The 214,820-nt window shown below is 40.2% G+C and overlaps 11 protein-coding genes and 1 long non-coding RNA gene across 25 annotated transcripts; 8 read left to right on the forward strand and 4 right to left on the reverse strand.

The window, feature by feature from the left end:
- The first annotated feature begins 1,106 nt into the window (after positions 1-1,106).
- Positions 1,107-22,878, forward strand: golga4 (golgin A4). 2 transcript variants are annotated; one of them, XM_086259829.1, is made up of 25 exons: positions 1,107-1,321; positions 2,512-2,586; positions 3,972-4,073; positions 6,878-6,946; positions 7,061-7,387; positions 7,478-7,525; positions 7,641-7,697; positions 7,795-7,893; positions 8,517-8,667; positions 8,777-8,967; positions 10,318-10,401; positions 10,741-10,888; positions 10,978-11,156; positions 11,444-11,542; positions 11,648-11,803; positions 12,528-16,303; positions 16,406-16,527; positions 16,895-17,025; positions 17,301-17,387; positions 18,831-18,857; positions 18,985-19,053; positions 19,405-19,480; positions 21,175-21,272; positions 22,081-22,167; positions 22,257-22,878. In XM_086259829.1, exons 1-25 carry the CDS (start codon positions 1,244-1,246, stop codon positions 22,269-22,271), a joined length of 6,351 nt encoding a protein of 2,116 aa, XP_086115955.1. In that variant the 5' UTR covers positions 1,107-1,243; the 3' UTR covers positions 22,272-22,878. The 2 variants fall into 2 exon arrangements, with proteins under 2 accessions (XP_086115955.1, XP_086115956.1); XM_086259830.1 differs by lacking the exon at positions 3,972-4,073.
- A 1,181-nt stretch (positions 22,879-24,059) lies between these two features.
- Positions 24,060-79,076, forward strand: itga9 (integrin, alpha 9). The gene is made up of 28 exons (XM_086259832.1): positions 24,060-24,666; positions 24,945-25,072; positions 27,179-27,285; positions 29,437-29,560; positions 31,429-31,496; positions 34,412-34,541; positions 34,628-34,713; positions 34,797-34,859; positions 35,192-35,329; positions 35,682-35,787; positions 37,080-37,174; positions 37,546-37,636; positions 37,940-37,985; positions 38,120-38,274; positions 40,810-40,970; positions 57,135-57,287; positions 58,340-58,416; positions 58,825-58,972; positions 62,514-62,600; positions 62,784-62,863; positions 62,959-63,042; positions 63,476-63,584; positions 63,678-63,785; positions 64,983-65,108; positions 65,271-65,390; positions 65,474-65,569; positions 74,542-74,661; positions 76,555-79,076. The coding sequence occupies exons 1-28, from the start codon at positions 24,479-24,481 to the stop codon at positions 76,651-76,653; spliced, it is 3,093 nt and encodes a 1,030-aa protein (XP_086115958.1). The 5' UTR covers positions 24,060-24,478; the 3' UTR covers positions 76,654-79,076.
- Positions 79,077-83,694: 4,618 nt separating this feature from the next.
- On the forward strand, positions 83,695-92,193 carry LOC147316379 (uncharacterized). Of its 3 annotated transcripts, none has more exons than XM_086259834.1 (7): positions 83,695-83,831; positions 85,458-85,641; positions 86,271-89,552; positions 89,637-89,816; positions 89,901-90,073; positions 90,178-90,295; positions 90,419-92,193. In XM_086259834.1, exons 2-7 carry the CDS (start codon positions 85,492-85,494, stop codon positions 90,602-90,604), a joined length of 4,089 nt encoding a protein of 1,362 aa, XP_086115960.1. In that variant the 5' UTR covers positions 83,695-83,831; positions 85,458-85,491; the 3' UTR covers positions 90,605-92,193. The 3 variants fall into 3 exon arrangements, with proteins under 3 accessions (XP_086115960.1, XP_086115961.1, XP_086115959.1); XM_086259835.1 differs by lacking the exon at positions 83,695-83,831 and adding an exon at positions 83,980-84,003; XM_086259833.1 differs by lacking the exon at positions 83,695-83,831 and having other exon boundaries at positions 85,359-85,641.
- zc3h6 (zinc finger CCCH-type containing 6) lies at positions 90,765-100,494 on the reverse strand. Its single transcript, XM_086259836.1, has 12 exons — positions 100,000-100,494; positions 97,955-98,174; positions 97,693-97,815; positions 97,380-97,608; positions 97,125-97,267; positions 96,910-97,038; positions 96,669-96,785; positions 96,466-96,573; positions 96,162-96,385; positions 95,658-96,073; positions 95,358-95,546; positions 90,765-93,626 (listed from the first exon to the last, which is right to left on the reverse strand). The coding sequence occupies exons 1-12, from the start codon at positions 100,083-100,085 to the stop codon at positions 92,131-92,133; spliced, it is 3,480 nt and encodes a 1,159-aa protein (XP_086115962.1). The 5' UTR covers positions 100,086-100,494; the 3' UTR covers positions 90,765-92,130.
- fbln7 (fibulin 7) lies at positions 100,069-112,268 on the forward strand. Of its 3 annotated transcripts, none has more exons than XM_086259837.1 (8): positions 100,069-100,550; positions 102,723-102,885; positions 105,458-105,634; positions 107,399-107,524; positions 107,639-107,776; positions 108,244-108,381; positions 108,777-108,915; positions 111,065-112,268. In XM_086259837.1, exons 1-8 carry the CDS (start codon positions 100,371-100,373, stop codon positions 111,435-111,437), a joined length of 1,434 nt encoding a protein of 477 aa, XP_086115963.1. In that variant the 5' UTR covers positions 100,069-100,370; the 3' UTR covers positions 111,438-112,268. The 3 variants fall into 3 exon arrangements, with proteins under 3 accessions (XP_086115963.1, XP_086115964.1, XP_086115965.1); XM_086259838.1 differs by lacking the exon at positions 100,069-100,550 and adding an exon at positions 100,742-101,553 and having other exon boundaries at positions 111,065-112,261; XM_086259839.1 differs by lacking the exon at positions 100,069-100,550 and adding an exon at positions 102,459-102,598 and having other exon boundaries at positions 111,065-112,263.
- Positions 112,269-115,228: 2,960 nt separating this feature from the next.
- tmem87b (transmembrane protein 87B) lies at positions 115,229-126,959 on the reverse strand. 4 transcript variants are annotated; one of them, XM_086259842.1, is made up of 19 exons: positions 126,757-126,959; positions 125,850-125,910; positions 125,665-125,756; positions 124,792-124,848; positions 124,585-124,623; positions 124,323-124,494; positions 123,373-123,434; positions 122,838-123,021; positions 122,646-122,745; positions 122,440-122,533; positions 122,123-122,196; positions 120,102-120,208; positions 119,951-120,009; positions 119,742-119,845; positions 119,583-119,656; positions 119,397-119,467; positions 117,434-117,486; positions 117,317-117,347; positions 115,229-117,028 (listed from the first exon to the last, which is right to left on the reverse strand). In XM_086259842.1, exons 1-19 carry the CDS (start codon positions 126,904-126,906, stop codon positions 116,987-116,989), a joined length of 1,626 nt encoding a protein of 541 aa, XP_086115968.1. In that variant the 5' UTR covers positions 126,907-126,959; the 3' UTR covers positions 115,229-116,986. The 4 variants fall into 4 exon arrangements, with proteins under 4 accessions (XP_086115968.1, XP_086115967.1, XP_086115966.1 ...); XM_086259841.1 differs by lacking the exon at positions 122,123-122,196 and adding an exon at positions 121,761-121,834 and having other exon boundaries at positions 124,717-124,848; positions 126,757-126,958; XM_086259840.1 differs by having other exon boundaries at positions 124,717-124,848; positions 126,757-126,957.
- Positions 126,960-131,752: 4,793 nt separating this feature from the next.
- mertka (c-mer proto-oncogene tyrosine kinase a) lies at positions 131,753-160,324 on the reverse strand. Of its 4 annotated transcripts, XM_086259844.1 has the most exons (23): positions 160,102-160,324; positions 159,402-159,693; positions 159,216-159,316; positions 153,719-154,010; positions 153,533-153,633; positions 145,859-146,150; positions 145,673-145,773; positions 145,420-145,590; positions 140,478-140,564; positions 140,268-140,383; positions 140,004-140,193; positions 139,178-139,323; positions 136,450-136,585; positions 135,588-135,738; positions 134,966-135,054; positions 134,779-134,874; positions 134,575-134,655; positions 134,395-134,487; positions 134,160-134,278; positions 133,698-133,807; positions 133,365-133,524; positions 132,835-132,971; positions 131,759-132,578 (listed from the first exon to the last, which is right to left on the reverse strand). In XM_086259844.1, exons 1-23 carry the CDS (start codon positions 160,181-160,183, stop codon positions 132,134-132,136), a joined length of 3,588 nt encoding a protein of 1,195 aa, XP_086115970.1. In that variant the 5' UTR covers positions 160,184-160,324; the 3' UTR covers positions 131,759-132,133. The 4 variants fall into 4 exon arrangements, with proteins under 4 accessions (XP_086115973.1, XP_086115972.1, XP_086115970.1 ...); XM_086259846.1 differs by lacking the exons at positions 159,216-159,316; positions 159,402-159,693 and having other exon boundaries at positions 131,755-132,578; XM_086259845.1 differs by lacking the exons at positions 140,478-140,564; positions 145,420-145,590 and having other exon boundaries at positions 131,760-132,578.
- Positions 160,325-163,482: 3,158 nt separating this feature from the next.
- Positions 163,483-171,175, reverse strand: lhcgr (luteinizing hormone/choriogonadotropin receptor). 2 transcript variants are annotated; one of them, XM_086259849.1, is made up of 11 exons: positions 170,911-171,175; positions 169,278-169,349; positions 168,939-169,013; positions 168,772-168,846; positions 168,566-168,640; positions 168,381-168,458; positions 168,215-168,283; positions 168,044-168,118; positions 166,960-167,145; positions 166,670-166,738; positions 163,483-166,440 (listed from the first exon to the last, which is right to left on the reverse strand). In XM_086259849.1, the coding sequence occupies exons 1-11, from the start codon at positions 171,072-171,074 to the stop codon at positions 165,345-165,347; spliced, it is 2,034 nt and encodes a 677-aa protein (XP_086115975.1). In that variant the 5' UTR covers positions 171,075-171,175; the 3' UTR covers positions 163,483-165,344. The 2 variants fall into 2 exon arrangements, with proteins under 2 accessions (XP_086115975.1, XP_086115974.1); XM_086259848.1 differs by having other exon boundaries at positions 163,483-166,443.
- A 1,409-nt stretch (positions 171,176-172,584) lies between these two features.
- sft2d1 (SFT2 domain containing 1) lies at positions 172,585-186,338 on the forward strand. Its single transcript, XM_086259851.1, has 8 exons — positions 172,585-172,871; positions 173,450-173,536; positions 175,321-175,403; positions 179,079-179,160; positions 179,417-179,452; positions 179,542-179,600; positions 182,168-182,197; positions 184,159-186,338. Exons 1-8 carry the CDS (start codon positions 172,806-172,808, stop codon positions 184,196-184,198), a joined length of 483 nt encoding a protein of 160 aa, XP_086115977.1. The 5' UTR covers positions 172,585-172,805; the 3' UTR covers positions 184,199-186,338.
- Positions 186,339-186,662: 324 nt separating this feature from the next.
- On the forward strand, positions 186,663-189,555 carry prr18 (proline rich 18). Its single transcript, XM_086259850.1, has one exon. It carries the CDS (start codon positions 186,874-186,876, stop codon positions 187,633-187,635), a length of 762 nt encoding a protein of 253 aa, XP_086115976.1. The 5' UTR covers positions 186,663-186,873; the 3' UTR covers positions 187,636-189,555.
- Positions 189,556-197,045: 7,490 nt separating this feature from the next.
- On the forward strand, positions 197,046-200,823 carry LOC147316387 (uncharacterized). The gene is made up of 4 exons (XR_015124333.1): positions 197,046-197,079; positions 199,941-200,048; positions 200,208-200,268; positions 200,519-200,823. It is a non-coding gene; the product is annotated as an uncharacterized LOC147316387 (long non-coding RNA).
- Positions 200,824-202,098: 1,275 nt separating this feature from the next.
- On the forward strand, positions 202,099-205,383 carry tbxtb (T-box transcription factor Tb). 2 transcript variants are annotated; one of them, XM_086258133.1, is made up of 8 exons: positions 202,099-202,304; positions 202,389-202,653; positions 202,757-202,891; positions 203,193-203,254; positions 203,340-203,416; positions 203,507-203,683; positions 204,005-204,137; positions 204,885-205,383. In XM_086258133.1, the coding sequence occupies exons 1-8, from the start codon at positions 202,099-202,101 to the stop codon at positions 205,153-205,155; spliced, it is 1,326 nt and encodes a 441-aa protein (XP_086114259.1). In that variant the 3' UTR covers positions 205,156-205,383. The 2 variants fall into 2 exon arrangements, with proteins under 2 accessions (XP_086114259.1, XP_086114260.1); XM_086258134.1 differs by having other exon boundaries at positions 203,355-203,416; positions 203,507-203,687; positions 204,009-204,137.
- Positions 205,384-214,820: the final 9,437 nt, after the last annotated feature.

Consider the following 214,820-nt stretch of genomic DNA (forward strand, 5'->3'; position numbering starts at 1 on the left):
GCCGGAAAACCTGATAGAACATACAGGACGAAATCTTATGTAAGTCTTGTTAGTTGTGTTTTCAATTGGCCTGAAGGAAAATCACAGTAAAACATGCTTAAAGAGTGCCCTCTTGAGTCCAAACTGTGATTTTGTATTTATCTGCACCTTTTGACAGGTTACAGCTTTTAATAGCCAGCGTGTCTCTGCCCTGAACCCAAACTGGGAGCTCCTTTCGCAGAAGAGGAGCCTGATAGCAGAAGACTCTGTCTCCCATTGGAAATTTCAGGACCCACAACTAAACCTGCAAACTTGGAGTGAAGAGTAGGACATGCAATGAGGTCTATGAGATCTTTAAACCAAGGACCATGCATGTGAGGAGAAGGATTTTAAATTTAAGTCTAGATTTAACATGGAGCTCAAGAAGAGACTTAGGAAAATAGATTTCACTTTCTACATTTTGTTAATATTTCGTCCATCCATCCTTTCTTTTGCGCTTGGTTGTGGGGTGGCTGTTGCCTATCCCTGCTGTCATAGAGTGAGAGGCAGGGTACACCCTGGACAAATCACCAGTCTATCATTAAAAAAAGAAATTCAGATAAAGATGTTTCCCATCTGTTTTCCTCATACAAAGATCTTTAAATTCATTCATGTATATTTTTCATTCAGTGTTTTAAGGAAGTGATGCAAAATACCACATTCACAAATGCAAATTTGGTGTTTCTGAATTTTATTTTCTGTTTTTAAGAATGAGTTAGTAAATATATGAGTACTATAAAATACTTATTAGACTTAAAGTTATTGTTCCTTTTTGACATTGCATTTGACATTGCAGGACTGAGTTTATTGCATCTATCTTGGAATGTAATTTTTAAAATACGGCCTTATTTGTTTGTTTGTTTTTATCCCTCTTTGTGAGGATTCCTTGTGTTGTGTTTTTGTTGTTGTTGTTTTGTATGTGCTTCTGTATACCACATGTGTTAAACTGTCTTCTCATTTCAACTGTCTTAGGCTGTAATATATCCCAAGCACGCTGCTATCTAAGGGGGCGCTGTAGCTAACTGAGCCCAGACTGGCCCTTTAAGTCTGACGTTTCAGATTTCCTCCACGTTGGCCGCACATGCGCAGATAGGCCTACCTGCAGAAAATTAGAAGCGAACAAGGAAGTCTGCCCCTGAGTACTGGATGATAGGCTGAATAAAAACAAAAAAACTCTCCGCCGGAAAGTCGACACTTGGTCACCAGTTTATATCGGCGTGACAAGATGTTTAAAAAACTCAAGCAGAAGCTAAACGAGGAGCAGTCTCCGCAGAGGAATGCGCAGTCACCTCAGCAGGCCCAGGTTAGTTGTTGTGGTGCTCGGAGCTAACTAGCTAAGTTAACGTCTGTTGCAAAGACTTCACGGTTTGGAAGTGGTTGTCTAGTTATTTCTCATTAAGATAACTCAAGCTGACAGCTTAATAAGCTAACTTGAATTGTCAGTTCGTCCCTTTACTGTCTTGCAAACATTAGCACCGTGCTAAGTCCTTAAGTTAGCAGCTTAACTTAGCTGTCAGCGGTTGGAACAGCTGGAACTGGTAAATCCCGTTGTCCGAGTAGAAGAAAAGTCTCACTTCATACAGCTAATCATCAATTTGTTTGTAGCCAAAATGCCAGCCCGCATTTTTATACTCGCCAGTGACAACATGGGCGTGTCTGAGTTAATGCTTCTTGCATTAGCTGCCAGTGGATGTCAGCTGGAAGCTATATTTGACCCTTGCAAATCCTACTACTCCCAGGCGCCTCTATTAAAAACAATACAGAAGTAGCACACAGATTTCGAGTTGGAAGTTTGTCATTGTCAAGCGCTAGAAACCTCATCAGATCCCTTGCTTTCCTCTTCTGTTAAAAAATGCGAAATGTTCTTTGAAATATGAAACTGCAAGTTTCTTTAAGCTCTCCTAAATATATGTGAAGGACTGAAGGTATGTGTCATAGTTTGGAGGTCCATCATAGTTCAGTTCCAAGTTAATGTAGATATTTTCGCTGCATTTCTCTGTTTGCCTTACATGCAAAAGATCCCCAGTTCAGTTCTGGGAGGAGATCCAAACCCAGACTCCGGGGCTCACAAGCTAGGGCTTGTTCCCTATCCAGATAAATGAGAGGGCTGCATCTGGCATACAATATGCAGATCCAGCAACCCTTTGGAAGATGGATAGATAAATTACCTTGTTCGAATTGGCTTGGTTCTTATGCAGATTGGCTGTTTTTGAGGAACAAATTTACATTTGTTATTCAGAGCTTGTGTGCAGTTTATGATTCCCACTGACTTTCTGTAAAACCACAATCTTAGACTGAGTTTGGCTCAAAGGTGAAGGCATACAAAAGGTGAAATCCAGTAACAAGAGAACTTACACCCAGCAAGCATCTGTATTAAAGTTTGATTTACTGCCAGGCAACAAAATCAATATTATTGTTATGACTATGTTTTTTTCAATTAATTTATTACTATTATTATTACTTCTTTTTCCTTATTACTTATTTATTTTACAGATCAGCAGTGGAGACCGACGTAACAGCCAAACTCCCCCATTTAGTGATGGCACACCTTCTCCCAGCGACAGAGAGGTGAGCATGGTGTCAGCCTGTGATTCATATCTTTATTTATGCATGTATACTTGTGTTCAGACCACAGCCTGCAGAGGTTTCCAAGTCCCTCCCCAGCTTACATTCTAATGATTGTTTCTCTTAGGCTTTAAAAATGTGCTTTGTATGCTTTGTTTATGCATAATGTCTGCTTTATAACATACAAGTGAACACTTAGTGCTGTTGGTTTTCAGAATCTTCTGGTTGTCACTAGCAAACTTCTTTGATCCAATTATTTAAAGTAATCCAACAATCTAGACATATTGAACCCTGGACTCATAAACATATTGCAGTGCATACAATAGCCAACACCAGATGGGAACATATGAGCCAGGCTTACACTGTGGTCATTAATGTTGCAGAGCAGTCAGCACTTGGATTCCATTCGTATGGTATTTTAAGTGTCTGAAGTCACTTATTATTATTGTTATTATCATTATTATTGTTACATTTTTAAAAGACCCTGTTCCACCAAATGAGCAGCTCCTTCTTTAGAGACAATGGAAAGGGCGTTTTAATGGTGTAGAGCAGACAGTGTTTCAGCATGTCTATGAATAATTGATGTATCCTCCTCAGTGTTTTTTTGTGTCTCCTGTGACTAGTTGCCATATTTTGCCTCAATAGATACTGACAAGTCAATTCAATGCAGGACTATGCGCTATTAGAAAGAGGTAGATAAGCATAGGTTTAATGGCAGTGACTCTACAACTGATGATGCAACATGTTGTTATTACATCTGTTGAGATTAGATATGGATGTTTACAGTCTTCGTTGTTTTTCAGATAAAAATATATCTTAATCACTTTTTCCTTCATTTCAACACTGCAGAACGCTCACTGGAGTAGTGGCACCGTCCCTTTTGGTCAGGTTTCTATGCACTGCTCTCCCCACTTGTGCCTTTGGAAGCACACATGTGTTGCTGTTAAGTGGCTCGGCAGCCTCAGCGTAGAAGCTTCGTGTAGCATCACAGCATCTTTTCTTCACCTCACGAATCATTAACACTTTGACATCTCTGAAAGCATTGTTTCATGACTGAAGGCAGATTTAGCCCTGGTTAAAATTGTGAAGATTACATGAGGAGATGTGAAACTGTTACTCATAACATTACTGTTGATTGAGTGCTTTTCAGTTTTTCAGATTTTTTTTTTTCCCAGCTTATGTAGTATCTCTCCCTCTGTTTCACTGTCTGCTTTCTCTTTTTTATTCATCTCAGTCTTTCTCTCTCTCTCCGCCAGCCTCCTCTCATCAGGCTGGTCAGCCACTTCCTTCAGGGCCTTTTCACACTCATGCTGTTGTTTTTCTCATTGCTCTCTGTGTTCCTCTCCTTTCCCCACCTTTCGTCCCGTTACTGCACTGATGGGGGTCAGGTGCTGGCCGGGATGATAGCAGAGCCCGCTTTTCTCTCTGAGTATACTATCTTTGCTCTGGACCATTCAAAACGACCCCAAACGGCCCAGGTAGCCAGTGTGGTGAGTTTGTCCTCACTTCCTGCCTCTTTCATCTTTCTTCTTTTCCTCCTCCTCTTGCCCCGTTCCTTCCTCCCGTCTTCCATGTCTTTGGGGAATCGGTAGAGGACTGTTGCCCAAGTAGGGACAGCTTGTTCCCTGCTCTCCGTCTCCTGTTTGCTTTGGATTTAGTAGCAAGAAGGCATCTCATATGTAGGTTAATTTTGCATCTACTAGGTTGTGGTTTACACTGTAGGATAGAAGCTTCTGTGCGTTCTGCCCCATGTTTGTTTGTTGTCCCTTCTTTCAGTTTGTGATGTGTCAAAGAAATGAACAGTGCCCATTTGTCTTTAGGTGATCTTTGCTGCTTGCCCTAGAGACCCTTGTAGACCCTTAAATCCTGTTATGTTGCCTGATTGCCTTTGTCCCGTCTCCGCTAAAGTCTGTGTATTTGGAGAGTTGAGATTTTTCTTTATGGGACAAGTTTTTAACAAATTAAAATTGAAGATTTTGTCTAACTCTCTAAGTAAACAAACACATCCAAATAGCTGTTTCTTTATTTAAGATATATTTGATGTGACAAATGAAAGTTGGTATTGCTTGTAACTGCTTATTAATTACTGTTATTAAAGTTAAGGTCTATTTTTTTTGACATTGTCAGTAGATACTAAGCACCAATTGTAAGAACGTATGGGTCGTCCATATTCAGATACATACATTTGTACACACAGCTCTTCAAAATAATTTCTAGACTGCATAAGTCTGCTTTGTAACTAGGTTTGTAGCAGGTAAATGGAGCTCAGTATGAGGGTCATGTGTCAGTAAAATTGAGAGACATTGTTTAATTGTCTCTTAACTCTGCTTGCTCATTTTAAATGCCAACATAGCCCAGTACGCGCCCCAGCTGCTGTCATTAACCAGGATTTGTGTGGATATTGTGAGATAATGTAGTGATTATAAAACAAGGACTTTATTACTTCAGCACAGCTGCTTCAGAATGACTGCCAGTCAACTTGTAGTGTTATTGTGCCAGTTATCGGAGAACAAAACGAAAAATATGCAAATGAAAGCAACTGTTTGATGAATTCAACTGCAATAAAATACGAACCTCAAGAGACTGAACTGAGATGGTATCTGTCAGCAGTTTGGCTGTGTTTAAGTGGACCCATGAATATTTAGAATTTATTAACAATGTCTTGACCGTCTCATAATGATTTCTTTGGTTGATCTGTCTGATTCACCTCTTGCTAGATGCTGCTTATGATCTGTAGTTTGGAAAGAGGGGAAGCCTTAAATTCTGTTGCCTCTTCATTATGTGTATGGTTAATGACACTGATTAAGATGCAGTTACTCTTTGACCTTTTCATCGTTCTTTTATGTAACCTTTGCTTTGATATTTGCATGAAGGGATCATTAGATTCCTGGTATAGAGTTGTAGGAGTGTTGATGTGCTAAAGCCACAGATACAAATGTCCATCACAGTCATTTTCACATGTTAGCGATGTGACATAGTCTTGATTTTGGGATCTCATTATATTTAAATTTACTCATGAAATCATTTCATAGATTTATTTATTTTTTTATATTTGTTTTTTGTTTTTGTTTTTATTTTTTTACTTGTTCTGCTAGCAATGTTTGTCTGTTGACTGGAGGCTTCTGTCATAATTTTTCTTTATATTTTAAATGGTACTTTGTGGAGTTGGTGATAGTAACTCTTCTCAGTCACGTTTTGTGGTCTATGATCTGTTTTAAATTTGGTTTCTGATTTGTCCCTGTGAGAATTTTGTCATTGTCCATTTTTTTTTTTTTTTATATGACTGAAAATAGGGAGGCATGAAGGGCATAATAGTGAAAGGTAATGCTATAAATACTCTATTTTAACCTCCAGCAAAACCAGTCTTGGCGAGGAGCGGCCATCTGGGGATGATGGGAAATAACAGAGAAATAAGAGCACAGGGATACAGGACGAAATATAAAGGCGCTAATGGAGTTGTCTTACAAACAAACAAGTTCCTTTTTATTGCTAATCACTCAGACACCTTGCATGTCATTGAAGTCTTGACAGTAAAACTTTAGCGAAGGTCACATTTCTTAAAAGATTGAGGCCTGCTGTGTTTGTTCGCCTGCTGTGTTTGTTCACATGCTGACATTTTTTTTCCCACTACTTTTGCTGACTCTTTGCTTTATACCCAAATTCTTCTTGTTCTTCACACACATGTACAATAACTAAATAGATCCACTTAAAAAAAACGTCTAGTGGTAGTGGTCACGAAGCTCTTGACAGGCTTGGTTGAAAGCAAGCGTTCACATGACTAGCTGTGAAAATGAAGCGGAAACAAGTAATCCACAGGAAGGAGTAGCTTGGAGCTGGACAAGGGAGGAGAAGAGTTGCTCACTTTGATGCTGCTTCTAACAAATCAACTAAACCAACTAAGCTGCTAAATGTTCCCTCACATCAGTTGTGACGTTGTCCTCCTGTAATGCAGCTGCACACAGCACTGCCAAGCATCTTTAATTCAAACGCAGCTCTCCTACTTGACTTTTAACTATTTGTTCTGACCTCATGGCTGTTTGTAGTTTTGTCTTAACCCCTTTTTGTTTATTCTACAGTAGAGATGCCTTCTTTTGTGTATTTAACCCCTCTGTTTTTTCCAAGTTGCATGAGGGTACCCATTGCCCCTGCATTGCTCCCAGCAATACTAATATTGCTCCCTCCAGAGTAATCAGGGAGAGCCACGCTGGGTGTGGATGACTAACTGGCCCAGGACAAGTTCGCTGATACAGCTGCCCTTTTCCTCATAATCTCATCTTTATTTTTTGGTCTTTAGAGTGCCTCTAAAGGTGCATTGAGGTCTCCCAGAGGCAGCATCAATGGGGATGGAAGTACTTCTCCTCATGTAAGAGTATTACCAAGCCTCCTCTTTAATCTTTTCAATGTGATTATTTCAGTGTTTTTGCACATTCATTAATGAGTTTGAGATCTTTATGTTTTTTGTTTTGGTTTGTAACAGAAAGAGGAGCCACAGTCATTTACCCAGAAACTACAGCTGAAAGTGCCCTCAATGGAGTCATTGATTCGTAGCGGAGCCAGTCGGGCGGAAAATCTGTTTCGCTCTCCATCTAAAGACAACCTGGTCCGAACTTCATCACGCGAATCCCTGACTCCTTTGGGAGAAAACGAGTCCCCCAGTGCCCCGGCATATGATCCACCCTCGGACATTGAGAGCGAGGCCGAGGAGCCACCAGGAAGTGTAGAGTCTCTGTCCAAAGAGCAGTTGTTACACCGAATGCTTAGAGTAGAGAGGAGCCTGGGGAAGTACAGGGGGAAGTATTCGGAGGTGAGAAAACAGACAGGATGCTTGAAGAGTAAAGTGTAAAGTCTGTACATGAATATAACTCCTGCTCATCTTTACATCTTTGTCATGCAGCTGGTTACTGCGTACCGTACCGTACAGCGAGAAAAAGAGAAAACGCAGGTACATTTTACATCCTTTTTTTTTTTTTTTTTGTCAGTATTTTTCTCATCGGATGTTTTTTGGAAAAAGAGAATAACATCTGAACTGATCCAACGTACATTTTTGTTCTCCCCAGGCCATCCTCAGTCAGAGTCAAGATAAAGCACTGCGCAGGATAGGGGAACTACGAGAGGTACGGCTATATGCTATGGATGTTTTTGTGTCTTTAGATTAAAATCATTTTTTTATTAATATAAACTGCACAAATGAATGAATAATCTACTGTATAGGAGCTTCAGATGGACCAACAGGCCAAGAAACACCTGCAAGATGAGTTTGATGCTGCGCTGGAGGAGAAAGACCAGATGATCACTGTGCTACAAACACAGGTGTGTGGATGGTGGTGGGAAAATAAGCCAAAGCTTTTCTGCTGTTTAGGATTACAACTTTATAAGTATGGCTTATTTTAAACACCGTACAAAACAAAACACCCAAACCCAGTTTAAATGTAACTTTAAAAAAAATTTACTTTAAAACCTGCTTTAATGATAATTTCACATTAATCCTTTCAGTTTAAGCATGATAATCACTGCAGTGATGTTCTGGTATAAATGGTTCTTGAGTTCTGAATAAATGTGACGTTATTTAAAATCAGAGACAAATGAAGTGCAGAGGTTTTGTATTTAAAAGTTTCTCAGACCAAACAGGAATGCTTCACTTGCCTTGAAAATGAGTAGGTTACCTGAAATCAAAAAGCTGAAAGAACCATGTAATGTACAAACAGTCATGTAAAAATCAAGAGTTGTTTGAGACTGCATATCTACATCATGCGGATTTGTCCATACAATTTTAGTCGTCTTGATAACAAACAGCCAAATGGAGAAAACCTCCATGGCAGGAGTAATGAATCTGTATAACTATAACTCTGAGTTCGATTGCGGGGAACAATAACAGATCTATCTCAAGTTGCCAAAGGGACTGTGATTCATTTATTGATCTTTGTTCCTCTAAGGTTGCTCTGTTGAAGAAACGGCTCCAAGTGGGCCCCGATGGCTCGCTGCCCCCTGAAGGAGAGGTTCCTCAGTCTGAAGCTGCTGAAGTCTCTGCTTCTCCCACACAGAGTCCTTTGAAGGAGAACGAAGTAGAGCCTGAAGTCATTGAGGGTAAGTGTATTTATTAAAATATATGGTTATTTAGTTGCCTGTAGTAAGGAGTCACACTGTGTGAGCAAATTTTTTTTTTTCTAAGCAGTGAATTTTAATTTCTGGACAGGAGAGGGCAACAGTGATCCAACTAAACTCATGGAGGCTCTGCAGAAGAGAGTGAAGAGGCAAGAAAACTTGCTGCAGAAGTGCAAGGAAGTCATGCGTACACACAAGGAGCGAAGCGCCCAGCTTAGCAGTGAGAATGAAACTCTGCAGGAGCAGCTGCAGGAGCGACTGCATGAGTTGGAGAAGATGAAGGTGGTTACCCTGTGTTTTTCAGAAATGATAGAAGAGTTGGAGTGTAGTTATACTGTAATATTAGGACGCTTTCAGTCAAACAAAACTATACATTTTGGATTAAATATACACAGAATTACAGCAACAATAAGTTAAAGTGCCCAGATATTTCAAACTGATTTCCCAGAGATGAGCACTTGCTATAAACCAAGTAGTAAACTATAATTATAAAGAGGTTTGATTAAAGTGGGGATGGACGGTAAGGACTGAGCAGTGTGTTTAGAGGAATTAATACTGTGCCGCAAACTGTCTGCCAGAGTCTTTATGGTCCGCTGAGTATGTGACTCCATTATCTCGTGACACAGCAGATCGCTGTGGTTCTCAGAGTCCGAACATCCAAATTCTCTGGCTGAGCTCCAGAGTGAGGGTTCATGTCATGTCAGCGTGACATGACTGAGCCATTGTTTTCATTGATTTCAAAACATTTTGCTGCAGTGGTATGATCAGCTCGTGTAGTTTGTCCTTAGTCGCTCTGATGTTTTGCAGCGCATGATAACAAGTGGTTGTTGTAACAAAGCCATTGAAATAATAGACAGCTTGTATGTGCCGTCACTTGATTGACTTGCTTTCATTTATTGCCATAATATTTTTTTTTTGGGGGGGGGGGGGGTTGTTTTTTTTGTATAAATCCGCAGCTTGTTTGGGAATGGAGGCCTGTCCTTTGTCAGGGAAAGCAGAGGTTAACAGGCGTTTAGCCCTCCTAAAACAGCATGAAGGGATCCTGGAACTGCTGGGCTGTCCTTCTCCTTTGCTTCAGACAAATATCCCATAAAGCAGAACATCTGTCTACTTTTCCAGACCCTAACTTCAACTATTTTTGAATTCATGTTTTAACTGTGTGTTGCCGTCCTTGAGTATTGTATGCTATTTGGTCTTTCTTTGTCTCTTTGTTTATTCATATGATACGTTTTGACATTATGAAAACATTCTGTTAATCACAGTGCTGCATACATACTCATGCCGTTGGCACACTTGTGTCAAACAACAGAGAAACATAGCCCAACATTTCCTGTTTAGTAACTGCTTGTTAAAGTGCGGTGCCACAGAGACATGTCTACTACATGCCACGGTTGCAAGAGTGAGCTGTAATTTGGGTTGACTTGTTGGTTTAGTTGGCCATGTATACACACTGGTTGTTTGGCTTGTGGGTGAGGCATCCTGGGTGGTACAGAAAGCATCTGATTGGGAAGTTATCAGAGCAAACACGTATACAGGATGTAGGAAGCGGTGCATTGTGAAGTGGCATTCATGCCATTAGGACACGTGTGACTTTTTTTATTTTTAATTCTGTCGATTGTTTTGTCTTTAAAGGAACTACACACAACAGAGAAGACTAAGCTGATCACTCAGCTGCGTGATGCCAAGAATCTCATTGAACAGCTGGAGCAGGACAAGGTTAGTGAGGAGCTTTGAGATCTGGATTGAAGGTTCTTCCGTTTCAGTTACATGTGTATGTGTGTGGCCGTGTGTGTTTTTACTCTGCTGTTGAGTAGCTTCAGACTCATATTGTTTAGCTTAAACTTTGACCCCAGCACTGCAGGATGGATAGCAGTTCTGCGAGGAATGCTGAAAGCGCTTAAAGCCGTAACACAATTAATAGCACAGGGCTGAGTTTTACAGCCCTCGTTCATGGAGAGCAGATCAACATAAGCTTTAGTGTTGATTCCTGTGCTCAGGGTATACAGGTAAAGGGATGATTTTTCTTTCATGGGGTACTGGTTTTTTGTTTTTCAGGGAATGGTCATTGCTGAGACCAAACGGCAGATGCACGAGACACTGGAAATGAAAGAAGAGGAGATTGCACAGCTGCGGTCCAGGCTCCAGCAAGCTATAGCCCAGAAAGAAGAAGTACAGGAACAGAAAGAAAAGGCTGAGAAATCGGGTACGTGCTGTCCATGTCAGGTAATGTACAGAAAAGTTCAGTTTTTTCTAGATATGTTTGTGATTTTTTTTTTTCCCCCCCTCCAATAGCTTTTGAGGAACTTGAACGAGCACTGGGTGTAGCTCAGAGGGCAGAGGAGGCTCGAAAACAGCTGCAGGTTCAGCTGGAAGAGCAAGTGAAAGAAATCGAACGGGCCAGTGAGCAAGAGAGGAAGAGTCTGCAGCAGGAACTCACACGAGTCAAACAGGAGGTTGTCACCATCATGAAGGTCAGGAAAGGACTTCTCCTGAATATTTGTTTATTGATCGAATAAGTAATTTGCTGCAGTCATATTTCTAGCTTTATCCAAAGTGTTGGCTTCTTTGAAAATGATATATTGTAGCCACAGAAGTACCAACATTGACTCAGTATTGTAAGCATTTACATTAAAAATAATTTAGTGTGTATAAAATGTTCCACTGCTATCATGGAGAGCAGTAATATCACTTTGTTTCACGAGCTATGATCATCTGTATTTATATTTACCATTCTTTTTTTTTTTTTAACCAATATTAGAAATCATCAGAGGAAACTGTGGCCAACATGGAAAAGCTCCACAGTGAAGCTTTGGCAGTTAAAGAAGAAGAGATGAAAGAGAAAATCAACAAAGCTGTGGTTGGTGCAAAATGTTTTCCCTTATTCAGTTTAGCAAAAAAACCACTGTATCAAATAAGAAAAATATAACTTTAATATTTGTATTTTTTTTTAAATGCTGTTTAGGAGCAGTGCAAAGAGGAGTTTGCACAGCTGGCTAAGGAACGGGAACAGCAGGCCGCTCTGGCTCTGGAGGACGCAGAGTTACAGAAGACTGCTTTAAGGACAGAAGCTGATAATAAGGTTAAGGAGATCCAGCTGGAGCTCGAAACTGCAAGGACTGTGAGTTTGTTTGTTTATTTGGTTTTTTGGTTTATTTTTAATATTGAGAAAAGCAACAGCTGGCACACTGCAGAGCCTCGGTTTTACCTGTTTATTGCATCTTTGTGGATGTAACTTGTTCTTTCATATTGAATCTGCTAATCACTGACCGATTGCTTTGAGGTTCAGTTTTATTTAATTAATTGGCAAAATAACTTGAGTATGCTTGTGTTTATTTGGTTCTGCAGTAACACGCCACACACACAGAAGTAATATATATATGTATGTATGTATGTATGTGTGTATATGTGTATATGTGTATATATATATATATATATATATATATATGTATATGTATGTGTGTGTGTGTGTTCTTCCTCTACCCCGCCCCCCCCCCCCCATTTTTGCACATGTCGAGGAGCATGTCAGGCTACATTTCACTGTGTGTTATAGTTGTATAACTATGCATGTGACAAATAAAGGACCTTGAACTTGAAAGTGAGCAATTTTCAATGTGTAAATATTTTCACAGTCTACATTTAATATGTAATGCTGTCAAGCATTAAATCCTTATGTACTTGAAGCTTTTACAGAGTTGCTAGTAATTGAACTGTGTCACAGCTTTATTGTTAAAAAAATATCTTAATAACCGTCAATGTGTTTTTATAGCTGTGTCAGTTCTGTGAATGATTAACTGTAGCAGCTTAGCGGAAGAATCTAACCACCTCCATGTATGTGATTGCAGCGGATATTGGAACTGGAGAGCTCTGTGAACAAGATCTCACAAGAAGAAGCGGGTCTCTCCCATGAACTTTCCAGTCAGCTGGAGGAACTGAAGAATGAACACAAAGAGCAAATCTCTGCATTAGAGGAAAAGCACCACGAGCAGCTGGAAAAGCACAAGGGCACCCTAACCCAGCAGCATAATGCTGCCCTTGAGGAGCTCAAGGAAACACACAGGGCCGAAATGGAAACCCTTCTGAAAGACAAGGAGCTGCAGTTCCAAGCACATGTCGAAGAGATGAATCAGAAAACTCTAGAGAAGCTGGATGCAAAGCAGGCAGAGTTAGAGGCGCTCTCTGCTGAGCTTTCAGAGGTGCTGAAAGGTAAACAGCTTTTGGAGGAGAAGCTGTCGGCTGCTGAAGATGCTCATAGTTTAGCGCTACAGGAACACGAGACGAGGTTTCAAGATCGGGTGTCAAAGCACAGCGAAGAGCTTGAAAATGTCAAACGTGAGCATGATCAGTCGCTTGGCGGAATAGAGAAAACTCTGAAGGAGGAACTTAATGCATTGAAAATTGTTCTGAATGAAAAAGAGAAGGAAATCGAACAATACATGCTTAAAGAAAAAACGCTACAGGAGGAATCACATTCCACTGCACAAGACCTAGAAAGCAAGATTAAAGAATTGGAAGCGCTGCAGCAAACTTTATCAGAATCCCAGCTTGAAATTGAGAGTTTAAAGGAATCTAATGCACAGTTAAATAAGATAACAGAAGATCTTGATAAGTGCAAGAAAGAACTGACAGATGTGGAGCATCAGTTGGAAGCTGCAAAGAATGAATGCCAACAAAAAGAGAAATCCCTTCAAGAAACTGAGCATCAGTTAGAAGAGAGCAGGAAAGCGCTCTTGGAGAAAGAGAAGTCATTTACATCAGAACTGAACACTAAACTGGAAGAACAAACACGCCTCAAGAAACAGCTGGATGACGAAAAAGCTGCCAATGAAGCAAAGCTGAAAAACACTATAACTGATATGGAAGGTAAACTGAAATCACAGGAAACCAAAATGGAAAAATTCAAACAGAAGGCAAAAGAAATGCAAGAGAAATATAAGAAAAAGCTTCAGCAGAATGAAGAAAACATGAAGAAGGAGCTTGCAAAGAAGGAAGAGGAGCTTCAGCAGAAAGAACAACAAGTTCAGGAGAAAATCGTAGAGATGGCCCAGAAAAGTTCCCAAGGCCTCAGCAATGCAGTGTCAGAGCTGCAGGATAACCATAAGGAGGAAGTGGAGAAACTACATGCCACTCATAAGCATGATATTGAAGACCTGGAGCGCCGTTGGCAGGAGCGGTTAGGACAGCAGGAGGAAGAATTAATGGAGAAACATTCAGTCATACTGCAGGAGAAAATCCAGGAGCTGGAAGAAGTGTCTCAGCAGCTTAGCAGAAGCAGAGCGGAGACTGAGCAAGTAATGGGTGAAATAAGGGGTTTAAAGGAGGACCTGGCGATCCGAGAAACCACTGTGCAGAAGCTGCAAGAAGAGCTTAATGAAGCAGCACTTAAACTTGAAAGTTTGGCAAAGAGTGAAGCGTTGCTAAAAGAACAAATAGAGTCAGTGGAAAGGAACCTTAACCAGGCGCTCGGTGAGAGAAACGCCCTCCAAGACAAGCTGAACGAGACAGAGGAAGAGAGCAGAGAGAAGCTGAAAGCTTGGTCAGATAAGTTGAATGAAGCGGAAAAACAGCTTGAAGCGCTGGAAGGTGCCAGATTTAAGGAAAGTGCAGACTTGCAGAGTAAATTTGAGGAAACTTCCATCCAACTGAATGCCAAGGAAGCAGAGTTACAGCAGCAAATGATTAAGATGAGCAACCAATTGAACCATTACTGTAAGGAGGTTCAGTTGAAAGTTGAGTGTGGATCTAATGAACTTCAGCAAAACGTGGAGAGTAGGTTGAAAGAGCTGGAAGATAAACTACTCTCTGGTCAGAAAAAGGTGGGACATCTTAAAAACATTATCCTTACTAAAGCAGATCAAATTTGCACTTTAGAGGAGAGTGTTCGCCAGCACACCGAGGAGAATAAAAATCTATGCATTTCATTAGAACAGATGACTGCTCAGGTAAATGCTCATATGGAGCACATCAAAGCCTTAACACATGAGGGAGAGACTCATTCTCAGTCCATTAGTGAACATGTAGAGAAGATTGAGGAGCTCAGCGAAGCAAACAGAGTCATATCAGAAACTTTGAAAGCAAATGAGCTGCATATCAGTGGCTTGGAAAGCGTCGTCGGTGACTTAAAAAATCAGCTAGCAAGTAACATAAAAGAGAAGGAGGAAGCCATAAATCAGCTGACGCAGCAGTATGAAGAGGAGAGGCAAAAGGCCGCTGCTCAAATGGAGAGACTGGAGCAGGAGAGGCAGTCTGCTTTAGAGCAGGCGGATACACTCAGGACCAGTCTGTCTGAGTTAGAGATGAAATTCACACAGAGCGACAACACTACTGGATCTCTGCAGGCCCGGCTTGAAGAGCTGGAGCGAGAGATCGCCGAAAAGAATGAAGCTTTGCAGCGGCTGACAGCAACAATTGACAATCAGTCCGTCAGCAAGTCTGAGATGGACCAACTGTTGAGTGAGAAGGAGCAAAAAGTCAGTGGGCTTACCGTAGAGCTTGAGAGCTCCATCAGTCGACTTAGTGAGCTTCAAGAGCAGTTAGACCTAAAGACGAAAGAGTGCGAACAGCTCACTTCTGACCTCAAACAGCAACACAGCATCATTGAGAATGAGAAGCGCGAGTTGGTTGAACAGCTGCAGATGCAGTGCACCCAGAAAGGTAATGTAGAGCAAGAGATGGCCAAAAAACTTCAGGCCCTCGAGGAAAGCAACCAGCAGTATAAACAAAAACTTGAAAGTCAAAGGGAGGAATTTGAAAGGTTGAAAAACGAGATTATCAAGAGCAAGGACGGGAGTCAGACGGAAACTGAGGAGAGCTTGTCTGAGATCACTCGGAAAATGTCTGAGCTGAAAAAGAAAGCTGAGCAGAGAATCAGCCAGGTTACAAAACAGTTAACGTCACAGCTTGAGGAAAAAGAGCAGACGATTACAACTCTTCAGACTAGCCTGGATGAACTTAAGAACAATGAAATTTCTGTGCAAAAACACACAGAAACATTAGAAGAGAAAACAAAATCGCTGGAGGATGCTCTCGTCAAGCTTAAAGAAGAGCAGGCCAAACACCTTGAACAAGTTCTGCAGAACGAGAGGCTTGAGAAAGAAAAGTCTTTAGAGGAGTTGAAAGTCATGTATGAAGACAAGCTGACCTCACTTCAGAGTGACGCAGTGCAACAGGGGCAGCTCAAAGACATTGAATCAACATTACACGAAATCGAGGCAAAGCTAAAAGAAGCAGAGGAGCAGAACGGAAACCTTCTCGCAGAAATAAATCGCCTGAGAGCAGAAATTAGCGAGAAGGATGCCCAATTGGAGCAATATCAGGGGACTGCTAGGGAGGTCCAGAATCCATCAGAAACTGAGGTAAAGGTGGAATGCAGCAGCATGCAGCAAACCAAGAGTGTGATGGAAAACGAGCTGGAAAACCATGCTCCTGCTCAAGAGGTGCACGATGAGGACTCATTACGGTCTCTGAAGAACAAACTGAGCCAGGTGAAGAACGAGAAGGAGAAAATCCACAAGGACTTCGTCAGGCTGCAGAAAGATATGCGGTCACTGAGGAAGGAGCATGAACACGACCTAGAATACATGAAGAAGGAGCTGTTGGAGGAGAATGAGAAAAAGCTAAAGTAAGGCTTAAAAATGATCGTGACAAATCCCTTGTCTGTATAATATTAGATTTTTTTGTTAATAGTTGCTAATTACATTTCCTTTGCTCTCTGTTCTAATAGGCTGGAATTAGAAGATTTGGAAATGAAGCACAACTCTGCGATGAAGCAGATAATGAGGGAGTTCAACGCACAGATGTCTTTGAAAGAGAAGGAGCTCAACACAGCAGTGAAGGAGGCCATCGGTGAGGCAAAAGAGAATAATGCTTAACCAAATTAAACCAACAAGATTTACAAGCAAAGGAAATGAGCAGTCGAAATTGTTCACTTTTGCTGTGGTCAGAATCTTTCAGTACTGCACTTTGATTATGTTTTAAACAAACGACTGGCTTAAACTAGAAGATCAAAGTAAATATGACTCACGTTCTTGGGATGGCTGTGTTGTGACACTGTACTTTTTACTCTGGACTCAAATGGGAGCATTAAGGGATTACTGCTTGTGGAAGAAATGTTTCCTTCATGTTAAAATCCAGTCCAAAATTAGAGGCAAGTGAACATATAAGTTGTGTTTTTATGCACTTGGCTTCTTCTTCTTTTTTTTTCTTGATTCAGTAAAAGCTCAGAGTGTTGAAGAAGAGCTCATCAGTAGCCATCGTGAAGAAGCGAGCCAGCTGAGGAAGGTGATTTCCCAGAAAGAGGATGACTTGCACAAAACTGTTCAGAAATATGAACAGGTTATACAGGTACTATTAAAAACTCATCCTATTTGTTTTAATGGGGTTATACTATAGGGTGCACTCCTTTGTAGACACCATCCATCGACTGTTACGGTTTGGATTTATATGTGATATCTCTCTGGCTGCCTTTAAAGAATAATTAAATTCCAAAGAGGATCTGAGGTCTGAAACAGCGCAGTGCCCTCACTGAGTGATTTGCAGCATACTTGAGTTGTGATGCTGAGATGATACATGGGAAATGACTCAGTCGTTGTTCCTTTTTATTTGTTTGTTTTTTTCAGAGTCGAGAAGAGGAGATGGGAGACAGAGTGTGGCAAGTTCAGAAACAACTGGAGGAGTTGCAAGCAAGAACGCAGGACACTTTGGAGGTACAAATAATGCTGACCCACTGTTCTTCACTGGCCAAACATCTGTTATAGCTGTCACAACTGGCTGTGCTTTGGATGATTTTGCTTGTACTCAGATGTAGAAATTCATGCCTGTAGCTGTTGTAGTCCATTTTGAAATGGAGGGAGGGGTTTGGAGTAAATTTATGTAGTGATTCTGTTGGAGTCATATGTCACTTCACTCTAGCTGTATGAAATCACAGCATTTCGGCTCCCTTCTGGGAAAAGGCTGGAGTTTAAGGGAAGCAGTTAGGCTCATCTGAATGAGCCTAATCCAGATGCATTTTTGTGTCTGTATAAACATTTTCAAATGGCCTATTACAAAGTTCACATCCAGGTTGACAGACTAGGCAGTTATCGTTCAGCTTTTTCTTTGGGTTGCTTCATAATTGAAGATATCCGTCTAGGAGCTCGGGGACAGTTTTCCTACATAGTTTTCTCTGATCAGTCTCTCGCTCCAGTCGTGTGGCCTCTCTCCAAAGCACGCCGGATGCTGCGAAGCTCGTTTGAATCACTCAGGAATGTTCTCCGGAGAAAATGGAGATTGTCAGGCAGTGGCCAGCGTCAGTCCCTGTTCTCAATTAATATCATGCGAGGTGATTGTAGACATTAGATTTATTCTGCAGCGATACTGTCATGCAACATGTGCATAGTGAAATGGAGCCAGATAAGACGAAAGCACTCCGGGGAGACATTTTAGCCAGGTGTTGAGGTGCCATGAGACCCCTGCAGTGATTCTTCTACCTTTTGCGCACATGTCTGCATGCACACGAAGACAAAGAATTATGCTGCTCTCTCTGCTGCATTTTTCCCAGGTGAGGTAATAACTTTATGGGTGGATTGTATGGCGTTCAGCTCAGGGAGGCCTTTTCTTGGGCCTCACAGTGGGTCAGTGTGTCCCTCCACAGAGAGAGGAGACTAAATACAAGCACACTTTAGTCTGTGTAGACTACAGTGTGTTTAAACAATGCTGTTAGTCCATCTTTTAAAACCTTCTGACTTGTGTCTGTGGCTCTTAACTCCAAGCACATTTATTTCTAGTGGAGACATCAGTCTGTGAAACTGGTCATCCATGAGTGTATTATATATACATGTAATTTCTCAGCGCTTTAGCTTTAGAAAATGTTATTCAAACAATTCTAAATTGTTCGGGAACTATTTTCAGCAGTGGATAAATACACATTTGAGTTTTGTTGATGTCGGTAAATGCAATTCTGTGCTTTTAGAAGACGGTGGAGCTTCTCGGCACAGAGGTCTGAGATAATATGGATACTGGGGCGGCACTAAATGTGTCATTACTGTAGTTTTTACATCCTTTTTTTTTTTTTTAATCAGGTTGAAATGTTGATTTAATTAAGGTTTGGTTCTAACACACAGTGTCTTCTTTCTCTCTTGTTTTTTTGTTGTTTTGTTTTTTCATTTTAGGAACAGATGACCCCAGAAGAACTAAAGGTATACTTGTTCATTATATGCTGGTTTCACTGTTCCTAGCGTACAATTAAATTTACTAACATGAATACTAACAAAAATATAACGTTCACATTTCATATTTTCTGATTCCTGTCCCTCTCGATCTCAGGCTCAGCTCGCTGAAAAAACAACGTTGCTGAGCGAGGCTCGACTGAGAGAGCAGCAGTTTGTTGAAAGAGTGAGTATCGGACCCCCTTGGTGGCTCTTTCTGAGGACACCAAATCCATCGCAGTGTATTCCCAGGATTCTGTGGCCTCCAGCAAGAGCAGCTATTGCTCTCCTGCTGCATCAACTTAATTACACAGCACATCTGTTTACATTTGGTTTAACCCCATAAACAATCACAACAACGCCTCCAACAGCTTTTCTCACACACACCATCGTTCTCACAAGCATCCTGCCCTCCTCTGAGGATGGCCACCAAAATGCTTATGTCCTATTTAGCAATTACTCTAATGCATAGAATTAACCCACTGGGTTAAAGAGTTTTTAAATAATGTGTGCATGCTTGTTTGTTTCTCCACGCTAGATTCACTCGCTCGAGGACAAGATTAAATGTTTCCACCGAAACACTGTTGTAACTCATCTCGGGAGCACATTTAAAGGTAACACCATGAATCACTTAGTTCTGCTTCTTGATCCAATTTCCTTATGGATTTTCACAGCAGAGATGACATGCGTAACGCTTGAGCGCAGCCCAGTCTCATGGGAAAGCGTAACGTAAGTTGTGTGGTCTCTGTAGGGGCGGAAAAAGGGCCACCTAACCTTTTTTAGTGTAATAAAGGATTTTAAAGACAGACCATGTGATTATATTTTGTGTCAACATGTGAAAGTTACAGTAAAAGTGTAGCTGCTCTTTAAGATCTCAGTTGGTGTTTTGACACTGCCTAATCTGACAGTTAACACACTGCTTCAGAGATCAGGCAGGAGGTGCAGGTCCTCAGCAGTGTGTGCCGGACTGCTTTAGCTATGCTTTTGATTATGGTTTAGCTAGCAAAGCAGGATTTTTAGGCTTGCTGGTAAAGATAAGAGCTGGGGTTATAATTAAAGCTAGACTACGGGTTGAGGGTGTATATGTATACGTGTGGTTTAGGCTGAGGGAAACCTCTGGAGATTGACCGTAAGTCAGTGCAGTCTCCAAGTCTACCACGACCCAACTGCGTTTCATCTGTGTGAGAGTATTTGGAGAGATTGAGTGAGTCCTCTCGGACCTTCTCTGGTGCTGTAATAAAGAGAATCTGCTGTATAAGCGGGGGGGCGGTGAAGAAGCCATGCTTAGATTTAATGGATTTTGCAGATTGTGGCCTAAACGTTTCCTACGCAGGACACTGCAGCACGCAGATTTCTCGAACCTTTCTTATCCAGTACATGTATATTGCTCATATTCATATTTAAAGCCGCTGATGACTCAGTTGAGCTTACGTAAACCACCTTGAGTTGTATTTTTAGGTAGGAAATTGATCAGAAAGCTGTTGAAATCTGCTTTCCTGTGTGGTTGATGTGAAAGTTGTCCTAGGTGGGGCAACACAGGGTCAGGGGGACAAAGGGCATGGGATTTATTGGTGACCCATTACTCCACACCAGAGATCAAAGACTTGTTTGCACTGCTCTATCACCTTTTCCTGTACTCTAATCGCACAGTCCTTCTGGGCACATTCAGGCACATTTGAGGATGTTTGAGTGATTATTTCCAATAGGCACAAAGCGACTGGATGTTGTTCCATAATAAAGCTCTTTTCTTCAGTCATGAAAGTGTTAGCAGCCCTGTCCAAGTTGTAACTCAGTCGTTTCCATTCATAGCTTTTAGTGGGATAATTGTGTTATAGCTTTGGGTGCAGACCTAAAAACTTGTGTGATATTAAAGTGCTCATGCTGAGTCTCACCATTCTTTCCTGTACTCAGCTTTAGTGCATAATTTAAACTGTGCAAAAGGTGGTTTTGAATTTGCTTGCCAACATAAACCTGATGCTGTTAGTTGGGGGGGGGTTTGTGTGCGTTTTCCAGGATTGTTGTACTTTAAAACGACATAAAAACGACCTACATACACTAACATGCAGCTCTCACAGCTGTGTTTTAGTTTTTTTTGTGGTAACTGTATTGAGGTTGGATTTTTCTCCTTAACCAAGGAAATATAAGCAAAGTGGCAACCTAGAGTAGCTGATGTGTAGTCATATTTAATACATTTGAGGTCATTACAGATGTTGAAATAATGGGATTTGAAAGACATTAAAGAAAGAGAAGTTTGACAGTTGTGGTCATCGTGAAATATTTGATTTGTTGTTTTTGCTTGTTGTTACAGATCCTGGACTCAACATTTCCGACGCCTTCTCAGAACCCACAGAGATGGAGTACCTGAGGAAGGTGCTGTTTGAATACATGATGGGACGGGAAACAAAAGTATGTTCTGGTTTTTATTTTTTTATAAAAAGATTCTACAGGAAGAAAAAAAACCAATAGTTTTTATAATTAATCTTTTTCTCATTTTTATGTCTCCATCTTAGTTGGCTGAGAAAACATTAGCTGCTGCTTTGATGGTCTATTAGATGAGATGATTCAAAACCACCATATAAAAAAAAAAGTTGCTGATAATTTTTATTTTTAAAGCTGGTGACCTCCATCTGCTACTCATTTAGGAAGCTATATAAAACTCATGTTGTGTCCAGTCTTGTTGGATGTAATTAACAGCGATCTCCCTAATTATCAGTGCTGTTGACTTGGTCCTAAAGTCAGCGGGAGTTTCCCAGCTCCTCAACAAACACTCTTTATAACAACATGGCAGACCTCCCCCGTGCGGAGGATGTCCGGCAGGCTGCCCGCGAGCTCATACATCTTGCATGATGCAGATTTGCCATTTAAAGGCATGCTGGCCTTGTTTAGTGTTAGCTGAGTAGTTGGGTTCCCTACACAGCCCAGGAGCCCTGTTTCTGATTATCCTCTGTGTTTATAGGGAAATGCATGCTCCCTGGCAGAAAGGCCTGGAGTTGATTATGCAGATAATTTTCATTCTTGTTGAGCCTTTTCTTGCGCTTCAGTTGTCTCAGAACAAGCTTGATTTTGATTGGATGATGGTGTCAAAGGCAGAGGTTAGCTGGGGGAAAAACAGAGATTATACTAACACCACAGATGACTCCTGCCTTGAAAGTAAACTGACTTAAAAAGATGACGATCAGGGTGTCAGTCAGAAAAATTCCCCTTTTTTCCACAGACAATGGCCAAAGTGATTACCTCCATGCTCAAGTTTCCTCCTGACCAAGCTCAAAAGGTTTTGGACAAAGAAGACTCGAAACCAATTGTAAGAATCTTTTTACAACTTGGGGATATTTAAATGAGGTCAAATGTGTATCAGGATTTGAACTAATTTCATATCCGTCTCTTCCACAGCCTTGGTTACGATGAGTGTTTGAATGATTCGGGTACTTCTGGATCTGCTGCTGCTACTGCTGCTGAAGGGGGAAGACTGCCATTATCTGTTTGCATTTCTTGTCATTTTATTCATGTGTGTGTTTGAGAAAGAGAAAGCGTGTGTGTGCGTTATGTGTGAATGTTCAACAGGTATGAGGGAATAAGAGAATTTGACAGAAACACTTTTTTTTTCCATAAACCGTGTTTTTCTTTGAAGTTTAATTTACAAGTTTTAGATGAGAGTAAATGGGTTTCCTTTTATTTTAGAATGTGTTTATAAAGATTGGCTTGTGCAATAAATTATATTATCATCACATGGATGCCGACGGTCAGTTGATTTGTAGATCTCTGTGTTGTGCTGTTGTCTGAATCACTTCCTCTATAAAACTGTAAACGACCCTTTAACTGTGCACTCGCACCACATTAAGATACAGGCCCCTGGACCTCTTTAACACAGCTTTTCTATGCTTTATATTTTGACACTGACAGAAACAAAACTGTAAATTGTATTATGATAATAAAAACTGTACTATAAGGCGCTATATGACTTGCTATACAGTTTTCTTTTTCAGAGTAACATTAAATCCTATTTACAGAACAACTTTTGTCACTCCTTTATCCTCATCACAATACAGATTTTTGTTTTGTAGCTTATCTAATTACCTGTCTTTGCATTAGTCCCAGTGTCTGACTGAGGACTGTTAACACCTGGTTAAAAAGACTGAATGAAAACAACAAATCTGGGTTTACAGATCTCTCACTCTACTTTGCCTGACCTTTATTCTTTTTCTCCACATTAGAAGTACAGACAACACACAAGTATATTAGACCACTGACACTTTCATGTAATGAGAATCGGAAAGAAATTTGCTGTTGATTCTGTATATGGACACATTTAAGGATCTGCCTGTTCCTTATATGTATACATTTACAGACATTAAATTAAATGTGGCATGAGCAAATGTCCTAAATCACTTTTAGAAATGTGTTTAAAGATTGCTTACTTTTAACTTCAATTAAAAAATGGCATATCACCAACTCCAAATGTATGTTGCAAATGGAATTGGCAACTCATAAATGACATGCTGTATGTTTAAAGTCAGAGTTAATGATTCCCAGAAGATTATCTCCAAATACATCAGCTGATTTTCCAACTGGCCTTTCAGCAAACTGCACATGATTTGTTGTGTAGAGTTCTCAACATGCAAAGCAGTGAATACATAAAAATAGGAGCAGAGTGCAGAAAACAAGTTTACAGACCCAGCTTGTAACAAACAGCTGGATACAGAGGTCAGTTTATCAGTTTATATGCTGATTGGACATACTATTTGTTAATCAGTATATGTATCTAAAAGCCTGTTGCACAAGTAATGCACTGCAAAACAGCAGTTCCCAGACTAGTATAGATAAAACTGATAAATGAAAGAAATGCAGAAAAGTTAAAATGATTTTTCCAAATGATTCTTCAGTCTTTGCGTTTTCTTTTGCTTTTATTTGACTTTTGAGTTCAGTTTGAGTTTGAATGATTTTAATAAAGAATCCTCAATAAGTAACAGTCAATAAGATGGAAATGAAACCTGTAACTTTTAAAAATGATGAAGCTGTCACTGTTCAACGTGACGGGAAAACGTCAGGGGGCAGCAGTGCGCCCTCATCCCTCGGTTTTGGAGAATCCAAAGCCCCCCAGAGCCCACGGGTGAAATGTGATGCTTTCTAAACCATTCTCGTTTCTCCGTGACCACGTTACCAGCGTCCCTGGACCACAATAAGAAAAAAAAACTCATTCCGGCTGCTCCTTTCACGCTAAAACCTCGACTTTTCTTCTAACGTCAGAACGGTGATTAAACCAAACAGCGATGCTCTTATTTTAAGTAGAACTTCCCTTACTTCCATGAAATCTTTCACTAACTTGACAGCTGACTGTATTTATCTCAGCGACAGCCAGCCTGCGAGCGAGAACCTCCTCAGATTGACACAGAATGGAGAGAAGCTGACGCACCGTTATTTACCGGAACGTTAACTTTTCCGTTGCGACTCTTTCCTCATGCCATCACAGTCTACATGCTCTGCAAGACCCGGAAAATACTTGAAAGATAGCTTATAACAGTTTGCCCACTGAATAGCTCACTACTCCTTATTGGCTTTTTCTGTCCCTCACTTTTATTTTTATTTTTGGGGAAACTACTGCGTTATTACGCACGATGCGCAAAGGGATGGCTCCTCCGCGGAGATACAGGACGGGAGTACGGAATGTTTTTTATGTTTATCTCTCCATTTCAATGGCTTATTCTTACAACATAGACTTAGAACATCCTTTGGTGTTCCGCGGACCAAATTCTAGTTTTTTCGGCTATTCTGTGCTGGAGCATTATCACGACAACACACGCTGGTGAGTCCCATTTTGCATTTTCCGACAGCGATGCAATGGATTTGTGTTTTTGTCGTCAAAGTTTAAATGTCTCTTGAGCCCAACTTGCATCCACACCCAGATACTTAAAAGTACTTGTAACAGCCCGCACTATTTGCATTCCAAATTCACTGCCTGCAATAGGATTTCCCATTTTTAGGTGTCAGTAATGTATTAAAGAGATGTATGTTAAAGTGTTCTGGGGGGGGTTTAAAAAAGCATATCTGTGTCCTTCCTCTCATTTCTTGTCGTGGATGCAGGGTAATAGTCGGGGCACCAAAGGCAAACTCTTCCTACAGTAGCTCTGTGCAGTCTCCCGGAGCTCTATATAAGTGTCGAGTTCACAGCAACCCTGATCGCCGCTGCACAGAGATGGATCTGGGAAGAGGTCAGTCACACAAACCCACAGCATCCATACAAACACCACACAATGCTGAAGCAGGCAATGCATTCGGTCATACACACAGGTTATAACAGATTCGTTTATTTTATTTATTTATTTATTTAAAAAAAAACCACTACCCGGTGCTGTCCTCCTGCTACTACTGATTTATTGCATAAACTCCCCCACGCCTCTGTTTTGTTTAACCAGAATAACGAAGTCGTATATTGCTGCTAACACTGTGCGCTGTTGTACTTTTAGCCCATAACTTACTATATCGAGACATGAAAAAAAGACAAGTGGGTTCTGTGTGCAGAGGTGTATAAATATTTTGATAAATATGATTTATGCCTTTGCTAATATTTTCCAAGCAAGTGAGCCAAAAGCTGGGGCTTCGACCCCCACCCCCCTATCCCCCCTCCTGCTCTGTTCCTGCGGTTAAGAAAGACGGGGTGCATGCATGGCTTCAGTATGAACCCCATTCTTGGTCACTGTGTAACCAAAAGATATCTACATATGACTGAAACACAGTGACACAGAGAAACTCTTCTGTGTTCCCAATTTACTGGATTCATTGTTGAAATGAAGAATGATGCTTACAACTGATATGCAACATAGATATTTATCTTTTTGTAACTTTATTCTCCTGCTGATCTTAATTTGCTTACCCTGGATCCATGATCCTTACGATGTGCTTGTTCAGGATTTCAAACCTCTAATACCAATAAAGCATTCAGATTACTGTTTTTTTTATTTTAAATTTTATTTATTTTTATCATAAACTCATTTGCTTTTATATTAAGCTGCATGTCCTCTTGATTTTTCCATTCAAAGTTTGATTTCCTATTTCTGTGCTGATGGTTCCTGAACCTGCTAACTGCTAACTGCTGACTGACCAAATTGTCAATGAATTTTGTAAACATGTTATAATTAATAAATGAAAGCAAGCAGTACTGGTTGTGATCAGTCTTTAACTTTAAAGCAAAACACCAGCTCTCCTCAATAAACTTGAGGTAAAAGGCTTTCTCAAGTTATTTTACTTTTTTTAACTTGCTTTTTAACTCATTTTCATTCAGTTCTTGCACCTGACTGTGTTTTTGTTTTTTTTACTTGTTGAACCACTTTACACTGAGCTATGAATCACTCAAGCAAAAGGCACGTAACTCAGGAGATGAATCAGTGCTGTGTCTGTACATCGCATGCAGCTTATCAAAGAATCCATTTTAAAGTGTATCTTTTAATAACTTGTTTCAATGTTTCAATAAATGTTGAACCTATTTCTCATTTTCCTCATAAAAATGTAAAAAAAAAAGAAAAAAAGAAGAAGGACGACTTGAGACTTTTGCGTTTTTGAGTAGTGAGGGTCGTTCCGAACACCTTAGAGGACTCGCCAAAGCTCTTCTGTGGATTTAGGCTTTCTCGTCATGACAGCCTAAATCCATGTAATCCCAAGCTGACTTGGGATGTTGAGATTAGAGGCGTGTGGAAGCCATACCATGTGCTGGTAGATGTTGCTGGTGAAGACAGATCTTTGTGACTCTGAGTGCACGTCTGCGGTTGCCATGCTGTAGAATGAATTTGGGACCAATCTGACGCCTCACCAGTGATAGCCAAGGATAAGAATCAAAATAGTGCCTGAAACCTTTGCACATGACTGTTTCTTGGTTAGAAAGCTCGTTCAGAGATCTGGAGCTGCGGCAGTCAATGGATCAGATAGTCACTTCAAAGGAATTTGAACTGCAACAGTTGACAAATTAATCATTTGATTGTTCAAGCACTGCAAATTTGAGGATTTGTTTACCGTCTGTGTTTCCACATCATAATGACCTTGAGTATTGTAACATTACCGGTCGATTAAGAAAATAATGAAAATGGTACACTCAATGCCATTGACTATCTGTAGAGGAATCATCGTTAAATATGCTAGACTTAGACTTTTTTTCCATCTCCAGTTTTTGAAACGGTCAGCTGTGTGATAATCACTTGCAGAATCTGCAGAAAGTGAAGAGTAAATACCGGATCTCTAAAAGCTGACACTTGACAAGTCGCCCACTCCAAAAGGTCCTCCCTCCTGTGACTCAATGTCTGCAAACTGCTCCCATTGTCTTTCAGGAAACAGGCAGAGAGAGTCGTGTGGGAAGACTTGCCAAGGAGACAGAGATGATGAGTGGATGGGGGTCAGCCTGGCCCGCCAGGACAGCGCCAACGGCAAAATCCTGGTGAGCAGAGGGACAGAACACAACAGTCGTTTCTGCAAATTGCTTAATTCAAGCCATGTTTTAAAAACAGCCCCGATTATGCCAGCATCATTGTAACAAATGTGTCACCATTAACCACACTGTTACACCACAGCAGCTCTCACCACTGCGGTCTTTCTTAAGAGAAGACAACTTCTTCTTTCTGTGTGCTTGTTACATTCTTACTAACTTTTAGTGCCATAAATTAAAAAAAAACAAAACGAAGAATTTAAATAATGAATCGGAATGATTTTCTATTCAAAAGTGGAGTAACATCACCTGGACTGTGTGGTTACATAATTCTGTGAAACATTCACCTCGTGTGTGGAGCTGGAAGAGTCACTGGAACAGGTTTTTTTTTTTAAATAAAAAAAGCAGACTGTTAGTTAAAACAAAAGAAAGGAGAACCTGGTTTAGAGGATTCAAATGGTGCTAATCCCAGGGGCGCTTTGCTAAGTGTTTGCACAAAGATCATAGGGCAGCTGGCAAAGTTTGTTTAGGCTTCAGCCCCTCTGCGGCGGTCCCATCCAAGAGCGGCTTTTCATTAAATATTAACCCCCCGCCTCCTGCGGTGGGCAGCGCGGAAACTAGTGGCAATGCAGGAGAGTTTGAAGGCGTCAGGTGGGTGGGCAGCTCTCTCATGTTTGAATACCTGTTGCTCAAAGACATCCCGATAACTTTTCATCCATCCAAACCTCTCCGGTCCATTTCTTTAATACCTCACTGGAATGTACTGGCACAATTTTCAAACCAATACCTTTGGCTTTACCCATCAGTGAAAATGTGAAGACTTCTTGGAGCTGTCAGCGTTGGGAATTTGAGCTTAGCGTTGTATAACAACACACCGAGTAGCTGCACACTCTCTGGCCATTAGGTCGAGGCTTATGATAAAATAAAGGTGGTGGCTTTCCAGAGCCACGTGTTGATGGGCCTCTTTTTTTTCCTTTTTTTCTTCTTTTTAAAAATCTCATCTGAATGAACTCATGAAGGGAAACGGCTGTTTGGCAGATGTGTACAGTGGTGATTTCATCTGCGCTTTCAGTGGAGGCCTTTTTGTTTGTGACCAGCGAGGTCTTTTAAAACTGAACAGGAACATGACAACAGCACAGATTCCATACTCCAACCATGAAATTCTCAGTTGCTGCGGAGCGTGTCAGCTGCCTTTTTGCTATGTTTATATCAGCTGATGGATCTTAAAAAAGAAAAAAAAAATCTGCTTCTACTCAAGAGGGAGAGTTTATACTGATATTGTTACTTCTGTTGGCCAAGTTTTCCTTCGAAACACAAGGGTTTTTCAACGTAGCATCTTGCTTCCAGACAGTCATCTGATGCGTTTTGTATGCCCACAATCTGCCAAGCTCTTGTTTTCACTGAGACTGGCTATGTGTGTGTGTTTTTGGAGTTAGGGAGGGTGGGTTCTTTTGGGGAGGGAAATGAAGTGGACTCTGTGTGCACAGAGGCATCCAAAGCTGTCCCCAGAGCCACAGGGGCTCCACCACCATTCCCCCCAGGGTCCTAAATTATTACCACATTTACACATTTATGTGGCCTCTTTTGTGCAAAATTTGTAAAATCTGCTCTGTATTCCTTTTGCTTACCAAACACTTGGCTGTTATATTTTTGAAAAACACAGTGGAAAGTATTGTTTGGAGAATTACCCCCTGTACCGTTCATGCACTCCACTTTTCCACAGCAGTTTAATGCAGGAGAAGTTTGCTTCTTTGTCTTTTGATCCACTTTATTTTTTCGCTGCGTGTGCTTTTCTGAACTTTTGGCCTCCCTGTCTCTCTCACTCGCAAAAACCCGGAGGAGCCGTCCTGAAATTAAAACTTTTAAAACGAACAGTCATTGATGTGAACATTTTCTCGCTTGAGCGTTCAAATGCTGCATGGGAAAGACAGATCTCGAGATATTCACACCACAGACCATGGCTGTTATGGTCAGGGTTATGGATGGGCTTTAATTCCCCCTCTCATTGACGATCATTTGACAGCCACAGAGACGCGCTGACTCCAGGCCAGCGAGAAAAAGGGGGCTTCAGTCGTCACTGCTGATCAACGCCTGCCTGGAGTTTGAGCTGTTTGTGTTTACGGAAATGCGTATGTGTTGTTCACTAATGCTTTTCTCTCACAGGCTTGTGCTCACCGCTGGAAAAACGTCTTCTACGAGTCAGAGCATATCCTTCCGCATGGATACTGCTCCATCATTCCCCCAACGCTCCAGCGTGGGACAAAACCACTTATCCCCTGTTATGAAGGTATAGTACAAGCAAAATCACAGCACTCATGTTGTTGGGGCTTTTCTTTATTTTAAATCATTCTGAATTGGGGCGAGAGAGCTTGTCACTGAATTCCAGAAGCTTAATCAACTAAATCCATCTGAAATCAAAGCGTAGACTTTGGTTATGACCTTAGCTTGTTCCATCATTTTTTTGTGTCTGGAAAGTACCAGAAAAACAACCCTGAAAGCCACTCAGAAAGTCCAGACCTTTGCCAATCTGCTGCCAAAATTGCATAAGTGTCTTGATATTTTTGCAACACAGTCTGGATCTGCACCAGCAATCAACCCATTTCTCCTCAGCTAATGCTTCATTCCAAGTTTCATGAAAATCAGATTGGTAGCTTTTCATAACCCTGCTGAAAAAATGACTAACCAACCAATGGCGGAGGCACATGACCTTCTTGGTTGAGTTTATAAAATGTAGGTTTAATAATGAAGTCCAAGTATGGTTTTAGACTGCTCTTTACTTTTACTCTTGGCTCTTTATGATGACAAAAAGAGGAGGGAGGAATCCTATATCAGGGGCTTGTGAGGGGCAGCCAATCAAAGGAAAGGTGGCTCACAGGGAAAGAGAAGGGAGCTTGTTTCAAAGAGAGGCTGCACAGAGGCTTACTATAAGTTAAATATGGAATATTCTGAGCTGTCAATCATGCAAAGGTACGCTTATACACTTATAGTTAAAATGAAAATCAAGGTCTATATAAAAAACTGGTGAGGTCTGACCCATAGAGTGCCAGGGGACACTGAGACGGCAGAACTCAGTGGTGCCACAGCTAGTGAGATACTCTCTAGTTTTTATTTCAGATCCCTTTAATAATTTAACATCCCTTTAGATAATCCACACAGATTGTGGGACTCTGTAAGAGGCCCAGGCTCCCAGGTTTGGAATAACCGGTTTGTTTTGTTCATCCTTTCCCTTTTACATATTTTCACGGCACATTATTTCTGTAGCCAGGAACGTCACTGTAAAAGCCCCACGTCTGCCTCTGATTTCTGATTGGTGTCCTGGCACCGGGGAACGGTAGTGGGCGAGCCCTAAAGTGTGATTTCTCTCCCTCAAGTTCAACTTTGGCAAGAGCCAGCTGCGGCTACGAAAGGACACCCAGTTTGCGAAGCCAAATATACGAGCATTTGACCTGTGGAAGTGCAGAGTTTGTCTTCCGTTTTGCACCACTTAGCCAAAGAAAATTATTTTCACAAAGGTATAGTGCTGGCAAATTTATTGAAGTGGTCTTACGATGCAGATTTTGGCTTAACTTCGCCGAAATCAGGTGCTTTTAAGCAAAGATTTGCTCAAGTTAGAGAAATTCAATTTTGTTATGATTGCAGTAAATCAAATCCATTTGTCCTGCAGGTTGTTTTAGTGCGGGCGCCCGCTACAACACTAAAAATGAAGTTCCATTTGAAAAATAATGTGCTGTAAAGCATTTAATGGCCACTCTTGTAAATGTGTTCTTCACATGTTTTGTTATGTGACTCAGAGCTACTTATGAAAGCCTGGTTTACACCTTAATCATGCTCCCAGGTCAGGAAATCACTTCCTTTGGTGACTCATGTTGCCAGCAGTTGCAGGGAGAGAGGCCAGACACACTTTGCATGGGACCATATTTACAGTGCATTTTGTGCCGATCCAAGCTCAATATTTTCGTAACCTGAGAGCGCATGTGAGAGGTCGTTTCATTGAATGTGGTGTTGCACCCCTTCTTTCAGTCTGCTTTCTGCCCCCAGACTCTTCTTGGATGGGACCGGGACTTTGACTAGCTCCATATGGAATGCAGGAAAAACTCCAGTAAACGCTGGCTCAGGCACACAGTGAAATAATTTGTGGTTTGTTTTCTCTTACAGACTATAAGCAGAAGTATGGGGAAGAGCATGGCTCGTGCCAAGCTGGGATAGCGGGAGTTTTTACGGAGGTCAGTAACAGTGCTTGTTCATCTTTGTGAAGTCCCCCGGTTTCTGTCAGGTTGACACAGAGATAGTGTTTCTTCTCATTGTTTGGTAAATTTCTATAGTTCATCGCATCACCACATGTTTAAAAGGCTATTTGAATGATCTTTTTCCCTTCGCTCGCCTCTTTGTCACTTTGATGCCTTGTTTTGTATTGACACGGGATGTCATCCATGATCGCGTATAGCCTTCTCAGCAGTAGCATCACATCCTCCTTTATAGAAGACTTTGGTGTGGTCCAAATTCTACACTCAGATAAATATATTTGTATCAAAACCACCAGTGCTCTGCTGACAATTGTAAGCTAATGTTTTCAGAGATAGCAGATAGGTAGGGAAGGATGTGGCGGCCTCACCTGACCTCTGGTGTGGTTCCACGAGATAAAACGTTAAAGAAAATATGAGTTTCCTTTTCTCCGTGGCTTTGATGCTCTTGTCTTGCCTTGCTTTGTATCGACACGATACCATTCATGATCGTGTATTACCTTTGTGTATCTTACAAATACCTATTGTTCTCCCAAACATATCTTTTCTATTCTACCTGAGCTCTCAAAGTGCTTAGTTTCCTACAAATTTATTACCTCTTTCACCCAGTCACACTCACATTCATACAAGCGTTCTTTTCTATACCTTTGTCACATTTGCACACACGCTCCAATTCATCAGAAACAACTTGGGGTTAAGTATTTTGCCCAAGGATACTTCAAGATGCAGACTGGTATAGCTGGGGAATCAATCCACCGGTCTTCCAACTGGTGGATGCTGCACTTTCACACAGCTGCCCCATTGAACTGAGTCAGTGAAGCGCCTGAGTGGAGTTGGTGAGAGGAAGTGCAAATAGATTAACTCTTACATGCATCTTAGCAGAACTGTAGTGTGACAGGGGAAAAGATGCATTTGAGGGATTCATTAAAAATTGAAAAATGTATTTTGTAACCAGTTTAGGACTCTCGTTTTCAATGCATGTGCAGGATAAGTCTTTCCTGTGAGCCATGTGTTCCTCAAAGGTTCTTTTCATGTCTCAGATTACAGTTAAGCTTAATTTGGAACATACAGTAATGTACAGTAGACCATAAATGACTTAAAATGTGTCCTCAGAGCACAGCTGTGGCCCTAGGCTAACAAACATTTTCACTGGCAAGAAATTCATTTCATATCATTTTTGCACTTCTCCTTTATTTTAGCTATGCAAAATATTATTTTAGCATCTGCGTAGCCTGTTACTATTATTAAACTCCAGTCGTTTTCAGGTTTGCCAGTGTGAGGATTTTCCCATTTACTCCTGTTAGGAAAGGCAAAATAAATTACCTAGAGACCTTTGGATTATGGAAAAAATGTGATGGACATTTTCCACTATTTGCTGCCATCTAACAGGCTTAAATGAATAAATAAACATGAACTCTAAATTTGCGCACTAGCTTTTATATATACACACGAATGACTCAAACACAGTCAAACCACATGCAGAACACATGGCTTTGTTTTTTTTTTTTAAGTTTGTTCTTTCATTTATACTGCACATTAGGGGTCCTGTAATATTTTGGATAACTATGAAAAGTGAAATGTTTATATTACTACATGATAAATATGTGAGTTTTGGCAATTTAAAACTTTAGAAAGACACAGAAGGCGGCCTAGAATGTACCTGATTATCGATTTTAAATTGAATTCATTTGCGCACACACACACACACACACACACACACACACACACACACACACACACACACACACGCAAATACACAATAACAAGCAATATCCGTATTGTCAGTTCTCAAAAACATCACATGCTTCAGATTCTTAGATGTGTGTTCCAGAGCCACATTGCAGAGCCTCAGATTCACAGATGGTTTCGGGGATCTTTCCGTTGTTCAAGTAAACCCCAATGTAAAATCGCCATAGATAAACTTCAAAGACCCCTACAGGTGGCGAGCCTTCAGTGGAACTAAAGATTTTAGTGTATGTGACATGCTTTTGTCCAACTCATGGGCATGGAGAGGAGGATGCGATTAACTGCTTCTGTTTGCGCACTTTGTATTTAAGAGTTATTGCAACAAGAGTGACTCCTTGGTTAAATAATTTGGATAAAAGGCAGCTATCTGCACCTCACGGGAGAGCTGGGTAATAATACCATGCTGAATGATACCACGTTAAATAATTTGGATAAAAAGCAGCTATCTGCTGCTCATAGGAGAGCTCTAAGTGACACCATGTTGGTTTCCACAATGAACCTAGTGTTTCCAAACCAAAGAGACTTCATCATCAAACCCTTTTTTTTTCACGAATGACCGACCTGAGTGTGGATCTGTTAAAGTGTTTGAACCCCCTACAAAGAATGTGAAGAATTTAAAGAAACGGTGTCCAACCGTTAAACCTTTATCCTTGTTTGAACCTTGGTCGGTACGCCTTGTGGTGCCCAGATGTTTGACAGCGCAGCACAGAGTGCATACCGCTGAGTAAGGTCCTGACTGTGTTTTTAATGTTGTTTGCACAAAAGGAGCGCGCTCGGTGCTAACTTCACATCCTCCTTTACAACCGACTCAGGCGTAGTCCAAACAGAGCATTTTTATTGCTGTTCCGTTGTCAGCTTAAATATCCGTGAACCGTTACAAGAAAAATCTTTGAGCAACTTCATTTCACAGCTTTTAGATTTCCTTCAAGGGAGGAAAGTCTCCATCGCAGCAAGGAAAGCTGATACTGCTGCATGTGTGTTTAAGGACAGATAGTGAAAACCATTCTGTGGCTGTTGGTTAACCAGATGTTCACCCGACAGCGTTTTCCTTTTTTTTCCTCCCCCTCTCTGCAGCAGGCTATTGCAGTGCACACAGGGGGTGAATCCCTGCCACTTTTATCTGCATGAATATGCGGCTGTCTCATTTTCAGGAGCTGGTGGTAATGGGGGCACCGGGGTCATACTACTGGACTGGGACGGTCAAGGTGTACAACCTGACTTCTGACTCCTTCTATAGCCTGAACAAAGACAACATTGACTCCCACAGATACAGCTACCTTGGTGAGAGCAGGTTAATGAGAATATAATGTTAAATGACATACATCAGGACAGAGGCGGCTGCAACAAATTATTGTCTCTGTCTCCAGGCTATGCTGTGACTGCTGGACACTTCTCCTCTCCTAATGTAATAGACATCGCTGCAGGGGCTCCTCAGCACAGCAGCAGCGGAAAAGTAGTGCTTTCATCTTCATTTTCAGCCATTCGAAGTCCTTTTGTGTCGGTTGCTGAAGTGATTCTGTTTTTTTGTTTTTTCAGGTTTATATTTTTAAAATTGATGGTGCATCTTTGGTGAAGAGTTTTCAAGCCTCAGGGAAAATGGTATGAGCATGAATGTGTGGTCCCAGTGTGCCTGAGGAATCATTGACTCTTCCAGACACACTGCTCTAACTGTTTTGTTGCCAGAAATACACTGTTTGAAAAAGAAAGGAGCACGCTTGCCACAAACTACAGCCGGGGGGGGGGGGCTAATGTTTTTCATTCAGAGTAACTAAAAGAAATTCGAGGCAGCTTGAAGCTGTGTTGTTATTCCTTTAATATTGGTCCATAAAAGCAGAAATAATCCTGTTTAGATGTGAGCTGTGTGTGAAATGAATGAACCGTTCGTGTTTCTGTGATCTGACCCATTGCTTTGTGGCTCACCTTGGTTCCAGATGGGCTCTTACTTTGGCTCCTCATTGTGTGCAGTTGATCTGAACCAGGACGGCCTGTCGGACCTGCTGGTGGGGGCACCAATGCACAGCCAGCTCAGGGATGAGGGCCAGGTGTCTGTGTACCTCAGCAGAGGGAACGTGAGTGGAAACTGGAGTCAGCAGGAACATGAGAGCATAGCTTGCAGACTTGTTTTATTATATTTCCATTATTATTTCCTGACTGTGGTTATCATATAATAAACAGTGGAGTGGAGTGGGGTGAGATTCAGCAGTGGTGTTATTTAACCGCTCCTGTTTGTACACTGTATGTGTAAGCGTTATTGCAACAAGAGCGACTTCTTGGTTAAGTCATTTGGGTGAAAGGCTGCTATCTGCAGTGGTGGCCAATTAATTTAATCAAATAAAAGCTGCAATTGTGTAACTGCAGCTTTCTTTTTTTCCTCTGCTGGATCTGGATATAAATTATTCTCTTGCCTGATTTTGTTTTTAGGGGGTCATGGAAGAGGATGGCGTGTTGACTGGCGATAGCGCTTTCAATGCACACTTCGGAGAATGCATTGCCGCAATCGGAGACATAGATGACGACGGCTATCAAGGTCGGTGCAAAGCAATGTTTTTAAAGCTTTCTGCTTTGCAAATGAAAGATTTAATTATATGAAGCTTTTAGGTGAGCCTCAACGGCATGTGAAGCTGTAAACGAAAGAGAAACTTCACATCTGGGGTTTGTTTTGTTTTGTTTTTATAAAAATCTTTCATAGTCTTTTTAATGCTTAAACAATAGCTCAGAGGCTCAACCAAAGAAGACATATCTGACCTCTCATCTGTCACTGCTGACAGATCAGAGCAAAGCTGTGGCCTTACAAAATTCTCCAGTGGACCATTAATCTGCAGTTTGAAGAATGACAAACACATAGTGGCAGCGGTGCAGTTACACTGACATTGCCCTGATGTCATGAAACAAAGCCTTTTCTCCTGTCATGTAAAGGATAATGAAGTCACACTGTTTATACTCTTCCCTTCAGCTCACAAGCGAGCGATGGTCGCCCAGTAAGTGTGACGAAACCCCTCATTTCCACACACATTTTTTTTATTAATATGCTGTGGCAAGTAGAGAGTACTGCCCTCTCTTACCCTTTTGGGTACGGAGTCCCAAACCGAATCACCCACACGCACGCAGACATACATTTATTCTGTCTGCTCTTCCCTCGCTTGGCTCCGCTCTGAAGGGCTCCACTTGGCTTCTATCTCCAACTCCAAGCTGGAAGCTTCTGCCTGCCTGGTTTCATCTCCGTGTGAGATATGCCCAGAGGCTTGCAGCCTGGCACAGCATGTGTGAGTCTGCCGAGAAAGATGGCAGCTGGGAAGCATAACTCATCTTGTAACTCGTCACTCACTCGCCACAGACACACTCGCTGCCTGGCGGGCGATTATTTACAACCTAACTGCTGCCATTTAATTAGCAAGAACTACTGTAGACTCACACTGACGACTTCAAGACTTGAATTCAATCTCTGTAATGCTTCCTTAAAAATTCTTTTACCATTTCTACATCGCTGTGCTGCACCACATGGCGTAGAGGTGTTTTGGTTTGTAAAAGCAAGTTTATATCTGATTTTCTGCTGAAAAGGGCTAATGGGAGGGTGTTTCAGTGCTTGCCAGCACTTTATAGCCTTGTTTCCACTTTCTCAGAGGTCGCACAAGTTTTATGGCCACTAACAACACTTAATTGTCTATCATGAGTCTTACAGTTAAAGCTTGTTTCCCAGGCACTGGCTAGCAGAAAGTAAACAGATGATTAATGAAAGCTTTTGTGCACTCATTCAGTTATTTATGTCTTCATTCATTTATTTTCACAGAAACACTTCTTGTGCATTCTTTGTCTCCTCAGATGTAGCCATAGGAGCGCCCAAAGAGGATGAGTATGGAGGAGCGGTTTATATCTACCATGGGGACGCCACAGGAATAACCAAAAAATACTCAATGGTAAGGACTCGCAAATATAATTTGCTCTGATGTGAAGCAGCATCGTTGTGTGACCTGCTTTCTCCTCATCTCCAGATTAATTAGCTTCTTTACAGCCTGATCAATGCATGGTAATGAAAACACATACTGAATGTGTGCATGTGTGCAATATGTGTAGGTTTCACAATACTTTTAGACCCAGAAATAAGACACAGTCGTTTCCTCATGGGCTTGACGGTGGCGTATTTACCCAACCCTCATGAATCACAGCTATAGACCTGTTAGGAAAGGTTCATTTAAGTATAACAAAAACAAAAACAAAAAACAGAAGTGCTCATTTTTTCCTTGTTGGCTCACGTGTGTTATTTAAAGGCTGGTATCATGTGTTACAGAAACTGTCTGGGCGCAGCGTAAACCCTGGTCTGCAGATGTTTGGCCAGTCCATCTCTGGCAATGTGGACATGGATGGTAATGGATACACAGGTATGGTCATAACAGAGCTTTCCAGCAACACGAGAACATCAAAGCAAAATGAGAAACATAAAGTGAAAAAGGATGACATTTTTAAATATTTATCGTGGCTTTATCCTGTCATTGTCACGCAGTAACAGTTTCAGACTTGTGACTGAGGCATCTTGTTTACTGCATTCCACAGCTGACATGCAGACTGAGACAGCGTGACAATTAAAGAGCTCTGTGCATTGTTGTGGATTTGCAGGTGTCAAAAGCGCTGTCAGCATATGTTGCATTAATGCCATATCTTCTTTATGTTTTATTGCCTTGCAGATGTTACTATCGGAGCTTTCATGGCGGATAGCGTGGTGCTCCTGAGGTGAGTAATGGGATAATTCTCTCTGACATGGCAATATCTGTGAGAAGCAGAGTGCCACTTTATCCTACTTCAGAGTCATTTTAATGGTCAGTCTATCCCACACTGTGTTCCTGTGCTGGAATCTGTGGTCGTAGGTCGCGGCCTGTGATTACAGTGGATGTCTCCATCTTCTTGCCTGTCTCTATCAACATAACTGTGCCACAGTGCCACGAGGGCCAGCAGAACTTGAACTGCTTCAATGTCACAGTCTGCATGCGTTTCAGAGGAAGACAGCTACCTGGACAAATAGGTAATGATGTGATGAAGCATGCACAGCTGCCGCTCCTTTCCATAGATGATTTAACCTGGACAGTAAGGTAGATAAGGAAAGAGATCCATCAAAGACATCCATGTGAAGGTTAATAGTCTCCTCACGTCTGTACACAAAGAATGAGAGGTGCTTAGCTTAGCCTAAAGAATGTGAGCACTACTGTAGTCAGTGTAAAAAACAAAAAAGTCTGCAAAGCCAAATGTCATAAAAATATAAAATTGTGGTTTTAAGGGAGTTATGTGCCAAAGCAATATCAGTATTTTGTTGTTGCTTAGTGACGACCGTTTCACATCCCTGCAGATATGTTCTTATCACTGCGAAAGTGAAATTCACATTCGTCAATGCAAATATGGAACGCTGATTAAAATGACGATGCTGATCACCACACAGCAAGAGATCTTTCTGTATTTTGGTCACATCGATTTTGCCCCAGCTTCACCTGTTTAGGCTTTTTTATTTCCATCCAGAGATCACAATTTTGTGTTATTATCTCAACATTTTGAGTTAGGTATCTCATAATTTCAGTCAGTAAGTTGAAATTTCGAGTTATCGTCTCCAAACTTTGAGTTATTATCTCAAATTTTAAAGTTTTGTATCTCAAAATGTTGATTTGCTCAGGAGTTTAAGTCAGTAAGTCAAAACTTTTAGATACCTAACCTGAAATCTTGAGATAAATTGAAATGTTAACATAATAATTTGAAATGTTATGATTGTAACTCAAAACTTTCAGATACCTAACTAGAGATTTTGATATACAAACTCAAAGTTTTGGGATAATAACCTGACATTTAGACTTATGAATGGCAAAGAAAAACGTTCAGCAGCAAAAACAAGCTTTCAAATTTTCCAGGAGAGCAAATCTGGAGAACATTAACTTTGTTGGAGGCAAGTATTTACTTAGAAGCACAGACTTTGTATGGTATGGTACAAGTATGTTCCTGGTTACCTCTGCCAGCCTCATTCCCGGCTGGCAGACGTTCTGGGTTATCAATTGAATCCAACTGAATGCCGTTCACGACAGTAACACACGCTTCAAGCAGAAGCTCCAGCCCTCCATTCCAGACCTAACCATAACCTTAACCCTATCACGTAAAGTTTTCCAAAGCAATTCATGATCAGAGCGTAAAAGATATTTACATGTATAGATTCACTCCATCCAGCTCTCATGCCTCCGAACACGCAACATACCTACGATTTGTCACATGCTATTCATCCCACATGTTAGATGAGAACGTGTTGGCCAGTAGCATCACATGACGCACAACCACATTACAACTTTGTCAGTTGATCTCTGCAGAGAGGGGATAACATCACACAAATTTCCAAACCACACCTACTCCTAAGACAGGAAGTGTTTACCACTTTATACCACACATTACATACCATCATGTAATGTCTTATCTTTTTGAGTTAGAGCATCACATCCATTGGCCGAGGCTGAGTGTCACTATGGCTTATGACTTACCCTTCAACATTTGCTAACTGGCTGTTGGGTGGGGTGACTGTTGACGGCTGAGGTGCAGTCCTGTTCCAGTGTTTGGGTGTAGTCATTTACAGCCCCCCCCCCCGGGGAACAGGAAGCCTGCCGTTACATAATGAATATGTCCTGGCTCGCAGGAATAAAGCCTCTCTGTTTATTCGTCTGGCGAAACACCATGGAAAGTGCAGCACCGTGTGTTTGGTGACTCCTATAACGAAACTTTCATTCGCCTCCTCTGGAGTGAGGTCATGGAGTCCCCTCTGCTGGACGATGGAAACAGTAGGCTTTGGTCCGACTTGGGTGTGCTTGCCACCCCGCCCACTCTTTTACCAGTATGACACCGTCTTCACGAAACTACTAGAGAATGAAGTTGATTCATTGAGAGGAAGGGATTTAAAAGGGCAAAGAAACAGAAACACTGGTGATGTCAGGTTACGATTTCAAAACAGATTTGACGTTGTTCTGTGTCTCAAAGCCAGGTGTGGAATCAGCAGGAAAACTATTACTAGGTTTTCTTTCATAATAAGATTAGTACCGTCCCACCAGCTGGAAAATTCAACATTTTTTCATTAATTCTTATGTCAGTTGACTGTAAACTCTTGAAATATCATCACAAAAGCCTGTTAACATGAGTCGACACTAATAAAAGACCTTCCAATTAATATCTTCCGGCTTGTGGATGAAAAATTGAACGTTCAAAATCTAAATTGTGACTGATGAGATTCCTGATTTCTTCAGTGGCGGTGCTTAGTCAGGCTCTATCACAGGAGCAAGCCATTTTTCCAAATCACATTAAATCTACTGAAACAACATTGAACAAAGTGCTGTTGTTAAGCTAAAGCACCATCATATAATTTAACCAAAAAATGTTCCCATCTTCCCTCTTACTTGTCTTAATTTCACTGCAATAAACATTTTTCTTTCTTTCTCATGTCTTAATGGCAGTTACCAGAAAACCAAACCCTGCATACTTCTGGTTTTTCTATTTATCGTCAGCTGATGCTATGTTTACAGTGTTTTCTGCCTCCTCTCAGAGTTCCTGTATAACTTGACGGCTGATGTGGAAAAGCGCCTGAAAGGCCAGCCTTCCAGGGTCTACTTTGCTCAGAGTGGATCTCAGATCAGCCAAATGAGCCACCAGCTCAGCCTGGACATCAACCGAGAGGAGTGCCAGCGCTACACCGCCTACGTTAAGGTAAGTTTGGGTTGTATGTGTGGTCCTGCTGCTGGTTGTGTTTGGATTGGGCAGTCCACTTGCTCTTTGTGTCCTCGGCTGATCTCTGTTACGTTCCCATGACCATGAACACTCCCACCATGTAGTGTTGATTTGTGATATGAGTGATTTGCTTTTGTGGCCTATTTTTCCTCTGTCTTTATTTATTTATGTAGTTTTCGGTTAGGCCATCAATGTCCACACATTTCCAGCTAAAATGTTTGCACAGACCGAACAAAAAAAAGAGAAAAAGAAATAATAAAGTGTCAAGATAAAGTAATAAAGTGAGGGTCATCACATGCCTCTTCTTAGTGAGAGAATTTACTGCTGTAGCTTAAGGCCACGGATCAACGGGCATCTGTGGGGAAGCTATTTGTGTCACCCTGCTGGGTTAGGTTAAAGGTAACAGTCAGTCGCTTGATGGTTCCTGAAACCATGCGGCTCAAGTGTGTGTCTACAGAAACTGACAGAAACAGGAAACAGAGTCTCCTTTGTCATCGCATAGTCCCGTTATTGTGTTCCCATGTGATTTAGTCTCACATCCACAAAGAGGGTCCTCATCCTGAGGGCACCATCCATGTTTCACCTCCACTAATACGGAGGCCCACTGCAGGCCTGTAAATTTCACTGGCGCTCTTAATGGTGCTCTCCAGGCGTTTTCTCTGTGGGAGGCCGAGCTGCCAACTGAGGGAGGTTGTCATTACCACGCTTTCCTCTCATTCTTTTAACTAGTCAGACTGTAATGAGCGTACAGCACACCGAAGAGTTGTAGCAGCAAGACTTTCGTCTTTTTTCCAAAGAAAGCCTTATCACAGTTATCAGGGTTTACTCAGTGAAGTGAGCCCAGTGTTTATCCAAGCTCTTCAGAAAGCCTGTATAGTTTAGCAAACAGGAGAATCTTAACATTTCAAACTAAAATTTCACTTGTCCTCAACCAAGGTTCAGCACACATAACATTAACAGGAGTCATAAAATAGTGTTTCTGCCCAGACTGAGTCTGACATTTACCTTCTTGTGGGTGGGCGACTGCATCATCACTCAGTTCTAACCTAAGGCTGTCACTTATCTCTGCCATCTCTCAGCTGTTACACAAACACACTTGTAGTGTAAGTGCCATCCATCAGGCCAGATGTTGCTTCAAGGACGGCGTCTATTTTGCAGCTCTCAGCGAATTAAAGGCGCTGTATAAAAACTGCACTTTGATGTTGGTCTGATCACAGCATTAGCAGTCTTTCCGGGGACCAGACTAGCTGCTTCCACCTGTTTCCACCTGTTTAAATGTCTTCTGGTTCTAGCATTGCACAAAGAGTGGTATTGTTCTGCTCTTCTAACTCCTGCCCAGAGGACAAATCATTTTCATGCTTTAATATCTTAATGTTTGGCAAATATTTAACTTTGTAGATGGAAAGTGTATTTTGGGGTAACATATGGTGCATTTGGATTGGCTTGACTGAGGTGTAAAAGGACTTCCACTCTTTGGTTTGTTTATTTATTTATAGATTTTATGAATATGGCCTCAGATTCCACCTGCCTGGTTGCAAAACACACAAGAGAAACCCCCGAAGTTATCCAAAGGTGAAAAGCCACACAGGACTGTGAAGGTGTGGTGCACAAATTGCAACCTAGCTAGACTGTTTACAGGCTAAATGACCTTAAATATGTATAAAAAGTAAAGGGGCCCACGGATTAGAACTTAGCGTGGTAACTATCTGTCATGAGTTTTTGTCATCATACATTATATGTTTGGGAGAAGAGCTAAAGAATCACCATAATCAGAGGTGATCTGGCTCCGCTCTCACAGAGGGTCTAGTGTGCTTGACCAATCGCATCGTTTATCTTACTCATGTGTCTGCCCACATGAGCCAATCCTCCCATTCCCTAGAAGAGGTATGCTAATGGAAACCAGCTGGTTCCTCAACTGTATCCTCGGTGGTGGAGGGTTTGCGCGCCCCCACCCTTCTTTCAGCTTAAACGTACAGTAAAAACACAAGAGTGAGACTAGCGTCACAGCAGGGTGCTGGGCTGCTGTTGTGTCAACTGGAACTGCACGCTGGTGCTCCTGATGGAAAACCTTCAGGTTGGGGTTGGCTGCTCAAGCCCTGATGCATGAGAGCCGATGGAAGCAGGCCCCGAGTTATTCCGAGATACACTCACGTTTAGAGCTGCTGACCATGTGCTGAAGCCATTTATTGACTTTATACATCAAATTCCTTTAAATGAGCTCAGAAACTGAATAATACACTGTTAAAGTTGTCTTAGTTCCACATAATGTGCATGAAGCACACACGTTCAGCTTTGACCATCTGAAGTCAAGTAAAGTTTAAAAAAAGCTGGACATAGTGTGTTCAATAAATCATGACATGCTGAGAACACAGGAGCATAACAAGAGTTCTTCAGAGGGTGCAGAGTACAGAAGCAAATAGTTCAGTGTCTAACTTGTTCAAGCATAATTCCTCTTACTTTCAATTTGATCATTATAAACATGTTTTCATTGGCATCAGTAACAACATACCAGCCCCCCAGATGGCCTTTGTTTGGTTATTTTTAGCTAAATAAACTCCATCCTGACTTTTGCTGGAGTTGTACCTCACATTTAGGGAGGGAAATCAGCCATGATGAGTGATTGAAAGTTCACATGACCAGAGGTTCTGTGCATGAGATGGAAATGATTCATTTAACAAGCAAACCACCAACTTTTAGTAGAAATTCTTCAGTTTGATGTTCAATTATGTTCACTTGGTACATTACATTTGCTGCACAAAGTCTCAGCCTATTGTGACAGACAGAGTCCAAGTAGTAAAATAGCTTGAATAGCTTGTTTGGAGTGTTATTCACAAATGGACACCCACACATTTAACCTTTGTAACAAGAATAAGTGCAAATGCTTGGGAAACAGGTATGTTTCTTCATTCAGATACATTAAAAAGCAAGACAAACACATCTGCTCCCTTCAAACCATGGGTTTCTCATTTTGGTGTCTTGCTTCTTTTTCAACCCAAAGGAACCAGTTTTGAATTGCTAGGGTAGCAGTGCTAGCTTGTAGCATCCACTAGCAGTACAGGAAAAACAGGACTAAACAGTGTAAAAACAGAGTTTGCACAATTCTAATGAGGTTGAAAGTCAATGCTTGGTATGACCACATTTATTCTTTAACTCAGCCTGAACTTATGAAGACTAAAAACTAAAAAAGATTTAAAAAGTAGTCTTCAAGAAGCCATTCAAAGCTCTTTGGATGTTGGGTGTTGCTTTTGTTCTGTTCTCCCACATTGCTTCAATAATGTTGAGGTCCAGTCACTGGGGAGGCCAATCAATGACTGACAGTCCACCACTGTGTGTTGTTCTATCGAGGTATACCCTTTACTGCTTTTGGCAGTGTGATGTGTTGCCACTGATTTCCAGTCCAGCTCTTTTGTAGTTTGGAATTGACATAGCCATTTTTCTCTGCTTCCCTTACTGAAGAATGGCTTGTTGACAGTCAATTTTCGACTAAGACCATTTCTGATAAACCTTCAGTGAAGAGTAGATCGATCAACTGAAGGATCAGATGACATCCTGTGTCGGGTTCTCTGTTAATGTTTTTAAACAACATGACTTTTGGATACTATTCATGTGCTGTAGTTAGTCTTTTGTTTTTGTTTTTTACACCATGCCAAGATATGCTAAGTTTTTGGCTAATAGCTCTTTGGGAATCACATTGTTGGTGGAATTATGCGATTTTATTCCTGTTATCTTTCATAGAATCAACTAAGGAGATGGAAGCAAGTTGTGTTTTTTCAACAGGCTGCTAGTAACAAAGTCCCTAAAGATACAATTTAAAATTGTTTGTTTGCTAAATTGTCTGTTATGTATTCATCCCTTGATTTGGGTGCTTCTTTTATGCTTGAATGATTCACAAATCAGCGTTAAGTGGTTCAACAAACAAACAGAAAAGAAAAAATATTCTTCTCAAAATGGTCAGCTAGAAAACCAAAACGATTGTCGGGTTTCCAGCCACCCTGCGACCCTGATAAGGATGAAAAGAATGGGTGGATGAATAGATGGATGATTTTATCACCAACATCATTAAGATATGACATTTGTAAACCACAAATATCTGTACAAAATGTCAGGACATGCATATCTTTGTAAAACATGATGGGTTAATCAATTCCTATTATCATTTAAGAAAGTACTAAACTCATGCATGCTGTGAATACATGTCTTTGTTGAATGGAAGCCATCAGTGCCCATCGGTTGTGTTAAATAGTGTTTGGCTATACACAAGTGGCTTTGATTCATTGATTGTTTTAATATATGAGTTTAATTATTCCATTGTTATATTTTGTGCAGTTCTTCACTGTTTAAATCGTTGGCTGTATATCCATCATCATGCATGTTTTTACTCCAGCAGTCCCATTACTGTTGAGCACACGTGAGCCTTGAAATCATGCCAAAACTCAGCTCCATTTGTGGTCATGAGTGGTTTTGTGTAGCACTGGAGATGCATCACAGGCTCCAAGGAGGAGTTAAAATAGGCAACTAAAGCCCTGCCTGTAACAGTTGTCTGTTTAATTTAGCTTGTAAAGTATCCTGCCTGGCCTCCTCTCCTCTGGCCTATATACACCGTGTCCTACATCTCATGTCCTGCAGTAACATTTGCTCGGCACCACTACAATATTTAAACGTCGGCCAAACTACATTCTTGTGACTGCTTCTATTATTGGGGTATCTAAAGCACGGCCATCTCTCTGTCAAAGCTAAATGCTCCAACGCCCTTTCCGGTCGACTGAATGATAATCCTGACTCTACGGTCGTGTTGTGCGCAGTGACTGTTTAAGGGCAAGTAGATGGACTGATGGTGGTCAGTGAAGTCACAGAATTGAATTAAAAGTCCATTTACCTGCTCGTTAGTGCTGTATCATACGTCATTCATATCTCATTTGGCTAAATTCCAAAGGCCTGTCATTTCAGCAAACAGCCTTTAGGACAACATCGAACGTGAACAGCAGCCAACAAGAATATCATTGATACTGTATGAAAAGCAGTGAAATGTATTAGAGGTTCATTAGTGATCCTGAGTGCAGACTTTGACTTGATGTATTACTTGATGTGCGTGTTTAGTTACTCGGTTTACTTTACTGTATCTGGTTCCAGACACACACTGAAGTGTGGTTTACTAGACATGAGTCTGCATCCTAGAAGACCTGGAAAGTAACAGTATTTGTATATTACACCTTTGGGTGAATGACATCTTACTTAATTCTATTTAACGATAGCAATAAAATCAATGTAAGTCAAAACAATTGTGAAGTCATCTGAACCTACTGTTTGACCCAAGTCTACTCTTCACAGACAAACACAGTAAGACAAACCAGGAGCTCCTGTGGCTGCATCTCAAAGAGTGTCCAGAAGGACAAAGTCAAAGTTTGGCACATGGAAACTCAGAGCTGCAGCCACACTGCCTGCTTTGTTTGCCCCTTTAAAGTTCAACAGAAATGTGTAATTCCCTTGACACTGGTCTCCTCGTTTCATTTACCTCAGGCCAAGAGAGCTGATACAATGGAAGCATATATCAGGAAAGTAATCAAATCCAGCTGTTCCGCTACACTTGGCAGCAAGTCAAGCACCTATTTATTAAGTATATAATGGAAAAAAAATCAAAAACCACTGAAGCTGTGTGCAGTAACAATAAATCAAGTAGAAATTGTCATAGGCAGCATCATATAAATGATTTCAGCTGAATGATAATAGCATTTACTGAATGCTATAGAAGAGCTGTTCAGGATAATTTTAGCTCAGGGAAATGTTTTCCTCAGGATTTCCCTACATGGCTGTGCCAGTATGAACATTACAGGTCTTCTGCAGGGCTGTTTTGTGAGAGCACAGCCGGCAGACGTTTGTTACCATAAAACAAGTCAGAGTTCTTGTTAATTTCCTTTCATATGTGTGTATGCGAGTTTCAAGCGAGGTATTATTTTTGGGATGGCTGCTTGTTACACTTACTCTGTGTTGTTGCCATAGTAAATCTATCGTTGTTACTCATATCAAGGCGACCAGAGGTTGGGCAGATTTGATGATTTGTTGATTTTGGCAGCTAAGCACGCCGGGCAAAATGCTTCTGCAGTCTTTTGGCCGGGTTACTGCCACATGATGCCACAGCAAGGCTACATAATGGGTGGCCAAGTCTGACCACAATGAACGAGTTTCTCCTGCCATGTTTCCGACTTCACTGCAGAGGAAACATAGATTATGTATTTCGTAAGAGCAGCCTGTGATGCTGTGATACGTCTTAATGACGTTTTTTTTGTTGTTGTTTTTTTAATAACCCAGCAGGTTTGCCATTATTATTTCTCCCTGCCGTTTGCTAATAGTGTCTGTTTACATCTGGTGGCGACAACATTAAATTCCCCTTCCTGTGTAAACAGACAGGATCTGCCACAAAGGAAATGGAACAAATATATACTCAAGACGGTTGTTTATATGCAGCGCAGACTGTAATGTACGTCCATCAGGTGGATTTGATAAACTTGTGTGTGTGTGCTGTGGTCTTATCGCGGCTTTGTCAGAAAACAATGGTTCCAACAATAACAGTGAAATAAAAATGCCCCAGATTTGAACACAGTGATGAAATCAGCTGCAGGAAACATCTGGAGATGTCCTCTATCACCAGGATGGGATAGACTCAAACGCACTCTCAAACACACTGCTGTTTTAAAAACAGCACATTTTAAGTTGCTCCACCCTGCTGGCATCTCATCCATCAGAGCAATGTTTTCTCCTGGGACTGAAACAGCCCTTTTCAATAAATACCCATTATTACAGTGTGGTGTCTTTTAGGCTGTCGTAACATGATGCCCAAATTAGCAAAACGAATCCTCAGCCTTTTAGCAGTTGTGCTCTTTATTTAATTAAATGCGTAGGAATACAGATAACACGTTTCCTGTTTGTCCGCAAAGGAGATTAATCAGGATCTTGGAGGACGTTAATCTCTCTGTACGTTACCTAATTTTTTTTCATGAATGACGGGACAGACATGACTGAGGGATAGGAAAGGGAGAAAGAAAGATGAAGGAAAAGAAAAACATAAGGGAAGAGAGACAGTGAGAGAGAGCACTTAAAAAGAGAAAGAAGAGAAAAAAAATCTCCTGGATCACCTGTTGAGAGAAAAAAAAAAGAAAACAAGCAAAAAACAAACAGAGCAACATACTAAACACAACACCATCACGTTAACCTAGCTAAGTGTAAACAGCAGTAAATACTAAATATTGAATGTTGTTGTGCAGCAAGCAGGACCGACAGCACACAATGTGCTTGGAAATAGCAGCCAATAAAGGTGTAGTTTATGTCTATCGACAGTGAACACCCGTGTGCACAGCTGTGTGGATCAGCCCGCTTGTATTCAAAAGGTTTCCCCATGTAACGGTCTGCTAGAGGATGTAGACAGCCATAGCCCTGTCCCCCAGAGCATGAAGCAGGCATGGAGGAGATCCAGGCTCCAGACATCCAGAGGCCCCAGAGTGCGAGACCCCAAGGAGGGGCATCCATGCCACCCTCCTGGGAAGAGCTGAGGAGAGCCCCAGATGAGGGGTCACCCAGTAGCCACGGAGCAGAAGCCAGAGGGGGTAGCAGTGGCGTGCCCGCCGGCTCTGCCGGCAGCCAGCTGTGCACAGTAGGCACCCCCGTCCTTCGGCACCCACCAAGGCAAGGGAGCCCAGGCCCATCCAGACCGGGGCCTACGGTAATAGGACCGCCCAGCCCCACAGGACCCGGGGCAGCCCACCCGACCCCACCGCAGAGGAAACTGTACCCACCCTAACATTCAATCATCTCCCAGACTGCACAAGACAGTAGACACCCAGGTTAAATTTATTTTCCACCTCTCCTGTGACTCAGAGTGGACTCCTGCAAGAAGTTTTTCATAAAGTTTAAACATCAAAAACACATTCTTAATTATATAATTTGTACTAGCTCATTTAAAAATAATTTACTAAAATTAATATCGCTTTTGTAAAGAAAACCAGTTTTCTTTACTAGAAAACTGGTTTTCTTTACAATAACTTCAAGTAAAAAGAAAACACATAACGCAATTAAATGCAGCCTGCTTCTTAAACATATATGCAATTGTTTTACAAATAGAAATGAAAACAGTGCACAGCTCTTAAAAATTGTATGACAATCCATGTAAAATCTTAGGACGAAGCAGGGTTGAGCAAATGGTCAATATAATTTTAACATTACTAACCCCGCCGAGATCAGTCATGGCAGTCTTTATGTTTGCAACCCTGATTGATCGCATATACATCTGTGTGAGTGTTGTGCCAAAGTCTGGATATTATCCAGCTCTAAACACGTCTATAAAGTAGAAACACTTCGTGCACTCTTTTAGGGGAAGGGGGCTAACATCTAACAGCAACAATCGAAATATAAACAATAGTTTTTCAAGAATTGTGTAAGAGCCAGCAAATTTTGTAGTTCTCATTGTGACTATCACCTGTATCTGATAGGTTTGTCCGTTTGTCAGCAGCCTTGTTTGAACAATAAAGCATCCAAACTTTTATGTGAACAGTAATACTTGGACTTTTTGTCCATGCTTCTCTCTGTTGTACGTTTAGTGTCATCCCAGAAAGTTGATGCTGTTCATGTGGATGTTGCGCTTTCAGTGCGAGAAATGTTTTGTCAGTCATCCAAGTGAGTTCTTCAGTCTCAATTTTAAAGAGACTGGAGAAGTCACATGGGATTTCCTTACTTTGGTGATGTTGCACGCAAACTGAGTTGCTTTTATAGTTCAGTATCAAACTCCAAAGCATCGAAATGACTGGCTTGGTTGTGCAACACAACCTTCTGCACAGTTCTGGCATATATTGTACAGCTTTCAAATTATTTAATCAATTGTAGCAAAAAAAAAAAAACATGTTAATGTTAATTACAGCTATTTAACACCGTACCAGCATCACCAGCTCACAAAATCCGCTCATGCCTCTCAATATCTCTATTATCGCTCTGTTATCTGCCTCCAGATAATATATCAGATATATAAATGCAAGTAGCCACATTTTAAAACAGTATTTCTTTGTATTATCTCATTTGGATAGAGATAAACTCATATTTATCTTGTTCTCTTTTTCCATATTGTGACTAGCATCACTAATATTCTCCAGTACAGACTTAAAAGCTAGCTAAGGACACACCGTTTGTGTTTCCTTAAAAGGATCTCCTTGGGATTTTTCTTTCCTTTTTTCAGCTAGGTTTGTTTTGCTTCTCAGGACGTGTCCTTGTGGTGACTCTGCACATGTCACTCAGGTTACAATAGACATCAGCCAAGGGATTAAAGATAATCGGACATGATGGTGACAGGAGCTCTGTGCAGAGAAATGAAGAAGTTATACACCAGTACACGTTATTCCATTTTTATTTACTCAGTCAGCTGCTGACTTTCCACTGCATCGCCTTCCAGCTTCCAACATTTCAAGAATGTTGCGAAGTGCTTAAATGAGATGTAGTAGTGATGCTGAAAATAGACCAGAAACAAAAAAAAAAAATGTGTTAAGAGTGTCACAGTGTGGGAGCCGAGTAAGGACGAACCGAGATATGAGGGAAAACATCTGTGTATTTATAGGTGGCTGGCTAGATTTCAAATCCAGATATTACTCTAATGCAGCTATAGTTAGCGCTGGCATTAAATCAAGTTGCTGTTGATGGAATGTAGTAAAAATAACACGCTGATGAATTTGGTATGTTTGAGCAGTAAACCAATTCCATCTGCGAATTTCCACAGGGGAAGCGAGGCACCTTTCTCTCCTCCTTTATAAATCCCAGCTGTGGCTTTAACTGTCTGAGGGTCAAATGCTGAATGCCTTCTTCATGATGCATACGAGAGCATAAAAGTTTTCTGTAATTTGTATTTAGGTGAACATTGCTTTAAAAAGCAATAAATTCTCGAATTCTTGAAGGCAAGATCTACAGCTCCTTACCCGTGGGTTTTTTTATTTATTTAGGAGGGAGTTGAATTACTGGAAGTCTGGAGCAAAGAGGTGAGTGTTTCAGGGGAAGTTTTTTTTTTTTACTTAGTGAGAGAAGGATTCTGATCAGCATTTTCAAAGCAAATGAATGTTTCCTGTCTCCACGCTGTCATGAAAGCAGCACAAGTATGTCTTGATGCTGTTCGTGATGTGGTTTCACGCATGACAGGACAGATGGTATACGTTTCCTGCCAGTTATGCTATTTATCTGTTTTAGCCTGGAGAAAATACGTGTTTGCTCATGGGAGACGTTACAATGCACCACAGGGTCGCTCAGCCTTGGCTAAAGGATAGGATTTGGATCATTTATGTTTTCACAGAAAATTTGCGCTCAGGATTCAGTGTTCTGTTTGTTAAAACTGTGAGGGTGAAAGCAGGGTTGAAATGAAAGATGATCTAATCTCAGGGCAAATTTGTCAGGTGTTTGAAATGAGTTTGACAAACTGGACATTGAACATAACATGAACACATGAAATCAAACAAGTGGAGAGTGAACACTTCATGAGTCTAGGACCTTAACAGTACCACAGATTCTGATGGGAAATTTCACTTCTGTTATAATTTTTCCATGTTGTCCAAGTGGCACAGTGACCAGTAGAAGTTTATTTGCTCAGAGGTTCACAGTAGGCCACTCCTGTTTACTGAAAGCACAATTTACTCCTAATTACCAGAACTACACAATCCACACATTAGTTTGTATCATGGACTTAAAAAGCAGGACTATCTCTGTCTCGTTACATAGTTACTTAGAAGATAAGTACGATGAGCTGCTCTTGTGTCATCAGTCTGACGCAAGTTTGGATTTTCTTTCTTTTTGGTGTCAAACAGCTTGTGGACTTGCAGTGTGCGATAAATCATGTTGGTGCCTGAAGCTGGACTCGCATCTGAGAATCGCTGCCTCTACAACTAACATCAGACAGAGTGAAATATTTTCCATTGGTTGGCGTAAACATGGCTCATTTTGAATGGGAACTGTTTTCAAAGGCCTGCTGCATACATTTTGAATGACTGGTAGTCTGGCATTTTCAGATTAGTCTGAATCATTTGGTTTTGGACAGACTGATGGTATTACAGCCCAAGAGCATTTTCTGTTTTGTAAACCATACAGGCCACAAAGAGCATGTTTAGTTTCACAGATTCATATTGTTATTTCAGACGACACGTTTTTGCTCAAAGCTGCCATGCCGACAGTTTTTTTTAAAATCCAATATATCAATGGAAGAATGTAAAAAACAATGCGAAGGGTTCACTTGCAACAAAACTTTATCACCTCAACCTGCAGTTCCCCTCAGCTTTATAGAGCTGTTTCGCTTCAGTTCATTGTTTCGCAGGTAGGACAATGATTTTATTGCTTTGGTTTATTCTCACTGAGACTCATAGTGTTGCTTTTGGCCAGAGTGGGCAGCTTCTTTCTGCTTAAAAGCTTGAAAACCCACCAGTACTCTACCAGTTCCAGCAGACAGAAGTGGCTCATTAAACAGCTACGTTTACAGAGTTTTCCCGCAAGAATTACTGAAGAACAACACAGAGCTGAGACTGAGTGAATATTGGTCTGAATTCAATCAAGTGGGCGCAAACGCAACTACACTATGTGATAAAAATGCGCTGCAACTGTTGCATGGATTAGCTTTTAGGTCTGCCATCTAAAAGGTGACATTTTATTATATTATAATATTTTGTATTGTCGGCCATATGTAGTGACGTCTTTGAAGAAAATGATGTCACTGACTCAGTATCTGGCCAAATGTCAAACACTATAATCACTGTCCTAGCGGACCACAATAGTTACTGGAAAAGGGCACATTTGATTTTCTAGACACCGTGTGATCAGAAACACAACTCAACATCACTCCTAGTAGGTCAGGTCTACTAGATGAGCATTCAACCACCATGTACATCTTCACAGTATCAACTTTTCAGTTTCTTTGGCCTACTCTAAAAATCAATTCATTCTCAAAATAATGCAGAAAACATACACATTTCCTTTAAAGGAAAATAGAAACTGTGTGACGAGACAATGAGAGAACAATGGTGCCCTCAGGCACAGTTAAAGTAACAAGATTAGAGGAAAGCCACAATAAAAGCTTAATGGTGAGAAACCTCACCGGTCTGCTGTTACTCCCACTGTAAAGTCCTTCACAATGTCCTTGGAGGAAGTTATTTAGATTTTTAAAGAATATCCTGCCTCTGGGAATGACAATTTGAAGAGTTTGGGGGATTTTAGCAGGATGTAAAGGGTGGTTTTTGTGGATGTGAGTGAAGTTCATTGCAGATAAATCAAGTAAGACCTGTCAAATTTGTTATACGGTAAGAGATGTGTGATTTTAATCTCTTCCAGTTTAAGAGTGAAGACTGCTGGTCTGCCTTTTTAAGGAATTATGATGATTCCACAGGTCCAGTCTCTAATCTTTCTGCCATGACACATGAGGATGATTTTCACAGACAGATTGAAGCTGCTCCTATTTGACTCCTCCAAAGGTTTCTAGCAGAAACAACCAGACGACGCTCTTCCCTACTCCCACTCAGTTTGTCATTCCAGGCCTTTCAACATCTGCTAACCTATTCTGAGCAGAGCAGCTGCTGTACTTTGACCTTCTGTCACTAAAACCTTCTGTAATTGTCTTATTTCTAGACTTTTTTAAAGAACACGCTTGGATAAGCTGCGTAAGTGCATGCCTGCCATATGCTGCAGACATTACTATAAATACTTTCAATTTCACGTTGTCTCCTTGTGTCTCAGCATACATCCTTACTCCTAACCTTTAACAGGTTGGATCCATTCATCACATAAGGAGGAAAAAAAGGTTTTTCCATTAAAAAAAAAAGTTCCCTGGCATTTAGCCCTCAAATAAAACGGCCTCAACCTGTAAGTCATCCAAACATCTATTGTCCTTAAAAGGAGTGCTGTATTCACATTTCCCTCCCAAGTTAATAAAGACTTCCCATGACCAGGCTTAAGCTATATGCTTCTGAGGGAATGGTTTGGCTAAGAACGGAGCTCTTCATCTCAGCCAAGCATGAGGCGTTTAAAGTGCAGATCAGAGCCTTTTGCAGTCTGACGTCATCCTCCCCGCACCCACCATGATGGAGCTGCTCCATGAGCATGAATGGGGCAGCTTGGTGCACTGCCATCTTGTTGATCAGATTAACATATGAAACTCTAGCTCTAGCACTAGAATTTAAGGCTAAGATTAATTCACACGGTAGCCATGTTCATTAAAATCGTGCAAGCTTTGTACTTTATGCTTACGTTATGGGTGCGTGGGAAAAATCCATTCGGGGAGCAGGAATGAATGTCAAGGGAAAAGAGTGGTTGGTAAAGGTGTGAGTTATGCTCTGTTGTGCCAAATAAATGGGTCCTGAGTGTGAACCGGAGCACAGAAATAGTATTTTGGCAGAAGTCTTGTTCCAGAGCGAGGGAGTGTTCAGCTTAACTTGTTTTCTTTCAAAACATGCGGCGTAGCAAGCTGATCTGTGTCCTGTGAATTCAATACATATGAATAATAAACCGGGAAGCACTTGTATCGAGCCTGTTGTAAAAGAAGCAAACTGCTTTAACGTGCCGATTTTTCATCCTACAGCCAATAATTTACAGCTAAGGTGGGTACTGCTGGAAAACAGCTGCCTCCTGCTGAGTTTTGGCATCTCCACAGTATTGACTGGAACCTTTAATGAGTAATTTTGCCCCAGAGATGATCAAAAGTTTCAGACTTCTGTTCAGTGACGGTGCAGAATATTTCGCCTTTTTATTGGCAGTTCTCTCTCCAGAGATGGATTTTTTTTCACATGGTTTAAATCTCTATGGGAAATTTTAAAAAATCACTACAGCATCCACAGACCGAGACCAGGAGATAGAAAGGGACAAAAATATTTTTAGTCCAACAGAAACAAATATTGCATATAATGAGCCATATAATGAGGATTTGTGTGGTAGCCATTGATGATTACAATGCTAGACCCTGTTTCTGAGCAACTAGTGTTAGGGCTAATTCAGAGCTATATGTTTAACATGAATTACTGGCCTCCAAATATCAGAAATTCCACTCATGTCATTGTCCTATCTGATCTGAGACCCGTGCCGCACCCTGCGGCTTCTGTGTTTAAATGAGGCTTAACACAGTGCAAGCCTGTTGAGTGGCAGAATGGCCTCTCACAAGTCTGCCTCTGAACTTCACCAGCATGTAAGGAGCAGTTATTGCTTCAATTTCCATAATAATATAGGTAGCAGGCGGTAAACACTAGCAACTGTCTTTTTCAGCTGGACCTCAGGAGCTCCTCTGTTCCATAAATACAGGAACTAAAAGAAGGATCAGGTGGGAGTAAATGGCCCAGCGAGGGGTGCGGATCCGGGTGGGGCAATTGGCGGCATTGATCCAGGGATAATAAAAGCTTAGGCCAAGTGTTACCAAACAGAGTCTGGTTCTTCTAATGTGAGTGCGCTGTTAGTCTTGGGAGCTCACGAGTCAATTAGCAGTCTTCGGTCCGGTGCGTCAAGGATTAAGTGATCCTACATCTCTACAAAAACAGATGCTCTGTTATGATTGACAACAGCAAGCTCATTGGGATGTTTCTTAATATTTACATGCACACAGAGGTCACTTTTAGGCAGGACATTGGACAAAAATACCCCACTTTTATTTCTAGCCATTACGTCCTCCAGTTCCCTTGTGGCTTGTGAAAATGCGAGATAAGCAGTGGGAATTTGGGACTGGAGACCCAAGCAGTTATCTCCCAGGGGGTCAGTTCACTCAGAGGCCAGCGGAAAGGGGCCATTTCATGCATTCGGCTTTAATTGCCGCTAACACTGAGGGCTTTGCCAGTGCTTCATACATATCCTGCAATAACTAATTGTGTCACAAATTTGTTACCTCCCAGCTTAGGTGACCTGCCAGTAGAACAACACTGAGAGGAATGAGCTGAACGGTGGATTTGAGATGAAAAATCTTGTTTCTGAATGAAGATTTTAAAGACGCCATCTTGCTTTGCTACCTGAGTAACTTATTATTATTAAGAAAATGATTGTTTTTTTTAATCTGGAAAATAAAATCGAAGTCAGATTTATTTATGTTTTGGGCAGGAGATCCAAGCACACGATGGCAGAAATTAATTAAAAACGCTCGGATATTATCTGTCTTTATCTGTGATGAGCACCGTTTCCCAAACGAGCCTTAAATCATCTGTTTTTGTCATGTGCTGCACTAACGTTTGCTCTTTCCTGCTATAACTCTCTCATTGCTGATGATTTGGGTGGGTTTGGCACTGGTGATGCCTCATGTCAAAGCCCAGACTGGCCCTGTGCCTGCCTGAGGAAAGAGGATGGGTGGGTGGACAAAAAGAGAGAGAAAGTGCAAAAGAACGAGTGGCCACCGGAAGACACCGGGAAGCCCTTTGTGTTGACATTGTGGGCTTGGCTCCGTGTTAGCTGACATCAGTCAAGGACTGGGACACCGGTTGCAGTTGGAGCTCATGTGTGTGTGTGTTTTTCTGCTGCGGCTTTTAGATAGCGAGACCAAAACTAGACCCGACAAGCTGCCTTCAAAGAGCTGAGTAGACAAAGAGATGAAAAACCAACATCAGTATCAGCTTTTCCCATGTATGTCTTTCAGTGCTGTCATCTAATGAAGATGCAGGATTTGATCACATTTAGCTCTGTTTTCTTTCTGTCTGCGTTTCCAAACCCGATGCCAAATCAAACACTTCTTTTATGGTCTCAGATGGAGTCGCCAGGAATGCCAATATATCTCTCAGAGGCAGTGCCAGCAGGTTTTTTTTAAAGAAAAAAAAGTGCCTTGCTTAGAATCTGCACTGGTGCTCGTGCTTTTTAACGATGGTCAAAGATGAATTGATGCTGATGAGATGTGTCAGCCATCCATACAAACCAATTCACGTGATTTTATCAGTGTACTCGTGTCTGCGTGCAGCCCTGGCAGACTGATCACTACGATATGACATTTTCAGACTGTGTGATCTTCCGGTAATCTGCAGTGTAATGTGTCTTTGCGCCAGGCGTTAATCGGAGAAAGATGTTAAATTACTGCAATCACCCAGACAGCTGCATGACAGTTATATATCTGAGGTTACATTTAGTTTTAGTGTGTCTGTGGTTGGACAGATTCCCCTGCATTAGCCTTGTTTTTGCTCTCCACAGAAGGACGTTAAGGACGTGTTCACAGCCATCACATTCGAGGTGGCTTACAGCCTGGGGACCCACGTGCTGACAGGACCCCAGGAGCGAGACCTGCCCGCGCTCACTCCAGTGCTGCGATGGAGGAAAGGGAAGAAGATTGCAGCGAGGAATGAAGTACGGAGAGCTTTTTAAGTGTGAAGTGAAGGGGATTGCTTTAAAAACGAATCCTGAAGAGTAAAATTCATGTTTTTCACAGCAGTATCTGCAACACCTAATAAAGTTTGATGCTGACTCTTTATGGAGCAATATTATCAGCCGTTGGATTTAAAGTAGCCTGTCTTTGAGGATCATGAACAGCTATTTCACTGCGTGTTTTTCAAATATTTGCAGGATTAAAGCAGGATCTTGAGGGAAAACCAATAACTGACTGAGTTACTTCTTTGGAAAAAAAAGAAAGCCGATCCCATCATTAAAGTAAATTGCAGGAATCACAGGATTTGTCATTCTTAAAATCAAATCTTGTGTAACAGTACGATAAATATGTTCAGACTAAATCCACATTCACTGTAATTTTCATTCTATTTTCACAAATTACACAAATACAGTGAAATGTTACTTATAAGATGTTCTGTCTATTTAAGTGTGCCTTGCTCTTATTGTAAAAGGTTGACAGTTAATTCCTACCAGCTCAATTTATGATATATTTCATTTCCTGACTAAAAGTGACCCCCGCCAAACCTGATATTAAAAGACAGAAGTGTCTTCCTGCAAACCACAGTAGGAACGAAGGAAATGGCTCCAATGTGGGGTTGTAATGATTTGGTGTTGGTTACCAGCTTATTATTGCCTGTGTTAGCTTTTCTTGAGTGGAGTCCAAAAAGACTGATTCATTTATTTTCTTTGCGAGCACCTCTAACCTGGACCACATGTGTTTCCCCCAGTGTATGCACTTCTTGAAAGAGCGAGGCAGTTGCATTTCAGCATCTACAGAATCCGTTTGATCTGAAACTCATCTACTTTGCATCAGACTTTAACGCTCGACTTAAATTTCCCTTCATGATTTAAACCAAAGCCCATCCTCTGACTAATTAAGGGAAAGATAGCTTTGTGGATGCAAAACTACTGGACAGCTCACACAGCAAAGCAACACCGCCCCCTGAATGTGGAGTCGGTGTGTTCAGGGCATGAGGTCATCTGAACTGTGTACTGTACTGTTTCCTTTTCAGACTTGGTTTGAGAAGAACTGCCTGTCAGACGACTGTGCCGCGGACCTGAGGCTTCATGGGAAACTGTTGCTTTCTGGGTAAAAACATTTTACTTCGTAGCTCAGATTCATTCTTTTCTTCCAGTACTAAGGAAGCAAGCTGACATCATGGGCCATGAGGGTGTGGGTAGTGGAACTCTGACGCATGCTTGGAGAGGATCCATAGGTTTTTTTTTTCCATAGTTAGGGAGTTCCCTTTCCATTATTATCTATCTCCTGTTCTCTCCTCAACAGTTTATGTCTGTCATCCTAACAACTCATTTGTCTGCATATATTCTTTGTTGTGCTCCAAAAACAAACAGCTATTCTCCTGCAGGTGCACTTCTCTTTGTACACTAAAAACTTCAAAGAAAAATGCAGGCTACTTAATACAAAGCTGTACTTACTGCTCTTCAAGTGATTGTTTTTAATTGCTGAAGTACGCTGTTTACTCTGTGCACCCACCAGCTTGCATAGCAAACCCCATCTGGCCCTTGGAGGAGTGAAGAACGTCTCTCTGAACCTGACCATCTCCAACGCTGGCGATGACGCCTATGACACAAACATCTACTTGAACTTCTCCAGGGAAGTTTTCTACATCAACTTCTGGCAGAAGGTCTGTGATTCTTGAAGTATCTGCTATTTATTTACTCTGGTTCACATATTTATATCTAAAATCTGACAGTTTGTTTTTTTGCTTTAGTAACGTACAAGCGAAGCTGAGGCCGTAATGATTTACAAAACCATATTTTGCACACACGTGTTAGATGGATGGCCTTGGTGTTCTGCTGTGATGTACATTTTCCCGAGGAATGTTTATTTAAAAAGACTATATGATTATATGTCAGGAACACAGTCTAAACAGTGGGAAAGCCAGATCTGCGTGACGACTGGGGAGCTTAAAGCTTTGCCCCAGCTGTGTAGGTAGACGTGAAGATGAAAGCAGAAAAACCCAGAGAGCCCCAGCAGGAGGAGCAGCAGCAGCTGTCCCGTGTCAGAGGGCAGCTCCTCTGGCTGAGCTGTCAAACGCTCCTCTGACTCATTTAAGACAGACACACCATGTCATCAACAAATGAGCTGTATGCATGGGAACAAGGCACAACACACATTTGTATTTCCACAAGCTTGACTTATTCTTACTCTCGCAGGGCCACATTTAATTAGATATATGTGGATTATTCCTGACCTTCATGGGGATGGGGAATAATCAGACCTGCTCCTCATATAGACTTCTAATGATTTTAGCATTCTGTCGCTGTTAAAGAAATATCTACCCACTGCCATCCCACATTAAACCTGAGAGAATTTCCTTGCCGATTGATTTCACAGTGTCCACCTCTGCCTCTGCTCACGTCCTTTTGCACACTTGTTGTCACAAAGGCTGCTTGTAGCTGAGCGTGACGCCACGTCAGATGGTGCACTTTGACAGCATTCATCAGGAAGGAGTTTCTGTGCCCCCCCCCCAAAAAAAAAAAAAAACGGACCTTGTGCTTATCTTCAGTTGGATGGTTTGTCGGGGCGGGGGGGTTTCATCCCTGTGATGGATGAGGCCATTACGGTAAAAGATACAACCTGTGGCAGGATTTGAAACCCCCGACAATGGCAAAATTGAATTTAAACAGAATATACGCTGCAGGCAAATATTAGAAAAACACTGAGTGTGTTTCGGTTTCAAAGTTAATCTAATGAAAGTGACTGACTTTAAGTGTCAGATTACCAGCAGCCCCAGAGCCTCATTTTGTTCAGGAACCTGATAAGTCAAAGTTCTCTGCTGCACAAAGGGAGCAGGAAGCGAACAGTATGTGCAGGTGACAACGAGGCCGGTGAGAAGATTTACCGCTGTATGCGCTTTCACACACTTCTAATTACTACTGGAGAAGTCTGAGGTGATGATGTGACCCCTTTCTGGTGAAGTAAAGGTCAGCTCCTAACCCTCCCTTTAGGCTTTTTCTCCAGTGAGCAAAGCGTGAACTTGTACTCCCCTCATATTTAAGAGCGGAGTGGGTTATGGCTCTGTTGTTCTTGCAACACAAGCTGTCAGAAAACTGTGGAGCTGAATTGGTTTCAGGAGCTCTGCTGGCTTCTGTTTTGTTTTGTTTTTCTTTTTTTATTGAAATATTTTAAGGAGTCAGTTTTAGCTGGACCTGTGACAAATGTCTCGTGTCTTTGTATTTTTCAGAGGACTCGGCTACATTTTTAACTTACTAATTTTTTACTTACTTTACAAAAAGCCTTGCACACAAAGCAGAACTACATCTGAAATTGTGATTTGTTAGATTAAACTACTACATTGAGATTAGACTGGGTGCCAATTATGGGTTTGTGTAGAATAAGATTTGGAAACGGTACATCGTAATATAACCAAAGAATGATCAAAGCTGTCCGCATGTGTAAATGAAAAGCTGCAGTTGTAGAGTTTGGAAGTAAAATTTAAACATGATGGGTTAATTAAAATGTAATCAAAATCATTGTTTCATGTAAGCAGTAATATGGGAATACACCAAGAGTTTGCTGTTTTAATATAAACCACTCTACATAATTACTGCTTTTACCTTTAACACTTCAAGTTCAGTTCGTTCATTTATTTTGAATGCACACATTTGTCATTCTGAGAGTTATGACCGCTTTCATTAAAGGAAAGGATCTGAATGCTTCTGTCATGGTGGGTTTCGGCTTATTTAACAGTTGGACCAAGTCAGCTTTGTGGTGAAAAGCCCAGAAGTTCCAGCAAAGAAATGTGTGAATTTCAGTGGACCCTCAGACCCAAGAATATATGAATCACCGATTTTCTTGGCAGTGAAGTGACACTTTACACATGCTGTGAAAGCAGAGGTACTGTAGCTCTTCATCTTCGTACCTGAGTGGAAAGCAAAAAGTAGGTGATGACACTGGTGTGGAAAAAGTAAACCAATATAAATCCAGTTGTCTAAATACCAAAGAAGACATGAAGAGACACGCAGAACATGCAGGACACAGGCCTCCTGTGTATTGTCATCCACATTGATGAACTGCACCAGTAGATGCTTCAGCTGACACTAAAGCAGGGTAAACAGTCCTGGTGATGTTTAATGACCCTACCATTTGCAAGAACTCCAGCATGTATGTGTTGCTGACAGAGAAAGAGAAGAGAATTGAAAATATGTCCGAATGCTCTGTTCTCTCTCAAGGGCTGCCAGGTGGGTGATGGGTAAACAGGCTGACTTTCCCAATCCTGCCCAGCCCCACGGGACAGGCAGTGTTTGCACAGCAGCACGGAGGAATACAGGAAGTAGAGGAAATTCCATCATTGGCAGTTATGCTGGGGTCCTCATCCCCAGTTGCCCGGGGTCACCGTAGTCTCAATCGCAGAGCACAGCGCTGCTTATTTAAGCTGACTTAATGAAGATGTAGGGCACGACCACACCCTGGGCTGCTACTAAGAACTGCTGAATAAGGGGTAATGGGATGATACCGTGGATGGATTTCTACACTTTAATATGTCAGCACAGGCAACCCTCACACTTCTTTCCTTTGTCATATTTGGAAAAGTGTTATAAACACAGACTCTAACTGGACAACAGCCCGTGCATGCAGATGCTTTGTATGACTTACCCAAAGCCTCTTTTCCAGGAGCGCTAGGCTGTCTCTTTTTTTAGATTTATAATTGTGAAGCATCTCTGCCCTCTTTCATTCTCCCAGCACATGAGCTCAGCTGACAGCCTCTCGGTGAACTCTCGCTAAAGGAATTCTTACTCCTCGTAAGGGTCAAGGCCTGAGTGTTTATACAGCGCAGCCGGTGAAGCTCTATATTGTTTAGACAAGCTTCCAAACACGCAGCCTGGACGTTTTCCAATTACCCACCCGCTAAGATGTGTGTGCCATCACTGCTTTGTGCATTCTTTGTTTAACCTAATCTTGAGTCGGTTTGTTTATATTTTTTAATAATAATCTTTGACTACACCCCAAATGCTGGCAGGTATGTCCACCAGTCGCCATTGTTTTAACATCAAAAGCTACTACCGATTTTTTTCCACTATCAGAACCAGTTGCTCTGCGTCTTGCCTAGTGCTCCTTCCTCGCTGTGTCTTTGGTCACCGTGAGTGTCACCCCCTCTGTCTCCAGTCAGTCTGTCTTTATCGCATCCACTGACTCTTTCTGTCTATCTTTCTTTTTTGCAGGAAGAGAAGGGTATTTCCTGTGAGCTTGTCGAGTTGGACTTCCTTCAGTGCCGAGTGGGATTTCCTTTCATGAGAGCGCAGACTAAGGTAGCTCAAACTAAGGTAGAATTAACTGCATGCAGTACTCGTGCTTTAACCTCCTCTGTAACCAGCCTCCTGCTGGGAATAGTTCAGTGTCAGACAGACAGACATACTTCATCGCATTAAAAAGCTTTCCATAGTTGAGAATATGACACCCCATATTATTCTGGGGTTTTTTTGTCTTTGCAGTATCATTTTGCAGTGATTTTTGACACGACTCGGCTCTCTGGAGAAGATGACACGTTGCAGTTCTTAGTTCAAGCAAAAAGGTGAGAAGCTCAAATATAACTGCAAATGTAAATATTGATCTACACAAATAATTGTAAGCGAAATATTCACTTTCACTGATCTTTGTTTCTTTTAGCGCCAATCCCGAGCACAATCTCAATGACAACTTTTTGGATATCTCCATCCCTCTGATTCACGAGACCGACACCACTATCACTGGGTAAGAACGAGACAAATATGAATTCCACAACAGTGTAGTCACTGTTTTGCAAAATGTAAAGCTATCTCAGCGACTTGAGCTGGTTGCCCATCAGTTGGCTCACAGGAAGCGAGGGAGTGTTTGTCAGTATGGAGGATATCAACTTGAAAAGCCTTATCTGCGAATGCTTTATCACAGCTCTGCTTCACAGAGGAGGGAGAGAGAGATGTAAAACAGCCCGAATCTGCCAGAACTCTGGCATCTGATAAGGCTGCTGTCTTTAATGTGAAGGGAGGCTTAGAACAAAGCTGGACAAATATGTCTGCTGATAAAGGAAAAGCTTCTGTCGAGCAGAGCCCGACTCGAACCGAAAATTTTTATGGAACTTTTTAGAACATAATTTTGTCTCTTGTCATTTAAATAAATTATCTTTCGTCACCTTCCTGAACTGCAGTGTGATTACACCAACCTCCTTTGTGTATGGAAACTCCATTGAAGACTCACGCTTTGTCCAATTAGAAGACATGGACTGCAACTTTCAACCTCTCAATCTCACTTTTCAGGTACTATAGGAAGAGAATAGATACCAAAATATGTATTAAAAATGCTTCTTTGTATATTTATCCGTCTTTTCTTTCTGTGTGATGTCTTTCCAGGCTATAAACAAGGGCCCCAGCAGGTTGCCTGGCTCCAGAGTGGACATCAGGATTCCCAACCGGCTGACTGGCAACGGAGCTGAGATGTTCCACATCATTGAAACACAGGTGGATGCCAGCAGCAGTCCATCTACATTATTCATCCAGACCAAATTGTTATTTATTAGTTTATTAACTTGCAGGAAGCCACATATTTAACTCATTTATCCAGCAAAAGCCTATCACTCTTGCTTGTTTTGCTCCTCATGGCACAGCTGTTTGTATCCACTCCAAAGCATTCTTTTATGTACTGAGAGCTGCTATACCTCTGGGTTTTTGTTCAGGACATGGGCAGTATGCTTAGTGTGGGGCACCACAGGACCAGTGAAAGTTGAAGCAAAAATGTTGACATTGCTATTGAAGCTGGCCGCCCATTTTGTTTCACAACATTTTGCATTTTGACAAAGAAACACAATACTCCTACCAGGTTGAAATATTTTCTTAACCCTTGCACAAAGCTTTTCATACAGGTAGATCATGGGGGTGCTCAAACTATTAATTGTATTGACTGTGAATGGGCAGACAGAGTTGACTGTATCCCACCCTCCTACAGCCATCTGGAATCACTTTAGGGGACTCAGACGGCTTGCACAAAATGGGAGTGGGACACCTGAAGGGGCTGGCTACTACACCGTACCATCCCTTGCCTGGAACCACATATCATAAAGCTGTTAACAAAGCATGCAGCCTGTGGCACATCGGACAGTAGCGCAGTTATGTTTTATAGTCAGGTTTTCTTACATTTTACACACATTTCCATTTGTTCGTGATATATAAAAGCTTCAGGCTTTTGCAGTTTTTCTGCACAAAATCTCCCATCCTGCCAAACTTAGTGCAGCTGCTGGTGGAGCCTATGGCTCTTCATGCCAGCAAATGCAGCAGAAACACAGGACACTGGAAAATTCTGCAATAAAAGCTCAGACATGCTGGGTGGTACTCTAGCAGATCCCCACCTCTAGAGCTTCAGGTCCAGCTGAGGAGAGAGGAAAGGGGAAATGCTGTCTTGGGGCTGGGCATTAAACCAGACACCTCTAAATCACTCCATATGGGGAAAACAGTCTGGGAGGGGTTCCAACTTGTTCTTGGAGAGAACTTCCTGTGAGCCCTGGAGACTCCTAACAATAGCGAGATAGGTCCAGTTTAGGTGACAAAAGTACATGCGTCAACATTTTCGATGTCACTCCCAAACCTGTCTGCAGGTTGGCAAAAATGCTTTCTTTCTTCTGCACCCATGTCACACATGCCTGTTAAATAACTGTGCTTCAGGTGGCCAACGGTCGAGGGAACTGCACTCCTCATAGGAACCCAACACCATGCACCATCCCCCAGGACAAAGAGAGCATCTTTCACTCCATCTTTGCCTTCTTCACCAAATCAGGACGGAAAGTCTTGGTAAATATACAGCCCTCATGTTGCACTTTGACTTTTCAGAGGTCACTGAGAGTCACCCCCTATGAGGATTCTTGTTTTTATTTTCTTTTAGTCAGTGTAACATCTGTTTATCACACGTCCTTCTTTTTTCTCACTGCTTTTCAAATATCTTTTTTTTAACAGGATTGTGATCGGCCTGGAAGAGCCTGTATGACGATCTCCTGCAGCCTGGGTCCACAGTTAAAAGAAGAAGCTTTGAGCATAGATATAAAAGTTTTACTCAACACTGAAATCTTAAAGACGGTGAGGCTCAAGCCGTGAGGGTAATAAATTCATTCACAGGTTGCTGTGATTCTTAAAGCAGTCCATAATCTGTCCACCGACAGGATTCTTCCTCTGTGATCCAGTTCGTCACACGGGGCAACGTGCAAGTAAATGACAGGACAGTGGAGGTGCCGAATGGCCTGCCAGAGGACATTTCTGTGAGTATGCCATGAATTTACCCTCACTGTGTGACCATGTCAGTGAAGAATATCTAAAAACCTCTATATTAATCCAAAATTTGGCAAAAGCTCAGAAGGGAAAGCATGTCATCTACCAATCAGAAGGTTGTTGGCTACTCAAATTCGAAGTATCCTCGAGCAAGATACTGAAACCAGAGTTGCCCCCGATGCATCTATTGATGTGTGTGCACAGGAATCTTAGATAAAGACCTTAGGTATAGAAAAATGTGAATGTTTGAATAAGACTTGTTTAACCTTGTTTAAAAATGTAAAAAGAAAGCATTTTGAGCCATCAGAGTAGAAACATTTTTTACAAGTTCCAGTCCATTTACCATCTATAAACTTTAGCAAATTTCAGTGAACTGTTTGTGTCTTTGTCCGTGTTGTCTCACTTTGGATTAATAGCCGTCATACATTTCATCTTGCCAAAAGCGGCAGGCAGAACAGAACTGCTGCTGCTGACCTATGTGCTCAAAAGGAGTCACACAGGTCAGATGCTTATTGGAGATTCTACCCATCCAGAGGTTACAGGTGAAGGATTGTGTGCTTTCCCTGCAAAAATATATCAAAAAGCATGTTCATCTTTAGAAGCTCGGTCACAATTCCCTTGAATTGCTGATGTGCTCCAGATCTGTCACAAATGACATGAGTGCAGGGAACAGCTGGTCATTGTGGGTTTACTGTGTAGTGGTATTTCTATTAGCTGCTTTTGGGGGTCCCTTAGATGTGCACAAGGACAGACCCTCCCCCCATTGTTGTACGCTGAGTGATCAAATGGCCTAGCAGATCGGATTTGCTGATTGCGTTTAGCAACCAGCATGCTTGCAGTGGGATCCTGGAAAAGATTACAGCACTGATTGGGTTGCAGGCCTGCTGACCCTGAGCTCCAGTTGTGCTCGGAAAATTCAGACCTGGTATAAATGTCTCCAAGCCATGCTGCTCTTTCAGCACTTTGCAAGTGTGCTCATTCCAGTGAAACGTACTCCAGTGAATTTTAGTGAACATTTTTACCTTTTCCCTCAGGATCCCAGCTAGCTAGAGAACACGATGCAAATATAATTTGTGGTCCCAGGCTGTGCTGTTCACAGCAAGCCTTCTGGCTGTCAGCGAGACAACAAGCTTGACTTTTTTATCACCCGTGAAATAAAAACAAATCCACATAAATCCACATGTTGTTTTGTTTTTTTTTACTAAGAATGCACACATAAGGCTGTTAAAGCAAGAAAGTGTGCAACTTACAAATTTAGAAAATGAGGACAGTGGTAAATGAACTTCGCATTAAGGGACTGCCAAAGTTAAATTGAGAAACTCAGCGTCAGAGAGCAATGACCAGTAGAGGTTTAATCTTTTTTGTGCACGCAAACGCCTTGGCATGCATAACAACAGTTACATTCCAGAGCTTGGGGTAACGGGAACGTGTTAATGTGTGAAACTATTCAACAGAGAGATTGTTCTTCACTTGTCCACTTTGTTTTTTGGCTGGCTCACAGTTGGTGTTTCATGCCACATTTGTGTTTAAATCCCGTGCAACGCTGGACATTAAAGCCACAGCGTCCCTCGGTCGGCCCACTGTGTGTGAACACACAGTATTTGTCTTTGTTTGTGAACATTAGTAAGTAAATAAACCCATCGATTTTGCAATTGGGCAGTCTGCTGTTTTCCATTTAAAGCCAGAATGCTAATATTACAGCAGGCTTTGCTGTGATGCAGAGTAATGGAATATTTCACTCAGTCAAAACACTGTTAATACAGTGTAAATTTAACCAGTCAAGCTCAGTTTGTTGGACAAGGCTCCTGTAAAGAGATATCTAATAGCTTCAAATCAACTTTTGTCCAAAGTAGAAATATGGCCTTTTAAATGTAATGGTAATTGCTACAAATTCAAATAAACACTAGAAAAATTTGCATTTCCTGCGAAAATGCTGTGTGGATGCCTTAACGCTGAAGATGTCTGCAGAAAAAAGCTGAAAAAGTTGAAAAAAAAAAGGTTGCCCTGAGCAGGATTCAAACCTGGCCCTCCTGGTCTAAGGGCAGCTATTTAGCTCACTGAGCCAAAGTCATTCTCACAAAGAAGAGGTGGAGAGATTGACAATTGTGCTGAAATGAGCAGAAGCTGCTGAGAATTGTGCTGATAAGAGGTGGAAAGGCTGAAAATGTTTCAGAAGAGGTGAATAAGCAGAATTTGGGCAGAAAAGAGGTGAAAACTCTGAAAATTTTGCTGAAAAGAGTTCAATCAGCAGAATTTCTTCTGAAAAGAGTTCAATCAGAAGAATTTTGCTGAAAAGAGTTTTTTTCTGAAAACAGCAGAAAAAACTGAAAATCTTGCTGAAAAGAGTTGAATGAGCAGAATTTGTGCTGAAAAGAGGTTTTTGCTGAAAACAGCTGAAAAAGCTGGTATTTGTGCTGAAAAGTGGTGAAAAAAACGAAAATTGTGTTGAAAAGGGGTGAAAAAGCTTAAATTTGTGTTGAAAAGAGTTAACAAAGTTTAACTGTTGACTGAAAGAAATGTTGCCATAAGCGGGATTTGAACCCAGGCCTCCCAGTCTGAGAACGGACGCTTATCTCACTGAGCTAAAACACAACTCAGTCCAGCATGCAAAATCAGTGAGGCCATTGATAATGTGTTCCATTCATTTCAATGGTCAAAAGTCATAACAAACATCAGCAGAAATAGCAGAATATTTTAAAGTTTAAACATAGTATTTCTGCTAAAACTTAGTATTTAAACTAAATAATATTTTTTTTCCTGCCAAATCATAGCATTTGTGCTGGAACACAGAATATTCTGCCAAATCCTACAATTTGTGCTAAAACATTATTTATGATTTAGTAGAAACACTGGGACTTGGTAGAAATACTATGATTTACATGAAATACTTTGACTTAGCAGAAGTACTACAATCTAGGAAAAAAGTACTACAGCATAGCAGAAATTCTATCATTGAGCAGAATTACTAGGATTTAGAAGAAATACTAAGATTTGGCACAAACACTGATGTGGCTCAAGAACCTTTATTGTGCAGTTATACTATGATTTGGAAGAAATACTATGTTTTAGCACAAATACTATGATTTGGCTCAAATACTATGATTTGGAAGAAATACTATGTTTTAGCACAAATACTATGATTTGGCTCAAATACTATGATTTACCAGTAATACTATGTTTTGGAACAAATACTACACTTTGTCACAAATACTATAATTGAGTACAAGTACTATAAGTTTACAGAAATACTATGATTTAGCAGAAATGCAGTGTTTTTGCAGAAACACTGTAATTTCGCTTAAATAGTATGAAATAGCAGTAATACTATGATTTGGCAGAAGTACTACTTTTTAGCACAAATACTATTGTACAGAATGGTGTACGTCAGTTTAATGCTGGGTGGTGCTGCAATAGTAACTATCCTCGGTCAGAAGGAGAGGCTGACATCCAGGGATTAGATTACCACAGGTGGAGTTTATTGCGGTCAGATGGATGGTACAGGGAGGTATGGCATACAGTAGGAGGATGTGGAGAGGTGATATGGTGTGGTTTCTATGATTAAGAACAGGGTATGCATTACAACATGCATACAGATTAAAGATTAAGAAAACTGGCAACAAATTCCTCCACTACAAATCAGTCTGATACCACTTTTTACAGGGTTCCCGTTTACTAAGGCACTACCCAAAAGGCGCCACAAGAGGGCAGTCCAACACAAGAGATGACCTATTTACACTGATGCACTTAGTAAACAGCCCCTACTTAGCCACTACATAATACAGTGATAATGCAGTATTCAAATTCAAACAAATACTATGATTTGGCAGAAATACTATGACTGAGTAGTAATACTATAACATAACAGATTTCCTAAAAAAACTATGAAATTGCAGTAATTCTATGACTTGGCAGAGATACTACGTTTTAGCACAAATACTATAACAACGCAGAAATACTATGACTTAGTAGTAATACTATAACATAACAGTTCAATGTTCTTGCACAAATACCACAATATGGCAGAAATACTATGTTTTAGCACAAATACTGTGATTTGGTATAAATACTATGATTTGGCACACATACTATATTCCGCAGATACACTATAACATAACAGATATTCTAAAACTTAGTAGTAATACTATAACATAACAGAATTATTATTTGGGCACAAATACCACGATTTGGCAAAAATGCCATGATTCAGCACAAATATGATGACATGGCAAAAATACTATGATTGGGTACAAATACTATGATTTGGCACAAGTACTATGATTTAGTACAAATACTATGATTTGGCAGAAATACTCTGATTTAGCAGACGTACTATCTTTTGGTAGAAATTCCTGCTAAAAGGTAGTATTTCTGCGTTTTAGCAGAAATACTGTAATTTGGCATAAATACTATGATTTGGCATAAATACTATGCCTTAGTAGTAATACTATAACATAAGAGATATACTATGGTTTTGCAGACATACTATGTTTTTGCACAAATACCATGATTTGGCACAAATGCTGTGATTTAGCAGAAATACTATGATTGGGTTCAAATACTATGATTTGGCAATAATACTGCGTTTTAACAACAACTACTGAGATTTGATTGAAATACTATGATTTAGAAGAAATACTATGACTCCATACAAATACGATGCTTTGGCACAAATACTATGATTTGGCAGAAATACTATGACTTAGTAGTAATACTATAACATAACAGATTTCCTAAAAAAAACTATGAAATTGCAGTAATTCTATGACTTGGCAGAGATACTACGTTTTAGCACAAATACTATAACAATGCAGAAATACTATGACTTAGTAGTAATACTATAACATAACAGTTCAATGTTCTTGCACAAATACCACAATATGGCAGAAATACTATGTTTTAGCACAAATACTGTGATTTAGTATAAATACTATGATTTGGCACACATACTATATTTCGCAGATACACTATAACATAACAGATATTCTACGACTTAGTAGTAATACTATAACATAACAGAATTATTAATTGGGCACAAATACCACGATTTGGCAAAAATACTATGATTGGGTACAAATACTATGATTTGGCAATAATACTGCATTTTAACACAACTACTGAGATTTGATTGAAATACTATGATTTAGAAGAAATACTATTACTCCATACAAATACGATGCTTTGGGACAAATACTATGTTTTGGTTCCAATACTATGATGTGCAACAAATACTATGATTTGGCACAAGTACTATGATTTAGTACAAATACTATGATTTGGCAGAAATACTATGCCTTAGTAGTAATACTATAACATAAGAGATATACTATGGTTTTGCAGACATACTATGTTTTTGCACAAATACCATGATTTGGAACAAATGCTATGATTTAGCAGAAATACTAAGATTGGGTACAAATACTATGATTTGGCAATAATACTGCGTTTTAACAACAACTACTGAGATTTGATTGAAATACTATGACTCCATACAAATACGATGCTTTGGCACAAATACTATGATTTGGCACAAATACTATGACTTAATAGTAATACTATAACATAACAGATTTCCTAAAAAAAACTATGAAATTGCAGTAATTCTATGACTTGGCAGAGATACTACGTTTTAGCACAAATACTATAACAACGCAGAAATACTATGACTTAGTAGTAATACTATAACATAACAGTTCAATGTTCTTGCACAAATACCACAATATGGCAGAAATACTATGTTTTAGCACAGATACTGTAATTTGGTATAAATACTATGATTTGGCACACATACTATATTTCGCAGATACACTATAACATAACAGATATTCTACGACTTAGTAGTAATACTATAACATATCAGAATTATTAATTGGGCACAAATACCACGATTTGGCAAAAATACTATGATTGGGTACAAATACTATGATTTGGCAATAATACTGCATTTTAATAAAACTACTGAGATTTAATTGAAATACTATGATTTAGAAGGAATACTATGACTCCATACAAATACAATGCTTTGGAACAAATACTATGATTTGGCACAAGTACTATCATTCAGTACAAATACTATGATTGGGCAGAAGTACTATGTTTCAGTACAAATACTATGATTTGGCAGGAATACTCTGATTTAGCAGAAATACTATGTTTTAACATAAATACTGTCTTTTGGCAGAAATTCCTGCTAAAAAGGACTATTTCTGCTTTTTAGCAGAAATACTGTAATTTGGCATAAATACTATAATTTGGGATAAATACTATGATTTGGCACATATAATATATTCAGCACATATATTATAAAATAACAGAAATATTATGATTTGGCCTCAAAACCATGATTTTGCACAAATACCATGATTCTGCAAAAATACTATGATTTAGCAAAAATACTATGATTTAGCAGAAGTACTGAGATGTAGCAGAAGTACTTTGTTTTAGCAGAAATACTATGATTGAGGAGTAATACTTAAACATAGGAGAAATATTGATACACAGACACACATACACAGACAGTAAAGGGAACAGGAGCTGTGGAGAGTCTGGGCTTGGTATATGTAGGTCAGTTAAATTAGCTGCACCTGCTGTAGTCAGCCCTTACACACACAGACACAGACACAGAGAGAGTTGTGAGTTTTCTTCAGTGTATTTCTGACATTCAGGATTCCACTCGAACAAATGGCCATAATTTCCTAACCGTAGAGGCTAGAACGGTCATTCAGGCATCGTTTTATTCAGAAGAGATGGGGGAATCTTCAGGTCTTCATAATTCAGAGATAAAACATAAATTATTAAAGATATATGACTTGTAATACACTGTAACTGAGTAGAGGCGAAGCAAAAACTGCCTTGACTTGCGCTCAAACAACCTTTGGTAACTCTAAATCTATATGGAGCATCAAAATCATTCTTTCACCGTAAGAAACAGCAGGCTTTGGTGAACAGTTATGGAAATTTTCAGGGCTCTGTGGAAATCCATCAAAAAGATATGACGAGAGAAAAAAGTGCCTCATTTCCAGTGTTTGAAATCTGATGAAATCTGAGCGAGGGACAAATTTCCTACCCTCAAACAAGTCCAACTCATTTCAGAACGGTAATAGGTGAGAAAGAAATTCTTGAATTGTGAGCGTCAGGAGTGTCTGAACATATACGGGGACAAGCCTCATGTCTTAACTTTGCTTCGTTAAGGAGATATGACAATTTGAAAATGCCTCTCATTAGAGAAATCCAGCGGTGATTTTGAACAAACTCTCCATTGAGTTTATATGGAGAGTTTTCTGACTTTGTGTTACTCTGAGGAGATTTGCAAAATATCTATGAGTCCCACAACAATGATAGGGACATTTTCTGAAAGCCAGCAAAAATACCTACGTTTTGATGTATAATTTGTGGGGCTTGAGAGGAAATTGAGCGAGTAGCAAGAAGTTGTTTGGACATGAAGAGAAAATTCAAACAGTTTCACTGTCCCCTCTGAGTTAATTGCATAGCAACCATAGCAACGCATGTATTTTCTGAAAAATCAAAATTTTGCAACTGAAAACTCAAAGAGGGATAAGATTAAAACGGTAGAAGATCTGAAAAAGCTGAATCATACAGGAATAGCCAAATCATTTGAGAACATTTTAAAGTTTGAATGGAGTTTCTAGGTGAAAGTATGAGGCAGTAGTTAAGTTTCAAAGGCAAGAAAGTTTTAGCAGAATTGTGGAAGTTTCCCATTCATTTCAATGGGACAAATTAAAGGAAAAAAGTGTAATATTTTAAAAAGTATAATAGTAATAAACACCAAAAGTCATAGCCGGCATTAGCAGAAAGAGCAGAACAGTTTAGAGTTTGAACGGTGAAAATAGCACAAAAATTGTGGAAGTAGATCCACGGCGAAAAGTGTACGGAAACACCCGGAATAATAAAGAATAAAGAGAAACAGGAACTCAATAGTGTGGATGCCCATTGAGGGCATCCACACAATTAGCACTGCTGCTAGAAAGGGAATCAAAAGAAGTGCAGTGTGTTTACTTAATTACAGTATATACAAAATTTGTCACTTAGGACCACTTCAAATGTTTTGTACTTAAGCCAGAGTGCACTGGTTCAAATAAGCATGAATTTGTTGTCAGTGACAGATTATCCAGCTGGTCAGCGTTCCTCCATGTCATGGGAAAAAGCTCAGATACCTCTAAATCACACCAGAACCAAGCTAAGAGTTGCCAAGGCTCCCTGAATAGCAATAACTCAGAATTAGCCAGTCTAAAAGCATGACACAAAATTCAAAAAGGGAGTAGATGATGCATTGTTTTTATCTGCTCTGATTAATAAGACAAATACTTGCTGATGCTTAACGTTACCATCATATATCAAAGTCACTATCTTAGTTTAGCTCGTTAGCATGGAAATGTTCCTTACAGGCTCATGTGAATCTTATCAGTTGTTTATGTTTGTTTGTTTGGGGTTTTTTGCTTACATTAAAAGTCTTGGGTTCATCACATCCTCAATAAATGTCATGGTTCTCCATCGTATGGTTATCAAAATAATTTAGTCTGGACCAAAGAGGACTGACTAACTGAGATGTACAAAAATGCTCACTTATGACTGCAGATATGTTTGAGAGCATCAGCTGTTACAAATTAATAAACCTGCTCATAATGTTTGTTCCATGTGGACCAAAGGTCACTCCATGAACCTAGAATCTAATTTAAGTCTGACTTGTGCTTCCTGTTTGTATAACCAATATCTATGTCCTGAAAAATGCCTTCGTACTAGTTTCCTGTTATTTGAAAGCATTTTTTTTTTTTTTTTGCTTTAAACATTCGTCCTTTGAATCAAACCATGGAACCAAAGCACTCTGAAATCAGATGTGTCTCTCTTGCTGCTTTGCACTGGATTGCATCATTAGCAGCACATGACTTAATGTGCATTGTGTGTGTTGCATTTTAGTGTGACTCACTGTGATGTTGTTGTGTTTTAGCTGGTGTTTGAGGCTCTCCACAGTCAGGAGCCAAGGGGTTACGTAGTCGGCTGGATCATCGCCATCAGTTTGCTGGTGGGAATCCTCATCTTTTTGCTGTTAGCTGTGCTGCTTTGGAAGGTAAACCAACTCATAAACACAGATCGAGACTTTTCAGCTTACAGCACTGGTCACAACACTCCACTTGAATGCCAGCGCAGTATTGTCCACTCTGTATTGTCCATGAAAAGGACAAATCACACAGTGGACAATAATTAACACCACACCACTCACATGAAAGAAAAATCTAAAGAGGGGGGAATGGCAATTACACTGCTGTCCAGAGGCCCCTTTAGCAGAAAACTCCATTCCTTTTTCACTGCTTCATCTTTCACTGGGAATACCACAACTAAGCCTTGAAATGTTGAACCCCCACCCCCGATCCCCAGTTCCTCAGACCCAGCCAAAATAAACCCCACTTACAAGAGCGGCACATGTCCTGTATTGCTCTCTTCAGGAAATGCCTGAGGAGAGCACAGGTCTGTATCAATAAACTTCAGCAGCCAAATACAGATAAATGAATGGAGTCGTAGGGAGAGAGGCAGCAAGCCAGTGTGGCTGCTTTGATTAGATACACACCAAGAATCTACTGGTCTTACCACATTGTCATATCTCATACATACTACACTTGGTAAATGAATCTTATACTTTCATGAAATTTAAATGGGTAGTCAGTATTACATTCCTAAAGAAATGTTTCAGTAAGGTAAATGCTTGAGTTTTGTCAAACCTTGGTGGTGGTTTCATGTGGTTTTACTTACATTGCTGTTGGCCATATTTCAATCCATTATATTTGAAATAAATTGCACACCTCATAGATTCATTATTTTCCATCTGTTTCACTGTGGGAGAAAATATTAACTTGCACATTTCTGTAACTTAGATATATAATCCATCACAGTGAACTCAAGGTCTGAGTTGTTAGCTTAACAAAAATTATGTAATTTCTGTAAAAGTGCTGCTCAAAGAAAGAGCCGTTCTAAATAAATTGTCCAATTGGCCACCCATCCAATGACACTCCTGAGAGTTAGCCAGTGAATTGCATTGCTATTACGTAATATGTCAAACCAAATCCAGCAGATAAGCAAGACAATGGTGTTGCGCAAATCCTGATTTTCTAGCATTAAAAAAAGGCTGCTGCAGTTTGTCTCAGTGTCATGCGTCCACACTCACAAACCTCTCCTGCTACAGCCAAAATACTTTTTTTAGGGTGATACTGAAAAACAGCTGCAAAATAACTAGCTAGTGTTTAAAAAAAAAAAAGATTCCTGAAATGTATTCATAACAAATATATAACTGTTACTACCTTTTTAAAAAAAAGAGCAACACTGAGCAACACTTTGCGCTAAGCTAACAAATCAGCAGCGTGAGCTTAACGCAAAAACTAAAAACAAGAGGAAAAAGCTAACCTGACACTCGTCATGTCATCTAAAAGCAACTTTAAGACACATGTTTTTATTTATTTCATGTTAAAACTGAAATGTAAAATTGTATCTTAAGCAGGTATATTTCTTTCACAGGAGAATATAATACCTAGCTTAACGGCCTTAGCAGGTCAAAGTAGCAGGAAACGTATTTACAGTACAAAAATTAGTGTTATCTTCACACCTCTCTGCTCAGAGAGGAAGCAAGGGTATCAGATATGACAAAAATGTTATATTTGAGACATATTTGCCTGTACCAAAATATATGTACGTGATAAGCTAATATGGAGCGATAAAATCAGCTAGTGGTGTAACTCTAGGTCACAGCTATGAATTACCTATGTTATGTTTTGCTTGAAAAATGACAATCTCTGGAGAGAAAAGGTATATGCTAAAAAGTTCTGGTATGTGTCTGAAAATGTTATGCAGCAATGTAAAGTGAATGTGATCTGTAATTGCTGACTGAAATGAATATTTTCTTTTGCAAGTCAGATACAACCACAGATGCAGCTTATTAACTTAAATTCTTACTCCTCTCACTCTTTGACAGATGGGATTCTTCCGTCGACGTTACAGAGAGATCATTGAGGCTGAAAAGAACAGAAAGGACAGCGATGAAAGCTGGGACTGGATGGATAAGGACCACTGAGACTTACAACGGGAGTCCCAGAGGAGCCAGTGAGATTAGGGATTCGGTTGCGAAAGATCCAATAGCACAGGGTCTCTCAGCCCAGCCGCCCCCTGTGGCATTGGGCCCTTCAGTCTTCCATATGTGGAAGAGGAGAATATTCTCCATATTTTTTGGAGACTTAATATTTTTGGGGGGAGGAGGGAGGGAGTCCAGGAAACAGGCTTCTGAGGTGACAAGGTGGCTTGCCAGCGGACACTTGCTGTGGAATTCAGCTAATCTCAAAGGAGGTATCACCCAGCCAGCAGAGCAGAGCTGTTGATGGAGGCTCACATCCGTACAGGGATGTGGAGACGGCATGAATACTGGTGGACAAGAAAACCCTCAGGGCTGTGTTACATAGCAAATTTATTTTTATACATATACTTTAAGCCATATTGTGTAAAAGTGAGCTTTGAAAAGAGTTGGGGTTTTGAATGCCATTATAAACATACTATATCTACGGTATGTTTTCTTAAAAGCACTGATGTTTGATAAGAATGAATGCCTTGGCCCCTTAGATTTACTTTTTGTGCCAAAGATATGTCCAGTAGAGTACATGATTGGAATCATTTGTATATTCAGTTCATCCCAGATGCTGGGAGTGAAAGATTGTATCTTTTCTGTACTATTGCTGGCTGATGAAAATCTGTTTTACACATCTGATTGCCCATCCCCTCACATTTCTAATCAGCCAGAGCTAATTCTATGCTACAGTACCCGCACCCTGTCCCAACGCAATGCACTAGTGTTTCCATTTGTGACACACTGTGAGGGCTCTCTCTGTCTTCATGATGACCGCTTTTTTCATGTTTCCATTGTTAACCATGCCTAAAATGCAAAAGATGGTTAAAAGATCATTCCTTTTGTTCTGGTCTGGCTTTCAGCTGATTCGCTGGTAGATGATAATATACAAAAGCTATTATTTCATAGATTAAACTTAAATCTTTATTCTTTAAAATGTTTCAAAATACCATGAGTTTTGAAAGTGGAATGTATAGTCAAGCAAATCTGACGTAAAGCTGCTTTTGGTAGGAGCAAAAACTGCTCAGGTATGCAAGGAGACTTTTATAATGGACGGCCAAACCTCCCAGGCTCAAGTGAACATAGTTTAGCTGAATGTCTTGTAAATTCTCACTGAAATACAGCAGAAAAGGATTAACTATTGTTCTTGAAATACCTGATCACGATTTATTTCCAAAACCTTCTCAGACTTTACCAGAGCATTCCATTTTTAAGTTTACTGTTATGTTATCAGCCATTGGATTATAGTGTGAAATATGAGATACTGTTGCTCTACACAGCCAGATGAAAGACTGTCGTGGTATGAGTAATGCCCTAAAAATAGGTGAGAATATGCTGCACTCAATCACTACACATACAGTATACAAGCTCTTTGGGGCTCCTGGGAAAAGTTACTTTTAAGCCAGGGTTGAGGGATGTCAGTGCCCTGAAAAATCCACCACCATATGAACCCACAGCTCCTCTCTGCTAAAACTTTTTTCCCCCCTGCAGGCTTGTCAGTTCTTTTAAATACTAGATTTAATTGTGATTGAAATAAGACATTAGCAAATTCAGTATTAAAGCTCCCCACAAATATATAAACAGTGAGAAAATTAAAATGTGGTAATATGGGAATCGCTGGTGCCTTGGTCCCCCTACTTCTGGCACCTGTTGCTCAGTACTCATAGGTCATACCCTACCCATTTTTGAACTTTGTTTTGATGTTAACTGCAAAGTTTTGTGTGTCTGTACTTTGCACATTTGCAACCCTATCTAGCTGAACAAACAGATAAATTCATGTAATCTTTAAAAAAAAACCCAAAAACTTCAATTATGCTCCAAAAAAAATTCAATTTAAGAGTCAAAAGCTTTAACAATCAGCATTGGGTGACAAGATTTACATTAAAATAGATATGCAGTATATAAGTATAAAGTACCTTTTGGTAATTTCTTTAGTAGACCAGTCAGATTTAAACGTGCAATGCCAAAGAACTAAAACTTTATCGTCACTTTATTGATCACTATGATTGCTTCGCTCTAAAATGTGCTGTATAGATCTTCTGACACCATTTACTTCCACTGGTAATACAGCGTATACTGTACACATCCACGCCTTCCCTCTGCATCTGTTAAACTGTTGCTATGTATTAATGCAGAGAAACCAACACTTGACTTTTTTTTTCTTTTTTTTTTTGGTAAAGTTTAACTGTGATGATTATACTTTGTTTTTATGTTTGTCACCTTTAATCGCATCGTTATTTGGGGTTTTGTTCTGAGTATACTACTGTCACTGAATATCATTTCCATTATAGTGTGCTGTACGTTTGATGTTTAAAATCATGTTCCAGCTGTATATTTATCTGTTGATGAATTTTAGAATGAAGTCTCTTGTTATCAACGTGGCTCCAGTGTTTGCTGCTTATTTGTGGTGAATGGTGCTCTCTGCTGGCAGCTTTTCTTCAGTCGCATCAAACAAAATTCAACAATGGGGAAAAACACAAAACTGCTTGTTCAGGTTTTTAGAAAATGCTATTTGGGGGGAAATACTGTTAAAAATATATTTTAATAAACTTTTCACTGATCATTTACACTAAGTACATTTATAAGTAGATGTTCTTAGATTATTAGAGCTGAAATAACAACCAGTCCACAGAAAATGACCATTCTGATCAGCTAAAAATCCCCAAAATGGCAAATATATATTTATATTTTGATCTTGTGTCATTGGGAATTAAATATCATTGATTTTTTGTTCTTTTGGGCTACAAAACTTTATCTTTATTTTAAAGGGCTACAGTGGATTCGTTGGGTGCTGATGACTTTTTATACAAATGTATTGATACAGTATGATGGTGTAATATCATGAGTTTTAGAAAAGACTACCATTTAACCTGAAAGTATAAAAAAAATCCAAATTAGCTCATATCTTAAGCACTGAAAATAACGTGAATGCATTTTAAAGGAACCCTGGTCAGAAACAACATGTTATGTACAATATTCAATGTTCTAATGTCCTCTTTCTATTTTGCTAAGAGTTTTCCCATATCTTCTTGAAGATCCTAATAATTTGCTACTATACTTTCACTGACCATGTGCCAGAAAACTGTAAAACTCTCTTTAAAAGTTCAACCACACCTGTGATGAAGTGTCACATAAACAATACTGGCTCTTCAATACCATATAGTATATTTAGGTTTAGGTTTGCTAACAAAGCATTATCTCAAAGAATATGGCAACTAATCAGTCAATACATTAAAGCTTGATGAAGCTGCGTGCTGTTGATCAGGTGACACCAGTTGCTATGAAACACTGAAGTCAAGAACAAGCTGCTGTGGTGAGCAAATCAATTATTAAAAAAGCTACCACGCTAAATACAGCAGGAATACAACAACATTTATGGTACTCACTTTCTTTTGACCAGAGAGAATCAGTCTCTTAACTATGTCCTCGTTGTTCGATCATGGGTTGAGCAGGACTGTAGCAGTTGAGCAGGTGGTTGCACCAATTGCAATTCATATATGCCGCCTGGTGTTGCTGTGTGACAGCGCAGAGGAACCTGAACAATTCAGCCAGCTGGAGGGGGCAGCTCAGACTGTGGCTAAAGCTACTGAGAACATGGCAGCAGTGGCTTCCAGGTATGTACTGTTATGAAAATCATAATGTATAATACTTCAAATGAAGCAATAGCCTGCAGAGAGGAAAAAAGTATCTTTCAGTTTAACCTTTTCTTGTAATTTCCTGCATCTTTGGAGCTAAAAGAGGCCACCCAAACACATAAGATATCAATGGAAAGGCCAGGATGTCCTGTATTGGGGACATCAGGACTTAGACGGGTAGCTCAAATAAGTCACAAGATATAGACAAATGTCCATTACACAGGATCTAAATGAATAAGCTGGCTCTCAGGAGGATATAGGAAAATCAAATTTAATTATTTAATCTGTATGAAACTGAAATGTGTAATACAACCCAAATTGGGGAAGAGTTAGAATACTTATGTAAGAGAATGCAGAGATTTGCAAATCTCAGGCATTATTCACAATAGAACATAGAACACAAATTAAATGTTTGAACTGAGAAAAAGTACAATTTCAGGAAAAACATTAGCTCATTTTGAATTTTATGGATGCAACATGTCTCAAAAAACTGGGATGAAGGCAACAAAACTGGAAAAATAAGTGGTACTCAAGGGACATTTTACAGTTAATTAGATAAACTGGCAACAGGCTGGTGACATAAATAGGCATATGTTTTGTTTATTTAAAAGGGAAAATGTATTTTAGTTAATTTGAGCACTTAAATTCATCTTGTAAAAATGCCAGATTTAGAGTGGCTGGGTTTCCCAACTTTGGATAAAAATAATATCAGAATCAGAATCAGAATCAGAATACTTTATTGATCCCTGGGGGAAATTATTTTTTGTTACAGTGCTCCATTTTAAACCAACATTAAGACAAGACAGACAATACGCTAACTAAGAATAGTACACTATATACATATATATACATACATACATACATAAGTCACTCATAAATAAATATTTGGAAAAGAAACATGTGTAGCTGTAGCAGCAAACAGTGTGTTAAGTGGATGCGTTGTACAGGGAGATGGCCACAGGCAGGAATGATTTCCTGTGTCGTTCAGTGGTGCTTTTCGGTAATCTCAGTCTCTCACTGAACGTGCTCCTGTGACTGACCAGCATGTCATGGAGTGGGTGGGAGGTGTTATCCAACATTGTCTTTATCTTGGACAGCATCCGCCTCTCCGACACCACCTTGAGGGAGTCCAGCTCCATCCCCACAACATTGCTGGCCTTACGGATCAGTTTATTAAGTCTGTTGGCATCTGCGACCCTCAGCCTGCTCCCCCAGCATGCAACAGCATAGAGGATCGCACTGGCCACCACAGACTCATAGAAAATCCTCAGCATTTTCTGGCAGATGTTGAAGGACCTCAGTTGCCTCAAAAAATAGAGACGACTCTGGCCCTTCCTGTAAAGTGCTGTGGTGTTTTTAGCCCAGTCCAGTTTATTGTCAATGTGTACTCCAAGGTATTTATAGTCCTCCACAATGTCAACACTGACCCCCTGGATTGAAACAGGGGTCAAGTGTTTCCTGGTCTTCCTGAAGTCCACGATCAGTTCCTTGGTCTTTGCCACGTTGAGCTGCAGATGATTCTGCTCACACCACGTGACAAAGGAGTCGACCACAGCCCGGTACTCTGTCTCATCATCCCTGCTGATGCATCCAACCACCGCAGAGTCATCAGAAAACTTCTGAAGATGGCAGGTCTCTGTGCAGTGGCTGAAGTCTGTGGTGTAGAGGGTGAAGAGGAAGGGGGAGAGGACAGTCCCCTGTGGTGCCCCTGTGTTGCTAATCACCTTGTCAGACACACACTGTGGGAGACGTACATATTGTGGTCTTCCTGTCAGGTAATCAACAATCCAGGACACCAGAGAAGCATCCACCTGCATCGCTGCTAACTTATCACCCAGGAGGGTCGGCCTGATGGTGTTGAAAGCACTGGAAAAGTCAAAAAACATGACCCTCACAGTGCTCGCCGGCTGGTCCAGATGGGTGTAGACACGATTGAGCAGGTAGATGATGGTGTCCTCAGTTCCGAGACGAGGCTGATAAGCGAACTGAAGGGGATCCAGATGTGGTCTTACTATGGGTCGCAGCTGGTCCAGGATGAGCCTTTCCAGGGTCTTCATGATGTGGGAGGTCAGTGCCACGGGCCTGTAATCCTGGGGGCCACTGGGACGAGGCGTCTTTGGTACAGGGACGAGGCATGATGTCTTCCACATCACCGGGACCCTCTGCAGACTCAGACTCAGCATAAACAGTTTATGAAAGACTCCACACAGCTGGGGGGCACAGGTCTTGAGGACAAGGGGACTCACTCCGTCTGGTCCAGCAGACTTGCCTGAGTGAAGTCTCCTCATTTGCATCTCAACCTGGTATTGAGTGAAGGTGATGGGTGGGGGAGGGGTGTCAGGAATCTCACAGGAGGCAACATGTGAAGAGAGAGGCTGGCACAGTGGTGTGGCTCTGGATTCCAGGCTGACTGCAGGTGAGGTTGTGGGGGTGGGAGCAGACACTGTGGTGTCGAATCTATTGAAAAACAGATTCAACTCGTCGGCTCTATTCTCACCTCCCTCAGCTCCCCTGCTGTTGGTTGGCCTGAATCCAGTGATGGTCTTCATGCCCCTCCACACCTCTCTCATGCTGTTCTGCTGGAGTTTCCACTCCAGCTTCCTCCTGTAATTGTCCTTAGCCTCTCTGATCTTGTCCTTTAGTAACACCTGGACCTTCCTCACCTCCTCTTTGTTGCCCCCTCTGAAAGCCCTCTTCTTGTTGTTGAGGAGGGCTTTGATGTCCTTAGTCACCCACGGCTTGTTATTTGGGTAACAATGAACAGTCTGAGCTGGAACAATGGAGTCGGTGCAGAAAGTTATGTAGTCTGTGATACACTCAGTAAGCCCATTGATGTCCTCGGCGTGAGGCTCACAGAGTGTTTCCCAGTCGGTCACCTCGAAACAGCCCTGTAGTTCCGCTATTGCCTCCTCTGACCACCTCCTAACAGTCCTGGTGGTCACAGGTTCCCTCCTCACAATTGGCACATAGCGGGGGGTGAGGTGAATCAGGTTATGATCTGACCTACCAAGTGGGGGGAGGGAGGAGGAGCTGTATGCATCCTTGACGTTAGCATACAGTAAGTCTAAAGTTTTCTCTCCCCTGGTGGGACAGTCCACATATTGTTTGAATATAGCAGAGGCAGCAACTTGTAGACTAATAATGTGGACAAATTAACCCCAACAAACACCGTGCTATGTGATTTAAACACTTTCATAATTAAAGAAGAAACCATTTAACAACAAAGTAATGTCTTTTGTGTTAACTCGTTTTTTAAAAGCGTGATTACAAAACAATTAAAATGAAAATAAATATGTTGGTCTGCTGGTAGTGAAACACAGGCTCCTCTGGTGACTCTTAGAGGGAGGAGGGGACCTCAGAAAATAGCAGCTGTTAATGGCTTTTTGAACTGGGTGGAGGTGTTAACAATCCACATGAGGACTTCAAAGATCTGCTCCAGTCTAATCTTCATACTGGGTATTCTACAAACACAGCACTGCAACTTTAGACTTCAGACACAAGGTTGGACAACTTGAGTCATTTTTATTTTATTTATTTGTTTTATTTTGTTATGTTTTTTTTTTTTTTAATGAAGGCAGCAGATTTGTTTTTAGCGTTAAAGTGTGGGGCAGTGATGCTAGTGTTAGCGTTGTTAGCTTCAAGAGGCTAGTGGAGGATTAGGGCTTCATTTAAGGTCCCGTCATATTCTTCTTATACCTGATTTAATCATCTAAGACATTTTAAGGAAGTGAAGATCAAGTTAAAATGTCCTTGTGTACCACCAAGATTTCCTTTAAAGCTCTCCTTAGCAGTAGCAATACTACTGGGCCAAACACAGAGAAATCCAGGTGGCTAGCCCTTCTCTATCCGGTTGTTCAGTGATGACGCGACGAATCCTACTTCCGGGTCTAAAGTATTCTACGTTTAATATGGCTTTTGTGTTGTTAACATGTTTAATGTTTTGTATTTTCTTCTATTTGATCTCAAAAAGCTCCTAAAACAGTCAGTGATCCCTGTTGACCTCCCTCGGCTTTTATTACCGCTAATCATTTATTTAAGCTCAGTTTTTAAAACCTTAGGATGTAACTACAGCCCAGCCCATGCAGCAGTATATGAATGACTAACCTCGTATTGTGGATGGATTATCTCAGTTGTTCTCCTGGCTGAAGTTTGGTCCTTTTACAGCATCCTGCCATGCGATTACATTTGTTTCTGACCACCGAGAACACTCACGTTAACTTTTATCGAGTGGAAAAAAAAGTTAGCTTGTTTATATTATGCTAACATAGCTATGTCGCTAGCGGTCACGTAGCACATCATTATATACCAGCTAGCCCAACTTCAGTAACCCTACAAACGTCACTGCTGTTTAGTTTTCTGTCTTCATTTATGCTGGAAGTGACAGCAGAGCTGTACGTTTTAATTTGTTTCCAAAACCCCGCAGTCAGGACATGCTATATTGTATTTAGATAGAAGCTAGCGAGCTAACTCCCTGCTAACTTCTAACTCCGTTAAATGTCATAAATTCCGTTTTCATGGATGCCTGGATGTTAAACTCAATTGTTACACCTGGTAGAGCAGAACGCTGATCATTTTATTAAAGATGAAAGACTTTAGACAGTTTTTCAACTCTCAGTAATGCCACAGTGATCGTTTGATATATGGACCTGCAGCGGAGTTTAGACCCAGACACAGCTAGTGACGTCAGACTGAACAACCGGATAACCAATCAGATGGCTCATTTCCACTGTTCCTTTTAATTAAATTCTTTTTCCATTTCAAGTATTTATTGATGGCTTAATAATTCATTTAGAATTATTAGCTTACCTTTTGTTGTCTATTAAATCATTTAGTAAGGTGTAATTATTAGTGAAGACTTAACAATTATTTCATAAATACTTTGTTAAATGAATATTTTATTTCATTATTATTTAATAATTCATGAACAGCTCTAATCTCATATTCCTTCATAACATGTCTCAGCTTAAACATTTTATTTTTTATGTCTTCTATTATGAATAAATGTGAGTTTGTGAGCTCTGTAAATAATTGCCTTTTGTTTTTATTTACTGTTTATACAGCATCCCAGCTTGGTTGGAATTGTGTTTGTATATATTATCTGATGAACAGCAGACTCTTTACTTCTAGGCAAATACGTGAGACGGAGGATGAAGTTTTTCACATGGAGATGTCCTCCCTGCTAGAGTCATTCGCTGTGTGTGGGCAGCATGTCCTGCTGGCAGCTCAGAAACTGAGTATCCAGCCAAGTTTAACTGAACACAGAGAGGAGCTCGTCACTGCTACACAAAACGTTTTCCTCGGAATAGTCAAGGTAAAGTAGACAAAGAAAAGAAAAAGCTGTCTGCAACTGTCCTAAAAATTATACCCAAATTAAAGCAGAGAGAAAACAAATAAGGTTAAAGCACTTAAAGGTTTCATTAGATTCATCTTAGGCAGCTACATCTGCTTTTACTTTCTCAGAGGTTTCTTAAATGTTGACATTATTTAAAAACAACAGAAGACTCCCACACCGTCTGTTTTTAATTCTTAATTTATCTGACAATGTAGAAACTTTCTCCTCTGTTTCACTTTCAAAGTCTGAGCTGGCATAGCAACATATAATTCCGAGCATTATAACGATTTTAGCATTGAATCTGAATCACAGTTTGGAAGCTCAGAAACCAAATTTCATGGCGATCCAAAGGGCAGCTGTTCATACAGTTCACTGAAGGTTTTCAGCCAAATGCAGCATAAAACCAAAGAGGCTCACCAAAGCCTATAGATGGATGTGTTTACATTTTGTCGTATTCTGTCAAAGCTGTTGAAATATTTCGATCATGGCCAAAATCTTTTAACTAATTGATTTACTGACAGTCTGACACCGTATTTTCATACTTCTTAAATAGGTACAGTAAGCTGTAGAGCAGCAGTAACACAGTGACTTGTGCCTTCTGCTCCTAGGTTCTGTTGGTGGATGATGATGCTGCTGTAAGGAAAGTTATAGCTGCTGCTGATCAGGTTTTGGAGTGTCTCTCTGAAGTTGGCTCCTCCTCAGATATCAAGTCTCTTCTTAAATCTTTCCAAATGTTTTCTGAGGCTCTTCTTGCCTTTAACAGACTGACAATGGAGAGAGCAAATTCCTTACGGGATCCCAGACAAACCAAACAACTCCTCGATTCCTTGGACACCCTGAGGAGGTGCATCTCCATGCTGCACACAGCCATGTGTACAACCATCAAACACCCTACCAATGAGCAAGCCCGAGAAGCCAAGAGGTACATTCTGGACAAAGTTCAGAATACTGTTGGTGACATTACAGCAACCCTCCAGAGTGACTGCCATGGAGGACCACTGGGGCCTTGTGGGTATTATACCTGGAAAAGTAACAGTCTATTACAACTGCTCACTAGTCCCTCCACCTCCTCAATCCGAGACAGCAGCTTTGACTGCTTGGTCAGAGATCTTGTGTTTCATTGCATGGTCGTGGCAAACATGTCTTGCAGAGACTTTCAGCAAAGAGTGGTTTTCCACTGTCGTCACATCCTGCAGTTCTGGTCTGACATAAAAAGGATTTTAAAGTCTTCTGAGGATTCTGCACAGAGCTTTGAGAAGACCTGCATTTTCCTGCGCCAGCAAATACTAATGCTTGACAAAACTTTGATGACTACAGTTCTGTATCAAGTCATGGACATACTTCTTGCGGCTTCCTCCACAGCTGAGCAACTTTTAGGACACATCTTGCTTTTAGATTCCTCTACAAAGCTGGATCTGAACTTTATTCAGTCGGAAGTTGAGGATTTAATTTCCTGCACTGACAGACTAATCCAGGTCGCCAATTTTACCTCAGCTATGGCTCTCGATGCTAAGAGTTTAGAGAATGTGGAAAATTCCCGAGCATGCCTTTCGAGACTCAGGGCTCGAATCGCTCCCCTTTCGCTGGAGCTGGCAGATAATTCAATGCAAACTGCTCAGAAGCTTCGTGAAGTGTGTCAGAAATGGGAAGAGGAGACTGAGCAGCTTCAGGATGCTTTCAGTGATGTGATGGACATTAGGGAGTTCACCAGTATAGCTGTTAATGAGATGGTGAGTGATCGCCATGGATGTGACACAGCATACAGAGAACAAAGCTATGAACAGTTTAATGAACATGCAGCAAACCTCATTGGTCACATGAAGCTGGCGATTCACTCAGTGAGGAGGCATTTGGATAGAAGTGACGAACCCATCTACAGGAACGGCCTTTTGGTCCTCCTGAAGCAGGTTCAGTCATCTCAAGCCAAAGTAGCTGAGTCAGTCAGAAGCATGCTTAATGGATCCACGCTGAACGTGGAGGCATATTCTACATTTAGTGACAGCGTTTCCACCGTCATTGAGCATTTTAAGGTGCTTAGATCAGGATTGGATGGCCAACAGCATCCGCATCTCCTGAGCCCGCTGCGAGAGGGGGCTCGTCAGCTCGAAATCACACAGCCATGTCTGCCAGTCAAAGACAGCTGTGAACTGAGTGTGGACGATATGTTAAGAGGCTCGGATATTCCTTTTTTTGAAGTTTTGGAAAGAGAAACCAAACATGAGGAGAAGCACACAGATCAGGGACCCATAAAAGCCGAACCAGACCATAAAGTTGACAGCGATGATTTAACGTTCCCAGCTGTCTCAGATGAGCCTAAACTGATTCTCAAGCCTCTCAAATTTGACCTTTTACCCCTCTTGTATGAAGTTGTAACTGTGACTAAAGGGAAAGACGTGACACTGCTCAACCAGGCCTGCACCAGTGTTCTTGAGCTGTCAAACTGTTATGCCCAAGCTACAAAGGAGGCCTTGGTCATTGTCGATGCAGTTGACTGTCAGACTTTGGAAATCTTTAGGGCCGAGCTGGTATCCCTGACTCCACTGCTCGTCCAGACAGCTCAAGAGACGGCGATGAGCTCAGCGATGAGTACGGAGAGCATCTTTAAGCACAGCACACAGTTTTCTGACCTTATTAATAACATTCGAAAGGTTTTGCTGCCAGCAGCTGGGACCTGGTATCACACTGTTTATAATGAGCTGCAAGGGAATCTACCAAATATACCAGCCAGTTCTGCACAGCAACTCAATGAAGCAATGACTTTATGTGCTGACGTGGTCCAACTCTTGACATCTTCAGATTTAACCACACAAAGTGATGGTCAAGAAACATTGAGGGTTTTACACAGCAAGCTTACCAAAGCACAGAACAACACAAGGCAACTGATAGAGTTTTCCTCCGCATATGAAGGACAGTCAGATCAGCTAGAGGCACTTTGTATCCTCTGGAGTCTCTCCATTCAGATTTTGCTTAATTCTCTGGATAAGATTTTGGGAACATCGACTGCACTGAACCATTTGAACCCTCAGAAACAGCTCTCAGTGTTGTCTGAGAACTCGCTCCGAATCCAAGAGGCAACCAGGCTCACAAGCATAAACTGCAGAAGTGCTTATAAATCAAAGGAGTTAACCAGATACCAGGATGAACTGAAAAACCTGACTGAGGACTACCTTAAAGCTGCAGAAGAATTTGATTTAATGCCAGGCGTGGTGCACCTTGCAAAATCGGAATTCTTCCAGAGAAAACTTTTGATTAAAATTCGAGTGCTTTTTGGTCATTTAAGCAAAGTGAATAAGGACTATGATACTACATTTCAAAATCTTCTCACAATTGCTCATTTCGCTGCTGAACACTTCAGAGAGAACAACGCAGAAGATGCAGAGCAAAGGTTTGAACATGCGGCACAAACGCTTATTGAAAATGTAAAATCTGCTACCAGAAGAGTGGAGGACAGCTTAAATTACATCCATGACCCACGCACTCGCTCCAATCTGAGGTCCATTAATGACCACCTGTCTTTTCAGATCTCAGATATAATCTGCAGGGCGAGGCTCATGCTAGAGACTCACTACATTTGTGACACACTCAGTCTGGATGTGCAGACACGCTGTTGGTCAGCAAAAGCTCATTACGTGATGGAAGAGATCAGGAAGCAAGAAGGGATTCACCAAGAGGTTAAAGAGTACATAAAGGCTGGACTACAGGGGAGAGCACCTGAGGATATTAGCAAAGTTTTGGCTAAAATCCCAACTAAAGTCAAAGAAGTGGAATTTACCTCTGACACAACAATAAATTCAAACCAGAAAGGCATTAAAGAAAATGTAGATGCTACAAAAAGTAACATAAATATGGCATCTGGGGCCAAATATGGACCTGGAAATACTAAAAAGGATGTAAGTATCGCACAATTGATCAGATTTTATTGTGTAATAAATCCATCATGTCGCAATAAACCATGTCCTAATTCTTCTCTGCAGGATAGTGCTGCATCTGGCTTGTGCCAAGAAGTCTCTTCCCTGACCTACACCTCCCTTTTTCTAAAGCAAGAAAGCAACAGCTGGGATCCCAAGGACAACAGAATAGTCCAGGTGACCAGGAAGATGGCCGACACAGTATGTTACATGACTCAGTATCTGAAGAAGAAAGGCCCAATAGCGGTAATGCCAACTAAAGGTCCCTCCACAACCGTCAACTAGATTTGCAGGCAAACTAATCTACAATCTTGTTTCTTTTTTCTTTAGAATAAAGAGGCTTTTGTTTCTGCAGCCAAAGATGTGATCTCAAACTGCCAGTCAGTTACCCAGTTTATCAGAGTTATTGCCAACCACAGCCTCGACAAGCAGTGTGCAGTTGAACTCTCGCTAATTGTTGAGCAGATTCTCACCATCACAAATCAGCTCAGCATCATTTCCAGGTCAGGAAATTTCAAGCAGAAATCACACACCGAAAACTAATAAAAGAAATGTTGAAAGGGGAAAAAAAGAAACGTAATATGAGTATTTTCTTCTGCCTGCAAAGTGTCAATGCTGTGACTCCTGGGTGCAAATCTTCTAATGAGATCCTGGTAAAGAATGCACAAAATCTGCTCCAGACAGTCTTACGTGGGGTTCGAGCTGCAGAAACAGCATGCATTAAAGTAAATCCAACACCACAAGCACAAGCAGCAACTCTGGACTACAAATATATGATTCAGTGGCATCTTTTTATTATGCCCTATGAATTGCTTCCTTAAAACTGAACACTTGCACTCTGATTTCAGGGTCTGAAGCAGCCTGAGCCAAATTCGGATGGTGCAGAGGCTACAGCTTTGTGTTTCCAGTGGAAGAGAAACCTGGAGATCCATCGAGCCCAGCAGACCTCTAACCCAGATACAGATGAGCTGGGACTGAGGAAGACGTCGGCGCACCCTTTAGCCCCAAGTCTTGCCCCACAGGTTAATGTATAAGACAGCTACAACTGTATTTTGAAAAGGAAGAAAATAATGTTTCATGCATAAGCTGTGTGTCCTGCTCCGAGAAATCAGCTGCATGAATTGTATTAGAGCTGGTGGTTAAAAAAAAAGAAGCACAGCACGCACACTAAAATGACACATTGCAACACTGGTGTGTGGTTCTGAAATAAAACTGGTGCTGTTTCCTGTCTTTATTCCAGATATTTGTAACAAACTCACTGAAACGACTGGCATGTGTTGTAAAAATATCAGACAATATTATGACAACCATAACCACCATACCGACCCACGCTGACATAAAAAAACACCCCAAAACACACTGTACACATGATACAAAATAAGCATTTACAATGTGAATCATGAAAAGAACTTTAAAAAAAAAAAAAGGAAATAGCTTAGTTTCAGTCAAACAGGAATACCTCAAATTACAGATGGAGAACTCTGACCTAAACAAACCAATATTACCAAACAATATTCCATCTTACGTCTACAACTTTCAGTCTTTGTAGCACATGTATATTTATAGCCTCTTTTAGGTTCATATTCGACAAAATTCAACAGTAAAAATAGTCATCAAGGTCACATTTGTAACATATATACATACAACTGCAGTGTTATTAAGATAGTACTACTTTTCTGTATAATACACTGGAAAACTTTATCGATTTCTTATGCTGACTGACAGCGTGTTGGAAAACACGTAACATTTTCCCTGCTACTTACAAGCTTCTTCGAGAGATGTGAGGAGCAGCGATGTTTGTTAGAAAAGGTTAAAACATCCTCAAAAGATTCAGACCGCCTGAATCTAAAAACAATGTAGTCACTAAAGACGGAAGTTGTCTATTTTAGTGCAAAGACTTCTGCAAGCTAGCTTAGGTGTAGAGTTTCAAAAGTGTGAAAAGGGAAAATTAGACTAATGTAATCGAAAACTCACATTGAAAATATTCAATTTTGATTATCTGACCCGAACGCATAAGCAACTGAAAAATGACAAATGTAAATGGTTTAAAAAAAATCCCTTATCATAAAGACAGGCATCAACATATACAGTAGATCTCAATATATGAAAGTGTCCGTGAATAAATATGTAAATACAAAAATCCCCCCCCAGGAAATTATTGTGTTTTTGATTACTTTGTATAATCTCTCTGCGTGGAAAGTGACTATCAGGTCATTCAATGGAACGAGCCCCAAGCTGACTTAACAACACCTGGGTCAGGCTTTAGTAAAACTTTCACATCTTTTTATTTCCTCTGATTGTTTAGAACGTGTGTAAAAATGACACAATAGAAACCTTACCATACACACATTCAAAACACGCCTCTGAGCTTTAATATGACATAGTTACAGGGAACTATACTCTGTGTCTGTATCCAGCATCATCTCCTTACTGATAAATGTGTGGCGTAGTGTTTGGTTTTCTACAGCATCATATAAAGAAATAAATAGATTTATGTAAAGCTAAATAAAGATTAATGTGTCATCAACAAACATATCTGTTGCAATCAACAGTTGAGTGTTTACTGACAGAAAGGGGAAGCGGTGGGGTCAAAAGTCTTGAACACATCTTTAAGTGTCCTGTCATCTGCCTCCTCCTCTTCCTCCTCCTCTGAATCTTCTTGTTTCGGTTCTTTCTCTGGAGCTGCCTCCTCTTCCTGCTCCTTCTTGTCCTCTGCCTCTTCCTGTGCTCCTGTAGAGCCCTGTCCTCCCTGTTTAGCTTGCCTCGGGTCAGTGTACTGGGGTCGGATTAGCCCAGCCAGAGCCTGGATGGGGAGATTATGTACAGCAGGGGGTTTGACAGGCGAGGCAGGAGGCACAGTGGGAGAAGTGGAAGCTGGAGTGTGATCTGCAGCATCTGTGCTTTTAGCCTCTTCGAACGAGCCGCTTCGTTGGGTTGGTGATAGAGACGGTGCTGGAGTGCTGTCTTTCTTAGCAGCCTGTTTAAGAATCCCCGCCTTTTTAGGAGGCTCAAACTGCTCCTTCTGAACTTGCTCGGTTTGGGAACGAGGATCATACAGGCTGATGCCTCCCAGGATCGTAGTGGGACTCTCCAACCCTCCACCAGAGGACGCCAGTCGAGGAGCATAAGGTGGAAGCTTCTCTGGCTCTGGCTTGGCTCGGGCAGCGTGAGGAGAGGGACTGGCACTGGCCTTCTGTAACCTGGGGTCCAAAAGTCCTGCCCCAGAGGACTGCTCTTTCGGACCCAGCAGCTTGGAGTCCAGACTGGCTGTACGTTTGAGTCTGGGGTCCAAAGACTTTTGCTGGCGTGGGTCTACAGGTCTCTCTGTAGAAGATCGTGACTCTAGAGAACCAGTGGGCAGTCGGCTCATACGTTCCTTCAAACGTGCAGCTGCAAGTCTGGGATCAGATAGCGGAGGGCTGGAGACTGGGGGGTGGTCGGGCAGGCTTGTTCGGTTCATCTGAGCATCAGCAATTAGAGGTGGAAGAGGCAGGTTGATGGAGTGTTCCTGTTTGGGCACTAAGGAGGGGATGAGATCCTCAGGGGTCCACACAACTGTCTGAGCAAAGGCAGGCCGCTGGAGCAGAATGTCAACACGAATATGACTAAACTGCTTTAACTGGCATCGAGGGTCTCTCAGGACCACACCTGGGCTGGCATCTAAAGGAATGAGAACAGCCCTGTCCCTGAGTTCCCTCTCTCCTTCGTCATCCTCCTCTCCTGTAAGAGGCTTTTGATGAACAGGATGGCTCTGCTGCCGATATGAGCTCGGTTCCACTGGTCTCATTTTCCTGGGGTCTCTGGAAAGCCGCGGATCCGAAGCGCCATCTGGCTCCTTTTTCATATCTGGGGGTCGCTGTCTAGGGTCAGCCTTGACACGTGGGTCACTGGGTGGAGCCCTTTCCTTAACGAGGCGGGGGTCACCCAGTGCTGGAGCCACCGGGGCGGTCTTGGGCTGAGACTGCTGCATCTCATTCTGTCTCTTCAGAGATTTAAGAATGGAGGAAACACAGCTCCCATCCTCATCATCGCTCGAGTACCAGTTTGTAGTTTCATCTGCAAAAAAACATGAATAAACAAATAAATCAGATTTAAAGGAGAGTCTTTTTTTTCTGTTTCAAATATCTTTTATTAGAAGCAAGTATCACAGTTGTTACAAGTTAATAGAACTTGTGCCCCCTTTTTCTCTAAACAAAACAAGACAAAACAAAAAGACCCCCCGACTGCCAAAAACTTATATTTTCCCAAGATATGCAAGTAAAGGACGCCAAATTAGTTCAAAATCTTTCACATTGCCATTCATGGTATATCTTATTTTTTCAAGGTGAAGTGTATTTGTAAGCTCTGCAAGCCACATCTTTAACACAGGCCTTTCCAAAGCTGCAGGATCAGTTTCTTTGCGATGATCAGCGCATATGACATCAACCTTTTTTGTGCATGTTGTAAGCTTTGTGTTTCTTTGGAGATCCCAAAGATAATTACTGTTGGATTTGGATCAATCTTGTTTTTAAGAATATTAGATAGATAAGTAAAAATGTCACACCAAAAACCCTGAAGCCTTGGACAAAGTGCAAAACTACTAATGTGTCATACATTTTTTTCAGAGGGGAGAGCAGTCTGGATAAATTTTGTGAAGTCTTTACCTTGAGTAATGTAACCTGTGTACAATTTTATACTGAATTAAGGAACGACGGGAATTAATAAAAAGCGTATTTATGTTGCGTAAGACTTCCTGCCAAAAATCTTCCGATAGGGACATCCCAAATTCCTTTTCCCACTCCTCTTTAATTGAATGAGTTGAAGGTACACTCATCTCCTGTAGTGAGTTATAGAACAATCAGATTCTCTGTTTGAACCCCAGCTATCACTAAGGCATCTATCCAAGGTGTCAGACGGCATGCTTTCAAACTGCGGCAAATGTGTGCGGATATAATTTCGTAGTTGAAGATCTCTAAAAAAATGGCTGCGCGGTAGTCCAAATCTATCTTTTACCTAATTGTTGAAATGACATGAAGGTATCGTTTGAATACAAGTCTTTTAATTTACGAATTCCCAGTTCATGCCACACGTTGAAAGCACCGTCTGCACATGATGGAAGGAAAGAGGGGTTAGCTGTAACAGACATACTCATTGATAATGGTTTCAGTTTAAAGTGCTTAATTATTTGTTTCCAAATTCGCAAAATGGTATGGATCACTGGGTTATAATTATAGTATGCACTTGTCAAGGGAGTAGGAGAAAGTAATATTCCACCAACATAGTAAGGAAGGCAGTCCTCCCGCTCCATCTGCAGACCATGGGGGAGTAACGCTGTATCATCCAGTAAGAGGGAAATTATTCTTAAATTTGATGCCCAGTAATAATGCATAAAGTTAGGTAGTGCAACTCCTCCAAGGGATCCGTGTTTGCAAAGATGTTCTTTTTTATTCTATGTGTTTTGTAGTTCCATATAAACGGCATAATAATTGCATCCAGCTTTTTGAAGAAAGCTATGGGCAGGAAAATTGGGATATTTTGGACCAAATACAGATATTGCAGGAGAAAGACCATCCTTATTGAGTTCACTCGTCCTATCAATGAGAAAGGGAGTGTCCTCCAAAACTGGATGTTGTTTTTTAGCTTCTACCAGTAGAGGTAGAAAGTTTAAAGGAGAGTCTTTTTGGTGTTATCTGTGTATAAGCACTTATTTAGATAATTCTGAGTTGTGTAGGTCACTTTGTTCCAATCTTGCTCCCTGGGTTTCATTTAATCTTAATTAACTCAATAAAGCTGTCCATGGACACTTGCCTCTGCTTGCATTTTCATCCTGGCCATCTGCTCTCTGTGCTTCACTCCCTTGTGGATTTGACTCTTGTTGTTGCTGCTGCTGTGTCAGGTGTAAAAGGATGGCTTTCTGTACTGCTGGTGGTAAAGACTGCAACTGTGACTCTGCACCAATCTGTTGCTGGAGGTTCTGTATGAAAGCCAGACTAGGGTCTACCAAATTGAAAAAAAAAACAAAGACACAAAGTTTTGCAAAGTCAGTAACAAGTAAAAGGCAGTTAACCTATAAGAACAGCTTATTAATTATATGCTTATATGACTCACCTCCTTGTTGACCAATGGTCTGGTTTCGGAGGAAGCTGCTAAGGAAGTCTACTGGGTTCTGACCCGCAGATGGAAAGGGGAAGAGATTTGGTGCTATCTCTAGATCTGGTATAGGGGGAAATGGAGGCCTCTGTATATTCATCTGCGGGTTGATATTAGGTCGGTTTCCATGGAAGGGTGGCGGCTGACTGGATGGGATCGGCGGCTGCATTGGAAATCCATGCGGCAGGTGCTGCCCTGGTGGGCTTTGTGGCATCGGTGGTGCAGCGGTGTGACCCACGGGAACGGGTGATCCGGGGGGAGGAACAGGAGGAGCAGAAGAGCCTGAAGGCACCATGCTGCCGCTCTGTGTGTCCTCTGAACCTCCAGTAAACTCACCTGTGCATTCTCCTTGATTCTGAGGGTAGTTGGATCCACTGAAAAACAGAGTGCACTCAGGCTTAGGAGAAAATCAAAAAAATTTTAAAGTCTGACCTGGTTTTGATTACAGATTACTCCAGTTACCTCAGACCGATTTTTTGTGCCAAGTCTACAGTTGGTTGAACCTTGATTTCAAAAAGAGAGGGGATCTTCTTCCCTGCTTGGCTATCTGTAGGACTGCTCTGACCAGGAGTGGGCAGCAGCCCAACCCCAGGAGGAGGCTTTGGAAGTGGGGAAATACCCTGTTTTCTCAGATCCTCCAGCTCCAACTCATCCTCCCTGGCATTCTCCTCTTCAGTATTAATTATCTGAATAAAGACACGGGAAAGAAGAAATAAGATAACCGCTGACAGAACTAAGGATGAGCTTCAACTATATTTCGTTTTACCTTATCGAGCAGCTCCTTGGTCACGTCAGTCAAAGCTTCATGGGAGAATTTGCAGTTGTCTCCTTGATAGCATTTGGCTCCGGTATGAAAGAACTTGCACGGGTATTCATGTGCAATCACAGGTTAAGGAACAGAAATAATTAAAGGGTGCAGTTTATGCAATCCAATTACACGAATATAATTAAGAACTATTAGTGAAGGATATTGTGCATGTAAATGCAGTTATCTCCTTTACTGCAGTATCCTTGAAGATAAAACTTACAAAGCTCCTTTTTCTTATCTGGTACAACAAGCTCGTGTTCAAATTTGCACTGCTCGCCCTGTATGAAGACATCACAAAATGTTTTTTTCTTTAATCTTTTAAGTTAGTTAGGACAGTATTTACCTTACTAAAAGCAGGTTTACGTTATAAAAAAAAATTAAAGGGCATTAACGCTGCCGTACCTTGATGCACCGACCCTCCAGGAAATACTTGCAGATGTACCTCCCGTTATGTTCAACGGTGTGCTGATTGATAAACTCCTTGCTCATTATTGGCCGCTTCTTCTGGAAACCGGACAAATTTTTTCCTTCCTGTGACACAAAATTAGCAACAGCTAATTCACAGTGCAATTTAAACCAGTGATGGCAGAGTACAGTGAAATATTCAGCTCACATACCTGCGCCATGTCTTCCATCCCCTGTTCTCCCCCTCGACCTCGTCCGCGTCCTCCCCAGGGTTTACCCTTCAGCTTCTTGTTCTTGTTCAGCATCCCACGTCCTCTCCCCGGTCCACTCCCTCTGCCTCTTCCCCTCTGCCCGTCTGGAAATTACATTTTAACAAAAATGAGTAAACTCTCTTCACCCTTAAAGATGTTTGCGATACATCTCTGCCTATGACATTGTTGTGTTTATAATTTAAAAAGCATTCGTACACTGTTGTTGCTTCATCCCCCTCATGTTTCCTCTGTTCATCTGGTCTTTAGCGTGCCGCCCCCTTCCCTGACTCGACGAATCTTTTGACTGCTGATACTCGGACATGTCGTCTTCATAATCATCCTCCTCGTCATCGTAGTCGTACTTGTCGTCGCTGTAGTCGCTGTATTTGTCGAAATCGCTGCTCTTGTACGGTGGGGACCTGTGTGAGTTGCCTCCCTTTGAATGCTTGTGGTCAAAGCAGAGGGAGTGAATTATGTCAGACAATAATGTTTGCATGAATATAAACACTGCGAGCTGTTCTGAACTCACCTGAGAGGACTGGCCATCAGACTCGCGATTAGATCCCAGGCCCTTTCTGCCTTTGGACCTTTCCGGTCGATCGTAGTCAGAGTCGTAGCTGTCGGAGCTGGAGCTGCTTGAGGGGGAGTGATGCTGAGGTGAGGGTAAACAGAAATAAAGAAAAATGAAACATAACATTAATTTTAAATGGGTTAGTTCACATTTATGCTCTAATTGCAAGAGCAGGAGGAGATATTTTAATGCAACAACAAGCTGTACAGTAGCATCTTACTTTCGGTCTGTCACGTCTCCTTCTTTTAGACCTCCTCTTCTCTCGGGTCTTTCTGTATCTTTTCCTGGAGTGTCTGTGAGCCTTTTCCTCTTTCTCTCTAATCTTCTCCTTCTCCTTTTCCTTCTCCTTCTCTTCATTCACCTCCGCGGCCTCCTTGTTGTCCTCTTCAATTCCAATCCCTTCATCATCTATTTCTCCATCTTCCAGTTCACCATCCTCTCTGGAAAGATAAAAGCAATATAAATACTCACTATTGACACTATTTTGGACAGACTTTAAATGTTTACAAATAATACACAATTGTAGCTATAGTTAAACCAAAAAAGTAATGATTTGGAATAATCGGCTGTTTTTTCTGTTACAAATTTCCAAAAGATCTCAGGTTTGATCCCAGGAGGAGCCACAACTCCCCTGCGGGTCTTGTTATGTAGGGCACCTGATGTAAAAATCAGGCATTAAATGTTATGTTGGAACAGATGATTATCATTACAATCAGAGGATCACTTATTAGTTTGCAGAGCATTACTCATAACTCAGCGTGACCAGGCTATACTTCATACACATGTGGCTTTTTGTAAATACAGTACATTTAGTTGCACCACTAAAGTAGTTTATACAACCTCATCCAAATGTAAAAATTTGATGTTTATCTGCTGTAATTCACATATTTACAACTAAAATTAAACATACTAATACAGACTAAATATTCTAATCAATTTTTAATATGAAACAAAATCCTGGCAAATGTTTCAGAGTTGGCAATCTTTTCATTGTAAATAATTCCAGGTGATTTAGAAATACAGTGCTGGTGGGAGGGTGGAACAAAAACATTATGAAACAGATCCAATAAAGCAATCTAGGTCAGTTTTTACAGATACTAGCTGCCTCTTCCTCAGTCTGAATTAATCCAAAGCTAACATTGTGTATGTAAAGTTGGCTTTTGAGTTAATTGAAGCAGAACAGGCCTCAGGTTTAACAAGAAACATCCATCTAACCACCCATTTTCTTAACGGTTTATCCAGCTTAGGGCCACAGGGCTGTTGGATCCTGTCTCAGCTGTCGCAGAGCAAAAGGTGGGGGACAATCTTTACAGGTCACCATCATCCTCAATGAAAAACATCTGCCAGGCTAAATATTTTATTTCAAATCACCTTTTTCTATTGTTGTAACTGCCTGTACAGCACATCTAACTGAGGACCAAAAGCAAATGATGAAAAATAGTAGCATCAGTGTTAGAAGGCAGTTTATAAGGACCTAATACAACTATGTAAATGTTAAATATTTACATTAAAGTGCATTTTCCAGTGATAAACAACACTAGGTGCTTCAATCATACCCGAAGCCCACACTGGAAATTATGTTTCTGCCCATTTTAAGAATTAAAAACTGTAACAGATGCTCAAAGTCCAGGCTAGAAGTTGAGCCATCAAGTTTTTTTCCAACCTAACACATGAGCAACTGGTTCACTTGGTTTTCTACAGTGAAAAAAATCTGTGAAATTACTTGATCAAAGATTTTTAACAGAAAACCAAATTGTTTGTCTTGTTTTTGAACATAATGCAAAGCAAATCACAAGGACACAGGTATGGCCTACATCCTGCAGAAGCACATCATCTCAACTCTGCGTGAACCCTGCTTCAGCAATACCGGTAGTTGCCCAGTAGGGGGAGTACAGTATGAGGATGGGCGTGGCATTTACATCATAGTCATTTGCATAGTCTCCTGCAGATGGCAACAATGAAGCCATGAATCCCTGAGCTACAACAACAGAATGATGAGGTCTCTATGTTGCATGGAAATGATCATGAATGAGTCTCATCGACACGGTGATGTGTAATCGAGGCTGTGTGAACAGCGCCATTCAACTGCACCAAAGAGGCATGCAAAAAAAATGTTAAGAGAGGGGGGGAAAGAAGTGAAATGTCTCTATATCCCGCAATTCGTGGTTAAAAGAGAAAACAGTAACACAAGCATGTAGACCCACAGCACTGAAATTGAAACGCACAGATGAGCGTATTAATAATTGCACAAGAATATTACTCGACCTTTCATCCCCTGCAAGCTCAGAGTCTGTCATGTTTTTGTCAAGAACAGGGGCTGGGGGACTGGAAACAAGGCTCACAGAAGCCATTGGAGAACGGATCTGCCTCCCTTTTCCCCGGTACAAGAGTGAATTAATTCAGTCACTCAAGGAGACGTTGGTTTGTGAGAGATGCTGGAAGATTTCAGACTGGAAAAGACTCACGGTGTTACATGTCTCGACAGAGACAGTAAACAGACACTCTCCTCTTTCATATCAATGACGTTTTAACTCTGTGAGCGCAGCTTGATACCCCGCTTTGCTAATGTCCCGTCGGTTGACAGCTGCCATGGTGAAATAGAGGAGACGGAGGGAGAAACAGACAGAAATGTAACCATGTTCGTTGATTTCAGCATCTTCATAGGCTTTCTCAACAGGGACATCATCTCAAAATGGCTTCTGAGTTCTGCAGCACATTCCTCGATTATGTATTCTCTGTGTTTTTATACTTCTGTCGGGATCTATCTAACATGGACACAGCAAACTCTGCCCGGCAATTGGTCAAAGCCAGCACGGGTAAGCAGAGCTGCCGTTCTTATTGGTTGAACGCAGTGTCGGTCACTTTCAACATCTGCAACAATGAAATGCATATCGCACTTCGCTTTTCCCTTTGTTTTCACTGTTGTCGCGTGTGTTATGCACTTATAACCATCATACCTTACGCTGCTTAACAAAATTAAAACACCTGAACATAAATATCTGTCGATTTATAAGCACAAACGCATTTCTTGTGTCGTTTAATTTTTTTTTTTACGCGAACGGGCTCGCGTAGTGGGACTTCACGCGCGTGTGCAGTCCCGTCATCGACCAGCAGATGTCGCTTTAACTCTACAAATCGACCCGTAAAGACTAAAGAGTTTGCTCGTAGAGATGCGAGCCAGTAAACACACTGAGCGTCCGGTTATTATCGCCAGCAAACTCACAGAAGACTGGAAAAGTCGCACGTTAAGTAAACATATTAACCTAATAATGCAGATATTTGACAAACTCATTAGAAATATGCTGTTAATGGAATTATTATTCTGAAAAGGCTATTCATTGTTAGGTTGTAGGAAAAATAATCTTTACGAGGCTATAACTAAATATAAAAGTCTAACTATGATCGTGCAATTTGCCAAATGCACAGATAATGTTGTATGATGGGATGAGAGAGGTAAAGAAAGAAAAGTGTTTGGCTGTGTCTCGGTGGGAGGGATTCCTGCTGCAGGAAGCCTAGGTGGCGTGCAGAGCTCAGAGGCGAAACTTTCCAAGACCCCAGATATAGAGACGCGGGCGCATCTCTGTCTCAGGCACCTGATGAACATCTTCCACACTCTTCAAACGAGTAGACGGAACTTCTCCACTATTCTGGGGGCATCCAATAGCCTAAAAGGAAGCCTGTTAAATATCTGAGAACAGCAATAGGAAACGGTAGCCTGTTAACTTGGCTGCAGTTTCTGCGATGGCACTGTCTTTCCGATGCAGGTGTTTGCTTTTGCTGTGTTTGACAGCCATCCACAGTGGTCATGGCACCGTTCAGGTAGGAACAATTTACTTTACGCGCGTCCAGAAGTTTGCTGAGAGTTTTATGCCTGAGAAAACTGGGTCAATAATCCCATCGCAAAATCTCATTGAATGCTGTAAAAATCTTCATACATCTTTCAGAAACAAAATGATTAGAATCAAATTTAACTATCCATACAATGACACAAAAATGTTGTTGTTGTTTTCTTTTTTTCCTTATTAGTTTGTGCGGTTGGAAGGTTTTCGACCACCGTGTATTTTAGTGTAATATTAAATCTACGTCGTGTTTTTTTAATTGGGAAAAAATCAATTGAATCTTCTCATGTCTTGTCAGCTGGTGGCATTTCCCCTGTTTTCTGCCTGAGGCACATAACAGAGCAGGGGCCAGTCTTAATGCTGCACAGGTCCGAGCTCTGTACACCATGCATTTCAATGTATTGAACTTTGTTGTTATTGCACGAAGCCCTGTGAATTCCAGTGCAGGAATTTAAGGTATGCTGCCCAGAGGTGTTCCAATGTAAGCATGTGATTAATAAACCCTCCTAAAAGGATTAGCGGCACTTTCTGTGGGGAACTTTGTAATGGCTTGACAAGTGTTCCCTCCAAAGTAACAGCCTGTGGCACCCATGCTATTTTGAGTCTGCCCATTCGGGATTATCCAATGAGCATGTGCCTTCCTACCGCCATGCAAAATATACAGAGGAACAGCATTTTGGACTTAGGTCCCACTGACATCTGCCACACAGCTTTAGCCCAGCTGTGTCTTTCTCTAGAGTTGTGTTATAAGAGTGAAAAGGGGTGAGGGAGAGTGCTGTGAGGTATAAGTGAATATATTCTAGTAGAAAGCAATAGTTTTGGGTGAAATAAAAAACAGTTTGGCGCTTATCATCAGGTATAGTAAAAATATCTCAAATAAATGTTTTCATAGTGTTGCATAACATATTTTAGTATCCGTGAAAATGCTTTGTGACTATAATAACTGTTTGTCCACCAATAACATGGGTTTAATCTAAATTACTTCATTCTCCACAGCTGCACAATAATGTTTATTCATCACTCAGGTATTACGTTTTATAACCATTAAACTGAAGTAACCTTTCATCCTGCACTCAGTTTTTGCTGGCAAGTCATTGGATTTTTCCAGGAGTCTTTATTCTGCTCACAGTCTTCATTCGTTATTAACAGACATGCATGGATAAGCACCAGGTGGTTGGGGTGCTTCGTCAGATGGAGAAGTTTCTGAAAGGCCAGGAGATGCGGTTTAACGAGGGGCTGAGGATCATGAAGTCAAAACTGGCAGCGCTTCAGAACTCTGTCTCCAAGTTACCTCAAGCAGACCAGTCGTCTGGTGAGTGATAAACAGGAACAGTGCTATCAGAATTAGCAGAATCATCATCATAACATTTAGACATAGAAGAAAAAAGCACTATAAATCATAACGTTAACAATGGCTCAGCTAAAGTCAAGCGATTCAGCTGGACATGGCAATGCAGGGACCTCTTATTGGAGTAGTTAAGTGGAATTTAACCAACGAATATTCATTATTACAAATGTGTTTTTTTTTTTGTTCTATCATAGACAAAAATTAAATATAAATAAAAAATATGTATAAATACATACCTATTAATATTTTTTTTAACTGTCCCTTAGTGAATTGCACCACAACCAAATGCTTTTGACCAGCAGTAAGCTTCTGGAGTTATTCTGGCTGGATATTTGACCACTCTTCTTGGCAGAAGTGGTACAGCTAATTTAAATTGGTTGGTATCCTGGCATGGACCTGATTTTTAAACACAGTCCACAAATTTTCAATAAGGTTGAGGTCAGAACTTGAAAAGGACATTGCAGAGGCTTACTGTTAGCCTGCTATCCATTTCAAACCCAGTTTTGATGTGTTTAAGATCATGGGTTTGGGAATACCAAATTCTGTCCAAGTTTCTACCGGGTAGCTGTTAATTTGAGGTAAAGTTGAAGAATTTGGAGGTATTCCTCCTTCTCCGTTAACATGTACCAGTGCCACTAGCACCAAAACAGGCCCAAAGCATGATACTACCACCACCATGCTTGACAGTTGTTACAGTGTTCTCAGTTTTGAAAGCCTCAACTTTACTCCTTCAAACACACTTATTGTGTTTGAAGGAGTAAATAGTTCTATCTTTCTCTCGTTGGACCATAAAGCGTTTCTCCAGAAGGCATTTGTTTTGTCCATGTGGGCAGCTACAAATTTCACTTGAGTTTGAATGTGTCAATTGTGGAGCAGGGGTTTCTTTGTTGGTTGGCACGTCTCATTCCGCAGCAGTGTAAACTGGCTTCGCTGAGGACACTGATGCTGGTCTTCCAGTTGTTTTCAGTTCATGGCAGGGCCTTGGTGGGTTGTTCCTAAACATCCTAACCAATTTATGAGTTGTAGCACTTGGGTTTTCTGCAGTTTCTCTCAGCATTACACAGTCTGTTCAATCTTGGTAAGATTGTGGAATTGTATTAACACATAGCTGAATGGTCCAAACCAGCAAGCTGCCAAAACTTCTGCTTTTATATAGGTGGTCACACATGGTTAATCAGTACATCTGATAGGCTGATCAAATACCCTCTTAATTCCCATGGTAGCAGTAATGGTGTACATAGTTTTCCATAGGGCTTCACAGTCCTGTGAAACCTTCCTTTTTCACCTGACGGCCTCCTCTGGACATGCTGCAGGCAGTGCCATCTTTACATGGATTGCAAGTGTTCATATCTCTTGTTGAAGAATTGCTTGTAAACGAAGTAGACTGAACCAAATCTGAGACATATACATTTGTGTTCAGTAAACAAATTACCAGTCTCAACACTGACTAAAATCAGGAGCCAGATATTAAAATTATGTACTTAGAAATTGATTAAAATCAGACTCAAAACAGATTTAATAAAACTTGCATTTCTTTCTTTTTTTTTTCTTTTCTTTTTTCTTTTTTTTTTACCAACTATTACACATCTATTATGCTTCAAAGTTAACATACCTGATAAATGACTGTTTAAACCACAGGAAAGATGTCCAAATGCCTCACCAGCCACTTAAACACAGAGTACGGTATGTGGTTGGTTACTATAAGTAGGGCAGCATTTATCCCATAATGCCACTAAAGTCCTTTCATTTGCATGTCATGCTGTATAAAGTTTCATATGCATGCATGATATGACTGCTGTTGTTATGTTTTTTGTTTTGTTTATAATTCAGCAGCGCACTTTTATGTTAAAGTCAGGAGAAAATTCCAGAGTATCAAATTTCAAACATTTTAGAAAGTTTGTTTTCTTTAACTTGATTTTTCCTCTTGAGTGAGTGACAGTGGAGAGCCAGACATACTTTCTTGTATTATGGAATTATACTTTTCTTCTAGCACTTCAAGGCCATCTCAGTTACAGCACTGGGTACTTGACAGGGGAAGTGGATTTGTGGAATTGTGTTATTTGGGGGGGAGACTAGCTGTTGTAATAATACAATCATTATCTGTACACAACTCAGTCTGACCAAGTGTGACTTAGAAACTGAAATGTTTTCAGTTTAGGAACAAAAAGAGAAGGAGACAGTTTTCCCACAATTCCTCAAGTTTTAAGAAGAACATAAATCTCATGAAAGTTAAAAATGTAATCCATTCCTATGATTATGTAATGTAATTATATACTATTAGGTTATTATACATCATACCTTCCAGAGCACGATACATAGCATAACATCTGAGTGCTGGTACACTTCTGACTCATAAAAATGGCTGTTCCTTTGCCCGATGACTGTAAATGAGGCATTGAACAATCTTTTCCCATGAAGTTTCTGCACTGCCCAGAGACACGTGTATATCCTCAGGCAGAGAATGCCAGAGGATGTTGGAAGGCTTATTCCACATGTGACCAGCCTTCCTCTTGTTCCCTTTTTCTTTCTCCCACAGCACCCACCACCTGCCCCTCCCTGGAAGCCCCTGCTCATGGAACCAAGTTCGGGTCAAAGTATTTTGTTGGCCACGAGGTCCATTTCACTTGTTCCCCAGGCTACCACCTTGTGGGTTCTGCGACGCGAGTTTGCCGGGAAAATGGCACCTGGACCGGCGCTGACGTAACCTGTAAAGGTGAGCTTCACTTTCCCTATAGACTTTTAAGATTAGAAGATATTTATTACCCACAAATTCCCAGTTAGACCAGTTTCAGGTGCAGAATGCCATCGCGGTTCAGCTAAAGGATGGTTTTATCTTTCTTCCATATAAAAACATCAGTTCCCGTTTGTGTTTTATTTGCTTTGTTATTCACTGTTGAGCAAAAATGTCCACAAAAATCTATTTAGGGTGACCCTGTCTTAGCATTGTATGAATGACTGGCTGAAAAAGACATCAGCTCAGAAAGAAAAAAGCACAATGGAGTTCCTCGTACACATAGATAACAGGCAAAGAAAAGAGCCATTCTTCAGAGTGTGTGGAGCTCCTCGGCACGCTGAATGAAGCGCTCGTTAAAATGGCATTAAATGTCTCTGAACACAGAAAAACACCTGTACTACATTCCACTGTGGGTCCATTTCCCCGCAGGCTTCTACCCATCATTGCCAGACAGCACTGGTGTGGCTACTGTAAGTTGACACCCCCAGCCCTCGCTCATGTTTCCTCGGTTCTTCAACAGTAGCCCCACTGCACCGGGTTAAGTCCAGTCATTATACTCACACTATGGTCTGATTGCACAGAAGTATGCCAAGCATGCTCTTGATAGCCCTTTCAGCTTGCACCGGTGGCTCTCCTCCAGAAATTCCAAGTGGCACATTTGAACATGTGCGTACGTTTATTGACATTCATGGTTAAAACAACACAAGAGTGCCCAACTCTGCACAGTATTATCCCAGTTCGTGCTTTTCAGTCCAGCGTATTTGATGCCTAAAATACTCATACCAAAAAATTGATCTTGATAGAGTTTGAAAGTCTTTAAAGTTAAGAAGAGTTTAAAAATATCTAGCATGGTGCAGTGGGCCTTTTCATGTTACGGTCCTGTGGTTGCTCCTGGGCAAGCTAAATAAAAATTAGAGGAACTGGTTGTTATCCTGTATACTGTGGCCTCAGTGCTGAGGTTCAAAGAGCACAGTCTGCTTCAAAATGTGTACATCTGTAAAACTTTCGGAGCCAACTAGACTTCATAAGGCACGGCATGCCAATCTTCCACTTGTGTCCTAATTTAAAGAGACAGAGCAAATTGTGGTGCTGTCACAACGCCACAATCAATGCCATCCTGCTAACTCTGTCAAACATATGCACAATATCCTTTAGTATTTATTACTTTATTGACATCACACAGAGTCAGAGTAACGCATCCACTTGTTTTGACATCATACAGGTTCAAGACTACATTTAAACTGCTGGGACGTTTTTGAAGCATCCTCAGCTTGTAGCTCAGCATGCACAGTGGTGCAGGGGTTAGCACCATCTCCTACTCTGGGTTTCATCCACCAGAGTTTGGATGTGCTCCCTGTGGTTTCTCTCTGGGTACTCCAACTTCTGTACAGAGACAAGCATGTTAGGTTCAAAATTAGCCAATCTTAATTGATGTTTCTCCATGTAAGCCTTGTAAGAGAATGATTTCCTGTCCGGGGTGTACAGTACCTGATCTCATGTTCAACTGGGACAGGCTCCAATCACACCCCTTGATTTTCATATTAATGGCCATTTCTGACACTGATATAGTCTTACTCACAATCAGAGGCATTCGCAGCAGTACCAGTTTGGGCATGTTTCAATGAAGCCACGGAAATATTTGTAAAGGATTTTCTCCATGAAAATGATCAGAGGCTAGTGAAGACGTTGCACATTTCTCAACACGTTGACTGTAGTTAATTTAATACTCTCCTATATCCACAGATGTAAGCGAATGTGCAAGTAATCCCTGCCAGAATGGAGGTACCTGTGTGGAAGGGGTCAACCAGTACAAATGCACTTGCCCCCAAAACTGGAGTGGCTCCCACTGCCAGCACCAAACACAGACAGGTCAGTACCATGGAAGGAATGTCTGAGTCCCTTGGTTTGTTTGTATTAGCATGTCACTCGGGACTTTACCCTAGGTGGCATTACGATTTCATAATTTATTTTTTTCTATCACAGCGCCCCCTGAGTGGAGTGTCATGAATGATCCAGCGTTCAGCCGGAGACCTCGCTGTGCCCAAGTGAACCAAGCCCAGCACTGCAGCTGCGATGCGGGCTTTCACATGAGTGGCACCTCTGACAATAGTATCTGTCAGGGTGAGCTGTAATTATGTGCTACCTTAATTGATCCCTGTTGGGAAATTCTCCTTTTCTCCACCTCATAGGGAGGTAAGGTCAGCCGCAGAGCCGTTCCCTTGAGCTGCTGACCTGCTCTACGATATCTCCGTGGGGCATAAAGAGATGTTATATGGAATTTACTGATGAAAATACCACAAAGTACCTGAATCCTTCACTCCTCTGGTGATTAATACAGTTGCAAATGAGAGTAATCTGTAGAGCCAGTCTGTGACAAACAAAATAATCCTCTTGAGAGGTCACGAGCTGATTAGCATCTCTTTAGGTCTTAGTTACCCTCATCGAGCCATATCAAATATACTGTTACCTATGTTCCAAATAGGTCCTCCCATCTGAGTTACTTTTGCAGGCACATTTCTTTGACCTTGTTATATGATGCATGTTTTAAAGTCAGTGTGTACATGCATTTATTTTCTGTTTATTGACAGATGTAAATGAGTGTGAAGTGTACCGGCTGGACCAAGGAGGGAAACTGTGCGTCCACGAGTGTGTAAATGTCCCAGGCTCGTACCACTGCGCTTGCCCCAGCGGTTACAAGTTGCTTCTAGATGGGCGGAGCTGTGAGGGTGAGTGACAAGGGGGAACGCAGGACAAAGGCTTATTCACAGGGCCCCGGCTGCAGATCTCACTGGATAAGTAGCTCAGATAGGAATACCTGTGATTTAGAAGGATACGGAGCAGCAGAGATTTTAGTTTTTCTGTAGAATTGTTTGTCTGCGTTGCTACTTTTATTGTTACCCCTGAAGGTAACCGTGCTTTCCAAAGGAATGAATGACCTCACCCCTTCCCAGTAGAAGGGATATTTAGGACATTTCTGGTAGTCAAACTTTAAAAAAACAAAAAACCCCAATAGCAGAGCACCCCCTGCTCACACCGTGGTAACCAGGAAGCAGGGTGTCGGCCTGGCAAGCTTCTCTCCCTGCTTCTCATTCTTACATGCCTTTGCTGTTTTGGCCTCCAGATGTGGATGAATGTTTAAGCCAACAGCACAACTGTAGCCGAGGGACAACTTGTATCAACATGGGAGGAGGCTTTCAGTGCGTCAATCCAGAGTGTCCCCACTCTCACGGTGACATCAGCTACGTCAAGACATCTGCCTTGTAAGTAGATGCATCCTAATGTGAACCACTAGTCTTCTTTGTTTTTTCAGTGACTAGTTAAAAAAAAAAAAACATCTGTCACGTCTTAGCGAGAACAGCCATCTTTTAATACAGTCCAGGACCTGTTTGCCATTGGTAGAAATAACATTACATTTCTATGGTAACTGCTGAGGTCTGGCAACACAGACACATCACTAACAGCCAAGTTAAAAAACAGTTTGGGAACATGAATTAAAGGCTGCCCGTGAGACGGATACGAAGCCTGTTCACAGTTTACCAGCCAACCTCCTGGTCCAACTTTGACTTTCTGTACTTGCTGTAGTCCCAGTGAGCGAAACATCTGGATGCATTCACTCAGTTTTATCCATAGACTGTACAGAGAAGAAGCACATAGCCACTGTGATGTCAGTCTGTGGAATATGGGCTTTTAGAGACAGATTTACTAATGCTTAGGTTTTGGCATAAAAAAACGACAAAGATTACAAAGAGAGCGCAGTGACAAGGTTCCATGTAAAGAGGTAGGAACTCAGTGTGCAAAAAATAGGAAGGAGAATATTTAAATCAGGGGCACAAACTGATTTTCTAACTTTTGTGAGCCATAATCTACTCCTAATTGGGCCGATATTTAACACAAAAAAGTGCTTCTTATTTCTCGCACCTATTTTTCAATATTGAAATGTACTGACTATGTTTAGAGAACAGGGCAACTTTTGTAGATCAGCCCTAAAACTAACCACACCTATGAGCGCTATTTGGGGATTGCGTCAGATGCTATTTTGCCCCATTTAGTAAAGCCGATCTTAAGGGCTTTAAATTCTAAGGGTGGATCTGGCTGAGTACTGAAGGATACTGTACACTCATATGGAAGGGTTGTGTCCATTACATTTTACTTATTTTACTCTAAATGAGACCAAAGTTTCCCAAATAACCAGAAGACTGGGTTAAATAAGATGTGAAAATAGTAATTGAGACCATCAGGAAAAAGGGTTACTGAGTTAATAAATGAAAAGAGTATTATATTCTTTTAATTTGAAACCATGCTTACTTTTGCAACCAAATGAGTCATCGCCCTGGTGGCCATTAAAAAGAAGCACGTTTAATGCACTTCCACACACTGGATTTCACTTTTCAGACCTGGAGACATCCATCTTTTATTCTTGTCTCTGGTTTCAATAATCTGGTGAAAGGATTTACTGCTGTAATAATGCACTTGTTTTCCCACATACTACTTTTTGCGAGTGATGAATTCCCTCGTGACATAGAAAATGCACACTCAGCAGAACCGCACCATTTTTTTTCCCTATTTCTTTGGAGCCACGTAGGATGTCAATATGTTTTATTTGCCAGCCATCAGCAAGCTGCTTCATTTAAGTGCATGAAACAAAGCTCTGTTTGCTTCTACTGAACCATCAGTGTGGTGAAATAGTGCTCTGGTGCCAGCAAACCTGCAGGAGAAATGTTTGAGGAAAATACTTGTAACAAGAGAGAAAAGAAAAGATTCGAGTGAGAGGGTAGCTGTGACCCAGTTCCTTTCTACGTGCTCATGTTCACCACATTTTAGGTTCATGAAAGATTGAATTCAGTGTAAGTGCAGATGTTAGCGTGCATATTAAATCCACGTTATTGTTGCTAGGTCCCACAGCGCAATGAATAGCGGAAATAGACACTCATAGCTCCAACAACTGATAAGACAGCTTCTGGAAATTTTTAGATAATATAACAAAATGTTGGAAAATACAATAATCTCAATAAACTGAAAGTCCAGATACATTTCTCAGATCTCGTGTCAGGTCTTTGTTGGATTTTTTCCTATTTCTTAAGGAACCAGCTTTCATATACTGTAAATCTAGGTTTTTAAGCTCTGTCCCTTCTTGTCCATTTTCCTCAGATTTTTTAAGAACTCTTTAAGAACCATGCTGAGATATGCCAAAACTTCAGCTCTTTGGGAATCACCTAGTTGGTGCAAAAATACTATGTTATGTTATGCCTGCCAGACTGCGTTATCTTTGGCATAATTTGGAGATGCAGCTAAAGAAATGGTTTGTGTCTAGAGAAAAACATTGAAATGAGTATATGTATGTGTGTGTTTCACTTCTCCAAAGCACTTTGCCCAGTAATTCTTAATATTTACTGTATTTCCTTCCTGCAGTCAGTGTGAGAGAAACCCCTGCCCCATGGACAGCCGTTCCTGCCACCTGGCCCCCAAGACTGTGTCCTTTCACTACCTGTCTCTGCCCTCCAACCTGAAGACTCCCGCCACGCTTTTCCGCATGGCGACCGCTGCCGTCCCCGGCCGCGCCGGCCCGGACAGCCTGCGTTTCGGCATAGTGGGCGGAAACTCACGCAGTATCTTTGTTATGCAGCGCTCAGACAGACAGACTGGTGAGCTGATACTGGTCCAGCAGCTGCGCGGGCCACAGGAGATCAGCGTTGACGTGGACATGTCCGAGTACAGCGACCGCACCTTTCAGGCCAAGCATGTGGCCCAGGTCCACATTCTGGTTTCACCTTACAATTTCTGAGCAAAGGAGGAAGATAAAGAGACTGAAAACTGTAGGAAGTTTACTTCAACCTATTTCAGAAATCAGTTTGTCTGAATTAGCAGTCACAGCCAAAATTACCAAAAGAGTGAGAAGGCGACAAAGCTGATTTTTAATCTCTATTTTATAAATCCAAAAATTAATGGAGAATTATAATGTAGCTGCATCTTTAGATAGTATCAGTATGCCTATGATTGACAATACTTGGCTCAGTGCATTTACATTTATAAGATCTAAATAACAGCATAATGAATGCAGAATGAGGGATCCATAGCTGTCATTGCTGTTGCTTTCTGTATGGCCACTATAGTTAATGTTTGTGTAGCTCAGGCCACAGATTTAATGCACTGCCTTTGCTTAACTGATGATAAATCCCTTTTTGACATTAGTGCTCCTGTGGCTCTAATTTATTGGCGATAATTGTTGCTGTTTTTTTGAGTTTTTTTTACAATATAGGAAACAGTATGCCACATGTTTATCTTCAATCATATACTGTATATTGGTTTTTTTTTACTAGCTTGCTTTGTTTACCTTTTGTAATACTAAGGGAGATTTTTAAGCAGTAGCTGCAGTGCTGTACCTGGTCTGTTTCCCCTGTTTCTCATAATCTGTATGTTACCCAGAGGTATTCTCATTATACTCCAAAACAATGATGATTTGTCAACCTTGCCAATGTAATACATAGTTTATCTGGAATTTTAATTGCCTCGGCATAACTGCAATAAAATCAGTCCAACTTTTCAGTATTTGTTAGGACTACCTCGCTTGATCCTGAGCAGAGTGCTTTTAAATGGCTTTGCAAATGTGTTTGTTTTCATTCAACAACCATTGTGGGGGGTTTTAATCACTGAAAGGCAAACACATAGCTGAAAAATGAAGCTTGGATGGCTATAAAACGCTTTCTGAATGAAGAGATGAAAGATTCGAGAAGAAGAATGTGTGTTCAATAACATAACCCCTGGAGCAGAAGTTCACAGGCAGTACACATCATACAAGTATTTCCAACATGTCTTAGAAACAAAGGAAGTCTCATAGTGTTTTTATTTGACTTTAGTAGAAGCAACAGCAACTGTCACATCTTCAAAATGCATCTCAGTGTGTCTATTTGATAAAGGAAAAGCAAAACAAAAAAGATTAATGCTTACCACATGTGTTCTCTTAACTTCTCCTGTCCTCCTCTTATGTCTGCATCCAGGGGGTTTACATCGCAATAAAAGGGGCCAAAAAAAGCTAGGCTACATGCTTCGAGGCAAGAGTGGATAGTGAGACTCAAAACACATGCCTCAATGATACGCACTGCTTTGAAAATGACAATGCGCCTTAATAGCTGGCGTAATTTCCTTTGGTAATGTACCAGGAGCTCTTACATTGCAGCCTTTGTTTCAGTGTGGAGCTCAGGCTGTTTGATGTTTATACGTTTCATCCATTCTCCGGCAGAGGGATATTGCCAGAGACAGCTGGAGAGCACTGAGCTACAAGCCATTTTCAGGAGAGTAATATCAAAAATGTACAGAAGGGGACGGTCCCCGGGGCAGACAGAATGGAGAGTTCATTCATATAGTCACAGAAAAAAAAGGTTGACTTTAGTTCTCTTTGGTTCTTCCTCCCATCACCCTTAACTAGTCACAGCAGATGGCAGACACTCCCTGAGCCTCGTTCTGCTGCAGGTTTCTTCCTGATAAAAGGACGTTTTTCCTTCTCACTGTCACCAAAGCACTTGGGTCATCTGATTGTTAGGGTTTTCTCTGCATTACTGTAGGGTCTTTAACTTCCAATACAAAGTGCCTTGAAGCAACTGTTGCTGTGAATTGGCACTATATAAATAAAATTAATTCTCACAACGACCACTTTACTAGCAGTCATCTCTGTAAATGATGGATGGCTTAATGGACATTAAACATTAAATGTTAATAGTGGATCAATCCATAAAGGTGTTTTGCTCTACTTTTTTTTTTTAACAGGTTAGCTGAAATGTCACTTGTGTCACCTGCACCATCTTTCATTTGGGGAGTAAATCTATAACTTACAATCACGGTAAAAAGAAAATATACCCTCTTTCAATTCTAAGGTTTTACGTATGAGGGTATAATGAAAATAAACTGGTCCTTAGCAGGTACATTCTCAGATGAACAACCTCAGATGAACTACAGAAAAATATGACATATTACACTTTCATTATTTATTTAACAAAAAATAAACTGGAACACAGATCAGTGTATGAAAAACTAAACAAAGTCTTACTGTTCCAATATGAATTAAGAAGGTAAGAAAGAACCAGGTGCTGGAAATCAACTAGACTCGATTAACTGATCAAGTGTGAGCACCTCCATTAAAATGTCAGTTTTGGCAGTTTGCAGGTCTGGAGCATTCAGGCGTTTGTTAACGTGATGCCAAGGATGAAAGACATCACCTAGATCTTAAACAAACAATTGTAGGTGCCCATCAATCACGGAAGGGTTATAAGGCGATTTCCAAACAAAGCCTTTCATTATACAGTGAGAAACATCACTCACAAGTAGAACACGTTCAGCTGTGCCAAGACAGCAGCCAATCTTCACAGGAGAGGTCATCCCAGGATATTTACCCTGAGTTCAGACTGTTCACTGATCAGAGACATTTGAGAAACTCCAAGCCCTGAGCTACATCTCAGATTCTACAGTCCTCAGTTAGCATGCTAAATCTTTAATTTCATGACAGTACAATTAGAAAAAGACTGAACAAAATATAGAATTTTTGCAAGAGTTAACAGGAGAAAGTCTCTTCTTTCTAAATGGAACATGTCAACAGACTTAAGGTTTGCAAAGTCGTATCAAAAACAGCTTATCAGGACAAACATTTCATACCAATTGTTATGCACTGTGGGGAAGGAGTGATGATTTTTTAAGCCACAGGACCAGGGCACCTTGCAGTCATTGACTCGACTATGAACTCACTTGTATACCAGAGTATTCTGGAGTCAAACGCGAGCCTTTCTGTCCGACAGCTAAAACGCAGCTCTAACTAGGTTGTGCAACAGCACAATGATTCCAAGCACAGAAGCAAATCTCCACCAGGACGGCTGAAAAAGAATCAAAATGCTGCAAACCTCATGAACTGAAGTTAGCAGGCATTCATAAGCAATGTTGTAAAAAAGAATGAAACTTCAAGTTATTGCTGCTAAAGTGGTTCTACAAGCTACTGAATCATGGGCTATAGTTTTTTTATACACACTGCTTCTACATTTTATCTTAATTTTTGCTAAATCAACAGTGACAGAGTATTTCATGTTTTGCAGTTCATCTGATGGTGTATTTAAAATGTATTTATATTTCAGACCATTTTAACTACATGAAACCTTACAATTGAAAAAGTGTGCACTTTCTGTCTGTATGTGTATGTGCAAACTGAAGATCCCTGTGCTTTTTCTGACTTGAACATAGAGAACAGTGTTAAAATAACTTAGACAGAAAACATAACAGGGTTATAGAAGTGATGTAATGCTGTCAGTGACAGTTATTTTGGCTGTTCCCTTGCACCTGGCTGTTAATATGATGAGGACATGCTCTATTTGTCTCTGGTTTTACTCGCTGGAGTTGAGGTGCATGCTGTTTGAAACCCAAACAATCTACCAAAGAAGCAGCAGCACCTACAGTAGACTTATTGCTTTCCTTTTTAAGACCTGTTAAAAGAGAAATTTATCTATTTAAACATATACTCACTGGTCCTCTTTAATAACACACTTTCAAAACAGCCTAGAAAAAAACATTTTATATGATGCAACAAATTCACAGAAATTGTAAAATTGAATCCTTTAATTGCCAAACACTGAAAGTCATAGATCAGAAAACAATATCCCAAATTTAAATCCGATTTGATCCAAGTGTACGTACTTCTTGGAAAGTAAGTGAGAAGAAAACCCCTGGTTGGAAGAGTTCAAGCTCAAGTTATACTTAATACCCATTAAAAGAAAAAGAAAAAAAAAGCGAAGCATATTATCCAGACATGTCCCCACCTGTGGAATTATGAAATAACAGGAATAAGCCAAAAGCCATCTGTACAAATAATCAAAGGTCCACTGCAGGTGTCTGCAGGTTTATATAACCGAAGGCTCGCTTGCCCTCATAAGCACAATTATTCCAGGTTTACAGGCAATACAAAAAGGAATTAACAAGGAACGGTGACAATATAAATCCAATGAGGTGGTCAGTGTGTGCATAATTCAGCTGCTGTGTTATAATGGGAATGGCCTAGAAAGACAAAAATACAAATCCTGCTGTTACATCTACTCGACACAGCACGCACACACTAAGACGACAGTGCTCCAACTTCAAAATGACGCTGCCAAAATCAGGCCAGGCATTTTCAAAAAATATATAGTACATCAATATATTAAGACCAAAACATAAAAGAACACAAATGTTATTAAGGTGTCTGTGAAGCCAAGAAGATGATTTTATCAGCAAAGAAGGCAAATGTTAAGATAGTGCAAGATCCAAATAATCCAAACAAAAACAAAAAAAAAAAAAAAAAAAAGGGGGGGGGGGGGGGGGGGGGATGGAAGCACACATTGTAAACATGAAGGATTTCAGGACAAACACTTTAACATATAAGTCCACTTGAAACACAAATAAATAATGAAATCACTTAGTTCCATAGAAGCATACATGCAGCATACTGCTTCCCATTCAAAAGATAGAACCTGCCCACCCACACCTGTACAGTAGAATCAAAATATGACACTAAACCCTAATTTCCCACTATTGTCATAACTCACATCTAACTCAAATTATTCAAAGGACTTGCTTGTGCGTCATCTCTCATACTCATTCATGAGGACTTTGTATGTCTGCTAATTTCAGTTTAAGACATCAACTGTTTTCACACATGCTGTTCTCAATTAATGGAAGCTACTAGGGCCTCATACAAGAACCACATGTAGGCACGGTATTGATCTTAAAAAGTGCATATGAACAAATTTATTTAATCTTTATCTTTAAATAATCCACTTACCCAATATATTTTCTTGCTTCTGGCTTATAATAGCTCACGTATTTCCTTCTTAGTTAATTGTTGAAAAAAAGCTTTGTGTCTTTTCTTTAAAATATAATTATCTGACTTCTTAAACCTCACTAATAATGCACTAGATGTTCTCAGGAAGACTTAACATATATTTGTGTGTATGTTAATGTATGAGGCCCATTGGTAAAACAAATGTGTTTAAACATAGCAAAAATAAATACAGTTCTGGAGGAAAAACATGAAACTGTTGTCTTTGGAAAAAGTGATTATATGAGGGAAATGGTGAGCCGGGTGTTCAGTCAAAAAAAAAAAACGTAGGTTTTCCTCTGGTAGAGTCCTTAAGAAGCTGACAGGAATCAGCCAAGGTCCCCCTAAAACTGTGGCTTGCACCACCTTGTGAGGTAGCGGCCAATCAGGAGGATCCCCTGAAAATGGCACTCCACCACCATCCAAACGTTGTAAAACCCTGTTACACAGTCAGGTACAGCTGCCGTTTTCCTTCCTTGTCAGCAGATGGTTGGAAACACTGTGCTTCATTCCAGCTTTGACATTTCATACTTGGTTGTCATGATTTCCTGAGAAACAATAGACACTCGATAAAAAAACTAGACATTTTCAGACAGTAATCCCCTGAAAGAAAACATGCTTTTGTACATTATCATTTTGCTGAGCCTCACCTTTCTTACCAACCGCTCCTATGCCTGTCAAGCACCTCATTCAACTATATTTCTCCAAATTCATAGCACATTTCAAACAGTGGGCCCTTTATTTCAACTACAGGGTCTATATATCTAGACTAACACATCTCTGGTTAAAAAAAAAAAAAGTAAATCATCTTTTGTACAAATCCATGTTGTTCATACCTCATCTGAGTCGAGCAGGATCGGTAGAGCTCTGTTGTGATATAAAAGGATAAAAAGAACCTCTTAGAACACACTGTGAGTGAAAAGACCTTTGAAAAGGTTTCACTGGATACTTACACATCAGTTAGAGAGGTAGGAATATTATCCTCGACCCATTTCAAGTCTTCATCCTGCACAAAGTTAAACAAAGTAAATGTAAAGTGAATCTGACGCTTCTGACCTGCAAGAAAGTAACTGTTTTTGGTCAGTTTCGCCTGTTTAGCAAATCAGCCAGCTCCCATCTAAACCACTTTAACTCACTAACCCGGATCCCTCCACTATCAGACCACAGGGAAATAAAGGGGTTCTTTAGACTCTCAGGTTAAATGGGTGACAAGTAAAGGGAGCCCAGTAAGCTGTATAAATTAAACCCTCCTTACAGAAGCAACCCAAACAGTGGAGACCAATTCATCAAGCTGAACCTCATCTCATAAATGCCATATCAATGTATGACCAAAATCATTATGGTATTTTGATCAGACAGTATATGTACGGCCACTGATGATATCAATGCAATATTTTCATAAGGCAGCTGTTAAAGCTGACCTTTTAAAGCAAAAACAAAAGCCTAATAAAGCACCAAATTATCACCAAAAAGACAAAAATACCAAATGAAAAGCCTTGCCAACCAAACAAGCCAACCTTATGGCTCAAGTATAATCAAATTTTAAATAAACATGAAAGAAAATTTAGGGAAAAAATTACACCAAATGAAACAACAAGATATTGAGCATGTCATTAACCAAAATTAGTTCTGGGAGATTTAGGGCTGTGCTATTTTTATGTCTGAAATCATGAATGTAAACTAGTTTTCTACTGCTAAATTCACATATGTTTATTTCCTAAGGTCCTGAACAGTTGTTTATACAGATGTGTTTTTCTTGTATTCTTACATGTATGTAGCTTGGATTTTTTTCCTTTTATATTTTATACCTTTACATTTAGATTTACCAATTTACAGTGTTACAGTACGATTTTATAAGCTTCAAATTCCAATTAAGATCTGGCTTAAAATATTTGACAGTGTCACACTGCCCATTGTGTTGTATGGTAGTGACATATGAGGTCCATTCAGTCATTAGAGCCGTACCCACTGAGCTGAGGGATGAAGACCCAACAGAATTTCTACATGCAGACTTCTGCAGCAACATTTTACAGCCTGTTGATTTTGGCAGATACTCACTGATAATTAACAAACTTAAATCCAGCCCACAAGACACCCTCCCTTCAAAACCAGATGAGACCAGGATAGACACCCTAATTAGTTTCACAGAAACACTGCTGTCCAAACACCAGTCAGAGTAAACCAAGTTATAACACATTGCAAAGAAACTTATCTGAAATATTGGAAAGAAGAAACTAAAAGCTGAAGCAGATTAAAGCACTATCTGGCCTAAAACAGAGATTATGAATTGGCAAAATATCTGTTGACCGTCAGTGATAGAAAGCAGAGACAGATCAGTGACCACAAACTGGCAACAGAAACAGGTCGACACAAAAAGTCATGGCAACCGAAAGAAAACAGAACATGTGATCCCTGACAGGTGAGGCTGAAGCCGAGATGAACTTCCTGCAAATCTTTCAATAAGGTAAGGAACACCGATTTTACCTAGTTCAGTTCTATAAATTCCAAATTTCATTAAATTAAACAATATCTTAAAATTACAACTCTCCTAGGAGACTGAGGATAAAAACGTCCCACAAGCAGTGGATGACCTGGACACACACATACACATAACGTACGCTAATTTATTGAGAATACTCAGTGATTTTGTGTTATTTTATTCTTCTATTTTTGTTTCTTTAGTTTATTAAAAAATTGTTTTTTAATGCTCTGGGAGTATTGTTTTAAGATACTATGGCGCCAATAACAAAGCACTTTTAAATGGAAATGAATTGAAATGAAATACTGCCCTCTGCAGGCCCTCTGCAAATGTGACATTTGGTCAGCTGCATTTCCTCAGAGGTAGGTATTCTTATTAAAAGTTGAATGAAACATAATTATTTAACCAATTACCAAAAACTTGTCTGTGTTACTTACTGGGTTTGTTTCTGCAGGCTTCACTGTACCATTTGTCTCATTTTTAGTCGCTCTCAACTTTATACCATCAGCTGCCAATAAGAAAAGAAAAAAAAATACTAAGGAGAAAACATTTTTAAAAAGTAAACATAGACTGAGATGTGCAGTTTTCTGGTTACAAGTAATGCCCTCATGATCTAACTTTACCAAGGTTTGTAGATGCGATAAACTCCTCAATCTCCTCATCATCAGAGTCATCTATGAGAGGTGTGAAAGCGTACCTGTGGATATTGAAATTAAAAGTTTTAAATGCATGCCCAGTTTAGTTTATGTTGATGAATTGAAGAGTCTTAATAAATTACTTGCCTTTGGTTGTTTGCAGACGGTCTCCATAAGAACATTATGACGAGCAGAATGACAGAGAACAGGAACCTCCAGAAAGCATCTTCTACCCACAACTCAATCCAATCCTTTAGACAAAAACAGGCTCGGTTTTCAATAAAATGTCAACATTAAACATTCATTAAAAAAAAAAAAAAATGCTATTATTGCTCAGTAATCCAAACCACACTCACAGACTGGCATTCTACTAATCGCAATTTTTTTGCCGTCCAACCCATGAAAATGATGGAAGCTGAGGGTGTAGAGGGCAAGGTGTGAAACTCTTTGGCATGTCGATGAAAATACAAATAACTGGTGCAGTGAAAATGTAGCTGCAGGACTTACCAATGACAGCAAATATTAATGTGTTTGTAAAGTGCCTGTAGAGTGACAGCTTGACAGGGTTTCTCCTCAGTTTCAGAGTCTTGATGGTTTGTGCCAAGCTGACAAAAATGTTAGTGGCAGTCAAGGTAAACACATGGCAGCCATTACACAGAAACTGTACAAATACACCACGCATTAGATAATAGTGATTACATGCTGCAATCACATGCAGTTCCGCCAGTGGAGTACACCTGGATGCTAATATGACGTAAGCACAGGAAAGGTTGTGATAAAGTGTGAGATTTTGCCTCTGCTTAAAAAAGCCTATTAATCGTCATTGTTGTAAAATGCATTTTGCAAAGATCTTTAAGCACAAAGATGTGGAAGAGGATGTTAATGGTTTTAATGTGCCTGGATTTTAGCAGCCAATTTACAAAGAGTTAAAGAGTCAAGTTGTTTATTTATTTATGAAGGTGTCTAATGTTTTGACAGATCTGCATTTTTGGTGGGGTTTTTCTCTTTCCCCATTTACAGTTTATCAGTTGTTTCACATAAAAACAAAAATGTAAAGCCATACTATACCATTAATTTTCCAAAAACCTTTATAGACCCATATCAAAATATTCCCTCTAACTCATAACTCCTGTTCATTGAGAAATTTGTATTTCTTGGCTGCAATGTTTGAGCAGTGGGTATATATGTTCCACTCAATAACAATGTTCAGGGTGACAGGGTGGGACTCTAAAACTTGTTCAGCCCCAACAAAACACCACAAAACTTTAATGTACTTTAATTCAAAATCATTACAAATAGCTGATCTATATCACCTGTTTAAATACTGCAAGACATATATGCATGCTACTGCTGACCATGTAACATATCCGATAACCACCAAAGGAGAGAAAACATGCCACAGGTTATGTCATGGATGTTTTTTAGGATCTGTGAGCCGCCCTGGAAAAGATCAAGTGTGCAATGTAGCACCGATGCCGTGTCTTATGATAGAGGCAATCCTAAACTAACTTCTTTCTCTGACTGCTTTGTTCTCACTAAAGCTTAAATTATGGTCCAGCAGTGGTAACATGTTGACAGTCTGCTGGTAGTCCATGGTCAGCCTGTCTAATTGCAGCGAGTGTCTCTTGTCAACAAAGGCAGTGCACAAAGGACACTCCATGACTGGTTTGTGGGCTACTCTTGTGTTTACAAAAAGCACTCAAGGAGTTATGACAAATGATTTTATCCAGATTTTATCCCCCACACTAGTTGCACCCATGCTGATAAAAACCTTTTAACAGCACAATCTGGAAAGTCTGGTGGACGGGCATGCAAAAATCAATCATTTCTACCAATGTAGACTGAGACTGTTGAAAAATGTAAATAATACAAACTGTCATTAATTATGCAAGGAAAGCAGCAGTAAAGATTTAGAAGAAGTTAAATCATCAACCAGAAAACAATGCATTGCTACAAATTTCACCACAGAATGAATGATTAAAGCAGGGCTGTTTCAACTGAGACCCAAGACGTCTTTGTGTGAAGCTGTATTTCAGCTGCTAATGATCTGGTGAAGGAACAGGACAGAGGGAGACCACAATTTCCTGATCTAATATTGGTTCATGTGTAGGAAGTGAGGAGCAGAGGAGAACCGCACGAGGAAAGGCTGTAGGTGCACAAAAGGATATCCACCAGCATAAAGAAGAGTCAAGCAGAGCCAGGGGAATGTTGGCCAGCAGAGCCAAGTCAGAGTCTTTTGCCTAGAAGGGATAACAGAGCGGGAGCAGAGGACACAAGGAAGAGGAGAAAGATGTGAAGGGGGGGGGGGGGGGGGGGGGGGGGGGGGGGAATTACAGATAGGAAAGCAGCACTGCAACTGAAACATAAAACCATCCACCCAAGTGCAAAGGGGAAAATAAATAATCCAACCAACAAGCCAAGAACATTCAAAATCACTCAGATACACCAACAAACGTGCCCATTTTCTTATGTTGGGACACTCCAGTTGCTATTGATATTTGTGCTGGTGAGGAATACACTGGAAGGATATGAACCAGATGGCGCAGGAGTCAAACATAGCCAGAACAATTGCTGTGATGAGAGCGCGGCCATTGTCTCGACCCTTGATATTTGGTGCGCAACAAGAAAATACAGAAATTGTGACGACAAGTTTACTTCATTAAAAAATACAGCATGAGAGCAAATTACAATGTTAACTGTACGAGCTCAGCTCATATCTTTGGTAAAATAAACAATTTAAATGTAGGACTTTAAACCTTTTAAATTTCTAATTGCTAAATGTTATTATTGGCGTTTGCAAAGGCTATTCTGACTTAAATCAAAGTAATCAAAGATCACAACTCACCCCTGTAATCCTCAGGACACCCTCAATGCTAGCAAAGGCCAAGTAGAGGATGCCAAGCCCAACTACTCTGTGCATCACTGTCCCCAATCGAGGTCTAAAAGAAAAACAACCCCCCCAAAAATGGTGTTTTTTTTCCCCATTTTATTTAACTTAAGGAGGGGTTTCAATTATTCTACAAGTTGCTGTGTGTATAGATTTTAACATACTTCACGATGCCATAGCCAAGGCTGACGATAATGACGAGTAAACGAGCCAAAGTCCTCTTGAAGGCAGAGACCAACTCAGCAAAGATCAGCAAACCTGGAGCTAAAGTAAAGTAAATATGTTGAAAAAAAATACAACTTACTGTCTGACATGAGAGAAGAAGAGAACTCTTGTGACCGTCTATAAACACTCACAGGCGGAGCCGACAGTATTGGTGTTTTCGTATTCGGCGCAGAAGACGGCCTTCTCCACCATGCCGAGGAATATGACCCCTGCTATCCAAAACTGGATCCTTAGGAGATCTTTCCAATAGCAGGCCGCCCAGAGAAACCATAACAGGGCGTACAGGATGTACACGACGCACATCACCATGTAGAACTGCAAACAGACACTCAAGGATTAGCCTTTAAAGCCTGTCAGTTTTAGGTCACTTCAGGATTGTAAATCTTAAAAAACAAATGATTTAAAATCACATTTAATGAAATGGTTGTAGGAGTTTCTGCATGTTTTCTTGCAGTTTACCTAAACTGTCATCTTAATATAAGACTACATCTAATAACTGAGTATATAATGAGTTAATTTAAAACACACACAAACACAAAAGAGTCTTATCATTCCACTGGAGACAGCAAATAATTAAGGGAACATATTATTAAAGGGAGTAAAGTCAGCAAGTGGCCAATAAATCACATAAATTGCAATCACTTATTTCTAAAGTCATCTACTTACAATCATGAGAGGCCATTCTGTGACAGAAATGTAGCCGTGGCTGCCCTTCATTACCACATTAACTGCAAAACCAAAATCCAGACATTAGACTAATGATGCAAGACACTTTTCCCAAGCATATTAAACAGACAAAAGGCAAGTTTTCATTATGATCTAAATTCTGATTGCACAATGTAGCGGCTCAGTCTTCAGCCTGGTTGCTTTAAAGCTTCACTTTCCCTGTGCACTTATGTCTACCAATGGGAATAAAATTTCCCAGGAAAATTACGTCAGTCCAGCCAAAACAGGACAAGCGCCTTCGTCTCACTCTGTGGCTATCGGCAGTTTTCTCCAGGTAGCACAAATGACACAAAGAAAAACAAGAAGAGAGATTGTAGAAACTCTAGCAAACAAAACAAAGAGCCCTGCTGCAGGAAAAAGGAAAAAAAGACGGAGCGCGATAGAAAGTAAAACTAAAACACATATGAACCTCTCAGTAGAAAAGGCTCCAGGATATGAGATCAAAATCCGGCATTCACCTGGGATTACATCAACTGCCACTTTAAGAATTTGTTTGTGGTTGCTGCAGATCCTGAAATCTGACACTTCAGTGTCAGCTAAAAAGCTCTGCGTGTATGAGATAGGAGGGCGACTGAATTAATGCAGTTTAAAAAAGCAAAGGTAAAAAAAAATGTAAATGCTTTTTACTATAAGCTGCATTCACACAGTCTCACACACATTCATACAAGCACTATATTCTGTACCTAAGCACTTTCTAAAATTCACACACACTCCAATGGATGTATCGGGGGCAACTCGGCCTTCACTGTCTTGCCCAAAGATACTATGACATGTAGGCTTGAGCAGCCAGAGAATTGGTCCACCGACCCTCTGACAGGTAGATGACCCACCCTACCCAAGCTGCCCACAATTACAAGATGCTCATATTTAGTAGTTTTAAAAAGTCTCACCTGTTAAACTCCAGTTGGCTTCTGGTTTACTAGACTCGATCTTAACGACTAGCAGGTAAGGGCCATCCTTCCAAGTGGTGGCTATGACGTGGTCTCTGATTTTCACACTGCTGTTCTTCGTAGCACTGCTGGTGTCATACTCCTCGGCAATCCATTTTATGTCATTTTTATCCTGCAGGATTAAAGGAATCCAGCATTTATTACTTATGAAAACATATGTAATAATTAACCTTAAAATCAAAGATCATTTGCGGGTTCTTACTTCAAACGCAGAGGACACATGTGGATCTGCCTTTGCTTTCTGAAAAGAAACACAGTTGCAGGATGTTGAAGAACTAAAAACAACAACATCGTTAAGAATACGGCTGTGGTGACACCAACATAGCAAACCCACTTTGAGCATCGGGAAGGGCAGCCCATTGCTACATACAATGGGACCGTGTTTGTGTTCGATGTGCTCCCCTGGTACCTTTGGGTTTGGATCCAGATTCTTCTCAGGAATCAGGCCTGGCCTCTTATACATCTCCTACAGACAAAGACGGTCACAATTCACCAATCAGAAACAAGCAAGGCACGAGACAGACCAGTGCACCACTCAAATAATGGTGGGGATTTAATCACTTTCATGCATCCTGAAGCTGTCCCATCCTTAAACTGTTCTGGGACACTGTTCACAGTACACTGGGGGAGATTCTGTGCCACAATATTGAATCTATATGCCTGACTTTCTACCTAGGGAAAAACGGATTTAAAATTACCCAAATGTTATAAATATTTACTAAAAAAAAAAAGCGTATGGGGGCAAATTAGACTATAACAATGCATTGGCTTTGCAAAGAATCTCTCATTATGGGGCCATGGATGGCTATAAGTCAAGATCTGGAGTGTACAGAATTGACCGACAGTTTAAGAAACTATAGTTAATTCATACAGTGCTTTACACAGAGCGCTATACAACAATTAAAATACAACTAATATCAACAGAGAAACATGTTTATACAGATTAAAGACTATGAAAAAGTAAAATGTAGTGCATTCTGGGAAAAATTGAAAACATACATTGCACTGCAGTGTTGACCCATTTTGTTTTCCGTTGATGTTTTGACTATGACAGCCCATACCCCCATTTTTGGGGGGTTTTGTTTAGTGTACTTTGTTTTCTGTACCACATGGAATTTTTTAAGTAAATATTTAGTGCTGCATGTCTTGAAAATTTGAAGGAGTCCCCTTTTATTCCGCATGTATACAAATACGTTTTTAAAAAAGGATAATTAAAATAAAGTTTAAAAAAGAAACTATCAACTCAACGCAGATGGTATGACAGGAAGCATTTTTTGCTTACTTCAATATTGTTGTATTCGTTGTGACAGGGGTAGTATTTCAAAAGCCAGTGAATAGTGACGTCCACCTCCTCAGGACAGTCAAATGGCCAGACTGAAACATGAAGACGTGATGACGTAACACAAAAAAAAGGAAGCACTTTGGGTAACAGGTTATGAGTAATTTTTTTTTTAAGTCATGACTTACCTTTTAGTTCAACATCAGTGTCTTTATACATTGATTTCCTTAACAGCAATGCTCTTGAGGTCTACGGAGTAATACATTTATTTATTATTATTTTTCATACTGATCAATTTAGTTAGGCAAACTAACTGATCATTGGTACTCTTTTGATCTCTCGGATCCAAACAAGCTGGACTCTGTGTCTTTGCAAAGTGGAAAAAGAACCTTATATTATAATATAAAAAATATTATTAATATAAGAAATATTAACCATAAGTGTGTTTTTCTAGCTGTCTGACCTGTCACCTATTCAGAATGAACCTGCAAATGCAGGTTTTACTGCTACTGGAAAGAGGATAACAGAGTGGAAACTGAAACGTCTTAGCATGTAAATTATTGATTATTGAGCTATACACGTCTCTGTGGGCTAACTGTAGGAGCTGTGCCTTATCATTAATGAACAAAAAGAGGGAGTGAACTGTACAAGCACCTGACTGAAGATCGACTTTAAGAATGTTTTTATATGTTACAATGTGTGACATAACCTGAACACACACAACCTAAACTTGCAGGTTTTAGTCCAGAGACAGTGGCAGACAAAAAGAAAATAAGCTTTTGGGATTTTCACTTTAGTCTGTTAAACTATAACCAGTCAGCTAGTTGACTGCTACCCTTGAAGTACCTAATTATTATTAACAGTTCTTGGCATGGCTAACGGCTAATTATGCAAAACATTTCTCTGCTCTTTCGTTTATCACGGTTTATAAAGACTGGCTAAGAAAGGCTAAAGAGATACCGTTAGTGTGAGTTACAAGCCTCTCACCACATTCACAGCTGTCAGCGAGTTACCATAACAAGGATAATGTAGCTAACGCTAGCTAAGGGTGCTGCAGTTATCCAGAGTATTCAGCGTTTTTAGGAAGATACTCACATTAACAACAGTTATTGTCCAAAGCCCTGACTCTGGCGCTGCAACAGCTCCATTGATAATGTTGAGTATAATTACAGAAAACACCATCCACGGACAGTTAAGTCCTCTAGTTGGACAGCTCGACGTCCTCATCCCGACTGCAGCAGCCATATTCGTTACGTGTAGATTTCTCCACTTGCGCCGTGAACTCAGCTGCTCAGAGGATGGGAGGGGCCCAAGAGGTCTGCGACGTTTGTTACCTGTACGTCGCCTGCTGTCCCAGCTTCATTACCGCTATCCTGCTGGCACCCAGAATAAATGTTTTTGATATTTAATTTTTTTTTCTTGATAATTTGAGCGCTGTGCACATCATATGTGCGTTGGTCTTGTTTGTTCACAGAATAATGTGATGTTTTCGAATGATATTGTCACAGGTCCGTGATACAGGAATCACCTTTCCATGGTAGACGGAGACAGCCTTTTGTATTCAGTATATATTTGTACTCAGGATATCATCTTCATTGTACAGCAGGACTCATACAGATTGCATAAATCAGTGGTTCCCAAACCTTTTTCGCTGGGCCCCCCTTTGTTTTACAGAAAAATGTTCGCGCGCGCGCCCACACGCACGCACTAACACATCCTCCAACCACACGCGCCCATATTTTGCTCAATTGCGGTTTATTTCACACCTCAAACATTTAGTAAACAATTAAGCAAATACAAGTAATCTGCAGGTAGTAATAAAATAAACTAACTCTTTTACGCTACGTCCACACCTACACGGGTATTTTTTGAAAACACTGTTTCGTCCACACGTAAACGGCGTTTCGAATCACCGAAAACGGAGATTTTTTAAAACTATTTTTTTGCATTTACTGTGGACAAGGAATACAGAGTTCTTCGTGCAATGTTAAAGCTACTTGCCTTTTTTCACGTCAGCTGTGCGCCACGTTATTGCTTACATGAGAGGAATTGCAGAATGGCAGATAGTCAGATTAACAGTATTTTGTCTCTATCTTCAGGTTTTACATGCTTGCATATAAACATGCAGTTACTGTCCCTCCATTTAGAAAGGCAGAGGTATCAAGGTGTAATTATTTAACATGTAGTTGTTTTTTTCCTGTGTAATAATATTCCACATTGCTATCAATACATTTGTAAAAAAAAAATGCCTCTCTGTGCAAAATGGGTTTAAAAACATAAACAGCTGTAGGATACTGTTTGTCCATGATTTAGACAGGGGGAACAAATCGTGGCAGGATCAGCCTGATGTTATTTGTATCCCACTGTAACTTTACTGTATAAAGAGCTAACATCAGGAGTAGTTAGTCATTACAACAACTGTTTGTGAACTAAAAATCAAGAATGTGGGATACTGTTTGTCTGTGATTTAAACAGCCCAGCGGTGCTCCAGGCCAAGGGAAAACCAATTCTGCAGGGGAGACCTACCTTGGCACTTGTGCAGGTGAAGCCAAAGGGAAGATATGCTTCGCCATATTTTCTAGTCTTTGGCTTAGAATGATGTTGGTTTGGAAACATATTCAGCTATGCTTCATCTCCTGCTTTGCGTTTGTGTAGGCGCCCCTGCTAGCAGTGTCCAAGCATTGTTTGTTTGTTTTTTTCCCTTTTCATGCCCCCCCCCCCCCCCCCAGGGGGCGGGCCCCACACTTTGGGAAGGTCTGGCATAAATGGTGAAAAAGGCTATTACAGATATCATGCCCTTTAGTTTGGATACTGGACCACTCCTGGTTTAGGGGCGGCTGCTTTGACCACAGTGATGCAGCACCAGGTTTTCTTCTGTTCAGCTAACGTATAAAAATTCGAGTACACAAATCTTTTTCTTGCGTTTTTATACTTCAAATGTTCTCGTTGTTGTCCAAATCTTATTCGATGTCTTCTGGCTCCCTTTAGACGATCATCTGCTTCCATCTCAACCTATTCCTTGCATCTTCTTCTGTCACACAAATACAAACCTCTGTCACAAATTTAGAGGATCATCATTTAGCCTGGATAAATAGTTTGTTGCTTTATAAGAAAGCCCTCCGCAAAGCCAGAACATCTTACTATTCGTCACTGATTGAAGAAAATAAGAACAACCCCAGGTTTCTCTTCAGCACTGTAGCCAGGCTGACAAAAAGTCAGAGCTCTTTTGAGCCAACCATCCCTGACTTCATGAACTTCTTCACAAATAAAATTTTTATCATTAGAGAAAAAATTACCAATAATCATCCCACAGATGTAATATTATCTACAGCTACTTTTAGTACCATTGATGTTAAGTTAGACTCTTTTTCTCCAGTTGATCTTTCTGAGTTAACTTCAATAATTACTTCCTCCAAACCATCAACGTGTCTTTTAGACCCCATTCCTACAAAACTGCTCAAAGAAGTCCTGCCGTTAATTAATGCTTCGATCTTAAATATGATCAACCTATCTCTAATAATCGGCTATGTACCACAGGCCTTCAAGCTGGCTGTAGTTAAACCTTTACTCAAAAAGCCATCTCTAGACCCAGCAGTCTAGAGATTAGCTAATTATGTGCCAATCTCCAACCTTCCTTTCATATCAAAAATCCTTGAAAGAGTAGTTGTCAAACAGCTAACAGATCATCTGCAGAGGAATGGCTTATTTGAAGAGTTTCAGTCAGGTTTCAGAGCTCAGCACAGCACAGAAACAGCTTTAGTGAAGGTTACAAATGATCTTCTTATGGCCTCTGACAGTGGACTCATCTCTGTGCTTGTCCTGCTAGACCTCAGTGCAGCATTCGATACTGTCGACCATAATATCCTATTAGAGCGATTAGAACATGCTGTAGGTATTACAGGTACTGCACTGCAGTGGTTTGTATCATATCTATCTAATAGACTCCAATTTGTGCATGTAAATGGAGAGTCCTCTTCACACACTGAGGTTAATTATGGAGTTCCACAGGGTTCAGTGCTAGGACCAATTCTGTTTACACTATACATGCTTCCCCTAGGCAGCATCATTAGAAGACATAGCATAAATTTTCACTGCTATGGAGATGACACCCAGCTCTATCTGTCCATGAAGCCAGATAACACACACCAATTAGTTAAACTGCAGGAATGTCTTAAAGACATAAAGACCTGGATGGCCGCTAACTTTCTGCTTCTTAATTCAGATAAAACTGAGGTTATTGTACTCGGCCCTGAAAAGCCTAGAAATATGGTATCTAACCAGATTCTTACTCTGGATGGCATTACCTTTGCCTCCAGTAACACTGTGAAGAACCCTGGAGTCATTTTTGACCAGAACATGTCCTTCAACGCACATATTAAACAAATATCGTTAGCTTCATAGCATAAGTGCCTAAGTCATTGACTTAGTCAAATGACTTAGGCAATTATGCTATGAAGCTAACGATATGTAAGACTGCTTGCTTCCATTTGCGCAACATCTCTAAAATTAGAAATATCCTGTCTCAGAGTGATGCTGAAAAACTAGTTCATGCATTTATTACTTCCAGGCTGGACGACTGTAATTCATTATTATCAGGATGTCCAAAAAACTCACTGAAAAGCCTTCAGCTAATCCAAAATGCTGCAGCAAGAGTCCTGACAGGGACTAGAAAGAGAGAGCATATTTCTCCTGTTTTGGCTTCCCTTCATTGGCTTCCTGTTAAATCCAGAATTGAATTCAAAATCCTGCTCCTCACATACAAGGTCTTAAATAATCAGGCCCCATCTTATCTTAATGACCTTGTAGTACCATATCACCCTATTAGAGCACTTCGCTCTCGCTCTGCAGGCCTACTTGTTGTTCCTAGAGTATTTAAAAGTAGAATGGGAGGGAGAGCCTTCAGTTTTCAGGCCCCTCTTCTGTGGAACCAGCTTCCAGTTTGGATTCAGGAGACAGACACTATCTCTACTTTCAAGATTAGGCTTAAAACTTTCCTTTTTGCTAAAGCATATAGTTAGGGCTGGACCAGGTGACCCTGAATCCTCCCTTAGTTATGCTGCAATAGACGTAGGCTGCCGGGGGATTCCCATGATGCATTGAGTTTTTCCTTTCCAGTCACCTTTCTCACTCACAATGTGTCAATAGACCTCTCTGCATTGAATCATATCTGTTATTAACCTCTGCCTCTCTTCCACAGCATGTCTTTTATCCTGTCTTCCTTCTCTCACCCCAACCGGTTGCAGCAGATGGCCCCGCCCCTCCCTGAGCCTGGTTCTGCTGGAGGTTTCTTCCTGTTAAAAGGGAGTTTTTCCTTCCCACTGTCGCCAAAGTGCTTGCTCATAGGGGGTCATATGATTGTTGGGTTTTTCTCTGTATCTATGAAGCGCCTTGAGGCGACTTTTGTTGTGATTTGGTGCTATATAAATAAAATAGAATTTAATTGAATTGTCCTTTGCCAGTATATCCACTATTCCTCCTCTGCACATGTCCAAAGTATCTAAAGGTTACCACTTTTACATTGTCTCCAAACCTGAGCTGTCCCTCTGCTGTGCACATTTCTAATCCTGTCCATTCTGGTCACTCCCAAGAAAAATCTTAACATCTGCAGCTCCTGCCTCCTGTCTTTCATTAGTGCCACCATTTCCAAACCATACATCTTAGCAGGTCTCACTACCGTCTTGTAAACCTTCGCTTTCACTGTTGTTGCTTTCCTTATCTCACCAATCAACCCTGATACTCATCTCTGCCCACTCCACCCTACCGGCATTTGACCCCAGGAATTTAAACGACTCCTCGCATTCCACCCGCTCCCCTTCTATTCACATGCATATTCTGTCTTGCTGTTACTGACCTACATTCTTCTTCTTTACAGTGCATACCTCCACCTCTCTCTACTCTCACTACAGATCACAATGTGGTCTGTTATAGTTATACTCTAGGCCTGACCTAATCTGTCATCCTGCAATCAAGAAGGGCTTCAGAGCTGAAAGTTGAAGGCTTTTATGTCATCATTATGGTAATACAGTTCCCTTCTTACTGGAATACCAATAATTATCACAGGGATCTGTGAGGGAATTCTGCTCATTTTATGTCACACTTATCTATATTTACTTTAAAGAAGTCAATAAATCCTTTATTTTAAAAGAAAAAGATCCTTTTATAAATGTTCTGTACAATTTTCTATTTACACTGCAACACAGAAGTCAATACAGTAAATACTTTTCACATTTCAGAGTATCATAAGCTTATCGAACATGTGCATGAGTGTGTTTGAGGTTGACACGCAAAAAAAAAAAAAAGTATAAGCAACAACAAACACTGACATGTAGGCTGGCCATTTAAAGCATGAAATGCCTCTCCAACAATCTATGAAAGTCCATAGCAGGAAATGTGCAGGTGCTTCCAGTACAACAAGACAAAATTATTAGTACTGTTAACCCATGCGAGGGCTGTAACTGCTCAGTACCAAATGCTATAGCATGAAGGCGGGGTCATATAAGCTGTGATCCATCGCTGTTGCACTGGTCCCATTTGCTTGACTTAAAGAATCATCTGACAAGAGAGGCGTATCCACTGTTGCAGCTCTCGGGGGCGCACTGGAGGAAATCACCACCACATAGCGATCGCTGCCATCATCCTGGTCATCCGCCATGCTCCCGTGAATGTCCGCGGTAACTACTGTATTTTCTGCTGCCATGCGGCTGCAGCAAGGTGAGGAGCTCAACACAGGAGGCTCTGCTTGAAATGCCTCTCGATCGGGGTCCTCCTCAGGAAAGCTGGTGTTGATATAAATGATATCATCCCTGCTGGAAGACTCTGGAAGCTTTTCGGCGAGCTTTTCCAACATTTCTCGCAGCTGGGGAAAGAAGGGTCGGTCTAGCGGATCGGCTCTCCAGCAGCTGTACATGATTTCATACCTAGACCCCAAGTATTGAGAAATAATTAGACTGGAACCTCGATTTTGGTACATTTCAATGCGCATATTTTCAAGGTTGTAAAATTTAGCAATTTATTTTTGAGGTTTACTGTTGTGTTAATATGTTTTTAAAAAAAGCTAGCCTCCAATATAAGATTTAGACCAACAATATTAAATGAAACTTTTATAGCGTCAATATTGTTACTTTCAAAGCAATCAAACCCAAAGTCAACATCTGTGTGAAGAACGACACTCACAGTTCATCCAAACAGTCTGGGGGCTGCTTCAGTCTGTGTCCTTCAACTAGATAATCATAAATTTCATGGTTTTGGACTCCAGGGTATGGCGTCATGCCTCTTGTAGCAATTTCCCACATGGTGACACCAAACGCCCACTGCGTGAGAACAGAATTTCAACTTGAGATTATATTTCATCACAAACTGGTATTTTCCTGCTGATAATACATAGAAATACCATGTATTATCCCAGGTTTAGCTGTATGATATTCTGCATTTTTCAAACAAAAAAGTTTATTTTTTTAAATCTTTATCTGACACTTAAGATAAAAGTGCAAAAGAGGGGGAAAATCGTACAAGTTGAACACACTGATAAATATTGAGACAGAGACAGTGCCCTGTGTAAGTCTAAGACCAAACCTTTTAAAATGCCACTTGTAGCACAAGAGAAAGCAGCAAGAAAAACAAAGAGTGCAGAAAAGTAGTCAGTTCTTTTAGTGACTGGATTTCATAAACAGGTGTGTTACTGGTAAAGCTATGTTTCTACTCACCACATCACTCTTTACAGTAAAAACTCTGTCTGCCAGACTCTCTAATGCGATCCATTTTACAGGCATTTTTGCAATTCTTCCCTGCCTGTAATAATCACCACTGTAGATCTTCTTAGATAGTCCAAAGTCTGCTACACACACTGTCATGTCATCACGCAGCCTGTAAGACAAACAAGGCGTGGACTTCATGACTAATGGAAAAAAAAGCAAATTTGATAAACCTCTGAAATAATAAATCATAGTTCTTTTATTTAAGAAGGCTGCGAATGTTGCCAGGAAAAGTTCAATCAATGCCTGCTCTACTTTGAACATAAATCAGAGGAAGGAACCTACATGCAGTTGCGTGCCGCCAGGTCTCGATGCAGAAAGTTACGACCACTGAGATACTCCATACCCGAAGCAATGTCAACCATGAACTTCAGGAGTGTCTGAGTGGGCAAGAACTGTGCAAGAACACACAATACAGCAGACAGTTTAAATATTGTTTAGTCTAATCATAATCTATTCGTTTCAGGGTCGGGATCTGGAGTGTATTCAAGCTCACATGGGGTGTATTTGTCCAGGTAACAGTCCATCACAGGTCTAACACAAAAAGACTGACATTCACACACTCTTACATAAACGCAGACAGGCACCAGGAAAACATGCAAAATCCACAGAGAGAAGTCCAGCCGACCATGACATTTAACATCTATCTTTCTTACGATAAGGTGACAGTGTCAACCACTACACCACTCTGTCACACTCTAATAAATATGATATTGAATTTGAAAGTTAGTTTGGGTAAAATCTTACCATTGGAGTCTCTCTATGGCGTGAACGCAGCAGGAAGCTATGCAGATCTCCGTGTTTCATAAACGGCAGAATTACCATGGGTTTAGGAAAGTGTGCTGAGCCTACTTCCAAGCATACACCTAAAGACAAGAGGATAAGTCAGCACAATCAAAAATAAATGCATGGATATACAAAAGAAAGCGACTAAAGAAAGAAGCAAAGAGAACGTGCAGTAAGATAAGAGGAGATCTCCTACCGAGCAGTTTGATGACATTAGGATGGTTGAAATCTTTCATGCAAGCGGCCTCATTCAGGAACTCTTCAATCTCCCTTTGAGAAAAACTATCCACTGTGTGGTATAATTTTTTTTACATATTTGTTAGTTAAGACATATTTTTTAAAGTTAAGTTAATCTTTACATAACACAAGCACTTACATTTCATTGTCTTCACGGCAACCTTTTCTGAAGTGCCATCTGGTTGTGTGAAATGACCTTCCACCACTGAACCAAACTCACCTGGTAAAAGTTAAGACCAGTCGTAAACCTGCGCATATATACTGCATTTTACTGTAATCGTTTGAACATGTCACTGTAGTTATGGATGCCTACAAATTTAGATACATGAAACTAATTACTCACCCTCTCCAAGAACCTTCCCCACTGAGAGCAGAGTTCTCATTACCATCACATCCTGAAGTTTGGCCTGCAGTTCCTCACTGATCCCAAGGTTCTCAACTGCAGACCAAAGACAAGAACATCATTTTTTTGATAACACGTACATGTTATATGCGTGTTAATCTTCCTGTAGTAGCATTCAAGAACATACGAGTGACTCCTATGGCTGATCGGTTGTAGGACCTCTGTTGCGTGTACTGTATGACAGGCGGCAGCATTTCTTCATCTCTGCACCGCTGCCTGCAGGGGGAGACAGGGTTAAGAAAAAGCAGGAAATGTTGGTAATCCTCTGTCTGATGCTGTAAGAGGTCAGAAATAACATACAGGCTTAAAAATTCAACTAAAGACAAGGTCATAGAGAGGAAACCCTCTCTGTTGCCTTCCAGACTTTGAGGTTGGAATAATGTTTTTCTCTCTGAAAAGCTGCCTGTGAAACATTCCTATCCATATCCTGAGTGGAAACAGTGAGTCATGGACTTTATAATGAAGAATTCCAGAGAATTGACAGCTGTTTGTTGTCCATCTCTCCAGCTGCACAGTTATTACATGACCTACTGTGCAGACTCCAATGACTAAGAGGAAGATAAGGAAGTTTACAAAGTGAATCCGGAAGTTACTACTACTGAAGAAAACATATATCGCAAAGCAGCAGTTTACTGTTAGCTGATTAAAATCAAAGTAAATACAGTTGTCTCATGAACACACTAACCAGCAGCAAGTTCAAAGATCAGGTTATCATACTAGGATAATTACTTGTTAATTGTTAAGCCTACCCAAAACAGGAGTCATAAGCCTTGTTCCGAAAATAGAGAACCCCAGAGAGGATGATCAGCAGGACAAAGACGGTACAAATCACAATCCCCACAACATGGTTGGTGTGTGCTACCGCTGTCTCAGGGCCGGATGAAGGGCGTACGGTGGATTCTGAGATAAGAAGAAGAAACAAAGGAGAACACTTAGAAATCTGACATCCAGCAATTTAAGTTAAGGATCAGTTATCTGAAGTAGAGTTCGTCAGCTCACGCAACACATCCAACATTTTTTATTCTGTGATGATAGTTTTCAACAGAAGTTCTTATTCAAATGTTTCCCCCTTTTTTGAAACTTTAATATATTCAGTCAGTGTTGCATTGAGATGAAAGCTAGCAGCTCGTTAGCATGCTTAAAACTGAAACACCAGAGTCTTGATTTTTGCCATGTTCACAATTTATATTTAGCACTGATCCCAAAGTACACCTGCACCTGATAGTAAAGTCAGTACTTTTGGAGGATTTTGGTCAACATTTTGATGAGATGAAACTCTAAATTAACAGCTCCACATGAAAGACCAGGAAGCCAAAGTTATTTAACTCTCTAGGGACCAAAAGTGTGTGTACTGTATTTCATGGTGATTCATCCAAGAGTTTAAAAGATTTTAATCTCAGATGAAAGTAGCTGAAAAATAGGCAGTATTTCAGTCCTGTGAGCTTTCCTGCTAGTGTTTCCAAAAATACTGCAACCATAATAGGCACTGGTATCTATTCATAAGCCAATAATGGTATTTTAGTACAGTAGTACGACATCAGCTGAACAATGCTGTGCAATTTATCAAATTATCAGCTCAAGATGAGGAAATAAACAGAACGAGCCACTTACTGTCCTCTGGCACAAACAATTCAACTCGTGGGCTGACCATGCCTCTTCCTGCCTGCGTGCATGCGGCCACCTCCACACTGTAGGTTTTGTTGAATTCCTCCACAGCCACACGTGTCCAAGTGGTAAGACTATGGACCTGAAATAACATACAATAAAAGACATAAAGTGAATTGCGTCTACTGTCATAGCTGACTGAACAAAAAGAAAAACATGCTATGGTAAGGTTAATCATTATCACCTTGGAGAGAAAAGTTCAAACAGAAGGCTATAGTTCACAAGAGTTTGAAAGTTACATTAGGTTAAGTTGAACTAAAAGAAGAAGCAGATTTTAAGGAAAATAAAAGCTTGCTGGTGCAAGAATACGCTGAGGAACGTCTTGTGCATTTGTGCAACAGCACAAAATCCAGCTCAGCAACTTTTTATGCATGCTCTCATTTTCTCTCCTTTTTTTCCTCATTTCCACTAAATGCAAAAATTAATTGATTAAAAAAACCCATCCCAAAGCGCATGCATGCTGATTTCACAGAGCTGCTCCCCTTTTGGGAAATCCAAAGGGAACCGTGTAGTAGTGATTACTGTATATAATAAAAGTCCCCATTTAAAAAAAAGGGAAGGACACAAACTTTCAGGATAGGCTCATGTGCTCAATGGGAGGGAGCATGTGACAGACTTAACCCTGTATTTCACAACACCATACGCTAAACGGTACATCTCAGTCTGCACTGTTTTGTGCTGACAGGCAGTTCTAAACCCATGATTAACACCTCTCATGTCTGTGACAACAAAAAAGGGCAACGTAAGGTTAAATATTCCTTCAGAAATAAACAATCAGAAAATGTTAATCTCAGATTCAAGAGAAATAATTGGCACCATTGATTTCTAATGCCAAAAAATTCACAATTACGAGCATCTATTTATTCCTCTGATTTAAAACTGATTGACATATTTTAACTATTTACCCTGACTTTGTCTATCCTGACAGCGGATTGGCTGTACTGTGTTTGTATGTATTTCCAGTCAAAGTTACAGTAATGACATAATCAACTGAATGAACAATACATAGGAATATCTGGAACTCACATTCACGTCCTATTGTTTTCATACCATAGTTACTTTGTGATGACTCACGGGCACATGCCAAATGGAGAAAACTACCAATGGCCAGTTTTTACACCCTCAGCTTCCTTTAACTACAACACAGACGGGAAGGACGGAGTCACTCTATTGTAGGTGAGCGCACTAATACAGGAAGAGAAGTGTGACTACATGCAAACAACATTATGAGCTATTAAAGCTGATCTAAAGAAACTAGTTTCCTTCGAATCCCTTTCCCGGCCTCGATGATGCCTTGTGGCAAATGAATAAACTGTTGTTCGCAAATAACTGACCTGTGGTTCAGTAGAGAAGACAAAGGGAGGGTCAGCTATTCCCAGTATGCAGCACTCATTCTTTTCATATTTTCATACATTAGTCATTGTTATAAAAAAAAAAAAACACCCTCTTAAATAGGAGCATCAGAGATAACACCTTATGTTTTCAATATGAACCTTACATAAGCAATTCTTCATAATATTTCATATTTGTATTGTACGAGGAGAAAAGGCTCAAACAGCTTCTACATCATTAGACTCCTGAATGAAACAATAAACACTGCACAAGCATAAATACAATCTCTTCTCTTTAACTCATTTCATTGTTTGCACATTTATTACTTGGACTTTCTCTTGGATACTTATTTTGTGTTTGTGTGTCTATTTCTTTCTTATTAGAATTTTTATTCTATGTTGTTTATTATATAAAAATTCTTATGCTGGAATTGTTAAAGATATGCCCTCTCTCTGAACTCGCTGAAAGCCAGGAGTAGAAAAACATATCAGAAACTGAGCATGAACCAGAGAAGTCTACTCAAATGCACACTTTGAAACTATTTGAAACTGTCTAGTATGAATATATTCAACACTGAAACTGTAACAGTCCATAGAGTGCTTAAAAAATTCTTTAGAACACCTGTCATAAAATAGTAAAATGTAAATATTTTAGAAACATCTCAAAAACCTATATTATTAAATTAACCAATATTGTTAATTTAGAGTAGCTGTGGCATAAACCTTACACTGGGTGGTGGTCTAATAATTTTTGAAGCGCTGTAAAAGGAAAAATTAAATAAAATAAGGAAACACATGATGGATCCCTTGTAAGATTTTCATCACTCGTAGTTTTCACCTGTTTTTGATACAGTTTACAGTTAACCTTAAGCCTGAATGACATGCGTTTCGGAAGAATCCTTTGGTTGTATTTAATGTGAATGGTTGGGAAACAGAAAGTGGTAGAAAGCTTAATTTTTTAGGAATGTACAAAATACAACAGCCTTTCCTTCATTCGCGTAAGCACATCTTTAATCCTTTAAAGCTAAATATATCATTTTTAACATGTGATTTTTGTGAGTTTTTGAGGCTTCTACATCATTCTTCTCATTCAATTTTTTATTTTTTTTATTTTTTCAAAAGCCACAAATTCAGGGTTTAAAGGTTTAAACTTTTCTTGAGTTACCACTTTAGGTACAGGTGTTCTGAAAGAGCAAGTTTAAAGTTGAATGCGTACATTTCTTTTCTTTTTCTTAAAATAATAATAACAGTTAGAAGAAGAATAAAAGAAACGAGAATTGTCAGTTGTAAAACAATAAAAAATAAAAGATTATATTTAATTACTTTATCGCAGATAAGCTCACCTTTTTCTGGCGTGTGCCATATCTAACAATGACATCATAACCACTTAGGATCCCATTTATCTTATCGCTGGGCGGAGGTTTCCACTCGATCACCAAGCTCGAGCCTTCAAGCTGCACTGTGACATTTCCGGGATGAATTGATGGCACTAAGAACGCAACGAGAAATGGAAAATGGGATTATGACATAATTCACAGTCATTGCAAACCTATAAAGTGAAAGAAAAATTAGTTGGACTACTCTTCAAAAAAAATCTTTGATTACGGTTTGGTATGCGGTCACTTCTGGTCACAGCATATCAAATCATTCAACTAAAATATCCCCTCTGGTGGATTTAGGAAGGAAGTTGAAAGCAGCTCCACCCAGTAAGAACTTTGTGTTTTCTCAGTGAAACCACCCCTATTTCCTATGTTACTCTTCAGGAAAACAACAGAGGTTTTTAGTGGATAAAACATTTTTTCTGAACAGGGCTTGCTGTGGGCAGATCAGGTAGTTGTGCAAGTGCAGAAAATTCCAGTTATTATTGCACTGCAACTGTGAGCAAGCTTACATTAAGCACATTTTGGATAGTAAAGTAGTCAGTTAATTACACAGTGCTCCTGAAAGCTAAACAAGAATGATGGGAAGGAGGCAGGAGCACAACACACAGGTCCTGTATTGTAAATATCATCATCGTTTGTAAGACAAACACAGACTGAGCATTTTTATATGCTGGGTTTTAAATGCTGGGATGAGTTTAATTTCATTTAGGAATACTTTGCATTGTTAAAGTTTTCTTGGTGTGCATTATAATTCAACCTTCAAATCGTTCCTGTAGCATCAACACACCTCCTTCTGTGGTGTTGCTCTCGACCCACTTGCTGTTTGGAGAGGCGCCCTGTTCGTTACTGCAGGAAACACTCAGGTTGTACTTCGTCATAGCCTGCAGTCCAGGGACTTCACTGTGAAAAGGCGGCACTGTGACGTTGATGAACCTGGTGGTCGTCACTTCCCCTTCCCTCCGACTGACCTCTCTAACCTTAGATCGGAGAACATGTGATCAGTATGACGCTGTTAAACAATGGCACAGTTTGGATTAAACATGGGGCTTACTCTGATTCGGCACGTGGTGAGTGGAGAGAAGCCATCGTGCCCAGGAGTCCAGTTCAACGTCAGCTTATTGGACTGCCTCTCTGTCACAGTAACATGAGTGGGAGGTCTGGGATGAACTAGAAAATACCACAAAAACCAGCATCAGCTACCATCTTCTAAAGCAGAAAAATCATCTGGAATATTATTAGACCTGGAAGCTGCCAGTTTTACCTTTAACATTGACGTGTGCTTCTCTGGATGTGGTGATGCCCTTTGTGTTGTTAGCTTCACAGCTGAACCGAGTGTATTTATCCACACCTGCAGTTGAGATTTTTGAGTGAATCATGTAGCACTTCAGGGCAGCGTGAAACAAAAACAACCAGTCTTCAAGGTTATGACAGCACTGACTCAGCCCTGCTGTTATTAATCTATAACACAAAGGCAGAGCACAAACCAGCAACACACATCGTCACCACTCTCAAACTGATTTGTTTATGTGTCAAAGATGAATCTGGGGCAAAACTGGCATGTCATTCTGAATCAAGAAGTGAGAGTGAGGCCCGGCTGAAACATCATAGGAAAAAAAAAGTCTCATTTAAGAATGATTCACTCCTTTATCATAATTCCAAAATTTCACAAAGAAGTGCCTCTTACAATAAAAGATCAAACTGAGCCTCTCCAGTATGATGGACTGTAGTAACAATCCTTTTCGATGGGTCTGTTTTCCTCAGCACACAATTTCTGTCTTTCAACAGCAACAGATCTGCCCAGTTAGAAAAGGACGGGGACATTGAGCGATAATGAGCCTTTTGTGCTCTGCTTCCATCTCAGAAACTTTTCCACAAAGCAATTCACAGTCCAGCTTGTGAGAGATAACTGGAACTGATGTGAGAGGTTGCCTTTCTATGCTCAGGAGAACCAGGGTTAAGTGTGCTTCACTTATCACCTAAACACAGGCTACAGTAGATTTGTTTGCAAAAAGACAGAGAGCTGTACTTAGATTAAATTAAATAATCAAGTTACACGTGAGTGAAAATGCGCAAATCTAATTTTGACATAGCGCACTGCAAACTGCATGGCATACAGACAGTAGCAGCATAGTAGGAAGTAAGCAGGTTCAAAACAACACGTGCTTGCTGTCTATACTAACCATATGAGCAATCAGGAGACTTCCCAGAGGTTTCATGTTAACCAAACATATGAAAAAAAGTATTGGGTTACACAGCAAGGGCATTTCATAAATAACAGTGCAAACTAAATGTACACAATAGGTGTGTATTTGCTGGAAAGGGGAATTGATTAAAAAGGTGGAGAATTATCGTTTCTGCTTTTATTCTACTTGGAAATAAATCAAAGTGAAAATCAGCAACACAATAGGAAAATTAAATTCAAGAGGAAATGTAAAGTTGCGAGTGGGATGGAGAAACCAAAATGCATCATGTAAGTCCTGCAGTGTGGTTCTCCCAACCTCTATTTATCCGGTTTGGAGTTGCTCCAGGTTACTGAGCTGTATGAGATGTATGTTATTTTTCCAATTTCTTCTCAGGGAGTAAATATAGCCAAAAGCCACTCTGCCAGACTGCAGCTAATCCAAGCATTTCACTCATTATTGCTTTGTGTGCCAGATTTACTCCCTCAGTTTCTTTCAAGCTGAAGTGATAAACTTGTTGCTTCTTCCTTAACACCAGAGACTGAATCTTATGCAGCTTCTTGCTGCTGAGCCAGATTAAATATTGAAGCATAAAATGCTTTCCAATCTCAACTTAATTCCTCGTTAGCCTGTACTACTGTTTAGGAATATCATTTCTTTAAATACAAGTAGCAATAGTTTACCACAATTAAGCAACAAAAAGCACTGTGATGATACCCTGGAGTCCCAAATTTAGCAAACCAAGACTCATAGTATGCATGAGATGACTACACAGAGATCTGGGTTTACGTGGTTCTACTGTAGCAATGTTTGGTCCTGCACAGGGACCTGGTAGCCTGCAGCCCTCTGTGTCTAGCCCCTCCCTACTGGGTAGTGAGCCGTCCTGTGAATGAGGTCTTTGTCCCCGGAGCCAACCCCCGAACAGGCTCCCTATGCAGCTCCCCCTCCTCCTTCCCTTTACTGCCCGGGCGATTGCACATGCTGGACCAAAGCACAACTCTGAACCTTTAACCCCCTCAGCTTTGGCTGTATCACTACGCATTGGCTACTGCAGGGGTGTTTAGCCTGTGGCAAAGTCAAAATGAAGGATCAGGGAATAAAGAGCAAATGTTGTACTTCTAATAACAAATATTATCTTTTAGGGAAGAAAGAGGGGGTCATAAACTTGAGGTGATAAAGTGAGAGTCTACTTATAAAATGTTATACAATTTCTGTACAACATGGGACTAAAACTCATTTTACAACAAGCCTTGATCTTCAAATACCTTCCTTTAAATACAAGTAGCAATAATTTACCACAATTAAGCAACAATTAATTGTCATTGTTGCTTAATTGAGAAACATGAGAAAGAATAAGCTGACATTGATGTTAACATTAATGTACAGGTAAATAATCAGTTAGTCAGTCAAGACTTTGTTCCTAACAAATATTATAATGATTTTTAAGACAAATTCCCTGAATTCTCTGGTTATTTCTGTTTTAAAACTTAAACTAATGTCTTTCAGTTCTGTCCTGATCTAACACATAAAGTGATATGAACATGAAAACTTTAGGGAACATTTCGTACTGGGTGTTTTATACACAGTCTCCCATTTTCAGGGACTAAAAGTTTACTATCAGTTGAATGATAAGAACTTACATGGTCAGGGTAGGCCTTTCATTTCATGACAAATGAAGCAAACATAATATCTGGAGTTGATTTGATGTATTGTTGTGGGGTTTTTTTTTTTTAATAGCTTTTCCTGGTAATTTTAAATACAAGACCAAAGAGATGTCCGTACCGGTGAGGGGGGCCATCATTAGGTTGATGAAACAAAATGAAGCTATTAGAGAGACAGCACAATTCTTAAAAAGAAGCAATAGACTGACCAGTTCAGGACCAATGAAAGCCCTGAAAGACCACAGAGAACTAAAGTGCGTGATCACAGAATTATTTCCATGGTGAAGAAAAACAGCTTCAAAACTACATCTAATCAAGTCAAGAACACTATCAAGGAGGTAGACGTAACAATATCATGATCTACGGCCAACAGACGACTTCAAAAATTAAAATACAGATGGTTTACAATGAGCAACGAACTACTGGTCACACTCAAAAACAAGAAGGCCAAATGACACTTTGCTAGAAAACATCTAAAAGAATCTGACCAGCTTTACAAAAAGTTTTGTACAGATGAAACCATGGTTAACTTATACCAGAAAGACATAAAGTAAAAGTATGAAGAAGGAAAGAAACAGCTGATTTACAAGCACTTTAAGGGCTTAAAATCTGGGACTCCCCACTAGTTGCTCTTAGAACTGAAGAAGCTTCTCAGATGAGAAGTGAAACGTCTTCAAGGAAACTTAAAGTAATCCAGATACTTTTCTTTCGAATCTCCTTAGATGGTCCAAAGTATTCTATAATATCTATCCAGGACGGTGGAGATAACCAGGAACCGGTAATTGGGCTTCAGTTTTAGGGAGCTGTTGGGTCATCAATGTTTTCTATAGTCACTGAGTAGACTGATCACTAGTGTTTACTGATGATGTGACTGCTGACAGTAGTGGGATTAACTGTGAAGTTTAAAGGATTATGGTCTCGGCTCAGATTCTTTCAATTGCTGCAAAACTGATCAGAGAGCTCATCACACTACAAATGGAGTGAAGGCCCAAAGCACAATAAAGGCAATCCAAGAGTTTCTCAAGCAAAAGAAATGGGATATTCTTCAATGTGCAGGTCAGTCACCTGACCTCAACACTATAGAGCATGATTGCTCTTATTGAATACAAATTTAAATAATAAAACAGACCCACAAGCCTTGAACCTCTGTAAATGGACTGGGTATATATTAACTGGGTATAAAACTGGTTTTATAACCAGTTAATGCAATTTTTTTGTAAAAGCAGTAGAATTAAAACTGGATGTCTGCAATTGTTTGATTGTTTGATAAAGACATAATGACAGTGTAGTGGTGTACAGAGAAAAAACTAAAAATTTGTTCAACAAATTAAGAACCTAACTCTAAACTGTTTGTTTGTTCATAGAGAAACCAAAATGCAGCGTGTCTCGTGGCCTGTTGGTTAAGGTTCAAAACTGAAACACTGTCAACCAAATCTTTGCTGCCCTTATTTTTCCGATCACTTTCAATGGTCATAAGAATCTGCAAAATGTGGTGTTTTGGGAAAATTTACAGTCTTAATGCTAAACTAGCCTAACCAGCTGCTGTCTCCAGCTGTTTGCTGGCAACAAGCACGTTTCTGTCATTATTGAGCTACTGCTTAACTGAAGCTTACAGCAAATGTTGTTTTTTCACATTTAGCACTTTCTCCAGTGCATTCACGATACAGTCAGCAGAGCATTGTTACAAATGCGTACTAACCATGCATGAATGAACGCTGATAACCATTCAGCAGTACAGCAGACAGCCCAAGTGACACAGGACATGGTGACAAATCTCACTGCAGTAAGCAAGGTACAGATGCTGAGGCAGCATAGATGAGTCAGAATAGAATCTACCAACGGAGTGACGATACCCTAAATCAGACTAACTCCATACTTTGTAGCCATCTGAGCGCCAAATACTTCTTTATCTTTGCTGGTAAATGCTTCCACCCTTAGCCTCAAAAGGCAGGGATAGCTCAGTAGGTAGAGTGGTCGCTTGTTCAAAAAGCAGTTTCAATAAATTTGCACAGATGGAGCAGACGTCAAGGGAACTCTTGCTCAACAAGAGTTTACAAAAAAAGGCAAAGAAGGTAACAAAGTATTGCTGTGACAACCCATAATGTGCATCTTCAGCCTCTTTCTGTCTCACTTAAGGTGTCTTGCAGACTTGATTATGCAGAGTCATATGTCTTATGTACGTTCATTCTGCATTGAGTAAGGAGAAAAACAAGAAACAACACTTGTTTTAGGAAGCTTTGTTCCCCCCAAGAGGAACAGGCAAAGAGAAGGAAGTGCTAATAGATAAATCCTTGTGAAATAAAGTCTTTATGTATGAGGTTGTGATACAGAGATAAAGATTATTTTGGGTGGCAACACTCACCTGGTACAGAGAAGTTGCTGGGAGAGCTGAAAACCTCAGTATAAGGTGATCCATCACGGAACCAGCGGATATGAACAGGGCCTGGTGGTCCCACCGCTTCACAGGACAGGGTGAAAGGTGTGTATATTGTTACGTTCTTGTCCTCTGGTTGCTTGACAAATGTTGGCAGCCCTAAGTCAGATTAAAGAAGTGTGAAAGAACTGAGAAACGTGTGGACAAAGAAGTTTTGAATACTCTGGATACTAAAACTCACCTTCTACCCGCATGCTGATCGGATCAGACTCTACCAACATGTTGCTGATACTCAGTCGGCATCGATAATCTCCAGTATCCACTCTCTGCACATGTTTAATGCTGTAATATGTAATGCATAAGGACACTTCAGTTTATGTACCTAACCTGTCATATCACACACATTTCACCTTCATGTGATACATACATGACAGTGGAGAGGAGAGTTGATACCCCATCTGTGATGGAGTGGAGCTCATTCATCACCACATGGATGTTTGGCGACAGCTCCTTACTATCCTTCACCCACAGGATGGCGGGCTCCAGTCTGGTATCAGGAATTTCAATGGAACAGTTCAGTTTGGCTTCATGGCCCTCTGACAGCTGAATGGTGCCTACGGTGGGCTTAAAGCGGAGTTTCCTGAGCTCATCTGGACTCAGATACATCCGAGAAACAACTCGAGGTATCACAAGAGGCTCCGAGGTCCTGGAAGGTTGTGCTGTTTACAAAAGGCATGTTAGCTTATGTTAGAATGAATAAATGGTAAAAGGGAAATATACTTGATAAAGATATGGTATTGATTTTACAAGAAAATATTTCATGGAACACTGCTAAGCTTTAAAACAATGTAGAGTAGGTCTGACAGTAAGTAAAGTAAGATTTGAAGTTTGGTGGGAAGGGGTTTTCTCAAACAACTGATTATTAATTTAAAACATTCCAACAACATCTGGATGTTTCGTTTTTTGTTTTTTTTTTTTATTTTATTTTATTGATTAGCATTCAAATTCATGGATGGATGTTTCGTTTTCACTGTGAGAAACGTTTCTTCACCCATCCCAGTGACTTCTTCAGACCGAAACTAGTACCATTGCCTAACAATGACCTCACGACCCATTGTTAGTCAGTGGTACCATTTTCAATAGATGAACTGTTTATAAGGTTGGGGAAACCTGCAGGCAGTTGAGACTGAAGAGGTCACTTAGGTGAAAACGCACTCTCCCACTGAAACGCAACGTGTTTGAGCATGCATCGGGACAGTTAGAAACATTATAAAATTTCAGAGAAAAAAGTGGAAATTATCGTAACAATTAATCAGGGCAAGGGTTATTTACTGCATATTATTTAACAGAGTGGAAAAAGAACACATTGGATTTGCTTTTTAAAGAGCACGCATAGCATAATTGGGCCACGCAAGGAGAAAAACAAGGTGATTTACGCAGTCAGCATTTTTGAAACTTTTCTATGAATTATAACTCACGGGATTTTTAATTTATAGCTATCCTGACGCGCTCTCACTCCCGCCGTTCCGTTTATGCCACATTTTGTGACTTAATTAAAAAGCAAAATGCTACAAAAAGAAATCCAAAGAAACCTTCTCGGTTTTCCAGAGACTGATACAAAACTATTTAATCAGATATTTAAATCTGTCCCAGCTGCGGTCCGTCATACTTCTCTCTCTGCAAAGTAGTGGACAGGAGACCCGGACCGAGCTCTGAACTTTATGAGAATGATGTCAGTGCAGCAAAACACAGTCTTTGAAAGAAAATTAACAACTTACCGCTGACAGGAATCCACACAAGTATTGCTATAGTCGTAGAAAACAAAACCACCCAATCGGGTTTTTCTGATTTCTTTGCCATGACCGGTCCCGAGAACTTAAACTGCTTCTTTTCGTCCCACAGCACAGGTCCGCAAGCGTTTTAAATATGACGGGATTGTGCCAAAACGCACAATTCAGCTGCGACAATATCCAACATCACCCAGCAGAGTGGCTTCAGCGTCGCTTGTGTAAATAGTTGCAACACCACGTAGCTGAAGAGGGGGAAAAACGCTTACCATGTGGGACGTCACAGATGGAATTCCACGAAGGCGGGACTGCGTGTGGAAATACTAGAGACTATAGAACATATAGATGATATATCTTTATGCTGTCTGTGGGAAATACTGAAAGTCAGCCTGAAGTCAGCTGTAAAAGTAGGATTATTACAATCACTCAATAAAACTAGATAATATAGTTAGTATTTATTTTTCTGTTATTTCTTTTCTATTGTTTTCTTAATTTCTATTGAAAAAAGTTGCAAATAATCTATTACCTAATAAGAAAAACTTATATGAAACCTACAGAGGAACACAAGATCTCTTTAATCTTAGAGTTACAAAAATAACAACAAAACAAAAGCTACTACTAAATCAAACTACTCCACCACGTGGTCACTTTTGCTACTGATCTTCCACAAATAGAATAAGAATCCAAGGTCCATTTAGAAGCTGTTGTTGAAATTTCAGTCATGTTCTAGGAACGCTGTTCAGTTACTGTTGGAGTTTAGGTGCTTGTTTTTATCACATTACTGTATTTTCTCGTGAACAGTAATGCTGAGAGTCAACATTTTTTCTTTTTGTTATTATTATTGTGTATTTTATTTTATTTTCAGTTGTTACATACGTGACAGACATGACTAGGGGAAAGGAAAGGGAGCAAGAAAGACAGGGAGTAGAAGAAAAACAGCGGGGAAGAGGAACCGTGCGACTCTCTCGGAAAGAGCTGAGGAGAGCCTGAGATGAGGGGTCACCCAGCAGCTGAATAACAGAAGCCAGAGGGGTTTGCAATGACGTGCCTGTGAGCTCCGCCAGCAGCCACCTGTGCCAGAGTGGACCGAGCCCCAGGTCCAGAGGCAGAGGGTACCCCACCCCCAAAGGGGCCTCACCGACAAGCAGTCACTGGGAGTGAGCCGGTGCGTACCTGAATGCCCAGCCCCGAACACCAAGAGCCACCAATGCACCGATGTCTGAGGGCACCAGCATTGGGAGTGGTGGGCGGAGATAGCATCCATACCTTGGAGGGCCTGAGATGTCCCTAGAGAGGTGGCGTCTAATACCGGATCTGACATATAGACACAGACAAACAGGCACACACAGATACGAACATCCATTCCGACCCCCATGCACACATATGCAAATATTCAGCACTCACCCAACCTAGAGACAGACATAGAGAGACACTGTACACACAATCACACTCCCCAAACTTACTCTGCACCCCAGATCTAGGTACCCTTACCGCTAGAGGGGTAAACTGCACCCAGAACCAGGAGGTGTTACCCTTTTCCCTGGGGTGGAGAGAAGCAGACTGCCCCCGACTCCACAGTAGCAGGGAGGCCCCACATTCCAGACCCCAATCGGACAGCCAACTCCTCCTCCCAGCACCCCCGCCCCGACGGGCAACAGAGAACGGGGGTGTAAAGACTCCAAACCTCCCTCCACCCATTCATATGTAGTGTTGATGCATGTGTGTTCTAAGGTGCATTTAAAACCATGGAGCTACCTGCCAGAGAGCAGTAGGTTCAAAATGTATTCTTGAGAGGAGTCGAAAAAGCAACACTTCAACGTCCATCAAGCTTTCTTCTGTAGATTCTTGTTTGGCATTATTGATTGATGGCCACATTGCATTTCTCATTGTAAAGCTTCACCAAACATTATCAGTGTTAACGGTTACATTTTAACTTTCTCTCTCCTGACCAGTCAGCACTCTCCTCTGGAAACACCTGTGGAGTGGGTTTAAACTCAAGCAGGATTTTTGAGACGATATCATATACTAGATATTACTCAGTTCTTTGTGCAACTTCACAGAATGCAAATTCACAAGTGCTTATACTTTCTGATAACAAATCAGACCATCTCCAAAAGTGCATCAGCATCTTCTTGACAGATGTTTGTATCTCCTTCCTCTTTCAGGTACGAGGTTTGACACAGTATTACATGCAGTTTAATTCCTGTGTAGGATCACTCATTCTCACATCCTGATTGCCTTTTCCGTGGAATACTTACTTGTGCAGTCCAGATATGGAAAAGGAGGAAAACAAAAACTTAAAGTAAATGTTTGGTTTTGAAAGTTAGATCCATAATTTGCTGGACACAGACACACATGTTGTAGTTTTGTCCCTGTACACCACTACAGTGGATTTTAAATCAAACAATCAAGATAAGATTCAAGCACAGACTTCCAGTTCAATTGTTTTTCAAAAAACAATAAAAAATCAGAGGCTCAAAAGTAATTGTACAAAGTAACATAAACCTAAACACAAGGGATGTTTTAATACTTTAATCCTTTATAATTAATGACTGCCTCCCTTGAAATACTCTCCCAGGCCTTTACTGCAGCTGCTTTCAGTTGCTTCTTGTTTGTGGGTCTCTCAGTTTTGTCTTCAGTAACTGAGAAGCTGACTTGGCCACTGAAGAATATCCCATTTCTTTGCCTTGAGAAACTCTCTCTGCTTGTGCAGTGTGCTTTGGGTCATTGTCCATCTGTACTGTGAAGCACTGTCTGATTGGCTGTGCAGCATTTGGTTGAATCTGAGCAGAGATCATGGCCCAGCACACTTAACAGTTCATTCTGCTACTTATATCAGCAGATACATCGTCAATAATCACCTCTGATCCAGACTCACTGACAGCCATACATTGCTATAGCGCCATAACATTGCCTCCACCATGTTTGACTGATAATGTAACATGATTTAAATCACAAGTCTCCCTCATTTGCACACACATTAATTCTGGCCTCATTTTTAAACAGTGAAAACCATGCATTCAACCTGTGCATTAGTATGAGTACTTTAATTTGTCATGAAATATCAAGGGAGTAGGCATCACCTTGTCAGTCAACTGTCCAATTATTTTCTGAACAGGGCTTGCTGTGGGCAGATCAGGTAGTTGTGCAAGTGCAGAAAATTCCAGTTATTATTGCACTGCAACTGTGAGCAAGCTTACATTAAGCACATTTTGGATAGTAAAGTAGTCAGTTAATTACACAGTGCTCCTGAAAGCTAAACAAGAATGATGGGAAGGAGGCAGGAGCACAACACACAGGTCCTGTATTGTAAATATCATCATCGTTTGTAAGACAAACACAGACTGAGCATTTTTATATGCTGGGTTTTAAATGCTGGGATGAGTTTAATTTCATTTAGGAATACTTTGCATTGTTAAAGTTTTCTTGGTGTGCATTATAATTCAACCTTCAAATCGTTCCTGTAGCATCAACACACCTCCTTCTGTGGTGTTGCTCTCGACCCACTTGCTGTTTGGAGAGGCGCCCTGTTCGTTACTGCAGGAAACACTCAGGTTGTACTTCGTCATAGCCTGCAGTCCAGGGACTTCACTGTGAAAAGGCGGCACTGTGACGTTGATGAACCTGGTGGTCGTCACTTCCCCTTCCCTCCGACTGACCTCTCTAACCTTAGATCGGAGAACATGTGATCAGTATGACGCTGTTAAACAATGGCACAGTTTGGATTAAACATGGGGCTTACTCTGATTCGGCACGTGGTGAGTGGAGAGAAGCCATCGTGCCCAGGAGTCCAGCTCAACGTCAGCTTATTGGACTGCCTCTCTGTCACAGTAACATGAGTGGGAGGTCTGGGACGAACTAGAAAACACCAAAAAAAACAAACAATAACAACCCAGTATCAGCTACCATCTTGTAAAGCATTGGCATGGGCTTCATAACACTGACGTGTGCTTCTCTGGATGTGGTGATGCCCTTTGTGTTGTTAGCTTCACAGCTGAACCGAGTGCATTTATCCACACCTGCAGTTGAGATTTTTGAGTGAATCATGTAGCACTTCAGGGCAGCGTGAAACAAAAACAACCAGTCTTCAAGGTTATGACAGCACTGACTCAGCCCTGCTGTTATTAATCTATAACACAAAGGCAGAGCACAAACCAGCAACACACACCGTCACCACTCTCAAACTGATTTGTTTATGTGTCAAAGATGAATCTGGGGCAAGACTGGCATGTCATTCTGAATCAAGAAGTGAGAGTGAGGCCCGGCTGAAACATCATAGGAAAAAAAAAATCTCCATTAAGAATGATTCACTCCTTGGGGGCGCTAGTGAGGCATGTGCGCGTGAAGTCCCCCGTGCTCAAACACATTTTTTCATCAAATTCATAACCTGCTGAATACTGTGGATATATTTCTTGGAGCTTCTCGACAATGGTGAAGCCCAAACTTCGAACGTGAGTGAAGTTGGCCCCCCCACCTTCTTCAAATCCAACAAAAGTGGTATCAAACATTTGTGCTACGTTTGTGCTGGTTTGTGCTGCAAAAATTTCATTTGTGCCGCTATCATTTTAAAGATATTAATAAAAATTTCTAGAGGTCATCAGAGGTCAACCAGCCCCCCCCCATCAATTAAATACAACAAAATGGGTGTCAATCAACTGTGCTACGTTTGTGCTGGTTTGTGCTGCTAAAATTGTTGTTTGTGCTGCTTCTGTTTTAAAGATATTAATGAAAATGTAAAGGTCAAAAGGTCAACCAGCCCCCCCACATTACCCAAATCAAACAAATTTGATGTCAAACTTTTGTGCTACGTTTGTGCTGGTTTGTGCTGCACCATGTCTTAGATTTTAATGATGATTTTAACCATGATTTTAATTGTGTGTTGGACCCCTACCTTGACAGGTCTTCTTTAACTAAGTAGGTCAGGAACAACTCCAGTGCTTTTCTTAACACTTTTACTGATAATTCGAATGTGTCTGATGTTTGGAGAATTGCAAACCCCACTGGTAGGGATTACTCTTTCTTTTCAACTAGGCATAATTCATATAGTAGAAGTGACTACTTTCTTTTGGATGCCAAATTAATGCTGTATGTCATTGACACAAAATATCACAATATTGTCATCTCGGACCACTCCCCTGTCACATTAACCTTAAACATCCAAAATGCAACTAGACCACAGCAAACATGGAGGCTTAACTTCGATTGGCTAAACCCTCTATAGGATTTTCATGAATATTTCGAAACACGGATCTCTCTGTATTTTGATGTAAATGACAACTCAGAAACTAAGCCTGCTACACTTTGGGAGGCCTTTAAGGCCTATTTAAGGAGTGCTATTATCTCTTTTGAATTAGCCAGAAGGAAGAGAAACTGGGCTAAGCTCCTTGACTTGGGCAGGCAAATTAAAGATTTGGATAAAGAGAACGCCCAAATGCCATCCACTATGCTACATAAATAATACTGTCTTTAAAATATGAATATAATAATCTACTCTCAGCAAAAATCCCACTACTGTTGATAGTAGTGGGATTAACTGTGAAGTTTAAAGGATTATGGTCTCTCCTCAGATTCAAATGCTGCAAAACTGATCAGAGAGCTCATCACACTACAAATGGAGTGAAGGTCCAAAGCACACGAAAAGCAATCCAAGAGTTTCTCAAGCAAAAGAAATGGGATATTCTTCAATGTGCAGGTCAGTCACCTGACCTCAACACAATAGAGCATGATTGCTCTTATTAAATACAAATTTGAATAATAAAAGACATCCACAAGCCTTGAGCCTCTGTAAATGGACTGGGTATAAAACTGGTTCGAATTCTTAGTTAATGCAATTTTTTTGTAAAAGCAGTAGAATTAAAACTGGATGTCTGCGCTTCAATCTCATCTGGATTGTTTGATAAAGACATAATGACAGTGTAGTGGTGTACAGAGAAAAAACTAAAAATTTGTTCAACAAATTAAGAACCTAACTCTAAACTGTTTGTTTGTTCATAGAGAAACCAAAATGCAGCGTGTCTCGTGGCCTGTTGGTTAAGGTTCAAAATTGAAATACTGTCAAGCAAATCTTTGCTGCCCTTATTTTTCCGATCACTTTTAATGGTCATAAGAATCTGCAAAATGTGGTGTTTTGGGAAAATTTACAGTCTTAATGCTAAGCTAGCCTAATCCCCAGACTTGTAAAACTATATTGTTATGTTCTTGTCCTCTGGTTGCTTGACAAATGTTGGCAGACCTAAGTCAGATTAAAGAAGTGTGAAAGAACTGAGAAACGTGTGGACAAAGAAGTTTTGAATACTCTGGATACTAAAACTCACCTTCTACCCGCATGCTGATCGGATCAGACTCTACCAACATGTTGCTGATACTCAGTCGGCATCGATAATCTCCAGTATCCACTCTCTGCACATGTTTAATGCTGTAATATGTAATGCATAAGGACACTTCAGTTTATGTACCTAACCTGTCATATCACACACATTTCACCTTCATGTGATACATACATGACAGTGGAGAGGAGAGTTGATACCCCATCTGTGATGGAGTGGAGCTCATTCATCACCACATGGATGTTTGGCGACAGCTCCTTACTATCCTTCACCCACAGGATGGCGGGCTCCAGTCTGGTATCAGGAATTTCAATGGAACAGTTCAGTTTGGCTTCATGGCCCTCTGACAGCTGAATGGTGCCTACGGTGGGCTTAAAGCGGAGTTTCCTGAGCTCATCTGGACTCAGATACATCCGAGAAACAACTCGAGGTATCACAAGAGGCTCCGAGGTCCTGGAAGGTTGTGCTGTTTACAAAAGGCATGTTAGCTTATGTTAGAATGAATAAATGGTAAAAGGGAAATATACTTGATAAAGATATGGTATTGATTTTACAAGAAAATATTTCATGGAACACTGCTAAGCTTTAAAACAATGTAGAGTAGGTCTGACAGTAAGTAAAGTAAGAGTTGAAGTTTGGTGGGAAGGGGTTTTCTCAAACAACTGATTATTAATTTAAAACATTCCAAGAACATCTGGATGTTTCGTTTTTTGTTTTGTTTTTTATTTTATTTTATTGATTAGCATTCAAATTCATGGATGGATGTTTCGTTTTCACTGTGAGAAACGTTTCTTCACCCATCCCAGTGACTTTTTCAGACCGAAACTAGTACCATTGCCTAACAATGACCTCACGACCCATTGTTAGTCAGTGGTACCATTTTCAGTCATTATATAGATGAACTGTTTATAAGGTTGGGGAAACCTGCAGGCAGTCATGACAAAAAAAAAAGCCTACATTGATGTTAACATTAATGTAGAGTGAAATAATCAGTTAGTCAAGACAAATTCCCTGAATTCTCTGGTTAATTCTGTTTTAAAACTTAAACTAATGTCTTTCAGTTCTGTCCTGATCTAACACATAAAGTGATATGAACATGACAACTTTAGGGAACATTTCGTACTGGGTGTTTTATACACAGTCTCCCATTTTCAGGGACTAAAAGTTTACTATCAGTTGAATGATAAGAACTTTCATGGTCAGGGTAGGCCTTTCATTTCATGACAAATGAAGCAAACATAATATCTGGAGTTGATTTGATGTATTGTTGTTGGGGGGGGTTATAGCTTTTCCTGGTAATTTTAAATACAAGACCAAAGAGATGTCCATACCGGTGAGGGGGGCCATCATTAGGTTGATGAAACAAAATGAAGCTATTAGAGAGACAGCACAATTCTTAAAAAGAAGCAATAAACTGACCAGTTCAGGACCAATGAAAGCCCTGAAAGACCACAGAGAACTAAAGTGCGTGATCACAGAATTATTTCCATGGTGAAGAAAAACAGCTTCAAAACTACATCTAATCAAGTCAAGAACACTATCAAGGAGGTAGACGTAACAATATCATGATCTACGGCCAACAGACGACTTCAAAAATTAAAATACAGATGGTTTACAATGAGCAACGAACTACTGGTCACACTCAAAAACAAGAAGGCCAAATGACACTTTGCTAGAAAACATCTAAAAGAATCTGACCAGCTTTACAAAAAGTTTTGTACAGATGAAACCATGGTTAACTTATACCAGAAAGACATAAAGTAAAAGTATGAAGAAGGAAAGAAACAGCTGCTGGTCCAAAATGTCTGTGAAGGTTCTCAGTCATTTAAGTCATCGTAGTCTATGGAGCTTGGAAAGAAAAGCGTCTGGACTTCTTTAGGTTTCTCTCACATCCTGGGCCATTTGATCTCAGTAAATCACATAATAAAGTGGGGTCAGGTTTTACAATGGGTTAACTCGAAACCTTGGCTGATTGTGACCCACACCTTGGCTTGTGTGATTGGGTAGAGGATCAACAGGGGATCAATAACCCTCTTGGGAATTAGCGGTTAACAACATGGTCACTTTACTTGGACGTTTTCTAACTGTCTTCATTGGAATCTGCTTTCAAGGTGAGTAACATTGGTCGTAACTATAAGGAAAGAGAGCTACAAAAGTTGGAACATGTTTTGAATTTATGGCATGAGGCGTCTTTTTCTATTTTACCAAAATGTTTGCTTTAGCTAATGTAACTTTAGCCGACAAGGTCCAGCTTGTGTGTCATGACAAAACTTAACCTAATAAACTGACATGTGGCCTTTTTTATGGGTTTAATGTAGCACGGACAAAATCAAAAGTATTGTGCCTCTAGCTTTAAGGTTTCACATTCAACCACTGTTGCGATATTAGCAAGCTAATTCAGCTAATTAATAAAGCTCATTTCATATTGTCTCTGTACTTGTAAATTTCTTTCAAGTTCACAGGCTGTTGTATTTTGGTGGAAGTTCATTTTGGCAATATTTCCAATAACTGACTGGGTTCAAAAATAACTTTTGGCAGGACTGCTATGCTTGATGTCATCTGTTTATCCCTATGTAATCACTTAAGTTGTTATGTACTGCTGCATGCTAAGCTGCAAGAGTGCACTGAGGATTGAGACAAAATATGGTCTGCAAACCAGCATTATATTAGTTTTTATCAGATTGTCCTCCAGTGTGATTATTTCTTGCAGTAATGATATTGTACAATTATTACTTTCCCTGAAATACTTTATGCTTAACAACAGCTCCATATTTTTGAACTCTTGTGATCAGTATGACCAAATTGTGTGAGTTTCCATACTAATAATTAATAATGAATAATAACTAATAATTGGTATCAGAGACACTGATTTTTGGCATGGTATACTGCAGAAGTCCCTTGGGTTGTTTCTGATTGTGTGTGTGTGTGTGTGTGTGTGTGTGTGTGTGTGTGTGTGCATAATTTAGCTTTTAATTTAACTGCATTCCCTGTGTTGTAACAATAATAACATTGTTTATATACAACAATATAATTATAACATATATCTTTATTTTATTTTAGGTCTGTGAAGCCAAACTTGATGCTGGGCATTTATTTTTGTCAATGGAGTCAAATGGTAAGTTACCTTTTGTGTATTTTTTCATACGGGAAACACCACAGATTATATTGTAATTTAATAGCTCTGTAGAACAAATGATATAAAGATTGTAGTGTCAGGGTAACTTCTGAAGAAGTAATATTGCGCTATCGATGATCACATGCAGGTGGCATAAACTAAATATTCAGAAACGCTACCAACAAATGATTCATTAACAAAAGCAATGGAGCAGACTTTTTAGGGTCTTGTGGTTGTAATAAAATCCATAACTGAAGGTTTGTCACATAAGAGTCGTTTTCACACTCATTCTACTTTAAAAGATTTCAAGACAGAGCTTGTTGTTCTCTGAACATGCTTGTTCGCTGAACAGCAGATAACGTGCATCTTTTTGTTTGTTTGCTTATGTGTGTGTGTGTGTTTTCTCTAATGGGCCTCAGATGACAGTTTGCTTAAATTTAGGTCTCAAAGCATTTTTAAAAAATTCTGCCTGTACTCCTCACCCCTCTTCTTCCATTGCTCAGGCTGAAGCAGAATTTGCCCAACTCACATCTGTTGATCTGAAAGGGTCCCGCTTTGCTGTGCTTGACCAATATGGAGAGGTTCATGGAACTGTACAAAACCAAGAGCGGCATAGCAGGGCTATAGGCTCATAAAATGCTTCGATGATGATGTAAGTGTTCAACTGCTAAATGTTCTCCTTTGTTTAAGTTTTAGGTTATCCAGTTCAACTGATGAACTCTTTCAAAGAAAGCTGATAAGTAAAGTCTGTCATCATATTTCACAACTGGACACTTAGTGTGTTAACTTTTACAGAATCGGTGTATATTGGTGATAGGTTGGGTATCATATTCTGCTTGAATGTGCTGATCAGCCTGACTCAAATTAAAAGATATCAAAAATATTAAAACAAACAAGACAGGTGTAATTGACCCAGTTATCTCCAATGATAATCATATATTGATGGAATTATTTAGCAAAAAGCTGTGAATTTGTAGCTGTCTACATGCTTCATAAATACTGTTTAAAAAGTTTTATTGTTTTCTTTTTGACTTCTTTGACCAGAGCTCTACACAAAGGAAGAGGACAGAGGACCTCATTTTCTTAAGGAAGATCCCTCACACACTTTCAAGACTGTGAAGGTTAGCATCGTTTCTTTTAGTTAATTCAATAATTACACCACCAGAGTGGATTTAAATCAAACAATCAAGATGTGATTGAAGTGCAGACTTTAGGCTTTAACTCAAAGGGTTAACACCCTACTCCCTGTGGATGCCACAAGATAACATCTATACTCTTTCCTTACCAAATGTATTATCATGAGATCTGTGACACTGGATTTGGTCTGGGTTTCAGAGATACTAACTGGCAAACTAGCATTAATGTTAGTTTCTTGTGTTTACTCATGTCTTCACCAGGGTCTTTGACATTTCGCTGCTGTACTGTTCACTACAGCTTTGCGTTTGATTTCTCACATTGTATATTGTAATGGCTGAGATATTAGGTTATTTAAGGGGTTGCAGTGGCTACTACAGCTGTCGGGGGCAATACTTGGGTGAAATGTCCTGGACCCTGGAAAAGAGATTGTGTAGACTGGGTAAGCAGTTAAAGGTCACTGGCCCAGAGTCATTGGACAGCTGGGTAAAGCTGGATGTTGATATTCAGTGCCAGTTATGCAACCTGTCCAGCCAACCTGCTCTTTTTTCATGCTGTTAATATAAGAGGAAAAAAAATCTGTTACTGATTAAAGAAGCATTGTCTGTGGAGCCACATTCTGATCCTGCAGTTTAGCTTCAGTTTGCACATTTCATGTATTCTCAGTTACATTTGACTCAGAGCACAGCCAATATTTAAATTTAAATTTAAATTTAAATTTTTGTTTGCATTCTGCAAATGAAGACATGCTCTGTTAATTATGAACATGGTCTTTGTTTAAAGCAAGAAATGGATTTGTAACATGGGGGTGCATATCTCATTCTGAAAAAAACTTCAACAACTAATAAGTGTTACCCAAAGTCAATCACCATCATCCAAGGCATCAGTATGGCTCTTCTTTGGAAAGACATGAATTCTAAAGCACAAGGGACATTGTGTATTTTTCTAAGTAAAGTATGGTAAATATTTTTTTGTTCTTTTTGTCTTTGAACCCTTTTATAACCCACAGATATTGAAGACACGTTTACTAAGAGTTGAAAGTTGGCATTGTGATGGTGAAAAAAAAAGGCATCATCGATGTGTTGGTTGTCCTTTATGCGGCAGTAATCCTGTCTAATCTGAGGGATGTCCTGAGTGCCATTTCCATGCTGATGGGTCTTCTTTTTGCCCTCAACATAGACTATCCAAAGGAACTTAAGTACACCTTTGAAGTCATTCAGAAGGTCGTCATGAACATTGGTGGAAAGCAGTGCTCCTCACTTGTGCATGGTCTAAGAAACAGACTCTTGCGGAAAGTCATGCAGACATGTCCTCTGGTTGCTTGACAAATGTTGGCAGACATAAGTCAGATTAAAGAAGTGTGAAAGAACTGAGAAACGTGTGGACAAAGAAGTTTTGAATACTCTGGATACTAAAACTCACCTTCTACCCGAATGCTGATCGGATCAGACTCTACCAACATGTTGCTGATACTCAGTCGGCAATGATAATCTCCAGCATCCACTCTCTGCACATGTTTAATGCTGTAATATGTAATGCATAAGGACACTTCAGTTTATGTACCTAACCTGTCATATCACACACATTTCACCTTCATGTGATACATACATGACAGTGGAGAGGAGAGTTGATACCCCATCTGTGATGGAGTGGAGCTCATACATCACCACATGGATGTTTGGTGACAGCTCCTTACTATCCTTCACCCACAGGATGGCGGGCTCCAGTCTGGTATCAGGAATTTCAATGGAACAGTTCAGTTTGGCTTCATGGCCCTCTGACAGCTGAATGGTGCCTACGGTGGGCTTAAAGCGGAGTTTCCTGAGCTCATCTGGACTCAGATACATCCGAGAAACAACTCGAGGTATCACAAGAGGCTCCGAGGTCCCGGAAGGTTGTGCTGTTTACAAAAGGCATGTTAGCTTATGTTCGAATGAATAAATGGTAAAATGGAAATACAGTTTATGCAGTCAGCATTTTTGAAACTTTTCTATGAATTATAACTCACGGGATTTTTAATTTATAGCTATCCTGACGCGCTCTCACTCCCACCGTTCCGTTTATGCCACATTTTGTGACTTAATTAAAAAGCAAAATGCTACAAAAAGAAATCCAAAGAAACCTTCTCGGTTTTCCAGAGACTGATACAAAACTATTTAATCAGATATTTAAATCTGTCCCAGCTGCGGTCCGTCATACTTCTCTCTCTGCAAAGTAGTGGACAGGAGACCCGGACCGAGCTCTGAACTTTATGAGAATGATGTCAGTGCAGCAAAACACAGTCTTTGAAAGAAAATTAACAACTTACCGCTGACAGGAATCCACACAAGTATTGCTATAGTCGTAGAAAACAAAACCACCCAATCGGGTTTTTCTGATTTCTTTGCCATGACCGGTCCCGAGAACTTAAACTGCTTCTTTTCGTCCCACAGCACAGGTCCGCAAGCGTTTTAAATATGACGGGATTGTGCCAAAACGCACAATTCAGCTGCGACAATATCCAACATCACCCAGCAGAGTGGCTTCAGCGTCGCTTGTGTAAATAGTTGCAACACCACGTAGCTGAAGAGGGGGGAAAACGCTTACCATGTGGGACATCACAGATGGAATCCCACGAAGGCGGGACTGCGTGTGGAAATACTAGAGACTATAGAACATATAGATGATATATCTTTATGCTGTCTGTGGGAAATACTGAAAGTCAGCCTGAAGTCAGCTGTAAAAGTAGGATTATTACAATCACTCAATAAAACTAGATAATATAGTTAGTATTTATTTTTCTGTTATTTCTTTTCTATTGTTTTCTTAATTTCTATTGAAAAAAGTTGCAAATAATCTATTACCTAATAAGAAAAACTTATATGAAACCTACAGAGGAACACAAGATCTCTTTAATCTTAGAGTTACAAAAATAACAACAAAACAAAAGCTACTACTAAATCAAACTACTCCACCACGTGGTCACTTTTGCTACTGATCTTCCACAAATAGAATAAGAATCCAAGGTCCATTTAGAAGCTGTTGTTGAAATTTCAGTCATGTTCTAGGAACGCTGTTCAGTTACTGTTGGAGTTTAGGTGCTTGTTTTTATCACATTACTGTATTTTCTCGTGAACAGTAATGCTGAGAGTCAACATTTTTTCTTTTTGTTATTATTATTGTGTATTTTATTTTATTTTTTTCACTTGTTACATACGTGACAGACATGACTAGGGGAAAGGAAAGGGAGCAAGAAAGACAGGGAGTAGAAAAACAGCGGGGAACATGGCATTTAGTTGTTTAGGAAGGGGGGAATTTTTAGGAGTGATGTGAGAGATTTTTGACGTTTAGCGAAAATCTTGTGTAGTTAGTGTGTAGTGTAGTCAATAGTTTTGTTGTGTGTGTCAGAACAATGAGGTGACTACTGAATGTTACAGGTGTTACAGGAGTGCTAAATCTCCTGTTGTCAGGCCTGCAGGTATCAGGCTGTTGTTCTCCTTTATCGCATAGTGGCACAAATAATTTGTGTGGCATCAAATTTGATGGAGAACACCTGATTGTTCTGTAAATATTTTAAAATGTTTATTTTAAAAAAACAAAACAAAAACCCACCTTGGCTGCATTTTTAGTTAAATAGCACACATTTCAGTTCAGTTCATTTTTATTTCAAACATTTCAAACGTGTCTTCACAATCATTACAAGATATCATTCCATTATTTGTTTGAAAAGGAGTAGGCAGAAGTATATACTTATCTTTCCCTACCCAAATTTGCAGATTCACAAGTTATGGAAAAACAAACAAACAAAACAAAAAAAGAACTACAACACCATTACCAGCAACATTACCGTCCTGGGTTAACCCTGTTTGCTTCATTCTTATACTTATTTAAAATTAGGTTTTTATATTTTAATTTAAACTGGTTTATGTTTTTGTAACACACCCAAAGAAAGACTCTAGGTCTGACCAACCGTCTCAGTCGTGGGCAAAAAGATGACAGTCAATAAAGTTCTAAAAGATAATTTGACAAAAAATATCAAAAGATAAAAGATAAAACAGTCCAGTGTTCCATTTATGAATCGTATAAAAACACACAGTCCCAAGGCCAGAGCCAGCTATGCCACACGGCCAGTTGCACTCCACGTGTTGCCTTTAAAAGGGTTAGAAGTTGTCCTTGGAGACCCACCACCCTGCAAGCATATAGCCAGTGGTCACTCTAGCCTCTGCAACTCTGCTGCCTTTAGGCTGTGGCATATAATAAGCCCTGGCCTGCACAGAGAGACAAAACGACACATTCACTATAGAATTCATAGCACAAAACCCATCCATCCCAAACATAGCTGATTTCATCACATTACATACCTGCACAGAGAGACAAAACGACACAGCAGTGTTATAAGTAGACCAGTGTATCAGTGCAATCAAGTACACCTGCCTCTAATTAGTCCAACCCCATTCCAGCCATTGGCTCACCAAAAATGTCACACACACACAAAACCACTCCCAACCCAGTGCAACTTCACACAATAATATGGAGCTGAATTAACACAGGCACATTAGTCTACCATGTTACATTTTTACTTTCTTTTATTTCTTCTGTTAGACTGTTCCATAATTTAACTCCTGCAATTGAGATAGACATAGTTTTTAAAGTTGTTCTAGCACTTTGTATTTTTAAATTCCATTTCCCTCTTAAGTTATACCCACCTTTTCTTTTTATGAACAATTTACATTTCTTACATACATTTCTTTTGGAAGCAATTTATTTCTTACTTTATACATTATATCTGTGGCAAGATCTGAAAACTGCTGTTCACAAACGCTGTCCATCTAATCTGACTGAGCTGGAGCTGTTTTGCAAAGAAGAATGGGCAAAGATTTCAGTCTCTAGATGTGCAAAGCTGGCAGAGACAGACCCTAAAAGACTGGCAGCTGTAACTGCAGCAAAAGGTGGTTCTACAAAGTATTGACTCAGGGGGTTGAATAATTACGCACACCCAACTTTTCAGTTATTTATTTGTAAAAAATGTTTGGAATCATGTATGATTTTGGTTCCACTTCTCACGTGTTTGCCACTTTGTATTGGTCTTTCACGTGGAATTCCAATAAAATTGATTCATGTTTGTGGCTGTAATGTGACAAAATGTGGAAAATTTCAAGGGGGCCGAATACTTTTGCAAGCTACTGTAAGCTTCGACTATTAAAGTGAACCATTGTTATACCCTTTTCTACCTTGATTTTCTTTTTAAATTGAATTCATTTCTCATTGTAAAGCTTCACCAAACATTATCAGTGTTAACGGTTACATTTTAACTTTCTCTCTCCTGACCAGTCAGCACTCTCCTCTGGAAACACCTGTGGAGTGGGTTTAAACTCAAGTAGGATTTTTGAGACGATATCATATACTAGATATTACTCAGTTCTTTGTGCAACTTCACAGAATGCAAATTCATAATTGCTCATACTTTCTAATTACACACCAGACCATCTCCAAAAGTGCATCAGCATCATCATGACAGATGTTTGTATCTCCTTCCTCTTTCAGGTACGAGGTTTGACACAGTATTACATACAGTCTAATTCCTGTGTAGGATTACTTATTCTCACATCCTGATTGCCTTTTCCGTGGAATACTTGCTTGTGCAGTCAAGATATGGAAAAAGAAGAGAAAAAAAACCTTAAGTAAATGTTTATTTTTTAAAATTAGATCCATAATTTGCTGGACACAGACACACATGTTGTAGTTTTGTCCCTGTACACCACTACAGTGGATTTAAAATCAAACAATCAAGATGAGATTCAAGCACAGACTTCCAGTTATTTTTTTATTTTTACAAAAATAAAATAAAATCAGAGGCTCAAAAATAATTGTACAAAGTAACATAAACCTAAATACAAGGGACATTTTAATACTTTAATCATTTACTATTAATGACTGCCTCCCTTGAAATACTCTCCCAGGCCTTTACTGCAGCTGCTTTCAGTTGCTTCTTGTTTGTGGGTCTCTCAGTTTTGTCTTCAGTAACTGAGAAGCTGACTTGACCACTGAAGAATATCCCATTTCTTTGCCTTGAGAAACTCTCTCTGCTTGTGCAGTGTGCTTTGGGTCATTGTCCATCTGTACTGTGAAGCACTGTCTGATTGGCTGTGCAGCATTTGGTTGAATCTGAGCAGAGATCATGGCCCAGCACACTTAACAGTTCATTCTGCTACTTATATCAGCAGATACATCGTCAATAATCACCTCTGATCCAGACTCACTGACAGCCATACATTGCTATACAGCGATAAAATTGCCTCCACCATGTTTGACTGATAATGTAACATGATTTAAATCATAAGTCTCCCTCATTTGCACATACATTCATTTGGGTCTCATTTTTAAAATGACAGTGAAAAGCTATAAAATTAAGTTTCAACCATGCATTCAACCTGTGCATTAGTGTGAGTACTTAATTTGTCATTAAATAACAAGGAAATAGGCATCGTCTTGTCATTGACTCACTTGTCAGTCAACTGTCCAATTATTTTTGACCATCTCAAAATGGAGTACTGAAATTTCTGTAATTCTTAATCAGGAAATGCAAAAAAATAAAAAAATAAAAGCCAAAAATTTTCTGGTCAACAACTGTCTTAGTCCAATAAATTATTTATCTAACTGTATATGTATGGCTAGTCTCACTTACATTCTTATGCTTATGAAAGTGGCTCCTTTTGCATACTCATGCAACAATGAATTACATATGAAGTAAACAAGATGATGGAGCAGACTACTTTCAAGAGTAAGTCACAGTATTAGACTATATATGATCAGAGATGGGCAGTAACTCGTTAGTTGTAATGCGTTTCTGTAATACGATTACTTTTTTCAAGTAACGAGCAAAGTAAGGGATTACTATTGCAAAAACGGTAATTAGATTACCGTTACTTTCCCGTAGGAATGCTGCGTTACTGCGTTACTAAGACCGTTATTTTAGGCAAACCTCCGCCTACCCCACTCCTGCTTTATAGGTGAAAATAGAGCAACAGGACCGCTAGTCTTTGACTTTATTTATTTTCTGCTGTGTTTTAATGGCATCTATTTGAAAGACTGAGTGTAAACACAAAATAATATTTTATTTTATGTGCTGGAATGTGCAGAAAATAGGTTTAAATGTTAAACAAATTTCTTCCAGTCAGAGAATGTTGCATATAATTAAATTTTTGCTTGATGCATAAAGTTAAAAGATTAAAACTAATAAAACAAGAGTTAAAAAGACACTTTTCCATTTGATTACACTTTGTAAGCTGGATTATGCAGAAAAAGTAGAATTGGGCTGAAAGATCCATCGCTTTATCACCTATTCAGGTTGTAAATCGTGTTTTTAAAAAGTAACTAAGTAACTAAGTAATTAATTACTTTTGAAAATAAGTCATCAGTAAAGTAACGGGATTACTTTTTTGGGGACGTAATCAGTAATTAGTTACTGATTACTTTTTTCAAGTAACTTGGCCAACACTGTATATGATGCTGATATATATAATACAGACATTTACTGTTTGATGCAATTGGAAATTTGTATGCATTTCTTTTCTATTTCCTTTCTGTATGAGCAGCCTTGTTTATACAGCAGCCTATGGTACTCATGAGTTTATAAGCATCCTTTCTGAAAGCTTTAGTGAAGATAGCATAGAGGAAGGGATTGGCACATGAATTGATGGGAAAAAAGAGGACCAACAGAATTTTGGAGTTGGTAACTGTGATGAGGGGAAACTTAAAAGCAGCAGAGATGGCAAAGAAGGAGATGGGTGCCATGCACAGAAAATCCGTGAAGATGAGTACCGCCATGCGCTGTGCGATCCTGGTGTCTGCACTTCTTCTGGGTAAGTCAGGGTTTTTTACAGCCAGGTAGATCAGCACATAGCAAACGCAAACAACGAGGAAGGCGCCCACATTGAGGAGCAGGATAATTATGACAAAAGCCTGAGCCAAAGGAGTCTCTATGTCCATGGGTAAGCACATGCTGACTTTGGTGTAGCTACTGACACCAATCAAGGGCAGTATCCCCATCCCCAGACAGATGAGCCAACCTACTGCCATTATGCCTGCAGCTTGCATAAGAACCAGGTGGCGCTCTACCTGCATAGCATTGGTGATGGTGTGCCAACGCTCCAGGATGATGGTAGAAAGTGTGTAAACTGACAGCTCCCCACCAAAAACTGACAGGAAGCCAGCAGCACTACAACCAGGTCCTGTCTGCCATTCAATGGCGTGCTGACTGTAGCTACCACGAGTACGCAAGTCTACAGTAGCTATCATCAAAAGGTAGACCCCAATGCAAAGGTCTGCAAAAGCCAGGTGGCACATGAGGAAGCGAGGTACTGTCAGCTTGTTCCGGCTGCTGAAGAAGACCAGCAGCACTGTCAGATTACCTGTAATAGCCAATAAATTGATGAACCAAATAGCTACTCTGAGAAAACTGAAACCCGCGATGTCTTCACAGGGGTTGAAAGCATCTGCCTCAGGTGTGCAAACCAGAGTGAGGGTGGTCTGGCAGAGGTCCAGTTCTGGATAGTGGAAATTCACATCTTCATAGCTTTCATCTTCAGCAAGCAGGTCACCTTCCGAGAAGTACGGCACGCCCGTAAGTAGAGATGTGTCTGTTAACCCTCCGATTACAGGCTGAACCCTGCTTTTGAAGGAGATTTAAATGGAAAAAAAAAGAAGATATTGTTTAAATAAAGAGCTCAGAATGAAGATATCTTAAAATAAGTGAAGTATGGTAAGTAAAGTAAACCAAGGGGCAAATCCATTTCAAACACACTTGTAAGTTGATTTCAATAAGGTGTAAAGTTTATTAGAGTAAAAATAAAAATGAGATTTAGGACAGGTAAATATTGCTGAATCAAATGATTTACCTGCCGGCTGGATCTCTCTCAATACAGGCTGTAGAGCTGTTATTCCACACAGGATTAATTGGTAAGTCTCTGTAGAAAAGCAAGAACATAATAAAAAGTTATGTCACCATTACATGGCATATTTCAGGTGCAGATGTTTGTGAAACCTGTGATATATTGTGTAACGCAATTCAGCATTGCTTAATAAGCAAAGGATTCTGATTTTGATGGACTTAAATTTAGACTACTGCATGGAAATTCAAAGAGTCATGGGGTAGGGTTGAGCTTTGAGCATGCACAGTGTAAGTTACCTGTGAGTGTTCCAGTTCAGCAGTGCACAGCAGTGGCTGTTGTAGGTGAGATGAGCTTCTCGCAGACTCCACAGTCCCTGCAGAGGAGGCAGACTCTTCAAGGTGTAGGCGGACTGAGCAAACAACACTAGAACTGACTCCAGTCCCTGTGATGGCAGCTTTGTGAGAGCTGTGGCAGAAACATCCCTGTGAAAAAAATAACCGACATTAATACAGTGTGACAGAGTTTTTGTGTCCACTGTGCTGTTTTACACTGCCATTGTTCATCAGACTGTTACTGTTTCTCTCTGCTGAGCTGAAGTCCACAGTGTGTTCTTTGAAGATTACATGAAAATTATGAAGGACATAAAAGCAATTCGGGAGAGTAAGACCATGTCCAGACACAGAATACAGCCTGTGTCGAGTCTTAAAGTTTAACTGGTGTGTTTAGTAAGCATCTTCCTCCTTTTGCTTCCCTATTCTTCTTCCCCTATTTCTTCTTCTTTCCTTTCAGCTGCTCGCTTTAGGGGCCAAAACAGAAGATCATCTGCCTCCACCACACCCTTTCTCTAGTACCCTCCTCTGTCACACAAACTCTGCTTAAATGTCCTTCTTCACCATATCCACAAATCTTATTCTTCTTCTCCTGCCTGGGATCTCCATCTTCAGCATCCTTTGTCCAATATATTCACTGTCCCTCCTCTGCACATGTCCAGACTACTTCAGCATTACCTCTCTAACTTTCAGAGTAGCCATCTCCAAACTATACATCATGGTGCCATCACCATCTTCTGAACCTTCCCTTTCACTGTTGCTATCTTTCTGTCACATGTCCCAACCATGCCCTCTCCTGACAACCCACTCCACCATGCCTGCAAGTTCTTCTTCGCCTCTCTTGTGCTCTGTCCTCATGATGAGCCCAATATTTGATGTTTCAAAGATTCTACACCGGATACCCGCCCTGACGCAAACTTCTCATTTGTTGGCTCTAGGCTTGTTGAACACCCTACCCCCCACCCTGGCTGGGTTTCCTTTAGCTTTCCTCAATAAATCAAAATAAACTTAGCACAAAGTGACTTTTAGGAGTATACAAATAAAAACTTACAAGACTCCAGGGCCCGTGCCTCCTGTGAAAGCATCTTTATGGATCACTCTAAGGTTTCGATTATTTTTTAATACCCTAAACATAGCAGAACACAAGGAGCAAAACTTTAATGGTGCAAAAGAAGAATTTTAAACAGAAATTAGACATAATGTGGTAAAATGAAACAAATACAGCTTATCTATCTTTGTTCCGTTGAAGGCATGCTCGTGTATTTTTCTTATGCCATTGTTGTACAGGTTCCTGAAAATGTAAGAAACATTTGCATGTTCAAACTTTCTGGACTGCTATAATACAATTTCAAAATAAGTGAAAGTGTCCTATACATTGCAATACTCACATTGTAACATATTCCTTTGACATTCCAGTGAAAGCGTTTGTGGGTATTTCTAGAAGGAAGATGTTGTCGCATATATCCCTGCAAAAATAGTAATAAGTGTAATAATAAGTTGAAACTGGACTTGCAGTAACACTGAAGATTTCCTTTGTATTAGTCTCTATGAATATAACAAGAAATTTACTCACAAGACGAACTCAGATTCAAGTGAACTGATTGATGTGACATCAGGAAAAACTGCAATACCGGTATTTGAAATACTCCTGTAAATAAAAAGAGCAATGTGTCACTTTCATTTGACAAAGATGAAAAAAAAAGTTTGTTGCAAGTCAGACTGCACTGTAGGAATTTTTAAAAACTGACAAATGAATAAATAAATTTTAAGTTGTCTCACAAGTAGCGAAGTTTGGGGAGGTTGTTAAATGCTCCTCTGCCAATGTGCATGAGACTTCTTGTGTTCTGGATTGAGCTGCAAAGCAGTACAGAGCATACAGTCCATACCGGGGTGCACTACAGTAATCGTGACTTTAATGGACTGGGAGAATCACAGAAAAGACTTACATTTCAGAGAGGCTGAGGAGGTTGTTAAATGCTAATGTCTCAATGGTTTTCAGGGTTACGCTTTGAGTAATCTCTCTGTGTACAGCAGAAAATAAATAGTGAGATTCTTCTTAACATTTACGTCACACTGTCAGACTAATGTGCAGTATAAACACACTGCAACCATTTTTATGAGATTTGCCACAAAAAACAAAGCAGAGACACTGCAATAATTAGTTTATCTGATGCAAAACCCAAATCTTCTTATATTTGGAGCATGAATTTTCATCATATTGTTCCTCACTTAAGCAGTATCACAAGTGAGTCGGAATTTTTCAGCAAAAGAAATGTGATACGTACATCCTCTGGACTCCTTTTAAACCTTCAAAGGAATGGCTTGAAATTGTTTGCAAAGACAGATGATAAAGAAACCTGCGAAAGGAGGCATAAAAAGATTGGGAGGACAGTTTAATGATGTAATAGAGACGTAGTGACATCTTAAAATCATCTGAGGCTCTGTGACAAAAAGGTAAGTGTAGCCATGGCACAGGTTTTGTCATAGCAACTATTTAGTGTTCAATTAGAACGAAATTTTCCTAGGTTTTGTTTACAGCCTGTCTGGACACACTGTTTTGTTTTTTTTAGTTTTGTTTTTTATCTCTAACAGAAATGCACCATTTAGGTTGTTTGAGGCATTCATAATAAGCATAGAGCAAGTTCTCTTCCCACCAGTGAGCAACATTTCCACATCTGCAACATATACATTATTCCCAGCTAACAGAAATGGTCTGTCAATATCATAAACAAATAGAAGTTGTAATTTGGTAGAACAGAAAGTTCCAGGAGCGAGTGTATAGAATTACTAGCAGCATTTGATAGACACACAAAGCTGCCAGCCTTGGTGTTCACAGACGTTAATCACAAGAGGGTCAAGGTGTTGTGTACTCTGTTACTGAAGAGGAGGTCAAGATTACCCACCTTCAAGGCTTTTGACAGTAAACTCAACAAGTGAGCTGTAATGTCCAGAAAAGCATACAAAAAGAGGTGTACTCACAATGTGTGAGAGCAACTTGACATTTGCTTCATCGGTAATTAAGCTGGACACATGCAGGGGACTGTGTTTTAAAAAAAAAGAAAAAAGGGTGTGATGTACTACTTAAATGAAATAAATACAGTCCATGCTTGGAAGCAGACGTTCTTCACTCTCCAGTAGGGATCGATCCAGATTTATCTCTCAATATTATGAAGACTTAGAGTGGTCTGAATGTAAAACATAAAAAGTTCTCACAGGAAGATGCACAAGAAAACAAGAACACAGCTGGCCTTTGTTTTATCTACCAGAAAACGCATGCACACAATACTACTGACAGAGCAGGTGTGTATGTTTGAATGGGGTCTTTTTTGTTCTTGATGTTTTTTAATGAAGCAGACTTTATCATACCACTGATGCTTAAATTAGAAACATACAAAGTGCTTCCATGGCTAAAGTTGAGGATAAAAGAAAACAAGAAAAAGATACTGCCACTTGGTGAAACTAGATGCAGTGTTGGAATAATGTTTGTATGTTAAGACTGATTTGGAATACATTCAGAGTGCAGAGATTGCTTCCAAAAATGTTTTTATGCCAGAGTACTGGTAATGGTTGTTGAATGATCAAAGGTTACACCTGAGACACCCCCCCCCCCCCCCCCCCCCCCCCCCAAGTGTACAATAAATACTGGAACCAAAATCCGTTTTAAATGGGTGCTCAATATTAAGGCCACTTACAACAGGTTAAAAAATGTGATGAAGCGTGATTTGATCACTGTTAACTCTACAAACAGCACAGCAGAGCTAAACAAGAAAGACGTTTCAGTGCGGATCTTAGCCCCGTGCATAAATACGCGCGGAATAATAATGGCAATTGCTTAATCACACGAATTAGCTGCCTTAAAAAAAAAAAAAAAAAAAGATCCACCCTGTAAACGCATTATTCCACATGTTGCCAACTTACAATCTTCTATCCCTGTGGTCCATCACTGGAGCTGCCCCTTGTGTTATATTGTTGCACCTGATTGCATTGGAGAAACATCGGCAGATCCTCGGGCACACGAAATTCCTGCATCCATGGAACAATGAGACGAACAGGAGCAGGGATACTGACGGCGATGTCCACATCGTTGGTGCTTTCTGGAAAACTTCGCAGAAGCTGAGATGTCGACTGAATGTCCCTTCATCAACAAGAAGTTGCTTCCCTTTAATCGCGCTTTGAATCTCAATCACCTGACCTCCAGCTTCCTATCAAGTGGCTCTTGTGTCGCAAAGAGATTTTTTATAAGCATCCGAAAAGGAAAGTGACACGTGATCGCAAAGTTGAGCCCTGTAATTTTTTTTTTCTTTTTATGATGACGATTCATTATTAGGTCTATTCTAAGTAAGGTTAATGTAGACATGATTGCGTATTAAAGCACCCCAAAACAGAGCGCAGACGTTTTTAACAACTGGATACATTATTACCGGATTTATACGTTTTCTATGAGCACATCTGCTTGTAAACACAATCATCTGGATCCCCAGTTAGACTTGCAGCAGTGACCTTGGTTAAAAGAACATACGTAGATCATTGTGACGGTGTATCGTTTAAGATGTAGGCTAAACTGGCGTAATGAGAAAGTATCTGAAAGTAAACCGCAAACATCCAAGAGACAATAACCTTTGATGTTCAATTATCTTCCTCCCCTGGCAATGGTTTTGCTGTGATTGGATGCTTTCAGAGCCACTTTTCCCTCACTGTTGAGTTTGCTAACCCTTGTGTCTGTAATTGGAGTGTATTTTAGTTAAAATGAAGATTTCGTTTGGCATGCACATAAAGATCCAAAGTCGATGACTGTGTCCCTCGGAAGAACAGTGTGACCCATAGTCAGAAGCCTCCCATAACTGTATCTCGTTTGGCGCCCGTTATAGGGCTGTTGCTGATAAAGGCAAGGCAACATTGTGTAGCCTTGAAACACAACCTGTTTTAAGTCGTTATACTGAAAGAGTATATTCAGTATATATTAAATTAGAAACATGGTAATGATCTAGATGGCTGTTTGAAAACTGAGCATAACAACAAGGTATTTGAAACTCCACTTGTTCAAACAAAATTTTTGATGGAGACATATCTGCGAAAAGCGTAGGATTTAATTAAAAATCAGTGTATTTTTTAAAAGTTTCCTTACTTAACTGCTCAATCAGTGAAACGTGTCGGATGATCTTTCTTTTGGGCATGGTTGAACTAATGCTAAAGTTATTGATGGACTTAATTCCAAGCACTCTTTCCACAAGATAAACCAGTGCGACGACCAAAGAGGATCCGTTGCTTCTCTGCTGGGAAGACAGTGCCAGGTTGTTGTTTGTTTTATTTAATTGTATTTTTTGCACTGTCGTAATATCTCTACTGGGTAGCGACAAAGCAACATTATTGAGAAAAACAGTAAGAGCGCATTTTCTCAGAGAACAGACCAGAAATCCTTCGCTAATACTGGATATATTTATGTGACTGTAAATCTGTGTTTCTCGTGTTGGTTTTAAAACAAAATAATTAAACAGGATCAGAAATGTCCTTGTGGTATTACTAACCAATCAGCTACGGAGAGGCAACAGTAGCAATTCAAAGGAAGTGGCGTTAAGGAAGTCGCCTTTGAGCTGATCTGGGGTCAGTGATAGAAATGCCAGCCCCGGAAATGGTAGCAAATTGACTGCAATTAAACCGACCCCAAGTCAGTACGTACAAGGGGCAGTACACAGGAAGTCAAACTTATAACAGCTGCGATAACAGTTGTGGGTATAAACCACATAGGTTACAGTCTGAAAAAGAGAACAAGGGTCCACTTTTTTTCCGGCCAGTTCGCCAGCTAGCTCGTAGCGATGGACAAGCTTCGTCGTGTGCTAAGCGGTCGAGAAGACAACGAGGAACTGGGTCTCACTGCACAGGTAGGAACTGCTTGACAGGCTACGCTGCTAATGCTAACGGACTGTCAAGAGAACGGATAACATTCAAACGCCTAATAATAAAGCATCGCTTTCGCTGCCTGTTTAAAATTCTGAGCTAATGTTAAGATACCGTTGTCTGCATGCGATTTTATATTCACTGAGTTAGCGGCTTGTAGCAGTTAATAATGAAAAAATGCTATTTTGTGTTAGCTCCGGTTAACTAGCGTCCTCTGGCCGTTTAAAGCCAGCTGTCTTGACTTTCTGTTAGCACTTAACTTTACTGAGTCATGTGTATTTATTTGTACCTCTTTTTCACGCGTTCACGATAAGGAGGAAATAAGGTAAGGTAATGCTTTCGAAGTCAGTTTATTGGTGTTTTGTATTCTACACTTTTTTCCTGCTTTTGTTTTTTATTCTTTGCAGATTCTACTTCAGTTATGTCCTGTATTTCTTAACATATGCTAGCATAATCCCCGTTTGTGGTGTGGCCGCTGTATGATTGATTAGCAGGAAGCCCGTGGGCTTTTTCTGCAGGTCACTGGGTCTGTCTTGTGACATCCTCCCATTGTTCTCACCAGGTCCTTGATGCCAGCACTCTCAGCTACAGCACCAGGGTGAAATGGTTTGTCATCTGCTTTGCTGGAGGCATCCTGTGTTCAATACTTGTGAGTGTATTTGTCAGGCAAAATTGATGTTTTTGTGTCCTTTTTGCCTTCATACTGACCAAAGGAATGTGGAGAAGGCTTTTTTTTTCCTCCACTGCCGCCAAAGCGATTTCCTCTGTTACTCCAGCAGATCAGTACGATCAACTCCTACTGTCACTTATACTTAAGTAACCCACATCGGGTACATAAATCTTACTTATCAGTTTGTAGCCTTGCAGAAGAGAAGGCACTGTCAACTGTTGCTGTCAACAGTTTGAAGCCACTGCCATTTTTCGCACCCATTGTAAAATGCAGGTTTTGTTTATAGGTGGTAACATTCACAGTTACCACAATCGTTGTAGAAAATCTAGTGCCATGAAAACTCGTAATATTTAAGTCTTTAAATGCCCTTTTTTTCAAAAAAAAAAAAAATTTTCTGGCTGCTCACACACTGCTAGCCATCACCGTGTTTGCAGCAATAACTAAAATACACATTTACAAACCTATTGCTGCTTGTCTGATTACATAAATATCACTAAATGCAGCAGTGTCTTTCCAGAATGAATATCTATCCAGATTTTTTTTTTCTTTTTCCCAGAATCTTAGCTGCTTCATCTTATTAGAAGCTTCTTACAGCTGCTCCCTTATTCACATTTGATTACCTTCCTGACGCAGCCCCAAAAAGGGGATTTGTATCTCCTCCTGATCTTAAATGTGTTAGTCTTATGTGTGAACCACCACACTGTAGAGCCACCGACTATTTTATCTTATTAAATTTATTAATCATAACTTTAGATAAGGCTGAAACCCTCACAACTTATCAAAAGAAATATATTAGTGTTTTATAATCTCTTCCTATGGCTAAACATAAGCTCTGTTTACAATTGGACTGCAGCCAGGGGTGTTTCCAGGATGTTGTTGTTTTTTTTTTTTGTTGTTGTTGTTTTTTTAATTGGGCTTCACAGGGGAGACCGAGAATGCAGCGGTGGCAATAGGGGGGCACAGGAGATTAGAATGTTTAGTCGGAAATATTTAATGAGAATCGTGTATAGAAAAAGTATTTAGACTGTTTGCTTAAGTAAAAGATTAAAGTAATTAATAATTCATATGATGTTCAACCAAATATATTTAAAGTACTCGGGGGGGGGGGGGGGGGGGAATGACACTTTTTAGAATTATTTACATGATATTATTCGATTTATGATTTATGTATTGAAGCGTATATCTTTCTAATGAATACACTTGTTGATTATTTTAATTATTTATTAGTTGGTAGACTGGTACTATATAATAGTGTAATTAATCTGCAAAATAATAAATAACTGAAGCTTTAAAATGGATAGTCTGGCATAAGAATAGTAATAATCACATTCAGAATTTAGTAGAGTAAAAGCAGAAAACGGCGTAGTACTAGTAAAAGTAATTAAGTAAATATTTCAGCAGCACTAGTGCCACCCATGGCCCCTTTTAGACACGCCCCTGACTGCAGCACTGGTCCAGTAGTACTAAAGTCTATTATAATCCAAACCAACCTTATGGGCTTCTAACAGTAGGGGGAGACAAACATTTTTCAGTACAACCACAGGACAGCCACTTCTGCTCTTTTTCTTCTTTTTTTTTCTCTTTTTTTCAGCAGGATTTTTAACCGGGTTATTAACAGTTAACCCTTTAACCTGGTTAAGTTCTAGGTCTCACTTAGTAGCTATTATATCTGTTTATTTTTGCCCCCTACCCCTTGCTGAAAAATGATGATATGAATTTGTGTAGCTGAATTATTTTTTTTTCTTTTTTAATCTCTTTACCAGGGCACAGCACTGCTGTTCCTTCCAAGCGGCTTGAAGCTCTTTGCAGTCTTTTACACACTAGGGAATATTGCAGCTCTTGCCAGGTAAGTCCAGTTTAATTTTAAGTGTTACTGGTATTGTACTGTATTATCATCAGCATTTTGTCATCAGTATGACACACTGCAAGAAAGCAACAAAAAAAAGTCATCTTAAAGGTTATATTGTCACTCATGGCTGGAGTATCTTGTCACAGTCATAATTCTTTAATGTATGTGTGTGTGTGTGTGTGTGTGTGTGAGTGTGACCTGCTGCTCTGTGTTTGCAACACTGTGCCTGAAGAACTATGAGATGTTTTCAGCTCATAATGAATGACATTGTTACATATTGTCAGTATGAGTTATACAGTTTGATGCAACAAAGCAAGTAATCTAATCTTGGTGAAAGCATTGTCATTTATTAAAGTTGTCACGCCTGTGCAGCTCTGATAGCCATTTTTAGGTTTTCAAAATCTGAACCCAAGGATGAACTGAATAAATCTTTTGTGCTGTTGAGTATGTAAGAACGCACTTTGTACAACTTTTAGTGTTTGAAACTCAAAGACCTCTAAAGTCTTTGAGTTTCACCATCATCAGTCATAAATACAGATTTGTAGACACATTTTATTACAGCAAACTTGCGCTGTGCTTTCAGACCTCTTATCAAATTTGTACCCATTTTATTTGAATTCTATTTCTTCAGTTAATATTTACTCTCAATCCTTGAAACACTACAGAGTTTGCTGCTGAGAGTATACAAACTAAAACTATTGGGAGCAGGTCATTGGTGTGGGGCTGCCTTGTTTTTACTGATTCTTTTACCAGCATCATATTTGAAGTATAATGTAGATTCTCTGCTGATATTGTAAACGTATAAGTAGACCAGTTTAAACTTTCAATGCTTTAGTTATCAGTTTAGGAGTGAAAACCAGTACAGAAAATGTACTCAGCCATAAAATAATTGACTGGAGTTAGAATGTTTATTTTACTGCTCTGTATGCTAAATCACCAGATTAATGATTTTCTACAGCATTCATCTTTCATATTTTACTGGTGTTTACATAGATGTTCTTTATAGATTGTTAATCACCTAAAGTCTCTAGAGTGGGTGGCATTTTCTCTCGCAGAAGATTCTTAAGATCTGTGAAACACCCCTTTTAGATTGGTCAGATCCTGCCAACATCACTCCTTTCATGTGAACATGCAGGGGAAACCCTGGGTTAATTTAGTGAGTTGGAGAACTAGCTTCTTTTGACCACTTATCCTGAACGCCAATGTTAGGGTAAATGAATCCAGATAACCTGGTTATGTTGCACTCACCCAGGAATCTGTGAGTCCTTACTGACACTGTTATAATTATTCCTTATTTTGAGGCCATGAATATTATTCTTCTAACTGTTAAATTAAAAAAAACTGCGGTGAAAAGCTGGAATGCATAGGAGCTGTCAGCGGAGGTCTGCAAAAGAGCTGCATCAAAGTGTTGTGCAGTTACGTAGGCAAGGTGTACATCAGGTTCTGACATAAGTTAATTCGTACAGCTTCAGAGGGGTTTGCAGTTTACATCCTACCTACAGGATAGGATTCCCACACAGACGAGCAGGGGCAGCATAGCTGTGTGTCTCCTCTAGAGTCTTTTTTTTTTTTTTTTTTTTTTTTTTTTAAATAGGAGGATGTGAGTAAATGAGCTCCTTCTTTGTATAGGAGCAAACAGCTGTTTTCTTTCCTGTCACAGGGAACCAAACTTGCAAAGTGTGGTTAAAACTTTAGTTTTACTTATTCGGTACCAGTTTATAAATGGATCATCTTGGGGACCTTCACATAGTTAAGTCAAGACTTTCCAGTAGAGAGAAATCTAAACTAACCCCCTTCTTAAAAATCACCAGCAATGTAGGCGAAAAAAACTCAATATAAAGTTCAAGATTAGAAATGTATCTTTATAGATGTCACCAGATCTACAACATTTAGATTTGTATTTGTAGGTGAACTAAGGTCTAAATCTTACAGTAATGTCTTTGACTTCTTTTGACAGACACTGAACGCTTGATTTGGTGATTGTTATCAGACTGTACAGTCTCTGTTTTCAGGTATTAAATATCCAGAAGGTTAGATGCATCAAGAAACTAGGTCACCTTCTTCATAGCTCAGGTTAACAGTCCAGTGCAAAAGAGTATCATATTATTTTACAGAGCTTAACCTACTTTATAAAAACGGTATGCTGCTGGTTTCTTCTTGACGGCCACAGGTATGAAAACAGGAGGCACTATGTGCTGTGTTTTAATGACAAAAGAACACAATTATGTAACACAACAAAAGCTCAATTTAGCTTAAACTCTGATTTCAAATGTCTATTCAGTGACCTGCCAAAATCTTAACACCTAATGTGTTAAAATTACGTGATCAGTTTTACAGTCAGCGACACACTCTTTTAGGTGCCAGATCTTTTTCCCAGCATGTGCGCCAATCATTAATGTCTTTGACACTCTGAGGAGAGAAAAAAAAGCCTCCCTCTCAACAGACCAGCAGAGAGAGCCTGCGTCAGCCCACATTACTCTTGTGTCTCATCTAACAGATGTGACGCTCCACGGACTCCCTCTGCCCACTCAGCTCAGCTGAGCCCAAAGCTGCGTGCCTCGTCAGTGGGGAAAGCCTTTGTCTTGTTAAATTCACTGACGTAACACATGCATCATGTAGGAGGTCTTAAGTGTTGGGAATGAAACATTTAAACTGTAATTATTGCCACATGTGGTCCAAATTTGATTTTGTTGGTCACGTTTTTCAGATGTTACTCATACTGTGCTGTATGCGGTCAGTGTATTACTCATGTTGTGGGGAACCAGTTTGTTTACAAAAGGGATCTGTCCCATTCTTGTGAATTTAGTTTGGGACTTCCCTGAGATTGTGGGGGGGGGGGGTTGTTTTGTTTTTTTAACCCTTCAGTATTTATACATTTGTTTGTTTTGTCAACTTTTTCTATCAACGTTTTAGGCTTGGACGGTTACATGTACTGCTTTTCCACTGCAGACACATCTCCGCCCATTTACTCTTTTCAGTGAGCAGCTGCCCATCAGTTAACAACTACAGTTGTTACTACCAAAGCCTCATAACCCCCAAAATGCAATTCAAGATGGCTGTGAAAGCAACTACATATTTATTGTATTCAGCCTCTGCTGCACTGCAGAAAATCACTGGGGAGGGGAAATGACTACTTAATGCTATGAAGGCAAATTATAATTATAATAATGATTCATAATTCGAGAGTATCTGTGGAGCATGGCCACCTGATAGGCAGTTATCTGGTTTACGTTTTGTAGTCCACTTGTTGGCAAAGTTCCATTGGCCAATTACTTATCAGCAAGCCTCAGTGAATGCAGGTATACAGTGCTTAAGGACCACACTTACATAATCAAAACAATCAGCTATCATGTGACATGAGCTATCAGTTTTTACTCATCTGTAGTTGTAATTGTTGACCAAACTGGAAGTCTTAAAGTAGAGTGGTTAAACTGGAAGTCCTGATAAACTGACGCTGCCTTTGGAGGCAAATGCAGATGAGCCAGTGTGACTGTTGCAGTGGAAGGCTTGAAACTGAGCTTTTTGTTTGTTTTCTTAGCTTAAACTTCTATATTGTTCAAAAGTGATGCGTTGAGGGTGTGAAGTTTTTCCTCTGCTTGTTTGACAACCACAGCTATAACAGACCTGTTTACTGAGCTTAATCCATCTACTTTTTTTATTGTTCTCCCAAAGCACCTGCTTCCTAATGGGACCACTAAAACAGCTGAAGCGCATGTTTGAACCAACACGACTGATAGCAACCATTGTTGTGCTGGTAAATACTGTGTTTTACTATTTTGACTTAGATTATGCAAGGCACTGCACTTCCACTTACAGTAGTTGGTGGTTTATGAGTAACGTAACTTAACAACACATTTCACCTTGACAGTGTGGATGTTTTCTTGAGTAACATTTAAATGTTTTGGGGGTTTTGTTTGTTTTTTACGTTGTTTTTCTGATAGGTTGAAAATAAATAGAGAGAAATTAAAACTGAAAGTTTATGCAAGCTGATCTCTCCTTTCTTCTTACAGCTCTGCCTGGTCTTAACGCTTTGTTCAGTGTTTTGGGTAAGTATGTTTCAATACAAACAAATCAGTTTGCAGTTATTAATTTAAAGTAGTGTTATTAAAATTGTTTTTTTTTATTGACTTTACAGTGGGGTAAAAAGGGACTGGCCATAATCTTCTGTATTCTGCAGTTTCTGGCAATGACGTGGTAAGGATGACTTAGTAGTCTAAACCATTTCAGTACAGTTTGTTCATTATTCACACCTACAGTGATCAGCCTCAGACCACTGACACTTGCAATGAATAACTCATTAACATCCAACAGTTTGCTTAGAAACCCTAGCTCTTATTTTATGTTATACTTATGTTGAAATCGCAACATAAGTTTATTTTATAGTATTTGTAGATACATCTGTAAGTGAGCCACATATTTGGCTAAAAGTGTAAAGGCGAATACACTTAATTTTAGCCAAGCTATACTGGATTTTATTGTTCAGGGCAAAATGATAGCAAGCACAATCCAAGTATATTGATTAAATTGGTTTACCCTAGTTTGCCAGAGCAGACAGTGACATCTGTTTGAAATGCAGGTTACAATTAAAGGTGTTGTAATAAGACTGATGGGCAAGAGGCCATGCCTGATTGTAGGTCAGCGTATGTTTGCCCTGTAAAGAAGAAGGCAGGATCGTGTAGTGCTATTTAGCTGTGGGGTTTGGGCAGACAGGCATGGATTGTTTACACACAACACGAAGTGGCTGCCAGCTCTCTGTGGAGTCATTACTATAATGAAAACTACATGTGAACAGTCCAGGGAGAATACATGGCACCTATTAGTCCTTAATTAGTTATCTGTTCTTATGCTAAGTGTGTAACACAAAGCTAAACAACCCATCTTTCACTTATAAGTTATAGTGTTTTAAAAACTGTGACTTTATAATGTCTATTTACAACGTCCACAATTTCTTTTGTCATTTAACTGCATGTCTTTTACTCAAATGTTTTAAAGCAGTTTTTTTTTTTTCTTCTTCTTTTTAGTTCCTTTTTACATTTAAAATCTTCATAAGTCATGAATCTTTTTCGTCTGAGGGTAATGTTATTTTTACTAGAGCATTTTATAATATTTGGCCTTTTTAGTTTGCAGAGCTTAAAAGAAGTTTTCAGTAATTTTGCAAACGGATGAATTGCTTAAGTTTTTTAGCCTGTTGTTAAATTGACTTAAATGTATATCAAGCTTACAAGCTATTTGAGCTTTTATTTGACATCCACACAGTCAGTGGAATTAAGCTTAACCTTAGTCGTGAATGAATGATATGGATTAGCCTGTCAGTAATTTGTACGTTCACTTATTTGAACATATTTGCACAGCAGTAACAAAAGACAGTGTGTGTGACTGCATGGAAAAACAAGCCAGTAGGAACTATGGAGGAAGGGAATAGCCTGTGTCAGCCTTACAATCACACTGCTTTTACACCTACATGTCGTACATTCATTTCCGCTCTGCCTGCGTTCTCAAAGGCATCACCATGGAAACCACAAGTCACACATCCAGAACTCATTCTTAACAGACTGGGGGCATAGTGCACTCCCACGCAGCCACTCAGACGTCTGTGCGAAGGTGGTTCCGTAATAAGATGTCGCCACTGACCCGCACAGATGGGGTCAAAGTCCAGTCCTTGGGCTGAATTCTGTGAAATGACCATATGATCCTCAACCACAACTGACTGTCACAAGCTCAGGATAGTTACAATGGTTTTGTTATTAAACATCCTTCTTTGCTCGAACTAAATTAAGATAGTCAGAAGATTCACGTGTAAAAGTGTGTTACACTGCTTGTTATATTTGTTACAGCTCTGCTTAAGACAGATGGGGATTCTTGTCGTTATGCTTGTCGGTATGCTCATGTTTGCGCTCTAGTTGATTATTTAACAGTGTCAGTGCATTCCTCACATATTTAAAATACATCACTGGTTTCATCAGGAATCTATTAAGCTGAACCTTAGCCGTGATCATTTCCTGGATAGGGTTCTGTGTTTGTTTCAGAAGTGTGCCTGCTACCTTTCTGTCCACAATTATTTGTACAAAGATTACAGTATGTCCAATTAATGTCCAATTACATTTTGTTAATCACTGCTAAGTGATCTTTTTTGTTTTGTTTTTTTTGTCTGTCCCATTTGGTTCTTTTGCAATCAGAATTGTTGTCTAAAGGCAAAGAAAGATGCCCAACGGATTTACTTTACCAAATGGACCATCCCAGCCTTGCCTTATTGGTCTATTTGATTCACCTTTGCTTTGATTGTTTATTTTATTTTCATTTGCTGAACACGGCACAGACTTGACTGGGGAAAAGAAAAGAGAGAAAGAAAGGGGGAAAGGAAAAGAGCGGGGAAGAGGGACTGTGATAAAACTGCTAAGTGATATAAAAGAACCTTTGTCATAAGCATTATCGTATCAGATTTCAGTTCCTGGAAAGATTTAAAAAGGAATTTACAGGACAACTAGTTCAACGTATTTTGTTGTAGTGGCCTTAAATAATAAAATAAATGTAAACATTGAATCAAATTTAAAATGAGTTAAGGGACACATTCATTCATTCTTCATCAGTAGGTGAATACTAATGCAAAGGACTTTAAATACAGGTAATCTGCTTAAACTGGTACATGACATGCACAGTTCATTCGTAATTAGTATCTTCTTCTACAATCAATATCTGTCCTAAAAATATCCCACCATCACCAGTATTTTCCCTCATCCTTTTGTGTGTTTCTTCTCTTTCAGGTATAGCATCTCTTATATTCCATTTGCCAGGTAAGATGACAGGATTATACTTTGCAAGCTTTGCCTTGATATATGGATATGTGCTCGTACTCTCTGGCGTGCATGACCCTTCAATGAAAACATGTTTTGTTTTTTTTGTTTTTTATTTACGTCTTTCTCTTGTTTGCGTCCACCATATGGCTCTAATCCCCCAGTACGATCAGTGTAGGCTCTTGGTGTCAAACAAATGGCAGCCTGTTGTTTTCACACCCTCCATGCTTTAGTGCTGTGACATCATTGCTAAATCCATAATATCAAAATTAAGTAGCTTTTTTTTTTTTTTTTTTTTTCTAAATGAAATAATGCTCTTTGAATCTGATTTGCCAAAAATATTTTCCTTAATGTAGCTTTTACGTTGCATATAATGAGCTTGTGTTAAGCTTTACAGGGTTAAGGCACAATGCAAATTTTTGATTAGATCTGGCTAAGCTGTGCTGCATCAAAGACAAAAAGCCTGCAGTGTCATAAGTCGTTGTCACAGGTGTCTTAATGTTTTGCAGCTTTTCTGTAAAAGCAAAAAAATTCTCCACTGTACCAAAAGTGTTCACTTTGGTGCCATATGCTGTACCACCTCAGTGCTTTACCTCCAGGCCAGGCATGAGGTGTGATGTTGTTTTGTCAGTTCAGATGTAAGTTGGGTTATAGCTCATTTGGTCCAGAGCCCCCATGCAGCCCCCACCCACTAAGTATCTTGTGTGTTTGGGCAACCCTTTAATCCATCCTGACAGCTGAGGGACGTCCTTTTAACAACCTCAAGCTCCCCCTCCCCCAGCCCAAAAGCTAACAACAAAACGAGGCCTAGACAAAGACCTTTTCCCATGTCACTCCCCAAAAAACAAATTCCTGTAGAGGAATGCAAATTTTATGGCCGGGCTTTGTTTCTTTTTTGGGCTTGATACTAAAATGCTGCCAATCAGCTGCTTCTTTGTTACTGCTGCGTTTCTTATGTTATTTGTCAACACATTTGTGTTCTGTCTCCTTAAGCCTCTTACTTTAATCCATTTTTCATTTAATTCAGACTTGATTGCTTCGGCCTCTGTTGTTTTAAGTTGTTTCTGCATATTTTGATCTCACGATTTTATGGGGTGACACAATGCTATAGTACTTCCCATCCCTGTCTGTGTTCCAACAGTCTCCGATACCTGGCTGGCCACTGCCATAACACATGGCCAGTGGACTTGATCCTTTAATGTATTTTACCTTGTTTCCTATTTATATCCCCTCACACATGCAGAGAGAGATACTAAAACCTGCTGCCTGTGCACGTCCCACACCACTTTAAGGCTGCTTTTGGCTCAGACATCTAATCAGAAATTGGGGAAAGCCCTTGAGACTGATAATTTATTTATGCAGTGGAAATGACAATAAGCGTTAAGTGATATATTTTTAAAAACACAGAGGTTGGTTTGTTTGTTTTTTAGGGGTTTTTTTTAAGTTCTTTTTTTTTTTTTTTTTTTGATAAAAACCAAAGCATTTAAGGAAGCAACCCTTCTCTCCAGCGGCCTCCCCTCCTCCCTGTCAGACTGCTCATGATCCCCCTTGTTCTTTTAACCTTGACTGGTTTCGCACCTCCTCCTTCCAATTTCGAACGTGTCTGCAGGCAAAGTCTGCATAGCAACCACTGATGGCAAGAACAAACTGTGTGAAGCGAAATAGAGTAGGCAACGATCTGTGGTCGCCATGGTGATGGATTGCATTGCATCATCCTTCAACTTGGTGTACCTGGGGAAAAAAAGAAAAGGAAGACCCCCATCATTCTGAGCATGTGGTCCCTCCCCGCCAAAACACGCTCACTTATTCATGATGAGCCCCACCCAGATCATCGTAAAAATGGACTCATTGTTGCTTTTAATTTTGTACGCATGGCAGAATTTTGTCTTTGCTATATTTAGTTTTTCCTTTCATTTCTTAATTGCCTTTTTTCTGTTTCTCTCTTTTATTTGTTTTGACAGGGATGCTGTGATCAAGTGCTTCACGACCTGTCTGAGTTAGGACTCCAAAGTCTACAGTTTCCTATCAAGACTGGTCCTAATATGCAAACTGCGAACAAGAGGCTTTGTAAAATATACATGATTCTGTATATACATTATATTTCCAAATTTTTATTATGGCTTTCATACTGTGAAGTCTTGCTTTTTAAGTGTAGCTAAAGGTCTATAACTATCACCAGATAATAGGTATCAGTCTTTTGCTTTTGACATGAGTAATGGGTGCCTTTAATGGTTAATATATTTAAAAATATTCCTGAATTTTCTGAGTGTATTTATGCCATTTAAGTGCAGAAACTGATGTTGAGTCTGGTATGTGGTCAAATACAACAAAAGTGCCTTCTGATTATATGCAGCAGGAAGAAACCAGTTCAAATTTAAGTCGGGTTCTATATTTGCATTTTGAGCAGTATACAAATTAATTGTCATCTGGCTTCCTACATGCAAACGTTGTCAGAGCATTGTGTGTGTGTGTGCGCAAAGAGGCTCTGAGATGCTATTCCATGTTGCTGTTTTCCCCTTGGCAATTGTGTCACTGCTTCACTGATAATGCCTGAAATATGATTTTTTTTTTTCTTTTTTTTTTTTTCTACAGCTAAACAGAATTTAAAAACACTCAATCTTCAGTGCATCATGTGAAATCATGTTAAAAATGCTTCTCCTTTTTAGGTTGATTTCCTGCCAGATGTAGCAGTGACCCAGTTAATTACGCTTTTCTGAGCATTGTGATTTTTACGTGACCTAATAACCCAATATAGCTGGCATCATGTTCCCCTATACCGCTTCAGCGTGATGGTGTAGCCTTTGAGGATGTGGTTGTCATGACAACCTCCTCCAGAACACTCATAACCTTTTCCTACCCCCATTTGTGGTGCAGATGTTCACATCCTACTAACAAAGGTCTTTCTGCTTTTTAGAGCTCCTTGGGCCAGCAGTCTTGATCCCTTTGCATTTTTTTGCATTTAAACTAAAATGTGTTTTTCTACGTAATAAGAGCACAGCTCAAGTTGTTTAGTGTTTTTTTTTTTTTTTTTTTTTTTTTTTTTTTTCTTAATTGCTTTATCAGATTAAATAATTCCTTTTCTTTTCTTGCTACGCTTATGGGTTTTGTTTTTTTGGGGGGGGGGGTAGACACTTGTATTTTTGTTGGTTTACCATGGGCGAAATCTCCCCTCAGTACTTATTGTTATCGGACTTGGCAGAGACGCAGCAAATCCCTCTCGAAGTAATCTTGGGGGGGATAAAATAATTCTTTGAAATGAGTTTGTCGTCTTTGTTTTTTCTGATTGGTTTTCCATAGCAGCCATTTTTGGATTTCACCAAAGTTTGAAGATGAATGGGAAGAACCCTGACCCCAGCAATCTGTTAGCGTCCCAACTGTTTCCCCTTCAGTACATTTAATCTGTTGTTATGTCAGAGAGAACGGCGATCATGCCTCGGCGAGCACTGAAATTAAACAAGTCTGTGTGTCTTCTTTAGCTTAATGATCTAAGTCTTCTTGCAGAGATGAATAAATAACTTGGCCTGTGTTGTGGTGGGAGTTGCTGTCCCAGTTATTGATTCTAAGTGTCTGAAGACTGTTAATTTTCAAAAAGCATTAAACACACATGCATTTTAGATGTAGTTTTATTTCCCCATCCCCAGAGCAACTGCATCTGATGCATGACTTAAAGCCAAGATGTTTCACGAACCATAAAATATGCAAGCAATATAAAATCGTTTAATAACTACAGATTAGCAAAAGGGCTCATTGATTTCTGCCTGGCAGAAAGTGCAGATAGAAGCAAAGAAGGACAAAGAAAAATCCATATTGCAGATTATTTGTGTATCCTATGAGATGCTATTTCATAGTCTACATGGCTAGAGTAACAAAAGTGACTGTCAATACACATCAGATAATTGACATTTGAGATCATATTTACTGAAAGGATACAAGGAAACTGCATGCCATTGTTCCTGTGACATGTTCAAGGACACACTGATCTGAGCACCAAGGACTAAACTCATGATTATGACCATAAGTTCTCTTTCTTTTCATCCAAGTATGTTTTGGCAGTGCAAATAAATTACAGAGTATTGATACTTTTGAAGTTGTTGAACTTTTTGAGTTTTGTATTTCGAATAAAGATGTTATGGGCTAAAAATGTTATAAGAAGTCGTTTTTTTTTTCGGCTTTATAATTCTTTTTTACTGGGTTGAAATTTAGTTCTTTAACGGCATCACTTTTGTGAAAAACATTCAATGATGACTCATAGTTTTCAGGCTCATTATGTCCTGAAAAGCTTATGATGGGTACGATAATGCACGAGAAATGGATCCAGTAACTGGAAAGCAGCAGAGAGGCGCTGTGACAGGAGATGAGGGGAACTCTGGGTGGATGTGGCTCATCGTTTGGGGAAGTTGTTGAAAATTATGAAATGACATCATCAGTTTTTTCACGGCTTTGTTTGGCGCTTCTTGCCACGCCTTCCTGCCGGCTCCTGCATAAAGCGGCCGGGCTGCCTTGTGTGAACCAGTTGAACTCCAGTCAGCGCGGACAACAGGTGCAACGCAACCCCCTCCACCTTGTCTGTTGGATTATGCCCGCAGAGCGCCGATCGTCGCTTTACGCAGGGCTTCCTCTTCTGCACTCAGAATAATTTGCACGCTTTTATATCCTGACCACTTCCAGACACAACGATGCCTTTTCCACCCATCAGCCTCCACCAGCGGATCTCATCGCCTGGCAGGGAACTATTCGGGAAAAAGAAAGCCAACGGAGTGCCTCCTGAGCAAACCAGCAAATCCTGCGGAGAGAGAGGGGGGTCGGATAAGGAGAAACAACCCACATCTTGGGCATCGGCGAATTTAAGGAACTTGGGGCGAAAACCCCAGCAGGACAAAAATAAAAGCCCCACTCAGAAGCCCGGTGCCGGGCAAGAGACCCAGGGAAAGTCTTCGTGGTTGATGGTGCCGAAACCTCAGGATTCATCTGAAGGAGTCAGGCGCTCCAGCTCCATGGACTCCACGAGACAACTCAGTGGAAAAGAGGAAGGGAAGAAGGAAATTCAATTTACACTCAGTCTCACCCCCGAAGCCATTCTTGTCATCCAAAAACGGAATCTAGAAAAACAAATGATGGCAAAGCAACAAAAGTGTTGCGCCGGCACCGATTTTCGGCACCGGCGAGTTTTTCCATCCAAAAAGACGCACGGGGGGTCCAAGGGCTGCGCGCCGGCCGCCAAAGCAGAGAGCACGGAGCAGGACATCACCGCCATCGTTAAAATATCTCTGCTGAATGACCAATACAAGTACGATGATGTGGAGTATGAAGACGAGGACGGGGATGTGGATGAGACTGTTGTAAGGAAATGCAAAGAGTGGCTAAAAGGGGTCGAAAATGCCGCTGCTTTGGGAAAAGTCGACAAACTTTCCGCACTTCCGCACCTCAAAGGCTGCTGACACCTGGCTTTGATGTCTTGTTGTTAAGCCGGGACTCTCAGTGTGATGGACTCGTGAACAATGTGCAATTGGTGTAGATCTGTTGCAAAGGCATCCTGAATTTTAATGTTCTCAAGTAAACGTTAAAGGGAGGAAATCCACGTGTCTTCAGATGAATGTCAGTTTGTTAAAGAAATATATATTAAAAAAAATAGATGTCAATACCTTTAAAAAAAAAAGTCAATTAATTAAGAAAACGAATGAAATGAGGAAATTCCATTGAAATCATAAAAAGTCATTTACATTCCCCATCAAAAACAGGATTTTAAAAGTATCCAGCAGTGCTTAGGGCTCGCAGGGATATTTGCTTTGGGAGTTTGATGCCTGTTCATTATTTTATTTCTTTCAGTTTTAGTTAAATACCTTTAAATTCTCGTCCTTTGCACGTGGTTTCTATTTTTCAGTGAGGCGCCTGTGGATTGGCAGAGGGGTCTGCTCCTTTGTGTGGGAGAACAATAAACTGTCAACAACAGAGCTCTTTGCCTCTGCTCCTAAAAACCAAATTGAATTGTTTATTTTTCCTCTCATAAGAGGGTTATATCCTTTGCAGGGATTTACTAGTGGTGTACAGTATGTAATGTTTACTAAATATTTGTACTGTCACATATCTTTTCAGCTCATTAATTTAAGCAAATTCTAAGTAAAAATATTTTATTTTTTTAATTATGCAACTGTCTCGATCCTTTTAAATCTTAAAAAAGCCGTATTGTGCTGTGCCTCTTAATTAAAAAAAAAACAACAACTAATTTGCAGTCATTTAGATTTCTTTTACACTTCTGGCCAGTTTTCAGACAAGCGTTTTAAAGGCTCTTTGTTGCCACTGTAGCTACCTGAGGCCATTTGGGCATTAGTGTTCTAAGCGTCTTAGATTTCCTGTTAAGCAGAGTTCACAAGTGTACTGTAGGGCCCAGGTGCATGACCCCTTTAGGAAATTACCTCCAGACTACCTTACGTATCACACTGGTATTAAAATCTGGTGAAAAGCCACATCTACAGGACTTGCTGCAAAGTAGCTCTAGTTTGAAGTGAACTATCCTGAAAGTATGCTGCTCGGGTAGTCGTCCAGGTCAGGGGGACAGAATATGGCTGTTTTAAGAAGGAAAAAATAAAAATAAATAAACCACACATTGGAGTCGCAGATCATTTAAGCCATAAAAAATGGCTTATGCTTTTGTTTTTTTTAGAGTCACACCTGCCCACAGTGCATTGTATTGATCATTAAACTAACATTCAAATGCAAACCTCAGAACACAAATTCAGTTTCTATGCACGGCCAAATACATATTTGAAATTCCTCTGTATGGAGATTCTCATTTGCAGCATTGTGTTCTGTAACTTGGTAACCAGACTTTTACTCTGTGTGCGGTACATTTTGAACTCTATTACATTTCAGACAGAGGAGTGTTGTAAGTTTAAGACACGACAGCTTGTTTGGAGGGCTCACACACCAACAACTGGTAAGGCATTTTAAAACATATACCTCCGCTCGTAACCTCAGGTAATGCTGTTGTTTGGCAGACGTTTTATTAATGGAAAAACTCAGATTTTTTTAGTGTATTGCCTCTTCTCAGTAAACACTATCTTAGCAATAGAGTTGCCATAAAACTGGAGTGCAAAGACCTGATTCAATCAAGCGCTCTTTCCTCTATTGCAGATGTATTACCAGTTGGGGACAGGTGTTTCATATGACACACTCATCAGTTGTTTTCTTCTTAAAGGTGTTTCATTCAGGAATGGATTCAAGCCTGCAGCAAATAATCAAGTGTCAAATACATGTCCGGCCATAACTCTGTAAATGTCATTGTACAGTGTGTAACACCACAGACTTTCTCCACTGTGTCATCTGGATAAACAAGCAAAGCTTCTACAATAAAGCGTTTTCTCCTGAATAGATTTTCTCGTTCAGTCTCACAAGTGATTTGGTTGTTGAGTGCTGAGATCATGGGTGAGCCATTACAGCGTGTACCAAGACTCGTTTGGTTCTCCATGGTTCCTGTAGTGATATTATCAACTGGCTTAGTGACCAAAAGTTGTGTAATCCTCTTCTATTGTCTAATTTCTATTGCGGTCTTGTTTGTGTGTGTCTCTCTGGTATTCATTACTGGCTCATATGGGCCTGAAAGCCAAGCTATTCATGAGTGAGTCTGTCCTGGGGGTAAGAACTGCATCATTATGCGTGAAGTAGCTAAAATGCTTGTTGTCAATAGGAAAAGTGCAATTTGAAGGATTGGGGGCAGTTGCAATGGGCGGCTTGGATAAAAGTGGAAACTTTATCTTTAAACTGCCCTTCAAGCCCTTTTGTTTTCATCTGGGTTGTGAAATCCAGACCAAGCTGGACTTTTTTTCCACCTTTTGCCGCAAACTATTTGTTTACACAAGAATCTATCCAATCCAAGTGACACTTCTGTTTCTAGATTAGGAGGGGGGGGGGGAAAGAAAGGCTGCGGGCTTTCTGTTCACCACACTGTACTGTGATCACTGTGTGGGAGAGTGGCGCGGGACAGCAGGGCAGCTTCATTATCCTCCCCTGATTTATAGTGGCAGGGAGCACAGATGGATGCAGCCTTCACTCTGTCACTGACACTTTGCACACAGCAAAGAGAGCAGAGAACTGCAGGTCCCTTAGCTGTGCCGCGATAGCATCACTGTGGCAACGGAACTGATAAATCCCGTGTTTCCAGCAGCTTTTGTGAGGAAGGACAAACCAGACATTTCCTGAACTGAGTCGGCCAATAAACTTTAGTGTTGTGGTCATCCAGGGTGAACCCCTCAAGACTGAGGCCTCAGGCTGCCAGAAACAAGGCAGCCTGAAAAAGAAGGCTTTGATCTGAGAGTGCTGTCCTCCCACAAAAGCTAAAAGATGTTTTTTTCTTCGTTTAGGGATTATATGAGTGAGAGTAATCTCCTTTGGCATGTGTTGTATAACTAATAATGAGGACACCAGGGGAATGAAGAATATATGTGGGCATGTTTTCATGGTTTTTCCCACCTCAGGACAGAGTTACAATGACAAATACATGCAACACAAAGGGGGAACATAAACGTTGTATAAAAAGGCACAAACCTAAGCTGTCAATACAGAGCAGCATGCATGCTATCACTCCCATAAGGTTTGCGTTCCTTTTTTGCTTTTTATAACACCTACCACATCCTGCGCTCCTTTTTTGGTTTCACATTTTCTTTTTGCACTTTTACCAGATTTAGTGCATTTGAATTAAGGTGTATTATTAGAAATCTGTCCACAAACCTTCCCTGTGCAGCATCTACTAGGAACCATTCATTATCTGGATTAAGGAAAGGACACTGCTGCCTGATGATATGCTCAGAGTTATCTAGAGCCACACTGAAGATCAGGGAATAGGATGAAGGCTTAGTGGGAGTGAAGGTGGGCATATTCCTGCAGCATATGGTCTTGTTTCTTTTTATTTACTTATTGGCTGCGCATTGCAAGAACACAATGTCAGGATGTTGTGTGGGAAGATGCTCTTGGCAAACGATGGGATTACAAAAAACAAAAAAACATTCTTTTTTAATCCTCAGGCTCCCACAGCATCTAAAGTAGGTCTTTACTGTTGATAGGCAGGGAATAAAGTCAACGCTCCGGAGGAGGAAGGCAGTTCGTGGCAGCAGCCAATTCCCAGAGAAAAAGGCCAGGACCTCCACATCAAGCACAGCTGGAACAAGTTATAAAATGATGTAATTACGCTATAATGTTTAAGACAGTTTGTAATCATTTAGTTACTCATTCTGCATCTGCAGAAAAAACAAAACAGTGAAAGTTCTTTGATCACGATAATCACAGCAGTCACTTTAGCATGTCCACATCTTTGGTCGGTACTAAAACACTTGTCTCCGTTTTATGTTTTTTAAACGGTTTCCATCCGCTTGGTGTCTTTTTATTTGTTTATCCTACAGCGCCATCTAGAGGCCTACATGAGCGCCTCTGCGATGCTCTGCATTGCCGCTGTGCTAAGCTACTGGAAGGTCCACTCACAGAGGTCATAGCTTCAGCAGAGAAATGAGACACCCGGAGCAAAGTCAGAGAATAAAATATATAAAAATATATATATAAATAATGTGACCGTGTGAAAAATTTCTGAGTTTCTCCACGACTGTGAATCTGGCAGTAATTCAGGAAAATCCTCAGCTGAACTTTGCAGTTTAAAAAGAATAAGAATCAGGTCTGAGCTCAGCAGCACCGGCTTCCGTACTTGAAATGATTTGTTTTTTTGGTCCATAAGTGACCACCAGTCCTACAGAAGCTTGATGCACCGAGGAAAATGAAAAAACAATTAATTAAATAAATTGTATGAAACTGGATATATTACAGTGCACTTTGTGACAGTCAAGGTGTAAATTTTAGAATTGGCTGCACTCAGTAAACAGTGGCTGTGTTCATTTATGGCTGAATTCAATGAGGTATTATTGATTCCTCTTATTTGTCTAGTGAATTGGACTTTGTTTTAGCACGTTGCTCTTTTAAGAGAGCCTGTGCTGTTCTGGTTTGTGGGCCTCTTTTAATAGAATAGAATAGAATAGAATAGAATAGAATAGAATTCAACTTTATTGTCATTGCACATGCACAGGTACAAGGCAACGAAATGCAGTTTGCATCCATCCAGAAGTGCTTTAGTGATATAGATATATTACAATATATATTAGCAATAATATAGATATGTGAGTATATTACAGAAATGGGTCTATTATGGTATGTTATAATGTACACGGTATGAAGTATGTTGTGAATATTCTATAACTAAGTATGTAAAGGCTGTAGTGAGTACAAGCTATGTACAGGATATGAACAGGATATAAATATGAAAAACTATACAGAATATGAAATAAATAACTTTACAGAATCTGGGATATACAGCTATACAGAAATGGGAACTATGCAAGTTGTAAACAGTTGTAGGGTTAAAAATTATCGAATGTACAGAATGATTATTTACACAGAGCTATACAGTAGTGCAGTTAAGATAAGTGAGGGTGTAGATAGTTTCTACAGAGGCTATATAAAGTGCTGGTGGTTGTGAGTGGTGGTTCAGTCCATGTTATTATTGTGTGTTTGAGGGTACAGTTGTCCATTGTGGGTGTGTGTATGTTCAGTCCATGAGTTTAACGTGGGTCAGATGTCAGGAGGCAGAGTTCAGGAGTCTGACAGCTGTGGGGAAGAAGCTGTTCCGGTACCTGGTGGTCTTAGTCCGGAGGCTCCTGTGGCGCCTCCCAGAGGGCAGGAGGGTGAAGAGTCCATGTGATGGGTGACTGGGGTCTTTGATGATTTTCCCAGCCCTTTTCAGACACCGCTTCCTGTAATGTGGCGACGACATTAAATGTGACAAAGTTCTGCTTACTGAGATTCACACGAGCCTTGTATTTTACCATTTGTAGACTAGAAAAGTTGCAGATGTAAAGCAAAAACTCAAGGTTTCACTTTCAGCTTGTTTTAACAACATCAACTTCACATTCTCTCTTTTTTCCCCTAAATTTGCACTCACATAGTTAATATACTCACAGCAGCAGTGAATAAATGGATCCTATAAATGTAGTGCACAGTATGGGTGGTTCGCTAGACTAAAACTAATCCGTAGCTACTGTAGCGTGAGCACGGTTTAGTCAAAGTGCAGATGATGATCAGATCTTTTAAAGTTGATTCAATGGAAAATTAAAAAGTTTGGAAAATAAATTTTTTTTAGCATTTCATAATTAGGTATACGTGTTTCTTGGTTTATAATATTGATGTGAATATTCATTATTGTTTTCCTTTATTTATATTGCAGCTTATGTAGTCTTGAAAATGTCTGTCTGCAGTTGTACTGTGAGTGACTTTGATTTTGACTTCCACATGTGTCTTCTGACTGGGTGTAAAGAGAGCTATACTCTTCACAGGGTGCCTGGATAGAGGGGGTCTAATGGTAGAGAGATCCTGTCTTATCTTCCTATCCTGTAAAAGTCAGGCTTCTTGAAGGGGATCTAAGTGTCCTCTGTAATGACTTCCGCTTAAGTAGCAGGAGGAGACAAAAGAGAATGCAATAAATTACTTCAGAGGCCCTTTGGAGGAATCTTTTGCTTCAAATTGCTGAGCAAATAAAACTACCCTTTGTTTCCTCAGAATATCGGGGCTCTGTAAGACATGGAGGTGAGGCAGCAAAGGCCAGAACACCTGCTGGGGCCTAATTGGTCCCGGCTACTGTTAATGGCTTCCTGTGGCTGCTTGTTTACTTCTCATTTGTTTTCTGCGCTCTGTTTCCCGGCCGCTAAAACAAGGGACACTCACTCACTTCTTTTCACTGACAGAAAAGGGTGTTTCACTGATGTGGCGCACGTAAGACCAAAGTGGGCTTTATGCTTTTGAATCCTTGAATCAAGTCAGTTTCACTTAATCAAATTCCATTAAATGTAATTTTTTGACATTGTGCTTATGTAACAAAATTACATGGAATATGTATATGCAAACAAATTATTTAAAGTTAGCATTTTGAGCATAAATATTTTTTGAATGTAGCATCAAATGTTTGTCTATTATTCCTATAGGCTTACAGTAGATTCCCAAAATCTCAGGACCGGCAGTATGACTGGAGTTTTAACTTTCCGACATCTACTCGCTGCTGTGGTGGAGGGAGATGCTACTCAGCTGCAGAGAGCCCCCTGGGCCTTTGTTTGCACTGCAATCAAGAACAAATAGTCAGTGTCTTGTTTAGCATGGACCCGCCTGTAGGAGAGAGCTGATTACTCACACAGAAGTGAGATGACCAAACACAATCTGAACCCTCTGCTGTGGAAACTCAACTGCCCTGGCAGCGCCTCGGACTCTTGCAAACATCATCCAAGAGAGAAATGTTGTAATTATGTCCACTGCAAAAAAGACGCAGCAATTGGGCCAGCGGTGTCGCTTCATGCCAGCACTGCAAGCAGATGTCGGAGTGTTTGGAGAGTTTCTTTTGCTTTAAAGCTTTATGGGTCTTCAGGCAAATAAAACTCCGTTTAACAGAAATGGCAGGGGTAATGCAAGAGGCAGCGAGACTGTGAGTTGCACGAGTTGTGGTTCCACTCATTATTAGTTATGCAAGCACACTCACTCATATGATGTAACAACATGTGCTGTAGTTTTAAGAAACTTTACCAGAGATTTTATGTTACACTTCAGGGAATACCCATTAAGTGTATACTGTTGGATTCACAGCTTGTCAGGCAAAAACACAATTTTTGTAGTTTTTCCTCTGTACACAACGACAGTGGATTTTAAATCAAACAATCAAGGTGTGACTGAAGTGTGGATTTTAGCTTGCATGATGTGCATGTGCCTTTTAGGAATCACAGTTTGTATACACAGCCTCCCCTTTTTTTCAGATGCTCAACATTAATAGGATAGACTAAGAAACATTTAGGAGGGAATGTTTTTACACCTTGTTGTAGACGCTCAGCATTTCCACTGGTTAGATGGTTTTCACTTGGTTAGATATTGTGAAGTTGTTTTTCTTAATCATGGAATAATTCTGTCATCGTTGCACTTTAGCTGTGGTGTTTGGTCTTTCAGACTTTTGGTGTTGCTGAGCTGGCCAGTGCATTTCATTTTTTTTAACAATGAACCATATCATTGATTTTCGTCCGTCCTAAAGTTTTTACTGTGTCTTTGATAGGTTTATTTTGGTGTTTCAGCATACTAACGGCGTCCTTCATCTACACCGACATATTCTTGGGCCTCATTACATTGAAAAACATTCATGTTTTACATAAGAAAACTCTTATGGATTCGGACTTTTCTGCCATTCTCTCTCTAACTCACAATACCTGGAAATAAAAACTACGATTTAAAGAGCCATTTATTGATTTTATTTTTAATCTTAAGCCAGATTTCAGTTCTTTTACCCACTTTTCTCACCTTTGGTGCACTTGCTGTTTGCACGTTGTGAATATCTGACAGAACGGTGTCAGCTGGTTTCACTCTTGTTGTTAATTATCTATGAACTGTGTTTAGTTGGAGCATGTACGATGTTAGTACGAGGCTGTCACCCTCAAGCAGCACACTGGCTTTGAGGACATTAGGAGCTTGGTAAGAAAGCAAATGAAGGGCCGAACTGGCAAGTTCTCCATCAGTGTGAAATCTCATCGCACAACACACAAACACAATGAGACAGCAGCTCCTCCTGCCCCTGCTGCACAGCTCTGCCATATGCACATTCCCCACATCCACGAGAAAACTCCAAATTAAAAGCAATTAGAGCTGAAGCCAATCCTTGGTTATGTTTTTACGTAATGAGCCACTTCGTCCAATCTGTCGTACTTTGTGGCTATTTATGTGTTTATTATTAGCTGCTATGATTTATTGGACAGTTCATGCAGTAATTTTCTATCTTTGTGGCCATCTGGTCATAGTCACTTCAACATGTTGAATTTCACAAGTGTGCATTACAGGTCTACAAAATTAGTTTGACCAAAAAATGCCATGTCTGTTACTACAAACTCACCTCAGTGAGTGGAAAATACACATAGGATGGAAGTGGAAAAGTTAGCTCTTAACTTGCAGCATCCTGCTGCAACACATGTGTAATTTTTCAGAGTTTTTTATATTCATGCTTACAGTGTCATTGAGTAATACTATTTTTTTAATACATGTAAGTCCACAAGTCCACACTGTCCTTCTCCAGTCTTCATCCTCTAAAGCTCATAGGGTTTGTATAGATCTGTTACCTGCTGCACTGTTCTGTGAGTAAACGCTGCCTTGCTCAGGAGTCCTCCCCGCACACAGTTTGCACCCAGCTTCCAAAGTGTGTTGTCACCCGAGTGTGCAGTGTTATCGGGTGTGAGCGGCACCACATTATGGCTATGCTTGAGAAGTAGCACTCCATTAGGAATATATTACACAACAAGGGGCTCCACCAAGGGGGAGGGCACTGGCCATCCCAGTGCCCCCCAGCAAGACTGTTCTATGTTGGCGTGTTCCACGCCGATATTTTTAGTGGCCCCCGTATGGCCAACCCAATGGGAAAATTGTGGAGGCGGCCCTGTACACAACACTTTGTGTGCAGGTCACAAGAAATCGTAGTTTTTCTTTTTTGATTAAAGTTCAACCCTGATTTTTTAATGCAAATAAGAATATCAATAATATTCCTATTCTAAACATTTGTTGTCTTTCTAATGATTTCTATTACATTTGGGGTTTGAATGGTTTACAAATCACTGTGTTCTTTTTTTATTTGCATTCAGCAGTTTCCCAACTTGTTTGGAAATTGTGTGATTTCCTTTCGCTGGCTTATTGGCTCTCCAGCTCAAATGTAAAACTGACTCTCTCTCTTTCGATGTCTGTGTGTGCCGGTTAATAAGTCCAGATCAAAGAAGAGTTCAGAGAAGCTGATCTTCGACAGCAGCCGGGGGAAGGACAAAACGAAGTAAATGTTTCTCAAGGTTAGTGTGAAAACCACAGGGGCAGTAATTCCACTTAAAAAGGACAATGAGAGGTAAACACACCTGTGGCAATGATCCCTGACTGCATCGTCAGGCACACATGCATAGGCCCACACTGACAACATACACCCAGTATAACATGCTACATGCATTTGTCTTTCCTCCAATAATTATAAATAACATCACAGGTTTATCAAGTAAGATAGTTTACAGTGCATTTTGAAAAATGTTTGCAAAAACTTCAGTAAGAAGACTTTTAGCACTTTAGCACTCAACAACAAATATAACTCTACTGAGAGCAATCAGCTGATTAGCATATGTGCTATACATCAGCCTGTCCCAAACTATAGCGTAAACGCTGTTTCTATACCAGAAAAGGTCTAAATGTGCATTTTTAGTCTTATTTGGGGCTGTCTGGCAAACTGAGCATGATGGAAAAACTACAATTCATAATTTTTACACTTTTCTTTTGCACAGATGAAAGCACTTTAATATATAATTCCTCTGGAATTAAATTGAATTTTAGTCTATTTCGGACATTGTCATGCGGTTATACTTACATGCTGGAATAAGGACAAAACAGAGAAGAAGATAAGAGGCAGCTCTGTGTGCGTCTAACAGTTACTTCAAACAGACAGGCCGAAACAACTCGATAGAAGCGGAAAGATTCCTGAATCACTCTGTTGGTTATAAAAATGTTCATATGCGTATATGAACATCAATTTAAAAGCATTTGTCAGGGAGAAGTTTTTAGTCTTCATCACATTTCCTTGCCATTGCTTCATGCTAAATGCGGTGGCTCTGTGGTGTGGTGGTTAACACAAAAAGCAAAAGCTTTCTGGCTTTAGACTGTGACGAGACACAAACCCAGCGATTGGGGGGGACAAGCCGAGTGTCCATCTCCAGCCCGGATTATTGGGAGGGTTACATCAGGATGGATGTGCAGTGTATCATCTGTGCCACATCAAACAAGCAGATCTGCTGTGGTGACTCCTTGGAAAATAAGGGAGCGGCTGAAACTACCTACCAGCTATATATTTTATGGCCTGACCTCAAGTACTTGATAAAATTGAAAAAAGTGTTATTTCCCAAAATGCAACTGTTTCCTTTAAAATTAGAAAGAAATGTGCCAAGGAAAAGCCACATTTACCCATAGACTTGTTGAAGTTTCCTGATCCAATATTAAATTTAGAAAACTTTATAAATAGTATCCTAACAGTTATTATTAAGGATAGAGAGCATTATTTAAAATATTTACAGTAATGTAAGGGAACGGTGGCGGAGGATGGTGAAGAGACTCAAAAAAGTGAGAAAACCAGAGAAGAGGTTATGCTCAAGTGCTGAGATGAGCATATATGGACAAGCATGCAGGATTCATTTTTTCTCTCACCTCTGTGTCAAAGTGGGCCTAAGCAAACAGAGGATGAGCCTGACTGGAGGGAAAGCAAGAGAAGGCAAACAGTGACTGGTCAAAGCCAGGAGGCATGTGGGAGCGTTAAGGTCGCCTCAGTGCTGAAATCTTAGATCCACTAGCTCTGGAGAAAACTCCCCACCCTATAGACATCCACAGGCTGTCAGTGCTTTAACTGAAGCCCTGCACTGGAAGTACTGGTGTATAAATGTGTTTTACATATTGACTAAAACAATTAATTTACTCTCCAAAAACCTCCCTCTCCATGATAATCATTAGGTACTTTATGTTTTATTTTTTATTTTTTTATCTGAATACATTTCATCCTTATCACACGTGTCTACATAAAGCATACAAAGCTTATATTCAGTTCATTTCAAAGTGCTAATTAATAACAACAGTTCCCTCAAAACACTTTATATTATAAGGTGGAAGAACCTACAAAGAAGACTGAGAAAACCCCAACAATTATATGACCCCTAGTGAGTAAGTGGTTTGGCAACAGTGGGAAGGAAAAACTCTCTTTTAACAGGAAGAAAACTCAGGCTCAGGGAGGGGCGGCCATCTGCCACAATCAGCTGGGTGTGAGGGGAGGAGGACACGACAACTATGACTATTTATGGCAGCATTAGACTCTATAGTGTGTTTTTCACAGTTGGAAAGTTCCATTGCTTCTGTCTATCTTAATACAGAAGTCAGCTAACCTAATCAACAAACCAAAATGAAGAATATATGTACAGCCCTGAAGTCATTTTTGAGCAGAAGAAATTTCTATAATGAAAAACATTCAAAAGTGCAGTTCAAACAGATATTGAGGTTGATCATCTCTCAGTTGATTTTCACGAGTTGTGCCAATGATGGCGAGAAAATGAAATCAAAAAGCCAGTGAACAGCTTATTATACGATAAGCAAATAGGTTAAAATATGCGAAACGCTTCTCTTTTTTTCTCGAGATTCAAAGCTGAGACAATACAAGTTTAAATCTTTTTTCTCAGGTTTGCTTGAATTGCACCTGCATTTCATCCTTTGAGGATTGAGGGGGGGGGGGGGGGGGGGGTGGTCTGGGAGGGGATCTAAAGCGCAATAGAGATCAATGTTAATTCACAGTCCTGCTGACCCACACCAGGAAATGGCCTGGTGTGACAGTTAGCACCAGGTGGGGTGTTGGAGTAGAAGAGACAGGCGCCAAATGGGACACTAGGACTGTGGGAAATGACACCTCTGACTTTTAAACCATTTCTACCTCGGCTAATATACAAAGGGGTTCCTCTTTTTAAATGACTAAATAACTAATAGAAAAGGAAGTTATAACTGAATGAAATGCTCTGCACTTGTAGATAAAAGAGACCACATTCACAGCCAGAAGCTTGACTTTATGAGGACCTTCCAGACCGAGCTGATTGACTTGATTAGAATTTAATGCTGCGTCTTCAACTTTTCTATTAAACAGACAATCCCTGAGATCCCTGAGAAGAGCAGGAAAGCAGATATTTACGTCAGTCTTCTGAGGCAAAGATACGCCCTTTCTTTAACCAACATGGTTTCCACATAAAAGTTGGTAAGTGACATGGAAAGTTTAACCTTTGTCTGTGAGATCTTTTTTGTTTTTTAGTAACATTCATATTCATTGAGGCGACACAATCTGAAGGAGTCTTTCAGCTTCTCTTTAACCTGAGTGGGATTTGTTTTTCTCTGCTTGCTGTGAACTCTGGTCCAGACTGCTGGACACAGAGTCAGACTCACTGTGCTGGCAGGAGGAATGAGGCGCCCAAGATTTGGTTAGTAACACAAGCCAACCGCAACACAACACCACAGAGCTATACTGGAAGCTAACACGTGGGTGCCACAAACTATCTGCTTTTATCATTTGTTTTTATCTTATTTGTTATTTCTTGGATGCCACCATGGCAACGGCAGTATATAGTAGTTATTTGTGAGGGTGACACTGCTGTACTAAATGGATGTAAATCACTTTTTCATTTAGTGAGTTATCAGTGACTGTGTTTTTTCTTTCTTGTTCTACCGTAGGTCCTTCCAGGCATCGGCTCCAAGCAGGAGGGGGAGCCAGCCCAGCCTATCGAAACAACGGGAAAGTGTTCAGACTCACAGACCCTCGCATCCCCAACACCTGAGCAGGGTGTCAGGTGCATGAAAGCAAATATGAAAAACAAAAACTATTTAGACCGATGTTCATGTGTGAGTGTTTTCTATGCAGCCAGCAGAGTTTGAGACTTGGGTCTATGACACAGGAGCCTTCAGTGATTCACTTTTCAAAAGGTAAAGGTTCTCAAAGTGAACTGTTTTCTTCAGGATTCAAGATTCTTTACTTTTGTGTCAGTTTGTTTTAATAAAAACATTCATCTACGCTCACCGGCTTTTTTAAGTTTTAGTAAAATGATCAAGGATGTTGTTGTTGCACTTTGTGTGCGTTTGTCTAGATCTCTCATTCATTCATCACTTAAATTAAATTTGATTGGATAGAAGTGAGCTGGGGCTCTAAAGGTCAAGATGTGGCTGAGATGATTACACTATATACAGTACAGCTTGGAAAGCATTCACAGTGTTGAATACTTACATGCTACATGTTTTTTTAAATACATTTTTAAGATTTTCAGTCAAATTTTTTTCTGTTTGTCATTATGGTCTATTATATGAAGGTTTTGAATAAGGCTGTACAAACTGTAGAACAAGTGAAGTGCTGTGAACACTTTCCACATGCACTCTACATTATAAATAATAATAAAAAATAAATGTCATAAAAGTGAATGAGTAAGACATTGTCCCACAAGCAAAACATACACATACACAACAAAATCTACACTAAAGTTTTGACTATAACGAAACATCACTTCAGACCTTTTTTCTTTGAGAAAATGTGTATTACATTTCCTCAAAGAAAAAAAAAACTCTCCATAAGAGATTTAGAGTTGTGAAACTTGGACTAGTTCAGTCAAAAATAATTGGAGTTATAAATTTTTAATTTATGTGGATTTGTGAACTTTTATTTGAATTTCTGTGTGTTTGGATCACTGTGTTGTTCATTTTATTTGTTTATCTTTGTTCCTTCCTTTTTTGTTGATTTGTTTATGTTGAAAAAAAAACCCAACAACAACACAGAACTGAAAAGGTTTCAAGCTGTAGCTCAGAAATAATTCTCATAAAATCGGGCTGCCATCAGTTTACAATAAAAGTGAAAGAATTACTCAAACTGCAGCGTGGATCTTGTGAAGGCCAGCTCAGCGATTTGCTTTCTGCAGGTGTGGCTTTGATCAAAGTGTCAATGTTTACAGGTTGATGTAATAAAGAAGGTCAAACTGCTTTATTCAAAACGCTGTCATCCTGTGGGCCTCAATGATATGGCCGCTTTCAGCCAATCTGCAACAAGTCTGCGAAGATCAAAGAGGAGATGAGCCAACCACCTCTCCTCCAAACACCCATCCTCAGCTGGAGCTTCTCTTTAGCCTTTATATGCAGGAGCTGTGAGTGACGTTCAGCTTCCTCGGACAGAAGCTGTTTTTCCAATTGCACAAGGAGACGAAAGAGATTCTGGAGCAGCTTTAAGGTTCTTCAGTAAGCTACGTGTTTCAGCCCTGGAGGTACTGGACAGAATGGCGACAGGCGCTGGCGAGTGTCCGAGCAAGGCCGTTCAGTACCGGGTAGATCACCTCCTCAGTGCGGTGGAGAGTGAGCTGCAGGCCGGGAGCGAGAAGGGTGACCCCACGGAGAGGGAGCTGAAAGTGTCCTTGGATGAGAGCGAGCTGTGGCAAAAGTTTAAAAACCTCACAAATGAAATGATAGTTACAAAGAATGGCAGGTGAGCGCATGGACGGATAGACTGATGTAAAACACAGTTCTAAGTTTCTTCCGTTTTTTAAAATGTGTGACTTTTTTTTTTAAGGCGCATGTTTCCGGTGCTGAAAGTGAGCGTGTCTGGACTGGACCCGAACGCCATGTATTCCTTTTTGCTGGATTTCGCGTCTGCAGACAACCACAGGTGGAAATACGTCAACGGAGAGTGGGTGCCTGGTGGAAAACCCGAACCTCAAACTCCCAGCTGTGTGTACATCCACCCAGACTCCCCAAACTTCGGCGCGCACTGGATGAAGGCTCCCGTCTCGTTTAGTAAAGTCAAACTCACAAATAAGCTCAACGGAGGAGGTCAGGTAAGTGCAAGGCAAGTTCGTGCCGTGTTTTTAAAATGAAATACACAATGAAAATGCGTTTCAGAGACACAACATAGCTACATCTGCGTTGTCGTTTTTCCAGATCATGTTAAATTCTTTGCACAAGTATGAGCCACGCATTCATATAGTTCGGGTTGGAGGCCCACGGAGGATGATCACCAGCCACTCTTTCCCAGAGACACAGTTTATTGCAGTAACGGCGTACCAAAATGAAGAGGTAGGCAATGCACCGATGTGTGTGTGTGTGTGTGTGTGTGTGTGTGTGTGTGTGTGTGTGTGTGTGTGTGTGTGTGTGTGTGTGTGTTTTAGAATAAAATGAGTTTAGCAAGAAATATGGTTAACAGAAATAGAATACAAATAAAGTTTAATGTGTGCGTAATTTACGCACAGCTTTTGCGCACGATTTAGTTTATTCGGGGTTTTTTAATTTGGGGTTTTGATTTTGCTCGTTTGTTTGTTTAATTTTAACAAACCATATCCACGTTATTTATACATTTTTTTTAATATTTGGATTTTAGATAACTGCCCTGAAAATAAAGTACAACCCTTTTGCCAAGGCCTTTCTAGACGCAAAGGAGAGGTAAGGATACATGTGAAGTTTAAATTTTGCATTAAAGCGTGTGAAAGGGTTTTCTCAAACAACACAATCAGTAGAAATAAACCAGTCTTCATTCTCGCAGGACTGATAATAAAGACATACGAGAAGATGCCAGTGAAAACCAGCAATCTGGTTACTCTCAGTGTAAGTATATCTTCTTTTTTCTTTCTTTTTTCATTGTAATAAGCAAGTGGTGCTAATCTTTTCCTTTATTTTCTCCTCTCATGGAGACAGTGGGTAGCTGGTTTATTCCAGGGGCAGCTCCTCTCTGCCCTTCAGCCAGTCCTCACAGCCAGTTTGGGAGTCCAATCTCCCTCTCGCCATCCCATGGTTGCGAGCGCTACTCAACTCTGAGGACCCACCGCTCTGCCCCTTACTCCAGCCCGTATACCCATCGGACCAACTCACCCAGTGAGTATCTCTCTCCACCAGTTACCTTTTTATAGAATCACACCACTTCCTTCCCCAACTATTAACAAGAAACTCAAACAAACGTTACTGAGCTGGGAATGTTTTGCATTCCTTTGGCTTTTGTGCGAGCGGAGCCTAAGAGCTGTAAACAGCGTGGCTTTGCACAAGGATGTATGAGATTCACCCCTGTCACTGTCAGGGGGACTAGTCCTGAAACATACAGACAAAACAAAAGGTGATAAACTTTATAATAAAGATATATAATTTGACTTTTGACAGATATATCCAAAACCACTGAACACAGATGTCTTTGTGTTGCAGCCAGTTTCTCAGACAACTCTTCAACCTGTCTGTCGATGCTTTCAAGCCATGATAACTGGTCCAGTCTTCAGATGCCAACACACTCGAGCATGATTCCCATGGCCCATAACTCCACCTCTGGTACCAGTTCTAGGTTTGTGCTGTTTTCTTTTGCTTATTTTTCTGACTCTAGTCAGAAATGATAGGATAATCACAAAAGACAATGAAAATTCAGTCCTTGGATGTGCAAGATCACAAATCTTCTCTCAATTATTATCTTTTTTAGTCCAGTATTAGTAAAGCATTAGGAGGAACAAGAGTTTGGTTCACGTTTGGTCAAAATGATAATTTAAACATACAAATAATTATACAAGATGCAAATAGTGCATTAATAATACTGGCGAGAAAGGAAAAACACATATATAAGGCAAAGATTTCAGCTAAACTAGATTATAAATCAGTTATTTGTAGCAAAGGTCCATTTTTATGCATTTTGAAATAGATCATGTACAAAAAGAATTACGTCATTAGAAGTTAAAATACTTAAACTGACTCTAACACTGAAGCTTTAAAGAGTGTGAGGCACTGACTTGAGATTGTTTGTTTGTTCTCACAAACAACCGTTAGATACAAAATCCATACAAAAAGTAGCATCATCAGAGACGTTGAATAGCTCTCCTTCATTTCTCTCAAATTTAGCTTTTCATTTTGTCTTTTTCACTTTGCAAAAACTTAATGATCTTTATGTATTTAAACTAAAAAACACATTGAACAAATACAACACATTTAAAAAAAAACAAAAAAACTTTATCGATGCCATGTCTGAACATTTGAATGAGAAGCACTTTTAAAACATCCAAAGAAGAGACGAATGAGAAGTTTTCTGTCCATCTCTGTCCAGTCAGTACACCAGCCTGTGGTCTGTGAGCAACTCGTCACTCACTCCGGTGTCCCACAATGGGGGGATAAACAACTGTCTGAGCTCCCAGTTTCTTCGAGGGTCCAGCAGCCACTATCCCACCCTGTCTCATTCAGCAACAGTGCCCTCCTCTGGCTCTCCCATGTACGACAACAGCACGGCCACAGAAGTGCATGATACGGCTCAGTATGACCTCTCGCCACTTGGCCGACTGCCATCCGCCTGGACCCCAGTTACGCCTCCGTCCCTGTGATGAAAAATTCTCTTCAAGCTGAGAGAAAAAGAGAGAGATCGCCATGAAACGTTGACCTCGTGCTTTACCTGATGTTGGTTTGAAAGGTGAAATTAGTTCTCAAAAACACAATTTGGTCCTTTAAACATCACTGATAATGTTCGGTCAGTTTCTAAGACATTTAAACTGGTGCTAATGAAAAGCAGCAAAGGCTTAAATTCAGCCTTCAGAGGACTACTGAAATAGCTGGGGGGGATTTTCTTTTGGTTTACTTTTGCTTGAATTCATTCAAAGTATTTATTCAAAAAAGCAGGAATTTTAAAATGTTAATCTGCTTACATTAAGCATAACTTGCATAACATTCACTGCAGTAAGCAACAAAGATGTACAGTTGAAAAATGTTAAATCGCTAATACATTGTTTATAGTGTAAATGAGAAAGGAATCCAGCAAACTGTAAATAGCTAAATGAGGGTTTTTCAAGGTTTTTAAATGAAAAGTGGAATCCATTGTCAATATTCTGCAATCTGACATTAAAGATCATGTTTCTCATATCGTCTCTTTTACATTCTCCCATTGTCCTTTCATTGTCTGTGTGGTTTTAATCATTTAGTCATATTGATTCAACAATAAAAATAAGGGACAAAAGGTTTACTGATTTTTTTTAAGCTGAAACATTTCATTAGGATTGAGCTATTTTATTTTAAATCATTTAACTTTATTTACTTGTGTACACTATTCACACTGACTTCAGCATGTGCAGTATGTCTTTCTGCTTCTTGTTCCAATGAGCAAAGAAGAATAATTTTACACATAATTGTGTCTGCACTTTGAAAAAGTTTTCACAGGACTCTCTGCAGTCCTGTAAAAAAATACAAGTCCACCTCATGCTTCAATAGCTAGCAGAAGCACCTTTAGCAACAACTTGAAGTAGGGTCAAGTTCTGGGTGAATTTGTCAGTCTCTCGCATCATTGTGGAGGAATTATAGCTCACTCTTCTTTATGACCAACAAGCACAAATTATTAACCCTACACTGCCGCCGTGTCCATCCAAGGACATTGTTGCAGAAGATTTGTGGTTTGTTCAGCTGCAACTTTGCAAACCTTTAGATAGAGATGTTTACTCCTGTCAACCCTTCCAAACAAGTCATACTGGTTCAGTCTTTTTCTAATTGTACTGTTGTAAAACGTAACATTTGACATGTGAACTGGGGCCCGTAGAGTCCGGGACGCAGCTGTCGCCTAGTCTGACCTTTGGGTGAATTTGCTGGGATTTGCTGGGACAAACTGCCAAAACTTCTGCTTTTATAGAGGTGGTCACGCTTCCTGATGATCAATTAAAGTACATATAATCAGCAGGGCTTTAATTCCTATGGAAGCAGTAAGGGTGTGCTTAGTTTTTCATAGACCTGTAGGATCCTTGAAAACTTTCCTTTTCACATGACTGTACGTAGATTTGAGGAAGGCAAGCTAAACCACTGGAGGCTGAAGTGCTTGAGTGTGAACGTCAGGGTGACAAATCTCAGAGAACCACACAGCTTTTGTGCTCACACCCCGTTTCCTTTTATATCTCTCTGGGACGTTTTCTTGGACTGTGTCTGGAACATTGTGTGGGTTGTCATTATGAAAAGAATAACTTACACCCTGCTCAGTTTCACTTCTTAAACCTTGATGTTTTCTATATGCTGAAAGATTTTCAAAGTAGTATTGTAGTTTTGAATCTTTTTGGTTTGGTATTTAAATAATATTCTCATTAAATGCACAAACTATAGCCTGTTCGGCTCCCCGTTATTATGCAAAAAGCTTTTTAGCACCCTGACATCAGAGTGCACGCCCAGGCGTGTTTCTTGTTAATTAAGTTAGAAAATATTAAGTCGTGTCAGTGCAGGCATGACATGTAAATAACCTCAGGACATACAACAGTGTTGTTTTTGTTTTTGTCCCGTGTTATTGACCTGAAACGCTGCGGAATTGCAACTTAATAAAAAGGTATTTTTTTCTGTAGTTTTTAAATGAAATAATTTCACAACAATATTTGGTTTCTTCTGAAGTTCTAATTTTTCATTTTTATTTTTTTATTTCTTATTTTGCCTTTTTCCTTCAGACTGGATATCAACTCAGTCTTTGTTCACACCAGCACCGTATCCGCTGGTCATATGCCACATTAGATCTGGGTCACCAGATCTAATGTGGATCTGTGATATGTGATATCACATGGGAAGCTTTAATAATTCTGGTGTCTCTATAGTCGTGTGCAAGAACAGCGGCTCCTCTCACGTTTTATGTAAGTTCAACTTCTTTTTGGTCAAAGTGAAAACAGTGTGGTATCATATAAGGAAGTACCCACTCTAAATCATACCCTATTTTTTCAGCTGTTTTACACCAAATGGGTTTCCAACATTAACAACATCTGGATTAAATGAGATTCCAAACTAACCACTGAGACCATAAACTCATTATAAAAAATATTCTTACACAGAGTTTAAAGTGGGATCATCTTCTAATAGAATTCAGACCAATCATACTTACGTCTACAGCCAGAGGACTTGCCCCCTGCTGGTCATTAAAAACAATGTTTGTTTAAGGCACTTCCTCAATGACTTCACTTTTCAGAGAAGTGAATGTTTCCAAATGTCTTCTTTCCATGATGTGAGGTCATTTTTTATTTCTCTTCTATTTATATTGTTCGCAGAGTCAGTTTTCCTAACAATGAAGCCATTGCTGTTACATTTGCTGTATATTCTGTATATGCTCTTACTACAGGCTTGAAAAGCATACTTGAAGAAGGCCCTTCTTGGAGGCAGAGGCGACTGTGCAATAACACCCTTTATGAGGCAGATTAAGTCATTTCGGTACCAAGATAAAAACCCACAGTTTGCAGCACAGAAGGCCAAACCCAGCCTCTGGGTGACAATCAAGTACCCAAAATCCCACAAATCACATTGTGGGAGGAGGTCGGTGTTTTTACTTCCACAAAATCTAAGAAACACTCAGAGGCACCACCATGATAAAGTTGAAGAGACTGCAGGAATTAATCTACTGCTCTGCAGCAAAAAGTTTTGAAGAAGCAGAAAGTAAACTATGTCAATGACCCCAGTAGATACAGGAGGCAGAAGGAAACCAATCATATAGTGAGAGAACTCAACAAAGAACAGAGGAAACTCAGAGAGGAGGAGAGGAGAGGCAGACCTGATGCAGACATCTGGAGCAAGCTTCTGAGGAGTGAGGAGCCAGCTTACAGAGGCAGAAGTTACAGGAGTCTAGAAGTGGACTAGAACAGGCTTCTGCAAGAATCTCTTCGGGTTTGCAAACAACCCCCCCCCCCCCCCCCCCCCCCATCAGAAAGGAGCACAGTGTTAATCTACAGGCAGACCTGGAAAAACAACTAAAAATGTCCAGAACAGAAAAAAAACACCTTCTCATCTGACATGCTACCAGTAAATGTTCTGAAGCGCCAGATCGCGTGACCTAGATGGAGTGAACTTCAGTGGTTTAATTTGTGTCACTGCCTCAAAGTGCTGATTGCAAATAAACTTGTATGTAAATAAAATACTCATAAGGTACTCATTTTTTAGTGGCAGAAATAATTATTTGATCCCGTGCTGAATTTGTACGTTTGCTCGCTTACATAGAGATGAGCAGTCTCTCATGTTTATGGCAGTTTCATTTTAATAGAGAGAGACAGAATATCAACCAAAAATCCAGGAAAAGCACATCACATAAAAGTTATGAACGGATTTGCATGTTACTGAGTGACATGAGTATTGGATCTCCGAGCAAAATATGACTGAGAACGAAACTTTCTAAATCCTTCCGGTTTCTTGGTTGAAGGCAAAGTGGTGAACTCGCCCGGTACACAGCCCCAAAGCATAATGTATCCACCTCTGTGCTTGGGTGTGGGGATGATGTCCTTTGGGTCATGCTCAGTATTTCTCTTCCTCCAAACACAGCAGGTCTACTTGATGCCAAAGAGCTCGATTTTGGTTTCATCTGACCACAGCACTTTCTCCCAAGCCTTCTCTGAAGCATTTAGATTTTTACTGCCAAACTTAAGATGAGTCTGTACTAGAGATGGACCGATCCGATATTACGTATCGGTATCGGTCCGATACTGACGTAAATTACTGGATCGGATATCTGCCAGAAATAAAAAATGTAATCGATCCATTAGATATCAAAAAAAAAGCTCCTCACAAAACTTGCGACATGGCATAACTCAGCTCATAACCTTAGCACATCGGAGCAGTGTGCATCACTTGATAGAGTGGCTGTGTGTATTTGTAGCCTCGCTACCAAACCAGCATTTCATCTCTGATGAAGTTATCCCAGAGAGAAGTAAAGCAAATGTGTAAGTTCATCTCTGAATGTTTGTAAAGCATTCCCACATTAAACTTAACAACCAATATATGGAGCAACTGGCTCTTCTCTCTCCCTCCCTCTCCTGCTGCTACTTCAATCATGAAACTGCTTAATGATCAGCTGATCGGCTTTTCTGTCGCGAGTCCGTCTCTCTTGTTTGTTTTTGGCCCACTTTGCACCAGAAAGAGGAAACCAGCGGCTGAACAACAGCAGCTCGTTTAACCTTGATAAGCTGTTGTTAGAATGTATTTAATATTAATTTCTACACCAGGATCTTTTTCTAGCTGACGGCTGGTAACTGTGCAGGGGCGGATCTAGCAAAGTTTAGCCAGGGGGCCCATAGGGCATGAACAGGGAAAAGGGGGCACAAAGACATACTTTTCTTTCTTATTCTCATTTAAAATGTCGAGCTTTTAATAAATACTTATCTGAATCTTACACCCAAAGTTTTAATCTGATGTAAAATATATAGAAGTCCATTACTGTGTATAGTAACTGTTAAGTCTAATATACCCTAGTAAGCTATAGTACTTTTTCCTTTGGGAAGGTACCATCTGTGCAGTCTGCAATTCTGTTGAAGAAAGATGTTGAATCTATTTAATATTTCTTGAAAAGTAATTTATTTCTGTGCATTTTTTTCACACCGCATCAAATTAAAGTTGATTATGTCGATAAAGCATCATGAGGTGGAGGGTAGGGGGGTGGTTCCCTTTTTTTTTTTTTTGCTGGGAGTTTGCAACCCTATTAGTTGGGTTGCTTAATATTTCTGCTAAGTACTCTTTAAAATACCAGAATAGGAAGGATTGAGTAGGTTTAAGTTTATTAGATTGATCAGTGTTGCTGAACTATGAAATATTTTGGGTGCAGTGCATTTTTTACATACAGGTATAACAGAATAGCTTTAGTGTTGTTGTTTATTTAAACTTGAGTATGAACTTATACAAAATGCAGCAATATTTTTTTAAAAAAAACAGTTTTATTGATTCAAAAACACTATATCGGATTCATATTGGTTTCATATCGGTATTGGCAGATATCCAAATTTATGATATCGGTATCGGACATAAAAAAGTGATATCGTGCCATCTCTAGTGTGTACATGAGCCTTCTTGAGCAGAGGGACCTTGAGGGTGTGGCAAGATTTCAGTTATTTAGTGGTGACTGTGGTATCAACTGCCTTGTCCCTGACGTCCTTTGACAGCTCTTTGGTCTTGCCCCGTGGTGGTGGAAAGGTGGGAATTGGAGGAAACTGATTCTAAGGACATCAGGAGTATCTGTAGTTGACTGATGTGTCACATGGACATACAGTCAATCTGTGAACCAGAATTCTGGCTGGTTTGTAGGGGATGAATTGTTTTACTAAATGACATGCAAATAAATTTGTAACTTTTATGTTTTTAGAAAAAAGCAGATAAAAATTAAAAAGTGTTCATTTCTTTGTAGGTGAGCCAACTTACAGATTCAGCAAGGGATCAAATAAATATTTCTCCCACTGTACTTACAGTATAACTTGTGTCTTTTTTCCCCTTTATCCCCACAGTTGTTACTTCCTTGTTGTACACACGGGCACACATTTTAAGTCCTGAAAATCACAGGCTGTATGATGTATAAATGTATCTGTGTATCAGTGTCTCTTTGAAAGACAAACCTTTTAGGCATTTATGTCCTGAATAAATATCTTTATTAAATACAGACACTGGTAGTGATTTTACAGTGGACTGCAAACAATCATGAGAATTAACTAATAATGTCACTCTTGAGGTTAGGCTAGTCTTTTAAGTCTTGTTTACTTGGTTTTGAAAAAGAAATAATAAATCTGTCACTGTATATATTTAAACCCAACTGGACTTTCATTTAAGATTTAATTATGTTCCAATTGTGTAACAGAAGATTTTGACAGCACTTTCTATTACAGTTATCGTTCTGTGAGGAAGTTCATCTTGTAAGCTTGAAGAAAGGAGTATTGTTTAACCAAGAATTACATGAAAACGTTTTAATCCAAGTGTAGCATCAAATCAGTTACATTTCTGGGATATTGACCTGGTCAGTTAAGTAGCAGAGGGGGTTGTTAATCAGTTTTAGCTGCTTCGGTGTTAATGAAATCAACAACAGGCCCACTAGAGCAGCAACAATAAGACAACCCCCTTAAAAAGAATGGTGGAGGTTGTTTTTTCTGACTGCTTTTTTCAAGAGTTTTGCAGGTGTCATGTGTCACTATTTTCAATTCGATTCCATTTTATTTATATAGCACCAAATCACAAGAGCAGTCACCTCAAGGAGCTACTTGCAGCATGAACCAACACCTGGATCCTACAGAGGTTGCACAGGTAGTCCAGTTCCTCACCTCCAGGATAGCAAATCAATACTTACCATTGCCAGAAGGTCAGCTTCTTTATGAAAGGAGGAACAGGATGAGCACTACAAAATGACCTCTGGCAGTCACAAATGTGAATGTCTCTTGAGATGTAACCTGGACAAATAGTCAGTGATGCACACAGAGTCTTAACATCAGACACCCTCTCCCTGGTAACCCAGCCACGGGTGATTAGGCCCCGCTTCTGTCCAGGTAGCATGCTCCTCCATGTATCAGCCCTCTTCAGCAAAGCCTTCAGGAGGACTTATCTGCAGCTTCCAGGATGTTTTTGATACTATTCTGCAGTCCATACATCCCCACGAGCCCTAGAACTTTAGAGACTGACCTGCAAAGGCCCTACACCCCACCTCCACAGGCTTGCAGCACACCTTCTCAGCACACCTGCCGAAAGTCGGCAACCAGTTCTGCATGTTTTACCTTCTTTCTTTCCTGCATTTCCTCCAACTAATCTTCCCATTGGACAGTCAACTCCAGCAGGATGACTTGCTTCAACTCTTCAGACAGCAGGCCTGTATCAGGCCTACGTGTGGTGACTGTCTGGGAACCTCAGCTGTCTCCCAAGATCACCCAGAAGCTGCCAGTCTCTTGTTATTGCCAGGAGCTTTCCCTGCACCCTTTGTTGGGGCAGTGTGGGCCCAAGAAAGATGTTGAAATACTGGTGTAAACAAGTCTGGCCCTGAAGGGCAGGAAAATTTGCAGTTGCTGTTGCTTCTTGCTGTGGTTTATGACAGCACAGATGGTATCTGCTAACACCCAAAGAAGATGCTTGTGGTGCCAGTGGTAACGCCCCCACCCTCCCAAACTCCTTGGCAGCTGCTGAGAATGTGGTCCAGTGTGACCTTCTGGTGACAGAAAGGTGAGACAGCCAGGCCTCAACTGTACAGGTTGGAGGTGCTCAGAAGAAGATTGTATACCAGCTTCCCCAGAAACTTGAAGCAGAGAGCTTCCATCTTTTAGAGCTCTGCTGAAGTGATTTTACCTGCAGCATTCTCCCACTTGTTCAGGGTCCTTGTTTGTCCAGCATCACAGGTTTCCTCCTATTTAGCACGCAGTTTCTACTGAATGAGTTGGTGGCACTCTTTCTCCTTCCAAGCCCTGCTGGGCAGTTACAACTATGCCAACCAAGCTGTTATCCCGCAGTTTGGCATTGTGACCAATATATTACTATACTATTATTACCTGTTTTTTTCCCTCATAGAGATTTATTAGTTTCCACATTATCACCCCCAGGTTTTGGCCTCTGATTACCCAGTTGCATAAATTCCAGTGTAATATTACTCAGCTAAAACCATTGTTGATACAAAGTAGAACTTGGTCATTACTTGTGCATTACTTTGGTAATTACATGGCAATATCTCACCAATTATATATGATTACTGTCTCGTTTGCATCTTATTACCGCACTGTTACTACTTTATTACCAAGCTGTAATAGAAAGTGCCGCCAAGCTTTCCTTTTCACATGACTGTATTTTTTCAACTCAAACCTGATTATCTTCCCATTTTGCAACAGGAGATTTTTATTACTACAATTGTGTTACATTATGATCAATGTCACATTTTTTTCTATTCACTCTTTGTACTCACACCTCAACAAAACATTTCTATAACTGCAAAATACAGACACTTAAAGAATTCTGTACTGATATATGCAAAACTATCATGTTTGAAGATTAAGCCATCAAGTAACAAAAAGTGCAGAAATTCACTAAACTGCAGGGGGAAAAGGACATTATGACTGAAGCGACAGAAGGCTAGCCAAGAGGCACAAAAGCCCATTCAGTCCAGAAGATCAAGGTCAGTCTATAAGGACATCAAGACATCCTCTCCTTTGTACGAACCGCAACCGCACACTGACAGGAAGGAACGGACATCTAATCTGCTAAATCAAATACACAACTGACTCATGTCTCTAAGCATCTCACTGTAAACCTATCTGAGCAGCTGAAATGGTCTCAGCCTGTGTACTACAGAGATGTTAAACTGGATGTGATTACACATCAGTGTTAAATAAATCCTCACTGCAAAGGTGGATTGACTCTAACTGTGGGTAACACATACCAAAAAAAAATGTGACTGCTTGATTTTTATAGAGATTCACATCTAAAGACACATATTTGTCTTTGGCATTGGTGTGTAAACAAACAGACTTATCCGTGTAGGTTCTCTCTTGTTCTGTGCTCATGGCTTTTATAGACTATTACAAGTGCAATAAAAAAAATCCAAAGGGAAGGCATAATCATCAGACTGTGGAATGATATACAACCAGTCCTTCTTGCAAGAGTCAATTATAGCCCGTGTCCTTTGCTTATTATAAGGAATTATATTTAAAGCAAAAGAATCATCATCATCATCATAATAATAATAATAATAGAAACATCTATCAAAAATCTGAAAAAGCCACGAAGGCAGGGTATTTCTCTAAGCTTAATAATCCCATTATGATCCCAATGAAAAAAAAGCTCTCTGTCAAAGCAGGGAGCATTGACGCAAGCATGTCTTGACGTCAGTAGCTGCAGTGAGTGAGGAATGGGAGGGGGGGGGGAGAGAGAGAGAGAGAGAGAGAGAGAGAGAGCGAGGGAGATGCGTCTTTGCCTTCAGAAAATACCACGAAATGCCAGCGTCACTGGCACGAATGCAACTGTAGCAACAAACCTATGTTTGATTTCCAAACTACTCGCTTTGACATCAGAGTATGCACATTTTGTAGAAACGATATGCGCGCGGCGCTTGAAATCTAAACCAGATGTAGTTAATGGAATAAGATCCTCTGACCCGGGAGTGCTCATAAATAAATCAACTATGAGAGAATGAAGGGCGAGCGGGAGGGAGAGTATTTGCTCAACTGGTGTCAGGCACACCTCTGTGACTCTCCAAAAAAGCAAAATGAATGTGTAGCAGTCACTGATAATCTGATACTGTCTGTGCAGTTCTATCCAGCTGGATATCTCCTCA

The sequence above is a fragment of the Aulonocara sp. 'chitande type north' Nkhata Bay genome, linkage group LG13 (assembly GCF_057382095.1).
Source record: "Aulonocara sp. 'chitande type north' Nkhata Bay isolate Kocher_YH1m ecotype deep benthic linkage group LG13, A_spYH_male_GT1.1, whole genome shotgun sequence".
In the NCBI taxonomy this organism is placed as follows: domain Eukaryota; kingdom Metazoa; phylum Chordata; class Actinopteri; order Cichliformes; family Cichlidae; genus Aulonocara; species Aulonocara sp. 'chitande type north' Nkhata Bay.

What these genes read in the sequence shown, in the direction of transcription:
- golga4 (XM_086259829.1), top strand. Translation starts at nt 1,244, where the DNA reads ATGTTTAAAAAACTCAAGCAGAAGCTAAACGAGGAGCAGTCTCCGCAG. An exon ending in GGATAGGGGAACTACGAGAG is followed by an intron (nt 7,698 to 7,794) that starts GTACGGCTATAT and finishes TCTACTGTATAG; the next exon opens with GAGCTTCAGATGGACCAACA. An exon ending in AGCAGCAGTTTGTTGAAAGA is followed by an intron (nt 19,054 to 19,404) that starts GTGAGTATCGGA and finishes TCTCCACGCTAG; the next exon opens with ATTCACTCGCTCGAGGACAA.
- itga9 (XM_086259832.1), top strand. Translation starts at nt 24,479, where the DNA reads ATGCGCAAAGGGATGGCTCCTCCGCGGAGATACAGGACGGGAGTACGG. An exon ending in TGTACCTCAGCAGAGGGAAC is followed by an intron (nt 35,330 to 35,681) that starts GTGAGTGGAAAC and finishes TTTTGTTTTTAG; the next exon opens with GGGGTCATGGAAGAGGATGG. An exon ending in AATCAGGACGGAAAGTCTTG is followed by an intron (nt 65,109 to 65,270) that starts GTAAATATACAG and finishes TTTTTTTAACAG; the next exon opens with GATTGTGATCGGCCTGGAAG.
- LOC147316379 (XM_086259833.1), top strand. Translation starts at nt 85,432, where the DNA reads ATGAACAGCAGACTCTTTACTTCTAGGCAAATACGTGAGACGGAGGAT. An exon ending in CAGCTCAGCATCATTTCCAG is followed by an intron (nt 90,074 to 90,177) that starts GTCAGGAAATTT and finishes CTGCCTGCAAAG; the next exon opens with TGTCAATGCTGTGACTCCTG. An exon ending in CAGAAACAGCATGCATTAAA is followed by an intron (nt 90,296 to 90,418) that starts GTAAATCCAACA and finishes CTCTGATTTCAG; the next exon opens with GGTCTGAAGCAGCCTGAGCC.
- zc3h6 (XM_086259836.1), bottom strand. Translation starts at nt 100,085, where the DNA reads ATGGCTTCTGTGAGCCTTGTTTCCAGTCCCCCAGCCCCTGTTCTTGAC. An exon ending in GAGCTTGCAGGGGATGAAAG is followed by an intron (nt 98,175 to 99,999) that starts GTCGAGTAATAT and finishes TTATCTTTCCAG; the next exon opens with AGAGGATGGTGAACTGGAAG. An exon ending in GGATGAAAATGCAAGCAGAG is followed by an intron (nt 93,627 to 95,357) that starts GCAAGTGTCCAT and finishes GTTTTTTTGCAG; the next exon opens with ATGAAACTACAAACTGGTAC.
- fbln7 (XM_086259837.1), top strand. Translation starts at nt 100,371, where the DNA reads ATGTTCGTTGATTTCAGCATCTTCATAGGCTTTCTCAACAGGGACATC. An exon ending in ATTGGTCAAAGCCAGCACGG is followed by an intron (nt 100,551 to 102,722) that starts GTAAGCAGAGCT and finishes CGTTATTAACAG; the next exon opens with ACATGCATGGATAAGCACCA. An exon ending in TGACAATAGTATCTGTCAGG is followed by an intron (nt 107,777 to 108,243) that starts GTGAGCTGTAAT and finishes GTTTATTGACAG; the next exon opens with ATGTAAATGAGTGTGAAGTG.
- tmem87b (XM_086259841.1), bottom strand. Translation starts at nt 126,906, where the DNA reads ATGGCTGCTGCAGTCGGGATGAGGACGTCGAGCTGTCCAACTAGAGGA. An exon ending in CTTGGCTATGGCATCGTGAA is followed by an intron (nt 122,534 to 122,645) that starts GTATGTTAAAAT and finishes TTTTTCTTTTAG; the next exon opens with ACCTCGATTGGGGACAGTGA. An exon ending in GATTAGTAGAATGCCAGTCT is followed by an intron (nt 119,846 to 119,950) that starts GTGAGTGTGGTT and finishes TTTTGTCTAAAG; the next exon opens with GATTGGATTGAGTTGTGGGT.
- mertka (XM_086259844.1), bottom strand. Translation starts at nt 160,183, where the DNA reads ATGGCAAAGAAATCAGAAAAACCCGATTGGGTGGTTTTGTTTTCTACG. An exon ending in GATCAGCATGCGGGTAGAAG is followed by an intron (nt 145,591 to 145,672) that starts GTGAGTTTTAGT and finishes AATCTGACTTAG; the next exon opens with GGCTGCCAACATTTGTCAAG. An exon ending in GCCATAGAGAGACTCCAATG is followed by an intron (nt 133,808 to 134,159) that starts GTAAGATTTTAC and finishes GTTCTTGCACAG; the next exon opens with TTCTTGCCCACTCAGACACT.
- lhcgr (XM_086259848.1), bottom strand. Translation starts at nt 171,074, where the DNA reads ATGTGGACATCGCCGTCAGTATCCCTGCTCCTGTTCGTCTCATTGTTC. An exon ending in CTCCTCAGCCTCTCTGAAAT is followed by an intron (nt 168,847 to 168,938) that starts GTAAGTCTTTTC and finishes ACTGCTTTGCAG; the next exon opens with CTCAATCCAGAACACAAGAA. An exon ending in TCAAAGGAATATGTTACAAT is followed by an intron (nt 168,284 to 168,380) that starts GTGAGTATTGCA and finishes TTACATTTTCAG; the next exon opens with GAACCTGTACAACAATGGCA.
- sft2d1 (XM_086259851.1), top strand. Translation starts at nt 172,806, where the DNA reads ATGGACAAGCTTCGTCGTGTGCTAAGCGGTCGAGAAGACAACGAGGAA. An exon ending in GCATCCTGTGTTCAATACTT is followed by an intron (nt 173,537 to 175,320) that starts GTGAGTGTATTT and finishes TCTCTTTACCAG; the next exon opens with GGCACAGCACTGCTGTTCCT. An exon ending in TAGCAACCATTGTTGTGCTG is followed by an intron (nt 179,161 to 179,416) that starts GTAAATACTGTG and finishes TTCTTCTTACAG; the next exon opens with CTCTGCCTGGTCTTAACGCT.
- prr18 (XM_086259850.1), top strand. Translation starts at nt 186,874, where the DNA reads ATGCCTTTTCCACCCATCAGCCTCCACCAGCGGATCTCATCGCCTGGC.
- tbxtb (XM_086258133.1), top strand. Translation starts at nt 202,099, where the DNA reads ATGGCGACAGGCGCTGGCGAGTGTCCGAGCAAGGCCGTTCAGTACCGG. An exon ending in TTTCTAGACGCAAAGGAGAG is followed by an intron (nt 203,255 to 203,339) that starts GTAAGGATACAT and finishes GAAATAAACCAG; the next exon opens with TCTTCATTCTCGCAGGACTG. An exon ending in GCAATCTGGTTACTCTCAGT is followed by an intron (nt 203,417 to 203,506) that starts GTAAGTATATCT and finishes TCATGGAGACAG; the next exon opens with TGGGTAGCTGGTTTATTCCA.